At 40.9% G+C, this 252,413-nt stretch overlaps 1 protein-coding gene across 6 annotated transcripts; it reads right to left on the reverse strand.

Annotated features, from left to right (window-relative positions):
- Nucleotides 1-45,718: 45,718 nt before the first annotated feature.
- On the reverse strand, nt 45,719-183,101 carry LOC126484613 (putative methyltransferase DDB_G0268948). 6 transcript variants are annotated; one of them, XM_050108198.1, is made up of 7 exons: nt 183,083-183,101; nt 122,779-122,911; nt 86,924-87,081; nt 70,584-70,794; nt 69,118-69,233; nt 68,903-69,043; nt 45,719-45,964 (listed from the first exon to the last, which is right to left on the reverse strand). In XM_050108198.1, the coding sequence occupies exons 2-7, from the start codon at nt 122,887-122,889 to the stop codon at nt 45,874-45,876; spliced, it is 828 nt and encodes a 275-aa protein (XP_049964155.1). In that variant the 5' UTR covers nt 122,890-122,911; nt 183,083-183,101; the 3' UTR covers nt 45,719-45,873. The 6 variants fall into 6 exon arrangements, with proteins under 6 accessions (XP_049964155.1, XP_049964153.1, XP_049964150.1 ...); XM_050108196.1 differs by lacking the exon at nt 183,083-183,101 and adding an exon at nt 182,344-182,536; XM_050108193.1 differs by lacking the exon at nt 183,083-183,101 and adding an exon at nt 182,228-182,380.
- Nucleotides 183,102-252,413: the final 69,312 nt, after the last annotated feature.

Genomic DNA, 252,413 nt, shown 5'->3' on the forward strand with positions numbered 1-252,413 from the left:
TTTTAATCACCATACTGACATTTGTTACTATAGTCATTGACTAAACTTCATACTCTATCACTAATTAGATCTTCTTTTCCATTTTCACAAACACATTCAGACACAACATCACTAAAATCAGCTGGTAACAGTAATCTATCAGGCACTGCTCTACTGGTTTCTAACTCATTACTCGAACACACACCAGAATTTCCAGAATCATTCAGCATCAAATCATCAACTTTAACTTCTACATACACCAGCCCATCTAATTCTGTAAGTAACATATCATCAACATCATCATCATCTGAAACATTCTCATCAGAAACATTATCATCACACTTAATATTATATTCAACACCAAACTCATTTCTCTCTCACACACTTCTTCAACAACCTCAACATTGTGACTACTCTGTTTTACCACATCCTCCTTTTCCTGTCTATTATCTACTGCAATTTCATCTTGAATTACTCTGTCATTCTCACTTCCATTGCCTAGCACATGAGCATCAGCTTCTACACATACAGCACCAATATCAGCATTTTCACTTATTTCACAGTCACTCAACATTATCACTAAACCATATTCATCAGATCTGTTCTCACCACTATCAACAACTACTACTGCATTACTACTGTTAAGAAAAAATTTCAAAATGTTTTCTTCTAATTTTAATTCAGATTTTCTTTTCTTTCTTTTTTCATCTTTGATTTCAGATAGAAAATTCTCCGAAAATTCCCTATCAAAATTTATTCTGTTCACTTCAGGTTGACTTTTGGATGCATAGTTTTGGTATGTCCTGTTTGTTTTATCCCTTCCCTTTCTGAAACTGTAAGCTCTGTTTCTATTTGTACTGTCATCTTGGCTGTCACTATAGATTTCATTTCTTTCCCATGCTAAGTCCAATTTGTCTACAAATCTTAAAAATTCTTCAATGGTGTTGTCAGGCCCATAGGCCAAACTCCACTGTACCCTGTGTGGAAATCTACGTTTTAAAGCATCTATTTGGATCCTTTCATCAAGTGGTTTATCAAGATAAACTAAAGTTCTTTACAGTTGTTCACAAAAGGTTTCCATGTGTCCACTACCCGGTCCGAAATTTGACCCATTCAGAAATTCTGACTTAATTTGGGCTTGTTTAGTTTCTGACCAGAATTTGTTCATGAAAGCTCGTTCTACCTCATTAAACGACAGTTCGGATTTAATTGCTTGATTCGCCCATGACAAAGCCTCCCCATCTAAAAACTTTTTACAAAAATTTATTTTAATTATCGCTCATTTTATATTCGAAGTTCTCTTTCATCTGGCACATGAAATCAACTGGGTGTATTTTGCTCTTCCCTGAAAATGTTTTTTATGTTTACATTGTTCCACAATGGACTGTAACTACAGCAAGATTTCACAGCAACAGAATCTGCGATTTCTTGAAATTACATTTGAAGTTCAAAATTTCGCCTAAACAAGTACCTACATCTTCTTTTAATTCTGCGAAATTCTCATTTGCAATTTTAGCGAAATTTTGTATATTTTGGTCTGTTTCTATGAATTTCTTTACAAAATCTGTGTTGAGCTTTTTCAAAGCCTCTCTTCAAATTTTTGGTGTTCCTGTGTCAAGGTGACAATTTCCCCTTTTATAGTCGACACATTTATGGAATTTTCGTGTACTTTTTCCCAGCATATTTCTAAACTCTCTTTTCTCTTGCTAATTTGGGTTTCTTGTTTGTCTAATTTTTTTATCGATCGAATCAAGATTTTGATCAAGAGTGATTCTACGCTCGTCAATTGACCGTTTTTGTTCTTCCATAAGCTGAACTAACCTCTCCAAGGCCGATACATTAGGCGCAAACCCACGAGAGGGTGCACACACACTACTGTGGTCACTACCCTCTACGATTTCGTTGTCCCGATTAACTACATTATCAGTAATATCTACGCTGTTTTTCTAGTTTCCATTAACCTCCCCATTATCATTAACTTCCCTATTGTTGTTAACCTCTCTATTATCCTCCATAATCACAATGCAGGCGAAAAACAATTTCCAAGAGTAAAAATTCAAATAAATTTTGTACTTACAGTTGGTTCTCCAAGTTGCGTTTTCACTTAAGTATCACCAAGTCGTTTGTAGTGTTACTCACGTTCTTTTTTGTCCTGTTCTCAAAAAAAATGGAATATTATTTCAACAAGCGAGTTAACTCTGAAACAAAATACAAGATTAGTTTACAGAATCTGGCAATCTGTCGCAGCAGAAGTTCTCGAACAGTAACTGTAAAAAAATAACTATAAAGTTATTTTTTTATTTATTAATCCTGTTTTTTGTTTCCACTGAACATTTATTATAATCTCAAATTAATTAAAAGCATCTTGTCAAGTCTGAAATAAGTTGTAACATACTTACAATAATGAAAAAATTATGCACAACAAGCTTCATGCTTCCTGTCTAAACACACTCAGAGTACAGACTCCCACTGCCAATATGGCTGTAACTATTTATATACCTTCTTAACAATCCCAAACAATCCTCGGCATTGTTTAGAAACATTTTTGATTAATTAACAATTAAAACTCTCAATCTAAAACAAATGATATATTTCAATGATTACCTTGATTCTTATACATTAAACACATGAGTGAATTCTAGTCTCTATATTAATTGTAGTGTGTATAAACACTTAGGTATCAAATGTTAACAATACACTTGTTATATTTACTAATTACAGAAGATTCATATCATATAAAATGTTCCTACCAATTAACGGACTTCTACGCATTAGCGTAATTAAGATTCTGTGATTGTTTTCTACATAACTTTTTCACAAGTACACATTTCCATACACCTGTATGTCAGAAATTACTGTTTATGGTTAAAATTTACGTATTTAAATAGGTTTTGATTAGACTGTTACATTTCAACCGCCAAGGAGAAAACTCCTATGCCAACAACCACTACAAAAATGATAGGAAACTATGTTGATATCCTCATGGATAGCCGACCAGCCCAAGCTCTTGTGGTCTCTGGAGCATCATATTCAGTCGTTTCGGAGAAGTACCATTGGCTAATGGGAAATATGTAAAACCTACAGGAAGATGTACCATTCATGTGGGTATAAGTAGCCATACCCAGCCCTTAGAATTCATAGTCTTACAAGAGTGTAGTCATGACGTCATTCTCGGATTGTGCTTTTTGAAAGATTCTCAAGCAATTATAGATTGTGGTCGCTCGAAGATTATGCTACACCAGATGAGATAATGTGGACAGGAAGATGTGCATCCAAGTGTGTGGAGACTATGTGTGCCGGATGAATTGATCTTTCCTGCAGTCAACGCTAGAAAGGTAACTGACACGTGTCATGCCGTGCATCAACCCATGGAGCATGTATTGGAATGTAAGAGAAGCATACCACTGAGGAATAACTTGGTCATCCCAGCCTCTGTCGTCTCGTTTAAGAACGGATTCGGTAAATTGTGGATAGTTAACTGTCGCTGAGAACAGCAGATCCTTCCAAGACGCATGTGCGTAGCAAATGCTGAGCCATTATGTGAAGAACAGCTGAGAGTCATAGAAACCTACCATGCTGGGTCTGTGGGCGAAATTAGCACTACCACTACGAAACAAGATCTTCTAGTTCGACTATCACCAGATCTCATTAAGGAAAAACAGAAGAAGCTACTTGCCATTCTTCAAGAGTTCTCTGAATGCTTCAATCCACAGGTGAAGAGCAAATTAGACAAATAGACAGAGAAGCACGAGATTAGCACTGGAGATAATCAGCGAATAAACCAGAGAGCGTACCGTGTGTCAGCAACAGAAGGTCGAATAATTCGCGACGAGGTAGAGAAAATGATGAAGAATGACATTATTCAGCCTTCGCAGAGCCTGTGGTCGTCACCAGTGGTCCTCATCAGGAAGAAGGATTGTCTGAAGGCGGTTCAGTGTCTCTAAACGATGAACATGTACTCGGGATACTGGCAAATCGAAGTAGATGAGGCTGATCGTGAGAAAACTGCATTCATCACCCCTGAGGGTCTGTATGAGTTTAAGGTAATGCCGTTTGGTTTGTGTACGCACCAGCAACTTTTGAACGAATGATGGATGATCTTCTAAGACACCTGAAGTGGACGATGTGTGTTTGTTGTTTAGATGACATTACAGTGTTCTCAGAGACATTTTATTAACATATAAAAAGACTGGAGACCGTTCTTAAGTGTCTCCAACAAGGCGGACTGAAACTTAATCCAAGAAAGTGTCTCTTTGGAGCAAAAGAAATCAAAATACTTGGACACCTTCTATCAAACGAAGGTGTGCGGCCAGACCAAGAAAAGGTGGAATCTGTAACGGAATTTCCTATTCCTAAAAGTATTAGAGATGTGAGAAGCTTCCTCAGATTATGTTCTTATTACTGTCGTTTTGTCAAAGACTTTTGTATCAAAGCCAGGCCACTCCAAGAGTTGCTAAAAGCTGATTTTAAACTTATCTGGGGTGGTGCTCAACAAGATTCTTTCAATGTGCTCCGAAAAGCTCTGAAAACGGACCCTGTACTTGGTCTGTATGATGAGAGAGCACCTACAGAACTACACAGAGATGGCAGCAGGTATGGGATCGGTGCTGTTCTGGTGCAAATTTCGGATGGAAAAGAGAAGGTTATAGTCTGTGCTTCTAGGACACTTACAAAAGCCGAGAGAAACTACTCAACTACAGAAAGAGAATGTCTTGCTGTGATCTGGGCCATGTGCATATTTCGACAGTATCTCTATGGAACGCCATTCACAGTTGTTACAGACCATGATTGACTTTGTTGGTTGATAGGACTTAAGGATCCAAAACGACGACTCACTAGGTGGGCACTGCGTCTTCAAGAGTATGACATTACCATAGTGTACAAAAGTGGAAGAAAACACCAAAATGCCGACTGTCTCTCAAGAAACCCTGTGCAAGACTATCAAGGCTTTGATGAAGATAGTGACTGTCTCCCTGCACTCCAGGATCTCTCTGCTGAGCAGAAGAAGGATGCCAAGATATCTCAAATTATGCTTGTCTTAAATCGGTCAGAGGATGTGAAAGGACAATATAAGGTAGTTAATCGATTACTTTGCAAAATGATCTGTTTGGAAAGAGGTGGCTATCAGTGATTCCTAAGCACATGCGCTTGAATGTTCTACAGAAATTCCATGACTCACTCGAGGCCAGACATACGATGGATTCTGCAAGAGATTTTTCTGGCCAGGTTTATTTAGGAGTGTCCATCACTATGTGTTGCACTGTCGAGAGTGCCAGAGGAGAAAGGCAGTTCCTCAGAATCCACCTGGCCGACTCGTACCAATCCCACCAGCCGAAATGCCTTTCCAGCGTGTTGGGATTGACCTTCTCGGGCGATTTCCAACGTCTGCTTGTGGCAATAGATGGATTATTGTTTGCACTGATTATCTGACACACTATGCCATTATAAAAGCTGTGAAATCAGCCAAAGCATCTGAGGTAGCCAAATTCATCGTGGAAGACATTGTGTTAAAACACGGTGCCCCAAGGTCGTTAATTACGGATCGAGGGAAAGTTTTTCAATCGAATCTTGTGACAGAAATAAACCATCGGTGCAACATTACTGCCTACCATCGGCAAACTAACGGTCTTACTGAACGCCTTAATAAGACCTTGGCCGACATGCTATCAGTGTTTGTCAATGTTGAGCAGAGCAACTGGGATGAGGTGCTACCTTTCATGGCGTTTGCCTACAATATTGCCAAACAAGACACCACAGGTTTTTTGCCATTTTTCCCGGTGAATGGGCGTGAGGCGACTACAACGATGGACACTGTGTTTCCGTTACATCCTAATGACGTGGATGACGACTACATCGGCCAGGTGTTAACCAGAGCTGACGAAACTCGGCAGTTAGCTCGACTCCGCACGCCGCAGGATCAAGAAAACGATCGCCGTAGGTATGGCGCGAACCACCGCCCTTTTGTCTATCAGCCTCGTGACCTCGTCTGGATCATCACTCCTGTTCGGAAAGTTGGACTCTCTGAGAAGCTCCGCAGGCGCTACTTTGGACCTTATAAGGTTGTAAGACAGTTGTCTGATGTTACTTATCAAGTTGAAGATTTCGACCCCGACACAAGACAACGAAAGATCAGAGATACGGTCTACGTCTTTCGAATGAAGACCTATAATGATACTGCAACCCAGGGTAAATCCGTAGCTCCAGCAACAGGCAACAAGAGGAAAGGTGACGAAGAGTATAGCGGCAAAAAAAGTTCTAAGAAGATCACCGCCAGGGCGAGAATCAGTCATCAGGAGTCGGCGTATGCAGGACTAATGACTCGTTCTTAGACTAGGAGGACGTAACATCGAGGCAATGTTCTCTTAAGGAGGAAGCAATGTCGCAGAAAAAGCTGAGTAGCACCTTGGTGTAGTGGTTATGATACTGTTGCATGGAGGGTCGTGGGGTCAAAACTCACCTGGACTGTACAATTTTAATTTCTATATTCGGTTCGAGTACATTTCAGAAGCATCCACATATGTCTAGAATCATTGTACAGGAATGTTCTGTAGCTGTATATATACTTTTTGTGTTCTGGCCGGAGGCAGTTCACTCCGCACTCTTTCATGTTCAAGTGCTGAATAAACCTTCGTTAAGTGAAGTTAGTGTTCGTCATTCATCTAATTACACCTTCTTCTACGTGACAATACTGCTCTGTACCTTGACAACTCCAATATCAAGAATGTGATGATACGCGTGCTACATAAATCTACAAATTTGATAGAGTCGAAATACTTTGTTTTGCAACGAGGAATAAATAATTCAAACGAATATATAGTTACTAGGTAACAAAATTGTTTTGCCAACCTCATTACTGCAGTTTCTCAAGTAGAAAATCTAAAATCTCGTTTTGACCTCTGAAATTTGGAGACAAAACGTTATCTCTTTGTATTTCTCGTCCCTATATTGGTTATGTAATTTTTTAACTTCAGTCTCCTTTGCGTTTTTTTTTTCTTCGCTACTTCATCGTAATAAACGAAACACAAGTTCCCGAGAAAAGAAAGTCTTCATAACAGACTGCTTGCGCAATAAGGCAAAGTGTAGAATCCCCAAGCATACATGGTTTATCTCCACAAATTTTTGTGCATGAACTTTTATTCCCTTGCGTCCGCGATTGCACACGTCGAAAGAGGCATCGTGTGGACATACCTTGGAAGGAATAAACGGAGCCTGTTTACTTCATCCATTATGTTTCTTTCTTACGCAGCTAATAATGTGATAAACAATTGTATTTTTCCTTCATTAAAACTGAGTTTTTAACTTAAAATGTCACGTATCGGAAACTACTTCGTCAGCTTATGTTCTTGTTTGTGTACATTGTGAACGTCAGCTCTGTTCTGTTATAGTAGAATCTAAACAATGTTTCACTTTCAGATATCCAACCTTCTTGTATAAGAACACACAATGGAGAAAAGGCCAAGCGGACATGGAACATTAGTAACTTACCATGAAAACAAAATAAAATAGTAAGAAAACAAACATTACAAAGAAACAAAAGCACAAAATCAACTACCATAACAAAAGTAAGTGAGGTAAAAATAGGACAACTTGCGGTGTTAGCAGACGATAATGTCAAAACTTTCTTCCCGAGAAACCTTGACGTGCCGTGACGTGACTTGACATTCCGTTGATGACCTGTTTGAATGCCACCATTTGAAATGCTCTGTGATATGCTTTGATGTGGCATGATGTGACGACCAATGTGAATTGGCATTCTTAAACAAACTGCGTTGTCAAGAGAAAACGTGACAATGCCAGCTTTGGCGGGAATAATCTGTGTGTGACGTAAAGAGTATTCTTGCTTCTTAATGGTTCTACTATACGAGGCGCGTTGCCGAAATATCACAAAACTTATTTCACGTGATGGAATGGCTTCTCGGCGTGACATAGCGGGAAAAGATGTCACATAACTCTTAGAGCGCCACGTCAACTTAAGCAAACTCATCCCGTGTGCCCACAGCATTAATGTTGACAATAATGTGCAGAACGCAATCCTCGCGCCGTCAGATATTTCTATGCAACGGTAAAACCATAGACTTATGGCTGTGGACTGGCTTGTAAAGATACCGAAGTAAATATCATATTCGACAGTTTCCACAATATATGTTTCCATTATTTTCATTTATCATTTCCAATGTAAATGAGGAGAATTAAGATAGCTAAAAACAAGTATTGGATTTGGGTAACAGAAGGCAATATAGCTTCCAGTCGAAAGAAAAAATTCTCTACTCTTCAATCAAACACAATAATATTACGCCAGAATTTAAAAATTATTTGGAAAAAATATAACCAAATGCTCAGCAACGTAAAGAAAGAGACCAAAAGAAGTAATAATGATAGCTACATTTCAAATACAAAAAATATGACAAAAGCTGTACAGAAAGGTATCAGATCAGAAACTGGCACAGGACAGTCACATTAAGAAAATATTTGCAAATACAAGGGTCAGTCAAAAGGCAATGCTTCTTATTTATTTATTTTTGTCAAGGGATGCAAATTCAACTACATAGATTGCGAACCACGATACTGGCAATTTAATCTCCATCCATTTCCACAGTTTTAGTCTGCCTTTTAACAAGGGCGTATATTCCAAAGTGGTAAAATGCATGGTCCTGCTTCCAAAGCCATTGGAGCACAGACGTTTTCATGGCCTCAACTACTCCATAATGCAGGTACAAGTTGTTGCGTGTCAACCTCGTTCTTCAAGTGCCTTAGACACTGTGATGGCTTCTAGTCACTGAAAGCTTCCTGAATTAAAGCTTGCCTTATGTACTCTTTTTGAGATGTAGACTCTATGAATCAGTTCCATCTTCAGGTTCTCATAGGAGTTTGTTGTAGAGGGCATGGTTATATCTTCAACCTCGGCATCATACCAATGGTCTAGTTGTCTCACCACTTCTGCAAATCCATTGAAGTCCCCACATAATGGTAACTGGCTTCCACTTGCGCAAATCACAGCACAGGGACATGTGCTAGAAAGGCAATAAACACATGGAAACCAATGGATTCTGTCACATCCAGTTTATCAGTCATGGTAGAAAGCTTGGTTCACTAACATGAGTTCTTCCTGTGCTGTAGTGCAGGCTAAATCATATTGGATCACCAGTTGTCAGGCTAGCTGTCATTACAACGCATATCGAGGCCTTGTCTGGCTGACATACAAAATATAAACTCTCTTACAGGAATGGACAAATACTTTATTGCTTGGCACAGGAAGGAATTGGGGGTTAATGGCTTTGGAGAAGTGTTATTTACAAGTAAAATCTTCCCTCAAGAAACATGAATAGCTCTGTATTTAGCCCACAACAAACAAAGTAAAAAATATACACTCTGAAAAACAATAGTTACCCAGTGTAAGAACAAGCACATTCCTAAGAAGAATAACTATAATCTCAGTCTCCAAAAACCCATCATTCAACAGCACTGATATCCACTGTTTTATCACCACACACATTTTTCAGCCTTTCATTAATGCGAATGTGTGTTTCTCCTTCTGCATTCAATAATTCCATCACAGAACACTGGCAAATACAAACATCGATGTCAGCTGTTTTGCAAGCAACTGCAGTACTGGAGTCTGGTAACACAGTGGATTGGAGAAGAAACACTGAGGAATAGTGCCAAATTCGATTTTTTCAATTAACAATCTTTATTTAAGGAGAAAAAAAGAGGAGCCATTACTTGTTTATTACTTCATAGAAATTAATGAACTCTCAGATCCAAAAGTAGTAGCTGATAAGTTTAATGTGTACTTTAGTAATAATGCACATCACTTAATCCAGAATCAGTATGCAAGTAGTCCAATGGATCTACCAAATTATTTAAATGGTACTTATGAATCTGTGTTGCTTCAGGAAGTCACAGAGGTAGAGATAAACCAAATAATAAGGTCGCTCAAAAACAAATATTCATGAGGGTTGGATGGTGTGCCTGATTATTTATTACAAAGTTATCTGATTATACAATGACACCACTAATGTACAACGTGAACATGTCCGTATCAACTGTCCTCAGTAGCTTAGAAACAGCTAAACTCACTCCTCCATTCAAAAAAGGGGACACTGAAAATATAAATAACAATCATCCAGTACCACAACTCAGTGCTTCCTCCAAATATTTGAAACAGTTTTCTGTGATAGGTTTTAGAGCTACACTACAAAAAAATCATAAGTATCACTAAATCAGTATGCATTCAGTATATCCTGATCCATATTAATAGCTACATGTGAGTACTTAGAAGCTTTCTATAAATCTCTGGATAACATTGACCACATTAGGTACTGGGGGTTTTTATAGAACTGTCAAAAACATCAGTTCCTGTAATTGACCATCAGTTCCTTATTCAAAGATCAGCCCAAAACAGTGCAGAGGAATACACTGATTGGCGCATAAGAACTTACCTAGAAGACGGGCAGAAAATGGTGACATTGAGGCATCACGACATTAAAGAAAATATCTTTACAAAAACAACACATCTGTCTAATAAATCACCTGTTGAGTACAGATTATTATATGGCACTTTCCTGGGACTTCTACTGTTCCTATAAAAGGGGGTGAAGCAATACAATATGTAAATTGAAAACACATTAACAAAGACTGAAAAAAATCAATAGATTTATAATGGGTGATTAGATGTATCTCACGACTCTCTACCCATGCAATTATTTTTTTAAATTTTCTTTATCTATTTTTTTAAATCCTTGTACATATCATTTCACCCCAGGTAAGTGGGTAATGTGATACAACTTATGAAATGACCACTGTCTCATGTTCTACCAGTTTTGGGGCAAACTGAGGCACACAGTATGTCATTAGTAACAATTTTATTTACAAAAATCTTAGAAAATATTTGTTGGGGGTGAAAGGCGACCACAGCGAATAAAAGTGATCATAGGGAAGAGTCTCTGGCTTTGGAAGCCATGCGATAACCTCATGAGGCTATACAATGTTCGATTCCTTGATTTTTGGCCATACAAAAGTGAGTTTATGGCATCTGCACTGTTTCAGAAAACTTACATCTATTATCCTCTTACAATCACTGCTGGTTTCCAAAACACATGAGACAATACAGCTTGTCTCTTTTTGTTATTTGTTTCTTATATTGAGAGCCATATAATCTACTTCTGGGGCTTGCTCACTAATTCAGTTTCCTTATCACATCCTTCTGAGGCATCCATAAAGTATTCTTCATTGCTGCCATGAGACATTTCCAAATATTGTATATGTTCATAGGTTTCCATGACTGGTATCATTTTGGATAAAATAATTTTGGTTATTGGGCCATGTCACTATAAACAAGTAAAACAACTAAAATGCTGACACTTCGACCAACTTGCGGTGGTACTCTTCATGGCAATAGTTCACAATGATGTGACCGAATACCCAGTTTATTCAAAATTTCCAAAATCTTTTTCTGATTCTGGTTCATCCTCTCTATCATTCTTGACACTTCTTCCTGGTTCAACCTGGAATTTTTCCTTCTGCCTGGTTTTTGCTCTCAGCTTTTCTTTTCCATAATCTATTTCTAGGCACAAACCTTTTACAGAATCATACACTTTTTCTTCAATTTCAACAGGATTTGCATTGATTTCATCTTTGATTCAATATTTCTTCGTGGTCCAACAGGACAACGTCTGTTTTTCCGAATGCAGCCATACTGTTGTACAAGCAGCTTTCACTCAGCTCTTTAACGACTTTTTTCAGCATTGATAGAGAATGGATCTTAGACAGAGAGCCTTGGTTACCCTTATTTCACCACATTTGAAAGAGCGACCTCCACTTCCTTTCCAAAAGTTTAAAATGGATCATATCTAGTGCCTCCAGATGAGCTGTGTGTTTGGGAAGCATTGTAAACATGACTCGCTTATCTCCACAAGAAGTCAAAAAAGCCTCAGAAAAATGGCTTGAGAGATTGTCACCAATAAGAATTCTTGGTTGCGGCTGTTTCTGCAGGTAAAGCAAGTTATTGTAAAATATACCAGTCCTCAAAATGCTTTTGGTAGAACTGGCCATTCTGCATCACCCGTAATGTGTACCCTTAGACCCTCCAAAGTGCCAAGCATCTTACAAATGTTCAGCTTTGTATACAACAAAAATCAGTAACAATTTAACATCACCACTTCACGCAAACAACAATATCATTACAGGTTTTGCAAATTTGTTTATTTTGCTTCCTGGATCATCAGTTAAATTTGTTTCATCATAGTTTATGATGCTGAAGGCTCTACACACACTAAAAGGTTTGTCAAGGTTGCCAAATAATCATTCATTGTTTATGCAGAAATGCCTGCTCTGGACCCTTTGATATTTTCGCTTGTTCTTGAGCTAAGCTGCTCTTTGTGTCTCATCAGACAGGAAAAGACCCAATGCTCACCTGTAAAATTATTTTTGAACTTCCTTTGGTCCTCCCTTGCTTGTCCAAAAATCGTTTAACAACAACATGCAAATCCTTGTATGTTAACGGAAAACTGTATTCTCTGAGAAGCATGATATTATTGCGGATGGGGCAGTGGGTCAGAATAGTTTAAATAACATGTTATGTTTGTCTTATTTGCTAATTTAATTACAGAGTGGTACACTAGGCTTAGAGGTGTTTTGACTGTACATAGTACCTATACTGCTGTTACTGGTACTGATATCGTAATTACCTATGGTGACTGTTTAACAACTAATAAGGCTTATGTCCAAGAGAAACCTGTCGTACTTCAGCCTCTTAAACATAATGACCCTCCCAAGTCTCTATATGTATAACTGCTTAATACATGTAAAAGAAAATATACGCCAATTTACACAGAGAATGAATTTACATTTGCACAGCACTAGAAACAACTGCATGCTTGGTATACCATATTCTACGCTGTCACTAACACACAACAGTCACAAACACCTAAGTCTAAAGTTAGATAATAAACTGCCACAATCAGTCAAAACCCTCACCGTTTTTAAATTTAAGGAGGTATTAGACACATGGTTTAAAAATAGCGCAGTTGAAGAATATCTTGGAGGTAATTTGGAAGGAATGTATAAACAATGAAATAATGCAACTATCATTAACTAAATGTGTAAAACTGTATAATTAATTCTTCAATGTAAACTACATAATGATTATTACTGAAATCTTCTGATTAGTAAGAAGTTTATGGTTGGTTGGTTGATTCGGGAGAGGGGGCCAAACAGGTAGGTCTTCGGTCCCTTCGGATTTGGGGGGATGGGGAAGGAAGTCGGCCATGCCCTTTCAAAGGAACCATCCCAGCATTTGCCTGAAGCAATTTAGGGAAATCACAGAAAACCTAAATCTGCATGGCCGGATGCAGGTTTGAGCCATCTTCCTCCCGAATGCGAGTCCAGTGTGCTAGCATCTGTGCCACATTGCTCTGTAGAAGTTTATTATTATATATTTGTATCTAAAAACAAAGATGAATTGACTTACCAAATGAAAGTGCTGGCAGGTCGACAGACACACAAACAACGTTTGGAAGTGGGTTACGTATTATTGAGTATATATAGGCGGGATAAAATTGTATTATGGTAAAAAGGGGAAGGTGAATACAAAGTGAGACTACTGGTAAAAACAGAAAGAGAAAATAAAGAGAAAATAAGACGACAGGAAAGATTTCGAAATGTAACAGCGACAATAACGAACGTAATTGTTGGGTTCAAATTAATGATATGGTTATAATAGAGGGAAACATTCCACGTAGGAAATATATATCTAAAAACAAAGATGAATTGACTTACCAAATGAAAGTGCTGGCAGGTCGACAGACACACAAACACAACTTTTGTTTGTGTGTCTGTCGACCTGCCAGCACTTTCATTTGGTAAGTCAATTCATCTTTGTTTTTAGATATATATTTCCTACGTGGAATGTTTCCCTCTATTATAACCATATCATTATAATGTATTTGTGTGTATATGTAAAATTATTATGTGTCTAAAATCCAAAAATTACTAACTAATAAAAAGATGCAAGTATATATGTGCATAATGTGTAATGCATAATGTATAATGTAAAAATTAGTAACAACTATACTTTTATGAATATGTAAAATTATTTTGACGAAGCCAATTTCATGGCAAACATTCTGAATGGCTAATAAATAAACATATAAACGTAGAAACAACCTGTTTGTTTAGATACTGTCAATGGCTAGGTATGAATACTATAGTGTATTTTACTTCAGCAAATTAATAAGACCTACTTTTCAAAATAGACAATTCCATGGGACTCAAAGTTGTCTGCACAACAAGAGACTTTTAGTCGACGTTTCTGTGTTTCTGAAATACCTTCATCTTGTGTATGTGATAATTTTATGAAGTAGCATACAAAGTTAATTTTCCAAATTTCATATCATTTTTGGCTTTATCTATGCTATGCTGATGAGCATTGTACAGATTCAAAGGTTTTGTCCAAGTGAGTCTCTTGTGAAATGTGGGCATCTTATTCTAGCTGGAAAGCCAGAAAGAAATGGATTTAGTGGAATTGAGATTGAATGAGATAAGGCGTGTAACTTTGCTCAGTACAAAACCATTCTTCTTAATTATTATTTTTTTAAGAAATCCTTGTCAAATTTGGAATAACGGTAACAAGTTATTGATCATAAATATAGTCCTTACCTTTTAGAAGAAATTCAGCTATTTAGTGAGCATATTTCCAGTGCTTTAAAAACTGCACAACATAACCTTTCAAAGTAAACTACATCTGAGCAGCAGAATTGGTGACAAATAAACTGACTGTCACAGGCTTTAGAACTGACCTAGATGGCAATTAAATATCACTATTGCCAACATTTACTTTGAATTTCCAATACAGAAACATAGTATAACAAATGCTGTATTTGTTCGCCTCAATTTATGGTTCTTCTGTATCATGATGTAAATGACTTTATTTAAGAAAAAACAATATTTGCAGATGAAACCAGCATTTTAATAACAGCTACATACAAAAGTTTATGAAATGAGCAGTAGATACTTCAATGTCTCTGGTTACTAACTGGTTAAAAAATTAGATGATAATAAATAAAGAAATACACCTATCTGTTTAAATGTGCATTCTTCTTCTCTTCTATAAGAATTTGATACAATACCATATCGTGACAATATGTTACCGAAATAAGTTTTTGAAACTTACGTTCTAGGAATATGACTACAAAACAATTTAAAATGGGACTGTCAACTCTTGAAACAAAAGTCTGAAAAGCTTGTTATGCGTTTTGTGTGCTAAGATAAAGTGCGAGCAGGTCAACAGTGATTCAGACATATTACATGTAGTGTACTTTCATTCAATGCTGCAGTATGAGCTAATCTTCTGGGGAAACTCAGCCCTCCAGCAAAAAAATCTTTAGGATGCAGAAAACAGCAGTGAGGGCTATCTGCAACTTTAAGAAACTGGAAAAGTACAGACCACACTTTGTTCAGTTGAAAATAATAAGCCTGTACATATATAAGTGTATCCTGTTTGCTAATGATTATATTCATAACTACAACACAAGAAGTAATATTCTGGTATTAACATCTACATGTATACTGTGCAAACTTGATCTCCATCTATAAAAAAAACTTGTCAACAATCAATCAATCAATCAAATTTTATTGTCGTTCAGCTCATAAAGCAATAGGCAACGTGAAGATAACTTACATTTGTAACATTAATTACTAAATACAATGTAGTTTGGATTACATAAGGCCATCCGCTAGATACAGTATTGAAAGACAGTATTTTCAGTTTCAAAAATTCGTCTACTGTGTAGAAAGGATTATTTACTAGTATTCTGTACAACTTAGCTTTGAAGATATTGACAGGTAACTCTTTTAAATCTATACTTAACTTATTGTACAACTTAAGTCCAAGAACTAAATATGAATTCTGTGACTTGGATAGTCTTTGATATGGTCCATCTAAGCATGATTTGTTCCTGGTGTTATGGCTATGTACATACCTTCTTAATGATATATTTGAAATAATGTTCCTAACATACAATAGAACATTATAGATGTACAAGTTTATTACCGTCAGGCATTGCAATTTAACAAACAAGGGTTTACAGTGTTCTAACTTACCTGAGTCAGTTATTATTCTTACTAATTTTTTTTGTAAAAGTAGAATGCCCTTTACGTGACTGCTATTGCCCCACAATAAGATTCCATATATGATATGATACTTTGAAAGAAAGCAAAATATGCTGATCTTATATAACTATTAGGGACATGTCTTTTTAAGTTTCTTGAGAGTCTGGCAGATAAATGTTTGACGTGTGGTTCCCATGTCAACTTGTTGTCTACTATAACACCTAAAAATTTTATACTTTCTAAGTCATGATTCTCTCTTAAGCTAAAGAAAAGTGCCTGGGTCTTACTTTCATTTAGTAGAAAACTGTTCGCTCTAAACCATAATGAACTCTGCGCAAGGGTATCTTTTTTAGTTTGTTTAAATCTGAGCTTTTATTTAAAAAAGTTGTGTCATTGGCATACATTATTGTGTGAGAGTTTACAAAAGATGGCAGGTCATTAATCATAAGTAAAAACAATAGAGGTCCAAGTACTGAGCCCTGTGGCACGCCAGACCTAACATTAATCAGATCTGACTTCTACCTGTTAATGCATACAACTTGTTGGCGGTTCTCAAGGAAGGATTTAATCATATTTATGCTGCTATTAGCAAAACCATAATAGGATAGCTTATTCAGTAAAGTATCATGGTCCACACAGTCAAATGCTCTGCTCAGATCACAAAATGTAGCCTGAGCAAATCCCCTAGCCTCAAACACATCCAGAACAAATTCGACAAAAGAATCCATAGCATCTGTGGTGGATTGACCTTTCATGAATCCATATTGTTTGTCACTTATTAAGTTTAAGTTATCTAAATACGTGTTAACTTGATTATACATAATTGTTTCAAGAATTTTTGAGAAAACAGGAGTTAACGATATTGGTGTGTAACTAGCAGGGCAGTTCTTATCACCTTTCTTATATACTGGGACAACTCTAGATATTTTTAGTACATCAGGAAACTTGTTTTCAGCTAGACATTTATTTACACAGTAGGTTAAGGGATCAATTATGCAGTCAATAATATCTTTCAAGAAGTTACATGATAAATCATAGTAATCAACGCTATCTGAGGCTTTGAAATTTTTAACTATTTTCAGAACTGTATTGGTACACACCTCTGTGAAGTTGAAAATGCTCTGGCGGGGCCTTTCAAAATAGTTATCGATGAAGTTAAGGGCATTTTCTGGAGGTTTGTCTATTGAGCTACATATTTCTTCAATAGATTGGACGCAGAATTTATTGAATTCATCTGGGGACATGCCAATAGCGTCTTTTCCTTTAGTGTGTGCCACAGAGTTAATTATACTCTAGGCTTTTTTGCATTTATTTCTAGACTTTTGAGTGAGGGCTGTATTATATAGCTTCTTAGCATCATTAATAGCCTGTCTATAATTACATTTAGCTCTGAAATATAATTCTTTATGTAGTTCTGATTTGCTGTTCTTGTACATACCAGAATAGAGCATAATAGTGTTTTTCATTTGCCCTAACTGTGGAATATACCATTCCCTGTTTTTCCTTCTCTTATAACAACTACTATCCTTAATATTTAGAGTACATTTTCTCAAAGGAATATTGTTTTCAAATGTATTTAAAAATATAGAGAAAAACTCAGTAAAAACAATGTTGGAGGAACAATGTTGTAGTCTACTAGACAGGGCATCCAAACTGATACAGGTGAGGGCAAGTCTAAATCTATCTGTCCTCTCTTTGTTCTTAGGTCTCATGGTTACAGTTTTAGCTTTTGGGCTGGAACAGTCTGGAGTTACATGACTAAGACTAATATATACTGCATTATGGTCTGAGAAATGAAAACTAACTACATCTGAAGACATATGAGTTCTATTAATATTTGTAAATATGTTATCAAGACAAGCAGGGCCCCTGGTTGGTTTGGAGTTAGTATAGTACAGGTTATATTGCCTAAGTACATTCTTGAAATCTGCCACAGTTTTTTTGTCCTGCAGAATATCAAAACTTGAGTTGATGTCCCCTCCAATGACAATAGTATATTGTTCCCATTTTGGTGTACAGAGGGACATTAATAGGTCATCAGATTTCTCAAGAAAGATACTGGGGTCTCCACTAGGTGACCTGTAGACTACTACTACTAATATTTTAAGGCACTCAATTACTATATCCGATGTTTCAAAGTGCAGTTCCTCACAGGGAGTGTTGAGATCTAGCTTACTATACTTTTGTGTAGGCGGTGCTTTTACATGTATTGCTACTCCACCATTCAAGTGGTGTTTCCTACTATAGCAATTTACTAAAGTATAATCATCCAGTACTTTGTAACCTAGTTTTTTCCTCTTTGCACCAGTGTTCACTTATACATAAGATATCAAACATGTTTTCATTGGAAAATTCATTAACAATTAGGTTTTTATGCGTCATACCCTGTATATTGAGGAAATCTATTTTAAACTCCCCTTTTTGCTTCACTTCATTTACATGTTTACCTGACTGACTTAACATAACATACTGTTACCATAAAGCAGATGACCAGGTTGTAACCCAATGGTGCAGGAGTATCTAACCTGGTCTAGCACTGTAAGTTTTTTGACATCTTAGTTGAAACACAGCTCAACTTAACTAATACTACCCTGATAACTAAGTCACTTAAAACACGTTTGCCTAATTTGTTAAAATGTTGACCATGCTTGGTGTGACAATCTCTGTGACAGTTACTAGTGTTTATTATAGAGACATTTTTGAAGAGCTTACAAATAGCTTTGTCTTCCTGGTTGGTTTGATCCACTTCCTTATTAACACAGGACCACTGAGGTAAGTCGTGTCAATGAGGCACATTGACAACAATCACTTTGGTGTGGGTCAATGTTTCCAGAGCTTTCTTCAGTGTTGATGTTGCTGTCTCCCTCTCGTTTCTACTGACGTCGTTTGCTCCAGCCATTACAACTACAAAGTCTTTATCTGTCAAGGTGTTGCAGTCTTTCTTGATTGATGCTGATACATCTCGAAAACCTGCCCCTGGTTTTATGATCTATATATTGTGCATTCATTAATCGCAGAAGGTCCTCTTTCTGTTAACATAACTGCTAATCCTCGTGCATAGCTGTCAGAATAAATCTTGATTTTCCTATTCTTCTTAGGTGTTAATACACTATTTGCTGGATTTTGAGGCTCTTTCTGATTCTTCTTAGATGTGACTATGTTATTTGCTGGATTTTGAGGTTCTTGCACTATTTTATTGAGAGATGAATGTTCTGCTTCGGATCTATTGACAATTCCACACCTTTCCCTACTTCCACCTAAACAGTTAGCTTTTTTGTTTTCATATGCAGTTTCAGATCTGTATGACCAGTTTTCAATTGTTGTTTTGCTTGCTGTTTCTGCTGCTTCACAAGATACGTTTTCTTCATTACTGACAACATTATTATACCTACACCCATCACATTTCCATATCATTACAGTTTTCTTGTCTCCTTTTAGTGAGGAGTCTATTTTTCCACAACGAAAATGAAATAATTTCCCACACTCCTTACACACCATTCCATTTTTCACTGTTTTTTGACATTTCCCACATAGTTTATCACAAACCCTTGTCTTTTCACAGGCTAGAATAGCTGATACTTTACTCTGTTGGCACTGCTGTTCTATTTCATTACCTTTACTTTCCAGAACACGTATTTCTTCCAAAAGTACAGTGATAATTTTGTCTTTGCACTTGTAACTGTTTAATTTTTTGCCTAAATTGTCTTTGAAACAGTTGGAGCAGAACCAACTCTTCCGCTTTGGATCGACGTTTGCACACTTTATGTAGAACATTGTTTTACAGTTAAAGCACATTATACCTTTGATAGCATTTCTTCCGCAGTAGCAATAAGTTGTAGCCCACAGGTCTAAATCTCGCTCATAAGACGATGTTGTAGGAATATCGCGCCATTTTTCATGAGACGATGTTGCAGGAACACACACACTTTTCATTTCATCTTTTCTGCCTGTAGCGCTTCTTCTTTCAGCGATTTCTTTAAGTGTATGGGACAGAAAACACAGTTTATCACAAAAGATGGAGAAATTTCCACATGTCGAGCACTTTTGCTCATGATTTATGGATTTATTTACAGAACTTACAAACTCGTGATCTTCACTCGGTGCCATCATATATTACTGGACATTAAACCCTAATCTATCCTGTAAATATATCTACTTGTATACTTGTAGATCTCTGTGAAGTGTATGGCAAACGGTACATCCCATTGTACCAGTTACGGCTTTTTTCCATTGCAGTCGTGTATGGAGAAGAGTGATCGTTTAAATCCCTCTGTGAATGATATAATTAATCTTATCTTGTCCTCACAGTCCCTATGGGACCAATATGTACCGGTAGAGGGTTGCAGTATATTCCTTGAGTCATAACTCAAATACAGTATGGTACTTGAAACTTTATTAGTGGACATTCTTGGGATAGCTTCCATCTGTTTAGTTCTTTCAACATCTCTGTGATAATCTCCCATGGGTCAAACAAACCTATGCAGGGCTGCCCTTCTCTTTATCCTTTCAATATCCCTTGTTAGTCATATTTGGTACAGGTCCCACAGAATTCAGCAATATTCTAGGATGGTTCGCATGCGATTTATAAGCAATATTTTTTGTAGACTAATTCAACTTCTTTAGTATTCTACCAACAAGCTGAAGACTGCTACCTTCTTTACCCATGACTGAGCCTATGTGATTGTTCCATTTCATATCCCCACTAAGTTCACACTTCGGTATTTTTATGAGATTATCAATTCCACTGGCGATCACTGATATTACATTCATAGGATACTGTTTCTTCATTGTTTGAAGTGCACAATTTTACATTTCTGAACATCTGAAGCAAGATGCCGACCTTTGCACCACTTTGAAATCTTATCACTGTCTTACTGAATATTTGCACAGTTTCATTCAGACTGTACTTCACAACAGATAACTCTATCATCTGCTAAAAGTCTGAGTTTACTATTAATATTGTCCACATAATTAATGTAAACATGAACAGCAAGGGAATGAACACACTTCCCTGGGGAACATACACAGTTACTTCTATAACTGTTGATGACTCTCCATCCAAGTTAATGTAGTGTGTCCACCCTACTAAAAAATCCTCGATCCAGTCAAAAATTTTTCTCGATACCCCATATGATCATACTTTTGATAATAAGCATATGTGTGGTACTGAATGAAATGTTTTTGGATATCGAGAAATAGTGTATCTGCCCAACTGCCTTGATCTGTGGCTTTCAGGATGTCATGTAAGAAAAGTGCGAGTTGGGTTTCATACAATCTGTGCTGGATGATATGGAGGAGGTCACTCTGTTTGAGTATCAGTCTAGAACAGTATTACATCAGAAAAGCATATCACAAACAACAGTCAACCTGTTCAACACCTACCCAGAGATTTGAAACAGCAGTGACGTAAAAATATGTTTAAACATGATCTTAAGTCAAATAATACTTTAACTATAAAGAAAATTGAATGTGTAATTATGGACATTTTATTTTTTTATTTATTTTATTTGGTATGCGTATTCCATAGATCCGTACATGCGAGTGATTCGCCTGGATGTGGAACGTGTCAATACAATTGTACAAATACAATTAATGCTACAGAATAGTAATATAATTCAATGATATAGATATTACAAGCTGTCATTAAACTAGTATAGCAATTCTCAATATAACATTATAACTATAACATTAACACTATAACATTAACATAATATTGTATCATCCATCTAATAACTAAGAGACTAAATACATCTATTATTAAGGGAGGGCATTACTTCTGGAAAAGAATTCATCTAACGAGTACAGTGGATGGTCGAGCAGGTATTTTTTTAACATACCTTTGAACAGCATTTCATTTTCTATTGTGCATTTAATATAATTAGGCAATGCATTAAACGTCTTTATAGCAGCATACTTTACTCCCTTCTGTACAAGTGTTAAATTTTTTAGTTCAACATGTAGATCATCTTTACCTCTAGTATTGTAGTTATGGTATAAACAATTTGTTTCATACTGAGCATAGTCTTTATTAACTACATTCATCAGAGAGTATATGTACTGACATGTTGTGGTCAGAATACCTAACTGTATAAAAAGTTTTCTACATGAGGTCCGTGGAGGAACCCCACACATGATTCTGACTGCTCTCTTCTGAGCAGTTAAGATTTTTTTTTGAGGCTGGTGAATTACCCCAGAATATTATTCCGTAACTCATTAATGAGTGAAAGTACCCAAAGTAAGACGATTTTAAAATGTTGATGTCCCCAAAATGAGTAATTATTCTTAGAGCAAAAGTTGCTGATGAAAGCCTTTTTAGAGTAAGGGACACATGCTGTTCCCAGTTGAGCCTACTGTCAATGTGAACCCCCAGGAATTTAGTGGATTGCACCTGTTCTAGTTCCTGGTTGTCATGAGCAATTACTATACTTTCTAGAGTTTTATTTTTTGTGTGGAACTGTATAAAATTAGTTTTTTTAATATTAACTGAAAGAGAATTAATTGAAAACCAAGCTGTAACTTCTCTGAGTATATCATTAACATCAGTCTCCAGATCAGCAGTAGACTGACCATCAACGACAATGTTTGTATCATCAGCAAACATTGTGAATTCACAATTTTTACTAATGGACAGGGGTAAATCATTAACATATATTAAAAACAGCAAGGGTCCAAGGACAGATCCCTGGGGAACTCCATGCTGAATTTTGCCCCATTCAGAATCCACTAGATTAGGAGATCCTTTGTTGCAGCCATGTAGAACCACCTTTTGTTTCCTGTCTTGAAGATATGATTTTAGCCAATTACCTATAGGCCCTTTGATTCCGTAATGATAGGCCTTCTCCAAGAGTATCTTGTGGTTTACACAATCAAAGGCCTTGGAAATATCACAGAAGACACCAACTGGTGACTTCTTACTATTAATAGACTGCAAGACATCATTTGTGAGTGAATATATGGCACGCTCTGTGGAAACCCCTTTTTGAAAACCAAACTGTCTGTGGTTAATAATATTAAGTTTATGAAGATGTGCCACAATCCTGTTATACACTGCCTTTTCAAAAACCTTAGAAAATGTTGTTAAGAGAGAGACAGGACGATAATTTTTTACATCTGTAGCATCGCCAGACTTGAAAAGAGGTCTCACAATGGCATATTTCATTCTCTCTGGAACAACTCCCTCATAAAGAGACATGTTGCAAATGTGAGCAAGTACTACACTTACATCATTACTGCAGGCTTTCAACAGTTTATTAGAGATGTTATCTATACCTGAAGATCCTTTACTTTTCAATGAGTGAATTATTTTTTTTATTTCATTAACAGTTATGGGTGTTACAGTTATATCATTAAAACATTGTGGGAGGTTAAGTTTCAGAATATCTAAAGCTTCTCTTAGGTCACCACTGCAACCTATTTGAGAGGTGACACTTAGAAAGTGGTTGTTAAATGTGTCTGCTATCTGTTTACTATCAGTTATTTCCAAATCGTTAATTTTTAGGACAGCAGATTTTTCATTGTCAGATGGTGCAGTACCTATTTCCCTCTTTATTACATTCCAAATCGTTCTGATTTTATTGTTTGAACAGTTAATTTCAGATTGCATGCACATACTTTTAGATTTTTTAATGACTTTAGTTAAGATTTTGCAGTATGTCCTATAATATTTCATCTGCAGGGGATTATTGGATTGTCTAAATATTATATACAGTTCCCTTTTTCTCTGGCATGATATTTTTATGTCCTTGGTGAGCCATGGTTTTTTGCTTGATTGCCTGTTCTGTAGTCTACAGACCTTTTTTGGAAAGACATTTTCAAGTATACCTGATAATTCATCAGTAAATAAATTATATTTTCTATTAACATCATTTGCAAGATAAACATACCTCCAGTCAGTCTCCCGAATGCATAATTTGAATTTTTGGATATTTTCCTCATTCATGTTTCTAATGGTTTTCCACTGTGCACTAGCTTTGTTCTGATTTGTATTAAAGTTGTCAATTGTGAGTATTTGCCCATCATGATCAGAGAGTCCATTTATGACTTTTTCAACTTTGATGTGATTAGTTTTACTCATATCTACAAAGATATTGTCTATTAGAGTGCTGGAAGTGGCAGTAGTTCTTGTGGGAAAACTGACAGTGGAGACAAGGTTGTAGGTATGCATTAAATTTGCAAACTCTGTCTTAGAAGATGAGCTTCCTAGGAAATCTATATTAAAATCTCCAGTCACTATAATGCCCCTATTTTTTCTTGTGAGATACAATAGCACAGAATCTAATTGTTTCATGAATACTTTAAAATTACCAGATGGAGCCCTGTATACTGCTACGATTACCAGTTTCTTGTTACCTTCTACTATTTCTGTGACACATGCCTCAAAGTCTTTCTCTACACAATATTTCTCTACATCTATTGTATTAAAGGACAGCTGTTTTTCACATAAATAACTGCCCCACCTTTGCACATATGCTTTCTACAAAATGAGGTAGCTAAAACATAGTTTGGTATATTGAGCATTTCAATGCCAAAAGTGATATGGTGTTCTGTCAGACAGAGAATATGAGCACAATTTGCGCCTGTTGGTTCATCAATATTTACAATAAATTGGTCTAACTTACAGAGCAGGCTTTGAATATTTTGGTGAAAAATTTTGAGCTCATTTTTAATTACATGATTAGTTGTGGTGCTACCATTGCTGGGACTGAGTTTTATTTCTTTTGACATACCAGTATTACAGGAACAGTTTTCTGCAGGGAAGAGGGAGCTGTTGTGCTGGTAACACCCACATTTGTTGTTATTAACTACATTACTTACATTCTGATTGGAACCTTCCCCCTTTTGCCCCAGTACCATAAAAAATCCCCATTTGCAGCTGAGGACTTTCTTGATCTCAGGCACATCCTATGTGGAGCAGCTGCAGTCACTACTGTGCTCCTTTTTGCCATAGAGGGTGGATCTCCTGTTGGTGAGGTTTCTACACTGTCGGCTTGTACACTTTATCCTGTGGGGGTTGGTGTTACTGTTTCTGCTATTGATGACTGATCTTCCTCCTTAAATGCTGCTGCTTCACAAGTTGGCGGTGGACTAACGTTTCCCACTTGAGTTGTAACTGCTGGTGCTGTCTTGCTTTTGTACAAAAGACCTGTTTGTGTTGATTCACATACAGGTGCTGCTGCATATGAAGTCTTCCCTTCAGCTGTTCCATTAGGTTTGAAGGAGTATTTTGACGACACTGTATGTATTTCTTTGCAGATTCTGCATTAACTTCACACAGGCACAATTAAATAAATATTCATATCCATCATCAACACATTTCACTCAGACACAGTTTCCGGGTGGGGCACAATTTTTTAAGTCCTCCCCCCCTCCCTCCTTTTTACTTTCAGTTCCACTTTTAACATATCACAGTTACCTAGAATTTAAAAATAATACTAATAATAACAGTGGTAATAATACTTTAATGTAATAATAAGAACATGCTTACATTAAGGCATAGTACACTTTGGTCAGAAAAGTCAACGTTTCTGTAATTTTTTTCCTTGGTATGAAGCCTCTCTCTTTCTCGGATGGTCAAAATGAATACATATTTGCCATCACTTCGTGCCATTGCTACTTCACTAGCAAATGGTTCACTTTTACAAATGTAAAAATGAAACCAGATAAATGAGCCATTTAGGAGATACAGGCAACTGAACTACTGCAACATTGTGGCAGTTGCAGATTATGCACTAAATGAAGAGTGCCATAATAAAATGAATATTCACAATCACCACTTGCAACATCAATATTAGCATGTGTCTTGAGTTGTTTGTGTAAAAATGGCACCTGTGACAGTCATAGCTTACAGCTTATGTATGAAATGTAAACATATTTGCACCATTTTGTCAGGAATATTATCTGTAATGCAAAAGCTTTTACTTTTGAGAAAGTATTTGTGCTATTTTCTGAATTTTAGAAGGCAATGTAGAGAAATGTTTTCTTTCACCAGACATTCTGCTTATCATATCTTTAATGTATTGCCCTGCTTTTTCTTGCTATTTTCAAAGAAAAATATCTTATACAAAGCAAAGTTTCAAATAAGAACTCCTAAATCTTGGCAAATGCTCCGCTAGACATCATCCTGGGAACTCACTAACGAGTACTGTAAAATATGTGTGAACACAAAACGAGAACCAATAAACATCAGACATGAAGGTCAACTGATACAAGACTCAAAAACAGTTTGTAACATTTTCAACAAACGTTATATCCCCTAAGTGGCACCACAATTCCAGACACATAATTCATTTAATGAAACTATAGACTGTGACATGACAGACAAAGACTTTGAATTTCAGGATGTAAAAGAGCAAGATATAAGCAAAGTAATTAAACAACTATGAAACAACAAAGACTTAAGTGGTTGAGATGGTCTCTCCATAAAAAAATGTACAAAAACAGTGGTTAAACAAATTACATATGGTATCCTAGGAGTACACTGGAAAGGAGCTTAGTCAGGCCAATAAATAAAAATGGATCAACAGTGGAAGCATTAGACTGTAAATCAATATCCTTGATCCCCACGTTTAGTAAGATCCTTGAGTCAGTGATGCCGGCTCAGCTTAGTTTCTTTTTCTCTAGAAACAATCTTAACACCAAACAGTTGTCACAAAAGTTTTGTACAAGGTCTACAGCTATTTTGATGAAGGAAAGATTTTGCCCATTATGGGTGTATTTTTTGATCTCATAACAATATATCATTTGAAATTGTGTGTTTCTGATATTGATTGCATGCTCTCTGCAGTAGCAGTGTCTGGTTAACAGGATCGTATGGTGCCTTGCACTTGTCTAGCGGTAGCATCTTTGATTAGTAATCAAGATGTCCTCAATCCAGGTCTGAACACTGCTACTGCTTAAATTTTGAATAAAAATCATCAGCAATGGTCACTGAAGAGTTCTGGGATAAGAAGTCACTCCATTCAGCCTTATCAAAGAGAGCTCTCTTGCCCTTTGCGTGGGAAAACTGCTCATAAAGGCAGAAGGATCAGCAATGATCAATGGCATGAGCATGCAGAATGCAATGGAAACTATTGCATTAAAGACAAATAATGTGTATCCACAGGATATGAAGGCTGTGATTGACAAAGTGCCATGATGATCTCTCCATTAGCAGAAGATTCTGGACTAGTCCCCCAGGGGGTGACCATTAGAAAAAGACTGAATAACCAATGACTGGATAACATTCTGCAAGTCAGGATGTGGAATGTCAGAAGGCAGAGCAAGGTAGGAAAGCTAGAAAATATGAAAAGGGAAATTCTAAAGCTCAATCTAGGTATAGCGGGGGCCAATGAAGTGAAATGGAATGAAGACAAGGATTTATGGTGAGATGGGTATAAGGTAATATTAAAAGCAGCAGCAAATGGTATAATTGGAATAGGATTCATTACAAACAAGAAGGTAAAACAGAGTGTGTTTTACTGTGAATAGTTTAGTTATAGGGTTGTTATCAACAGAATTGATGGCAAACCATCACTGACAATGATAATTCAGGTACACATGTCGACATCACAAGGTGAAGATGAAGAGATAGAGAAAGTATATCAGGATATTGAGCGAGTAATTCAGTACATAAAGGAAGATTAAAATCTAATAGTCATGAGGGATTGGAATACGGTTGTAGGGGAAGGAGTAGAAGAAAGGGTTATGTTGCTAGGAATGAGAGGAGGAAGACTAATTGAGTTCTGCAAAGCATTTCATCTAGTAATTGCAAATACTCTGTTCAATAATCACAAGAGGAGGAGGCATACATGGAAAAGACTGGGAAAATGGGAGGATTTCAGTTAGATTACACCAAGGTCAGAGATTTCAAAACCAGAAATTGGACTGTAAGGCACACCCAGGTGCAAGTATACATTCAGATCACAATTTAATAGTGATGAAGTGTACAATAAAGTTTAAGAGACTAGTCAGAAAGAATCAATGCACAAAGAAGTGGAATACAGAACTACTAAGGAGTGATGAGATACACTTGAAGTTCTCTAAGCCTATAGATACTGTGATAAGGAATAGTTCAGTAGGCAGTTCAGTTGAAGAGGAATGGGCATCTCTAAAAACGGCAATCACACAACTTGGAAAGAAAAACATAGTTACAAAGAAGGCAGTGGCGGATACATATGGGGGGTGCGCGGGGTGCCCCATCTCCCTTAGCGGGGCCGCCCGCATTGCCAACCGCACTGCCCCTGCCAGCCAGCCTGCATGCTTAACATTCATTTCTTTCATCAGTCAACTTGACTGAACTGAGTTATCGAGTAGTTGTACTTTCCTATGTAGCATGCGCGTCCGTGTCATTGTATTTTATACATTTCTGTCTGGCACATAGATAGCTAACAAATACCTACGAGAAAAGTCAGGGCCATTCTAGTGATCTTGATATGTTATTCCATCTGGCATTTTTTGGAGAAAAGGTGCGGATATTCTACTGTTTTCTTGTACAGAGGAAATATTTACCAAGAAAATATTTATCATTCAAAATTCAACATACTTTTGCCCTCACAACTACTGAAACAAGACAGTAGTGATCTGGCACATAAATTGAATCAGTGCTTAACTGAACTACCATTATTTGAAGAAGAATCACTCTTTGTGATTGAAAAGAGACTAATGGGAGAGATTCTTCAATACAAGCAAACAAGCATAAATGACCTTAATGATGATGATCCTGTTATGCAAGCATTGTCTATCTGTCTTAGATCTGACTATACTACTTTGCACACGCTGTGCAAAATATTTGCTTGTCTACCTGCATCTATTGCTACAGTAGAAAGAAGTTTATCAACACTGTGGCATACAAAGACATGGCTGAGGTCAACAATGAAGGAAGATTGACTTAATGGCTTAGCTCTGTTGAACTCTCACCCTGACATTGATTGTCCTATTGACAATGTAATTAACCAATTTGCCATGAAGAATAGGCACAAAGAATTCATCATTTAAGGAATAGAACCATAATTGTAACTTTTTTATATCATAAGATGGCATTGTCTTGCATATGTGTGCAATCAGTTTAAATAAAAGTTTCTTAAACTTTCCATGTTGTGACTAAGCAAGCTGGGATATTTTTACTTCCCCTCTTGTTTTGCCATCAGCCTCCTTAAAATTCATTTTTTCATGTCTCACTAATTATCATTAACAGACAGGAGTATAATCTGCATTTTCATAAAAGAGAAAGGTTGGCCCTCAGTCTAAAAGAATATGACACAAGATCTATTTTTGTGCTTTGTTTTATGTATGTAATTGATTTTCTAACTTATTTTGACTATTCCTAGTGAGTGTACCTTAGGTCTCTAGAAGAGCGCAGCGTTCCAAAGGACTGGAAAAGGGCACAGGTCATCCCCGTTTTCAAGAAGGGACGTCGAACAGATGTGCAGAACTATAGACCTATATCTCTAACGTTGATCAGTTGTAGAATTTTGGAACATGTATTATGTTCAAGTATAATGACTTTTCTGGAGACTAGAAATCTACTCTGTAGGAATCAGCATGGGTTTCAAAAAAGACAGTCGTGTGAAACCCAGCTCGCGCTATTTGTCCACAAGACTCAGAGGGCCATAGACACGGGTTCACAGGTAGATGCCGTGTTTCTTGACTTCCGCAAGGCATTCGATACAGTTCCCCACAGTCATTTAATGAACAAAGTAAGAGCATATGGACTGTCAGACCAATTGTGTGATTGGATTGAAGAGCTCCTAGATAACAGAACGCAGCATGTCATTCTCAATGGAGAGAAGTCTTCCGAAGTAAGAGTGATTTCAGGTGTGCCACAGGGGAGTGTCATAGGACCGTTGCTATTCACAATATACATAAATGACCTTGTGGATGACATCGGAAGTTCACTGAGGCTTTTTGCAGATGATGCTGTGGTGTATCGAGAGGTTGTAACAATGGAAAATTGTACTGAAATGCAGGAGGATCTGCAGTGAATTGACGCATGGTGCAGGGAATGGCAATTGAATCTCAATGTAGACAAGTGAATGTGCTGCGAATACATAGGAAGATAGATCCCTTATCATTTAGCTACAAAATAGCAGGTCAGCAACTGGAAGCAGTTAATTCCATAAATTACCTGGGAGTACGCATTAGGAGTGATTTAAAATGGAATGATCATATAAAGTTGATCGTCGGTAAAGCAGATGCCAGACCGAGATTCATTGGAAGAATCCTAAGGAAATGCAATCCGAAAACAAAGGAAGTAGGTTACAGTACGCTTGTTCGCCCACTGCTTGAATACTGCTCAGCAGTGTGGGATCCGTACCAGATAGGGTTGATGGAAGAGATAGAGAAGATCCAACGGAGAGCAGCGCGCTTCATTACAGGATCATTTAGTAATCGTGAAAGCGTTACGGAGATGATAGATAAACTCCAGTGGAAGACTCTGCAGGAGAGTCGCTCAGTAGATCGGTACGGGCTTTTGTTAAAGTTTTGAGAACATACCTTCTCCGAGGAGTCAAGCAGTATATTGCTCCCTCCTACGTATATCTCGCAAAGAGACCATGAGGATAAAATCAGAGAGATTAGAGCCCATACAGAAGCATACCGACAATCCTTCTTTCCACGAACAATACGAGACTGGAATAGAAGGGAGAACCGATAGAGGTACTCAGGGTACCCTCCGCCACACACCGTCAGGTGGCTTGCAGATTATGGATGTAGATGTAGAAGTAGATGTAGAATCTTTTATAAAGGGTGAAATCAGTACTTGTTTCATAACTTAAATTCTACTGTTGACTTATGAACAAATATAAATTCTATACTAATTATAAACATTTGGAGGAACAACTAATAGCATTATATAAGTATTTATTTGGCTCTATTCAAAACCATGTCAGCAAAGCCAACCATTAATTAATTCTAAAGTAATTACCAGGTTTGTCAAAAGTATTGTTTGCTTAAATATATCTGTTAATTTCATCATTTAAACAAATAATTCAGCCTAACCCTTGTAGTAGAAGAAACTGTTAAAAAGAAAGAGTTTTTCCATGTTTTCAGTTAATTAAATGAGTTAAGTTTAATTGTAATTACTGTAAATTAAACATCAAGCAATTTGTAGTCTCAGTGACTATTATTGTGATGATATATAAGATCCCAATTTTTGGTCCCAAGCCAAGTTTCAGACAAGAAACCTGTGTTCGTTAGAACAACAACAATGCATCAACTTAACTGTGAAATAAGTGTAAAAAAATAGGCTGTGTGTTAAAACAATGACAGTGTCTGTTACGTTTATTTGAAAGAATGTGAACTGTATGGTTAGGTTTTACTGCTCATAGATGTTCAATGGTAAACTATTGTAGCAGTATGCTGACATATGCCTGCAAACTATTAACGAGGCTTATCAAAAATTAAATAATAGTGCACCGGCCATATTAACTGTATATATTTGGGGTTGTGAACAGTGAAAGTAAAGAACTGTGAAATGCAATTGTGCACCTGTTGGCTACATCATTTAAAGTAGTCCGTGTTCAAGTTCCACCCCCCATTTTTCAGCCAGTATCACAATGCAGTACGTTGACACCAAGGACAATGAACGATGAAATAAAGCAGGCAAATGTCACAATGTGACTTGATTATTTTTTATTTCGGTAAAAGTAAAGGTAGCTCAAGATATCTTAAGCACCCCCCCCTAACCGCTTGAGGTTTTTCCGTATCTGTCGCTGAAATAAGGTAAATGCAAGGAAACCACGGGTAACAGCAGAAATACTTCAGCTGATCGATGAAAGTAGTAAGTACAAGAATGTTCAGGGAAGTCCACAATACAGAAATTCAAGTCAATTAGGAATCAAATAAATAGAAAGTGTATGGAAGCTAAGTCAAAATGGCTACATGAAAAATGCAAATAAATTGGAAAAGAAATGATTGTCAGAAGAACTGACACAGCATGTAGAAAAGTCAAAACAACCTTCGGTGAAATTAAAAACAAGGGTTGAAACATTAAGTGTGTGAGGAGTGAGTTCAGGTTGGTTACACCAAACAACACCCATTTAGCAGTAGATCATTTATTCACCTAAACACATGCAAGGCTCACAAAGAACTGAACATGGTGGAACAGCCCAAAGACAATGCTCAGAGTCCAAAGACGATGCTCAGAGTCCAAAGACGAATGCATATCGTTGCTGGTGTCGACCTCATCGGCGCCACGTAGCCTCCCCCCCCCCTCCCCCCCCCCCCCCCCCCCCCCCCACTAAGGCAGGGGTGGTCCACGGGAGCCGAACCACGGTCAGCTCAACAGCGTCGTCGGGGAGCTGGGTGGATACGTGTCATGAAGGAAGGTTCAGCCATTGAACCTGGAAGTCGCTGAAGCGAGCCGGGCGTTGTACTGGGCGTGCTGGCCATGCGGCGACAGGTAGGCCGGAGCAACGGAGCAACAACGACGATGTCTCCGGTGGGCATGGCGAACACATGAAGCATGTCCAGGTTGACGTCGGGTGGGAGGGGTACACATTTCACCAGGTGGCAGGGAATGGTGGAGGTTGTGTCATGAGCACTGGATGAAGAGAAACACACGACGAACAGTGTATAATCACGCAGTATTATTGAGATGTTGTGGATTATGTCCGGGGGGACAGGCACAAATACCTCTAGCGAGGGCACGTTCAAGATGGGGGGGGGGGGGGGGGCATGAGAAACCTCGACAGGGCAAGCCAGGTGATGGTGGAGAGGTCGACGGGACTGGTGAAGGGCCTGGTGGCGAGGGCGTGATCATAGGTAAGCTCAACACAGGGAGCATGTGGTCACTTGATGGAGTGTGTGAGACCAGAGTAGAGGGCGAGGTCGAAGGAGAGCTCAACGATTGGAACTGGAAGTCACTCAACGGAGTGTGTGAGACTGGCGTAGACGGCAAGGTCGGAGGAGAGCTCGACGATTGGAGCTGGAAGTCACTCGATCGAATGTGTAAGTCTGACGTGGAGGGAGTTATCGGGGTGTCGTGAACCACGACAGTGAGTGGTGTGGTCGTGGCCTGAAGGGGGGTAGAAGAAGGCTCGACATGAGCAGGCTAAAGTCTGTTGAGAGAGACTGTAACAGCTGAGTCTTTCATCTGGATGTTATAGGTGTTGGCTGAGCGCCAGAGAACTCAATATGGGCCGGTATATGGAGGTCGGAGGGGAGCATGGACAGTGTCATCTCGGAGCATGACATACTCGTAATTGGCCAGAGATTTCGGGACGTGAACCTTAGGGCGGGAATGGCTGGTGGGCAGAGGGATATGGAGGGAGAGAAGCGGAAGGGCTCGAGTTCGCCAGGGAGAACAACGTTCTGGCCATATACGAACTTGGCTATTGTGCCTTTGAGGTCTTCCTTATGGATTGTACGAATGCTGAGTAGCACAAAGGGGAGGGCCTCCGTCCATAGAGAGTCGTGGCACCGAAGAGCTGCCTTGAGAGTGTGGTGTCAGCGCTCGACTAGCCCGTTACTTTGTGGATGATATGCTGTGGTATGGATGTGCCGGATACCACAAATGTTACAAATCCCATTGAACAGGGCCAACTCAAATTGTATGCCCCGGTTAGTCGTGATGATAGCTTGACATTCGAAACGCGATATCCGTGACTCAACGAAAGCTCAACAATTTCTACCATAATATTGGGGAGGGGGCAGCCTTAACCCAGCGAGTTGTTCAGTCGATAGATGAGAGCACATAATGAAAGCCGTTAGAGGGGGAGAGAGGGCCGACAATGTCAGTATGAATATGCTGGAAATGCCCAGGAGGGATCGAAAAGGAGCCGAGGAGGGGTGAAGTGTGCTTGTGTACTTTGCACTATTGGCACGTGACGCAGGAGCATCCTCATTGCTGGCAGACCTTGTTGACATTTCTACACACAAAGCGCTGCGCTACGAGGCAGGCAGACACACGAACACCCGGGTGTGCTAAATTATGCAATGCGTTGAAGACAGCTCGACGGAGCGTGGTTGGGTTGAGCACCAGATCTCACCAGAAATGCCAGGGAAGGTGATGCGGACGAAGTGTAGTGAAGAAGTAGAGTCTGAAATCAGGTTTTGTGTTTCCTCGTTGGCAGGTTGCAGTTCAGAGAGGTCTAACAGCGAATGGACAGCGTCGACTCATGAAAGGAAATCAGCAACTATATTGTCAGCACCCTTTATGTGTCTGACATTGATGGTGAACTGAGATATGAAGTCCATGTATCTGAAGCAGCGAGGAGGCGGGTCAGCTGGCGGGTTTGTAATGGCTGCAGCAAGGCGTTTGTGGTCTGTTAAAACATAGAAAGGACGTCCCTCAACATCAGTCTTAAAATGCTTGATCGCTTCGTAGACCACGAGCAACTCCCTATAAAATGCAGAATATTTTCGTTGTGCATTGGTGAGCTTGCGCGAGAAGAACTGCAGAGGCGAAGTTTGGCCGTCGATTGTCTGCTAAGGACAGCACCAATGGCAGTATCGCTCGTGTCTGGGGTGATAAAAAGCTGCGCATTGGGATGAGGATGCGCGATGGTGCAGCCCTCGGCAAGAATATTTTTGAGGGCAGTGAAAGAGTCAGTCATAACAGGGGTCAATGGATCCAGAAGTGTTGGTGCCTACCAAGGTATCCATCAGTGGAGCCTGAATCTCTGCAGCCTGAGGTAGATGTCGACGATAATAATTAACCGTCCCCAGAAAGCATAGGTGCTCTTTGAATGACGAAGGTCTGGGTAGGTTTAGTATTGTTTGTACTTTCTCAGGGTGTGGTGAAATGCCGTCGGCAGAGACCCAAAAACAAAGAAAAGTGACAGCGGGTTGATGTAGCTGCAGTTTGTCCTGGTTGGTCTCGATGCCTGCTGCCGCGAGAGTGTTCATAACAGTTTGCACATGTCGAATGTTGTCCTCGACGGAGGAGCTGAACAGAAGAATGTCATCAAAATATGCAAAACAGAATTTTAGGTCGAATAGCACTTCGTTGAAGAAGTGTTGCCAGGTCTGGGTTGCATTTTTCAGACCGCAGGGCATGAATCGAAACTGAAATAACCTGATCGGGGTGGTGATTGCTGTCTTCTTGGTGTATTCAGGTGCCATGGAGACCTCGTGGAAGGCCCGTTTGCAATCAATGACAGAGAACGTGGTCGCACCTGCGAGGGAACTGGTAAAGTCAGCAATGTTGGGTATGGGGTAGGTGTCCATAATTGTTCATGCGTTTAGTCAACGGTAGTCTCCGCACATGCACCAGGACCCGTCTTTCTGGGGTGTTATATGTATGGGCGTAGACCAGCTACTGGCAGAGGGTTCAATGACGCCAGAGCTTAGTAGTTCAGAAATCTGATTTTTAAGGTCGGAGAGGCACTCGGGACAAAGTCAACATGGTTTACTGGAGATCCGGGGACCTGGCGTGAGGCGAAGCTTGTGAACCATGCTGCTGGTGACGACGGAAATGTTGCCGGCAGTGCGGGAGGTGGTTTGTTTACAATGTGTGGTGGGCGGGGCAGGTGAGGCGCAGTCTTGATGTTCGGAGTCACTAGGCAGATCCAACGGGAGCCGAGGCGACAAAGTGTCCCAGGAGTCAACGCAACAAGATGGCTGCCAGCCCAAAGCAGTGGCACCATGGTCGAGTGAGCTCGATAGAGCTCATGAGCCATTAGTGAGTCCATTGTCCAAGGGCACGGCCTGTGGCAGCACGGTCGCGGGCACAACGCTTGGCACGAATGCACTGTTTGTGTTGTCAGTGGCGGTTGCACGGCGGTGCACAGGAGCCGAAGTTGCATGGTTTGAGGTGCTGTGCACGAGGGGTGGAGTAGGAGCCATCAGTTCGGGAACATGTGACGTGCAATTGTGTCCGGCCGAGAGTCAAACGCTGCTGTGTTAGGAGGGTGTGGCCCTGCGGAACTGTCAGTACATGTTATGGCAGTCTTGATAGCACAGTTGCGAGGGGTAGTGGGAGATAAACACACTGAGGCTTGATTTCTGGGACTGCAAGCAGATTTGTCGCAATTACTGACCTTGCTTTGTCCTTGCTGTAGTGTCTGAAATTCCTTTGCTGCATCGGAGAGCTGGAGCTGTGTTTCGTGGAGCCAGAGGGAGAGCTCGAAGGTTTCCTTGCATATGCGAGCGATGTGTTCAAGCTCGACAAGGCACTTGTGCATGGTTTCTTGTAATGTCGTTGACAGAGACGTGCATGTGCGGATGAGATGAGCCCAGACCGATGTGTCACGGGGGGGTTTGCTCAACGGAGCACAAGGGAAGTGAGTCATGCATGGATGATGAAACACGGTGTTTCGCACTAGGTCCGATGAAAGTTTGGTGGGTCGCAACAAGTCAATGCCTAGTATAGGTTCGTCAATTTCGCACACTAAAAAAGTCCACTGGAGTTTGCAGTTTGCGGATAGTGATACGACGTGGGAAGTTGAACCTGAGCATTTTAGTTTAGTTGAATTCATGGCTTGCAGTGAAGTATGATGAGGGTTGATGTTCGACGACGCTAAGGACGTAGGCAGTAGTGAAACATCGGCGCCGGTGTCCACTAGGAAAAGGTATCCCGACAAAATGTCTTTAATGTAAAGTCGTCCACAATTATCTGGTCCTTCCCAGACAGAATGGAGCACTGGAGGGTGTCTGTCATGTTGTGCGCAGGAGGCGGCACCCGGACCTACCTGCGACTGGCGTTTGGGAAGTAGCAGGGTGGTCTGCAGTTCTGTGTCGCCTCACCAAACTGTGTGTGGAAGTAACAGTACGGGTAGTGCGGTTGCATTTCCTGCAGAACGTTTGTTGCCAGTGGCGGTGGCTGAGGTTCTGAGGCCGCAGCAGGTTCAGTTGTAGGAGGAGGCGTGACCGTGGGTGGAGCCGGTGACGTCCCAGTTGCTTGTTTACTGCTTCCCGGAGCGAGCTGAACGGTCGGCACAGTATGGCCCCAGCCGCGTCTGGCCACACGACAATGAGCCTGAACCTGAGACTTGTCAGGTAGGCAGTGGCTGGCGTAATAGAGCAGTGATGCATCGTGTAGCTTGTCAGCAATTGTCATTCTTTGCTCGACAGGTTCGGGAGACCTTTGAGCCAGAGCAAAGCAGATGTGAGGAGCTAGTTTATCTGACCAGATGGCGAGGAGAGCTGTGTCAGAGAGTAGATCGGCGCTGACCAGGGCAAGTAGCCGTCTCCAGAGCTGGGAAGGTTAGTCATTGCCTAGTTGCTTGACGTGGAGCACTTGCCGTATTGCTGCCTCAGTTGAGCGTGCAAGCCGACGTAGAACTGTCTTTTTGGCTAGAGTGTACCGGGTAGATGAGTCCGGGGCGTCGACCAGGTCTGCAATCAAGTCCTCCTGGTCGTGCAGGTGGGTGATGAGGCACAGAAACCTGGTTGACTTGTCGAGTTTGTAATAGTCGAACACTTCGTCCACAATTCTGAACCAGGTTGTAGCTCTGTCGGGATTAAACGGCGGCAGCGTCAGTAAGCGTTGTAGAATGTTCGGAAGAACAGGTTGAGTTGAGTTCGTTGTGGCACTGCCTGAATGGAGCTGTTGTTGCTGTAGTATGCCAGGAGAGTGTGCCCCCAGGGGATGTGCCAACAACGGCTGTTTGGGTGGTAGCGTGAAGGTGACATGTTGTGGTTGAGCGCGATCCGTCATGACGCGGAAGGCCGATGCGGGTGAGACACCATAATGTGTTGATTGCAGTTGTGGAAGCTCAACACATTGCGGGTGTGTTTGGATTGACGCGTAGCGGAAGACTGACGTGGATGAGGCACCAAGATGTGCCGAGAACAGTAGGGGAAGCTCGACTGGAGCTGACGAGGGGGCGACAGGTGAGAAAAAGTTCAAAGTTTGACAACGCGTGTTAGTCTGCGGAAAGCTTGACGTATGACCAGAGCCGGGGCCACCTTTGTTGCAGGGAGGCTGTGGAGGTGTGGGCTGTCCAGAAGCACAGTGTTGGAAAAGATGTCGAACATGGGACGGAGTGTGTGAATGTTCACTGATCATCATCACTCCACTCAAAATGGTGTGCGGATAAGGTGAATGTCGTGGTACAAAACACTGAGGCATAGCAGTGGGACGGAGGTGGGGGTCAGGCACAGATAACAAATAATTGTTCCTGTTGCAGGACGAGGTATCAAAGTAGGAAGGCATGTGCTGATGCTGAACCGAGGCAGGTGTGGGCATGGTCGGATGCTGAGGAGGTTGAACTGTGGACGAAGCAGTTCCAGGCACATGGCAGGTATCCGCATGGTACTGCATGGATTTCGGCGTGGCAAATCGTTGACCTGGCAGTAGTAGGTTGTCCGACGAAGCATTTGCAGAAATCGGCATTGGTCCCGCATTGCATGGAGATCCATAAGAGGTAACTGCACAGTCGATGAGGAAGGGCACATGTGGCAGGAACAAAGGCATTTGATAGCCGGAGTCATGCACACTCCTAACCTCACTTATTGTTGCAGGCTCGAAAACATCTGGCGGAATCGTCGAGTGAGAGGCATCGTGTTGCAGTCCTGGTGGGTGTACATCACCCGCAACATGATGCATGTCGATCACAAAATCCGGTGTTAGGCACTGGGCTGAAGTCATTGTTCGAATGCTGTGTCGATGTAATACATGCAAAAGAACTGACGCGAAGGTCGCGGACACAGTAAAACGGCGAGAACAGAAGACGTTACAATTCGGGGTCACCAGTGAGGAGTGAGTTTGGCTTGGTTACAACAAAGAACACCCATTTAGCAGTAGTTCATTTATTCACAAAGAACTGAATATGGCAGAACAGCCCAAAGACAATGCTCAGAGTGCAAAGACTATGCTCAGATTCCAAAGATGAACGCATATTGATGCTGGTGTCGACCTCATTGGTGCCACAAGTGCAATGAGAATTCCACTGTTAAATGCAAAGGAGAGAGTGGACTGGTGGAAAGAGTACACTGAAGCCCTCTATGGGGGGGAAGACTTGTCTGATTATGTGATAGAAGAAGAAACAGGAATCAGTATAGAGGAGAAAGGGGACCCAGTATTAAAATCAGAATTTAAAAGAGCTTTGGAAGACTTAAGATCAAATAAAGCTGAAGGTATAGAGTACATTCCATTAGAAATTCTAAAATCTTTGGGGGAAATGGCATCAAAACGGCTCTTTATGATGGTGTGTAGAATGTATGAATAACTTTCAGAGAAACATCATCCACACAGCCCCAAAAATTGCAAGAGCCAACAAGTGTGAGAATTATTGCACAATCAACTTAAAAGATCATGCATCCAAGTTGCTGATAAGAATAATGTACAGAAGAATTGAAAAGGAAATTGAGGATGTATTAGATGATGATCGATTTGACTTTAGGCTTGGTTGACTGGCACTGAGGTTGATAATGGAAGCAAGACTAAAGAAGAATCAAGATGCATTCACAGAATTTGTCAATCTGGAAAAAAAAGAGTTCAACAGTGTCAAATGGTGTAAGAGGTTAAAAATTCCGAGAAAAATAGGTGTAAGTTAGGGAAAGATGGGGAATATACAATATGTACAGGTACCATAGGGGAACAATAAGAGTGGAAGGCCAAGAATGAAATGTCTGGATTAAAAAGTTTGTAACAAAGGGACATAGTATTTTGCCCCCACTATTTAATCTATACATTGTAGAAGAAATGACAAAAATAAAGAGTGGAATTGAAATTCAAAGTGAAAGGATATCAATGATAAGATTCACTGATGACATTGCTATCCTCAGTGAAAGCTAAGAAGAATTACAAGATAATGGAATGGAAAACTAATGAAAGATAGCACTGGACTCTTAATTTATCTCCTGTTTCAAATACATGGTGAACAGAAATGTGGCAGTTGTCACCACACATCTGATGATATTTTCCAAAGCTGTCTTCTAAATGACCAATCTTCCCTTTAGCAGGCTGAAAAAAACTCTTCCCCTTCTTATGATGCCACCAATCAACTAAATCACTGATGGTGTCAGTTGTGTGCTTAAAGGCATAATGTGTCTTTTTGATCGAACCACATACTGAAGTTTCCTAAGACAACTTGCTTGACCACTGTGAAATGACCCACATAAAATGAAAATATGGAAAGAATTTTGTGGAATTGACTTCTGGTATCTGCCAGAAAAAAACTGATTATCGGCTGTTAAAAGCAGTATTTAATATTGTTACTGGAGATGAAATATGGTTAAACAAATCTGATCCTGAAATGATGTGATAGTTATATATTTGGGCCTTCCTCAGAAGTGTTCTATCCAGCAAAAGTAAAAAGAGGATGGAGTCTGGGGAAAACCCTGGTATGCCTGTTCTTTGCAGTCAGTGGCCACAATCATTGCTGTGGATGTAGAAAAGACATTTGCAAGTTGAAAAAGTTACAGATGCAAAAGTACTGCAACAGGTTGCTATCACTGCAGAAACTGCTCAGCAAAATGTTGTGGCATTCTCAGAAACTGCTCAGCAAAATGTTGTGGCATTCTCCCATGCCTTCAGCAAACCAATACACAAGGTGCTTACGAGCCAACTCTTCATCAGTAACCTATCCATAATGCTGTGCAACATACAACTAACACTACTGGAAACACAAACACAGGAGAGAACTGAGCAGCACTGAATGTAAGATTAAGGGTAGAGAGTAAAGTGGCCATCACTGTTGTCAACGGTAAGTACGATGAATGTATGGAACAAGTTTGTTTCCAAACAAGAAAAACAGTGTGTCTATTGAGATTTAAATTGTTGTACAGATAATTTCAGTGCAGTACAGTTGCAAAGATAAATGGGGGTTTGAGATTAGATGAAATGCAATTACTCCATAAAGAATTGCCAGACACTACATTTCCCTCATATCAGTATACAAAGAAAATATCCCTGAACAACTCCTGAAATTCTGTCAATGGGGCTCACGTTCATCCTTTATACTTTCTCTCTCTCTAGCTGTATGCCTGTGCTTCACAATGGAAGTTAAAGAAAGGGCTGTGCATTCCACCAGTTTTTACGGGAATCAGTTGCTGGCATAGTAGGCTGGTTTATCATGGATAGACAGTGAGAAAAAGAGTAGGTATTTGTGTAGTCATATACAAAGTACAATTGCAAAAGTTAGACCTTTTCAGATTGCCATTTATTGAACACTACATCTGTTAAGTGCTCTAGATATTCACATACCTGTTTCTGCACCTGATGGTTAAAGTCTTCTGATGGCAAAGAAGGTGATCAGTGCAAGGTACTGAATGCAAATTGAAAAAAATAAAACACACACACACACATTATACAATACATATTTGTCAACAATGTTCTTTACCATTTGGGAGGGGGGGGGGGGAGATTTGCTATTCTTGTTCCATTAATACCTATTGTTTACATTTGTTGCTCTTCAGATTGCCTTTATCTAAGGTACATATAGGCAAGCCGAGTGTCTATTAGTTCTCTGTGTTGCAAAATGTGTAAAGAAATTTTTAATTCACATTTTATTAACATAGGGGTTGAATTTTGATAAATGTTTTCTTGGTGGATGCCTAAAGTAAACAATAAATGTCACTTCCAAATTGCATGTTTCTAGGACCAATGTTTAGTCTGTGTATTGAATTGTGAATAGGATTGAATGTTGTAATATTTTCTTATTAGGTGACTACTTTACGTAATGGATATTCACTCAAAATTTCATGTTTTTAGGACAAATGCATAAGGCTGTGTATCATTATAAAAAACATTTTCTCCTTCTATACATACACATACAAATGGGAGTAGCTGAACTAGTGGAAATCGAATGATGTTAACTGGTACTGATTCCATTCCGATAGCTACGAACTTTAGCTAGATGACAACACTGTGTTTAATTGTTCTAATAATTCAATAAATAAGGTTATTTCAATCTCATCTACTAGCTAAATTTGGAAGCAATCAGATATCACTCAATACTAGTTGCTGATTTTTGTTGAAACATCTATTCACATCAGCTATATGCACACTCTTCTTAGAGTGTGCATATAGTAACACCACATTTTAAGACATCCAGATGTTTCTTTTTTGTCATCTCCATTAATTATGTTTTGCACCTGAACATGGTTGCGTTCCAAGTATAGCTTTTCATTAATCTTTCTCTGGTCTCAAGGTGGGTGTTCATTACTGTAAAGGTGAAACAGAAATGGATACCCATTGTATGGGTAGAGGTTATACTTAATAACTGGAATAAATTAGTAATTGGTTCCTTTTAACAAACTGTTGAGTCATATGATATAGTTACTGAAAGGTGAAAGTAAAATTTGAGTCTCATTTCAGTTCATACAATTCTAGCTGGCGGTGGCCACGATCTACCCTCAATATGTTGACAAAAATACATTGTGGCGCTGATGAAATCGACACCAACATCAATATGCAATCATCTTTGGACTCTAAGCATTATCTTTGGCTGTTCCGCCATGTTCAGTTCAGTTCTTTGTGATCCTTGTACGTGTTAAGGTTAATAAATGAACTATTGCTAAATGGGTGTGATTATTGGTGCAACCAACCCGGTAATCCTCCTCACTGGTGACCCCGACGAGATATGAACACGCAACCTTCACGACATCTACCCACACAGCTCCCCGACGACGCTGTTGAGCTCCCACAGACCACCCCCCCTGCCGACACCATAGTCACCCCCCCCCCCCCCAATTATTGGTGCAACCAACCCAGTAATCCTCCTCAACGTGTCGAAAGTTGGTGGGAGGCACAAAACATTGTCAAAAATTGTACTAAATGCCTTCTCCAACAATTATTTTGAGCTGTTAGCTCAGGAGCCCAAACAACCAAACAAAGTGTAAATGGCAACAGTAACATACTAGGCCTCTTAGCAAAAACAGTGCTGAGCCAATAGAGAGCATCATGATGGATATAGGAATTAGTTACTACAAGGTTGTTGTAGCAAGATTTAATACTTTAACATCTAAATCTACCAAAAGTAGATGGAAATATATGTATTTAAATAACAGATAAAGACACACTCGCCATTTCTTCCACACTAACTATGTAAGTGCAGAACAAATATGGCTTCAGCTCAAAGAAATAGTGATGATGGCATTGAAAGTTTTATACCAAGTAAATAAATAAGAAGTGGAACAGATCCTTCATGGTACACAAGACAGGTCAGGAAACTGTAGCAGAAGCAGCAAAAAAATCTAAAAAGATTCTGGTCATATGTAAATTATACTAGTGGCAAGAAACACTTCACTATGTGATGGCAATTGTAATGTTACTAGAAACAGCACCACAGGGAGAGTGACTAAACAGAGTTTTCTGAAATTCCATGGCCAAAGATAATACTGTAAGTATTCTAGAATTCGAATCCAGAATATATGAGTAATGTGGAAGCAGATGCTCTTGGTGTGGAGAATGAACTTAAGTCACTTAAGAAATCAGAAGACGCTGGAGAAATATGTCCAGTTTCATCAATCATATACCATTGCTTGATAAATGAAACATCAGTACCTAAACGCTGGAACATTGAACACGTCACATCAATCCACAAGAATGGAAATAGAAGTAATCTGCTGAATTCAGGTCAATACCATTGTTGAATTTGTAACAGAGTTTTGCAACATATGCTGTGTTCGAACATTATGAAATATCTGGAAGTAAACAATCTATTGACATGTAACCAGCACAGATTCAGAAAATATTATTCTTGCGATACACAGCTGGCTCTTCATCCACATGCAATAATGAGTGCTACTGACAGGACTCGAAATTCATTCTTTATTTCTAGATTTCCAGGAGGCTTTTGATACCATACCACACAAACAATTTGCAATCAAATTGCATTTCTAGGGGTATCACCTCAATTCTGAAACTGGATTCACGATTTACTTTCAGGAACGTTAGTAGATGACAGGAAGTCATCTAGAGAAACCTAAGTGATATCTGTAGTTCACCAAGGAAGTGTTATAGGTTCTCTGCTGTTCCTAAGCTGTGTAAACTATTTAGGGAACAATCTGAGCAGCTCTCTTAGATTGTTTGCAGATGACGCTGTTGTTTACCATCTAGTAAAGCCATGTTCCTCCAGATGAGTACAAAAAAAAAAAAAAAAAAAAAAAAAAAAAAAAAAAAAAAAAAAAAAAAAAAAAAATGTTAAATTTCAACAATATTATGGAAAAGATAGATTGCTATATGCCGTTAGGATGATATGTTGAGTTGCAGACAGTTACAACAAGAAGACTGTTACATGTTTAGTTTTCAGCCAAAGCCTTCTTCAGAAAAGAAAAGTCATACACATTCACACAAGCAAACTTACCTCAAGTACACATGACTGCCATCTCCAACAGCTTGGACCTGATTACAGTCCAACCTGCTGGAAGGGATAAGATAGACAGATAGATAGATAGATAGATATATCTAAAAACACAGATGATGTGACTTACCGAACGAAAGTGCTGGCAGGTCGATAGACACACAAACAAACACAAACATACACACGAAATTCAAGCTTTCGCAACAAACTGTTGCCTCATCATCTGTGTTTTTAGATATATTTTTCCCACGTGGAATGTTTCCCTCTATTATAGATAGATAGAATAGATAGACAGACAGACAGACAGACAGATGGATACATAGACAGAAAAAAGAAAGAAAGAAAGAGAGAGAGAGGCTGGGGAGCAAGGACAGGAGAGACTGAATTCATAATGTGTGTAATTTGAAACATGCCCACAGTGATATAGACTGATGACTCAAACCATTAATAGCAGATTTGTCTACCTTTGGAACGCAACACAGCAGTGATGCTACATCACATAGATTTGACAAGTCATTGGTAGATTTTTGGAGGTAATTGGCAGCAGATGTTTACACACAGATCATGAAATTCCCATAAATTATGGGCCGGTGGTTTGTGGGGATGGAATTGGCGAGTCATAATGTCACAGACATGTTCCATTAGGTTAAAAGAGGCGAATTTGGTGGTCAGTTTCGCTATAAAGCTCCTCAAAATGCTGTAGCACAATTCTGTTCTTGTGACTTCTTCCTACTAGGAGATGCCATTGCCGTAGGGAAAGGCAAATCGTGAAGGGATGCAAGTGTCTCACAGTAATTGTCATATATCACATGGCTATCACGGTGCCTTCAATAATGCAACAGATCCAATGGAACTCCAGTTTCAGTACACCATCATGTAATTCTGTTCCCTATGGCATGAGTCCATGGTCCAATGAACATGTGAAATTGTGGTCCTCCTGCATGATGGCTTATCAACCAGGTGACATGTGAAATGTGATTAATCCGACTAGTTGACACATCTGTATCGATCCAAGGCCCAGTCTCAATGATACCATGCCACAGATCATTGCCTATCCTTGTTTGCAGAGTTGGCAAGCCTCCAATCTCCACAGTCACATTTTGTGAAGAGGTGTGCACATATGTGGATGTCCAACACCTTGTTACATACTCATAGTTTCACTATCTCACAACAGCAGCCAGAGAACTCATGACCATCTTCACTGTTTACAAGATACTATAATTCCAGGTGCTGGGCCCTAAAAATTTGCCCTTTGCCAGTCACTTATGTTACTGGATTTCTCAGTTTGTGACCCATATTGGCATCAAAAGGATTCTCCATCCATCTTTGCTCTTCTTACATATTTTTCTTATGTGTCACAGCTCGCATCACTACAAGGTTTGGATGCAGTCTCACAGCAGGCAGTGGTCATCATGTTTTGGCTCATTAGTAAATAATTTATTCTGGAAGTTTTAATACTAAGCTCATTTCCATAAAGTAATATCACAATATGGTGAAATTTTATTGAATTCAGTTACACAATGGGTACAAACAACAACCACATCCAATTTTTTCAACACTTATTGTATCATTTTATTTGGCACATAGTAGGATACAAAAGCTACAATTCCTATGAAATTGTTCATTTTCTTCCCATAATAAGAAAATATTTATATTTTATGGTTATTCTTGTTTCAGCAGGAGCAGATGTTGCATTCAGAATATCCATAGCCCTATAAACAAAACACATGAAATATAGTTACAAGTAACTCTGAAAAATTAATAATTCCAATTTTGTTATTATTAAAGTACAAATAAAACAACTTTTCTGGTAATGTTACTGAAGTGACAGATGCAGAGTCATGGAAGATTCTTGCAATGCTTCTAAAACAAGCAATTTTTAGTTTCTTCTGCACACTTTAAAGAGATTATGTAAATTACGATATTTAAAAGCACATGTCAAGCAATTGAAAAAGTCAGGTTTGATTCTATGGGAATAATTGTGCCACAGGATGATAATGTAATCCAGGACAGAAAGAAGGTCAGCATCATATCGGTTGTACTATAAATTGTATTTCATGACAGATCTAGATTTCAGCTAACAGTACATTTATCATCAACCATGTCACAGTTGTAGAAAATGCCAATTGTACAATTACATGCTGTTATGGGTATTGATGTAGACTCAGCAAAGTTATAACCGCACATATTACCATTTAACTGTGGCATGTACAAGCATCAGTCATACTGAGGCTGCTGTTTACAGACCTGTACACCTAATGTCAGTTTAAGCCATGTTGGATGGCCAATGCCCTCCACTTCCCTTACCTCATCATCATCATCATCATCATCATAGACAGTTTCCAGCCTCTGGCCAGGTCTGTATGGAACATAAGCCTCTCCATTGTCTTTTGTCTTGCCACCATCTCTCCATCTTCACCTTGTTCCAGTCTTCTCCTTTCATCTGGATGAATTCCTCTCCTCCTTTCAGACATCTGTCTCTTGGTCTTTCTCTTGGTCTCTTTCCTCCCAGTTTCATCTCGTGTATCCTCCTGGCTATCCTCTTCTCCTCCATTCTCTTAACGTGTCCATACCATCTCAGCCTTGATTTCTCTATCTCCTCCTGTTTCTCTGTTGTTTTTTCCATCTTCCTGTATCAGGCCTCCTAGGTACTTGAAACTCTCCACTCTCCTCAATCATTCCTCACCAACTGTTATTCCAGTTGTTCCTCTCTCCTTCTTTCTTGTTGTAATAATCATCTCACTCTTACTTATACTAAATTTCATAATTTCATCCCATGTTCTTGTACTGTTTGTTCCCATACGTCCAACTGCTCTTGTACTTCCTCCTCCTTACTGCCCCAAATCATCAGATCATCTGCAAACACCATAGCTTTCATATTCCTTTCACCAATTACTTGTGGTACTGTACTCATTATATCATCCATCACTACAATGAAGAGTAATGGTGAAAGTGCACTTCCCGTTTCAAGCCATTCTTCTGTTCAGTCCAAGCTAATCTCTCTCCTCCCACTTTCACACTGCTCACACTCCCACAGTACATTTCCCTTATCCTCTAAATAATCTGTTTTGCTACTCCTCTATCCTCCAGGGCTTTCCACACTTTGCTTCTACATACACTGTCACACGCTTTTTCAATGTCCAGGAAGGACATTAGTAGATCTATTCCATATTCATAGTGCTGTTACTGCAGTTGTCTTACAGCAAAAATTAGATTCATCGAGGACCTTCCTGTTCTGAAGCCATGTTGCTCTTCCCTATTTCCCTTCTTAAAGATCGGGACAATTATTCCCTTCTTCCAGTCTTCTGGGAACATCTTCAGTCTCCACACAATTTTCATTACTCAATACAGCTATAGTATCCCTACCTCTCCTGCTGCTCTCACCATCTCTACACTTAGCTCATCCAGACTTGCTGTGAGTTCCTCCTTATTCTCTACATCTAGTGCACTTTTGTTCACTATTCGAGCATAATCTGTCACACCGTTCTTCCTCTTACTTTTAATCATCCCATATAACACCTCTTTTGAACCTTCACTATCTGCCTCCATCATTCTGGTGCACTGTTCCATCCATTTTCTTCTTTCTTCTGCTACCACTCTTTTTGTTTCTTTCTTTCTTGCCTGGTACTCTTCCCATCTCTACTGTTCTCTTCTGGAACTGTACCCTAAAGGCTCTATTCTTCTTTTGTACTATATCCTTTGTTTTATCATTCCACCAGGGTGTTTCTTTCCATCTCTTTTTGTTGCTTGTCCTCCCACATATTGCTTCCACCGCACTTACTAATGTTCCCTTGAATCTACCCCATTCCTCTTCTACTGTTTTTGGTTCATCCTTTGGGACGCTTTCCTTTACTACTTGTAGGTAATATAGCCTGCTTTCTTCCTCCTTCAACTTATATGCCCTTACACATCTTTCCTGGTTTTCTGTCCCTTTATTATCCTTAGTCCCTCTCAGGTTCATTACCAGCAAACGGTGGTCGCTATCCAAGGCCTCTGATGGTAATACCTTAATGTCAATGATGTTCCTATTCATCTCACTATAATACAGGACGCAGTCAACTATCGACTTCCTCTTTAAGTCTTGACTATACCAGGTAATCTCGTGGCTCTCCCTTTTCCTGAACCAAGAGTTCCCAACCAAGCAAGCCATTCCTTTAATAGAACTCCAATAGTCTTTCACCTCCCTCATTTCAGCAGTACCAATCCCCTGGTCCAAGCACACTTTTGCAGCCTTGTCTTCTCTTAGCCAGTTGTGGATTATGATTTCTGCTTTCAGAAATAGAATGGGCCTCAGAAAGGACAGATTTAATCATTGACTAACTGGATATAAACAAGGATTAAGATTTGGAACATTAAATACACAAACATTGACTGGAAAGGTGGAGGAGATGGTGAACATGATGGAAAGAAGGAAGTTCGACCTATTGGGGTTAGCTGAAATGAGATAGAAAGGGGAAAGAAGGAGAGAACTGAGAAAAGGCTACCAACTGTACTGGAGTGGAAATGAGGAGGGAAGCAGAAATGGAGTCGGAATAGTAGTAAGAGATGGATTAAAAGAGGAAATGAAGAGAATAAGTGAGAGGATGATGAAGACCAAAATATCACTCAAGAGGACAACCACAGAGGTAATACAAGTGTATGCACCACAGGTGGGTTGCACTTCCGAGGAGAAGCAAGAGTTTGAAGAGGAAATGCAGAAGCAGATGGGAAAGAAGAATATGATAGTAATGGGGGATTTAAACACACACTTCCATTACCTATATATGAAAAATTGGGTTAACACTTTGGAGATGAGTGACATAGCTCCTATGTTGCACACATTATACTGAAAGAAGATGAGTAATGTAGGTCAGCTGCTTTTCAGCTTTGTAAATGTATTCCACCTTTTTTCTTATATCTGATCTCTGTATAAAAATATGTTATGATGCTTCTACTACCATGAGAAGACACAAATGGCATCTTGTTGCACTCATATTTGTGGAAAACAAATACAGAAAACACTGTGTGTAACTTTCTTTGTGTTGTTCACATTCCCCTTTATTGCCACATGCCATGCCTCAAGATATCAAACAGTACAAATGGCATCAATTGTTGTCAGCTACCCACTTTTTATTTCTTTTAGATGGCCTTACAACTGAGAAATAGAAAAAAGGCTTGTTAAAGATCAATTGCACAGAAGTTGGAAAAAAAGTCTTACATTTCACTTATGAAACTATTTGCTGTTTGTGGATCGGGAGGACACTAGGAATGTATTCCTTTGGCAACAAAACTCAACTAGAGGAGATGAAATTTCCCTGAATTTTGGATTATAGTAAAAACAAGGCTGGTATGGACCACAGCTACCTACCAGCTAAAGGGCTATTACCATTTTGAGGCGAAGCAAATAAAATGGTGGCAGAAATACTTTTTTCATCAGGGTGGATTGTAAATTTGTATGTTTTATATAATAAGTTAAGGCCTACAAGTAAGCATCTTGTTGAATTTGTCACTGAACTGGCACTGTCTTTGATGAACAAGGGAGCCATGGCTGAATCAACTTGGGACTCAAAATAGCTCACTTGCGTACAAACTCAGTGAAAAACATTACCCTAAATTGATTTTGCCTACAGAAATGTCAAGATGTATTCTGAGGAGAAGTAAGGTTCATCCAGAACAAAGCAAGGCAAAATCTGAGAAAATAGCAAGATACAAGGCACTATGTGAAGAATGTAATGCAGAACTCTTCCCCCCCCCCCCCCCCCCCCAAAAATGCTCCAAAATTTTTCAAATGAAACTACGTGATTTTCAATAAAAAAAAAACTACATAATCAAAAAGTTTTACTTTTAGGACCAACAAATTCTATCTCCATTTAGGAAACGAAAGCCAAAAAACGTTTTGTTGCTGCAAAAACCACCTTTTCATTCCCATGTAATAAATGGGACACAGATGTAAGTCTATGTTTCTTTGCAGCAGGTCATAGAGAAAAGACCCCTCTTTCAAATGAAATACAACTGACTAATATTCTGTGCATTAGAACCTGTTACACAAAATTCCCAAACACTGAAACTGTCTGTCAACTGAGCTACCCACTGGCTGCTCAGTCCTGAAAGTGTTAAAGATTATTTTTTTTTTACATACATAAGAATAATATGAGTTCAAAATAATTATAGTAAAGTGCAATTTTGTCAGGAGACATTAAAATAAGCAATGTGACAAATATTTCTATATATTGAGCTCAATATCTTGAAGCACATTACATGTAATAAAATTTTGTATAGGTATTCCTTAAAATATCACAGGAGTAACAAGTTAGTGTAAAAATTATAATTATCCAGTCTATATTTTATTTCATAAATTAAAAATATATAATATAATAACCAAATCAAATGTATGTAGACAGTGCGTAATGAAGTTTTGAAATCACTGTCACGGCTGCCAAGTGAAAGTGGAATACAAAAAAATATTTATAATATGCTTGTGAGCAAATTTCAGAAAATGTAAGTAGCAAACAGTAATGTATACTACAAATTTTACAACCTGTAAATACTGGAAAGATGACTTAGATTTTAATTATACACTTTCTTCTCATATGGTACGCCTTGTGCCTCTGGTGCCTGATGTTCCAGCACGCCATCACACAGTAATGCCCTGTCGGTTGCCGTCATGCAAGGTGCCTGCAGCCAACACTGTTCAACTTCACTGCACCATCCCCTGTGGTATGGAGAGTGCCACGATCACTGGACAGCCAGCACTATTTTGAATCTGCAAATTAACGTGACCCTGACTATTTCCAGGTATCCCTATGCCAGGCAGCCTATATAGGCTATCGCCTGCAGCTCTCCAGAGGAGTGTGCTGCTGAGTAAACAATGAGTCATCCACACAGCACTTCTGGATGAAGACAATGCCAGTGCACCTCTGATAGTGATCACAACCAATTCCAATCTTGGAGATTAATCGATGCTTATACACTGTGTGCTTTCTCTTGCACCTTCATAGAACTGTTTTCAAAGAGTAATGGTTATTCTTATCAGATCAGAATGATCTCTTTTGTTCTTTGAAGAGATTCAATTTCTGTTGTTCATGCTTTCTTGTTGCTTCCTTGGAGAAATAAATTTTGTAGTTCAAGGCTACCTGGGAACTGTCTTCTTTGTGTGTACATCATCCCACAATGGGACACATCAGTTGGTGATAAGGGTAAACTTTTCATGCCTGCTTTCATCTTTGGAATTTTGCTCCAGTATCTGAGCTCACCTGAGTAGCCTTCTCTCTGCATTAGTGTGCTTTTCTGCATGTTTGCCTGATGTTCTTCCCATCTCATTTCACTTGTTATTCTCTGATGGCTGCTTCTACACCAGAGCATTCGCTTCTGCAGCTTCTCCAATTGTGGGTTCAGCAGTTGCTCCGTTTGACCCAGGAAACAGCTCATTTGATTTAGTGCTTCTTAGTGTCAATGCCTCCACATGCTGCAGCTGGGACAGCATGGCTTCTGCTTCATGTTAGGCACTTTCTGCACTCCTTGGAGCTCCTCCGATGGCACCTCACTGTTCCAATGAGCACCTAGTGCAGGATGGCATGCTTGCTACCACCCCCTCCATCCTTCCAACTTTGAAGTGGCTTTGGATTCTTGGCCCCTCTTCCTAGCCACCCTGGACCACCTATTTCACACTTCTCTTCGTGATGCTTCTGTCCTGGCCACCATGGCCCTGGCCCCTTGCCTCCGGGCCCTTGCCACACGGCCTCTGGCACACTCGTGTCTCAGTGCCACTGCGCTGCTCCCTCAGCTATGCCAGCATCAGCACCTTCTGATGTGGTACCTCTTGAAGCAGGACCTCCTGACATGGTGCCTGTTGACGCGATGCCTGCCGACATGGCACCTACCGATGCGGCGCCTCCAGACGCGTAAGTTTTGCAGCTGCCACCCTCACCACTGCCACCAGTCCTGTCGACATCCCTCTCCATCCGATCTGACCCTATTCATCCAATGCCCTTGGTGGACATACATGCCTTCTGTCTGCCTTGGTCCTTCCACTACAGCAGTGACTTATCTATCTACTGTTTCCACAACTCTGCTGGATGCATCACCTGTTACTGTGCCTTCAGAGGAACCCTTCAGAGTGCCGTCCCTTCTGGTCGCCGTCCTCAGCCACTCTTCCTTGTGGACCTCTCTGACCACCTCGTGGCCTTCCCTGCACCTCCTGTGCTTCACTTGTGGAAGTTTCGCCACAACGCTCGGCTATGCCTCGTGTTGCCACCTTCGTGTGATGTCGATGCCCTGCTCAATGAAGTCTGTGCACGTTTTTGTTTTTTCCAGGCCTCCTCACAGACCACCTTGGTATGCCGAACATCACATACCTTCTGGTCCCATGGCATGTGCCTCCTGTCACCTGCTCCGGTGCTGGTGGTACGTACGTTGCTGGCTTCAGCGCCACCCTCTGTGGGCTCCGCTGGCCCACCTGCACTCTCTGTGCTCTTTGCTGTTGACAGTGCCTATGCTCTGCAGTCCACTGCTTCCAGCCAGCTACACCATCTACAGCAAAGGGAAAAGGACTGCACGTCCTTGGCTGTCGCCTTCACTGCGGCCACCATTTACGCTTCGAGATGGCTTCGCCATCTCTCTCTGAAGGGAAGAGGAGTGCTATGTTCTTGGCTGTCGCCTCCATCATGGCCACTGTCTATACCTTGAGGTGGCTTTGCCATCTCCCTTCAAAGTGAAGAGGAGTACCATGTCCTTGGCTACTGCCAACACCGCGGCCGCTGTCTACGCCTTGCATTGTCTTCACCATCTCTCGCCAAAGGGGAGAGAAATACTGTGTACCTCTGGTGCCTGATGTTCTGCCACACCGCCACACAGCAATGCCCTGTGGGTTGCCATCACACCAGATGTATGTCCAGTGGACAGCTGGCACTATTTCGCAATTGCAAAGCCACGTGACACAGGCTATTTCCAGGTATCTCTATCACTGATGGTCTATATAGGATGTAGGCCACCTGCAGCCTGCAGCTCTCCAGCAAATCATGCCACCAAGTCTACCACTGAGTAAACAATGAGTCACCAATACAGCACTTCCATGAACGAAGACAATGTCAATGCACCAGAGATCATAACCACAACCGATTCTGACCTTGGAGAGCAATCGATGGTGACAAACTGTGTGCTTTCTCTTCCACCTTCTTAGAATTGTTGCCATAGAGTAACAGTTATTCTTATCAGATCAGAACAATCTCTTTTGATCTCTGTAAAGATTCAATTTCTGTTGTCCATGTTTTCTTGTTGCTTCCTTAGAGAAATGAATTCTGTAGTTCAAGGCTACCTGGAAGCTGTAGTCTCTGTGTGTGCACCATCCCACATGGGGACACTTCACAATCACATGGGACACAATCAAAATGTTACTACACAGGGATGAGTCCACTAAGTTGAATTTCTCCCTTCTGGATCACCACCATGCCTTCTATCAGGAAGATGGCTTTCAAAAAGCTCCCAAAAAAGGGTGCTTTTCATTGCCACTTATTCATTCAGTGAGATGATCTAAGGAGAACTTTGAAGGTTAAAAATCTCCACCTCTTCAAGCAAATCTAAAAATATCCCCTTCTCATCTCTATGAAGCTATTTCAGTTGTGAGATCAGATCTTGAACGCACTTTTCGCTGTCAGTCAGGTGAGCAGCAAAAGTTATATTTTATCTGAATGCTCCATCTGTATACACCTGATTGGTAAAAAAATTTTGTTTTTTGTATATTATGTAATACTGACCTGCTGTCTCGAATGCTAAAAATGAATTATTTTCCATAGGCGGATGTGCTAACCACTACACCACCATGGCACTGTGGCTACCACAGCAGCAAGGACTATCCTAATCCACTGCCCTCCCTAATGCTAACTTCAGTTCATGCCTTCGGGCCATTTTCCACTTCTTTTCGTCAGTACTGCTGAGGCTCTCTCATATTAGAATAGCACCCAAGCTTCATACATAATGGGAAAACCTTCCTGTACCTAAGGTGTAGCTGATTTATTCATCTGATGGAACTATATTTTCCTGGAGACATTTGAGTCTCAACTTTATCTTCAATAAATTTCTGGCGATTTAGAAAGAGAAAACAGGCTGAAGGCATGAACTGAAGTTAGTGTTATCGAGGGCACTGGACTAGGGTAGCCCATGCAGCTGTGGCACACACAATGCCATGGTGGTGTGGTGGGTAGCACATCTGTCTAGTAAGCAGGAGACCAGGGTTCAAGTCTCGACCTTGGTACAAATTCCAATTCATTACTTCAGCTTCTGTCTTTATCAAAGATGGAGTTAAATGTTACCAATTACACTGCAAAAGCTAATAATTACACACTGAATTATGTAACTAATATTTACAATAAAATGGAACACAATACAACACCTGCTGCAAATAACACAGTAAAAGACAAGGATATACATTTGTTATGTTGCCTTGCTATGGTACTGTAGTACATGAGCATCATCAGTTTTGAGGACGTGTAAAGTTACAGTATCTTTTAGTACTGTGAATAGTCTTGATCAGTTACTATCACTTAATATACAAAAAACTAATATTTTTCACTAATAAGGTGTATACAGATAGGAGTGTTCAGACTGTAATGCCTGTTATGTGGGCCGAACTGGGAGATGGCTTGAGGTCAGATTCAAGTAGCATGTGGTGCTGGACATAAGGGACATGGCAGATAAATCTAATTTTGCTCCCCACCTGACTGATAGTGGAGAAAGTGTTCCAGATCTGACCTAACAATCGAAATAGCTTCATAGAAGTAAGAAGGGCGCATTTTTAGATTTGCTTGAGGAGGTGGAGATTTTTAACCTTCAAAGTTCTCCTTAGATCATTTCACTGAATGAGCAAGTCACAATGAGAAGTGCCCATTTTTGGGAGCTTTTTGAAAACCATCTTCCAGATAGAAGGCATGGTGGCAAACCAGGAGATATGCATTCAACCTAGTGGACTCATCCCTATGTAATAACATTTTGATTGTGTACCATATAAGTAGAAACTTTATAATTAAAATCTAAGTCATTTTTCAGTATTTATAGATTGTATGCTTTGTAATGTTGTTTTTAACATTATTGTATTCCACTTCTGCTTGGCAGCTGTGACAGTGATTTTAAAATTTCATTATGCAGTGTCTACATACATTTGGTTGGTGATTATATTATATGTTTTTAGGTTATAAAAAAAGTATGGACACTTTAATTTCTACACCAGCTTGTTACTTATGTTTTAGTATTTTAAGGTATACTCATGCAAAGTATTACTACATATTAATGTACTTCATGATAATGAACTCAATATATAGCAATATTTGTGGCAATGCTTATTTTAATGCCTCCTCATAAAACTTTTACTTTACACTACAGTCATTTTGAATTCATGTTATTCTTGAAACTTCCTGGCAGATTAAAACTGTGTCCCGGACCATGACTCAAACTTGGGACCTTTGCCTTTCGTGGGCAAGTGCTCAAACAACTGAGCAGAGTGAAAACTCATTCTGCAAACATCCCCTAGGCTGTGGCTAAGCCATGTCTCCACAATATTCTTTCTTTCAGGAGTGCTAGTCCTGCATGGTTCACAGGAGAGCTTCTGTAAAATTTGGAAGGTAGGAGGTGAGGTACTGGTGGAAGTAAAGCTGTGAGGACGTATAGTGAGTCATGCCTGGGTACCTCAGTTGATTGAGCACTTGCCCACAGAAGGTAAAGGTCCCAAGTTCGAGTCTCGGTCCGGCACACAGTTTTAATCTGCCAGGAAGTCTCATATCAGCGCACACTCCGCTGCAGAGTGAAAATCTCATTCTGGAAACATCCCCTAGGCTGTGGCTAAGCCATGTCCCCGCAATATCCTTTCTTTCAGGAGTGCTAGTCCTCCATGGTTCGCAGAAGAGCTTCTGTAAAGTTTGGAAAGTAGGAGGTGAGGTACTGGTAGAAGTAAGGCTGTGGGGACGGGGCGCGAGTCGTGCCTGGGTAGCTCAGTTGGTTGAGCACTTACACATGAAACGCAAAGGTCCCGAGTTCGAGTCTCGGTCTGGCACACAGTTTTAATCTGCCAGGAAGTTTCATACCAGCACACACTCTGCTGCAGAGTGAAAATCTCATTCATATTATTCTTATATATAAAATCGTAACCCATTTTTTTATATATGAGTAATGGAAATAGGGGGTGTTGGCTGGCCACCAAAGCATAAACTGAGGTTAACTGTGTGGGTCTGTAAACAGCAGCCTTAGTTTGATTGATGCTTGTACATCCAAAGTTATAATGTAAAGTGTGTCATTATAACAATGCTGAGTCTCCATGACTACCTATAATAATTAGTAATTGTGCAGTTGGTATTCTGAACAACTAGGACACGGTTCTTAGTTAGTGTGCTTTTCAAGGTCTGATTCCTGTGTTATTTTGTATTTATAGCACTGATGGCAACTCTGCTGTTAGCCGAAATCTATATCTGCAATAAAATACAGATGATAGTACAACTGACACTGATTTTCTTTCTGTACTGAGTTGCACAGATGCTTCCTAGGGAACAAATATAACTAAAATACAATTACCCACTTACAGTTTACACAGGATCTAGAGCCATAAATTCAATGAATCTGAGAAAATAATATCTCAAGCTCCTAGCAAAGTTAGGAAGATACCAATATATATGTGCGGATGGATATGTGTGTGTGTGCACGAGTGTATACCTGTCCTTTTTTCCCCCTAAGGTAAGTCTTTCCACTCCCGGGATTGGAATGACTCCTTACCCTCTCCCTTAAAACCCACATCCTTTCGTCTTTCCCTCTCCTTCCCTCTTTCCTGATGAAGCAACCGTGGGTTATGAAAGCTTGAATTTTGTGTGTGTGTTTGTGTTTGTTTGTGTGTCTATCAACATACCAACGCTTTCGTTTGGTAAGTTACATCATCTTTGTTTTTAGACATATCTTTTCTTATTCTGCATGTTTCCCCTTCCCCTCTATCTTTATGTCTCCTCCTCCTTCTATCTTTGTCCATCTCATTCTTCCTCCTCTCTGTCTCTCCATCCCCCCCCCCCCCTTTCTATCTCCATGTTATCACTCTCACTCCAACAGGAGGCTGGTGGTTTTTACCAGCACAGTACTTCTTTCCATATTGTAACTGTGAGTAATATGTGTAGCAAATTTGGGCGAATCATTTCAGCACCTTTATACCCATGGTTTTGGCCACATACATACATATCAAATCTATTTTACATATATTTAAACAATTTCACATGTATTTGTACACAACTTTCACCAATATCTCTAGTGTATTTTGCTCTGCAGTTTTACTTTCAAGCAGCTCTGTTTATGATTTCATGTGGCAGCTTTACTGCATGAAGAGCGAGAATGTAGTAAGCAATAACTTTTTTCCTTTCATCGTTTTGTGAGGCTTGTCAATGAGAAAAAGTTTCATACAGGTTTGAAATTTTGTGTAGAGTTTTTTGTAAATCATTGAGTGCTCTCATTCTCAAATACTGAATGAATGAAGTATGGCTATTTGCATGTCATGTGCTATACCGCTTTTATACACTCACATCTCTGATAGAAAGGTAGTTCTTACCCCCCACAGCAACTCTTTTCAGACATTAAGTGACATGTGTACCAAATTTGGTTGAAATCAGTCTAGTGGTTTAGAAGGAGACGGGTAACATATACAGGGTGGTTCATTGATCGTGACCAGGCCAAATATCTCATGAAATAAGTGTCAAACAAAAAAACTACAAAGAACGAAACTTATCTAGCTTGAAGGGGGAAATCAGATGGCGCTATGGTTGGCCCGCTAGATGGCGCTGCCATAGGCCAAACGGATATCAACTGTGTTTTTTTAAATAGGAACCCCCATATTTTATTACATATTCGTGTAGTATGTAAAGAAATATGAATGTTTTAGTTGGACCACTTTTTTCGCTTTATGACAGATGGTGCTGTAATATTCACGAACATACGGCTCACAATTTTAGATGACCAGTTGGTAACAAGCAGGTTTTTGAAGTTAAAATACAGAATGTAGGTACATTTGAACATTTTATTTCGGTTGTTCCAATGTGATACATGTACCTTTCTGAATTTATCATTTCTGAGAATGCATGCTGTTACAGTGTGATTACCTATAAATACCACATTAATGCAATAAATGCTCAAAATGTTGTCTGTCAACTTCAATGCATTTGGCAATACGTGTAATGACATTCCTCTCAACAGCAAGTAGTTTGCCTTCCGTAATGTTCACACATGCATTGACAACTGCCATTGTGTCATGCAGTAGTAACATCAGTAGAACATTATGTAGGAAATCAGCATACATTGCACCATTTAGATTGCCATCGATAAAATGGGGGCCAATTATCCTTCCTCCCATAATGCCGCACCATACATTAACCCGCCAAGGTCACTGATGTTCCACTTGTTGCAGCCATAGTGGATTTTCCGTTGTCCAATAGTGTTATTATGCTGGTTTACGTTACCACTATTGGTGAATGACGCTTCGTCACTAAATAGAACGCGTGCAAAAAAATTTGTAATCGTCCCGTAATTTCTCTTGTGCCCAGTGGCAGAACTGTACATGACATTCAAAGTCATCGCCTTGCAATTTCTGGTGCATAGAAATATAGTACGGGTGCAATCGATGTTGATGTAGCATTCTCAACAATGACATTTCTGAGATTCCCGATTCTCGCACAATTTGTCTGCTACTGAAGTGCGGATTAGCTGTGACAGCAGCCAAAACACCTACTCAAGCATCATCATTTGTTGTAGGTTGTGGTTGACATTTCACATGTGGCTGAACACTTCCTGTTTCTTTAAATAACTTAACTATCCAGCTGCAGGGTACTGAGCAGCATACATAGCACATGCCCGTTGGGCATTTTGATCACAATAGCCATACATCAACACGATATCGACCTTTTCCACAATTGGTAAACAGTCCATTTTAACACAGGTAACGTATCACGAAGCAAATACCGTCCACACTGGCGGAATGTTACATGATACCATGTACTTAGACGTTTGTGACTATTACAGCGCCATCTATCACAAAGTGAAAAAAGTGGCCCAACTAAAACATTCATATTTCTTTACGTACTACAAGAACATGTAATAAAAAATGGGGGTTCCTATTTAAAAACGCAGTTGATAACCGTTTGACCTATGGCAGCGCCATCTAGTGGGCCAAACATAGCACCATCTAGTTTCCCCCTTCAAGCTGGACGAGTTTTGTTCTTTGTAGTTTTTTTGTTTGATGCTTATTCCATGAGATATTTGGCCCAGTCACTATCAATGGACCATGGCGAATACACATGTACATGTATTTTTATAATATATGTGGATATAACTGAAACAGAAAAGTCACATAATCTTTTATAATTTAGGAGTATAGGAGACCACTCACCAAATATCAGAAGCACTGAACCATCAACAGACATAGTGGGCTAAAGTGGGCTGCAGATTGTGTCAGGTGGGGTAGGTAGAGGAGAGGGATAAAGGGTGAGGGGTGGGTAGCTAGTGGCTCATAGAGAGGCAGCAGGTTTTCTAGCTAGGAATGCAGGAGGGAGAAGTGGCCAGTGCATGGGCTAGACATGTGATGCATGGGTCCCAGAGCCAGTGGGGAGCAGTGCTCAATGCAAATGATGTGGAGATGTGAATTGGGAGAGGTTGAAAGGACAGAGGAAGAGGGAAGTGTTGGGTGGAGGGTGTGGGGGGCAGTGGGTTAAGGAGACTGAGGCCGGAAGGGTTACAAGAGTGAAGAATGTATTGCAAGGATAACTCCCATCCTTGTAGTTCAGAAAAGGTGGTTGTTGTGGAGGGAAGGATCCAGATGGCCTAGCTTGTGAAGTAGCCAATGAAATCCAACCTGTTGTGTTTAGGTGCACATTGTGCCACTGGGTGTCAACTTTGTTCTTGGCCATACTTTGGCAGTGGGCATTCATTCTGGTGCACAGCCAGTTGGTTGTCATACTGACGTAAAAAGCTGTATAGTTATTGCAGCATGGCTGTGGTAGGATAACCCTGAGGCAGGACTGGAGTAGGAAGTTCTGGGTGGGTGGATTGGGCAGGTCTTGCATCTGGGTCTTCCACAGGGGTATGATCCTTGTGACAAGGGACTGGGAATGGGGGTGGAATAGGGAGGGATCAGCATGTTGTGTAGGTCAGGTGAGTGATGGAATACCATTTTAGGAGGGGTGAGAATGGTCTTGTGTGGGATGTCCCTCATTTCCAGCCAAGATAATTGATAAACAAAGTGCTGGGGAAGGATATGGTTCAGTTGTTCCAGTCCAGGACGACAATGGGTGATGAGGAAGGCGCTGCTTTGTAGCTGATCCTTGGGGATGGTGTGAGGATTAGGGGTGTGTAGGATATAGCATGGAAACTCTTTCTGTGGACTGGGTTTGGAAGGTAGTGCCTGTCTGTGAAGGCGTTGTGAGACCTTCAGCATGTTGGGCAAGGCAGTTCTCTTAATTGCAGATATACCATCCACAGGTGACCAGGCTATATGGGAGCGATTTTTGTTGTGGGAGGGATAAGAGCTGTCCAAATGCAGGTATTGTTGGTGGTTAGTGAGTTTTAACATGAACAGAGGTGTGGATGGAGCCATCAGGAAGATGGTGGTCAATGTCCAGGCAGGTGACACATTGGGTTGTAGACAACTGGGTGAAGCTGATTGGAAGAAGGTGTTGAGATTGCGGAAGAGTGAGGATGTCTTGGCCCTGAGTCCAGATCATGAAGATTTTATCAATGATTGATAAGTGGGGCTTTGCTCAAGTATTTGTTGACCAGGCATCATTGGTCTTCTGAGCTATTCACTATGACTTAAGGTGATGCAGCATTCCAGTATTATAATCTATGTGAATCTGGAAAGGTCATGGAGCCTTGGTGGTTTCTTTCTTTTTATGGACTACATTCATTTATTATGTTCCATACATCTCACTGAGAAGGAAAACCTTCATGGATGCAGAACAAGTCAATGTATACATTAATGGAAGATAAGCGAAACCTATAAACTTAATCTTTACACGATATTAACAATAAATTACCACTGCTAGTTTTTGCCATATAGCTAACAGTACTGTTATATCTTTCAACCTAGATAGTAAGATAATTCATAGAAAGACTTGCTAGTGAAATATATTTTTAATTTTATTTTGAATTGACAAAGATTACCAGTTTCTCGCTTTATATCAGTTGGGAGCTTGATGAATTATCTACCTCCTGGAGAAAATAACTCTGATCTCAACCCAACACAAGGATGCAGAGTCTGTGTGGAAATTATTTTGTATTGCATTCTGATTATGCTCAGTTATTAATTACAACTGATTTTTATTGTCTACAGCAAAAACCATTAAGGAGTAAATGCATTGGAAAGTGAGTCTAATAATTCCAAGATGCTTAAAAGGATTCTGCAAGATGTACATTTATTTACTTTACATAATATTCTTCCTGCTCACTTCTGCTAATTTGACAGTCTATTTACTTTAGGCACACTTCCCCAGAACATAATTTCATATATCAGCAAGAAGTGAAAATGTGCAAAATTAGTTGGCAATCATCTCTTTAAATCAGCACAATGAGATATGCTTCTAAGGGTGAAACATGCTGAACCCAGCCTCTTAATTGGTTTATTTATGTGTCAGCTCCATTTTAACTTGTTATACTAGATTCCAAGGAATTTTACACAAGGTTTTTCATTTAGTGTATGATTATTACAGTCTAATTCTGGTGCTAACAGGTCATTAATGTTTATTTGAAATCATATAATGGAGTTTGTGTGGTATTACAACCCAAGTGTTCAGTTTCACCAGGTGACTTATGCAAGAGTGCAATTTATTGCAGTGGCACCAGAACATGAGGATTTTTGAACCAGCAAAATATACCCTGCAGTCAGTTGTGATCATGATGGGTTGCCAATGTATGCTTTGTCACAGTGAAAAATGCCAGTACTACTTATTTCTGAAAAGCGACAGTAAGTGAAAATAAATACAGTAGTGAGCATGCTGAAGACAGAAAAATATGCTGACTCAACATTTCAAGATCCTAGATGTCCACAAAAACACATAGGCCTACAGCTGAGGAGAAAAATTGAAATGCTGGGAATGAAATACTCTATGGATGGAATAAATAACATTATTAATTGTAATAGAAGCAGTAGTAGTAGTAGTAGTAGTAGTAGTAGAAGAAGAAGAAGAAGAAGAAGTAGAAAGATGTAATCACTCATAGGAAAGATGTTTATGCCTCATATGAAAAACAGCTGGGGTAAGCTAAAAAATTTATCAATTAATGTTGAAGACATATGCAGAAAAACAAGTAGGTAGGTGCATGACATATCTTTACAAAGCTAGTATTACTAAAGGCATGTGTTCAGATTCATCTGGATCAAAAACACTTTTATATTTGCTTCAGAATGGCCTTTCATTATTTTTTTATTTAGAATGCCATTAATCACACTGAAAAATTGAATATGAATTATCCTGAATCACTGGTCATTACCTTGTGACACCTCAAATTTCTCTCTCATCACTAAGTCCAAAGTTGAATTTGTTTCGCATAAATAAAGTCAATAAAAGAAAAAGTTGTACTTGTCCCTGTCTATTAATATCACTCAAAGAAAGAAAGCCACTTGTTCCTGTCACATCAACTACTGAACATTATTAGACATGTTTGCACTTATTCTTACTTTAATCTGATTTTAACATATTATTGCAAATAACACCTTGTAGGTATTGTCTTGTGAATAAAAATTTCTCACTGCTGACAACAATATGAAATATCTATTGCAAAAGTAAATATGCGATAGTCTATATCCACAGCTTTCAGTGTTGCATGGGACAACATACGTCCACTACATAAAACCGATTTAGTTTTAACTGGAACTAGATATGACTACTTTCAGCTTTAAAAATAATTTTAGTATGTGAGGATGGAAGACTGCAAGATGTGAAATCACCTTTTTTTAACCAAACAGTTTCCTCAAAACAGCTTGAGAAAGAATTAGTTTCTCTGTGGACATCATGAACATATGCTCTATGCAACACGGCAGCTGTACAGCAGCATTGTGAAAAATCCAGTCTGCATTAAGCAGACATCAGCACAGCAGAAAATACTGCACCACCTAACAGTCAAATGCATCAGTGTAGGCTGCTCAATGAGATGCTATGTGTCATGAGAAATAGGTGCGAATTTATTCACTTTGGATGTCATGGTATGTGTTTTGCTGCAATAGGCAAGGTGAATCCTTGCTCTGAATCACTTGCAGGCTTGTTCAGCTTTCATCTGAGCTGTGCCTGCTAAGGTTGAGCTTGTCATCAGCAAACATTATAGTTTCTGAATCACTCTTTAAAAGTAATTGAAAGATCATCCTGTAGGTGAAAAACAGGAGTGAGCTCAGTGCCAATCTTGTGGGACATCACTTGTTATGTTCCCCCATTTTGAGGTTAGTTCCACTGCTATGACATGACACAGTCAGTGAGACCCACTGCTTTCCATTATGGAGATAATGCTGAATCCATGACAGAGGGATGTCATTAATGTCATAACCCTTTAGACTGACAAGTAGAATTTTGTGATCAGCACAATCAGAGGATTTGGCAAGGTCACAAAATATACCAACATCATAATTTTTCTCACACAAGGACTTCACTTTTGAGGTCTTGTATTCCTTTCTCTGTGGTGAATCATTTCAGAAAGCCTAAATGAGAAGCACTTAACAAGTACTATTTATTTAAATGCCCAGTAATCTATCATATGTCACTTTATCAAAAAAGTTGGAAAATATTGGCAGGAGTGAATTGGATCTTTAACTAGAGTTTTATAGATGGGTGTTACTATGTAGTAGTAGTAGTAGTAGTAGAGGGGTGTTGGGGGCGCACGACAGCAAGGTCTTCAGCGCCCGTGCAGTATCATAGTGAGACGGGTGTCAAGAAAAAAAAAAAAACCCTCAGAACATCGACATAAAATGGAAGATAAAACACGGGGAACAACCATTGAAAAAATGTGCTCACCCACACCGAAGCGTGGGATGAAGCAGGGCGTCAGCAGTAAAACATGGACAACACAGGAAGAAAATGGTAGAGGGAGCTAAAACAATGTAGCAGATGGAAGTGGCTGGCTGACCGCAAGGAAAAAAGGGGAGGAGTCAGCCACTCTGCAACACACTAAAACCTCCAGCCTAAAAGTTTAGGCCAGAGTCCAGACACATCACAGAACTTAAAAACCCTAGACACACACGTCTCATCGTCAGCTAAAACACAAGGCAGATTCCCATCAACTTGTGCTTCTGCCCTTGCATCACGGTATAAAAGGCAGTCTGTTAAAATGTGCCGGACAGAGATGTGCACACCACAAGCATCACAAAACGGAAGATCCTCCCGCCGTAATAAATAGCTATGCGTCACAGGACAGTGCCCAATCCGCAGACGTGTGAGGGCCACCTCTTCCCGCCTGAGCAACCGGCAGGAGGAACGCCACGGCCGAGTGGTTGACTTTACCGACCGCAGTTTATTGGCCGACACCGCCAGCCATTCGTCCTCCCACAACTCCATGCACTTCCTGTGGAGTGCAGCGATGACTGACTGCAAGGGGATAGGACACTGGACCACATCATGCTCTCTGCAGGCCTCCTTGGCAGCCCGATCAGCCTGTTCATTGCCCCATATGCCGACATGACTAGGCACCTAGCAGAAGGATACCTCTTTACCCCGCTGTTGGAGCAAGTACAGTTGGTCATGTATCAACTGGACCATCTCCGGTGTTACTATGGTATATTTATGTCTGTCAAGAAATATACCCATGTTATTACAAAAATAACTTAATGGCAAACGAATCAAATCAATGCAAGATCTGAGGATTCAGCTAGAAGTGCAATCAATCGACCAAAATTACTACTTTTTAGTGGCTTAATGAATTTTGTAATCTCCTTATGATTTGTATTTTTGAAACAAAAGTCTGTTGGTGGTGCATGCAAGTGATTGCACAAGTAATGCATGGCAGCTATAAATGTTTGTTTATTAGTGGGTGCAATGTTTGCTGCTACTGTGAGGAACTAATCGTTGAACATATCACCAATCCTGCTTGAGCTATTTTCTGAGAGCTCAGTTTCATTTGGATTACAATTTTTGTTTGTTTCCCATTACAAATCGTTTTCATTTCATTCTTATATATAAAAACAAAGATGAGGTGACTTACCGAACAAAAGCGCTGGCAGGTCGATAGACACACAAACAAACACAAACATACACACAAAATTCAAGCTTTCGCAACAAACTGTTGCCTCATCAGGAAAGAGGGAAGGAGAGGGGAAGACGAAAGGAAGTGGGTTTTAAGGGAGAGGGTAAGGAGTCATTCCAATCCCGGGAGCGGAAAGACTTACCTTAGGGGGAAAAAAGGACAGGTATACACTCGCACACACGCACATATCCATCCACACATACAGACACAAGCAGACATATTTAAAGACAAAGAGTTTGGGCAGTGATGTCAGTCGAGGCAGAAGTGTAGAGGCAAAGAAGTTGTTGAAAGACAGGTGAGGTATGAGTGGCGGCAACTTGAAATTAGCGGAGATTGAGGCCTGGCGGATGACGAGAAGAGAGGATATACTGAAGGGCAAGTTCCCATCTCCGGAGTTCGGATAGGTTGGTGTTGGTGGGAAGTATCCAGATAACCCGGATGGTGTAACACTGTGCCAAGATGTGCTGGCTGTGCACCAAGGCATGTTTAGCCACAGGGTGATCCTCATTACCAACAAACACTGTCTGCCTGTGTCCATTCGCATGAATGGACACAGGCAGACAGTGTTTGTTGGTAATGAGGATCACCCTGTGGCTAAACATGCCTTGGTGCACAGCCAGCACATCTTGGCACAGTGTTACACCGTCCGGGTTATCTGGATACTTCCCACCAACACCAACCTATCCGAACTCCGGAGATGGGAACTTGCCCTTCAGTATATCCTCTCTTCTCGTCATCCGCCAGGCCTCAATCTCCGCTAATTTCAAGTTGCCGCCACTCATACCTCACCTGTCTTTCAACAACTTCTTTGCCTCTACACTTCTGCCTCGACTGACATCTCTGCCCAAACTCTTTGTCTTTAAATATGTCTGCTTGTGTCCGTATGTGTGGATGGATATGTGCGTGTGTGCGAGTGTATACCTGTCCTTTTTTCCCCCTAAGGTAAGTCTTTCCGCTCCCGGGATTGGAATGACTCCTTACCCTCTCTCTTAAAACCCACTTCCTTTCGTCTTCCCCTCTCCTTCCCTCTTTCCTGATGAGGCAACAGTTTGTTGCGAAAGCTTGAATTTTGTGTATATGTTTGTGTTTGTTTGTGTGTCTATCGACCTGCCAGCGCTTTTGTTCGGTAAGTCACCTCATCTTTGTTTTTATATATAATTTTTCCCACGTGGAATGTTTCCTTCCATTATATTGATATCATTTCATTCTTAAAGTGTTTAATTTTTGGAGCATAACACAGTTGAGGATTCTACAATAATGGATGTAGCAGAGTTCCAAACATTGATGGCATTTTGTCATCTTAATTAGGGAGTGGTGTAGAAGAATGTCTGCTTCATAAATTTCTCCCCAGTTGTCTTTCTGTAATTTCTCTCTAAACACAATGATTAAGTCATTGTTTATGATTCTAAAATGCAATAGTTTACTTCTATGATCTGCACATAACTGCTCAGCATATTTTACTGTTGACATTTGAGCATCATGGCCAGACAAACCATTGCCTATTGGTTTTACAGCTACGTCACAGCAGGTTATCCAAATTTTGGACAGCACACTAACATATAAGGATCTTCAAAAACATAGTGCAGCTAGGGTAGCATCATCTCCTGACACTATTTCAGAACTCAAGAGGTGCAAAAAACCCTCTCATGAATTTTGATAATACCACTGAATCTTTCTTACATTTAAAACACAAACAAAGTGAAAACTCCTTCTTTTCCATGATGGATTTCATTTACAAACTTGTAACATGTTTAATGTTAAAGAATGGCATGAATTTTTATTGTTGGTCAACAGTTTTTTCACTGTCATTTTGATAGATGTATAATTTCTGATGCAGCCATTTATGTAGGAAACTGAGTATGATTCCTTAAAGTAAAGGCAGAGACAATTTGCAGAAAACTACTTAATAAGTCTTTAATAAATGTTGTTGTTTTGATGATGTAACTGTTATGACTAGTTATACTACCTCTGTCATCTGTATGCAGATTCTGCTTGTAGTACATTTACAGCACATTTTTATTTTATGCATTTTCCATTACTATAAATTTTACGTCTTGTCATATGTATCAAAGTATTATGATGTCAATCACAAAATTTCAGTATTATTAATATTTCATGGTTTCAGTTCTCTGTTTTCTGTGAGTATTATTATTTTCTACCTCTTTGTTCTATGTCTCTGCAGTTCCACTGTCTACAGCACTTCCAAATAGTACAAAGTTGTGAGTTTGTGACAATTTAAAATGCATATCGATATCTTTGTGTTCATGACCAACTTCCTTACTATAATGTGGGCATAATTGAAAGGGATGTATTTTTCTGAGTCCTCCTCCTTTCCTCATCACCCTCTGAGTCCTTTGTATCACAAATGCCGCAGCTTTATAAGTGTGTTGTAATTTATCCATGTAAATTTCTTTTCTACTCTGAAAAAGAACAAAAACCTTCAATGCATTGCTGCTACAACTGCAGATTCGTATGTCTATGTATCCCATGGTTTTCAAGCTCAGAAGTGAACTATGATTGTTTTCTCTCACAAATGCTTGCATACCAATCAAAATTTTCCATCTAGTCACAATTAAGTTTATACTTTTCTGAGTAACATTAACTGAAGTAGCAATAAACTCCAGCAAATGAAAACTGTGAACTAGACTAGGACTTGTGGCCAGAGCCTTCCCTTTTAGACACGTCACTTTTATCCAGAGAGCCACTCAGGAAAAACCATATTTGTTCAGGAGAGTGTCTTTGGATTAGGCTGGAGTCCATCAGAAATGTTGCGCACAGTGGCTGTGATGTAATTCAGACAGGAAGAAGTCAGCAATCAGTCACAATTCAGTGTGCACCCGATTGCAGATCTAGATTTCAGCTATCAGGTGCTGTTATCAGTGCATATGAAGTGAGCCATATAGACTCCAGAGGCTAGTAAATGCATGTATTATTACATGTTCACTTACAAGCCTGTTGAGTCTACATGATTCACTTCATATGCACTAACGACAGCTATACTGCAGCTGAATTCATCTGCAATCAAGTACACACCGAATTGCGATTGATTGTTGATGTCTTTCCTGTTTGGGTGTCTTCAGAGAAAGGCTAGGAGAAAGGCATTGGCTGATTGATGCTTTGGGTTTGGAGTATGAGACATACCTCAATAGAGCAGTTAGTAAGACCAAAGCCCACATGTGTGCCCTGTTCCAGTACACACAGAGTGCTAATCAGTCAAAAAAGTTAATTCAGTGTTACATTCAGTAACAAAGCTTCAGATATTCTGAATATATATAACAGCTGCAACAGGAAATATGTGTGCATCACTAATCTCCAACTTTTAGTAGTGGTGTTGAAAATGGAATAATAATGCCTATAAACCAAACTGACATTGTAAACCAAGGTGTGGATGCGTGTTTATGCTCACTTACTTACAGACATAGACATTACGACATTTAAATACTTACTCTTTTTCAAATTTCTGAAGGACCATTGTTCCCTGGGTCTTTCCTTCCAGTTTCACATAATTCTGAAATGCTGACCAACTGCTTACATATCCCACAAGATCAGCAACAGTAGCATCAATTTCAGTCATGACAGATTCATCCCTAAGTAAAAAGAGGCCATTAACAAAACAGTTGGATATTATACACAACACATACAGTCTTAGATAAAAATTCACCTTATAACTGGTTGTTTTGTGAATGGAAAATGCATAAAATCACCTCCTTTGTAATTGTCAATGTATACTTTCTTACTCTCTGGAAGTACATATTTCCCCAGAACATCACTGTAAAACTGAAAATTAGAAGAGTTTAATTCGCATTGACCAAAATAAAATTTTATGTAATGCAATAGGGTATTGAGAATTGTTCTCATACATCATCATTCTCGAAATACTCACACTAATTAGTAATTAGTTGAATATTGTCAAGATAAAAATAAAACATAATGCAGTAGGATGTTGTGAGTCATTCTCATATAGTTCATTGTAAGATAGTCACAGCCTCATCAAAATATTCACAGGAAGGAGGAGATTAGCTCAATGGGAGTAATTTCTTGTCGCAGTAAGTCATACCTTGCGAGATGTCATGTGATTAAATGAACTAGCAGGCTACTTCTTCGATAACCCTTAGATGGGGTTGACTGTCCTCAGAAGCTAGAGCAACTCCAAGGCACCACTCAGTTGAATAAGTGTCAAAGTTTTTGACAGGTACATTTTTAACAAGATCAGCTTAAGTGTGTCGGTGGCACAGATGGTATTGTCAAGCTGTGGTGTCTTAGAGGGGGCATTTGCCATTTTATTCATTCATTTGTCAATGTTGCACCCCTCTGTGATCATGCGACAGGATGGTGTGAAACAGGAGGGCCAAAAAAGCATAAGCAACCATTGCTGCTTCAGATCACATTCAAATTTCATCAAATGATTATGAACAGAACCTACTAGTTCCATCCTGAATACCAGACCGGATGTTGCAGTTGCGCTTTACTCCAACAGGTCAGATCATGTTCAATGGAATATAACCCCATGCTGTCCTTAGAGCAGGGTTGGATTGTCCGGGGAGGGGGGGGGGGGGCACTCTCAACAAAGTTAAAAGTTATCAAGAATGTTGTCCCATTGTTCAATGTATTGCAAATTGTCATTTTCAACTGCAAAATGTGTGGGAATCAACATCCCAGGGAAAGGGGTGGTTTTACTGACTTTTATACTACCTCCTAAGGGCTTTTGTGCCAGTTCTGAGAGGTGGTGTGTGTGAAATGTTTTCCTCACCACCCATACAAAAACTATTTGATTTCAATGCTGGGTGTCACAGTACTGACCTATGTAGCAGAGGTGTCACAAGAAGCAGTGAAATGTGGGCAAGAGCCAGTGTGACAACCTTTTCATCATGTGACATATCCACAAGGCATTGGCCAGAATACACCTCACATGAACTTCTGAGCTGTGTTTTAACTGTCATGAGCCTGAGGGTGACATCACAGGCCACTATGCTTTTCACCTTTACAGGGGAAGGTTATTGGCACCTTCGAGCCAAATTTCAACCTTATGTATTCCAATGGGAGGCAAATAGAGGGTTTCAAAAAACTGATACATTTTGCTGTGCAGTGTGCACCGAGGACAGAAACACTAAATAACAGAACTCTCACCTTGTCTACAACACTGCATAAGTCTTCTGATTTTCCTGGGAAATGTGGTCTTGGCAAAAAGTATCCATATATAGCTAGAACTCCTCCAGGTACCAAGAGCCTCTCCACTTCAGCATAAAACCTTTTCATATCAAACCAGTGACATGACTGTCCTGCTGTTACAAGTTGAACACTACCAGATGGACTTGTTATTTTCTCTGCTGAGCCCACCCTTTAAAAAAGGATTGGACTTTAAAATATTACTCTTTCAACTTTTTAAATACTAAGACAAACAATCTTTCAAAATTCTACAATGGTTACAGCAACATAAAACCGAAATGAAATTGAAATGCTGTGTACTATCAAAATAAACTTCAGGAGGAAATAACAATCATAATTATAATTTTATTTGTCTAACTCCAACATTGTGTTGGTATAAAGGACTGCCAACTTCATTTTTTATTTAGTTTCCTGTCACAGTTGCAAATATATTCTTTAATGGTAATTAGTTTGGAATGAGAATGAGTCCATTTATTTTTGAAACACTGCCTAGTCCAAAAAATACATCATTCATGAAAGTATAAATATAAAACATTGAAATATACAGAATTTCTCTAGCATCCCATATGTAAAGGTCACAGAAGTTCATTACAATGACTATGACATACTTGTGTCTTTATCACACAATTGTAAAATAATTCCAGTGAAATATATAAAAGTTTTGTTCTATTCTTACAGTATACATTCAAACTGTCTGTGCTTAGCACAACTGACTTTCATACACGAGGTCAACTTAGCAACTATTGCTGAGTGTACTTGACACACACCATCGGTGTTCAATATGTGTTCATGTATCCTGTTTTCCTGTCTGTCGTGCCAGTGTTTGTGGCTGCTGCCAATACAATAGTGTAGTGGATACAATTTTAATTTTTAACCAAATATGTACTGCTGAAACCACTTATATGAAGAAAGGAATAATTTTAAATGTTTTTAAAAGAACTGAAAATGTTAAAATTTGTAAAGTTTATATGCAGAGGTTATTGTGACATTAAGAGTTATGTAGTTAGTTAGCTAGTTTCATGTTGCAGGGATCATTTGCTGAATTAGTTATAATGATGTCCATGAACCATGGACCTTGCCATTGGTGGGGAGGCTTGCATGCCTCAGCGATACAGATGGCCGTACCGAAGGTGCAACCACAACGGAGGGTTATCTGTTGAGAGGCCATACAAACGTGTGGTTCCTGAAGAGGAGCAGCAGCCGTTTCAGTAGTTGCAGGGGCAACACTCTGGATGATTGACTGATCTGGCCTTGTAACACTAACCAAAACGGCCTTGCTGTGCTGGTACTGCGAATGGCTGAAAGCAAGGGGAAACTACAGCCGTAATTTTTCCTGAGGGCATGCAGCTTTACTGTATGGTTAAATGATGATGGCATCCTCTTGGGTAAAATATTCCGGAGGTAAAATAGTCCCCCATTCGGATCTCCGGGCGGGGACTACTCAAGAGGACGTCGTTACCAGGAGAAAGAAAACTGGCGTTCTACGGATCGGAGCATGGAATGTCAGATCCCCTTATCGGGCAGGTAGGTTAGAAAATTTAAAAAGGGAAATGGATAGGTTAATGTTAGATATAGTGGGAATTAGTGAAGTTCGGTGGCAGGAGGAACAAGACTTTTGGTCACGTGAATACAGGGTTATAAATACAAAATCGAATAGGGGTAATGCAGGAGTAGGTTTAATAATGAATAAAAAATAGGAGTGTGGGTAAGCTACTACAAACAGCATAGTGAACGCATTATTGTGGCCAAGATAGACACGAAACCCATGCCTACTACAGTAGTACAAGTTTATATGCCAACTAGCTCTGCAGATGATGAAGAAATCGATGAAATGTATGATGAGATTAAAGAAATTATTCAGGTAGTAAAGGGAGACGAAAATTTAATAGTCATGGGTGACTAGAATTCAAGAGTAGGAAAAGGGAGAGAAGGAAACATAGTAGGTGAATATGGATAAGGGGTAAGAAATGAAAGAGGAAGCCGCCTGGTAGAATTCTGCACAGAGCATAACTTAATCATAGCTAACACGTGGTTCAGGAATCATAAAAGAAGGTTGTATACATGAAAGAATCCTGGAGATACTAGAAGGTATCAGATAGATTATATAATGGTAAGACAGAGATTTAGGAACCAGGTTTTAAATTGTAAGACATTTCCAGGGGCAGATGTGGACTCTGACCACAATCTATTGGTTATGAACTGTAGATTAAAACTGAAGAAACTGCAAAAAGGTGGGAATTTAAGGAGATGGGACCTGGATAAACTGACTCAACCAGAGGTTGTACAAAGTTCCAGGGAGAGCATAAGGAAACAATTTACAGGAATGGGGGAAAGAAATACAGTAGAGGAAGAATAGGTAGCTCTGAGAGATGAAGTAGTGAAGGCAGCAGAGGATCAAGTAGGTAAAAAGACGAGGGCTAGTAGAAATCGTTGGGTAACAGAAGAAATACTGAATTTAATTGATGAAAGGAGGAAATATAAAAACGAAGTAAATGAAGCAGGCAAAAAGGAATACAAACATCTCAAAAATGAGATTGACAGCAAGTGAAAAATGGCTAAGCAGGGATGGCTAGAGGACAAATGGAAGGATGTAGAGGCTTATCTCACTAGGGGTAAGATAGATACTGCCTTTAGAAAAATTAAAGAGATCTTTGGAGAAAAGAGAGCCACTTGTATGAATATCAGTTTAATACGTCACAGCTGCAAAATACTAACGCGAATTCTTTACAGATGAATGGAAAAGCTGGTAGAAGCCGACCTCAGGGAAGATCAGTTTGGATTCCATAGAAGTGTTGAAACACGTGAGGCTATACTGACCCTACGACTTATCTTAGAAAATAGATTAAGGGAAGGCAGACCTACATTTCTAGAATTTGTAGACTTAGAGAAAGCTTTTGACAATGTTGACTGGAATACTCTCTTTCAAATTCTGAAGGTGGCAGGGGTATAATACAGGGAGCGAAAGACTATTTACAATTTGTACAGAAACCAGATGGCAGTTATAAGAGTCGAGGGCATGAAAGGGAAGCAGCGGTTGGGAAGGGAGTGAGACAGGGTTGTAGCCTCTCCCTGATGTTATTCAATCTGTATATAGAGCAAGCAGTAAAGGAAACAAAAGAAAAATTCGGAGTAGGTATTAAAATCCATGGAGAAGGAATAAAAACTTCGAGGTTCACCGATGACGTTGTAATTCTGTCAGAAACAGCAAAGAACTTGGAAGAGCAGTTGAACGGAATGGACAGTATCTTGAAAGGAGAGTATAAGATGAACATCAACAAAAGCAAAACGAGGATAATGGAATGTAGTTGAATTATGTCGGGTGATGCTGAGGGAATTAGATTAGGAAATGAGACACTTAAAGTAGTAAAGGAGTTTTGCTACTTGGAGAGCAAAATAACTGATGATGGTTGAAGTAGAGAGGATATAAAATGGAGACTGGCAGTGGCAAGGAAAGCATTTCTGAAGAAGAGATATTTGTTAACATTGAGTATAGTTTTAAGTGTCAGGAAGTCGTTTCTGAAAGTATTTGTATGGAGTGTAGCCATGTATGGAAGTGAAATATGGACGATAAATAGTTTGGACAAGAAGAGAATAGAAGCTTTCGAAATGTGGTGCAACAGAAGAATGCTGAAGATTAGATGGGTAGATCACATAACTAATGAGGAGGTATTGAATAGAACTGGGGAGAAGAGGAGTTTGTGGCACAAACTGACAAGAAGAAGGGACCGGTTGGTAATACATGTTTTGAGGCATCAACAGATCACAAATTTAGCATTGGAGGGCAGCATGGAGGGTAAAAATCGTAAAGGGAGACCAAGAGATGAATACACTAAGTAGATTCAGAAGGATGTAGGTTGCAGTAAGTACTGGGAGATGAAGAAGCTTGCACAGGATAGAGTAGCATGGAGAACTGCATCAAACCAGTCTCAGGACTGAAGACCACAACAACAACAACAACGATGTGGTACAAGAGTCATTTAACATTCACATAACAAATTAATTTGTACATGTGGCTACATGATGAATAGTTAGAAGTCTTTTTTTCTTTTTTTTAAAAAAATAATTATTATTAAATATGCAGATGTGAGTTAATAATTCCTACCCAACATGCACTGAAAGGTTGATCTGAAATAAATGGAGACACACCAGTAGAGGGGCATGACAACAGTGAGGGCAGGTTATTAATCACTATAAGAAACGAAAACATGCCCAGCACAGATCCCTCTGGAATATACACTTTAACATGTACTACACTGGATACTTCTTTGAAAAAACAGACAAACTGCTTACAGTTCTGTAAATAAGATTTTAATAGATTAAGGCCATTATCTCTAAAGTCATAAAAGTTTTTTTTCTGGAAATGTAAGACCAAGACATTGCTGAAATCATAAAAAGTGCTGGGTGTGAGAAGGAAGTTTGACTCACCACTCCCTGGACTCCTTCCTTCTACATGATTCCAAAAATATATAAAACCAACCACTCAGGATACCCCACTGGATGGTTACTGCACCACCCTTGTTGTCAAACATCTTCAGCATATTACCTGTAACCTAGCTTTTTATAGAAAATGCCTTAAACATTTCCTCCAGCAATTCTCCACAGTTCCTTTCCCTTTACCACCCAACACCCTGCTCATCACTGTCACTGCCACTTCCCTCTATACCAACATCTCCAATGCCCATGAACTTGTCACCATAGAACAGTACCTTTCTCAGTGGCAGACTGACTAAAAATCCACAACTTCCTTCCTGCCACCATGACCAACTATATCCTCACTCTTTATTACTTTTACTTTGAAGGTATAACCTATAAACAAGGTAGAACTATGGGCACTCTCATGGTACCAACCCGTGCCAGTCAATTCGTGGGCCATCCAAAGGGATCCTTCCTAGCAACCCAGAATCCTAAGCAAAACCCCTCATCTGGTTCCAATTCACTAATGGCATCTTCATGACCCAGACTGAATGTGAGGACATCCTGTCCACATTCCTTGAGAGCTTCAACATATATTTAAACATTTGCTTCACCTGATACTCCTTAGCGCAACAATTTACTTTCCTTCTAATGACCTCCACTCATGGATTGTTCCAGCAGTTTCTCTATTCACATCAAACCTACTAGGCACCAACAATACAACTATTTCAACTGCTGCAGCAATTCCACACACCTAGCCATCCACAGTTGTCACATCCACTGTGATGAGCAGTCCCTCTCCAAATATGCTGAGAGTCTTGCTGACTGAATGATAGTTCTATTTCATGATGCTCTTTTGCAGATGGTGAATTAACATCACTGATGGATTAATACATAGCCACAACTTGGTTATTGGCATTTTACACTAAGTTACCATTTTTTTAAACTTATTTATGCAATAAATGCCAAACTCTGTGTATGTAATTAGTGCTTGTCTGATGAAACCTACTTATGGTGGCTGGTGCTGTTATTAAGGCATATGTATAGCAGTGCAAGACCCATCAAAGACTGCAGAGCCACACTCTGCCTTTGGGCTTGTTGACTAGTACAAACCCCAATAAAGTTCTACCAGTCTGAACAAGATCCTTTGCTTGGTCTTTAGTTTCATTTGTTTTCTGAAAACATACCAGATCACTCAAGAATACCCGAGAACAATGTAAATGTGAACATTCAAAGAAATCTTAAAAATGTTAATATTTCACAATAAAAATACTCTTGAATACTCAAAAATACTCTATTTCACAATCAAAAATACACTTGAACACTAAAAAATACTCTTAAGTGTTCTTAAATCCACTTAGGTATTCAATAAAATCCTAATTTGGAATAAAGTACTCTGTCACTTACTTACTCTTTTCTTTATAGAACATCAAGAATATTCTAGAACATTCTTAAACATTCAGGAGAATTCCAGAACATTCCTGAACCTTCTTGAAGATTCTATAACTTTCTGGAACATTCTTGAACCTTCTGGAAGATTCTGGGACATTCTCAAACATTCTGGAAGATTCTATAATGTACTGGAATATTCTACAAGGTCCTGGCCAGTCTTGGCCACTCCAGCACTCGACTCCTGACTGTTGCATTGCCGTCCCACAAGAAGCCTTTTTGGTGAAATGTGCCCTTTTGACACCCATAACATTCAATCTGACCCCTGCAGTTGCCATCTGAAACCTTCTTCATGAATAGGAGGTGGAGGGCTACCATATCGTATAGTCACCACAGGGCTGCAATAGTGGGTTGTAGAGCTATATCATACCATGCACAGTCAAAACACATTCATATTTGTTACGTATACTGATCTGAGAACACTGATGTCATAGGCCTTTAAATGTTTCACAGAAAGGGTGTAGCTACCATTTGGGGAGTCTCTGGGCTGGGGTAAGGTTATCCCATAGTGCTCCACCACAGGTTAAGTTGAAGTCTCTTGCATGGGGGCTTATGAGTGGTAGCATATTGTGTAGCAATTGTGTAGTGAATGCTGGAAGTCAGGTATGATGTGTTTGAGTGATACAAAGACATTGAAGAGTGTGACAGAAGCAGCTGACATCCAGCCAGCAGAAGTTCCAAATTGCAGAGATAGCCCAGATAACAGAACAGATAAATATTACACTGACAGCATAAATGTATTTGTAACTTGGTTTCCAGAGCTGCCTACAGGCAGAGATTGTGGGGGTGCAATTACTAAGTAAGTGTTTGTGGGTCAGAGGAGCTGAGCAGTCCTTAGTAATGACATATGAGAGTGAAGCAACTCATCCACTATTAAATAAAATGCAGTCAGTCAGGACAATTGAGTCAGGTGATAACTTTCTTGGTACTGTGTTTTGTCTGCTCAAGAATGGCAAATATGTAACAGGATAGATATCATCTTGCTGCTTGTAATGATAATTTTGCTGCAGAGACGTCTGCTGCAGCAAAAATAAGATAAATGAAGTGGTCCCTGCATGACATTGCTTTGTCATGGGCAAATGGGAATGCTGACAAATTTAACACTGCATTACTTTGTTGTGGGTAAACTAGAATGCTGACAAATTTATAGATAGTAAGGCTTATATGAGGTGTTTTAAACTTAAGTTTTAAGATGATGTGAGGGAGACTCACCTGCAAAATTAGCTCTTAAATGGGGCTTTATGTAGGACTTGTCAGGCCACTATAAAAGAATTTTGTGTGGAAAAGAAAATCAGATGCATATGAACATAGTGCCTTAACAGAAATATGAACTCTGAGCAGACATAATAGTAATGGGTGTAGTGAGAACGACATGTGCTGATGTGTGAATAATCAGGCAGTTCCAGTGCACAATAGCTGTGAACACAGCCCATCCAATTCCCCATGGAGGAGAGAGAATTTCAATACATAGTCTACTGGTAGTAACAATAACAGTCTGGGAAACGAGTGTGAAAGAAAATGATGACAATCACAGGCACTGGCAGTTGGAAAACTAATATTTTCTGCATTTTTAGAACTGAAATGGATTAACAAACCAATGAGAAAAAGGATGATGAAAAGGATAAGTGCAGAAATATGCAACCAGCGCAGGCATATGCTATTGACGCAATTTTGACTAACAAGAAATTCTGGGAAGTCTGGACAAATCATTTGCATTGGAGAGTGAAGAAATCAGTACAAAATGGTTGTAATTTTAAAGATGTTTCTCAGACTGATGGGCTATTTAATAATTCAGAATATGTTTCTGACAACTGGATGGAAGCAATTAGCGTGGAAATTTGTTTTCCTAAAGCAGAGAGAGGAATGAAACTAACTGATGTAAAAATCGGGTCTAAGGAGACATTGAAAGAGATGGGATACAGTATTGACGGTAATGTTAATGTGAGTGATATTGTCCACTGTGCTATGAAAAGTGATGGAGCTGAACGCACATCCATTGGAAGGCAGGTTACAGGATTGATGCTTGAGGTGGACAGGATAGAGTCACGTATGTCAGACAGAGACTGTTAATGCATGTAGTTAATGGAAAAGGTGACAGGGACAGTTAATGGTGGGTCACTGTAAGGATCAGAACTTGAAAATAATGTATCTCATGTTAATTCAGATTTTGCAGCCCCTGCATTTGACACCACAGAAGAAGGTATTTGCACTTTTGTTTCTGTGGAGTGAAGAGACCCTCACATCTTTGGACTGTAACATAGATTCTAGCTGGTTGTGTTAATGAAGAACATGAATTCAGTTGGTTGAAGTCATGTGGCTATGAACAAATTGCTTATCCCAGCTTGGTGGGAGCAGAATGAGTTCTGAGTAGCAAGGAAGTTGGAGCAACATAAGTGTGAAGCAGGGACCAAGATTTTCTATAAATTGTTCTGTGATGATGAAGAAATACATAAACTGTTGTAGGCAATGATATTTATGGAATGTACAACCATTCATCAAAATTAAGATAAATGAGGTAAAGATAGGACATTTCTGGACTCTGGCAGTTGTGTGTTATCTTTAACAGAATCCTTTATGTGAAGTATAAAGGAACAAAAACCTGTGATGTTTCATGGTGGGAGGGGGATAAACACAGCAACAGGAGATGTGAGTGAGGGACATTATTAGAATTTAAAGTGATGTTTGTGATTTTAATACAAGTTATCTAATTATCCCATATCAAGTGAATGACATAATTTTAGATACCGATTTCTTGATGCATTATCAAAGAAATAGAAAATATAGAAAAAGGATAGATAAAAAATCTACTCACCAAGCAGTGAAGGGGAACAAACACACAAAACTTTACAAGCTTTTGACGCCAGTGACTCCTTCTTCTGGCAGAAGAGTTGAAGAGGAAGGAAGAGGAGTGAAGGGAAAGGACTGGAGAGGTTTAGGGAAAGGGGTGCAGTTCAGAAAAGTCACCGGGAACCCCAGGTCACCAGAGATTTAGCCAATGGGATAAGAAGGAAAGACTGATTTTGGGGACTGCTGGCAGAAGACTTGAAGGGAAAGGAAGAGGGTGAATGAAAAGGACTGTAGAGGTTTAGGGAAAGAGTTACAGTTCAGAAAAGTCACCCAGAACCCTGGGCAAGGGGAGAATTACTGGACGGGATGGGAAGGAAAGACTGATTGTTGGGGATTGCACCGGATGAGATTTGAAAACCTGAGAGCTTAAATATGGATGGCAGGGTAATATGCATGACAGAGATTACTACTAAAACATTGTGCATGAGTTAATAAGAGTGAAAAGCTAAGTGCATTGTATATAACAGAGATGGGAGGGGGGATGGAAAAAAATAGTCAAAGCAGAAAATGAAAGATGTAGAAAACTAAAATAGAATGAAGAAAGGAGTAGTTACTGTGAAGAAATGCTGAGACAGAAGGAATTAACATAAATTAAGGCCAGGTGGGTGTGAGAACCAAGGACATGTTGTAGTGCTAACTTCGATCCGCAGAGCTCTGAGAAACTGGTGTCTGGGGGAAGAATCCAGATGGCACGTATGGTGAAACGGGCACCAAGGTCACGATTGTCTTGTTGTACAGCATGCTCTGCAACAGGATATTGTGTGTTGCCTGTATACACCCTCTGCCTATGTCCATTCATCCTGACTGATAACTGGATGGCAGTCATGCTGATGTGAAAGGCCGAACAGTGTTTACGTAACAGCTTGTTTTCTTCTCATCCCATCCGGTAAGTCTCCCCTTGACACGGGTTTCTGGGTGACTTTTCTGAACTGTACCCCTTTCCCTAAACCTCTCCAGTCCTTTTCCTTCACTGCTCCTCCTTCCCTTCAACTCTCCTGAAAGAAAAAGGAGCCACTGGCTCCAAAAGCTTGTAAGTATTAAACTCTTTTGTGTGTGTGTATGTGTGTGTGTGTGTGTGTGTGTGTGTGTGTGTGTGTGTGTGTTCCCCTGCCACCACTTGGTGAGTAGATTTTTTATCTGTCCATTTACATTATTTATCAACAATTGATTATTTTCATTGAAATATAGAAAAAGATATTTCCAATTTGACAGTGGTTGAAGCTACAAATGAATACAATCCAAAGAAGTATTAAGAGGTGAGGCACAGGTAGCCCATATAATTACTATGCATGAAGAATGTGAGGAGCCTTGTGTGCATAAAGAGAATCAATAAAACATATCAATCATAATGTGACAAACTAAACAACATGTTGCATAATTATGTAGAGATATTATCACACAGGCCTAGTTGGGTAGTTGATTTCAAATACCCATTCAAAGACTTGTCATACAAATTGATAATAGTGAACTCAATGGGAAGCAAGTACCCCCAACAAGGCAAGTGAACTGTTAGCCATGGATTTATTTGGACTACTTCCCAAAGTTTTGGTATGTCGTTTTAGTGGACAAGTGTTCCCAAAATATATCAAGTTGCTTGCCCTCAGGAAAGCAAACAGTAAAACAATCATTGATGAACTTGAAAACGATTACATTTGCAATGTTGCCAGGCTAGCTAGGATCTTATCTGACAATGGACCATAGTTCATTTCAACCACATGGGAGACATTTATAGCAAAACACGGCATCAAATATGTACAAATATCTGTACATCACCTGGCTAACAATCCAACTCAGCACTACATGTGGAAAATTGTTCAGTTATTTTGGTCTTACACTAGTTCAAAGTATGCCAGTTGCGTGGAACAATTTCCTTATTTTGCAGATGTACTGAACAGTAATAAGAGTAGTGCAACAGGCATTTCCCTGCTTGAGGTGACTGATTGGGTTAAGCTGGCAAACTTGCTATATGAAATCACTGAATACCTCCCAAGACCGGAGAGGACATCAGCAAAGAGACATGACTGCTAGGAAGCAGATGGAAAAGGCAGCTGAGCAAAAGAAGCAATATGACACTTCAAATAAACTTGTAACTTACCACATTGAAGATTCGGTTGTAGTGAAGAGCAAAGAAAAGTCAATCTATATATAGTTTGAAATCAAGAAATAGTTGAAATTGTATTATGTGCCATTTCAAGTTACAGAATGTTTGCAACTAAATATGTAAAAGCCACAGTAACCAATTTTCAGAAAACCAGAGTTTAAAAAAATTGAAACACAAGTACAAACATTAATGTTGCTCATAATGTGAAAGTGTGGAGCAATTGGGTAGGATGGGGGAAGGGTGTGCAGATAGGCAGATGGGGTTAGGGGTGGGATCAGGAGTACAGACAGGGGCTCAGAAAGAACAGAGAGGCTTGGGAGACAGTGAACAGTGGAGAGTGAGACCATCAAGACTGGGAAAGTGGGTGGGTGATGGTGATGGGGGGAGGGGGGCAGGGGGAAGAAGGGTGCAACTAAATATTATGCAAGAGGATGTTGTTGTTGTTGTTGTTGTGGTCTTCAGTCCTGAGACTGGTTTGATGCAGCTCTCCATCCTATTCTATTCTGTGCAAGCTTCTTCATCTACCAGTAACTACTGCAACCTACATCCTTCTGAATCTGCTTAGTGTATTCATCTCTTGGTCTCCCTCTACTATCTTTACCCTACACACTGCCCTCCAAAACTAAATTGGTCATCCCTTGATGCCTCAGAACATGTCCTACCAACCGATCCCTTCTTCTAGTCAAGTTGTGCCACAAACTCCTCTTCTCCCCAATCCTATTCAATACCTCCTCATTAGTTATATGATCTACCCATCTAATCTTCAGCATTCTTCCGTAGCACTACATTTTGAAAGCTTCTATTCTCTTCTTGTCCAAACTATTTATCGTCCATATTTCACTTCCATACATGGCTACACTCCATACAAATGCTTTCAGAAACGACTTTCTGACACTTAAAACTATACTCAATGTTAACAAATTTCTCTTCTTCAGAAACGCTTTCCTTGCTATTGCCAGTCTCCATTTTATATCATCTCTACTTCGACCATCATCAGTTATTTTGCTCCCCAAATAGCAAAACTCCTTTACTACTTTAAGTGTCTCATTTCCTAATCTAATTCCCTCAGCATCACCCGACATAATTCGACGACATTCCATTATCCTCATTTTGCTTTTGTTGATGTTCATCTTATATCCTCCTTTCAAGACACTAACCATTCCATTCAACTGCTCTTCCAAGTCCCTTGGTGTCTCTAACAGAATCACAATGTCATCGGCGAACCTCAAAGTTTTTATTTCTTCTCCATGGATTTTAATACCTACTCCGAATTTTTCTTTTGTTTCCTTCACTGCTTGCTCAATATACAGATTGAATAATATCGGGGAGAGGCTACAACCCTGTTTCACTCCCTTCCCAACTACTGCTTCCCTTTCATGTCCCTCGACTCTTATAACTGCCATCTGGTTTCTGTACAAATTGTAAATAGCCTTTCGCGCCCTGTATTTTACCCCTGCCACCTTCAGAGTTTGAAAGAGAGTATTCCATTCAACATTGTCAAAAAGCTTTCTCTAAGTCTGCAAATGCTAGAAATGTAGGTTTGCCTTTTCTTAATCTAGCTTCTAAGATAAGTTGTAGGGTCAGTATTGCCTCACGTGTTCCAATATTTCTACGGAATCCAAACTGATCTTCCCGGAAGTCAGCTTCTACTAGTTGTTCCATTTGTCTGTAAAGAATTCGCGTTAGTATTTTGCAACTGTCACTTATTAAACTGATAGTTCGGTAATTTTCGCATCTGTCAACACCTGCTTTCTTTGGGATTGGAATTATTATATTCTTCTTGAAGTCTGAGGGAATTTTTCTTGTCTCATACATCTTGCTCACCAGATGGCAGAGTTTTGTGAGGACTGGTTCTCTCAAGGCTGTCAGTAGTTCTAATGGAATGTTGTCTACACCCGAGGCCTTGTTTCGACTTAGGTCTTTCAGTGCTCTGTCAAACTCTTCACGCAGTATCATATCTCCCATTTCATCTTCATCTATATCTTCTTCCATTTCCATAATATTGCCATCAAGAACATCCCTCTTCTATAGACACTCTATATACTCCTTCCACCTTTCTGCTTTCCCTTCTTTGCTTAGAACTGGGTTTCCATTTGAGCTCTTGATATTCATACAAGTGGTTCTCTTTTCTCCAAAGGTCTCTTTAATTTTACTGTAGGCAGTATCTATCTTACCCCTGGTGAGATAAGCCTCTACATCCTTACATTTGTCCTCTAGCCATCCCTGCTTAGCCATTTTGCACTTCCTGTTGATCTCATTTTTGAGATGTTTGTATTCCTATTTGCCTGCTTCATTTACTGCGTTTTTATATTTTCTCCTTTCATCATTTAACTTCAATATTTCTTCTGTTACCCAAGGATTCCTAGTAGCCCTTGTCTTTTTAGCTACTTGATCCTCTGCTACCTTCACTATTTCATCCCTCAAAGCTACCCATTCTTCTTCTACTGTATTTCTTTCCCCCATGCATGTCAGTTGTTCCCTTATGCTCTCCCTGAAACTCTGTACAACCTCTGGTTTAGTCAGTTTATCCACATCCCATCTCCTTAAATTCCCACCTTTTTTCAGTTTCTTCAGTTTTAATCTACAGTTCATAACCAATAGATTGTGGTCTGAGTCCATATCTGCCCCTGGAAATGTCTTACAATTTAAAACCTGGTTCCTAAATCTCTGTCTTACAATTATGTAATCTATCTGAAACTTGTCAGTATCTCCAGGCTTCTTCATGTATACAACTTCCTATTATGATTCTTGAACCAAGTGTTAGCTATGATTAAGTTGTGCTCTGTGCAAAATTCTACCAAATGGCTTCCTCTTTCATTTCTTACCCCCAATCCATATTCACCTACTATGTTTCCTTCTCTCCCTTTTCCTACTCTTGAATTCTAGTCACCCATGACTATTAAATTTTCCTCTCTCTTCACTATGTGAATAATTTCTTTTATTTTATCACACATTTCTTCAATTTCTCCATCATCTGCAGAGCTAGTTGGCATATAAACTTGTACTACTGTAGTAGGCATGGGCTTCGTGTCTATCTTGGCCACAATAATGCGTTCACTATGTTGTGTGTAGTAGCTTACCTGCACTCCTATTTTTTATTCATTATTAAACCTACTCCTGCATTACCCCTATTTGATTTTGTATTTATAACCCTGTATTCACCTGACCCACTATATCTAACTTTAACCTATCAACTCACCTTTTTCAATTTTCTAACCTACCTGCCTGATTAAGTGATCTGACATTCCACGCTCCAATCCATAGAATGCCAGTTTTCTTTCTCCTGATAACGATGTCCTCTTGAGTAGTCTCCACCCAGAGATCAGAGTGAGGGACTATTTTACCTCCGAAATATTTTACCCAAGAGGATGCCATCATCATTTGACCATACAGTAAAGTTGCATGCCCTCGGGAAAAATTATGGCTGTAGTTCCCCCTTGCTTTTAGCCGTTCCAGTACCAGTACAGCAAGGCCGTTTTGGTTAGTGTTACGAGACCAGATCAATCATCCAGAGTATTGGCCCTGCAACTACTGAAAAGGCTGCTGCTCCTCTTCAGGAACCACACATTTGTCTGGCCTCTCAGCAGATACCCCTCCGTTGTGGTTGCACCTACGGTACGGCTATCTGTATCGCTGAGGCACACAAGCCTCCCCACCAACGGCAAGGTCCATGGTTCAGGGGGGGGGGGGGGAGGGGGGGGGATACAAGAGGATAGTATTAAGGAAAAGCATGCCAGCAATCTCATCTGCAATGCAATACAATTAGGGAGATTTTTAAATGTAACACATAAAGAACTGAGGTTTTTGGTTCATTTATGCATGTTTAGGATGTCTAGGAACTTCACATGAAGTTTCATTCAATGTGTGCCCAATTATCTCTATTTTGGCAATCTGTACATCATTTTTATTACCCAGGAATTGCATAGTATAGCTTTTTTGGAAGATGAAGATTTAAGTCATTGGCTGTGAATCCACTGTAAGCCTTGTCAGATACTATCCTGGTTGTGTCTCATATTGTGTTTGGGGTAGTGGAAGACAAGATTTCAAGCTCCTAGTATTTTCTATCAATGCCCTCCCAACACTGGGGATCAAACAAACTGTTAGCAGTAGCATTGTAATAACCATGTTTAATGCTACACTTCATTTTGTTGTGCTTCATTTCAACTGCTTGTGCTACAATGAGGGATGAAGCAGTTCTTTATCATCATGGAAACTACCTACAAATCTACCGTCAAAAACAGAGTTCACTGTCCACAACATGTGAAGACGAAAATGGCTCTGAGCACTATGGGACTTAACATCTGAGGTCATCAGTCCCCTAGAACTACTTAAACCTAACTAACCTACGGACATCACACACACCCACGCCCGAGGCAGGATTCGAACCTGCGAACGTAGTGGTCGCGTAGTTCCAGACTGAAGTGCCTAGAACCACTCGGCCACACCAACTGGCTGTGAAGAAGATCTATATGTAGCACAAAGTGGGGTAGTAGTGGGAGCATTACATCAGGGAGATGGAATCTCTTCTCTCTGTGTTGGTGTTAACATGCATTTAGATTTTTGTGTGTCTCGTTGCAAGGTGCACTAAACATCATAAACCTGATCTGTGATGTGCCAAAAATAAAGATATTGGCATTGATAAAAATGTACCATAAAAACTATTTTCTTGGAATTTATTTGGTACAAATATCATCATTTTTAAATGTACTTTCTGCTTGTTGGATTAACAATTTTCTCCTTTTCAACAATTCTGTAATAAAATATTTAAAATTTCTATGAAATTCAATTTTCTTGGCCAAACATCCTAACACAACCATTATAACAATACAAAATAGCATGAGGAAGATGACAAATATGTTCAAAATTCCTTGATGTAAAGATGATTCCTTTGCAAATAAACAAACAGAACCACTCGGCCACACCAACCGGCTGTGAAGAAGATCTATATGTAGCACAAAGTAGGGTAGTAGTGGGAGCATTACATCAGGGAGATGGAATCTCTTCTCTCTGTGTTGGTGTTAACATGCATTTAGATTTTTGTGTGTCTCATTGCAAGGTGCACTAAACATCATAAACCTGATCTGTGATGTGCCAAAAATAAAGATATTGGCATTGATAAAAATGTACCATAAAAACTATTTTCTTGGAATGTATTTGGTACAAATATCATCATTTTTAAATGTACTTTCTGCTTGTTGGATTAACAATTTTCTCCTTTTCAACAATTCTGTAATAGAATATTTAAAATTTCTATGAAATTCAATTTTCTTAGCCAAACATCCTAACACAACCATTATAACAATACAAAATAGCATGAGGAAGATGACAAATATGTTCAAAATTCCTTGATGTAAAGATGATTCCTTTGCAAATAAACAAACAGGAGTTCTTTCCCCAACTTTACCAAGCTTGTACTGCAGCACTAATGGCCTTTCGCTTTAAAGTTATATTTCAGATTAACAGAAACTTTTGTAATTAACAACAGCCATACCTGTAAACAATGTTTGGGATGGTATTGTTCTTTTGGGCTTCAACAATCTGAGTTTCACTTGGATCAATCCCAATGACTGTTTGGAAATATGGTGCCAGTACTTCAGTACTTTGACCTGAACCACAGCCTACATCTACAGCCAGAGCTAAATCAGTAACCTACAAATAAGAAAATAATAAAATTAACAAGAGTAATAGCAGCAGTCACTAAGATGAGAAATAGTACCCACTGTATAGATGTATCATAGAGTGGTCGACAGGAATTGAAGTTTTCAATCTCTTTTGTGTGCCTGTTGACCACTCGATGCCCTAACTGTATTATGAATGATTATCTTTGCTGTCTTCTTTATTTATATTCCACACAGGATTTTCCATTATCAAATATATCTTCCGTCTAAATAGTCTGGGACTATTAGGTATCATAATTTTCTCCATTGCAGAAGTAAGAATATACAGATAAATAAACAAAAGTATAATGACTGAGACAAGAATATTCTGAGATTAAATATTTTTGCAACTGTTTCCAGTATGTATTATAATGTTGCTGGCAAATCATCACTTTATTTTTTTTAACATTTCATGTGTTTCTGCACTTTAGATGAAATTGTATACAAACTTTAATGAGTAACAAAATGTTTCACTAACTCTGAACACGATTTTCAAAACTGTTGGAATGACGACATTCTACCACACTGACTCCAATTGGATGAGTAAAAATATTCATTTATTATTTATTATTCATTATTATGCAGTTTTAAAATGTTTGTATAACATAATCAATCAAAATGGACCTATCTACATCTACATACATACGCCACAAGCCACCATATGGTGCTTGGCGGAGAATACCCTGTACCACTACTAGTTATTTCCTTTCCTATTATACTCACAAACAGAGCAAAGGAAAAACAACTGTCTCTATGCCTCCATAGAAACCACAATTTCTTGTATGTTACCTTTGCAGTCCTTATGCGAAATGTATGCTGGTAGCAGTAGAATCGTTCTGTAGTCAGCTTCAAATGCAGGTTCTCTAAATTTTTCACTGTGTTCTTGAAAAGAATGTTGCCATACCTCCAGGAATACCAATTTGATTACAGAACGTATATACAGCCACTTCGGTTGCACAAAATTTTGTCAGTTGACCATGGTTTCGATTGCACTAGGGCACTCTTCATCAGAATAAAAAGTTACACGGGATACATATAATCACACCATGGTTTAAAATGTCTGAGCAAAAATAACTTTTTATTCTGATGAAGATTGTTACATAGAACACATGTAATCACAACATCGTTTAAAACGTCTGAGCAAAAGTGATTCTTTATTCTGATGAAGATTGCCCTAGCACAGTTGAAACCATGGTCAATTGACAAAGTGGCTGTATATATATCCTGTAATTAAATAGCATGTGGTTGCTGGATCACAGCTACTCAAATGTTTAAAATTTCAAAACCCATTTGAATTCCTGAAGCATCCCTGTAATACTTGTGTGTAGTTCAAACCTACTGGTAACAAATATAGGAGGCCAACTCTGAACTGCCTTGATGTCTTCCTTCAATCCAACCTGGTGTGGATCTCAAACACTCCAGCAGCACTCAAGAATAGGTCACACCACTACCCTGTATGTGGTCTGCTTTACAAATGAACCACACTTTCCTAAAATTCTCCCAATAAACTGAAGATAACCATTTGCCTTCCCTACGATGATCCTCACACTCTGACTTGACTTCGTATCACTTTGCAACATTACACTCAGATATGTAAATGATGTGGTGTATCAAAACATTACGTGTTTGCTTTTCCTATCCATCAACATTAGCTTACATATTTCTACATTTAGAGCTTTCCTTCTCATCCCATCCAATAAGTCTCTCCTGACTCGGGATTCTGCGTGACTTTTCTGAATTCTACCACTTTTCCTAAATCTCTCCAGACCTTTTCCTTCACTCCTCTTCCTTCCCCTTCAACCCTTCTGCTGGAAGAAGGAGCCACTGACTCCAAAAGCTGGTGTAAGTAAAACCTTTTTTATGTGTGTATTCTCCTGCCATCACTTGGTGAGTAGATTTTTTTATCTATCCAATTACATTATATTCCAACAAATCAGAGTTGATGAGTACTGGCTTTGGTAGAAGCTGAATTCTTCTACAGACACAAGAATAATTATCAATGAGTTGAGGGTTTGCAGACATCTTGGAGCTGAAGTCAGTGATGATGTAATTTATAAATTCAATGAACCGTTGCACGATGTACAAAATGATGTTGAATAAGACAATGTATGATAAAAAGAACATAGAGGGGAACATATTGCATAATGAGATGACATGTTATATGATAATGAGAGGATGGTAAAATCATAAACACATGTGAAATACACAATAATATTTAAGGAGATTACTTATTTATTTATTTACATGATTAGTTCCATAGGATCAAATTGAGGAGCAGATATCCAAAATCATGGAATATGTCAGTACATGAAATTACAACTTAAAAGTAATCACAAATAAAATAAAATCTTTATGAACCCAAAAAAGTCAAGCCATAAGTTAAGTAAACACAATCAACAATGTAACATAAGATCGGCTTAATTTTTTAAAGGAACTCCTCAACAGAACAGAAGGAGTGACTTATAAGGAAACTCTTCAGTTTCGATTTCAAAGCATGTGGATTACTATTAAGATGTTTGAATACTTGTGGTAGCTCATTGAAAATGGATACTGCACACATTTCTGCACAAGAGTTCAGGAAGTGCGATCCAAATGCAGATTGGATTTATGCCGAGTATTAACTGTGTGAAAGCTGCATTTTTTTTTTTTTTTTTTTTTTTTTTTTTTTTTTTTTTTTTTTTTTTTTTTTTAAAAGAATCCAATGTTAAAATAACCAGACTACTGGGCAGAGGTCGATAAGAGGTTCGCGCCCTTACACCACTTATTGCCCGAACTGCCCATTTCTGAGCCAGAAATAGCCTTTTAGAATGGGAATATTAACCCCAAGATATAGTACCATATGACATGTGTGAATGAAAACAAGTGCCAGATCTGTGACATACAAATGTCAGGTTTATTTGAATTCTGTGTTAGAAACTGAAGAAACTGAGTCTTACTGTGATTTAGCATTAGATTATTTTCCACAAGCCATGAACTTATGTCATGAACTGCACTAGACAATTCATACTGGTTTAAAAGACAATCCATACAACAGTCTTACAGAATTCTTGGATACTTCTAACATAGAAATTGAGTTTTAAGTCGGTGATTGCAATACTGCACAACTGATTAATGTAGCATAAATAACTTGTACTTGTAATGTAAAAAATAACTAATATAGTAACTTCTTATGTATCTTGACATTATTATAAAGCCTATTTCATTACATGTGGCACAGGCAAACAGAGAACAAATAAAAAAAATTGCACTATTTGAAACATAGTCAATGTTGCACACAACATCCTTTACTACCAAACTAGTGTCATCAGCAAACAGAAATATTTTAGAATTACCCATAATACTAGAGGGCATATCATTTATATAAATAAGAAACATGAGTGGCCACAACACTGATCCCTAGGGCACACCCCATTTGACTGAACTCCACTCAGACGCCCCATCACAGCCATTCTCAACACTGTGAATAATGACTTTTGCTGTCTGTTGTTAAAGTAAGAGGTGAACCAATTGTGAGCTACTCCCCGTATTCCATAATGGTCCAACTTATGGAGCAATATTTTGTGATTAACACAATCGAAAGCCTTAGTCAAATCAAAAAATATGCCTAGTGTTCGAAACCTTTTGTTTACAGATTCATTAACTTCATGATGTCACTCTATGAGGTATTTTTAATAAATTACCCACAATCTTTCAGTATAGCACACAGGCAACAGTCATACAGCTTTCAACAGCAAATTAAAATAGTTTATAAAAGGTGCTGTCAATTTGCACACATAAAATCTTTTCATTTTTTCAGTAACAAAGTTGATATAAATCTTTACATTGCAAGGTATTCATCTCTGCTGTAATACTATTTTTGCAGCTAGCAGTTATGAACAGTTATTATACATGGTGCTGTTAAGCATTTTGTTCTAGTGGTGTGGTCCTCAGAATGAATGTTCTGGTTTGCATATACAAAACTGTTACAATTATCTATGATTTTCCTAATGAATGTATAAGCATAGTAATGGAAGGATATGGAGTTTCTTAAATAATGGTCTCCCAGAGCTTCTGCAACTGCATTTGCAAGTCTCTTAAATTCTCATTTGGCATATGAATTATGTTCTTTGGCTGAAGAGTTTCCTCAAATGATTACACTACTTTACATAATGATTCTTCTTTGCAAAAATACATATTTTTACTGCCTCTCTAGTTGTGCACACAGAAAGAATTTTCAGGCCATAAGTAATGGTACTCAGAGTTAGTAGGTGCTTTATTTGAACTGTGACTACCAGCACTGTGTGTGTGTGTGTGTGTGTGTGTGTGTGTGTGTGTGTGTGTGTGTGTGTGAATGTACTTATTTTATGGGAAAATAGGACATGTGATTCTAACTCTGCTACAAAAGATAAAAGTTAGAAATTATCCTATGGTAGAGCCTTGTGGTACACCATACTTAAGACACTGTTTTCCCATGGAATAAGATTTTGTACATTATTTCTTTCTTGGGATTAGCAATGAACTATATGAACATCAAAACTCTTCTTGCACCAAAAATACTATAAAATTCTTGATAAAGTGATATTAAAATATCTTTTATTGGGAAAAATTAATAACTCTGGAAATAATGTTAAAACTGTGTGCAATGTAGTAAAAAGCAAGGCAGGTTAAACACCTTCTAAGGCCCCAAATGTTGTTCTAAATACTGATGATGATGAAATTGACAATGAGGAAAAACTACCAAGATATTCTATGAACACTTCTGTAATGTAACTGAACAGATAAGCTTTGGGTCACCTGCATGTGAAGAAATACCAGGTGATTATAATTAAATTCAAAGAACAATGGATTGAGAGTAAAGATGCTCATGAATCCACATGAGACAGTCACATGTAGCGAGTGCAATGGTTCTTTGTGCACAACATGTGGTTTGATAGAACCCCAAATTTGGCAGTTCTGTGTATTCACTGTACCCTGTAGTGTAAAATGTGCATTGTCTCTCCACAGAATATTGCCCAGTCATTTGTCATCAACTTCAATATGTTTAAAATCTTCTCTGTTTTCAACCTGTGTCAATTCCAATAAAATTCTCAAGCTTTCAATGGCTAGCTCTGCCATCGTCATCAGGAGTAAAACTACTGACTGCCGAGACTGGCACCAGAAGCCAAGACAGTGGCTTTCCTGCCATACTGTGGGACAATGAGCAGCAAGTTAGGACATCTACTGCAGAAACATGGATTGAGACCAGTATTCTGGCCTGTCCCCAAGATTCGAGGTATGTTGTGCCCTATTAAAGATGACATAGCTCTTTGTGTGACTGGTGTGTATGGTGCCCTTTACGAGTGCAGCAGCAGCTATATAGGCCAGACAATTCGCACAGTTGCGGAGCATTGTACTGAGCACAAGAGACATATTAAGCAAAGTGAGCTCGACAAGTCAGCCATAGCTGAGCATTGCCTCAAAAAACGGACACAAAATATAGTTTGAGAACACAAGCATCTTGGCTCTTATGTCAACAAACTCGGACTCTATTATAAAAGAGGCAACCAACATTAGAATGAACCGCAACAATTTCAACAGAGACCAGGGCTACACACTAATTAGGGTGTGGGTAAGGGCTTTGGATGCCGAAAGGAAGCAATGGTGGATGCTTAATGCTTGTAGGGAGGTGGGAGTGGCAGTTTCGAACATGGTGCCGGCCCCTCATGCCATCTGACGTCACTTGATCCTGCAGCAGGTCAAAGATGCTACGAGCTGCCCAATTCGACTTCCATGCATGCATCATTTCGGCTCTCTCTGATTTGTGCCAGTGGCCGTAATCATAGGTATACTTGTACAAGCGGGAAATAGTGGCAGTCAGTAGTTTTACTCGTGATGGTGATTGTGGAGCTTGCAATCAAAAGCTCAAGAATTTTATTGGACTTGATGCAGCTTGAGAATCAAGAAGATTTTATCCACTCATGCCACTGTGAAAAACACTGAGGACACAAACTTCAATATGTGTCAAAAGCCAAAGAGAAAATTCAGAACGTTGCTGCGGATCATGAGATTTCAGTTGCTGCACCACTTAGATCTTGCAGAGGTACTAGTGTAAAATAAACCATAACACTTTCCCTACTGCTGACCATGGCATAAACAATTCTCGTGACACTGCACAAGTACTAGCACTACCCCGGGCATGTGCTGTGTGGTCAGTTACAACAACAGCAACCTCTTCCATAACTTCCCCTCGGATAAGACACATATCTTTTCCAGGTGCCACACCAATCTCACCTATGTTTCTGAACTTCACTATCATCTCCTTTGAATCATTTAATGGCATTTAGTCTCTTCTCATAGCATTCAGTAAGCAATAATTTCTCAATGTAGCACTATAATTACTACCATTAACATAAGAAGGTTTCACTATCAGTGCACAGTCTCTCTTCTCGATAGCAACATTGTTCACTCATGTTATGGCTTATTAAATGACAGCAAGTATGTCATATCATCATACAAACAGTGTAAAGCTCCTCATAGCCACAACTGGAAGTCATTTGTTTTCCAACAAAAATCGGTTACGCATTAACGCATCAGCATATCTATCAAGTTTTGACAACAATTACACCCCACAGTGGACCTTCATGAGCAGCTGCACTTTAGGTAAAAATCATCCAGTACATATCCTCAAGAATTAACTCCCTATTACTATTCACAAAATTACTGTTATCTCCACCAACAAATAGGGAAGAGAAAAAACTGGGATTTCACAAAAAAGTAAACATTCTTCTGGAATTGACAACATATCTAGTGAGCTACTGAAAATATGTGTGTGTTTGGAGTTTACAGGTACTGAACAGTGAGGTTATCAGTGCCCTTTCAAATATTAAAGGAAATGACATGGATAAAATGGTTAAAAATGTTATCAACCAGTGAAGAGTAAACCTACAAAATGACACTCATTCCCACCTCACTTGTGTTGACTCACACAATCACTCTATCTCATATGCCTTAAGACAGCAGAGAAAGTGTAAAAGGTACTATACCTGGAATTAAGACATAAGTAAAGCTATAGAAGAGCTAAAACAATGGTAAAGGGAAATGTGACATGTTGATCACTTACAGAAAACATGGGTGAGCCAGTCACCCTGTTAACACATTAAGAACATCTTCCTAAAATTTTAGGAAACAAGTTGGACAATTTATAAAATATTAAAACTCTCACCACATTCATTTGAACATCACTGAAAATAGGGGGCAGAACTGTTGGCAAATTTGCTACTGTCCTCAGGCCTGAAAACAAAATGCAGTCTAATAAAATGTGGTCCACAGTGATTCATAAACCACAAGCATCACACATTGTATGGTCTTCTCGTCGGAGCAAGAACCCATGTGTCATGCAAAGATGAGTAAGAAGGACCACAACCTGTTTGCATTGCTGAAAGGAGTTACGTCATGGCTGTGGTGTGAACTTTACTATGTGCAGCTTATTGTCCATCACTCTAGCCCCATTCCTCTGACTGATGTATGACTATACCTCAACAACAAGGTGATAGTATGCAGGTGAATGGCACACTGAACAAACTACGGATCTCAACATGTCTCCTAGGCTGCTACAGCTGCCCATTTATTCCCTGCAATACCCACATGTCCTGGCACTCAGTAGGAAGACATCTCTTTGCCCAGCCTTTGTACAGGGTGGCGCAGATGGATCGGGTGGTTTTGAAGTGGACTGTACGTCTGGAGGGGGGGAGCCAGGTGTTCGGCGACTTCGTCCTGTGGTGGGGGGGGGGGGGGACGGGAAGTTTCAGTTGCAGGCTGGCAGTCAGTCGCGATGGCTACGTGGTCCGTTGAGCATCGTGTTTTCGCAGTGGAAGAGTTCATACGCAATAACGAGTCAATTGTTGCTGTGACGCGTGCCTTTCGCCGGCGTTTCAACATCCCACCTCGTGGTAGTGTTCCTAAGCGAGATACGATATTGAGTTGGGTGCATAATTTCCGCACTACTGGTTCATGTGCTCCAAAATGGACGCCTAGACCGCCAACAATAACAACGCCTGAGAACGTGGAGCGTGTGAGACGCGATGTCACTGCGAGCCCACGTCGATCAACGAGACGTCGTGCTCAAGTTCTTGGAATGTCACGTCGGAGCCTCCAAAGGATTCTTAACGAAGAACTGAAATTCCACCCCTATAAAATCCTGTTGGTACAGAAGATTCTCCCAACAGACCATCTTCAAAGGCTTCAGTTTAGCCAACAGATGTTGGAGTTATTGGAAGATGTAAACCTGATTATCATGATGTCTGACGAGGCTCACTTTCACATTAACGGATACGTAAACAAGCAAAATTGCCGTTACTGGGCCGACACTAACCCAAGAGATCTACACCAGCGGCCTCTCCATAGTGACAAAGTGACGGTTTGGTGTGGGGTTTCTAAGGTAGGGATAATTGGTCCTTACTTTTTTGAAAATTAAAGGGAGCAGGCGGTTACTGTTAATTCGCAGCGTTATGTGAACATGATTGAAGATTTTCTTCTCCCACAACTTGAAGAGAACAATTACGACATGGGCAATATGTGGTTCCAACAAGACGGGGCAACTGCACATACCGCTAGGATATCAATGCAAGCTGTACGCGCTCTGTTCCCTGGCCGTTTGATTTCCCGTAATGGAGATGTCCATTGGCCCCCTCGCTCGCCGGACCTCACGGTATGTGACTTTTTCTTATGGGGCTATTTAAAAGCAAGGGTCTACATGAACAAACCCCGGACCATTCAGGAGTTGAAGGCAGCAATTCACACCGAAATCACATCAATTCCTGGTGATGTGCTTGAGCGGGCAATGCGGAACGTTAAGGACCGACTCCAAGAATGCGTCGCTCGAGAAGGAGGGCATTTGATGGATGTAATTTTTAAAAACTAACATTACTATTTTTTTGTTAATAAACTTCCATTGTAACTACACGTTTTGCACTTTATTTCAATCCAATACCTTTACAATTGACAGTTTGACAAGTATTTTAAAACCACCCGATCCATCTGCGCCACCCTGTAGTTGGAGGAAGGCATCCTGGATGTTCTGGACTACTTTATCTGCCATGTACAAGCATTGTACAGAACAAAGGGCACTCAGGGAAACTGAATGGACAACAAATTTACCGCTCATAACACATCTCATCTGCTTCAGTGCCTACAAGGACACATGCAATTCTGTGTTGAATACAGTAAAGTTGTGAGGAAATTAGAGCTTGAGGAGATGATCAGGGAAAACAACAAACCAACCAATGGAATTCCTCATTTTAGACCCATCCATAAATACAACTACAAAGTTGTGGTGCTCAGTTAAAATGTCATAAAACAATGTATTAAAAACATATGCAGGGGTGCAACCTCTTCTGCATCGCACCAAATCTAAAATCTCTCTGGGCTTTTGCAGTAACCAGGATGGCAGGCAGTTAAAACCCAGGACTGGGATTGAACTTGCTCCATACTAAGTGATGCTAGTTCACACTTCATGCAGATCATCCCAAATGGTCTAGTTGCCCATCGACAATTGGTAAAGGGGCATTTCATAGCTGGATGAGCTATGGAATGGTATGCTGGTGAATTTGGAGCAGCGAGAAATTTACATGCCTGACGCACCATGAGGAGTTGCTGCTGGATGATAAATGGCGGTTCCTCAGCCTCAGCACGGAGACTGGGTATGGGGGTGGTCCTGTAAGAGCCTATTGCCAGTATAATTCCCTCACATTGGATAGCACCAATAATCATCAGATAACAAAGTTTCTCTGAGTCATACACTATGCACCTGCAGTCTAGCCACAGTCGCATGAAAGCCCTATAAAACTGGAGCAGACATGCCCTGTCTGCTTTGCTGGACCTGTGGCTAAGACACTTTAAGATTGTCAGTGCCTTCTGGGACCTTGCCTTCAGGTCCTTTAGGTGTGGTAATCGTGATAGTTTGGAATAAAAATGATGCCTAGAAATGTCACATAGACTTTAAAAGGAAGAATGGTATTCCACATATGCAAGTCAGGTACATTAAAAATATGACAAGACTGATTAAAGTGAAAACACACACACACATTTTTCTACACAAGATGTAAAACAAATCTTTGCAGCCCACCCCCTCCCCAACCCTCGTTAATGTACATTGCAACTGAAGAGCTGCTGTTGCAACACTGGAGGAGGGACAGAAAACTGCAAAGTTGTCCACATATAAGGAGCACTGTATAGGACTCCTTGCCATAGATATGATACTATTTATGGCTATGGTAAAGACAATAACACTTAAAACACTGCCCTCTGGAACATCGTTCTACTACTCAAAATGACTCGACAGCACGACACCAACTTAGGAAGGCTCTTAGACAGAAAAGACTGTATAAAGATGGGGAAGTGGCCACAGAAGTCCTACTGCTGGAGCTGCTCTAGAATACTGTGTCTTCAAGTAGCATCATATACCTAACTGATATCAAAAAATACACCTATCAGTGATGGTTATGTAGGATAGCCTGCTTGACAGCCACCTCTAGCAAGGTCAGGTTGTCGACCATGGATTGAAATCTCCAGAATCCAAACTAAGAGTGGCTAAGAAGTTAGCTGGTCCCTAACATCCAGATCAGATGACAGTTAACCATTCATTCCAAGGGTAAGGAGACATTTCGATAACTACTGGGACACACTTGGTTCTTATCTGGTTTCAGGAGAGGTATCAAGATGGCCTCTCTATATGAGTTGGAAAAGTGGCCTCTTTCCCACATTAAATTGAAACATTTGAGGAGAATTGGCTTTCATGCTGCTGCCAAATGCCTCAGGTCTTGCAACTCAACAGGCTGTCAGGTTTTCCACTGTTGGGCGGTATTTAAACCATCGTAGAGTCGCATGGCTGACCCTGTCTATGAAGATGACCAGAGGACTTGTGGATGGAGACACCAGGTGCATGCTGAATCACTCATGTGATTTAGTCCATCCACTCCTGGATATTGTTGCAGTGTTCAAACACAGCCAGCTGGCTGAATGGCTTGCAGTTGGCTTTGCCAGTCAACCATCGTTGCTGCATCCTTTCACGGAGTGCTCTCTGAAGGAGGTGAGTCCTCAGTGGGAAATGGTCTCTGGAATAAAGGTCATCAATGAATTCCCACTGAACAGAATCCGCGAGGGCTGGAGAGCAGAAAGAGAGATCGATGGCTGAAAATGGCCCAGCAACAGTACAGAAATGAATGGTATGAGACAGCATGACGCTCTCCAAAACCCAACTCCAAAAGCACTGAAGTCTCCCCATACGAGAAATGGTTGGGGGAATTGTTCTATAAGATTCTCACAGTTGACTGAATCTTGCGGAGGTAAATACAGTGAACAAACAGTAATCTTCTGATACACGAGTTTCAACTGCAATTGCCTGCAGGTTAGTAGCCAAGAGAAGGGAAGAGGAGTGGTGCATGTTATTGACAAACAAAGCAACCTCTTCCTAAGTCCTTTCCTCAGTCTGGTCATCATTGCGATGGAGTGTATAACTCCATATTACAGGGGCACAAGAGACTTTAAAATGCATTTCCTGCAAATACACACAGGCAGCCTTCCTGTGCTAGGTGTTTTAATTGTTTCACATGTATCCTGAATTCATTAATGTTCCATTGCAATAGGGGAGCTATTTGTCATGTGGTTGCACTTTCACCATGTCTTTCCAGTGGGGAAGGAGAGCCCACAACACGCGGAGGCTCAGTCTTGGGATGAGATGAGGCCCAAGGTTGACATCAACAGCCACTAGTTCAGAAGATAAACCATCAGAGACATCATCCAGAAGAACATTGACATCATCAAACTGTTCACTTTCCATCTCAGTCAGTGATTGATACATTGCCTGTGATTTTTTGGCCTGGGGGGCTTCAGAGCCACAACTGTGGCACTGGTAGTGTCATTGCTCAGTTGTGAACCACGCTGAACCTTGGGAGGGGTAAAAAACTCTGCAATGTTGGCAACCACAACCTTTTATAATGTTACAGTCTTCAGAATAGCTGCAGCAGCCCAAGCGCATTGACAAATGCAGGTACTAGTGCTGACACCAGGAACCTCCATTCGCATAGCAGCATCGGTTTTCTGAACAGGCTTTTCAAGAGCTGAAGCAAATGATGTACAAGCACTGGGGACAGCATGGCCTCGTAGATATAGGTTGTGTTTCATAGTTTTAAGCACTTATATTTCCATTCTTCAAGATATATGCTACAGTCCCTACTCCAGATAGGGTGGTCCCCAGAGCTATTCACACACTTCGGAGGAAATGATCAACCTGCGGTGGGGCAGGGATTTGTCGTCGTTTCTCGATTGCACACTCTCTCTCATTCATTGTGCACCTACCTCAGTACGGCTTCCTTACGATATCCCTTCACTCTGCAGTAGTAGATACTCACTAGGCCGTGTAAAGCAGCATTGATGAAACCACTACCTAATACCTAGCACACAGAGGCCGCATAACTCAAGTTGTACATAAGTTGCAAATCAGTTCCTGCGAGTTCATTTAACAAATTTTGGGTGACGGGTAAATGCAGTTTACCTGTAGTAAGTCTTCGGAAATTTTAGTAAACTGGTTTTTATTCTTAAGGAGGCACATAAATTTGAGATCAAGTCCGAATTTACTATTTTTAACTGCTCTACTATTCCCATCTCACACTCTGTACAAAATGTTATCACACGAAAAAAGCAGCCAGAATAACTAACAGTCTGACCCGATTAATGTTTGATCTGACAGTTACTGACCCACTACTATAGTGAGTTGAAACTTCAATTGTATCAGTGGCCTTCAAAGTTAGAAGTGCTCGCCCAAGTATTCCATAAAGTATACGGAATAGGCCATGCAGAATTTCTCTAGGACCGAAATATCACATGCTCATAACACATCAATTAATTAATTAAATTGTCCACACAATGTTCATAACTTAAACTGCCTAAGTCACGACACTTCCTATCAGCAATGAACTCAACAGTTCTTCATTTTACAAGTAACTTTCTCGGCAACATTTAGTATGATGTTACATGTACAAAGGTTAGTGAGCGACTCTCTCGATGCCACCCCACACTATGCCTATCTAACTTTCTGATTGGCTAATGGTTTGGATGACCAATCAGGATCGTCCTTCTAGATCATTCTCACAGCAAAACTTGCCTGAGCCAATCACTAATCAGAAAATCATTTACGTCATTCCAATGCCAGTTTCTGATATAATATTTAATAAAATAGACCGAAAAACAAAATAATCTTTAAATTAATTTAGAAACTTATTCCACTTCTGACTATTATTCTGGCTGCTCTCTTACAAAAGCAAGCACACATCGACGTACATCATCAGCTTCATGGTTACAACACTATATTCCCCACAGTTCATTTTAAGTTTTTACAGAAAATAGTATTAAGTTTTTTTCGTATGTCCCACAGACAGACTCTCTCATTCACTCCCATGTATTCACGCAACAAAATAATAAGCAGATAATGATTTTGAATGATTTAAAGTTTTGAAAAGAAAAATTCCAATTAAGTGATTCTATACACTGAGAATTCTGGTTATGACTTAAGATGATAATAAAAGACAAACTGCTATTGTTTCTAACTGAGTTTTGAAACATAAGTGTTGGCTTTTGGACATTTAAGTAATTTTCTCTATCTCCAGAACTTTATGAGATAAAAGTCTGAAAATTTTACATGATCCTTTACTTAATAAGAAAAGACTGAGCACCAAGTTTGAGCAAAATCGGATGATAATTACTATGGTTTATTTAGATTCATAGGGGGTATGAATTTACGTTCCTATTAGATGTTACTTGAGACCGTTCTCACCGCTGGTAGCATCAGCTGCGCTGTGAGTCATAGTGAAGACACAATCCTGCAGCCACCGGGCTATAATACGGCTGCATGCTTTACTGCAATGAATGTTATTTGGTAATAACTTGCTACATTACAAACTGACTCCTTCATGGGAGGCATTACCACATTTGCTACATGTAGCTTCTCCCTTACATCCTAAGGGGTTGTGCCCAAAGTGTTGACATTTAAAATAGTGCATTGGGTTGAGGATGTAGGGCTGCACACTTAAATGAAGGAAATGTGCCTTGACATGCTCTGCGAGTCTTGTGCTATTGGAGGTAAAGATAAAGGAATTGGATTTTACCAGATTCCCATCCACCCTCTTCAAGATATCTTGCACATTGACTATACCATCTTCAGCCCATTCACCTTTCAGTTCTTCTTTGGTAATGTCCACCAGATCCCTACGCATCACAGCAACTTTGCTGTAGTACAAGGTGATGTGTAGCTCAGTTTCAGTGGCACACTCCCTAGGTTTTTTGCTTTCTGCAGGTTTGTTGCTTGATGGGAAGCAAATGTTTTGATCATCAGCATCCCATTGCGCAATCTTTTGACAGATTTTAACATACCTGCTATGCCTTCTAAACCCTTCTGAATGTAAAATGGTGAAACTTTCTCAAAATTTCCCTCTCTTCTATAAACTATAAAAAACACATTCTGCTTTGCAGCATTTATTGAATTAACTTGAACAAATCCACATTTGGCAGGACTCATACCATGACGCCTCTTGAGTGGTTGGGTGTTGGTACCCGCTAGTAAACTACCCATTCTGCTGGGAGGAGGAGGAGGAGGAGGAGGAGGAGGAGGAGGAAATTTTGAGGGTTTCATCTCAGGTATGGCAACTTCACCAAAGGTTGCCCACTAAAGAGGGGTCTACCTCAAATGCCATGAATCCTACTGCCCCAGTACACCTTGAGATTGAGGCCTTTTATAAAGGTTTTTACCATACTCATGAACTGGGCAGTTGAGTCAAGATCCTCATTCCCTGTGACACGCGAAGTTCCACGATCGGATCACGTGTTGGTCACTGAAGCATGCCAAGAACTTACAGTGATGGAGGACTGGCAGCACTTACCGGTCCTCAGCGCAGGGTCCTGGGGTCGCCAAGCCTGTACCCAGCAAATGAATACTGAGCCCCTGAGGCCGCTACTGAAAACCTGAACTAGTGAAGTCTGTAGAGGATTGTGTCACATCATTAACATAGCACTGTATTAAGAGGTGTTCCCTGAAACAGTTAATTATATCATCACAAAGACACTGCCAAAGAAGGGTGGCTGCTACAAATTTAAACTAGTAAAAACTAATTTCACTTCTAACTGTATTTTCCAAAGCATTCAATAGAATGTTTCATGTCAGTATTGTGAAACACACTGACCATTTTATAATTAATAAAAAAATGGCAATTTGGCTTCCAAAAGATTGTATCAACTGATAAAGCTATCTTTGTCCTTGTGGATGATATTGCAGATTCCCTTAACACAGCAGCAAGTCAGTAGGTATGTTTTGCTACTGGTCAAAAGCAAAATTACTATAGAGAATGCCTTTCATGATGGTATAAGTATCTAATTGGTAAAAATCTTATGAAAAGAAAAGTTGTCACGCACTGCATAGCGGAGATGCTGAGTTGCTAATAGGCGAAACAAAAAGACTGTCACAAATAAGCTTTTGCCCAGAAAGGTCTTCATCAAAAATAGATGACAGACAAACACACACTCGCAGAAATGCAGCTCACGCACACATGAGTGCAGTCTCTGGCAACTGAAGCCACACTGTGAGCAGCAGCACCAGTACATGAAGGGAGGGGCGATTGGGCGGGGGTAAGGAGGAGGTTGGGGCAGGGTGGGGGAGGGATAGTACGGTAAGGGTGGGGGACAGTGAAATGATGCTGCGGAGCAGGCAGGGAAGGGGTGAAGAGAGGGTAGGGCAGGTACGTGCAGTCAGGAGGTTAGACAGCAGGCAGGGGTGAGGTGGGGAGGGGGAGAGGGGTAATGGAAAAAGAGACAAGTAAAAAGACTGGGTGCGATGATGGAATGAGGGCTGTGTAGTGCTGGAATGAGAACAGACAAGGGGCTGGATGGTTGAGGATAGTGACTACTGAAGGTTGAGGCCAGGAAGGTTATGGGAATGTAGGATATATTGCAGGGGAAGTTCTGACCTGTGCAATTCAGAAAAGCTGGTGTGGTGAGAAGGATCCATATGGCACAGGCTGTGAAGCAGTCATAGAAATGAAGGATGTTGTGTTGGGCAGTGTGCTAAGCAACAGGGTGGTCCACTTGTTTGGTGTCCACAGTTTGTCGGTAGCCATTCATGCAGACAGACAGCTTGTTGGTTGTCATGTCCACATAGAATGCAGCACAGTGGTTGCAGGTTAGCTTGTAAATCAAATGACTCATTTCACAGACAGCTCTGCCTTTGATGGGATAGGTGATGTTTGTGACCAGACTGGAGTAGGTGGTGGTGGTGGTGGTGGTGGTGGGAAGACATATGGGACAGGTCTTGCATCTAGGTCTATTACAGGGATATGAGACATGAGATAAGGGGTTGGGAGCACGGGTTGTGTAAGGATGGACAAGTATACAGTGTAGGTTCAGTGGACAGTGGAATACCACTATGGAATGGGTGGGAAGGGTAGTAGGCAGAACATTTCTCATTTGAGGGCACAACGAAAGGTAGTCAAAACTTGGGCAGAGTATGTAATTCAGCTCCTCCAGTTCTGGGTGGTACTGAGTTACGAGGGTATTGGTCCTCTGTGGCCAGGTGGTGAGACTTTGGGAGGTGGCGGGAAACTGGAAAGATAAGTCATGGGAGATTTGTTTTTTTACAAGATTGGGAGGATAATTACAATCTGTGGAGGCTTCTCTGAGACCCTCAGCATATTTCAAGAGAGACTGCTCATCACTGCAGATGTGACAACCACGGGTGGCTAGGTTATATGGAAGGGACTTCCTGGCAGCTGTCGAAGTGGAGTTATTGCTGGTGTTTACTAGGTTTGATATGGACAGAGTTACTGGTGTAACCATCTTTGAGGTGGAGGTCAACATCTAGGAAGTTAGCTTGTTGGGTTGAGTAGGACCAGGAGAAGCAAATGGGGGAAAAGCTGTTGAGGTTTTTGAGGAATGTGGATAGGGTATCCTCAGCCTTGATTCAGATGGCAAAGGTGTCATCAGAGAATCTGACCCAGGAGACAGGTTTATGATTCTGGGTGTTTAGGAAAGATTCCTCAAGAAGACCCATGAACAGGCTGGCATAGGATGGTGCCATGCAGGTGCCCGTAGCCGTACTCCAGATTTGTTTGTAGGTAATGGCTTCAAAGGAGAAGTAATTGTGGGTGAGGATATAGTTGGTCATGGTGACTAGGAAGGAGGTTGCTGGTTTGGAAACCATTGGGCATTGGGAAAGGTAGTGTTCAATAGCAGTAAGACCACAGGCATTAGGGATGTTAGTCTAAAGGGAGGTGGCATCAACAGTGACAAGCAGGGCACCATGTGGTAAAGGTACAGGAACAGTGAAGAGTTGGTTGGTATCTTTTATACAGGACGGTAGGTTCCGGGTAAAACGTTGAAGGTGTTTGTCTATGAGAGCAGAGATTCTCTCAGTGGGGGCACAGTAACTGACCACAATGGGGCATCTTGGGTGGTTGGGTTTATGGACTTTAGGAAGCATGTAGAAGGTAGAAGAGCACGGAGTGGTAGGGATGAGCTGAGAGATGGACTTTGGGGAGAGATACTGGGATGGGGCCAAGGATTTGAGGATTGACATGAGATCCTGCTGGGTTCCTGGAATAGGGTCATTGTGGCAAGGTTTGTAGATGGATGTATCTGACAGCTGGCAGAGTCCTTCTTCCAGGTAATCCTTGCAGTTCAAAACAACAGTGGTAGTCTGGTACCGAGCGCTGCGGGTTTTGAATCTGTGCCGGATGGCATGGGCCTCGATTACCACAAGAGGTCTCTACAGCCATCACACTGTAAGCTGTGGCTGCACACATTCCTGGCTTGGGTTTAATGTGAGGGTGCCACAGTGGAGCACATGGTCCCAGCAGCCAATAGCGATGACCATATCCTGTATATAAGTGCCTGCCTCTCACTCAGCTAGGCAGTCTGAAATTCATGGAGTCTATTGACATCTCGGCAACATACAGCGTGCTTACAGTACTTTGTTTTCGTTACTAGTGGATGTTGTGGATTCGTTTGGTTGTCTCTTGTCACCCCGTTGCTTCTTGCATGTTGTCATTGTAAGGTCTCACTCGGTCATCCATCGTTGATCGTGCCTGTCCTTTCTCATTCATTTGTTGTTCATGGGCCGCTCGCATTTGGTCCCGCCGCGCTTCATTCTCGGCAACCTCGTGACCAGAACAGTCACGGTTACAACAGGTGGAGCCTTTGTCTGCAGGTAAGATTATAAGGTCAGGATCAGTCTTCAGATGGTGGACTGTGATTCTTTCTGTGGATTTAAGGTTATTTTGCGTTTTGAGGGATTTGGGGAATGATGGTGAGGCAAGGTTCGATGTTAAGAAATTCTGGAAAGTTAATGGGAGGGGGCAGGGGATGATTTGGGGGAGTGGGGGTGGATCATGGTTGGATGGAGGAGTAAACTGAATGCGGCAGGGTTCAACATAGGTCGTTTGTTGAGTCTGATTGGGGGGGGGGGGAGGGGGGGGGAGGGTTGTGGCGAAAAAGTGTTTCCACTGTAGGGACTGGGATAAGTGGAGAAGGTGTTTAACAAGTCCTGCATGACTGAATTTGGTAGTGGGGCAAAAGTTGAGGCCTTTGGAAAGGACTGATATTCCTGTGGGGATAAGGCTGCTGGAGGAAAGGTTCATGATGGTGTTTCAAGTCTGTTTAGGTTCTGGATTCTATGTGGTGATGGGAGGGAGTTTTGGAGGTGGGGTAAATGTAGTAAGTCTGCAAGACAAGGTCTGTCAGCTATGAGGGGGCATGGGGGAGGTTTGGAGGTTGTTGTAGAGGTGGTAGGCAGTGATCTCCAAGGCAGGAATAGGAAGTGAGCAGGGTGGAGAGTTTTTTGAGATGGTTTTGTTTAAAGTTGGAGAGCTGTTGCATACAAGACAAGAGTTATTCACCATTGTTTCCCTCATGACTCTGCCTGTTTAGCCCTTATTATTCTTGATTTGTGTTAGCAATCATTTATAAATATTTTGAACAGTAATAGCCCAAAAACAATCCCTTGAGCTTTTCTTGAAATTACTTTTACATCTTACAGTTTCATCCAATTAAGAATGACATTGCATCATGTACATTAGGGAGTCAAGAATCCAGTCACTAAGCTGGTCTAATATCCAGTAAGCTCGTAAGATCTTCACCAGTTGACTGTCCAAAAGCGTATTGAACACTTTTCAGATGTTGAAGGACATTGGAATGAACCGGAACTCTTGAATTCTTTGTTGTTACACTGAGCAATAGACTGCTGTCAAACGTCAAGAAAATTCATTTACATTATCTATAGAGAGTCATTTGTGTATCTTATTATGTCAAATTCCCTGTCCTCTGACAAACAACTTTAGCTGATTTTATATTCTGTGATAACATTAGAGACTTTTAGAAGATCATGATTTTGGCTATTTTCTGACAAAAAAAATGAGCCATTGCCCTGATAATACTTGGTATCACCAAGTTGAAGCTTTCAGTCAGTATTTTAATTGCATCACTTAAGTAGGTCAATAACAGAGGGATGATCAAGTGACAGACTCCAACAAACCCAGTCAATTGTTTGATATTCAGTTTGATGGATTTCAAGACATTAGGAAAAAGATTTTCCAACATGCAGAAAGATTTTGTGTTTTTGATACACTAATCCCAGTACCATATAAGGAGTTTCTGTCTCTAGATCTTGCTTAACACTCATACCAACTGACTTCAGCAGGCAACAGTATCTGAAAATGTGCATGATTTAAGACAGTTAGAATTCTGTTTTCAATTAAATATGTTCTGCAAGAAGTGGTAACACTGGAATCATATGTTTACTGGATGACTTTCTTCTGCCAGTGTAGAACTTTTTTGGATCCAACAAAGTTACTGCAAATCACTATACTATGGAGTACGTTTGTGCATGACAAGACATATTACCCAAGAAGTAGAAGTTTTCCATTAATAAAAAACTCTACATCTTTGATGACGTACAACACACCACAGTTTGTTTAAGATTTTACCTATGAGTGCAGTTCAGTTTGGTTTCAGGATGGATACATAACAACATGACAGAGTCTTTGTCAACACAATATTTACCTTCAGCTTTCACAAAGAAAATTACATACCGATTCTACTGTTGTTTGTAGTTGACCTATTGCCTGAAATCAGTCACATGACTTCTCTATCAAAGTCATTTATTTACTTCATCATATATATATATATATATATGGTATAATGAAATGTAGGATCATTAGTATACATGGCAGCCCTGCAGCCAGGCGACTAGCGCGAGTTTTGGTGTTCTCGTAAAGATAAGTTATTTTAGATTATAAAACATATAGATTAGTACTGATTACGTGGTAAATAAGTGTATTAGTGTGCCGTTTAAGTGTACCATTAAAGGTTTCACTTTTCTTTACGTAATATAGCAGAAAACGCGAAAAGACCGTACAGTCGTATTTTTTGTTTACGTTCTGCTGCAGCAAATCTATAGAATTTCGCTTAGTTGTTCCTTGCTCTCTCCAGCAATTTAACTTAGCTTACCTCTTCATTATTTAACTAGCATTTCCGGAAAGTAGCGTAAAGTTTAACTTGTTGTTTCAGAAACTTTGCACTTTTGTTTTTGTTTACACACAGTTGCGTATAGGCCAAATTTGTGTAACCATATTTTCGTGTTTATCTGTAATTTAACTGACTTATTCTTAATCAACTATTACGTTTATCATGAGTGAAAAGTGCTTGACTTGCCGTAGAATTGTTAGGTCGGGGCTTTGGTGTGATGGGTGCTGTAGTTTTTTCCATGTGGGTGACTGTAGTGGCGTGGGAATAGGGGAAGTAAATGAGACTCATCAGTGGTTTTGTAGGATTTGTAGTAGAGATAGGAAGATACTGGAACAGAAGGGGAAAATTGCTGCCCTTCAGGCTGAATTAGACAAGGCCAGGGGAGATCTTGACAGGTTAAGGAGGGAGAAGGGTAAAGAGAGGTGGGAAGTGGCAACAGGCAACAGGAGGAACAGGCCTAGAACTTTGTCTGACAGCTTTATGGTGAATGTGGAAAATAGATTTGACCTGTTGCTTCAGTTAGAAGCTGGTGAGCCTCAAGCAGTTGCAGGTGTAGACAGGGCACAACAAACTTTCAGCAGCAGATTGAAAAGTAAGAATGTAGGGAAATCAGAAAAGAGAAAGAAAGTGTTGTTGTTAGGTAGTTCCCATGGAAGAGGTGTTGGCCAACTCTTGCAGGATGAACTAGGATCAGAATACCAGGTCACCAATTTTTTTAAACCTAGTGCTGGTCTGGAGCAGGTGACAGAGGATTTAGGATCACTTTGCAAAGATTTCACTAAGGAAGACACCGTGGTTATAGTGGGTGGGGCAGGTAACAGTATTGACAGAAATCCTGGGTACAGTATAGAGTGTGACCTGGCGAAGATTGCATCAGCATCGAAGCATACTAGTGTTGAGTTTGTATCTGTTCTTGGGCGCCATGACCGACCTCATTTGAACTCTTCTGTCAAGAGAGTTAATTTGGAGCTGGAACGGCTGCTCATGTCGGGTGCGGGGTCACACATTGGTGTGGTTCATGTTGATTCTGTCAGTAGGTGGGATTATACTAGGCATGGCCTTCACCTCAACAGGAAGGGGAAGGGTAAATTGGCTGGGGAAATAGCAGGAAAGTTAAAGGGGGGAGGCACTGTCATGAGTGGTAAAATACCAGTGGTTATAGGATTCAGAAAAGACCCTTTTTTAGGGTAGGGAGGACAGAAAGAAAGCAAATTTTAAGAGAGGTTAGAACTGAGACAAACCTTCAGTTTGAAAAAGAAATCAAAAAACATAATTCCAGCTTATTACATCAGCATAAACAGCCATTGGTTAAGAATTTTCAACTGTCAGCAGATATTTTAACTCCACCCAATTTTAACTCAGACAATGTGAAATGTCAGCTATCTTTATTGCATCAAAATATTCGAGGACTGAGAAATAAAATTAATGAATTAACTATATGCATAGATGAATTAGAGTCTTCAAACCCAGCTGACATAATCTGCCTCTCTGAACATCATGTGACCACTGGTATAGAACTTTTAAGTGTTACAGGGTTTAGGTTAGCATCTCACTTTTGTAGATCAGAAATGGAGAAAGGAGGAGTTGCCACATTCATCAGGAACTGTCATAAATTTAAGAACATAGACATTCATAAATTTTGCCTAGAACAGCATATGGAAGCATGTGCAACAGAATTAGATTTTCACAAAAAATCTTTCATAATATTAAGTGTATATCGAGCACCTGCAGGTAACTTTAATCTGTTTGTAAACCACCTTGAAGCTGTACTGGCCCATTTAATAACCAAAAACAAAGAAATAGTGGTTGCTGGTGATTTCAATGTAGATTTCCTTAAAGACTCTCCGAATAAGAACTTATTTGAGTTAGTAACACTATCACTCAACTTAATTCCCACAGTAAAGTTCCCCACTAGGATAGCCACTTGCTCACAAACAGCCATTGATAATATCTTTATAGAAAAGTCCAATGAACAAAATTATATTACAAAACCAATAGCCAATGGCCTCTCAGACCATGACATGCAGTTCCTTCTGTTAAATGTTAATACTGAACAGGATATAAAATCTGTTAAATCTGAGCTCAAGAGGGTAATCAGTAAGCCAAAAATTGATTATTTTAGGACACTCCTCAGAGACATTCACTGGACTGATGTTTACAGTGCTCATGGCATGAATGAAAAATATAACATTTTTGCTAATAAAGTGCTTACCTTATTTGAACACTGCTTTCCCCCAAAACTTACCAAGGTTAGAGCAAAATCTACAAAGAAGCCATGGATTACTCGAGGAATAAGGGTATCTTGTAAAACAAAAAGAAAACTGTATCTGTCAATCCGAAACATTTCCAATGTTGATGCTATAGCACATTATAAGAAATACTGCAAAATATTAAAGACTGTAATATGGATGTCAAAGCAAATATATTACAAGGAAAAGATAGTCATATCAGATAACAAAATAAAGACAATATGGGATATAGTGAAGGAGGAGACCGGTAGGACCAGACATGAAGAGGAACAAATAGCATTAAGAGTAAATGATACATTGGTGACAGATGTGTATAGTGTTGCAGAACTTTTTAACAAACATTTTATAACTGTTACTGAAAAGATGGGGTTGTCAGGTTCGGTAGATGCTGCTATGGATTACCTTAGACCAGACATTTCAAGTAATTTCCATAATATGAATTTGACCCTCACTACCCCAACAGAAATAATGTCCATCATAAAATCTTTAAAATCAAAAACATCTAGTGGGTATGATGAAATATCAACAAAGTTAATTAAAGAATGTGATTCTGAGCTAAGTAACATATTAAGCTATCTGTGTAACCAGTCGTTTATCAGTGGAATATTTCCTGAATGGCTGAAATATGCTGAAGTTAAGCCACTGTTTAAGAAGGGAGATAAAGAAATAGCATCAAATTTCCGTCCAATTTCACTGTTACCAGCATTCTCAAAAATTTTCGAAAAAGTAATGTACTGTCGTCTTTATAACCATCTTATCTCAAATAACATACTGTCAAAGTCACAGTTTGGATTTCTAAAAGGTTCTGATATTGAGAAGGCTATCTTCACTTACAGTGAAAATGTGCTTAATTCATTAGACAAAAAATTGCAGGCAACTGGTATATTTTGTGATCTATCAAAGGCATTTGACTGTGTAAATCACAATATCCTTTTAAGTAAACTAGAATATTATAGTGTAACAGGAAATGCTGCAAAATGGTTCAAATCTTATATCTCTGGCAGGAAACAAAGGGTGTTATTAGGAAAGAGCTTGATACATGTCTATCAGGCATCATCCAACTGGGAACTAGTTACATGTGGGGTCCCACAAGGTTCCATTTTGGGGCCCTTACTTTTTCTTGTGTATATCAATGACCTTTCATCAGTAACATTACCAGATGCCAAGTTTGTTTTGTTTGCCGATGATACAAACATTGCAATAAATAGCAAATCAAGTGTAGTCTTAGAAAGATCAGCCAATAAAATATTTGTGGACATTAATCACTGGTTCCTAGCCAATTCTTTGTCACTAAACTTTGAAAAAACACACTACATGCAGTTCAGAACTTGTAAGGGGTGTCCCAAGAGTATATGTCTAACATATGATGACAAGAAGATAGAAGAAGTGGACAGTGTTAAATTCTTGGGATTACAGCTTGATAATAAATTCAATTGGGAGGAGCACACCACAGAACTGCTGAAGCGTCTTAACAAATCTCTGTTTGCAATGCGAATTTTGTCAGACGTAGGGGATATAAAAATGAAAAAGCTGGCATACTATGCTTACTTTCATTCCATAATGTCATATGGGATTATTTTTTGGGGTAATTCATCAAGCCAAGCTAAAGTTTTCCGGGCACAAAAACGTGCAGTAAGAATTATATGTGGTGTGAACTCAAGAACATCCTGCAGAAGCCTGTTTAGGGAACTAGGGATACTAACTACAGTTTCCCAGTATATTTATTCCTTAATGAAATTTGTCATTAAAAATATATCACTTTTTCAAACCAACAGCTCAATTCATGGAATCAATACTAGAAATAAGAATAATCTTCACAAGAATTTAAAGTCACTTAGTCTTGTACAAAAAGGTGTGCATTATTCAGGAACACACATTTTCAATAACTTGCCAGCAGCCATAAAAAGCTTAACAACCAATGAAATTCAGTTTAAGAGAAGCCTAAAGGATTTATTGGTGGCCAACTCCTTCTACTCCATTGATGAATTTCTTAGTAAAACCAACTGATTTGTATATAAGTACAACATAACTTCTGCACAATTTCAGTGCAGTAATGTGTTCACTGAAAATTTGTGTGTGTGTGTGTGTGTGTGTGTGTGTGTGTGTGTGTGTGTGTGTGTAAGTATAATCTAACTTCTGCACCATTTCAGTGCAGTAATGTGTTCATTGTAAATAAGTATTACAGTAGTTGTATTACATGTTTATTACCTTATAAATAAATAAAAAACGTTTTTTATTTTAAATTCAGTGCATTAGTATTTGTAAAATGACTCTTAGTGTTCATTAAAAATGACGATCATTCCACTTGGGACCTGTGGAATGGTACATTAGTTTATTTGTTTTAGTTGTAAATATTTGTCATGTATTGTTGTTTTTCTGACATGTTCCACATCCAGGAGGACCTCCTCACTATGGATCAATTGGAATGAAAGTAAATCTAATCTAATCTAATCTAATCATCACTGCTTTGAAAGATAAAACACAAATCAGATCATTCACCTTGATAATAAGCAGAATAGACCACGATACAAATTCCTGGAGTACTCTATTTTTCATGTTTGGAAAACTACAGTTTCTTTATTTAAGTCAGTTACAATTGTTTTCTATAAATTATAGACTGCAGCAGTCACCCCTTTTTTATGATTTATTACACAAATCCAGATTTCAGCTAGTGCTTAGCCATTATTAATGCAATATTTTCTAATCTCAGTGCATGTTAGTTCCATGTTATTCAGGCGTCAGTCACAGTTCTTTGAATACCACTATTCAAAGAACTGTGACTGACGCCTGAATAACATGGAACTAACATGCACTGAGATTAGAAAATATTGCATTAATAATGGCTAGGCACTAGCTGAAATCTGGATTTTCTTAATAAAACCTGCAAAAAATAGGTCGACTGATTGCTGCGCTCTATAATTTATAAATCACATAACATTTGCTGAGTGCACCCACTTTCCTAATGGAAGGTAACCTCAATTGTTTTCTAATTGAGAAATAAGAATCTGGAGTTTATTGTAGCCAACCATTGTCAATACAAAAACTTTCAGGCTTGGTTACACTAATTACATCACTGCATAATAACATTCACATCTATTGCCTATGCTGGGAAGTTCATTAGTGGAGCAGGAGGAGATGGCAATCAGTAAACACTTAAGGTCCTTTTAAACTGTACTTTACTAATAGAGTAACCAAACAAGATGTTGAGTCACAGATAAGCACGACAAAAAGACTGGGGTGGGCAAGGATAACAAGGTAGGGGTGGGAGACAGTAAAGTGTTGCTTGTGGGACCATACAGGGACAAGATGGAGAAAGGGTAAGGCAGCTAGGTGTAGTTGGGAGGTTATATGGAGGGCTGGGATTGGGGATGGTGGAAAAGGAGAGAAATAAAAAGACTGTGCTGTGTTTGTGGAATAGAGGGCTGTGTAGTGCTGGATTGGGAACAAGGAAGGGGACTGACGGGTCTAGGACAATGACTAACGAACTAACAAAGGTTGAGGCCAGGAGGGTTATGGCAATGTAGCCCATCACACACTGTAATTACTCTAACAACCTTGTACAGAAATAGATCTCCCATGCCTCATCTCTCCAGTCACCCCCAACTCCCTAAGTCCCACTATCTGGCCACAGAGGAACATTCCCCTCATGTTTCAGTACCACCGAGGACTGGAAGAACTAAATCACATTCTCCGGCAGGGTTTTGACTACCTCTCATTGTGCCCTGTAATGAGGAATGTCCTACCCACTATCCTCCCCCCACCCCCCCCTTCCTACACACAGTGGTATTTTGCTGCTAACCAAACCTACACAATATCCTTGTCCATCTGTACACAGCCCCTGCTCCCAAACCCTTGCCTCATGGCTCATATCCATGTGATAGACCTAGATGCAAGATCTGTTCCATAAATCCTCCCACCACTACCTACTCCAGTCCATTCACAAGCATCACTATCCCATCAGAGGCAGGGATACATGTGAATCCAATCACTTGATCTACAAGTTAAGCTGCAACTACCGTGCTGCATTCTACATGGGAATGACAGCCATCAAGCTGTCTGTCCACATGAATGGCCACTGGCAAACTGGGACCAAGAAACAGCCGGACCCCCCAGTTGCTGAGCATGCTGTGCAACACAATGTTCTTCATTTTAATGGCTGCTTCACAGCCTGCACCATCTGGATCCTTTGTAACAACACCAGCTTTTCTGAACCGCGTAGATGGGAACTCTCCCTGGAGTATATCCTACATTCCTGTAACCCTCCTGGCCTCAACCTTAGTCAGTCATTGTCCTACACCCACCTATCATTTGCTGTTATCAATCTAGCACTACACCAACACATCCACAGCCTTTTTCCTTCTCTTCTTTCAGCTGCCCTGCCACAAACACACACATTCATAACTCAGATACACAAGGCAACTGTCATCTCAGGGCACTAAGGCCAGGCTGCAAGCACGTCTGGTGTAGCCGCATTCTTAGCTGGGGTGGATATTGGGGTACAGAAGAGGAGAAGCAAAGGATGGCAAGAGGAGGGACAGGAGGATAAGAGTGGGGATAGATTAGTATCACTGCCTGTGGAAGCAGCTCCACTGGTGGGATAGAAGGCATGTGCAGAATGGGAGTGGGAAGAGGAAAGATGATAGAGACAGTTGGAAAACAGGAGCTAGTGAAGGTTGAAATCAGAAGGGTTACAGGAACAAATGGTAAGTTGTAGGGAGAGTTTCCACTTGCACAGTTCCAAAAGACTGGTGTTGTTGGGAAGATCCCAAAATGCACAAGCTTTGAAGCAGTTGTTGAAGTAAAGCACCTTGTGCTGGACAGCATGCTCAGGAACTGTGTGGTCCGGCTGTCTCTTGGCCACAGTTGGGCAGCGGACATTCATATGGACAGAGAGCTTGTTAGTTGTGATACTCACATATAAAGTAGCACAGGGGTAGCAGCTTAGTTTGTAGACCACATGGCCACTTTCACAGGTGGCACTGATTTTGATGGCATAGGACATGCCAGTGAGAGGACTGGAGGAGGTGTAGTGGGCGGATGTATGGGACAGGTTTTGCATCTAGGCCTATTTCAGGTATATGAGCCATGAGGCAATGAGTTGGGAGCAGGGATTCAGCGGGCAGCAGAACATGACTGTAGGATGGATGTGGAGTATAGTGGGTAGGATATTCCTCATTTCAGGATGCAACAAGAGGTAGTCAAAAACCCTGGTGGAGAATTTTACTCAGATGCTCCAGTCCTGGATGGTACTGAGACATGAAGGGAGTGCTCCTTTGTGGCTAAACAGTGGGACTTTGGGTGGTGGTAGGTGACTGGAGAGACAAGGCATGGGAGATCTGTTTCTGTGCAAGATTATGAAGGTAATTTCATTTTCTGAAGGCCTCAGTAAGACCCTTAGCATATTTGGAGAGGGGCTGGTCTTCACTAAAGATGCAATGACCATTGCTGGACCGAGCGAGGTGGCGCAGTGGTTAGCACACTGGACTCGCATTCGGGAGGACGACGGTTCAATCCCGTCTCCGGCCATCCTGATTTAGGTTTTCCGTGATTTCCCTAAATCATTTCAGGCAAATGCCGGGATGGTTCCTTTGAAAGGGCAAGGCCGATTTCCTTCCCAATCCTTCCCTAACCCGAGCTTGCGCTCCGTCTCTAATGACCTCATTGTCGACGGGACGTTAAACACTAACCACCACCACCACCACCACCATTGGTGGCTAGGGTATTAGGAAGGGACTTCTAAGTCTGGAATAGGTGGCAGTTATCAAAATGAAGGTATTGCTGGTGGTCAGTAGGACTGATGTGGACTGAGATACTGATACAGCCATCCTCCAAGTGGAAGTCAACATTGAGGATAGTGGCTTGTCGAGTTGAAGACAACACTGTCCTGCTGGAATTGCCAAAGTCCGTTGGAATACACAATGGACATGAATGGCTGCAGGTAATCAGACAGAATGCTTACTTACATGTCACCTGTCAGAGCCGTATCAGGGGACCCATATCACTCCAACTGCACACACCCCACACCATTACAGAGCCTCCACCAGCTTGAACAGTCCCCTGCTGACATGCAGGGTCCATGGATTTATGAGGTTGTCTCCGTACCATTACGCGTCCATCCACTCAATACAATTTGAAGTGAGACTCATCCGATCAGGCAATGTGTTTCCAGCCATCAACAGTCCAATATCAGTGTTGATGGATCCAGGTGAGATGTAAAACTTTGTGTTGTGCAGTCACCAAAGGTACACAAGCAGGCCTTCAGCTCTGAAAGCCCATGTCAAAGTTGTTCCACTGAATGGTACACACACTGATACTTCCTGATGGCCCAGCACTGAAATCTGAAGCAATTAACAGAAGGGTTGCACTTATGTCCCATTAAACAATTCTCTTCTGTCATCATTGGTCTCATTTTTGCAGGATCTTTTTCCAGCCACAGTGAAGTTGGAGATTTAATGTTTTGCCTGATTCCTGATATTCATGGTACACTAGCGAAATGGTCGTATGGGAAAATCCCCACATTGTTGCTACCTCAGAGATGCTGTGTGCCATTGCTCATGTGCCATTCGAACTCATTTAAATCTTGATAACCTGCCATTGTAGCAGCAGTAACTTACCTAACAACTGCACCAGACACTTGTTGTCTTATACAGGTGTTGCCAACTGCAGCACTGTATTCTGCCTGTTTGCACATCTCTGTATTTGAATACACGTATCTATAGCAGTTTATTTGGTGCTTCAGTATAGTTGGTCATGGTGGACAGGAAGGAGGTCGTAGATTTAGAGTTAGTCGGGCATTGGAAAAGGTTGTGTACAGTCGCAGTGAGGCCATGGGTACTGGGGATGTTAGTGCAGAGGGAGGTGGAATCCACGATGATGAGCAGAGCATCAGATACTGTGGAGAGTCAGTAGAGGAAATGATTAGTGTTTTTTATATATTGTAAAAGTCCATTACTATTTCCCGCATTTTAGGTTTTCCTACATTTTACATTCATTTTTGTCCATCCCAACGGAAGTTTTATTCTCTCAACACAATGCTCTCCCACCATTAATGATTCTGTGTTACAGCATTTCCCACACTTTAGGTTTTCTTTGATGTCCTTACAATCTTTAATATTGATTTTCACACAGATTTCTGAAAAAACTCAGAGTCAGCCTCGGAACGAAGAAGAAAACACAGTCTATATGCAAAGTTATTGATCATAGCAAGATTCTCATTGTTGGTGTGTTGGGTCATGGTCACCTATATTATCGGTTTGCAGTGTTTGCAAGAGTGGGAAAGTATGCTGAGTCACTGTCTTAATGATAATCACGATCTGATGATAGTGACTTTAGTAGCAATCTCCCTTCTGCTCACTGCAATGTATTACCACAACTTTAATTTAATTTCAGAGTAATTTATACAAATAAACACCAATTTTGAAGACAGCCATCTCTATAATGGGCTTTCATGGATCATTACTTCTGTGGGAAATATGCTATAAACCAAACTAGGCACACAGTCTCAGGTTGGTATGACCTGATGTCAGATATAAACATTCCTCCTCAAGATGCTCCATAACATGATGACAATTTCCACCCTCTTTCTCATCCAGGATGTCCCTGAACTGAGTTACCTACTTGCTGGCAACAAGCTGTAGATTTTGTGCCCATTGTTTTCTGTTTATGAAGACTGCCAACTTTAGAGTTTTAATCAGTATCATGTTACAAGTTTTATTGACCATAATTTTATAATGATTATCAATAGTATGTTTCACATTAGAACATGACTACATTTTTAATGTAGGGCCACAAAAGACTTTTGCTTCTGCATTTTATTTACTCGGTTGGACATGATCAGAATGAAACGGGAAACTCACCAGTGTATTTGTGTGTCAGCACTCAGCGACTGCCTTTGTGACTGATGCTTTGTATAGTATGGAGAGACAAGTAGAACTAATTTCTGTTAAAAAGAAACAAAGTCAATTAATTACTTCAGTAAGAAGGGTAGAAGGATGGATCTTCAAAATTAGAGACCAATATTCTTAACATCGGTTTGTTGCAGGATTCTCGAACATATTCTCAGCTCGAATATAATGAATTTCCTTGAGACCGAGGAGTTGCTGTCCATGCATCAGCACGGCTTTAGAAAGCATCGCTCCTGCGAAATGCAACTCGCCCTTTTTTCACATGATATCTTGTGAACCATGGATGAAGAGTATCAAACGGATGCAATATTCCTTGAATTCCGAAAAGCGTTTGACTCGGTGCCCCACTGCAGACTCCTAACTAAGGTATGAAAGCATATGGGATTGGTTCCCAAGTATGTGAGTGGCTCGAAGATTTCTTAAGTAATAGAACCCAGTACGTTGTCCTCGATGGTGAGTGTTCATTGGAGGTGAGGGTATCATCTGGAGTGTCCCAGGGAAGTGTGGAAGGTCCGCTGTTGTTTTCTATCTACACAAATGATCTTTTGGATAGGGTGGATAGCAATGTGCGGCTGTTTGCTGATGATGCTGTGGTGTATGGTAAGGTGTCATCATTGAGTGACTGTAGGAGGATACAAAATTACTTGGGCAGGATTTGTGATTGGTGTAAAGAATGGCAGCTAACTCTAAATATAGATAAATGTAAATTAATGCAGATGAATAGGAAAAAGAATCCAGTAATGTTTGAATACTCCATTAGTAGTGTAGCGCTTGACACAGTCACATCGATTAAATATTTGGGCGTAACATTGCAGGGCGATATGAAGTGGGACAAGCATGTAATCGCAGTTGTGGGGAAGGCGGATAGTCGTCTTCGGTTCATTGGTAGAATTTTGGGAAGATGTGGTTCATCTGTAAAGGAGACCACTTATAAAACACTAATACGACCTATTCTTGAGTACTGCTCGAGCATTTGGGATCCCTATCAGGTCAGATTAAAGGAGGACATAGAAGAAATTCAGAGGAGGGCTGCTAGATTTGTTACTGGTAGGTTTGATGATCACGCGAGTGTTACGGAAATGCTTCAGAAACTCGGGTGGGAGTCTCTAGAGGAAAGGAGGTGTTCTTTTCGTGAATTGCTACTGAGGAAATTTAGAGAACCAGCATTTGAGGCTGACTGCAGTACAATTTTACTGCCACCAACTTACATTTTGTGGAAAGACCACAAAGATAAGAGAGATTAGGGCTCGTACAGAGGTATATAGGCAATCATTTTTCCCTCTTTCTGTTTGGGAGTGGAATAGGGAGAGAAGATGCTAGTTGTGGTACGAGGTACCCTCCGCCACGCACTGTATGGTGGATTGTGGAGTATGTATGTAGATGTAGATGTAGATGTAGAAAATTTAATTTGTTTTAAATTTCTATTTTGAACAATACAAAATAAATGACAGTAAGAGTAATTTATTCATTTTTGTTTATTGTGATTCCTATGCTTTCCTGCATTTTACACTTTCTTGCATTTTATACTTTCTTGAGTCAGTCTACTGAAAAGTGTAAAAAGAGGGTTTTACTCCAGGACAGTAGGTTATGGGAAATATGCTGAAGATATTGGTCCATAAGGGCAAAAATTTCCCTCTATGGAGGTACAGTAACCGAGCCTCTCCCTTTTGGGATGTGTTTTCTCTCTCTCTCTCTCTCTTTCTCTGTCTAACTGAGTTAACAAGAACCATTTAATAATACTTCCGAATATTTTAGTTATTGCTTCTTGTGGTGTAGCAGCTCTGTCGGCCTTGATTGTGATGCTTGCATTATCATCAAAGGCCACTATTTCTGCTTTATAAGTGTAAGATAGGAGGTCATTTATATGTAGCAAGAACAGAAGTGCTCCCAAAGCTGAAACCCATGGAATTCCAGTAGTATTTCGTCCCCAGTCAGAGGAAGTTTGATCATGAGAGCTGCATGAACTACCCAACATGACTCATCACTTCCCTTCAGATAAATATGAAGTAAAGCACTTCCTCACTGTGCCTTGAAAGTTATAGATTTTCCAAGTTTCTACAAAAGAATATTTTGATTTGCACAGTCATACACCTTAGACAGATCACAACAGATCCTTGTAGGTGGAATCTTGTCATTCAGATATTTTAATACATGGTCAGTGGAACAGGAAGATGGCATCTTCAATGGTGAGGCCCTTCTGGAAATCAAACTATGGCTCACTCAGAATTTTATATTTGCAGATATACTCAACCGTTCTGAAACGTATTAGGTTTTCCAGAAATTTTGTGTAGGAAGCTAACAGTGAAATGTTTTGATAATTATTAATATCTGTCCAACTATCTTCCTAAAAGAGGAGTTTAGTAATGGCATACTTTTGTCTGGAAATATAATTTATGAAAATGACGAATTTCAAGAGAACAAGCTTTTCATATCTCACTTGAAATGTCAATCCGATGACAAATTTTGCTTTTAGGAAAATTAAGTTTATTTTTCTGTTGTCAAATTGATTGAGGCCTTGTGATATTGACTGTCCTGATTTTCTTTCGAGCTGGCCGTAATGAGCCTCTCACTTACATTTAGAAAGTGACTGTTAAAGAGGCTTGCTGTATCTCAGTATTAGTATTTGAGATAATGTATTTCATATCTTGGTCTGAGAGAGAATTTTATTAGTTTAGTCCATTGTAGACCTGGCTATAAAGGTTTTATCAGTAGCTACTTTGGAGCAGTTTGCTATCTTGGTAGCAAAATCTACAGCATGAATTGATGTTTATTGTTATGATACTACCTGTCCTTATATTGACTGACTAGTACATTATCATATAGTGTACTTCCCTGAATTAACAATGCTAATGTTATTTCAATCTGGGCTAAGGTAATTAGGCTGGTTTTTTTGCAAAAATCCCAGACTCTGATAATCGTCAACACTGCATCTGTTATTCAACTCCAGTATGAAGTTGCCATTAGCCTTTGTAATACCTTTACAGCAAGGCTTTTCATAATATAACTTCTGGAGCACATCATTTTAAGTTTACATAGGGAAGAACAGATTATTTAATCGTGCTGTTGCTTCCTTCTGTTTCTCAATATGCTTTCTTGGTATCTGTGATAGGAAAGCATTCTTTAAAGATACGTACTGAGAAATGCAAAAAATTTTAATGTGCTTCACAAGGAGACTAATCTGGAAGAGCATGTAACTCCAATAAATAATCCAAGCCTTGATCATTATCTGTTATGTGCATATATGTTAGTAGTCTCAATGTCCTGGTTTGCATATAGTATTGTATATAATAAAGTAGTAGTAGGAAAAAAGAGAAAAATTCGAAGTAGTAATTAAGGTCCAGGGAAAGGAAATTAAAACTTTGAAGTTTGTCGATGACACTGTAATTCTATCAGAGACAGCAAATGACTTGGAAGAACAGCTGGACAGAATGGACTATTCATTATGCCATGAAAAGTTGAGAATTCACCGAATGGACAGTGTCTTGAAAGGAGCATATAAGATGAACATCAACAAAAGCAAAATAAGAATAATGGAATGTAGTTGAATTAAATCAGGTGATGCTGAGAGAATCAGATTAGGGAATGAGACACTTAAAGTAGAAGATGAGTTTTGCTACTTGAGCAGAAAAATAATTAATGAGGGCTGAAATAGAGAGGATATAAAATGTAGATTGGCAATGCCAAGAAAAGTGTTTCTGAAGAAGAGAAATTTGTTAACATCAAGTATAGACTTAAGTATCACGAAGTCTTTTCTGAAAGTATTTGTATGGAGTTTAGCCATGTATGGAAGTGAAACATGGACAATAAACAGTATAGACAAAAAAGGAATAGAGGCTTTTGAACTGTGGAGCTACAGAAGAATGCAGAAGATTAGATTGGTAATCACCTAACCAATGAGGAGGTACTGAATAGAATTGGGGAGAAAAGAAATTTATGGCACAACCTGACTAGAAGAAGGGATTAGTTGGTAGGACACATTCTGAGACATCAAGGGATCATCAACTTAGTACTGGAAGGACGCATGGTGGTAAAAAATGTAGAGGGAGATGAAGAAAGCCATACAGTAAGCAGATTCAGGAGGATGTAGGTTGCAGTAGTTACTTGGAGATGAAGAGGCTAGGACAGGATAGAATAGCATTGAGAATTGCATCAAACCAGTCTTCGGACTCAAGACCACAACAACAACAACAATGAAGTAGTCAATGGATCATTTTATAATGATGTAGGAGATGTTCAGTGTTATACTAGGAAAGACATGTCAAGAAATGTAATATACCCCAAATGTTAAATGATAAGAGGATGATGATCACCAAATTTGGGAAAACCATTTTTAACTAAATCAAGGTGATCGGATAGAGCATAGTATTACTCCCAATGCCAGACAGTCCCATAAATATGCCATTGCGATCAGATGGCACAGACATCAAAGTGACTATCATATTTACATGTATTTGAAATTTACATTGTCTAATTTGGTATTTTGTCCGGTAAGTGTATAATTTGTTCCTGTTATGCAGTTTGTTGACATGACTGTGTATTTTCTGTTTTTGAGGTAATCAGTCATCGTTGGGGCAATAATGCCATGAAGCTTACAGAACTTCGTAATGTTATTTCATGATCTACCTTGAAGCCAATGTCAAAGCCACAATATTTCATCTCCAAGAACTTTGTTAATGAGGTTGGGCACAGTTTCTCACTGCCAGACTGATGGCATGCCTACAGTCTCTTTAAATTGCTTTTGCTCCCACAGTAGCTACATGCATTACTCCCTCAATTCCACTGTCTAGTGGTTCAAAATGAAATATGGTCTAAGCAACTAATTACAGTCTTCCACATGAAGCAGTTATTTGTTCCAACAGTGATATTTATGCTGTTCTCTCTCTCTCTCTCTCTCTCTCTCTCTCTCTCTCTCTCTCTCTCTCCCACCTCCTCCACCCCCAAATTATACAAAAACAAACAGAAAAACACACACATATATTGCATTCTGATAAAGATACAAACAAACACAATCATACTTACCTCTTGTTTCAGATAATCAACAATTTTTTCTGCTATTCCCTTTGGTGTGCTTGGTCTGAATTTGTTATAAACAATAGCATGATCAGGGATTTCATAGTACTGATAACTCATGTCTCAAAAATAACTTGCAAATCTGTGGAGAAATAAGAAAATAAATTGATCATATTAACTCTCTACAGTTTTATCTTAAAAATATATAGGTACTGTACATGCATAAATAAAAAATAAATGGTAGAATAGAAAACGGATAAAGAAAAAAATTATTTGATAATATTTGATGATCATTTTACACACAGGCTACTCTCATAATTGACCCATGTCTACAGAAAAAACAATATGCAATTTTGATAACCAATGCAGCCTCACAAATCTTGTATTGTTTTTCTGTTAGCATTGAGGTGATAAGAGACAGAGCAATAGCTCAAAAAACAGAGAATGAGCAGGGAATGTGCCACAATCTTGATGAAGGAACTATCTATCACAGAATCTACCTGAATTGATTTACAGAAGGAATGGATGTGAGGAGGCTGTTGTAGGAGGGAGTGGAGACAGGGGTGGAAAATGTGAAGCAAACACGACTGAACAGAGCCTGATATCTTACCTGCTCTGTAACCTTGCTGTCTCAGAACTAGGTTAATAATTGAACTTGATGCCTATGTACTAAAGACAATGACAGGGCATTAACAAATGTTCACAGCATCAGTAAAACATTCTTCTTCTGACATAGGGCATCTAAAATAAGTTTACAGATTTTAGCATACTCACAATGATTATTATTTCCCTTGCTTTTTTCTCTCCTTTGTTTTCCTGCATTCCCTGCTTCCCTCGACAACTTTACCATCTTTTCTTTGTTTATTTCTTTGTTTTTCTCCCACAAAACCTCCCTAAACATTCACATAATATGATGACCACAGTCACAGTATTATGGTTAGCATACTGGATTACTCATGGGATATTACAGATCTGATGGCTTGTGATCATAAAATGGCCAGGGAAGGGATTCAGTGGACTTACTGTACCACCTAAAAATTGCTTGAGTTGATAGTGGTGCTGGTGGTCTTTGTTGGCTCAACAGGGCAGTTATTAACCCTCTGCTAATAATTCCACGATGAATGTGGTTAAACATTTTAAAGTGCAGAAACTGATGGGATAAAGTCTTGGTCAAAAGCCCACCCATCCTTCTCTGTCGGTCTCACATTCAGAAACATATTTATCCTAAACACTGAAACTACTAACTCAGTCACTTTCTTAAAATATAGTTAAAATGTTAATACACAGATAGAAAACACTAAAGCAACAAATCAGAAATATCTTTCTGCATGATCAGCAGCATAGCAAATGGATGAGCCACACTGAGAACACACTACAATCTCTTATGATAATGAAGGAAGGAAGATTACAAGTGGAGCTCAAGCTTGTATTTAGGGAAACAACACAAAATTTAAATTTTGGTACACAGATTTGGATTTGAATTGCCTTCCTCCTGAACTCAAGTCATTGTGTCACCACACTTGATATTCTTCAGTGTTGGCAACACTGAGACACAATAATGACTCTGTGTGAGTGTGAATTACATTTCTTAGTTATGATCAAGACCTTTCCCTCAAAAATAAGCAACCTTTCCTCCTTCCTGCCTGTCTACTGCTCATCACCTCCTCTATTTGGTGAGTAACAATCCATCCTCATTTGGATATTATACTCCACTCCAGATTTTCCATGACTGCAACTTAGATAAAAGCTCAGAGACAGCACAGAAACTCATCACATTTGTATCACTGTCACCTAAAATAGAAGGAATATTACATGGTAAATCAATTAAAGCCATTGGTACGCCCTCGGAACAGAGAAGGAACTCATGCATCACAGGGCTGTAATGTATTTGGACGCACATTAGAATTGCCTTGTCTGATCTCAATGGTTGAAATGAGAAATTTTACAGCCAGTTATTGGCATAACTGATGACAACTTCTTGTCCTGCTTCCCACTGTTACTCTCAGTGATCTACAATACTGTGCCTCAAAAGGGAGAAGAAAAATGAAGCAGGACAGACCACCATATCTGTTATCCACTTTCCCCTTGCTTTTACATATGTGGTCTTATTTCTCTGAATTCCACACACTCTGGTACACATTAAAATGTAACCTCCTTTCCCTGCCTCTGCAAATGAAAAACATTGTCCAGATAGCCTGCACTTATGTGTATAATGACACTAATACTAATAATCATCACCGTCTTTATTTGCCCATAATAATTTTACAGTCTTACAACATGATTTAGGTTTGTACATTCACATTAAAAAAATCGTACACCCAATATAATGGATAAATACAGAAATATAACAAGTAAGTAATTATGGTTCAGATATATTTCAATAAATATTTAATCGAATTTGACATGCACAAAAATATTTTAAAAGTTGATTGTTTATTCATCCGCAGATCATTTTTATTATGGTACTGAAAATGTTAATTTAATACAGAGAGATAACATCGTTAAAAGTTAACTAAGAAAGAGAACAACAAACTGGAAATATTTATAAGGTAGATACAGAATATCTACTCACTAAGCTTCAACAGATGAAAACAAACAATAGACATAAAGTTGCTAGCATTTGGAAGTGGGTCCTTCTCCTTCTGGCTGACGAAAAGAAAAGGTTGAAGGCACAGAGATTAGCAAGTTGTAAGTATACAGGAAAAGTCAACCAGGAACACAGAACAAGGGTGACTTACTGGACTTGATGAGAGGGGAAAAAGGAAGTGTTGGCACTAAATGAGATTTCAAAACCTGAGCTAAGGTCTTAAACTCTGGCAGAGGGGCAGTAGGAAAGTCAGAGATGAGAGAAAATATCTCATAAATGGGCCAAAGAGAAGAAAACCTAAGTACAGGAAACATGGTAGGGACTGATAAATAAAGAAAACCATAAAGAAAAGACAAGGAAAAGAAACAATGAGAGACCAGAGAACTTCAAGACCATTAAAATTACTGAAAATTGAGGCTACATGGGTGATGAAAATCAAGCTTATGTCATAAAGCAAGTTCTGATGTGCACAGTTCAGAGGAACTGTACTGTGAGGTAGAATCATGTGGCATATACGATGAAAAGGAATTGTCCTGGGTGACACATTCTGTATCCTTAACCTTCATCATCATCTTTTCCATCATGACTTTCTCCTAAGACAAGGTGAAGCCCCTACACCGGAAAGTTAGTAAATTTACATCTTTCTAAAGATTTCCTTCAACTGACAAGTGGCAAATCAATTTCCTCTTTACATATTACAAGTGTTAACTAATTCATACATAGAGGTATAGGCATATATTTACTTACTTGTCTAGCTTAATAGCAACTCATATATTGTGCACAATGGTCTTTCATATACAAAAACACATAGACAATTAAGCTCATACTGGTGAAATAATGTTACACTAGTCATCTATTCACTCCTACAGAAGTTAGAAAAAAAGGAAACAATGTGAAAAATGCATACTTGAAGACAAATGAGGGTGCTAGCCAAGGCTGCAAGTGGCACTGTCGTATTTTACCAATAATGACACATGTGCAATGACCTCTGTACACTGCAAGTGTCAGTCACAGTCAGAATAGTGTTCTGTGTAGCTGTGAGTGCAGTACATCAGAGCTAACTGGATTCGAACTTGGCCAGTTGCTGGTGTTCATATGGCAGATGCTTTCATAGCCAAGGCGTTTGCTGGTCAGGAGGTACCATATTCAAGAATTATACTGCTATACAGGGCAAGAGGGAAAATATCTTACGATAAGTGTCAACACAGACAAAAGTGTGTGTTGAGTGATCACGACTGATGGTGATTGAAGACGATTGTCACAAAAAATTAAAGGCAACAGCTGCAAAATTCACTGAATGTTACAGGCATGAATACTGTCAGCACCAAAACAACATGAAGGGAGCATCACAAGCTGCAGATTGCAGGATGAGCTGGGATTCCAAAACCACACATCAATGATGCAAATGCCCATATCAGGAAATATGGCGCAGAAGCCATAAAATGTAGACTATGGAGAAATGGAGGAAATTCATTTCGATGAGTGAGTCTCATTCCACTCTGTTTCCAACTTGTGGTTGAGTTTATGGCTGGCATATGCTGTCCAAAGTCTACAATTCAGCCTGCTTGCTGCCAAGAGTGGAACATGCTGGGAGTTCAGCTAAGATCTGGGCAGCCATATCATGGTATTCCATGGGCCCCATGGTTACTCTGCAAGGTCAAATTACTGCCAACAATTATGTGACCATTTTGATTGATCAAGTCCAGCCCCGATACAATATTTGTTTTCCAATGGTGATTCTATGTTTCAAAACTACAGTGACCCTGTTTGCAAGCACCATCCAGGACTGTTTTTGTGAACACAAGGCTGAATTGTCACATCACCCCTCACCACCACAGTCACCAGATCTCAGTATTACTGAGCATTTGTGATCTATTTTGGAGAGAAGCGTAGGTTGTCACTATCCACACCCATCATTGTTACTGAAACATGCCACTGTTTTACAGGAATAATGGTATAAGATTCCCTTAAAAAACACCCAAGACCTATATTTATCCATTCTGGGGCGATTGGAAGCTGTTTTGGTCACCAACACTTTTTCTACACCATTTAAGGTATGGTAACGTGTTGTGTTTTTGGTGTCTTGATACTTTTGTCCACCCTCTGTATCTCACCATTATGCACTGTACATACTAAATACAATTGCGTGCATTGCACATGTGCACTTGCACACAAATATTTACCAACTTTATGCTGACATAAAGGCCATGGAGATACTGCTGTGATTCTAGTATATCTGTTGTGGTTCCCCTTTCTCTCCTTTCATATGTGTGAAAAACTTGAGCCTACTTCCTCTCATACTAAGGAGAAGTTGAGCTCACAGAGATAAAAGTAGATATGTATTATCTGTTTAAGATCTTGGACTTAATATTTTCCAATAACATGTATTTTATTGTGAAAGAAACTTTTAGAATGAAGTACTCAAACAATGGAAAGTCCAGGATGGAATAACAACAATATGGAAAGAATAGATTTCTATTCATCACATAGAAGAGGCATCACAGACAGGCACAATGGAAAAGGGAGCTAAAATATAGAAGCTTTTGAACAAAGTACTTCTACACACACACACACATACACACACACACACACACACACACACACACACACACACACACACACAGAGCCACTGTCTCCAGCAAGCACTAGGGCCAAACTGCAACTTCATCTGATGTGAGCAGCAATCTAGTAATAGGGATAAGGAAGAGATCTGGGATAGGTAGGGAGGGTAGGGGTGGGTGAACATACTACTGCTGTCTGTGAAAGAGTGCTGGGACATGATGGGGACAGGGAAGGGCTGTTAGGTTCAGCATCGGAAGGCTTTTCTGAGAGGGGTTGGGGTTGGGAGAGGAGGGTGAAAGCAAGAGGAGAGAAGTAGAGGAGGAGAAAGAACTATGTAGGTGCATTGGTGGGATAGAAGGTGTGGGTAGTACTGGAATGGGAACAGGGAAGGGGATAGGTAGATGTAGGGCAGGGACTAGCAAAAGTTAAGGCAATGGGTGTTATGGTAATGAAGGATAGGTCGTAGAGAGAGCATGCACCTGCACCGTTCAGAAAAGCTGGTGTTGGTGGAATGAATCCAGATGGCACAGGCTGTAAAGCAGTCATTAAAATGAAGCATATTACGATGGGCAGTATGTCCAGTATCTGAATGATCCAGCTGTCTTTTGGCCACAGTTTGGCAGTGGCCACCCACGTGGACAAAATGACTTTGGTGTCTTATTATTCATTTCAGTTACATTTTTATCCCCCCCCCCCTCCCCACTCTGTGTTAACTACAAATGTACATGTCTGCTGTTGTGAAATGGAAATCCATACACCACAGTACTGTAGTATTTCACTTGAGGAGATAAAATACAATGGTACAGCCCTTCTCTACATCCATCTTAATAAAGTGGAAATGGACTGCATAATTTTGTTTTGGCTCCTCTAGTGGCGTGCTATGGTACTGTGGCAAGGGGATGTCAATGAGTATCAGAAATGCAGACATTTATCTGCAAGCAAGCGAAAAATTAACTACATAATTTTATTTTCTCCAGGAAGAAATTAAAACTTTATGACTACTCCACATAGATAACACACAGTAAGGGTGGCAACAGGTATCTACATACATATGACAATGTATCTCCACCACACACATCTGAAAAACTGCAGTCATCTAGCTACAGCATGAAGAGCACATGGAAGCAACTTAATTGCCCAACATGTTACTGGAGAAATTATTTACACCTGCTGTCACTCAGCCATAGTGTGGCACAGAAAAGAGGAAGTATTCAGCCACAAAACTCTATCACATATTTAGTGATGTAAAGAATTTATAGAATTTGATCTGTTATACATATATAAAGTACAGTGTGTGTGTGTGTGTGTGTGTGTGTGTGTGTGTGTGTGTGTGTGTGTGTCCATGGTCTCCTCCAAAACCCTGGGATTAATTTAAACCATATGTGACAAAGAAACGGCAGGCATAATGAGTATCAGCACTTTATGGTTTATAACCTCCTAGCTCTAATAGGATTGGAAATATGGACAAAAACATATTTTTTCCCCAGTCTCTTATGCATAGATAGGCTGCCCAGCATGAAAATCATGTTGTATGGGAACAGCACTGATATACAAATTAATGTGCACTGTGGGGCAGCCTACATGTCAGGGGCAAGAAAAACTTTTAGAGCCTCGACATGTGTGCTGCCCCGCATGAAAGGTGTGTTGTGTTGGTCTAGTATTGGCCTGCTTTATCAACCTGCTTTGCACGGTGACATATACATTGGGGGCAAATTATTTTCAAGGCCCTAGTGTGTAGCCTGCCCTTCATGACGGGCATGTTGTGGAAGTAGTATCGACATGCTTTATCGAACTGTACTGCAGGGGCTATACATGCCAAGGAGCATGGTCAGGGATAGGTTGAGGTGGATAGACAAGGTGTACAGAGTGAGGAAGAAGAGGAAATGGACAGAGAAAGGGGAAGATGAGATGTATGAAGCAGGCTGAAGATGTTGAGGGAAGTTGATGTATGGAACAGAAAGAGGGGGAGGCAGAGATAGAAAGAGAGAGGGGTAGGAGTAAATGGACAAAGAGAGGTGGAGGATGAGGAGGAGGAGAAAGAGATGAAGAAACAGGGAGAGTGGGGAGGGTGAATAGACAGAGGAGGGAGAATGAGGTGAATGGGGAGGAAGAAGTAGACATAGAGTACGGGTGGTGTGTTCAACATATGTGTCAAACACATATGCGGGTGATGCAGCTGGGGGAAAAACTAGTAAATAACATAATTAACTTTAAACACAACCTTGAACATCGTGAAATATAAATCACTATATGTATAGGGAACCATTTAACTGATCAGCCGGTTGTCATATTTTTCGCTGATAAAGTATTCTATAATTGTAAAACTGACTCTTTCCACCTCATAGTGAGACTTCACCATTATGACTCATGGAACATGCAAATAACTAACTGAATAGGAACTCTACACCCATTTTATCACACAGTACATTTTATTATTTGTCCCTAAACCTATCCCTATTGATTAGGACACTTCAGAACCCACCTTCCCCCTCCTCTGGTTTGCTGGATACAGATACTGAAAATACATTATTGATCCTCAGGCCTGTGATTGTTTCTTTGCCCTTCAGATTTTGCCTATATCCCCTGAACTAGACTGGTACTGGGACTTAGATTGCGTTAGGGTTTCTTCATTGTCACATTTACTTCATGAGATTATACCACGAGTTATGTGGAAATAGACATTAAGTGTTGTCTACAAAAAAGATCAAATGTTTTCCTGCTTTCTTCTAGTGTAGTACCAACTTCTTTAGTTTTTGGTTCCAAATTTCTTCAGTCAGAGTTGAATTTGTAGTTTTATGCTCATCACATTTTTCTTTCTCCCATTCATCATTTTTGTGGAACAGTGCTCCTACAAGGAATCCTTATGTATGCTGTTTACCTACAAGTACACACAATGTAAAACATGTCCCCAGAACTTAGATACACTGTGGGACTGTGTCTGTACAGAGTATAAGAAGGTCAGCATTACGTACAGTTAATATGCAACTCTGCTATTGATTTAATTAATGAGTGCAAGAAGTTTTGGCTTCTCTATCCACATGCAGATTGCAGCACTGCACTGGTATCCCACACAATGGGACGGTTGCAAATGGGCTTTCCTGGGTGCGAAATGCCTCACCTTGGAAGTGTGCCCCTCTAGGCTACATTATTAGAGCTCCTTTTCTTTCTGCACTATATAACATACTGAAAATCTTCAAGGATATGGCCATATGGCCCCTTTTCATTTGATTTTGCTTTGCTTCTGCATATTACCTGCCTTGATATCTACATCTACATACATACTCTGCATGGCAGAGGGTACTTAGCACAGTACCATATGTTAAGGATTCTTCCCATTCCAACTAGGTATGGAGTGCGTTAAAAATGATAGCTTAAATGCCCCTCTGCTTGCTCATATTAGTCTAATTTTGTCGTCCCAGACCCTACTAAACTGATACATGGGGAATTGAAGAATGTGTCTAGATTCTTACTTAGGACTGCTTTTTGAAAATTTGTAAGTATGCTTTTGTGGAATAATTTCCAAGCATCTTCAGATGTATACACACTGTGATGATGCTTAGAAGAAATTTAGCATCCTAAGCATAGTAATTGCTGCTAACAGCTAACTAAAAGGAAAAACTATGAAATTTTAGTTAAGTAATATAAATTTAAAAGCTGAAACAATTAACGCAAGTTCATAATGCTACAGAAAACCAATAGTTCGGCCAATAAGAACAAAAGTTTATTTATTCACATTCACGTAAACAACCAACACACAAACCGCGCAATAGGCAGTAAAACACAATCTGAGATGGAGCACCAAATGTGCTGTGTTTATGTAGGGGACGGCTCTGGTAGGTGGTGTGGCATGTGTCACACTGTGCACACTAGTCTTGTGACCCACTGCAGGCAGCTTCTGGTGTCCGGCCCCTGCAGCTGCTGTTGGCAGACTATTTGAAGTGTGGCACGTCACCAGCCTGGGGCTGTGGCACGTATCCAGATGTTGCATACAGGGCTACAGCACCCCTCCCTATATAGGGCAAGTTGCTATGCCAATGTGGGCACCAGGGCCTCTGCAGTGGGTGTCACAGGTGGTATGAGAGAGGCAGCAAAAGGAGATTCTGGGCCTGAATTGGTGAACAGGGGCAGAAGTCGTGCATCCAAAGACAAATGTGATGGCTGTCCTCTGCAAAGTACCATAATGGAGGACTAGCAATAAGGGCACTGACAGCACTTCGACATCTGGCTCCTCAATGTGGTGGAACTGCACCGATGGTCGTGGTGCCGACCACATGAGTGGTGGCATTGATGACACTGTTACCAACGGAACTGACAGTTCTGGCCCAAATAGCAGTGAAAATGCAGGTCGCAGCAAAGCATCACAGGAATGGCTGGCAGTATGTATTGGGGTGCTGGACCCTGGATAAGAAGCAAGAAGTGGACACTTGCACAAGGAGGATGGGTCTGTCCCTGTAACATGGATGGCCTTTGAGGCCAGGACAGACACTAAGGGAAGAGGCAGGCATGATCATGGTGGCTGATCATGATGGTGCACCATCACCTCTCACTGGTGCACACTATACAGAAGTGGCTACCACGGAAGCTGTGGAATGTGACCAAAATCTACTTTGGTCAGTGGCTAAGCCCCCAAGCCTGGATCACAGAAAGAGGAGCAAACTGCAACTAGGGCTGTGCTGACAGACGTTGGAGGGCAGCATGAGCAGTTACATGAGGATATAGGGTTGTCGACCATGGAGCATCTCAGCTGGACTCGGATCCTCACCACCAGTGTAAACCTGTAGCAAATAAAGAACCATGTCAAGGCATTGTCTGTGGAAGAGTCCACAACGTATTTCTTCATCTGAACCTTGAATGTGCAGATGAGCTGTTCCACCTTGCTATTAGACTTGGGGTGGAAAGGAGGAGCAGTTATGTGGCAAATGCCTTGACAGGCGCAGAAATCAAGGAAGGTCTGAGGCACAAACTGTGGATTGTTATCCATCACTACATATTAGGCAGCCCTTCAATAGAAAAAATTTCAGAGGGCACAAACTGTTGTCACAGTTGATGTAGAAGGGCAGTTGATAACGTATGGAAATTTCAAGAAAGCATCAACAACAAACAACCAGTAAAAATTTAGGACGGGTCTCACAGATCAACACAGATGAGTTACATTGATGATGTGGTGCAGGCCAAGGATAGAGTGTCACCCAAGACATCATTCGTTGTGTAGCACACTGAGAGCAGGCCACGACAAGAGGCACAATGTCAATGCGAATGCTGGGCCAAGACATGTGTTGACAGGCCAATGACTTGGCACGAGAGACCGCCGCTGCCCCCAAATGTTGTAGATGTAGGAGATGAAGCACATCACGCCCTATGGCGGTCAGGATCACAACCTTGAGCGACAGTCTGTCCATAGCTAAGACAGCAACACCATCAAATAATGAAAGATGATGATAGAGGGAAAAATAGTTATATTAAGGATCAGAAGCCCTGCCTAGAGGCCTGTCTGGCCAACAATGCTGAACTAAGTGAACAACTTGGTGCCAAAATGGATCGGCAACAACAGCAGCTCTGATTCGTAAGCCCATAATAGGAAGCCCTTCCACTGTATGTTGCACCTCAATATCTAAGTGGAAATCAAGGAACAAATCCTGATCAAATGTAGGATTCAACCCCATCAGAAGTCGCAACAGCATTGGCAAGCTATGTGGAAGACCAAAAATGTATTTTATAGTTTAATGAAACAGAAACAAGGCCCAGTGGGAGGGGATGTGCTGCCTTGTTGGTCAATGAAGCAGATGACTTAAACAATGAAACCAGCGGCTTGTGGTCCATATAGAGGTGGAACTTAGACCCTTACAAGAATACTTGGAACTTTTTGTGGTGCAGATGATGGCAAGTCCTTTCTTTTTCAGCTTGAGAGTAGTGCTGTTGCCTGTAGTTGAGCATTTTTGACAAGTAAGCTACTGAATGTATGGAACCATCCTCATAGTGATGTGCAAGAACAGCTCCAAGTCCATACTGAGAGCTGTCTGAAGCCAGGATCAGGTGGCGGCCAGGATGGAAGGTGGTCAGACAAGGATAACAATGTAATTTAATTTTCGAAAACATTAACATGCACTCGCAGGGCAGCATTCACTGAAAGGAAAATTTCTTGTGGAGCTATTTGTGGAGAGGATGGGCCAACATGGCCACATCCAGAACAGTTTTGTGATAGTTGGCAATTTTCCCAAAAATGCTTAAGTTCTTTCACATTGGAAGGGAGAAGCAGAGTTGTGACAGTGGCAACATAATGACTTAAGGATTTTATACCACCCCGAGAAATGTCAAACCACAAATACACAATGGATGGTTGAAAAAAGTGAGACTTGTCTAAGCGGCAGTTCAACCCTGCAGTATTTAAGACCGTGAACAAGGAGCGTAAGTTGAGTACGTGCTCTTCCCAGGATACACCCATCATGACGATGTCACTGAGATAGTTGTGTATCTCAGAAGAGACATTGTCAATTGTTCCATAAAATGCTGAAACAATGCAGGGGTACTAGTCACACCAAATAGGAGGCATTGATATTGGTAAAATGTGAACGGCGTGTTAATCACAAGGAGCTGTTTAGAGTTCTCATCCAGTGGAACTTGCAAACAGGCTCCAGATAAATCAATTTTGGAGAAAAAAACTCACCCTTGGTGAGTTTGGCCAATTTATTGTCCTGACAGAGCAAAGAGTAGGTATTAGTGATAGACTGAGCATTAATGGAAACTTTAAAGTCACCACAGAGGTGAAGCTGATGATTTGGCTTTTTAACAATCATGAGGGGTGTAGAGAACTCACTTGATGTAATAAGTTGTCAACATGCCCAATCTGGATTTCACTTAAACATGCAAAGCCACTGGAATAGGGCACGTACAGAAAAAGTGCGACCACACTGTAAGTTTCAAGGTAATATGGACCATAAAATTAGTGGCACAACCTAATCCATCCAAAAAAGACACACAAGAACTCAAAACAGAGAGAATCTAATTGCTGGTAAAAGACCATGTTGGAAACAAGCTGCACCACTTCTGCAGCGGAAAACCAAAAGCATTGATAGCATCCAGACCAAACAAATTGTCACCGCCAGCATCATCCACTGCCAGAAGAGTCAAAGAACAAACCACAGAGGTATAGGTAGAACCACAAATTGTACCAACATTGAGATATGCTGCTCAATGTAATTCATCAAACACTGAGATAATGACGGAGATCCCGAGTCCACATAAGTTTGTGAGTTTTGCAATGTCATAACAGCACACCTGCCCATTTGCAGTCTGGGCACTTTGTCCATCATTCACACTTCAATAAACAGTTTGTTATTATTCATAAGCACTGGAAACATACATCTACATGGATACTCTGCAAATTGCACTTAACTGCCTGGCAGAAGGTTCATCGATCCACCTTCACAATAATACTCTATTATTCCAACTTTCAACAAGGCGCAGAATAATTGAACACCTATATCTTTCTGTGTGAGCTCTGATTTCCCTTATTTTATTCTGATGATATTTTCTCCCTGTCTAGGTCAGTATTAACAAAATATTTTTGCATTCAGAGGAGAAAGTTGGTGATTGAAATTTTGTGAGAATATTCCACCACAGCAAAAAATACTTTTGTTTTAATGATCCCCAATCCAAATCCCACATCATGTCAATGACACTCTCTCCACTGTTTCTTGATAATACAAAACATGTTGCTCTTCTTTGAACTTTCTCGATGTACTCCATTAATCCTATCTGGTAAGGATTCCACACCGCGCAGCAGTACTCCAAAGGAGTTGTGTAGTGTAGGTAGTCTCTTTAGTAGATCTGTTGTATCTTCTAAGTGTACTGCCAATAAAATGCAGTCTTTGGTTTATCTTCCTCCAACATTTTCTGTGTGTTCTTTCAAATTTAAGTTGTTTGTAATTGTAATTTCTAGGTATTTAGTTGAATTAATGGCCTTTACATTTGACTGATTAATCGTGTAACTGAAGTTTAACAGATTCCTTTTAGCACTCATGTGGGTGATCTCACACTTTTCATTATTTAGGGTCAATGGCTGATTTTTGCACTACACAGATATCTTTTCTAAATTGTTTAGTAATTTGTTTTGATCTTCTGATGACTTTACTAGACAATAAACAAGAGTATCATCTGCAAATAAATTAAGGTGGCTGCTCAAATTGTCTCCTAAATTGTTTATATAGATGGTGTGTTTCACAAGGACAACATTTTCTAAATCCATGTTGACTTGTCCTTGTTCTCATAAGGAGGCTCAGAATGACCCACAGATGCTGTATGTCCTTTTTTTCCTATGGTTGTTTCAAGCTGCCCCAGTGTTTAGGGCACATGGTCCTGCCATGCTGCATGAAACAGTATGGACAAGATGGGACCGCTGCTGCTGCTGTTGTTGTTTGACACGTTGCTGTTCAGTGTGGCATGGTGGTCCCATTTGTATGGCTGTCAGGGCATCCCCCCATCCCCCCCCCCCCCCCCCAAGAAATAAGTGATGCTTGCCAACCAGAAATAGGAGCCACTGCAGCAGTGTCACTCCAATCCTCTATCTGATCAACAGCAGCACAAGATACCTCAAAAGATTTAGCAATATTCAGCACTTCAGCCAAAGATACATTCCTCGACCCTAGTGAATGTTGATGCACCTCCTTGCCAGAAGCCAGCTGAATGACGGTGTCAGGGGTCATAACATCAGTAGAGGAATCAATATGAGTCATTATGGGCATTGGTAACAAACTGACATTTGCGAATGAGGTTGTGGAGTTCAGCCACCCAAGCCCGATAGGTGTGGAATGGCTGTTAATGACAACAGTATGACTCAGGACATGGTGCAATGACATGCATGTGCTTATGGTAATAACTGAACTACAACTTAGACATTTTGTCAAACCAAAATGATGCACATTCCTGGAGCAGGGATAGCTGGCACAAAAACTGGTAAACTCAAGGGTAAATCCAAGAAAGGAGAAAAGCCTTAAGCATGTTCGTATCAGCAACACCAAAAGTGAGGAAGCGTAGCTGAAGCCCCTTCGCATAAGCCTCCCAGTCTTTGGCCACTTCATCATAAGAGGGGGAAAGGATGGCGGCTATGCTGACAGCTTAGAAGGGTGCATAGCCAATGTAGCTGACAAATTTGTGATAGCCTGCTGCTGCTTGAGGAGAGTTTTGATCACTTACTCCATTGACATGAGAACTGATGAAACAACCAGATACAATGAGCACACAGAAATGAACATCACACTCGTCCCTACTTGTGTTGTAATGGTAGACATAACCAATACTGTGACCATTAAAAACAGAAGTTCATTTATCCACATTCAAGTGAGCAACCAACACAGACAGTACAATAAGCAGTAGAACACAATATGAGAGAGTATTATAAATATGTAATTATTTAGAACAGATGGACACATAATCACTACCTGTGGCACAGACAACAAGACACTCTGTGCCACAGGAGGTGAACACGCACAATCACATGTGTGTGTGTGTGTGTGTGTGTGTGTGTGTGTGTGTGTGTGTGTGTGTGAGAGAGAGGAGGGACGAGGGCAGGGGCACATGCACAAGGGGTGGGGATGGGGTGCTGCACTCACATATATGCTTCTGTGTGTGTGCTGGCATGTGTACTTGTTTGGCACATGCACTCTGCAGTGAGGAAAACTAGGAAAGTTTGAAAGCCAGTAACTTCTGGTCCATAAATGTGACTGTGCCATCAATATTTTATCTGTAGGTGAGAAGTTGTCAGTATTGATTTCTTGCTTGCTTTTTCCATCCTTAATTGACTGACTTTTATTTTGTCCCACTTGACTACACTGTTGTAGAGTGTGCAGTTTGTTATACAGCAAAGGCCAGCTTACTCTTAATTTTTTGTCTCTTTATTACAATTTACAACAAATATTTGGAAAATAAGATAATTACAAACCGTAGTTTTACATTTGGATCTCAAAGTTATCATATATTCTTTCACATACACACAAAACATACAATTTATACTTATGTAGTACAATTTATACTTATGTGTAGCTTTTGATTTATGTCATGTCAGTACTTAAAGACACTGTTTAGCAAGAATAACCAGTACATACAGACCATAAAATATATCACTTTACTTCTACAGACATTTTACTAACCCAACACCTGAGTACAAAGAACTTTTTTCTGCAACTCAACTCTAGGAAATATGAATTAGTAATATGAAAGAGACTTGAGAGAGTACTGATTGATGCAGGTGTTAGGAATGCATTAGGAATGAGTATGGATTTACAAAGACAGATTGTGTAGTTGCTTATGCTGAACAGGTAGCACAGGCCTCAAGCCACACTGTCTATCACTTAAGCAGTAGAAGCCCTCCCCATATAGATGGACACTTTGTATCAAAACTATGTAATAGGTCTAATAGTTGCATTCTGAGTGTCACAAGGCTCAGAGTAAGACCTGCCTCCTTAAGAAGTGTGCCCCTCAAAGCTATATTATTAGGAATCCTTCCCTTCAGTGCCTACAAAAGATCCACAATGATAGGGTTCCTTGTTATCTGACTGTGAGCAACACTGTAGTATCCATCTATTATTTGGCCAAAGATCTTATATTGTTGCTCTATGGTAAGAGAGTAGAAAGCAATTGCTTGGGTAATTACGGTATTTGTAGTTCTAACATGAGATTTTTTTATGTTGGAGAAAGCTCTCTGTCAGTCCAATGAATACTTGTGAAATACCATTCTGAAGGATAAGTAAGCTACCTACATTAATTAAGTGGGAGATAATCAACCACTGCACAGAGAAAATCTAAGTTCATAGTACTAAACTGCTAGAGATTGGTTTTTTGTATGGAGGTTAAGGGACCAAACTGTAATCTCATCAGACCCTCATTCACAAAACAAGCCCTGAAAGGTTATTGTCTTCAACTAGTGGTAAATTTTAACAATAAATTGCTGAGGCATTCATAACAAAGTTCTCAACTTTACCACCCATAGGGAAAGTTGTTGCACTCAAATTATACTGAAAACTGGAGAAAATATGAAGTATAAAGCCCCAAAATATGTAACAAATCATGGAACATATATCAAAAAGACAAGTTAGACACCAAAGAAGGGGAAGTGTTCATTGCAATCAACAAAAATGTTGTGTTTGTCTAGGTCACAGCTGAGTCTGACTGCAAAATTATCTGGATGCAAATAAATGGTCTTGGTGAAGTCAAATTAATCATCAAATGTTTCTACTGGCCACCCAATTTGATCATGACCATTGTAGAATCATGTAAAAACAAGTCTATATGTAGTAGTGCAGAAGTACCCCATTCATGCAGCTTTAGTTGGATGCAACTTTAACCTAACACGTATAGGCTGGGATGTCGATGGATTGATTGCAGCTGGTACAGACAGTCAGTCTTCTGAAGTAGTGTTGAACACACCTTCTGAATATTGTGTTGAGTAGCTAGTTTGACAACCTGCACACAATCAAAATATTTTTGATACTATAGCTGCAAATAGAGCTGACCTTATCTATACTGTCTGTACAGAGACAGGGATTACTGATCATGATATCACCATAGCAACAATGATTACTAAAGTTGATAAATCCACCAAGAAGGATAGGAAAATTTTTGTGCTGGAAAGAGCAGATAAGCAGTTGTTAGTGTCCTCTTACCCAATGAATGGACATCATTCAGTTCGAATGTGATGGACATAGAGGAATTACGGGTAAAGTTTAAATTAACTGTAAATTGCATCTGAAGAAGTATGTGTGGAATCAGTGGATTAAGGACAAAACTCAGTTCGAAGCAAAGAAGGGAAAGCAGAAAGGTGGAAGGAGTATACAAAGGGTCTATACAAGGGCAATGTACTTGAGGAAAATATTATGGAAATGGAAGAGGATGTACATGAAGATGAAATGGGAGATATGATACTGCATGAAGAGTTTGACAGAGCACTGAAAGACCTAAGTCGAAACAAGGCCCCAGGAGTAGACAACATTCCATTAGAACTACTGACAGCCTTGGGAGAGCCAGTCCTGACAAAACTTAAAACTCTACCATCTGCTAAGCAAGATGTATGAGACAGGCGAAATACCCTCAGACTTCAAGAAGAATATAATAATTCCAATCCCAAAGAAAGGAGGTGTTGACAGATGTGAAAATTACCGAACTATCAGTTTAGTAAGCCACGGCTGCAAAATACTAACGTGTATTCTTTACAGACGAATGGAAAAACTGGTAGAAGCCGACCTCGGCAAAGATCAGTTTGGATTCCGTAGAAATGTTGGAACACGTGAGGCAATACTAACCTTACGACTTATCTTAGAAGAAAGATTAAGAAAAGGCAAACCTACGTTTCTAGCATTTGTAGACTTAGAGAAAGCTTTTGACAATCTTAACTGGAATACTCTCTTTCAAATTCTGAAGGTGGCAGGGGTAAAATACAGGCAGCGAAAGGCTATTTACAATTTGTACAGAAAGCAGATTGCAGTTATAAGAGTCGAGGGGCATGAAAGGGAAGCAGTGGTTGGAAAAGGAGTGAGACACGGTTGTAGCCTCTCCCCAATGTTATTCAATCTGTATATTGAGCAAGCAGTAAAGGAAACAAAAGAAAAATTCGGAGTAGGTATTAAAATTCATGGAGAAGAAGTAAAAACTTTGAGGTTCGCCGATGACATTGTAATTCTGTCAGAGACAGCAAAGGACTTGGAAGAGCAGTTGAACGGAATGGACAGTGTCTTGAAAGGAGGATATAAGATGAACATCAACAAAAGCAAAACGAGGATAATGGAATGTACTCAAATTAAATCGGGTGATGCTGATGGAATTAGATTAGGAAATGAATCACTTAATGTAGTAAAGGAGTTTTGCTATTTAGGGAGAAAAATAACTGATAATGGTCGAAGTAGAGAGGATATAAAATGTAGACTGGCAATGGCAAGGAAAGCATTTCTGAAGAAGAGAAATTTGTTAACATTGAGTATAGATTTAAGTGTCAGGAAGTTGTTTCTGAAAGTATTTGTATGGAGTGTAGCCATGTATGGAAGTGAAACATGGATGATAAATAGTTTGGACAAGAAGAGAATAGAAGCTTTCGAAATGTGATGCTACAGAAGAATGCTGAACATAACTAATGAGGAGGTATTGAATAGAATTGGGGAGAAGAGGAATTTGTGGGACAACTTGACTAGAAGAAGGGATCTGTTGGTGGGACATGTTCTGTGGCATCAAGGGATCACCAATTTATTATTGGAGGGCAGTGTGGAGGGTAAAAATCATAGAGGGAGACCAAGAGATGAATTCACTAAGCAGATTCAGAAGGATGGAGGTTGCAGTAAGTACTGGGAGATGAAGAAGCTTGCACAGGATAGGGAAGCATGGAGAGATGCATCAAACCAGTCTCAGGACTGAAGACCACAACAACAACAACAACAACAATGACAAAAGAGCCCCACCTTGGTTTAATAACAGAACTTGGAAAATGCTGAGGAAACTGAGATAGCTGCATTCTGGATCAAAAAAGAACATGGAAAGCTGAAAGGTAAAAGTTAGCAGACATTAACGCACCTACAAAAAGGTTGGTGCACAAAGCATACAACAATTTCCACTGTCACACATTAGCAAAAGATCTTGCTGAGAACCTGAGAAAATTCTCGTCTCACATTAAATCATCAAGTGGGTTGAAGGCTTCTAGTCAGTCAGTTGTTGACCAGTCTGATATGGCAATAGAAGACAGCAAAAGTAAAGCTGAAGTTTTAAATTTCACATTTAACCCTTTGTTGCCTGACGGTACTTAAAAGTACCAGTAAGTTTTGACTCTCATTATTTTCTCGTGGTGCAGTTTCGTGATCTGAGAGCCCGTCGGGACGTAACAGTAACTCTGCTCTACTGTTTCATAGATGTTATTGTGCAATACATAGACCTCTCTGGCGGTCAGAGCTTGAAATTGTTTTTTGCGCGCTGCTGTGAAAACAGAAGATTGTATGTGCTTGTTTCAATGGTGTTACCTGAGTTTGTGTGCAATTTATTGAAACTTCCGTTGAGTTTTCCATTGTACGTTCTTACCTTCTTTGTTTTTGTGTAATAGTTTGAAGCATTACGTTACAAGTGAATGAGATAAAGTGGAAAATATAAGGCGGACTTATTAGTACCGTCAGGTTGTGCGAACACTTTATTGTAGCAACAATGCGTTACCTCTCACTAGTTGTTCTGTTCACTTTTTCTCACACAGAAACAATTAGAACAAACAGGAAAGGTTTTCCAGGGAATTTACCTAAAGAAAAATGTCTAAACCGTGGGGAATCAAATCACAGAGAGTCATCTTTAGACCTAACAGTATTTCAATGGAGGGAAAATAAAGTAGTGTATTTTGCGTCAAACTTCCATGGCACTGAACAGAGCGTAGTGACAAGAAAACAGAAAGATGGAACTAGTATGACTATACCACGACCGGTTATTGTATGTGATTACAATAAACACATGAGTGGTGTGGATCATGCAGACAGATTACGTTCAACTTATGGTCTTGACAGGCGATCAAAGAAATGGTGGCACTGTCTCTTCTGGGGAGCAATAGAAATTGCTTTTGTCAATGCTTACGTCATTTTCAGTGATCTACATGGGGCACTGCCACTGCTGGAATTCAGGGGGGCTGTGGCACTAGGGCTAATGAATGAACAGCAAGTGCCAAATCTCAAAAAGAGAAACTCTGGTAAAGATGAAATAACTCCCCCAAAGAGAAGGAAGGATAACTTTTCTGTTCCGAAGAATGTACATATTGGCAACCGAGAAAACCATTTTGCAGTGTTCAGTTGTAAAAGAGGACGATGCGAAATGTGTGCGAAAAATAAAATTCAGTAGAGACCACATTCACAATGTAGTACATGTAAAGTGTATTTGTGCTCCAATGAGAAAAAGAACTGTTTCCTACAATTTCATGAGGTATCACTAACACGAAATATGTGATATGTATAGCTAAGTTACTATGTATTGTGAAGTTGCTCTAGAATAAATTAATGCGAAATTTAAAAAAAAATTCAGAAATATATCATATCATATTTCTGTTAATTAACTTTCTAATGTAAAAATATTTAATGTTTATGTGGAATAAAGTACTAGTTATAAAAATTGGATCATTTTTCTGCGCATATTGTGATTCTGTCCACGGAGTCTGACAGTACTTCAGAGTACCAGGAGAGAAAAAAGTTGTGAAAAATAAGATAAAATTTTACAAAAAATCCTACCGTCATTTAGGCCACAATAGCATAAATTCTGCAAAGAAAATGTTAAAAAGTAATTTTTTTCTTATGTCAGGAAACAAAGGGTTAAAAAGTCATTCAAGGAGGGTATCATAAAGGCACACCATCATATGACCGACGTACAGACTCCTATGTGGAGGATATAAGCATCCCTGGTATTGAGAAGCAACTGACAGAGTTGAAAACAAGTTGCCAGTTCAGGAGAAAGAGTACTTGTCAGCACTGGTCCCTTATTTTACTTGCATTTATTGCAAATCTCCTGCATAACACAAAGTGCAATGTAGGTAGAAAAAAGTGTAGATGACCCCTGTATATAAGGATAAAAGAATGGATCTGTAAAATTACAGACCAATATCCTTAATACTGTTTTGCTGCAGAATTCTTGAGCATATTGGAAGTTCAAATAGAACAAATTTCCTTGGTACAGAAAACCTTCTGTCCACAAATCAGCAGGGATTTAGAAAGCATCATTCATGTGAAACTCTGTTTGCTGTTTCCTCCCATGATATCCAGCAAACCATGGTTGAAAGACAAAGGGAAAATTCCATATTTTTTAATTTCCAAAAAGCATTTGACACAGTGTCCCACTGCAGACTGATAACAAAGGTCGGAGCATATGGGATAGCTTCTCAGATATGTAAATGGCTTGAAGTCTTCTTAGAGCCCAGTATGTTGTTCTGGATGACAAATGTTCATCGGAGACAAGGGTACTGTTAGTAGTGCCCCAGGGAAGTGTGATATGACTGCTCGTTTTCTAGATAAACAAATGATCTCGTAGACCGGGTGAGCAGCAATCTGCAGTTATTTGCTGATAGCAGGAAAGTATTGTTATTGTTGAGTGACTGTAGTTAGACAAAGGATGATTTATACAGTATTTCTACAGGTGTGATGAAAGACAGCTTGCTCTAGATGTAGAAGAATGTAAACTAATCCAGACGAGTACGAAAAACAAACCTGCAATGTCTAAATACACTATCAGCAGTGTGCTGCTTGGCACAGCCATGCTGATTAAATATCTACATATAACGCTAGAAAGTGATATCAAATGGAATGGGCACCTAAGTTTGGACATGGGGAAGGCAAATGGTAGACTTTGGTTTACTTGGAGAATTCTAGGTACCGTAACTCATTTATAAAGAAGACCACATATAGAACACTAATGCAACCCATTCTTGAGTACTGCTTGAGTGTTCAGGATACCCAAGAGGTTGGATTAAAGGAAGACATCAAACCAATTCAAAGGCATGCTGCTAGATTTTTTACCAGTATGTTCAATCAACACATAAGTATTACGGAAATGCTCTGTGAAATCAAATGGGAATCATTAGAGGTAAGATGAAGTTCTTTTTGTGAAACACTGCTGAGATTATTTAGAGAACTGGAATTGTGGCTGACTGCAGAATAATTTTACAGTCACAGACAAACTTTCCGTATGACTACTCTGAAGACAAGCAAAAAGAAACTAGGGCTTGTATGAAGCATATAGGCATTTGTTTTTCCCTATGTTCTATGTGCATGTGAAACTAGAAATGTAATTGTGACATTCAACTGCTTTATTTCTTCACTGATGGTCCTTGGTGTCAATGTACTGCACTGCAATACTGGCTAAAAAATGGGGGCTGGAAGTTCAACACTGACTACTTTAAATGATGTAGCTGACAAGTGTACATTTGTGTTTCACAGTTCTTTACTTTCACTGTTCACAAGCCCCGAATAATACACAGTTATATGGCCAGTGCACCATTGTTTAATTTTCGATAAGCCTCATTAGTAGTTTGCAGGGAAACATCAACATACTGCTACAATAGTTTACTGTTGAACATCTACAAGCAGTAAAAACCTAACCACACATTTCACAGTCTTTCAGATAAATTGAACAGACACTGTCATTGCTTTAACACATGGCCTATTGGTGTAACACTTATTTAACGGTTAAGTTGATGCACTGTTGTTGTTCTAACCAACACAGGTCTCTTATTTGAAACTCGGCCATGGAATGACTGTCTCAGAACCAAAAATTGGGCCCTAATATACCATCACAATAATAACCACTGAAACTGTTGTGACATTGCCACGAGATTTAAAAGTGCCGCTACGTCAGTACGCGAACACAGCGATAGAGGCGCTCCGCAGGCCGGCCGAGCGCGGGAGCGCCACCTGGCTATGAACGGCGCCGGCCACATGTCACGGCACGGCAGTCTAATGACAGATACGGAGTTAATAGCATGTAACCCGCTATTGTTCCTACTTTTGTGTATCCACGCAATTTATTAGTGATTAAAGGTTATAACAGAAACTACACATTGTTTGATGTTTAATTTACAGTAATTACAATTAAAACTTAACTCATTAAATTAACTGAATACATCAAACAATTCCATCTTTTTAACAGTTTCTTCTATTACAAGAGTTAAGCTGAATCATTTATTTAAATCATGAAATTAACAGATACAGTTACGCAAACAATACTTTTGACAAAACTGGTAATTACTTTGGAATTAATTAAGAGTTGGCTTTGCTAACATGTTTTCGAATAGAGCCAAACAGATCCCTTAAGAATATTATTAGTTGTTTCTCCAAATGTTTATAATTAGTACAGAATTTATATTTGTTATAAGTCAACAATAGAATTTAAGTTACGAAACAACTGTATGTATTATATGTTAACCGGGGACCTAGAAACGATGGAGAGGCTCCATCCCCGCCACAGCTGCAGTGGTCCACAACCCCACGACGACTACCGCAGTCCACTTCACTCCCCCACCGCCCCACACTGAACCCAGGGTTATTGCACAGTTTGGTCCCCCCCCCCCCCCCCCTTCACCACCACCACCACCACCACCATCACCACCCTGAGGCTCACTATGCAATGAGAGGCACTCATTCCATAGCTGCCCCACCAGCGATCTGGTAAGGGTAACATATGTTACCTGTATCCGACAACTGAACAAGAGATAAGAAAAATAATAGAGAAACTAAAAAGTAAAGCATCCACAGACATAAATGGCTTGTCAAGTAAAATTTTGAAGCTAACTACTAGCGAAATTGCTAAACCCCTCTGTCACTTAGTCATCTCATGTCTCGAAAAAGGAATCTTCCCAGATACAATGAAGATTGCCAGAGTACTACCACTATTCAAAAAAAGGTGATCGCATGTGTCCACATAATTACAGACCAGTTAGCCTCCTTCCCATTTTGTCAAAGATCCTAGAAAGAATAATATTTGTTAGGTTAATGGCATTTTTTGATAAAAACTGTATCATAAATGGCAGACAGTTTGGGTTCCAGAAGGAAAAATCTACAGAGTCAGCTGCATTTGACTTATTAATATAATCTCTGCAGGCCTAGATCAAGGCCAAATCCCAGCTGGTGTTTTTTGTGGCTTATCTAAAGCTTTTTATCTTGTCAATCACCACATATTAATAATGAAGTTACACCACTATGGAATTAGAGGAACTGCTCTTGATATCATAAAGTCATTTCTGCAGAACAGAAAACAAGCAGTGGAAGTGTCAAACAATCAAGGGAAACAGCTATCAGAACTACAAGATATAAAACATGGGGTGCCACAGGGTAATATTCTAGGACCCTCCTTTTCCTTATATATGTAAATGATTTACCTTGTAATGTAGACAGTGAACTGACACACTTCACAGATGACACAACAAGCATAACTGTGAGACTGAGCTTACAGGAGGCCATAAGTAAAAGTAATCCAACAGTTGAAATGATCACCCACTGGCTTGAAGTGAATACGTTAATTCTCAATTATGAGAAAACTAACGAAATCCTATTTAGGAACAACAAAAGAAAAACAAGTGAAGTGACAAATTTGCAAGAGCTAGATGTAAGAGTAGTTGAAAGTGCTAAATTTTTAGCGATCACCGTGGACAGTTGTTTAGGATGGAAAGATCATGTTTCCAATATAAGCAATAAACTTATCAGTGCTGTTTTTGCTCTCAGACAAATTAAGCCACTAATAATTGAAGATGATGTGCGCATGGTGTACTTTTCCATACTTCAGTGCTATAATGAGCTATGGTATAGAAATTTGGAGCCACGCAACTGAGGCAATTAAAATATTCAAATTACAAAAGAAAGCAATTAGAATAACAGGAAACAAAAGAACAAGAGATAGTTGCAAGCCTCTTTTCAAACAATATAAGATTCTAACCTTCTACAGCTTGTACATATATAAAATTCTGCTCTGTGCTTGGGATCATAAAGATAAATTCAACAAGATTGAAGATGTACACCAGCAGCACACTAGAAACACCAAGAAATAATAAAGAATTCTGCAGCATAACACAACTCAATATGAGAGCAGCAGTGGTTATATGGCAGTAAAGTTGTACAACTCTTTACCACCACACATGCCAAGTCAAAGGATAAGTTTAAACAGTCAATCAAACAACTGCTATTAGAAACCCACTTATATTCAATTAGAGAATTTCTTTCAAACAAAAATAACTGAAGCAAACAGGCATAGTACACTAAAAAAAACATACACCGGTATAGAGAAAAAGAAAAAGTAAAATGTGTTAACTTCTTAACAGCATTGTCTTATCTAAATATTTTGTTTTCTACAGTATTATTGCAGTCAAATGTTTTATAAATGTAAATAAAACGGGATCTAAAATATGTATATGCTATATGACTGTATTATACCGTATATATAAAATGATGGACCCATAGTATAGAATTATTGCAATTAAATGTTCTTTAATTTAAGTACGTAGATTATGTATGCCTCATAAAATCCATTCAGTTTACAGTTTTTAAAATTTTGTAACCATGATGTAAATTTCCAGAAATGTTGTGGCAAAAATTTATTAGTTATCTTAGCAAAACTATAGTTATTATCAGTAAAAGTAATGTATTTTATTGTAAAACTGACAAAGCAAATATGTACTTGGACTTACTCCATAGATGCACATCATAAGCTGCTAAATAAATTCATCAATTAAGTAATTAATTAATTAATTAAAGGTGGAAATAAAACCCAATCTCTTTAAAAAAAAAAGGCGTAAAACCAGGACGTGAGTAACTGCAGCAAAACACCACAGCTACAATGGAAGGGGAGGTGGGGGGATTGGGATTGGAGGAAGAGATGTTCATTATGCAGGGTGAAGCCACTGGTCAGTTGATTATGCCCAACACAGAGCTGTCATAAAGTTGTAGTCTTACTCTGAGACATATGGAAGGTGGAACACCACACAGCAGAAGTCTCCCTATTTTTACATAGCTTGTTAGTGGGAGGGGTAGCCCACTATTCCCAGTTCCAGATGAATTTGTAGAGTGGATACACTTGTAGAGCAGAGTAAGTCACAAGGTTGCTTCCTGGGCTAGGTAAACGGCCATCTCATTCTCAGGGGACCCACAGAGGAAGACAACTGATTGGCCAATGTGGTTGAGATCATGTATAAGATCATGGATAATGGACACTATACCTAACAGCTTGGAGACTGTTCGTTACATCACATCAAAAATTGGTTGTGGTCTTTTTTCTTGATAAAATGGACAGCTATGGCAATAGCCATCAGTTCCACCAAGAATACCCTATAGGTATCTTGGCAGAGAATGTAATTCCTGACTATTGGTATATGTGAAAGTGCATCCATTACTTCCAGAATATTTAGAGCCATTGGTATAGACGATTTAGGCTCCTTGGTACTCACAGGTACCACAGAGAAAAATGTGTTGGTGGACAATGAGAGAAACAGAAACATTACGGCCATGGGATAGATGTAGCCAAACCAGTAGTCTAAGTATGCACCAATGACGGGTATGTGAGGTGATCCAATGGGTACTGTCAAAATGGGGGGTGGGAGGGGGGGAAGATCTCTATGGTGGTTTACCATTCAAATGACAGTTTGGAGGCCTGCCCCTAGGTTCAGTGTTGGAGGCCTGCCCCTAGGTTCAGTGTCAGGGCTCATAACTCCTGTGGAGGAAAAAGAATATGATAGTTTGGGTGGAGGGAATTGGTGGACAGTGGAGGCACAGCTTAGTCGTACTTTGTAACACTGAAATTCCAAGAGTAGAATCCCAAGCTTTGGCACAAGCCTGTCCACTGAGCTCATTTGGAAAGCACAGATGGCAAGTCTTACTTCACAATAGTGAACTGTATCTAGCAATGCTCACCGGGTCATTGAAACATATGCCTGGCATCCACTATTCCATTGTGATGAAACAAAAACCTTATAGAATGGTGATAGAGTGGAGCAATCTATGTTCTAAGAAGTGAGGGTGGCTTAGAACACCACTGTCAGAGATCATTATGTGCAGCCCATTGTAATAAGGTAACTAAGTTGGGTAAGCAAAGTGTAAAATCACTGGTCAAGAACGAACCATGTACTGATACTAAAATGTAGACTTTCATGGCCAGAAATATCATGTCCATTATAATTATCCAAGCTGTTATGCCGTGGTCAGTTGATGAATTCCGTGTCAATTCCTAACGTTTCATCTCTGACTGTGGGATACATCTTCAAGGGGGCCCGTAGCACGATAGAACGTCCAACACACCAACTGTCTCGCTACTGACTGCGCCAAATTCCGTGTCTGCGCACTCCCGCGCCACGGCGTGACGTCACGTGTTTTGAAAACGTCAGTGCAATTGGCCGGTGTCCGTCACCGCCGATCACCAAGAAGTTAGTGGACAGAGCTAGAAATATTTGTGAACCTGAGTTGCTCGACGCTGAGATGGAACATCTCCACAATGCACTAATGAAGAACGGATATTCGTCCACTGAAATAAAACGTGTGTTGAGGCAGCCACGCAGAAATCATAGCGACATACAGGCTACTGCAAAATCTAAGGTTTTCCTGCCATTTGTTAAAAATGTAACGGAAAGAATAGGGAGGATCTTGACGAAGCAGAATATTACCATAATTTACAAGCCCACCAGGAAGATACAGGAATACCTTAAGCCTGCCAAGGACGCTCGCAAACCATTGGAAAAAGCTGGAGTGTATAGGATCCCATGCAGCTGTGGAGATGTTTACGTGGGTACCACTAAAAGAACTGTTTCTAAACGTTTGGAACAGCACAAGGGCAATTGTAGAAGAGGAGAAATGGAACGATCAGCTGTTGCGGAGCATGCTTTCCAGCCAGGGAAAATATTCGTTTCGAGGAGACGCAAGTACTAGTGGCCACAAGCGGATATTACAAAAGGCTCTACAGGGAGGCAATCGAAATCGCTAAATACCCTAATAATTTCACTCGAAAGGAGGGGGGCGTGAAATTAAACGGTATATGGATGCCGGTGTTAAAGAAGATGTGTACCACCCATCCACTACTGGGTGATGTCAACGGCGACGGACAGCGGCCAATTGCACTGACGTTTTCAAAACACATGACGTCACGCCGCGGGAGCACGTGGACACGGAATTTAGTGGCAGTCAGTAGCGAGCCAGTGGGTGTGTTGAACCTTCTACCGAGCTACGGACCCCCTTGAAGATGTCTCCCGCAGTCAGAGACGAAACATTGGGAATTGACACAGAATTCATCAACCAACCTCGGCATAACAGCCCGGATAATTATAATGGACATGAACCATGTACTGTGCTGTGCTGTGCTGCACTAAACAGGTAGGGAATCTGTCGCCATGGAGGTTCATTATGGAGACCCTACCAGACTATCTGGAACTTCCCTGCAAGGAGTTAAGCTCATTAAAATCCCTAAGGAGGAGGATGAGTGCCTAGCGGTAGGTAAATTTTGCAAATTGTGACTGCAATGGTCATTTGAACCTGCACAGCAACCACCTCTAACAATGTTAAGAGGGAAACTCATTCACTATAATGAGTGTGAATGACTATGCAGGAAATCTCTCGGGGCTGGTACAGTTCCTACAGTTATCATAGTCCAAACCGAGTTTCACTCTTACTAGAAATATGGATTTCTATCAGGGCAATAGGACAATACAGATTTTAGGATAGCACGACAGAAGTCATCATAATTGAAGGAGGTGACAGTAATACCCATTCAGTCAAACTATATAACTGCTATGGAAAAAAAGGGGGGGGGGGGGGGGTCTGAAGAGGAGACGATAAGGAATAGGCCAGAGTATCAAACTATGTTTCAGAGTCTTCACTCGCCAGCACCTGCAGTGGTTACATGGTGAGGAATGCAGGTTCCAGTTAAGGTACAGTAGGAGACTCTGGGGTCATGGACCCGCCAGAATCATCTTCATCTTGGATTTTACATTGGCTTGTCTTTTGACACTGTTGAGATTTCAAAGGTCTGTGAAAATTCCCAGTTTAAGACTGGGGTCAGAAGAAGATGGGATGGCTCTACCACCCCAGCCTGCAGTTCTTTAGGCCACTGACCAGTGCTGGTCTGCAAGCCTGCATGGTTTCAGGAAAGGATTCCCCTGATGGGGACACTCTATCCAGGGACACCCGAGTAGAAGAATGCTTCTCCAGCTGAGGATGGGGTCTCTAGGTTTCTGATGCTGGTAAGATAGGGGAGGATAAAATGGTCAACTGTGCCTCACATCAAGGAGGTTTTGTCGCATTGGAGCAAGGGCTTCATGTTTGAGTTTCTTCATGGAAGGCTGTCCAGTCTGGTGTCACCCACTTCAATTGGGGACTGCTTCCATGGACACCATCCTGCCATGACAAGAACTACATGGTGTAATGAGTGTTGTCAGGAGTCCCAGAGGCAGAATAGGGTTCGACACTTACTCTATATCTACACCTACATTGATACTCTGCAATTCACTGTACAGGGTGTGGCAGAGGGTGTCGTGTATGACTACTAGTCATTTCCTTTCCTGTTCCACTCACAAATAAAGCAAGGGCAAACGACTTTCTATATGCTTCAGTATGAGCCCCAATTTCATGTATCTTCTCTTCATGTTACTTACGAGCAATGTATGCTGGAGGCAGTAGAATCATTCTGCAATCAGTTTCAAGTGCTGCGTCTCTCTATTTCCTCAATAGTATTCATTGAAAAGAACATCACCTTCCCTTCAAAGATCCCCATTTGAATTCCTGAAGCATATCCATAACACTTGCATGTTGTTCGAACCTACCAGTAACAAATCTAGCAACCCACCTCTAAATTGCTTCAATGTCTTCCTTTAATCTGACCTGGTACAGAACACAAATACTCGAGCAGTACTCCTTGCCATGCATGCAATGTCGACAGTGCAGATATCAGTAGCGCAATCCCTGCATTGTCAGGGTGCTACAAACGTGTGGTTCATGGTGGCATGCCTACAACAGACTACCTACTAACATATTAGGTCTATGGTTTGGTAGGTAGTGTCCCCAGAAATGGGTATCAGAAAAGTCACACTTAAGCAGAGAGACTGAGTGTATTTCCCTACACAATTTGGAGAAATTTAGAAAATGACAGGGCTCAGACCTCAACAGGGACCAAAAGACATTAAGAAAGGTAAGAATTAACATAAGAGGCCATGAGAATAACCCAAGACGTGACTGACGTGAAAGCCAGGTTATCATCAAGACAGCTGCCAAAGATAGAGTGAGTGGGGAAATAGAATGGAAGGAGACGGAAACTGCAATATAAAAAAGAAGGGGTAATACAATGGCTCATGGCCCCATGTTCATTGAACATATATCTGCAAGAGACTTAAAAGCCAACTACAGTGGAATTCAGGAACATTCAGGGTAAGATACCAGAATTTCTCTCCCTTATTAACAATAATAATCCATTCACAGAGCTTGGAATGGAAAGCTTTCAGAAGTCAGCAGTCAGTCAATACAATATCTTTTAAGTGCTGTGATAGTGTATATATGGTGCATGTCACAAAGGCAATACTGAGAAGCAGGTTTTATCAATGGGTTATTTCATGCCTTTTCAACCATAAAAAATTTTTATCGCCCTTCATCTCTGATTCAGATGTAATTTGGCTTATTTATTCTCCCCACAGAGATAAGCAACCATACCAAATTTATTTTTTTATCTCTCTGTTTCCATTTTACGGCCCTTCCAAGTTTGGAATTTTTACCATTTTTAACACTGTGATGGCACACAGCACTTTCTAATATTTGAAATATAAATTACAATTTTCTTCCATTTATCATCCAAACTATGTGGAATTTGGTGATTATATACTCTACTGTGTAAAGTTTGTAAAAATAAAATAACTCGTACATTTAAGTAAAACCACAAGGACAGGAAAAAATGTATATTTACATTTTTGTATTTTATTTTGTAAAAAACGTGGTTCATCATTACACCAAACATCACATAAAGAGAAAGGTAAGATCTTTAATTTTTTTTCATACAAAATAATCCTTGAAGGATGAGCTGTCACTTGGGAAAATAAAATTAAGAGATTTTTTGTTCATTTGTTATTTTTCTTGTATAGGAAATAATAGTTTCTAATTTTTTTTTGAGACTATCATAAACTGTTGAAATTTGAAACATCCTGAACAATATACTTTTGACAAAACTCAAATTCTTTATGATTAAACTTATACATGAAATGGGCTTAACCAAAGGTCTTTAACAGATGCTCAAGTTAATTCAGTTTTTAAGAAAACACTCAATACAGTAGACATAACTTATAACGGTAACATTTTTTCTGAATAGAGAATATTTGCTCATCTGAAGACTGGTATAGTCTTCCATTGATGTTTCAGGAACAAAATAAAGTTTTTGAATAATTGAAACAGGCCAAATACCCTCTCATCTGAGCCAATGGAATGACAGCAGATGTCCTCAAGGATACGTAAACTGTACAGTAACTTTGTTTTTTATTCACTTATTACATATCCATTCATCCTGTCTTTTTACAGGATGTAGCTTATCTTGTACATCAATACACAGTTGTAAATACATGGTACTTTACAGTGACATTGATTCAATACCATAAATAATATTAAGCATGTTATACAGTACAGTAAAGCAGGGCAATATAATACATTAAAATAATAGTACAATCTAATATATAGTAAAAAAGGTAACAATATTAGATACATAATAGAAAAAAGGAAATAATTTAAATTTGTCAACAGATATTCACTTACAACATTATATCACCTATCTCGCAAAAGTGTTTTTAGAGCCATACTGAGTACTAAGGCGTGATATCTAAATATTCATCTTGAAACAAGACAACTTCTCAGCCAAGATCACATTTGTGAAATCTTTATTTACAATGACTAGTTTTGGTAACCAGAGTTACCATCGTCTGATCTATGAACAGTGTACATAAATTGTAGAACATATTACATCATGTAAACTAGTAGATATGTTGTTAATATAATAAATATATTGAATTATTATTACATACACCTCTGTACAGATTAATACATGTGGCCATTTTGGACTATAAATATACTCCATTTTCTTATTAGCTGGGCAGCTGACATAAGATGCACTGGCAGTACAAATTTAAAACCATTATATATAACATGTTCAATGTTCAAACCAGTATTTTCAAAATGTTTTTGCCCACTGCATCCATCCCATATTAAAGATTGGGGAGTATACCACTGGCGCAAGAGTGCCACTGAATTGACATACAGTGAAAGTCACTAGAGAACATGTTGATGTCTAGTGGCGCTAGAAGTCGCTTCTATATTCATGTCTTTGTCAATTGGCAATATTAATATCTAAATTTAATTTAAAAAATCTGGTAACTGGTACACAATTACAATTTTTTGTAGCAGATAGAAGCTAAAGCATTTTCTAACAACAGAAGCAGATATGTAACCATATAGAGGTAAAGCAGTGAGTTGAAAAAGACACCATGTCATTAAGAATACAACCTAAGTTGTGTTTCAGAATCCTATCTTTGTACAGTGTCAGATATAAAACAAAATAATCACTCTGTAATATTTATTGACAATAAGCTTGCATGCGGAAAACTAGTTGACAATGAGACTACACATTACAGAGCCCCATATGTAGCTGATGAAGAGGCAACCCTTCATTAAGCAATTTTAACATCTCTGTTTTCTGCACGCACCTGCAGTTGCAAAAATACCATAGGTATACCACATGATACATAGCATGAGGTTTATGTATGATTTTGGACTCTCAACATCCATTAAAAACAGAAAACACTAAAATCTCAAAACCAAAATAGTAATATGTAATAGTAGTAGTAATATGACAGCTGTGACAGAGAAAATTCACACTACAAGATTTAAATAAAACAGGGATATAGTAATAAGTATGAGATGTAATAACATAGTATACTGCCCTTGGATATAAGAAAGGACAAATCTGTGGTGTAGGTACATAGATGTCACAGCAAAATAAACAGCCTATTCATGGCCCAGCTCATGTTAGGTGAAACTACTGACATTCAGCTCTGCGGTACCATGAAATATAAAGTAGTCAATCTGATCCATAACTCATGGTCTACGTGTTATGACATCTTAAAACCAAAAAACAAAGCCACTAAATAGATCACAGAAAAATGATTACTTCATGCATAATCCAGCTTAAGATTCATGAAATAAGGTGACATTCTGCTATGAGGTAACACGAAATGCCATCTAAGTAATGCAATTCATAGCTCATGGTCTACATGTGATGACGCTTGAAAAATGGAAAGCTGCCAAGTAGCCTTCAGCATTTAATTATACATTTTACCAGTATTATCATAAAGCCTCATAAAATGAGCTAAAGCCAAAAATTTGCAACTACAGTGCATCATGAAATATTTTTAAGCCTCTTTTATTAGCCTTCACGCATAACATCGCTAAACAATACATAATTAAATGCTGAAGTCCACATAGCAGTTTTCCATTTTTCAAATGTCATCACACATAGACTATGAGCTATGGACTGCATTGTTTATTTGACATTTCCTATTACTTTATAGCTGAACATCACCCTGTTTCACCAATCTTAAACTGGATTAGGCATGGAGTAATCATTTTTCTGTGGCTTATTAAGTGGGTTTTTTTTTTTTTTTAAATGCCACCACATGTAGACCATGAGCTATTGATTGGGTTGAATACTTGACATTTCACGTTATCTTATAATTGAATGTCATCATGTTTCATTTGTCTTAAGCTAGATCATGAATAGGCTATTTATTTTGATGTGATCTTTATGTACCTACATCACTGATCTGTCCTTGGTTATATCCATACGCAATATACTGTGTAATTACACTTCACACTTATGACTGTATCCATATTTTATCCAAATCTTTTAATGTCTTTAGTTAATTTCCTTTGTTATCACTGTCAGATTACTATTTTGGTTTTGAGATTTTAATTATTTTCCCTTTGTAAAGGTTGTTAAGAGTCCAAAACCATACACAGACCTTGGGCTACATATCATGTGGCAATCTAGCAGGTGGTGTTTATGAACACCTATGATGTTTTTTTCAACTGCAGGATAGTGCTGGGGACAGTGACATTAAAATTGCTTAATGATGGATTGCCTCTTCGTCACCTACATCATAAGCTACATATGGGGCTCTATACTGTGCAATCTCTTCATCACCCAGTTTTCCGCTGGGCAAGCTTATTGTCAATAAATGTTACTGTGTGATCATTCTATTTTATATCAACATCGTATAAGAATAAGATTCTGAAATATGACTTAGATCACAATCACATGTTGTCTTTCTCAACTTACTGTTTTACCTCCTTATGGTTACGTATCTCCTACTGTTTTTAGAAAATATTTTAGCTTCTATCTGCTACAAAAAAACTGTAATTGTATACCAGTTACCACATTTTTATTAACCTGACAAGTTAATATTTGCAACTGATGATGACAGAAATACACAAACGACCTCTAGTGATGCTAAATGTGAATATATTCTGTAGTGACTTTCGTTGTGTGTCAGTTCGGTGGCACTTCTGCATCAGTAACGTACTCCATGATCTGTAATATCGGATGGATGTGCTTGGCAAAACATTTTGTAAATATTGGTTTAAACTTCGAACATATTGTATATACTGGTTTTAACTTTGACACGCCAATGCATCTTACATCAACAGCCAAGCTAATTAATTTGTGGAGTACATTTATATATGCAAAGGGGCCAATGTACTAACCAGTACAGAGGTTAGTGTAATATAAATTTGATCTATGTATAGTAGGTACCTCATAATCCAGAATGCTTGGGGATCAGAAAATGTTGGATCATCAAATATGGTAGATTATCAGGATCATTTTTAAAAACATGTTTTTAAAAAGGGCATAGAAGCAAAACCTATAGGGTTAATCTATGAAACCAAGAATCTGTTATTTGTTAAACTCAACAGGAGAGATTACAGTATGACCAAATTGAATGTATGTATTGCTTTTCTGTAAAAAAAATTGAATTAAAAGATGAAAACTATACTTCTCTATTACATCAGTGTTTGGCCCAAAGTTTTAAAAAAGCTCAATACACATAAATAATTTTTTTGTCTGTCAGTCATGAAATAAAATAAGCACCACTGATTTGAAAGTACCAGGAACGGGCTAATTGATAAAAATTATTATCAAGAATTTGGTGCAGTTTAATTGGAATCACAGTCTTCAGGGATAGCACAGATATCTGACGTCGAAGACTTTGATTATGTCGGACTGGTATTTACCACAGGTGGTTTATCAGAAATTTTCTTTTGAGATTTTTGGAACATTGCAGAAAATGCTTGTGTCTTGGATTGAGTTCCTTTTTGATAAAAGTTGTTTTGTATGATGTGCAGATTCATGACTTCAGAAGTGTTTTATTGTTAACTGTTCTCAGTGAATTTCACATGTGCAAGGCTTCTGAAAGCCTCATCACAAGAGATATGAGTTGTAGGCACTCCATCATCCCTCTCAATTTCTGGTGCCTTCTGTGGGTTGAATATACTTTGTAAAAACACATCATCAGTCAGCTCTTCTTCAATAGCTAAATTTCTGTCAGTGCTGATCTATTTATCAAATTCTACTGCTGAACATGCATTCAGTTCATTTGCAGATGCAGATGTTTCTTGAAACTGTCCAACTACACTGCCAACCATGCCGAGCCAAAAATACGTGTGCCACACTATCAGGTCTGTTGGATTATCGAGTACCTGATTATGATGGTCTTGCTGTATCATATCAATGAAATGTATGCTACTTTTCATAATGCAATATGCTTTGCACTTTAAGTACACTATCACAGATCATATGATGATACCTCTGTTTGTCAAAACCGGTCATTCTAAATAAAGGTTTTATGAATGCCATCATGGCTGAGAAGCTGTCCCTCTTCAAGTTGAATTTTTAGAGCCACTTTGATATTTTTTTTTTTTTTTTTTTCCTTGATGTGGTGGGGAAGTTTATTGTACAGTTTTTTGCCTGTCTGCAGTGGTCCATTTTGTCTGAGAATTATGTTTGCGTGCTCACTGTGATATTCCAATATCTGCCTGGTGTCATGTGCGGACAGCTTGACTTGCACCTACAAAGTTGTTTTTAGCCTCTGAAATTTTTTTTATGTACACAGTTACCTCATGAACATACAGGCATGGCAATGGTAGTACCTGCAGTGCTTTAGAAGGGGATTGCAGCAGTTTCTGGGTGCCCTTACAATCCTCTTTTGGACTCTGAAACTCTTGATGAGTTGCCCCAAAAAATCATTCCTTTTCACAGCAATCATTGTGCTTGGGCACCGCACACATTTTTTAATGTTTCTTTTGATGTGGACCAAGCAAGAATTTTTATGCCATAGCATACTGTGCTTAGCTTCTTGCTGATGTCATTTATGTGCGTAACCCACCTCATGTTTTCCCGAATCCATATTCCTAGAAATTTTGTTGAGTTTACAGTTTCTGATTGTTTATTAACTAGATTTATATTGAGGGTTAATGGATGTTTGCTTTGTATGGTATGAAGGTGTATTGCAACAGTTTTCTCTGCGTTAAAAAGAATACTTGGTCATGAACCACTCTGCAATGTGAGAGGTGCAATTACATATTCCATATTGTGGTACTGCAACAGTTTTGCCTTCTATCAATTCATTTCTGTCATTAGCAAATTTTATATATTTTTGGGAGTTTTCTTTCTTCCTAGTACATGATTTCTGCCAGCTGCTCTATAATTTTCAGGTATGATGCCACGAATTCGTGTGCCAACCCCCCAATTCCTGCCTAGTCCAATTTTTGATGCAGTAAGTTGTGGTCTATCACATCAAAGACTTCTGAGAGGTCCAGTAATATTGCCAGTGCATGTTTATTCTGGTCCATTGCAATCAAAAGTTTATTAACAATAAAAAAGAGCAGCTTCTATTGCCTTGTGCTTCTTGAATCAATGTTGGGTACTTGATAAAAAATATTTTTTCTGTGAATGAAATTAGCATTAAAATATTTTTTTCCCAATTCTTTTCATTTATATTGTCTCCCTTCTTGAGCAGAGGCCTTACCTTCACCATTTATAGTTTTTCTGCAAAAATACCACTACAAAATGAGGAGTTGCAAAGATAAGCTAAGGGCATAGACAGTACTGTTGTACATTTTTTAATGTTTTGTCTATGCCAGAAGAAAATTTTAACTTTAATTCCTTCATAATATTTAGTAATTCCTTTTCATCTGTTGGATATAATACAAATTAGATTGTTTGCTGGTCTCTGTTTTCGAGCTTTTTCCTGCAATTGTTTTTTCTCAGTTTTTTTGCCTTACGGAAATTTTATTTAAGATCTGTTTGTGTCTTTTAAAATAAGCATCAGATTTTGTATGTGTTTTGATTTATTTGGCTATGCAATAGAGAAATCTTTTTTCCCTCAATGAAACTTCTATGTATGGAGTGAGCCAACTACTACATTTTGTATTATTTTTCATGATTTTTCCTTTTCCTGAGTGGGAAGTACAGCTCAAAATAATACTGGGAGGTGTTTAAGAATTTATTGGATTTTTCATTTGTCTTCCTACAGGTATATATCTCTTCCCATGTCTGTTTAGTTGTGTAATAAATAAATAAATGTATTTATGTTTTGTGCTCTGAATTTCCATGCAGTAAATACTAATGATTTATTTGAATATAAAGGGTGATATATTTTTACTGAAATTATTTGTGCAGTGTGATCTCTCAAGCCTGTGATGAGACTTCATGGATTAGATTTTATAGATACACTAGTTTATATTTTGTGTATTGTTATGTTTGTTACACGTGTTGCTATTTCTATTGTAGGGTTCAGGTTAAATGTCAACAGGAGGTTCAGTATGTCAGTTTATTGCTTGGATTTCACAGAAAAAATGATATTAAAGTCAACACAAATAATCTGACATCTGTTCTCTTTGAAAACTGTAGAGGAGATATTCTAAATTTTGTAGCTGTGTTCACATCGCTGTTGGGGATCCTGTAAAAACAAATTATGGCTGTATTTTCAGTTAATAGTTGAAGACCTGATATTTCCAGATAGCTCTTTCTCTGGGAATGTCTTCTGGGAACTGAATGGTCAAATGTGATGTCACTTTTAATATAGATACAGTTGCCACCATAAATTTTTGCTTTCTTGCAAAAGTATGGACGATATACCATTTTCAGTATGTCTTTCTGCAGCGAGTTTTCAGTTAAAGATAGAACTGAAACATCTTCAAGTTCATTTACTAGCAGTATTTGAAATCCATCAATTTTATTTGTCAGTGATTGCACATTTTGGTGAAACACTAGAAGGTCAGCACTTAGTTCTGAAACTTGGGGCCTACTTGATTTCCTGCTCCTTTCTGCAAGATCTGGTTGGGTGTCGTGTTGAGTTGGCTTTCTCCTTCTTCTGGGAGCCATCTTCCACTGAGTTGCCACCAAGAAACAGGAGATTCTTCTGTATAAATGATGATGTCACTTCAAGTATTGTTGTGTTTGGTTCAGTGATTATCCCAAAGTCCCACAGACTGGAATATTTACAAGCTACATATCTTGATGGGATCAAATTTTCTTCTCCCACAAAGGATACCAATTTATTCCTTAAGTTGGATTTCAAGGTGTTCTCCACTTCACTACTGGTCCTCCCAGCTTCCAAGATCCGCAGAAGATCTGACAGCTTAAAGTTTTGGAAACTTCTTGTCAAAGGAAATATTTGAAGTTCTACAAGCTCAGAATGCGTCCAATTTACCAGCTCTTCAGACACAAATTGGAACTTAACATTGGTGATGTTAGCATTACGAAACTGAAATAAATTTGACACAGATAATATTTCCAAGAGCTCTGTAAATCCTCCTTTCATGCTAATCTCTTAACTGTAATTCTTTTTCCTTCTTTATAAAATTAAATTTATTTTGTACTGGTCTGCATATCCATCACTAAAAGAGTGAAGTTTTTTTAACATGTGAATATGTTCCTTTGATAAATTACATTACTGTTTCTTGAATTTTGTGGACCATATAGACGTCATATTTCATGTCATCAGATATAACACAAATACACTAAACTACTGTTCCATCTTCAGTATTTTTTAGATTAATTACAACGGAATGCACAGTGCAAGAGTCAAGTCCAATGGTATCTTTGGGCTTTGTCTTGCATAGTGAAAGAGTAAGTTTCACTTACATCCATTGATACTGTGGCAATGTTTCCATCAAATGAAACTTTTAAGTGTCTTGTAATATTCTGACTGAGACTTGGCAATGAAAGAATGTGGAACTTGCTTTTTTTTTCCTTTCTTTTTCTATTTAGACGAAAGGTGCTAAATACAGTCAGAAATGTCTGCAGTATATTTGTGTTCTGTCAGCTGAAAATAATTGGTTTCATCTTTACCACAGTTTTCATTTTTTTCTAGGTAACATAATAAAGTTTCTCCTGGAGGTCACTCAATGCAGTGCTGTAACATACACGCTAGGATTCGGTTTTCGCATACTAGTAATTCTATGAGGTCTTTATAGCTTTCTTCAAATGTTACTACATTCATTAGTAAAATTATGTTGCGATAAATGGGGCAGACACGTTCTGAATGGATACCATTACCACCTGCTGAAACACACCACTTGGGGCAAAGAGGACAAAATTTAGAAATCCTATTAAGTTTCTGAATATTCACTTTTAAAATTTAAAAAATTCTGTGTAAACTGCCAAAAATTAACAATTTTCTTTCTCGTTGCATTTTTCCTTGTGTTTATCAAATCATTCATACGTCATAAAATGCTGAGCAAGACTGGTGCATTAAACAGGATCACAGGGTTAATCCAAAAAAAAGACTGTTGTGACACCATTCACAAAGAGGCATAGCCAACACTCAAGTTGAAATCTGAAGCTCTTCGATGAAACTCTACCTGTGAAGGGGATAGTGAAATATCTAGAGGTAACCCTAGATGAGCAACTAACATGGACCCGTCACATTAACAGCATCTGCTCGAAGGCGAAAGGTACTCTAGTGAGTACCAGAAGGCGTAAGCCCCAGAGGTACGCACTGGATATACATCATGGTGGTTAGATCTAGGATTTCTTACAGAGACGTAGTGTGGTGGAAGAAGGTAGAACAGCAGGGTGCAGCTGAGGAGCTTGCTAAGGTGCAGAGACTGGCCTGCTTAGCCATAACAGTCAGAATTAGCAGCACACCAACCACTGGGCTGGAAGCCATGCTGGACATACCTCCACTACACCTTTGGGTCAAGATGGAGGCAGCAATTGGGGCATATAGACTTAAAAATGGTAAAAATTGGCTCTCACTGGGATATCCAGAATTACACACTAAGATAGTGAGTGAGGTAAATATAGGAATGGCTGGCAAAAGGCCGGCTGGCTATATAACAACTCTCAACTGCTTCAACAATCCTTACAATACAACAACTGGAAGCAAGGAGTAGTGGGAAAAAACAGTTCGAGATGTACGGAGGAAATTGTTTGGTTCACCAATGGGTCGAAATCAGACCAAGGCATTGGGGCAGGAGTGTACTGGGTTCAGCCAAGACTGGAGGGCATCATCTCTCTAGGAAAACTGGCCTTCAGTATTCCAAGCTGAAATTACTGCAATCAGGGCATGTGTGGAGGAGAACATGTGCAGGTGCTACAAGAACCATAGCATCTACATCTATTCAGACGGCCAGACAGCCCTGAAATCACTGGCAGCTCCTGCAATGAGATCTAAGGTTATTGCAGAATGCCACAGGGCTCTGGTGGAGCTAGGGGGAAGCAATAGTGTAAACCTTGTGTGGGTCCCTGGCTACTCAGGGATCTGTAGCAATGAACAAGATGACATATTGGCCAGGATGAGGCAACAACTCCATTTACATGACCGGAACTTGTCCTGACAATCACCAAGGCAATGATCAAACTAGAACTATGGAACTAGCCTAGAAAACAGCACATAGAATATTGGACCAAGTTCCAAAATGGTAAGGTAATGATGCCTAAGCCATGTTTAAAAAGAAGCTCTGTAGTCCTGGGAATGAACAGGAAAGAGATAAAACTCATGACTGGACTGATGACCAGCCATGGGAATTTCAAAAAACACCTACACACAATGGGTGTACAGGAAGAAGCCCCTAAACGTAGGATCTGTGATGAGGGTGAATAAACTGCATCACATCTAATCTTCAAATGCATGTCATTGGAAAGCAAAACATATAGAATCTTCAGGAGAACTAGACCTGAAGAAACTGTGTCTAACGAAAAACTGGTAAAGGGACTCCTTGCCTATTTAAGGGCATTGGTTGACTTTACTGTGACTAAATCAATTACTTCAGGTTGCAGTTTCTTCTCTCTTTTCAGGCTTGGTTTCACTAACAGATGCTTTTCTTTAAAAAGATTCTGTGCTTGCTGTGTTGAGTATTCAGAAATTTTGAATGTATTTCAAATTTTTTGCCAAGACCAGTTCAGTGTTGTGAGGATACCAACTGCATTTATTACTTCTCTGGAGATTGGTGAAAATTGTTCCCTATGTTATAAAGCACCAAGCTTTCTCTTCTATTGTCCTTCTTGTACTTCAAGCAATTTTATTTTTCCTCTAAGTATTAAAGTTTAACTTTTGGATACTCCTTTTTGCAGTCCTCAATAATGGCATGTAATATCATAGCTGAGCACACTAGTTATGCGAAAACAGTATTTAAAAGTCTCCATCACTACTCCTTGTGAGTGTCATTTCTGTGTCGTCACTCTCCTCAAAGTATTCATCAATACCGTAATCATCATCATTGGTATTAAACAATGTTTTATGACAAGATGCATAAAATGTTTCTCCTCATTATAGTTTTAATCAGTTTGAGAGAAAAGCACCCTGGCTCTGTTGTATGTTGTAGAGAGAATAACTCCTAGTATTTTCTTAACAGGTTTATATTTTTTTTGTATGGGTCACAACATTTTTTGTAGAATTTCATTTTTTTTTTTTTTTTTTTTTTTACAACTAAATTTCATCTTTATCTGTCCATAATTTTAATTGATTGATGTCGTGTTCACATAGTTACTTAATTTTCTGTAATTCTTTTTTTAGCACAAGTTTTTATGAGACAAATGGTCTGTGTCAATATTCACATGATGCACTTATCTTCCATGATGGACAATGCAAATACAAATTCATAGATCAGAGAATCATCTCGCAGATATAAATATATCTCTTAATTGTTTTGATGCAAAAAGAATTGTTTATACATTAGTGCTCTGATGACAAAAGAAGTAATTTTTTCATCATTCATTTTAGATATACTGAGATAGAAGCTCTAGAGTACTTATATTTAACAGCAGACAAACATGAAATGAACAACAAAACACATATACAACCATATCTGTATGTAAAACCTGAAACTAAAATGTAGCATATGGAGGGTTAGAGCCCTGCATTTTTTTTTTTTTTTTTTTTTTTTTTTTTTTTTTTTTTTTTTTTTTTTTTTTTTTTGGTTTTAGGGGGAACTATGGTCATTAGCGCCCAAAAGAGCCCTGCATATTCAGCCATCACACTCATGGCTGTAATTTGAAGGCCAGGTGCCAAGTGTGGGCCCAGCTTTACCTCAGGAGGTTGTTTATCAACAAAACATTCCCTAGGCTGTTTATCATCAAGCCTCCTGCAGCCACAATAGAATCTGTGGGCACAAACCATGCCAATGAATGGTGCACAGGTTGTTGTAATCAGTGCCGCAGCCACAGCCACCTATTTGCTTCCACGCTGTCACATGTCCATATGACGCCGCGACTGTGTTCCTATGCCGATGGGTACTTAGGTTGTTGCTCAGCTCCTTGACAGTGAGTTATGCTCTGGGCTCCAGACTGACTGCTGCCACCCACACTTTTGTGCTTTGGACCACAGTGCCTGCCACTGCTGCTACCATCAGATAGCGCCATCTCGTGCATTTACCAGGATCATTAGCTGCTGGACATCCATCAGTCACTCCCATGCCTGGACCTCCGTCATAACAGCCCACGAACTCACAACCTTGTGGTACAATGCCATTGATCATCCATGATACCTCCCTGCTCACAACCACATCCAATTAATGTGGACCTCACCACAGTAGGCACCTGCTGTACGTTGTCAAGGTGGACTTTTCAGTTGTACTCTTGTGTGGACTGTCATCCAATAAAGCTGTACTGAGGTTAGTTCAAAATTAATAAACAAAGAGTTATTACTGCAACATGTGAATTCAGTCTTCACCAGTCACACAACTCAATCAAGGATACTTAAAGACACACAACTTTTCCATACAAAAACTTCAGTACCAAATACCAAACAAGCACAGTTAAGCATTGTCGCATAGGCAGCTCTGCAGAAGCTAGGTAAATCCTGTGCCACACCTCTCTGAATAGGAACAACCGTTACCAATTGCTCTGACATTTAGGATGCCTTTAGCCAATGGAATGTAATTTCAGTGTTCTCTTCCAAACAATCTGCCACCCTGATGTTTTCCTGGATACTTTTTACTTTAATTACTTCCTTGTACAGTCACCTCTCTTGAATTTTTTTGATGCAACCTGTTATGCTGTGCCACCAAGCCATGTGACTCCTCCTCTGTCTAGAAAGGGCTGATCATCCCTAATGATGATGATGATGTTGATGGGATGTTAAACCCTAATCTTCTTTCCTCCCATCCTTGCAGAGAGCTGAGGGCTGGATGAGAGCTTCAAAGTATTCAAGCTGCTGAATGACATAAATGTCTTTCATCAACTCTTTTGTTGCTCCAATTTAACAACTATAATCCTGGGTGAACAGCTCTCTTATTAATCAGTACATCAGAACAACATCTCTGAACAGACTCTTACAATAGAATAGAATGGCATTTCTTTGAAGCTACTATCAACTATTTTCCAGTTGCTGTCACTGTTGGCAGCACCTCTTGTTCTCTGTCTTCCAAAACATCACCAAGCCGCAATGCCAAAGAATAACTGATCCCTTCACAAAAGGTGGAGACACTCAATCGCAGTTGCACCTCAGTGACATTCAGTGCTTGCATGTCTCACTCCACATTTGTACACCCATTAAACCTGCATGTGCACAGTGGAAAGTTCTCTATATACTAACTACATAAAAATGTTTCTACAGTAACATGTTCCATCACCTTGAGGGAAAGAAGTGTAACCTGTTATTCTGAATGAACAACATGCCACACTACACCAGTTGTGACTGATACTTGTTTTTCAAACAAAATATGTTTAACCAGAAATAATACAACATTGGAAAGAATGAGAAAGTACAAAAAATATATTTTTACTGGCATTTTAACAACATATTTTATGAAACAACTGAATGAGGAATGAGCTAAAATTTCCTATACAGCAGGAAAAACATAACAAAGGAAGAAAATCCCTACTAATTTTATTTTCCCAGGCAATAGTCCATGTCTCTTTCCATTTATGTGGCACTGGTATTGTCAGTATTTAATGTAATGGTGACTTTAAAAAAATAAAATAAAATAAAAAGATGGAAGTATGCATCTTTTTTCTCATAATGGTTTTACTTAGAGGTAAGAGTTACTTATTTTTAAAATCTTTATACTACGAAGTGTATAACCACCAAATTTCATACACACAGTTTAGATGATAAGTACAAATAAATAAATAAATAAGAAAGAAAAAGAAAATGCTAATTTATTTTTCAAAATGTTAGCAAGTGTCATTTTGTGCCTTCATAATGTTAACAACAGGAAAACTTCCAGGCTTGGTAGTGCCTTAAAATGAAAACAGAAACAGACAGACAGAAAGCTAAAATTTGGTATGGACAGAATAAATATGCCAAGTTTCATTCAAATCTGAAATGGTGAATGAGATGGGCTGAATGATTTTACACAGAATGACTCCACTAACAAACAAAAAAATCAAATAACTACTGTTGAAATTTTAGACAGAATAGAAGGCTTTATTTTAAAAATGCATAGAAAGGATAATACAAATTTATATCTCTTTGACGTATGATGAAGACTGTGAAATAGTCATACGTTACATGCCCAGTTTTGCTACCTTCAAGTTTTTATTGTTAATTTATTCAAAGGCCTCATGCCAATACCAAAGTTATTTGGCCTTAGTTAATATCAAGAGGGCAATAACAAAAAACAGTTCTTGTTTCTACTGTTGTCTTTTTTTATAGCACGAGCTGACTGCTATTTAATTAATTTTAAATTGTTTATAATGCCACAAACAAGACAGCATCTTCCATGATTGTTACATCACCCTTCCCTTACAAAGAGTCCTGATCTGACTTTCCTCTCCCCCCCCCCCCCCCCCCCAAAATCCCCTCCCTTCACCCCACTCCAACAGTCACTTCCAAGCAGAAATAATACTACTATTAAAACTGAAGGGGAAGAGCAGGCAAAGAATTCACTCCAATCAGAGAGATAGCAGTCACGATCACACTCAAACTTGTGGTTAAGCCTTAGGGCAGTGCATCTCTTCTGTCCAGGGTTGGTTCAAGAACATTTTTCCACACAAGCAACATATAATTTGGCACTCTCGATAAATTATGTCACACAAAGCAATGTATCATTTGGTGTCCCCCCAGCCCCTTGTGTTCGTCCCTCATCATTAGTTGCCATTCCTTTAAAAATAAATGTAAGTCTAACGACCTTGGAAACTGTTTGTTTTCAGTGTTAATTTGATGTACGAATATACAGGTTTTGCTCTAGGGGCACCTCTAATGCCCCTTTCAGTTTGGTGCCCCAAGCAGCTGTTACATGTTTGCCATTTTAATTGACTATATTGGATTCTTATCAGTGGCAGCATTCAAAGTACCTATTAAGCTACTTTCCAAGAATACATATAAATTTCAGAAAAAGCCATACTGTAAGGCTCAGACAAGTGCTTATATTTGAATTAAAATAACTGTATGACGTGACTGACTTTTCAGCAAATCTAAGCCTATCATAGTTCTCTCTCGAGCACCACACATGCTGTACTGCTGCTTAGTGAAAAAAGAAAAAGAAAAAAGAAATTGGTCCACATTAATAGCTCAACACTGCAATTGTTACACTGAATATTTCTTACTAACAGAAGTGGAATTCTTTCTTTCTGCTATTTCTGCACAGACTAAGCAAAATTCGAATGATCTTCAATTTGAAATATTTGACCTCTTGAGTAATACACAGATAATATTATTACATATGACAGCCTGCTAGGAAATAAAGCATTGACTATCACTCACATGAGAAAAGTGGGAAATGCAATACATTGTGCAGAGTTCTGAATGTCATTGCCCCTTTCAAATATATGCAGTGCCTGCCAGACAAAATCCAATGTACAGTTATTTACCTTTGCTTTAAGCAAGAAAGAAACGAATCCACTGAATGATTAGATGCAGTAAATGGTCTTTTCTTCCCTTTGCAGAAAAACAATGAAATAGCTAGCTGTTTAAGTATCTGGTAAAGAGTTCTATAGCAAAATTCATATTACAACACATTCCTGTGCATCATATGAGACTTATTTTAAGGTTATACTTTATGTGAGGTCTTAATGGAGTTCATGAGAGCAAGTTGGTAGTGACATAGTTGCAATAGCGAGTAAAAATAGTGAAACAACTTACCATTATAAACAAATAAAAGAAAAACTTGATTCTGTGATTGTCACAAACTATAGGTTAGAAATGTTGTTGCCACTAAGTGAAGAAGCCTTGACTGGTCAGATGGTTGGGGAGGAGATGGGGGACCAAACAGTGAGGTCATCGGTCTCACGATCTAAGGTGACAGAAACTAATGGAGGAACAACACAGACATCACAGTTTAGTCAATGGGAAAGGAAAACTGGCAAACAAAGAGGCAAAAGGAACACTGAAGTGGCAGGAAGAGTAAAGAACAGGAAGGGGAAGGAAGGGGGGCAGGAGTGGGGAAGGGCAAGAGCCAAGACGCCACAAAGGTGCTACACATGAGGGGGTATCAGCACCGCTGCCAACCCATTCTGGTCCCCATACCATACCATGATCATGATCAGGGTAAGAAGATATAAGAAAAGTGGAAACAAAATGGCACAAAAGACCAGGCAAAACATGGGGAAAATGGGGGAAAACAAGGCCACTGTGTGGGCAAGGCCAAAGAGCTCCAAAAACAATGCCAACACTAACTGAGGGGATCCCATTCTGGAAGGCAATTCAAGTAGTTAAATCTGGCAGGACGAATGATTTTCATGAAGAAAATCACCGACAGATGTAACCGTGCAAGGATCACTGCTAACCCCTGGTACAAGAAAGGTGGAAGGGCATATTTAAGGTGAAGGGCCAAAAGGCAAGGGCAGTCCAGCAAAACGTGGACCCCTGTGAGGGAGGCACCACAACTACAAGGGGAATGGAGGGGTATGGGGGGGAACCAGGGGTGCGGCTCATTATAGAGTAAAAAACCATGGATCAATCTGGTATGGCCGGTACAAAGACAACAGAGAATGGTGGATTCCTGCTGGGAGAGGTGGAGAGAAGAACAAAATGTGGTGGGAGGCCCTTGATCTCTCAAAGTTTATTAGACAGGGAGGTGGCCCTCTAAGAGTCAGCTCACAACTGAGCAAAAAGGAATTTGATGTCAAGCTGTAACTCTGCCCCAGAAGGATCATGGAGCACTGGGGGTACGTGGCTGCCCCCCCACCCCACCACCTCCACCCCGCCCATCAATCAATAAGCAAGCTGCAGGATGCACATATGGACAGGAACCGAAAGGAAATCAACCAAACACGCAGCACAGTCAAGACCGGCAAGAAGGGCATGGATGGGAGGGACCAAGGGGTGGCGGGAAAAACAGCAGGTGATAGCCTGAAAGCCACTCATTGAGTCTGTACATAACAAAACTATGGCGAGGGAGGTCTATTTAATAAAGCAGAGTGCCCGATAGATAGGCATCAGTTCCATGGTGAACACACTGCTCATGGCAGGCAAGAGATAGGGTTCCATGCCAACAGAAGATTAGCGCAGACTTAAAGCCATCACTGTAAAAACAATAGCATCCCAAAACTCTGTAAGAGCAGCAGAACAAACAGTCACACCACAAAATGCTAGAAGAGATCCATCTGAATTTGTGGCTGAGAAACTAACCAATTGGGAGGGGGGGGGGGGGTTGGGAGAGAATATGTTGAACAGGACAGAGGAGGAAGATGGAAATTGTGGCAGAGAGAAGCAAGGCAAAGCCCAAACAGTAAACCTGTCGGAGGGGAGGGGGAGGAGGGGGGGGGGGGGTAAGTGGGCCAGTGACATTCAAAAGGTGCAGAAAAATAAAATTGGAGGGGTGAGCAGGGAAAGAGTGGATAGCAATAGCATACAAAACCAGGAGCTGGGACTGCCAAACCGAAAAGGGAAGGGAAGGGAAGGGAAGGGAGGGAGGGAGGGAGGGAGGGAGGGAGGGGGGGGGGATCCCAGTGTCAACCAGAAGGGCTAGTGTGAATCGCCTTAGTGGCCAAACAGATACCATGATGGTGGACTGAGTCCATGAGGAGCAATGTGAAAAGGGCAGCTGAGGCATTAACTTGACAACCATAGTCCAGACAGGCCAGTACTAAGACCCTATGAAGGCGAAGAAGAGTGTAATGATCCACATTCCAAGAGGTGTGAGCAAGGAAGTGAAGAACACTGAGTTTGCGAAACCAGCCAAACTTCAGAGTGCAGATATGAACTAAGTAAGCTTGTTGTCAGAAAGAAAACCCAAGAAATGGACTGGGGGGTCATGGTGAGGCTTTGGGCATCAAGACAGAGCTCTGGATAAGGATGGACTGCAGTACGATGACAGAAATGCACCAACCACGATTTAAGGTACGTGAGAATTGAAAACCGTATGATAGCATCATGCAGAAGTGCACCGGATAACATCCTGGAGCCGTTGCTATGCAGAGGCCACTAAGTGGGAACTAGTTCAGACACAGATGTCATCCACATACAGAGCCAGGGTGATCAACAGTCTGATGGAAGCTATGAGTTCATTAATAGCTATGAGAAAGAGAAGGCCACTTCATATGAAGTCTTGAGGAAAACTATTCTCCTGGGTTTGCAGAAAGCTGATAATGTTGCCAACCCAAACTCTGAATGATCAATGTGATAGGATTTGACAAATAAAAATCAGGAAACAGCCCCGAAGGTCCCACTCACGGAGTGTAAGAAAGATGTTATGGTGCCGAGCCATGACAGAGGCCTTATGAAGATCGAAGAAAACTGTAACAAGATGGCAGTGCTAAATCAGGCCTGTCAAACTGCACTTTCCAATTGAAGCAGATAGTCAATCGGAGACCATCTCTCCCATTAGCCACACTGCTAAGGAGACAAAAGGTCCTGAGATACAAGGAACCAACTGAGCCGACGAGGTACCATCCATTCAAATAACTTGAAGATGACAATGGTCAGACTGATCAGTCAAGAGCTATAAAGGGATGATGAATCACCACCAAGTTTAAGGACAGGGCCCGCAATATTTCCCTCCATTGAGAGAGGAAAACACCTTGCAGCCAAATAAGGTTAAACACCCAGAGCAGATATCGTCGTGGAGACTTGAGATGCTGAGGCAATTGGTTATGCATGGAATAGGGGCCAGGGGCTGAATCAAGGGAAGACGAAAGGGCCAGAAGAAGTTCCCATTCAGTAAAAGGTTCAGTGCAGGATTCCACCTGACAAGGGGTAAAAAGTAAGTGGGAAGCTCCAACCCACTGTTTCCAAAGAAAGAAGGCGGGAGGATAGGAAGGACACCGATGCAGTAGTGAAATGAGTCACAAGATGTTCTGCAAGAACAGATGGATCCATTCAAAGGCCACCTGAAAGGGGCAAGGCCCAGGATGGATGACTACTATTAGCAAACTTAGAGGGTATGGTGTGTAGTCCACATCCATGACAAAGGGACAGAAGAACTTAACGAGGAGACAAAGTGTTCCCAACACACCTGCTTGATCTGTTGATTAAATAACAGGCTTTGGTATGAAGATGTTTAAAAGTAATAAGACTAGTGGATGATGGGAGCTGCTTAAGGCTTTGCAAGGCCAGATGGTGATTATGGATGGCGATGGTGACGGCAATGGCCGTGCTCCACCACAGGACCGACCAGCTGCAAAACAGCCTATTGAGGGGGAGGAACAGCAACACTGGCAGCGTGAATAATTGTATCAGAGATGTCACGAACACTTCATCAATACAACCTGACAAAGAGGGGGGTAAACACAACCTGTGAGGTATCCAGATGCAATCAACTTGATGGAAAGCACAGCAGAATAACCTAGCCATCAGGAGGCAGGAAGGAAGGAAATGAGAGGATCAACGGAAAGTCATCGCTATCAGAGAGATCACTGTGCTGCGATCAGTGTAATGAAGTGAGATAGAGAGGGGAAGTGAGTAAAAGATGTAAGACAGAGTGAGTGCCACAGGCAGCACTGAAATGTTATGGGAACCATCATTAAGAAGGCATACATCATGGTCTGCAAAAGCTGGTCTATGAGGAGACTTCAGTTAGCACTGCCCCACAAGAGGTGATGGGCATTAAAATCCCCAAGGAGGAGGACGGGAAGGCGTAGTTGCTGAAGGAGGGAAGTTAGGGCAGTGGGTATAGGTGGCCTGTCAGGAGGAGGAGGAGGAGGAGGAGGACAGAGATTGCAAGTGGACCCAGATGGCAACTCTGCCAATTTGGAATGAAGGGGGATCCACGTACTAATAAAGTCTGCATAGACCAACATGCAGACGGCACCAGAAGCCCTCAAATGGACAACCTGGTTCCAACAGAAAGCGCAGAATTCATGAAGGGTTGGTGAGTGAGCATCAGTAAAATGAGGCTTCTGGAGAATGACACAAGTTGCAGAATACAAGGGAATAAGGAATTGCAACTCCACTGAATAAGCACAGCACAGGGATCCAAACAGGAAGTGAATGGGCTGAAACCAGCCATGTCGCCAGGTCATCATCTGTCACGAACAAGAATGGGGTGACAGTCATAAACCTGAGATCTGACACAGGTTGTGAAGGCGGAGTCAGCACCTCCTGTGGTGCCAGTGTGGCCTTGTCCAGGGACTTGTGTTTCTTCTTGTGCTCTTTAACAGGTTGAGAAGGGCAGGGCCCAGAAAGAGTGCAGGCTTCATCAAGATCTGTAACTGACAGATTGGGCAACTTTGAGCCACATGGTCTGTGGGACGTGTGGCCAACTATTTGCAGAATGCTTCTGGTCCAGGAGACACTGGGGTGGGGGTGCGGGGGGGGGGGGGGGGGGGGCACGTTGGCAGCACACCTCCAGTCCGGGATACACAGGGGGAGGGATCCCGGAAAGGGGCCCAATCACCAACAGGTGCGACACCCAGAGTGGTGAGTGTGAGAGCTACAGGGGAGAGAGAGAAGAGAGGGGGGCAGGAAAGGGGTAGGGAGAAGGGAGAAAGGACTCACCAGAGGCAAAGTTAGGTGTCATAGATGCAGGATGAAGACAGTCATACTTCTGAAAAGCCTCAGTATAGGATAAAATATCAAGGGACTTATATTCCTGTACCTTCTTTTCCTTCTTATAAAAAGGGCAATACAGCAGGTGTGGAGAGTGATGGTCTTGATAATTAACACAAATGGGGAGCAGAACACATGGCTCCCCTCACGGAGCGTGTGTCTCAATTCACCACACAAAGACGTGCCCAAAGTGCAAACACTGATAATAGCTCATGGATGGTGGACAGTATAGATTCCTGTCACACTGATAACACACAACGTTGATCTTCTCTGAGAGAATACCCCCCTCAAACGCCAGAATACAGGCATCATTATTGATGCAATTATCCTTTTGCGGCCTACTGGAACATGCTGAACAAAATGAAAGCCTTGTCATTCAAGAATGGCCTGGAGTTCCTCATTAGTTTGAAGGATGAGGTCCCTATGAAAAGTGATTGCCAGAACCAAATTCAAAGACTGCTGAGGAGTAATGGACACTGGGTTGTTGCCAAAATGGTCAGACGCACAAAGAGCAGCTGACTGGACAGCAGAAGTAGATCAACACTGAACCCAACCATATTTTACTCAAAGCCCCACTTTGCCAAACTTGTCTTCAGTAGTGTCCACAAAAAGTAATACCTTGGTGGTGGTGAAAGTGTCCCCATGAGTTCTGGTGCACACCAGGTGGCGGTGAAAGGTCCTCACACCAAACCTGTGAGTCTGACCCTCCTCTCATGATGCAACCAGGGAAGGCTGCAAGGTTATAAGAAGCAGCATGAAAACACCCATTGCCAACTAAAAAGATGCACATAGTGGAATGGCCGTTTGAAGCTTAGAGTGTTCATACTCAAAGTGTCCACCCTGATAACACCCTCTTCAATCAGGGACACTCGCCGCAGACACCAACCAGCCACAGCAAGCGCTATCTGGCATGACAGCCCATGCTGGGAGTTCTGACGCTCCCGAATGACAAACTACAATTGCTAGGTATACATGGGGAGGTATCAGCTCAGGTATCAAAAGTGTGGTTTCTTTGGTGTCAGAGGGCTCAACCAAGAGGGTACATAACAAACCCACCACACGGACTGGCTACCATGCTGGCTGTGTAGTGGTACAGGACAATAGCATCGAGGAAAAGATGGAAGAGATGGTAAGGCTACATGCTGAAGACGCTAAGTAAGGTGTTTTCCAGTTGGCTCTCACTAAGGAGAGAAAATTCAGAGGGGAGTTTAAGCCCAAAAGGAGACTAAAAATGCCAAAAATGGGAGGTGAAAAAGAAAATCAAGAAGGACAAAGACCAAAAGGAATGCCACAAACAAAGAGGATAGCTGGGAAGGTGTAAACAAGGACACCAAGTGAGGAGGAGGGGGCATAGGGGAAGGAGTGAGGGGTCGACAGAAGCGTCCGATCCCACGCGTTGGCTTTGACCCGTGACGTAAGGGTGTTGTGGCGTGTGACGTCATGACGGCGCGGAGTTTGGTTTGAGCGTGTGGCGTGTTTCTAGATGTCGTTGTGTTGTGGTTTGTTGTGCCCTCTGGTGGTATGTTCAGGTTAACTATTTTGTGGTTTTGTGTGAAGGTTAATGTAGTGTTGTTCGCTGTACGCTGTGTGGTAATTTTAGTAAAATTAATCTGTTGTTGTTTTTGTTCAGGAATGGATATGACGGATAAAATTAACAGTGCGCGTCTGAGGGATATGATGGGGAACACTCCTTTGGAACTGATCAAGTTTTTGCAGCTTCGGTTTAATTGCCGAGGTTGTGAAATGCTCTATTTGTGGCGAAGAAATGAAGTTGGCTAAAGTTCCGGCATCTCGGACCAGGGACGGTTATATGTGGTGCTGTCGAAAACACGACATTTGGCATTCCATACAGCGCGGTTCCTGGTTCGAGAAGTCTAGGTTGGGCACGCGCAAGATTGTACTAGTGACTTATTATTTTTGTTATAGATCCCCACACAGTTTTTGTGCACATGAGACTGGTGTGAGTGAGAGGAGTGTGCTTGATTAGTTTTCTTTTTGCCCTGAAGTGTGTTCCAAGTTCATTAAGTACAAGGGTAAGTACAGGTGTGTGTGTGTGAGTGCCTGTGTGTGATTGTGGTGGCCTAGTTTTGTTATAGATCCCCACACAGTTTTTGCACGCATGAGACTGGTGTGAGTGAGAGGAGTTTGCTTGATTAGTTTTCTTTTTGCCCTGAAGTGTGTTCCGAGTTCATTAAGTACAGGGGTAAGTATAGATGTGTGTGAGTGCCTGTGTGTGATGGTGGTGGCCAACCTAGTTTGTAGCGCCAAAACTTTTTTGTGTTAATTTTTTATTTTTTTGTTTTTGGTGTATGTGTTGTGTGTTGGGGTCGAGGGAAATGTTTTATTGAAATGTGTGGCTGTGAATGTTAGTATTGGTATCGGGAGATGTTTTTGAGCTACTTAGGTCAAGGGATGTGTTTGATCCTAATTTATGGGATCGGGAGCTGCTGTTGAGCTATATAGGTTAAGGGAAGTGTTCGATCCCAATTTTTGTGATCAAGAGCTGCTGTTGAGCTATATAGGTCAAGGGAAGTGTCCAATTCCAGATAATATTGTGTTTAGTGGTATTTGGGGAGTTTTGTGATGTCAGTTTTTTTCGTTGTTTTGCGAGGTTTTGTATGGGGATGGGTGTCTAAATTTGTTTATATTTAGTTTGTCCCCAACCAAAAACCCCAATTTCCCGCACTTGTCCCGTTAGTGTCATTAGGCTTTTTGTGGAACGTGTGTGTATTTTTGTCTTCATAATGTGTACGTAACGACTTTATATGCGCCGTACTGTAACCGTGGTTTATGGTCGTTTCCGCCATATTTGTGACGTCATGGGTCAAAGCAGACGGGCGCGATTGGACGCTTCCGTATTTCCGGAGTGAGAACAAATAGGGAGGGGAACATGGAAGGGAATGCAGCCCTGGAAGGAACAAAGTGAAACAATAGCTCAGGATCTTTGTGTGCCATACACAAGCTCACACAAGAGCCATGAGCCCTCTCAGGGGTCTTCGAGAAACGCCCTCTGAATGATCTTCAAGAAACATGGAAAAACAATGTTTAAAGGTTGTTGAAAATAAAATAATGAGCCACATATTATGAGTGAAACTGAACACGTAAACCTCACTCCTCTATGACTGAGGGACATCATAGAAGCAGCAATCAAAACAGTAGCTAGTAAACAATCTGCGAAATCATCAGGTTGTAATTTTTCAAGAAAAAATGCTGATGAAGATCCAGACGTTTCTGCAGCGGCAACCATTTCAAGCGTAAACAGCAAGTGCGTCAGTAACACAGAATCTATCAATGACAACAAACTGCATACAGATGTTAAAAAGTTGCTGGACATAAACTCTATAGAAGGCAAAAATACAGGCTGGCAGGAAGTGAACAACAAGTAGAGAGGCAGAAGAAACAAATTGGCCAAAACCATTGCAGGCACAGCAAAAGGAAATAAACCGTCATACATGACTGTGCTACAAAATAGGAAAGCTGGTGAACAGAATGGCATACTCTGAAGCCTACTCTTGTAAATGTCAGTACTAAAAATAGAAGTAATGTCATAATAGGTACTACCGGCAAAGAAAATGGAATGCTGTATGGGGAAAAGAGAGTCTAGTTCTAGCCAAAACTGATTCTGTAACTAACTTCTGACAAAACACTTTACCAAGTCACAACAGTTTTATAGTTGATAAACTGGAATCAAAGGAATTAAATAACAGCTTCAATCTTTGTGTTCATTTCGACTTACAAGATAAAATAATGGACAACAATGTATGACCCAAGAGCATTATGATGTTTTTTATTCCAGATGATGCCCAGTGCTCCAGTAAGATAAACTCCCACGGCAAAGAATATTCCAGTAGAACAGGAAATGTCACCACTGAAAAAATCCAAGCTTAGTTACAGCCAGTGCACATGTGCAGTGCCTGACAACAAAACTCGATACATCATCACTTTTTGTTGAGGAAGTGAGACCATGGTGTAGACAAACTTCTATCCATGGTAGTGTGTCTGCGTATGCAAATAGTAAGCCCATTGCTTAGAAAATTGACATAAATAACTTCTGTGTGAACTTCGATCTAGATTTGGCAACTTTGAGGCGGCCAGACACTAACTTAATTGTTGTTTCTACGCACTGTTCCCAAATGGCAATTTTGAACAAATCCGAAAGCTTTTCATGTCATTTACTGGTTCTAGGAGCAAAAATTGTCTTATACAGAGACTTCAACATCCAAACGGGGGAAGGCAGTGACAAAGAGAGCACTTTGATGAACTTATTAAGCAGCTATGGACTATCTGTGGTAAAATATCAACTGACAAGAGGAGGTGTCTGTCTTGGTACAATTGTCACAAACCTAAATAGTTGAGACTACAAAGTTAGTGTAATTGATCCTATGCTTGCAGATCAAACTGCTGTAATCATGAAGCTATGGACAAACTCAATACATACACAACAAATTTCCAGTTGGCATTCAAATTACATAATCGGAATTAGGGTTACTACATAGAAAAATGATTATTATTCCATAATTAAAGCGTCTTTTACAGATTAGCATCAAATGTCTGAAGTATTGGCACCAAATGATGCATTCAATTTTCCAGACTCTTAAAGCAAAATTTTATGAAAGTTTCCACTATAACCCACGAGGTATCCAATTGCCAAATCAAAATATACAGAGAAATCTGTCACACTAAAGAGCGGGTATACCTCCAGATTATCTGAAATACAACTATTAAAGGATAAAGTCACAGCCACTGAAGATATTAGCATTAACAAAACGACTATACTGCAATTATTTACAGACCAAAGAAGAGAAGTAGAGAAAGCAAAAAAAGAAAGCAATTTCAGATTTATTGAAAAAGCTCATTATCCTTGCAAGGTAATATGGTATCTGGTTAATGAACACAGGCAAAAGCCCAACTCTTGCTCTAATTCTTGCAGTCCAGATTTAATGAATATGTTTTAAACACAGCAGAAAGCACAGTACAAAAAAACTCCTTACTTTGGCACAGATACGGCATTTGCTGTGAAATTTGGAAATAAATGCAGCATGGTAATGTGGAAGAAAGAGTATCCAAAAGGCATAAAAAAAGTAAAAACTACAAACACTCAGGGATCCCAGGTATTTATGGCACATCCCACACTATATTACAAACTACAGTCTGTATAATAATGAAAGCGATCAATTTTTGACAAAATAATGTAACTGAATAGGTAAAAAAATCTACTCACCAAGTGGTGGCAGAACACACACATAAAAGGAGGTTATAATTACACAAGCTTTCAGAACCAGTGGCTCCTTCTTCAGGCAGGAGGGTTAAAGGGGAAGGAAGAGGGAGTGAAGGAAAAGGACTGGACAGGTCTAGGAAAAGGGGTGTATTTCAAGAAAGTCTGCTAGAAGCGCTGGTCAGGGGAGACTTACCATTCAGATTGAGAAGGAAAGAATAATTGTTGGGGACTGCACCGGATGATATTTGAAAACCTGAGATCTTAAAGGTGGAAGACAGGGTATTATGCAAGACAGAGATTACTGCTTAACAAGGTGTACGAATTATTTAGATGAAAAGCTAAGTGTATTGTATGTAACAGAGATTGGAGGGGGCAACAAAAAATAGACAGATAAAAAAATGAAAGATATAGAAAACTAAAACAGAGTGAAGAAAGAGGTAGTTGCTGTGAAGAAACGCTGAGGTGGAAGACATTAACGTAAATTAAGGCCAGGTGGGTGGTGAGAACCAAGGCTCCTAACCCTGTGACCGTCCTTGCGGCAAGACTTGCCCTATGCACCCTCCTACCACCACCTATACCAGCCCTTTAACCGACGAAAAGCATACTATCAGAGAGAGAGCCACCGGTGAAATGACACATCATATACTAGCTGTTATGTAAACACTGTTCGGCCTTTTACATCGACACGACTACCACCAAATTATCAGTTCAGACAAATGGGCATATGCAGAGGGCGTATACTGGCAACACACAGTATTCTGTTAAAAAGCATGCTTTATAACATGACAATTGTGACCTTGGTGCCTGTTTCAGCACAAGGGCCATCTAGATTCTTCCCCAGACACCAATTTCTTGGAACTCCGCAGGTGGGAATTATTGCTACATGTTCTTGGTTCTCACCGCCCACCTGGCCTAACTTGTGTTAATGTCTTCTACCTCAGCATTTTCTTCACAGTAACTACTTCTTTCTTCATTCTGTTTTCATTTTCTTACCTGGCTATTTTTTGCCACCCCCTCCCACCTCTGTTACATACAATACAGTTAGCTTTTCACTCTTATTAACTCGTGCACCATGTTTAAGCAGTAATAACTGTCTTTAATACAATCCTTTCTTCGACCTTTAAGCTCAAATCTTGTCCGGTGTGGTCCCCTACAATACGTCTTTCCTTCTCGTCCCATCTGGTAAGTCTCCCCTTACCTGCAGTTCCAAGTGACCTTCCCCAAATCCGCCCCTTCTCCTAGACCTCTCCAGTCATTTTTGTTCACCCCTCTTCCTTCCCCTCCAAACCTTCTGCCTCAAGAAGGAGCCACTGGCTCCGAAAGCTTGCCTAACTATAACCTCCTTTTATGTAAGAGTTCTGCCACTGCTTGATGTGTACATTTGTTATCTATCCAATTACATTAAACTGTAATGTTTGAAATTGCTCGCCCTATGACAATAGCAACAAGGAAGTGCCTCCATTCTGGAGAATTTCCAGACTTCCTGAAGTACCACTACCAGTTTACGAAAAAAGGTAACCCACATGAAGTGTCAAACTATAGGACTGTATCTACAATACCAGAGCTAGCTGAGGTGATGGAGTCCATAATGAAAGATCAGCTGTTAAGTTGTTTTGAAGGAAATAACCTGTTTTGTGATAAGCAGCAAAGATTTTGAAGGGAAAGTTAACTACAACAGCAGTACTTAACTAAGTTACAAATACAAGTCAGGGTTTTGAAGACAAGGAGTCGGTAGCACTGATACTTTGTGTCCCTAGCAAGGCATATGATTGTATCCCACTTAAGGCCCCGTTCAGCAAGCTAAAATCATATGGTACTGAGGGAGCTGTTCTACAAACTCTCGAATCCTACCTAAATAACAGATGGCAGATTGTATTGCTGCCAGGAGCAGGCTAAAGTGAAATGAAGTTAAAACACAGTGTGCCACACAGATCCATAATTGGTCTCTGTTGCTCTTAATTTTCGTTAATGCCATAGTCTCCAATGGGTATACCTTGCTGTTTGCAAATGGTAACTATGTTCTCAATGTAGTTAGGGATGTTCAACAAGCAGATGTCCTATTCGGTGAGGTCAAGGCCTAGTTGATCATAAACAAGATGAACATTACTGAAGACAAAACACAGAGAATGATACACAGCCTCAGTGATACTGGAGCACTGGGTGACACAGCAGCTGTTAAGCTTCTGTGGATTTTTCGTTGATGCCAAGTTAATCTGGCAACAACACACTGACCATGTACATTCCAAACTCTCACAGGTTTTATATCTCTTGAGGAAACTAAAAAGCAAAATATCACAACAGTATCTACTAACAGAATACTACACAATGTTCCACAGCCACATCAGCTATGGACTTACTGTGGAGCCATTCTGCAGGCTGCAAGAATGGGCTTTTATTGCAAAAGAAAGTGATGAGGATAATTACCTCAAGCAAAAAACTGACCAATGTAAACCAGGTTTGCAATCTAATTGCTATGTCCTTCAAGTCGAGAAACTCTCCCCTTCCGAAACAGTAGGTTGGCCATTGTTTCCTTTTTTTTTAATAAATTCGGGCAAAACACCACATACTGTAGACACCTGCTGGAAAAATATGTCCAGCTACATACCGCGTATGGAGAAATACAAAACAATTTCAACTGCAGTTTTTTCAGTTTAACACTACTGCCTGGCAAACGTCTCCTTACTAACGTACAATTTATATAATTTCAATTGCAATTCTAAGTGACAAAAACGTCTTCCCCATCTGCATCTTCTAGTCCGTTATAAACTGATATTCATGCGTGGCATGAAATGTTATGCAACACACCCAATGAAATAGTAGCAAAAAAGCATTCTCGGCTAGATTTATGCCCTCAACTAGTTCGGAAATTCCTCATCTAGCAAGAATCGCTACTTTCCCGATACCCGCGTAGCATTCATAACTTTCTGGGAAATCGAGAAGAGGAAGACAACTGCGCAGGAGCATATAAAAACATACAATATGCGATTATTCAAAGACGTACGGCACAAGATAGGTCATTAGAAAATTACAGAAACTAGAAGGAAATGCTGTAACATGTAACGTGGCGGTAATATCAAAGTCCAATTAATTTAGGTTTTCGGTGCAAAGACACTTACATTACATTAAGAAACAATACTTCCATGAAGTATGAAGACCATAACATTTGAAACGGACGAACCTTTTTGGTTCGATGCTAAGGTTTGGTTTTCAATGTAACGGGCGTGACAACACTTTACAACGTGATTCGTCAAGGTCCGCGTTGCTTTTCTGATTTCATTGGAGTTGAAGCCGTACCTTGATAAAGATTCTTGATTCTTAAGTGACGTAAATTCTTTACGTAACCCAGTCTATCGTCGCTTTGAACAGATGCCGCCAAATGAATTTACTCAGTTTACTACAGTGTATGTGTACTTTTTATAGAGTTACAGAGAGATTAAAAGTTTTACGGTACTTAAACGCGTGGCCCTTACGCCAGACAGATTATTCGAAGCATATCTGAAACGTGTCATTACTTTCGCAACACGGTTTCAGTGTACAGGTACGTCCTTTGTTACGTGACGGACGCGTACGTAATCAATTTAAAAGGAACCAGCACACGTTTAATATTTATTGACAATTCTAGTTTATCAAAACTTCAATATATTGAAGCGACCTCACACTATCAATAACACTGACAAAACTGTCAGCTGACAACGCTAGTTTACAAGGTTAAGACGTTGTACACCCAACTCAACACAGCGACAAGTCATGTGTCAATTTTTCTGACTTTAGGGTGTATGGGGAGTCCAACCCCTTAGCCTGCCTGTTTACATAAAAATAAAGACCGCATAAGCTATATGCTCTTTGCTGGAATGACACATGACAATGACTTTCTTCGTTCGTAGGTCTTAAGAAATACAGAAAGTCGTTAAATGCTGCACAAAGTCGAGAGAGAACGGATAAGCCTCTTGTTGACTTGTTACTAAGGGATATGCAAAATCACTGAACTAAACTTATGGTATACACTATATAGTAACATATAAATTGTTATAACCGAAGAGTAACGGCACGGAGTTTATAGACAAAACACAGCTCTCTGGCCTGTCGTCGCGGAAATAATTTGGCGCGAAATCGAACACTCGTGGCACGACACATGCGCCAAACACACGCCCACTACACTATACAGTACTGCTAGCCGCGGCCGCTACAAACTAAAGTCAGAACCACAGACCTGAAAGATTTCGTAAATTATTTTCCGATGAGCTCTGCAACGTACGTCAAGTTATTAGCGTTGATAAAACAGAGAAGCAAAACACGTTAATCAGAGAGGCAGTAGCAGTCGACAAGAGACTAGGAATAACTTAACAAATTTCTGACGACAGGCAGGTTATTCTAATGCTCGAAGCTTAGTTCTGTAATATCAGCTAGCACAATGAGTACAGTTCTGTGGAAACCTGTGGGGCAATTATATATGCCTGGCAAGGACCTGTTCAGACAATTAACGAAAAACAGTTTTTTTTACACTTTGAGATAATTTGGCGAAACTGAGGTGTATTACGCAGACCTCTGTGGAAACCTCTGGGGCAATTATATATGCCTGGCAAGGACCTGTTCAGACAATTAACGAAAAACAGTTTTTTCACACTTTGAGATAATCTGGCGAAACTGAAGTGTATTACGCAGACCTCTTATTTAGCCACTGCAGATATATGACGTATTTTTTCGAAATGGCATAGTTTTTCCAAATGTATTACACCAATCTATACTATACTTTCAAATGAAGGAAGTAAGCAGTGTCACAGGGAATCCTCCGGTAACCATCCTAAAGTGGTATACCCAATGATTTCCCTTGCATAGGCCTATTGACATTCTTTCGTGTTAAAAGACATCTTAAAAATTGAATCCGATGTACGATATACACAGCAGCGTATTAAAAAAATAAATGGTGTGCACTAACGCCGCGTTTCTGCTTTCTAAAGCTCTGTCAGCATGTGAATGGAGAATAATGTCAAACCGTAATACTTGGCCTTACCTATCCAGTATGTGTTGACAACACTGAGAGTATTTTGAAGTCCATCAGTACTGCACGTCAATTTTTCTATTATTGACGGTACTTCTATACACGCCCTCAGATGATCAATATATTGACAGTCGAACAATATTACTGAACGTGTGAGGGCTCCTTTAGAGAGTTCATAACAAGCCTGATATACAACACAGTATTATTTCGTTTAATACCCAATGCTGATTTTCATGACCACACAATTGTAATTTCATGTAAATGTGGTCATTCCGTCATGAGTATCTGCCGCACTTGTATTGGCAATAGTTACAAACAAATGACATATCTCATAAACCGTATGACCGATTCACACTATTCGTTAACGAATTATTACGTGACATCACCGTCATGTCAGGGTGTATTCACATTGACTGTCACATCAGGTCAGTTCACTTAGGCCTGCTACTGTACAGTTAAGTGAAGTTATGAGACACCAGTAGAGTTACAAAGAGTCAGAGTAGAATATCGGAATTGAGAAACCAACAACGATAAAGTTTATTAATAACCACAACAAACTTCATTGAGTGATTGATTTTTATTTGATTCTACTTGATTACATTATGTACAGTGTGTGTACTTATAATATAGGACAGGTCAACTTAAACCCAACATCTTAAAATATTTAACCCTGGACTGGCCATGCGGCATCTCACAGACGCCAGGCACACTTTATTTAATCAGTATTGTTCACCAGATACACTGGCGGACTTGTAGTGCCATCTGGAGATGGGTCAACTCGAGCTGCCAAACGGATTAACTCAGGTTAAGGCGATTTCAAGTCAATCTTAGTTAGACTGTTAGTGGTACACGGTGTGGGCGGCCTCTGTGGGTGGTGGTTTCGCACGAGGTTGGAGTTTATAGAACGTGACGTAGCAGTAGATTATGATTTGCTTTGTTTGATCGAAATTCACGAAGCATTTGATAACTGTCTTTTGCTAGTGGGACTATAAAGAACATTTGCACCATGGCAACTTTGTATATATATATAACAGTTTGACACAATAATTTACATTTGATGCCGTTACATACGTTAGTGTTACTAGTTTTTTTTTTTAAAGACCACTTACGTTAATAAACCTCAACATGTGTTCCCTTGATAGCTCGGAGAATGGAGAGGCGGTATTCCAGGTCCAGCCAGGTGTTTTGTAACATGTGTTCTGTCACAGTACCCACAGCAGCTTGTATCCTAGCCTTCAGTTCGTCGACGTCAGCAACTGGTGTGACGAAGACTCTGTCCTTGGTATAGCACCAGAAATATATGTATAGTAATCTATTGGGAAAACGCAAAGCTCTGGTTAGTTAATTGAATTGAATCATAATCTGCGTAGAGGCAAAAGAGAGCACAGTGCTGAATGTTATATCAGTTTTTTTCATTCCAACTCGATTTAACTCACTTTACACAAACTTTCAGCTTGGTTTACTATTCAAATGTGTATGAATTCCTATGGGACCAAACTGCCGAGGTCATCGGTCCCTTGACTTACACACTACTTCAACTAACTTACGCTAAAGACAACACACACACACACGTTCATGCCTGAGGGAGGACTCGAACCTCCGGCGGGAGTGGCCGCCCGACTCGTGAATGGCGCCTCTAACCGCGCGGCCACTCCGCGCGGCCTTGGTTAACTCCATTTAGCGTAAGCCCGAGTAGGCCCATCGCTATTGTCATCTACCTTCCAGTTAAATAAATGCAAACATACAGGGGATAGGCAAAATAATGTGAACAGTGGTAGTAACGGGATGGTTGTGTTTAACGGTCAACAATGCAGGTAAGACACATGTCGCGTTGGACTGTGCATGTTCATTACGGACTATTATTAGGCATCAGTGCATGTAGTTTACGAGTAGTGCATACTTGGCATCAGTGGAGATTTTTTACGAGTAATGCACACTTCGTAATTGCATTCAGAGGCGAGCTAGACGTGCAATGGAAGAACTACCAGTGTTCCAAAGATGGCAGATTGTGGGGGCCCGACTAGCTAGAGCATCAGTAACCAAGATAGCCAAGTTATTGAATGTTTCAAGAGCAACTGTTTCAAAACTCACGACAGCCTACACAAAACATAGAAAGACATTATAATGTAGATGTGATAGCGGGCGCAAATCAAAACTAAATGACAGAGATCGTCGTACGCTATCACCAATTGTGAAAACAACACAAATTACGGCAGTTAAATGACTGCGGAGCTCAATAATCATCTTAGAGACCCCCATATCTATCGAAATTGTCCGCCGAGAACTCCATAAAGCGAATATGCATTGACGAGTGCTATACTGAAACCATTAGTGGCGGCAACCAATGCAAAGAAGCGTAAAACACGGTGTCAAGAGCATAAATGCTGGATGGCTGGATTGCTGATGAGTGGAAACACATCATATGGTCAACCTTTTCGTTATTTCCAACATTGGGCCGGGTTTACATATGGAGAACGCCAAAAGAAGCTTACAATCCTGATTGCTTGACTCCAATGGTTAAGCATGGAAGTGGAAATGTAATGCTGTGGGAAGCCATATCATGCTACTCTGCTGGTCCTATCATTACTCTCAATGGCCGTGTCACAGCTGACGGTTATATTGGCATTTTAGACAGTCATGTGCACCCCATGATTCAAATGTTGTTCCCCAACAATGATGCCATATTTCAGGATGATAATGCTCCCATTCACACAACCAGGACACGCTGGAGCATGCTACTGAACTGCAGCGTCTTCCCTGGCCAGTACAGTCCCCAGACTTGAACGTTATTGAACCCCATATGGGTGGTATTGGAGCGCAGACTCCGGAGCCGATTTCCGCCTCTCTCGTCACTACAGGATGTAGAAGAGGTTCTGATCGAAGATTGGCACAACATTCAACTGGGGATTATACAATCACCGTATTCCAGTTTTCCAAGAAGAATCATCGCTGTATTACAGGCAAATGGGGGTCCAATGCCTTATTAATAAACCATTCCCAAGTTAGGTACAGATGTTCACATTATTTTGCCTATCGTCTATATTTTGCTCATTAACACTGCATCCATTACAGTGCAGTGTTGGAAGGAAGAGGTTGTCAGCGAAACCGCATCGCTAGACTAATTTTATTTATAAGTAGATCTTATTAAAGGGATAACATTGCAACAATCAATAGGCTACGTATTTTGGATGGTTTAGATACACACAAAGTGTTTTCAGAACATATATAAATTTGTTATTCAACTTCACTATCTGTCATGTCAAATGTTTAGGCCTACATTATTAAAATGATTCCTTAATTCCAACTTTTTCCCACTACATGAAATCGTTATTCCCATCGCACATTTTCAGCTTCTCTTTGATAATTGTTGCTTCCCAAACGAGCCACTGACTGCAGACTAATTGTATACTCGCACTTTGCTCCTGGAATATCTCCAGCTGTATTGAAATCTTCTTGGTCAATGTACTGTGTTTGGAAATAGTCTGGCGATGTCATTCTTAACCAGTTGTGTAGACTTCAAGCAGTCCACATCACTTTATCAGTTGAAGAAAATTTAAGCTCAGTTGGTCTAAGAAATATTCTAAACCGCAATACAAGTATGGCAAAAGCATTCTCCACTGCACATCAAGCTCTCGATAGTCAGTAATTAAATATTTTTCTGCTTTTGATAACACAGTTCTGCTGTAACATTTCATTAAATTTTTTCGCATGGGAAAGGCATCATCACCAACACTCACTGATTTTTCTTGTATGTCAATTAGATTATTCTGCACGGCTGTATTGAGAGTAGAGTCACAGAAAATGGCACTGTCACTAGCACATCCATTTCCACCCACATCAAAATTTCAGAAACAGTAATCTGCATTTAACCAAGCTAAATAAAATAACACAAGATGTTCCCTCATAGCTGAGAAATGTAGAACCAATAGACTGGGAGACACTTTATTTGGACATGCTTCCCATCAATTGCTCCACAGCATCCTGGGAATTTCCACCAATGCTGGAGACTATTAGATATTTGAATCCATTCATCTCTTTTTCTTGGCATCTGAAATAATAATAATAATTTGTTTCAGTAAATACACCAACAGACAGAGGAATCCCTGGAATACAATGAATGTGAATGTAGTAATAATGATTCACAATTGGAGTCGTCTCTTAAAGCAGCAACTACCGCAATTAAGAGATCGCTAGAAAAAATGAATCCTCAGCAATGCCAGCACGAAAAATAAAAAAAATTAGCATCACTGAGTGCCAAATCATTAGAGAAGTTCAGACTAAGTCCAAAATGAAGACGCATTTAACCATTTTGGAAAATATGTAGCAGTGGAATTGAGGCAACTTTGGCAGTGTTCCACAGAGTTGAGAGGAAAAGAATACAGTGAGAATCTTTCAATGTTCATTCTGTCCTCTCCCTCAAATGATGCTACAGAAGCACATTCGCCATATGTCAACTATTTTCATTTGACACCTTCACCCCAAAGTGAAAACAGAATTATTGAAGCCATTGCTGTTTCATTTATAGACAAAAAAATAGATAAGAGTACTTTACTCAAGTACGCACAGACAGTGTTATCACAAACTCTGATTTCATTTCTTTCTTTCCATTCTCCTTACTTGCTGTAAAATGTAATTTGCAAAAAAACTGTATTTTGGTATTGTTCCTGACAAACGTTTTGAAAATATTTAACAAATGAATGAATAAACTTATGTGTATAGCCTATCTGATTTTACACTGAAGAGCCAAAGAAACTGGAACACCTGCCTAATATCGTGTAGGGACCCCACGAGCACACAGAACCGCCGCAACATGACGTGGCATGAACTAATGTCTGTAGTAGTGCTGGAGGGAATTGACACCACGAATCCTGCAGGGCTCTCCAGAAATCTGTAAGTGTGTGAGGGTGTGGAGATCTCTTCTGACAGCACGTTGCAAGGCATCCCAGATATCTTCAATAATGTTCATATCTGGGGAGTTTCGTGACTAGCGGGAGTGTTATACCCAGAAGAGTGTTCCTGGAGCCACTCTGTAGCAATTCTGGATGCACCAGGTGTCGCACTGTCATGCTGGAATTGCCCAAGTCTGTCGGAATGCACTAGGACATGAATGGATGCAGGTATCTAGACAGGATGCATACGTACATGTCACCTGTCACAGTCGTATCTAGACATATCAGGGATCCCATATTAATCCAATTGCACACACTCCACATCATTTCAGAGACTCCAACAGCTTAAACAGTCCCCTGTTGACATGGAGAGTACATGTATTCACGTGGTCGTCTCCATACCTGAGTGTGTATTGGGTGTATTGAACCACGGACCTAGAAACGACAGAGAGGCTTCGTCCCACTATAGCCATCAGTGGTTCACAACCCCACAACAGGCCACAGCAGTCCACCCTCCCCACTGCCACCTCACACCGAACCCAGGGCTATTGTGCAGTTTGGCCCCCAGTGGACCCCCCAAGAAACGTCTCATACCAGGCGAGTGTAACCCCAAATGTTTGTGTGGTAGAGTAATTATGGTGTACGTGTATGTGGAGACAGTGCTTGCGCAGCAATCAGCGACGTAGTATAATTGAGACAGAATAAGGGGAACCAGCCTGCATCCGTTAAGGCAGATGGAAAACCGCCTTAAAACCCATCCACAGGTTGGTCAACACACCGAACCTTGACACTAGTCCACTGGGTGGATTCGTGCTGGGGACCAGCACGCCTTCCTGCTCGGGAAGCAGTGCGTTAGACCATGCGGCCAACCAGGTGGGCCTGCATGGATTTATGAGGTTGTCTCCATACAGGCATCATGTTTCCAGTCATCAACAGTCCACCGTTGGCGTTGACGGACCCAGGCGAGGTGTAAAGTTTTGTGTCGTGCAGTCATCAGGGGTACACGAGTGGGCCTTTAGCTCTGAAAGCTCATATTAATGACGTTTCGTTGAATGTTCGCATCCTGACACTTGTTGATGGCCCAACACTGAAATCTGCAGCAATTTGCAGGATTGCATTTCTGTCACATTGAAAGATTCTCTTCAGTCGTCGTTGGTCCTGTTCTTGCAGGATCTTTTTCTGGCCGCAGCAATGTCGGAGATTTGATGTTTTATCTGATTCCTGATATTCATGGTACACTCATGAAATGGTCGTGTGGGAAAATCCTCTGTTCATCGCTATCACGGAGATGCTGTGTCCCATCGCTCGTGCACCGACTATAACACCACGTCCAAACTCACTTAAATCTCGAAAACCCACCATTGTAGCAGCAGTAACCGATATAACAACTGGGCAGATACTTATTGTCTTACATAGGCGTTGCCGACTGCAGCGCTGTATTCTGCCTGTTTGCATATCTCTGTATTTGAATATGCACGTCTATATCAATTTCTTTGGCGCTTCAGTATAAAACCTCTGCAATCACATTCAGAACTTGTGAAATGAACTTGGAGATAGAACACTGACGTATAGGAAATATATATTCAGGTGTTTTGAAGCTATCACCCATTGCCAAATAACGCAGTGTTACCTCTATTTTTGTCCTTGGCAAGATCGCCATCCCTGTGAGGTGTTCTGTTTTCTTAATTTATTCTCTACCATCTCCAATAACGTATCAAAGTTTTCTAATGTCATCCTCATTATATTTCTGTAAGCAGAAGGAGCTTTGCATGATGATTCCCTCCAAAAATTTGCATAAGTACCATATTTATCCCTCCTCTCAATCCACCTTCTTATCCATTTGTTTCATTTCTTTTTGCCTTTTCCATTTTGTTTTTGTTTGATTATCTGTTCTGTTAAGATTGTTGCCAGTAAGACAACGCCAGCATTTATGACATTTTTCGACATTTTCACCCAGCTGATGACTATTTTATATGCTCCTGTATATGGCATGGGGGAACCAACACTAGGCAGCGACGAGAGAAACCAGCGACCAGCGAAAAAGTAAAGCACACTTCAACTTTTGACGCTCTCGGTTCAGAGTAACGACTTTGTTCACTGTCTGTTATTACACATGTAGAATTTAGCAGCTTCTTCCAAATACGCCAGAGAATAGCGAATAAATACGCTCCATCTAATATAGTCTTAAGGGTAAATATTTTATTTTTTATTTAATCTAGTAGTTTTTAAAATTTGTTAGTAATAGCTGTCGCTATCAGGTATTTACTTCTCTTAAGATCCAATACGAGATCACAGAAGACCTACAATCTGGAAAATGTATGTGGCACTGAAATTGTACTATGGCTATTGTTCGAGGAAGATGATCTCTCAGATGATCACTTTGGTATTTACAGTGATGTAGAAGAAGACAGTGTGGAAACAAGAAAAGAAAATACCGACACCGAGCTAGATGCAAACTCCAGTGATAGTTATAGTGATAATCATGTTGACGAATATTTCCTAGGAAGGAAATTAGTTATTTACTGGGAGTGAAAGGAGCTGCAAAGAATTCAAGAACACAAATGGACTGTTGGGAATGCTTATTCGACAAAGATCTGCTCTCTAGCAGTGTTTTGTACACTAACGAAAAGGTGACTGAAGTACAGGGACATTATTCCAGAGAAAAAAATGCTAAGGGACATTATTCCAGAGAAAGTGATGCTAATCTGACAACACAACTGAAATAAAAGCTCTGTTAGGAATATTACATTTATGTGCAACAAGAAAAAAATCCATACAAACACACAAGACATATGGGCCTCCAATGAAATGGAAACTCTATTATGTTGTCTAACAATGAGTGAAAGATGATTTAGGTACTTCTTATACTGTTTGAAGTTCCGCAACAGAGATATTCGAGAGGAAAAAAAGAAGGCTAATAATTTAGTCCCACGTGTGAAATATTTTCTACGTTCGTGGCAAATTGTAAAAATGCTTAGTCATTTGGGGAGCACTGCACTACTGATGAAAAACAAGAAGCTTTCAGGGGCAAATGTTTCTTCAGACAGTACACCCCAGCAAATCAAATAGGTATGAGCTAAAAATATTTGTTTTGATAGATCGTGGGATGTATCACACCGGCAACCAGGAAATATGTGCTGGTAAACAGCCAATAGGGTCATTTGCAATTAGCAACAAACTGATAGATGTTATGAAATGCCTCACTTCTGTGATCTCAGGATCTGAGCATAATATAACCATTAACAATTGGTTCAGTTCCTTAGAGTTAACTGCTTACATGTTTCAGAAAAATCTTACTGTGGTTGGAATTATGAGCCCAATAATAAAACTGAAATCTCTCCAGAGTTTACGCAGACAAAGGACCACTGTTTGGATTTCAGAAAAACTCAACTCTAATGTCTAGTCGCCAAAAAAAAATCTGATACATTCCACAATGCATCATGGTAATGCAATTCACACATTTGGTGATAACAACAATCCAGAAATGATAACCTTTTATGTCAGCTGTGTATTACATGCAACATATCAAGAAATACCAGCTGATGACCTATGGCGACTTTTTTATAGCATGATGAACATTGCAGCTACAAAGGCATAAATATATGATGCAAAAAATACTGATGCTTACACCAGGTGTAGTGTGTATCTGAAACTTCTAGCACGTAATCTAGTTGATGTTTACTTGCATCTACTTCCTCTATGTTCATCATTGCCATGAGGTTTCAGACGAGATATTCAGTCTTTTTCCAGACGATGACGCAACCCAACACACAGAAGAGGACCAACACTCAAAACAACAGAGATGCTGTGAATGTGGTCCTTCAAAAAACCAATACACCAAGTATACATGTTGCGGCTGTAAGAAATATCTCTGTTTATAATATGCACAGCATGTATGCACTGACTGCTAATTGTACAGCTCATTGAATGTGATACTTCTGTTATAAACTGTATAATGCATCAAATAGGAATGCTTCCATATAATGAGAGTAATATGATTTTCTAAAAAAATTGATAGTGGTTTTTCACATCTCTGATAAATGAGATTAAAAATTGCGCAATGTAATAACCAACGGTTTTCTGTGGCGCATTTATACATAAAAATCAGAAAACTGAAATATACTCTATTGGTCAGAATGTATATACTGTATCTCTCATTTTATTTCATTACTAGTTTTAGACTTATAAATTTTGACAGATTAAACTAAATGTACATTGTTAACATAAGAATGCTTTTGGCATCAGTGAATACAATATAAGCCAATATACTATGAGTTATTTACATACATCATACTACAATATTTTCAATTAATTGCAATATGCACATACAAATATTACTAGCATTCTTCATTCTTTACATATCTGCTCCTCTAAACCATAAATTTTTTTCCCTTAAGTAAAGCCCCTAGAAGCTTCTTGAATGTCCTTTCACTCATACTGTACTGTAGATTCTTGGAAAGTTGCTTCATCAATTGTACATCTGAGTATCAAGGACCTTTTTCAGCAGCTCATTGTCTGTGAGGTGTACTTCTCAGCTGACCTTTACTTCTTGTGTCATATGAATGAGCCAGTATTTTAGATTACAGAAAGCATTTCTGCATGAGTCTGTTTGTTTTTTATTCACAATGGTCCTAATGATCTTTTTTTTGCAATACAAGAATTCTTCTTATGTTATTATTGTTGGAGTTTTTCCCAAAACAGTAATTCCAAACGGTAAATATGGTTCAAATAGTGCATGGTGCACTGAACATAGTAGTTGTTTATTAGCATAATGGACAATCTGTTAAATAATAAATATTATGGCGGTTAATTTGCAAGAGACATTGTTTATATGTTGTCTCCATTGGAGCTTATTTTCAACTTTAATTCCCAAAAATTTTGTTTCATATATGACTATATCTATGTCATCTCTGTTTTCTCTATTCTTGAACACCATGATCATTGTGTTTTTAGATTTATAATTAAGTCATTCTCTATGAGCCACTGTACTGTGTTATTTTTAGACATAACTACATTTCTCTCCAGTGTTTCCAGATTTTCTTCTACATTCATTAATGACATGTCTACTGCAACCAACATTTTAGATCCTCCTCACTGACTTTAAAATGCTTACAAATTAGTTGAACAGGAGTGAGCCAAGTATAGATCCATCAGGTACACCATACTGAATATCCATGACTTCAGATCTACATCCAGATTCTGTTGTCACAAACATCTTTCTGTTACTGACATATGATTTTATCCACTGCAGTGCATGTCCACATATGCCATAGTTTTCAAACTTTTTTTAAAAAAATTAGTGTTTTTTGGTTGATTGTGTGAAAATTCTTAGGCAAATCTGGAACATAGCAGATACAGAGTTTCTTGTTTAATGCATTTATAACAGATTCTGTTAGGCCTGATATAGCTATTTCTGTAGATTTTCCTTTTCGGAAAACATGTTGTGCTGGAATAAGAATGCTACGTTTCTCGAGGAATGTTGTCATTCTACTACACATGAGCATCTCTAGTATCTTTGAGAGTCTAGAAATTAAAGGTACTGGTCTACAGTTATTCAGGTCATCTCTGTCACCTTTATTATACACTCCTGGAAATTGAAATAAGAACACCGTGAATTCATTGTCCCAGGAAGGGGAAACTTTATTGACACATTCCTGGGGTCAGGTACATCACATGATCACACTGACAGAACCACAGGCACATAGACACAGGCAACAGAGCATGCACAATGTCGGCACTAGTACAGTGTATATCCACCTTTCGCAGCAATGCAGGCTGCTATTCTCCCATGGAGACGATCGTAGAGATGCTGGATGTAGTCCTGTGGAATGGCTTGCCATGCCATTTCCACCTGGCGCCTCAGTTGGACCAGCGTTCGTGCTGGACGTGCAGACCGCGTGAGACGTCGCTTCATCCAGTCCCAAACATGCTCAATGGGGGACAGATCCGTAGATCTTGCTGGCCAGGGTAGTTGACTTACACCTTCTAGAGCACGTTGGGTGGCACGGGATACATGCGGACGTGCATTGTCCTGTTGGAACAGCAAGTTCCCTTGCTGGTCTAAGAATGGTAGAACGATGGGTTCGATGACGGTTTGGATGTACCGTGCACTATTCAGTGTCCCCTCGACGATCACCAGTGGTGTACGGCCAGTGTAGGAGATCGCTCCCCACACCATGATGCCGGGTGTTGGCCCTGTGTGCCTCGGTCGTATGCAGTCCTGATTGTGGCGCTCACCTGCACGGCGCCAAACACGCATACGACCATCATTGGCACCAAGGCAGAAGCGACTCTCATCGCTGAAGACGACACGTCTCCATTCGTCCCTCCATTCACGCCTGTCGTGACAACACTGGAGGCGGGCTGCACGATGTTGGGGCGTGAGCGGAAGACGGCCTAACGGTGTGCGGGACCGTAGCCCAGCTTCATGGAGACGGTTGCGGATGGTCCTCGCCGATACCCCAGGAGCAACAGTGTCCCTAATTTGCTGGGAAGTGGCGGTGCGGTCCCCTACGGCACTGCGTAGGATCCTACGGTCTTGGCGTGCATCCGTGCGTCGCTGCGGTCCGGTCCCAGGTCGACGGGCATGTGCACCTTCCGCCGACCACTGGCGACAACATCGATGTACTGTGGAGACCTCACGCCCCACGTGTTGAGCAATTCGGCGGTACGTCCACCCGGCCTCCCGCATGCCCACTATACGCCCTCGCTCAAAGTCCGTCAACTGCACATACGGTTCACGTCCACGCTGTCGCGGCATGCTACAAGTGTTAAAGACTGCGATGGAGCTCCGTATGCCACGGCAAACTGGCTGACACTGACGGCGGCGGTGCACAAATGCTGCGCAGCTAGCGCCATTCGACGGCCAACACCGCGGTTCCTGGTGTGTCCGCTGTGCCGTGCATGTGATCATTGCTTGTACAGCCCTCTCGCAGTGTCCGGAGCAAGTATGGTGGGTCTGACACACCGGTGTCAATGTGTTCTTTTTTCCATTTCCAGGAGTGTATGTGGCTAGATGAGTTGATTTTAACTAATGTTTTTGGAAAGCACATTTCAAAATTCGTCATGAAAAGAGAGGAGAAAACATTGTATCAGCATCTGTATCAGTTTGTGACAATACTTCTGCCCAAGATTGGTTAATTAGTGTGATACCAAAGTGCTTGCAGTTTTCGGGAGAGAAAATTCTCTTATAATTATGATGTACTGTTTTTGCATGTATTGGAACTGTGAGCACTTTAATAATAAGTGCATTATGAACAGACAGTCCCAGGTCAATATTCAAAACTTTTGTATCTGGGCTTTCTATATTTGAAAATATATTATCTATAAGACTTTCTGAAATGTTTGTTACCCTTGTAGGACTGTTTGTATTAGAATATAGGCTGAAATTATGTAGAATATTGGGGAATTTAATGCAGTGAATGTTAAAGTCCAAGTTTCAATATGGTAGCCAGATTCTAAGTCCAGAGTGCAGCATTGAGCAGCAGGTACACCAGTCCAAGACACAAAACAGTGCACTACAGCACAGCACTTCTGAGTTGTGGAGTACAACGTAGCATGATGAGAACTGGCTTGTGGATGTTGGTGGCGACGATAAATAAGCCTCCATAGTTAATGGAGAAAGTAGCTGGGGTGGCTGTATATTCTCAGCGGCCAGTTGCTGTGTGTTCTGAGTGGCCAGTCACTGTGGTTTGAAAAGTGAACATGCAAAGGCGGTCTGTGATGCTAGCAGCGAGTCATGCATGGAGAAGTGGCGCCAACAATGAGTTTCTCGTCCACGATCAATGGACTGCGCCACTGCTCAGCACAGAGATTTAATAGTGGTGCATTCCACATCCCTTCTCACTTGCTGTCTTGGGACACAGGAGCATATGAACGAAAACGCCTCAGCAGGGGCGAAAGTTGTACAGTGTTGACCTCGGCAGTGAAGCAGGTGGATCAGGAGGAGCCACCAGCATTTCTACATCATCATCCAGAATTACTCACGGTTGATGACTAGGCGATATATCAGTGTCTGGGGAGGGCAGGCTTTGCAACTGGTTGATATCTAGTATAAGTATCTCTTGCTGTGGTGTGGTGTTGGCAGGGTGGCTTGGGTAGGATGGGAACTAGGTGACCGGTAATGAGAGTGTAGAGAGGAGGGAGAGAAAGACTGTTAGGAAACTAATAGGGGTGATGTTGATTTGTATGTCTCAGAAATTCCCAGTCTGGAGGCTGCACCCTGAAGAGTTTCTGGCCTTGGTGCTGGATGATGGTTTCCAAAATCCAGGCTGGTTGCTGGCAGAATCCTTTTGCTCACAATGGGGTCCTAGGGCGGAACTTGGAAAGTGGGCAGCGGTGAAGCTGGCCATGGCATCGGCATGAGCAGGCTGAAGAGGATCCAGGCTTGCTGTCTGCTGAACTTTTGTCTCTGATGGATGTGAACCTGTAACTGCTCAAAAAAAGCTAGTGATGCATTAGTGGAGTGATCCTGGAGATATTGCTTCAACTGAGTTTTGAAAGTGCAGACATCCTCTCGGCTTCTCCATTAGATTGTGGATGGAAGGGAGGCATTATAACGTGGCGAATGCCTTGCTGGGCACAGAGAGCACGAAACTCCTTGCTATGGAATTGTGGACCGTCGGCAGTTACGAGCACTTCCGGCAGACATTCAGCCGCAAATTTTTTTTCTAAATTTCTGATGGTGTTGATGGTTGACATGGCATTGCATCGGATAGTGTACAGAAATCTGGAGTAAGCATAAACCACTATCAAGGATATGGCTTTAAACACTGGTCCAGCAAATCAGTGTGTTTCAATTCCTAAGGGCAAACACATGGTGGGCAAGAAGCAAATAAATATCGTGGGCTGCCTGCTAGCTTTAACAGAATGGACATGTTCTGGGGAGTCGTTCAATCTCGTGGTTCATGCCTGACTGATAAGTGAACCTACAAGCCAGAAGTTTAACTGGGGATACTCACCAGCGACCTTGTTGCAATATTTGCAGGACATGCTTATGTAAACAATAATGAATGACTAATCGTGGGTATCGCTCGCCGGAAGCGAGTAGAATTACTAGGTCAATCAAAATCAGCTGACGGCGAGCATTAAAGAACTCACAGAATGCCACAGAAGCCTTGGCAGGTTTCCTTTGGGCCATCCATGAAGTATGTGACTGTGGACTTGCTAGAGTGCCTCATCATTACCTGCTGTGCCTGCTACCTGAGAGCTAGTCACTGGAAAAGTATCCATGGCGGGTTGCGCTTCTTCGTCGATATAAAAGCACAGAATTTCTTCTTTGTCAAACTCTGCATTGGATCCCCATGGAAGGGGGGAGAGGTCATCAGCGTTGGCATGCTCAGTCACATTGCAGAAGTGAATCTCGGACTGGTAGCGCACCAAAAATAAACCCCAGCACTGGAAGCAGTGAGCAGTCCAGTCTGGAATCTTTGCTGCTGGATTGAATAAAATCAGCGGTTTATGACCTATGATAAGGTGAAACTTTGTGGCATACACTAAAAGGAGGAATCTCTTTAAAGCGAAGATGATACCCAGTGCTTCTTTTCTGTTTGGGAATACCTCGTTGAGTGTCAGTCGTGTTTTCGATGCATAGGCCACATGGAACGCAGAGCCATGTGCCTCTGCGTGTGTCAGGATCTCTCTGACACATGTATCAAATGCGTCTATTGGAAAAACTATCTGCTCTGTTGGATCAAAAGGGATGAGGCAAGGGGCCGTCAACAAGCAGGACATCAATCTGTGGAAGCGTGCTCGAAAGCTGGTGTCCGCTGGAATGGCACCCCTTTTTTGCATAACTGGGACAAGGGGTGGCTCTGTTGCCGCTGCAGGTAAGAGCTTTCAGTAATACAATACATTCATCAGAAAGGAATGAAGTTGCTTAAGCGTTGTTAGTCTGTTGAGTTTGATTGTGGCTGGTTTATCCAGTGGACTAATGCCAGAGCTGGAAATGATGTGACTGAGGTAGTCATCTCAGGTTGAAAAAAACATCATTTTTCTTTTCTGCATTTTACGCCAGCCCCCCTCGCACAAAGGTGTTCATCCTTGATTCTCCCCGTTACAATGATGTCGTCTAAATAGTTAATGCAGCCATCCACTCAGAGTATTAATTGTTACAAAAACCGTTAAAAATGGCAGGGACAATTGCTATACCAAACATCAGGCATTGCAAACGATATAACCCGAAAGACGTGTTAAGTGTCACACTTTTGAGATTTTATAACAAGGTAACTCGGAGGTATGCATCTGCTAGGTCTGTTTTGGAGAAGAAGTTTCCACCTGTTAATTTGGACAGTAATACCTCCAGCTTCAGAATGGGGTAGTCTCAATCTCTGATTGGGCATTGACTGTTATTTTAAAATCACTGCACAGGCAGATCTCCCCCAATGGCTTCCGCATTTTGACTAATGGGGTAGCACATTGACTAGAAGCAATAGGTTCTAGAATTCCAATTACGGTTAGGCAATCCAACCCTTCCTTACTTGGTGTCAGACCTAACAGAACAGCATGGGCTCATAAGTACCGAGGCCATGCATTATGTTTCAGTGTGATGTACTCCTTAGAATCCTTTGTAGTTCTGAGTTCTGGGGTGAACAGCTCCTCAGAATCATGGCAAACATCTTCAGATACCAAATTCACAGAATCGTCTATCGAAAACCCAAATTTCTGAAATGAGTCAGGTCTGAACAAGTTCTCAGCAGAATCATTGTTAACAACCAAGAAGGTAATGTGGTAGGTGCCATTATGATACATCGTTGGCAGTGCGACTTGACCACAAGCTGGAATGGTTTGTTTATTGTATACCTTTAGACAGCTCTTTGTGTCTTACAAGGGAGGAGCACAAACTTTCAAATAGGTAGCTTAATTCAGGATCCAGCAATGTAATTGAATCCTGGCTGCACTGTTGCTATGTCCAAATCATCACTCGTATGGCCATTGGCTGCTGACTCGGATGTGTTTACATTAACGACTGCTATGACGACCCACAACTCTACTTTCTTGCCTGCTGCGTGAGGTCACTTCGAAGCTTTGCACTAAGTCCAAAATTTTTTCTAATGGTGGATCCTCGAGTTGAAGTGACTCATGCTGGAAATCCCTGTTTTGAGTACCCTGGATGATCATGTCATTGATAATTTCTTCTCAAAATAAGTCCTTACTTTTAGGAATAACAATGTGACATTTTTGCCCTAAGCCTTGCAACTGTACAGCCCATTCTTTATGAGTCTGGTTTGGCTGTTTCTAGCATTAGTAAAAGACTACCCATGATGAAATAATATGGTTATGCCACTGGTAATACTTGGTCAGCAACGAGTGAATATTTCAAAAGGTTAGCTCCAAAGGCTTAAATAATGGGGCCAGTTTACACAGTAGCTGGTAAATCTCAGGTTTTGATCAAGACAAATAGCAAAGATTTCATGAGGCAGGCATCAGTTACCCTGAATGCATGGAAATGGTCCATTAATCTTGATTCATAGCCTTCCCAAACCTCCAATGCCTCATCAAAGGAAGGAAAAGCCGATACTTGCTGCATTGCTTGTGTCTGCAGGAAGTCTTGAAGAAGTGGTTGGAGGTTGTTCAGTACCAGCTTCTGATTCTCGTCCTGTCGATGAATAAGATGCGTGAGTATAGATTCCAGTGTATATGGTTGCTGTCTCGTCGCCATTTTTATTGTGTTGTAACCAGGAATAACACAATAAATAAAGCAGTTTATTAAGACTACCCTGGTACTAATAATTGTGTCACCCAGTGCCAAGTGGTAGGTGAACACTTTGTGAAAATAATATAAATCGAAGGTGGTTGTGCCTATGTCCAGCAAGTGCAAGTTGAATGTGGAATTCCAGCAGATGTCACAAGTCTGTTGATATACGAAGACCAGTCAAAGTTAAAGTCCAAGTTCCAATATGGCACCCAGATCCTATGTCCAGAATGCTGCCAAGTCAACATCGAGTGGCAGGTACACCAGTCCAAGAGACAAAACAGTCCATTGCAGCATAGTATTTCCGAGTTGTGAAGTACAACGTGGCTCAATGAGAACTGGCTTCTAGACGTCCGTGGTGGCGTTAAATAAGGCTCCATAGTTAATGGATAGGGAGGCTGGAGTCGCTGTAAATTCTGAGGGGCCAATCTCTGTGTGAACTTGAGACCACTTGCTGTAGTTGAAGTGCGCGTGCGCGAAGGCAGCCTGCGATGCTAGCAGCGCGCCGCGCTGGGAGAAGTTCGGCCAACAATGAGTTTCTCGGCTGCGCTGAAAGGAGCGCGCCGCTGATGGGTGTGCAGATTTAATAGTGGTACATACCAAAATTTCCAATTTGCCATGAAAATAAAGAAAAATAATAAAAATAAAGGCCAATTCACACTTCCTGTCACATCAAGTCAAAACATTCAGTGCCTTATAAATAGCGGCATTCACATAGGCCGTCAACGGACCCCCCATGTCACGTCATGCCAAGGTTTCTCGCGAAGAAAGTTCTGACGATGTCGATGTCTGCTACCGTCGATAGTTAACCTATTTTCGCACGCACTCCTTCAGTTATAGGAGTATGGTTTGTGCTTTTGTATCTTCTAAACCTTTATTTTTTTTTTACTATTCTGCTTTGCTTTCGCAGCGAAATGTTAATCTTCCATGAAGATTTGGACACTTTTTCCATTATTTATTAGATCCTTGATACGAGTGTATCATTATGTTGTAGAAGTATCTCACTGATGGAGTAATAAATACACATAAATCGTCAATCTAAATCATATATAAACAGATATATGAAAAGCGAGGTCAAAGTCTTCAAATAATAACATAGCTCGTAGTAGTAGTAATGGCCACATCATCAAATTGTAAGGCTTACATTCTATTTCATATAACAAGCATTCAATCAACAAGTGATATACCAGTGCTACAAAGTCAGTTCTTATAATAATGTTTAAAATTACATGCATTTGACAAAGTATTACACTGTGACAAAGAAGTCTTATAAAGAATAGAAAGACCTCTCCAAAAGATAAAGATTTAGCTGTTTTTTCATTTTACTCATATTCCCAATGACTGATTTGACATAATATGGGAGTTAACTGTATGTGCTTATGCTTGAATAGCCTACTCGTTTCTGTAACATGCTGATATTTTTTATACCTTTGTGTAGATCACGTTTACTTCTTGTATCATGATCACAATATGCAATGTTTGTTTTGTGAATTATATGATTATTGTTCACAAAGCACAAAAGTGAAACAAATGAACTTGCATGGTTGCTGAGGATCCCCAACTCTATGAATAAATTTGTGCAAGGGCATCTATGTTGCACTCTAGCCATAATACGTTATTTGATTGTTTTCTTGAAATTGTCTTGAATGATTAATTATGTCATTTTATTCTCCTAGCAAGCTTTTCATCCTCTTGAATATCAGTATTCTTCTAAAAACACGGAAATGAAATTCAGATTATTTGAAAGCGCGCTAAAAGGCTCATTTCGAGTCATGTGATACCTGTGACATCGCTGTATAGCTCGATGCTCTTACTGTCATAATGCTAATTCACAGTGATGTTTTATTTTGGAATTTACATTTTGGAAAGTGAGTTGCAAATGGTGTGTAGAACCATACTGTACAAATAAATATATAAAAACTATTGAAACGTTGTTTTTTTAGTGTTCCAGTGAATGAGAATGAGAATAAAATGTGGATCCACTGCACTGGCAAATTGCAACCATGTCGACACACAAGTTTATGAACCTAATTACAAATTTGTTGCACTGTGAAGATACACTCTCCCACTGTTACAAAGAAGGAAAGTGTCATTCAGTGAAATTAAACTCCTAGTGAAAATTGTCGTTTCTAGGTTTGCCAGCTTCTTTTTGTAAAAATAAGGGAGACTTCAACCTGACAATATTATTAGATCTACCACAGTATATTTAGATCTTAAAACAGGTTTATTGCCTGGTCCAACCAAAAAACTTCTTTATAACAATTATAAGCTGAAGATCTACAGAAGTTTTACTTAAAACTATATTTGTTTACGCTTTTGGCAGCAGTCTGAAGCTTGCAATCATTCTTTACAGACTGGACAAATTCATCACATTTGTAACAAAAATTAATGCTTCAGCTTTCATTAAATTTAGATTGCAATGGTTCCTATTATCAGACTACCTGCGGTTCATCAAAGAAAAAATTCTTTCAGTGTGAGCATTAGATGCCAGTATAGTGAGAACCAAACCAAGAATCTTATTTGTCTCCTTGGCTTTAAGCCCTTTGCCCTCTGCCTCAATCATCACGAATACCCACTTTTCAACTGTGCTACCATTGGTGGCAATTTTTGTATTTACTATATTTTTTCGAGGAACAAAATTCATTGTACAGGTTAACCCCATTTATGTCTACCTGAATATGAGTAAGCCTGTTCTAAAAATCATTAAAATTGACCAAATTCCTTAGGGGCAGTGGGAGGAAGGACTGAATTGTAGCATTGTGATTATGTTTACATTTTTTACAATGTAAGTATGAAAGGTATCATAAAATTCGACAAGATTATTTTGAATTCTCTTCTGATTGACAGGATCTAATCTATTTAAAATCTTGCTTCCAAAAAACGAGTCATCTTTTCTTTGCACAATTTTCTTTGACAGAGCTTCAATTGCACTACAGTACTCCATTATAGGTAAACCTGAAATCTCCTAATTTTTAAGATTTCCAAAATATTTCCAATGTAAGAAAAAAACTGGAGACGCGCTTCGAGAATTTACATTTTGCTTGAATCCTCATTGTTGTTGTTGTTGTGGTCTTCAGTCCTGAGACTGGTTTGATGCAGCTCTCCATGCTACTCTATCCTGTGCAAGCTTTTTCATCTCCCAGTACCTACTGCAACCTACATCCTTCTGAATTTGCTTAGTGTATTCATCTCTTGGTCTCCCTCTACGATTTTTACCCTCCACGCTGCCCTCCAATACTAAATTGGTGATCCCTTGATGCCTCAGAACATGTCCTACCAACCGATCCCTTCTTCTGGTCAAGTTGTGCCACAAACTTCTCTTCTCCCCAATCCTATTCAATACTTCCTCATTAGTTATGTGATCTACCCATCTAATCTTCAGCATTCTTCTGTAGCACCACATTTCGAAAGCTTCTATTCTCTTCTTGTCCAAACTATTTATCGTCCATGTTTCACTTCCATACATGGCTACACTCCATACAAATACTTTCAGAAATGACTTCCTGACACTTAAATCAATACTGGATGTTAACAAATTTCTCTTCTTCAGAAACGCTTTCCTTGCCATTGCCAGCCTACATTTTATATCCTCTCTACTTCGACCATCATCAGTTATTTTGCTCCCCAAATAACAAAACTCCTTTACTACTTTAAGTGCCTCATTTCCTAATCTAATTCCCTCAGCATCACCCGACTTAATTAGACTACATTCCATTATCCTTGTTTTGCTTTTGTTGATGTTCATCTTATATCCTCCTTTCAAGACACTGTCCATTCCATTCAACTGCTCTTCCAAGTCCTTTGCTGTCTCTGACAGAATTACAATGTCATCGGCGAACCTCAAAGTTTTTATTTCTTCTCCATGAATTTTAATACCTACTCCGAATTTTTCTTTTGTTTCCTTTACTGCTTGCTCAATATACAGATTGAACAACATCGGGGAGAGGCTACAACCCTGTCTTACTCCCTTCCCAACCACTGCTTCCCTTTCATGTCCCTCGACTCTTATAACTGCCATCTGGTTTCTGTACAAATTGTAAATAGCCTTTCGCTCCCTGTATTTTACCCCTGCCACCTTTAGAATTTTAAAGAGAGTATTCAAGTCAACATTGTCAAAAGCTTTCTCTAAGTCTACAAATGCTAGAAACGTAGGTTTGCCTTTCCTTAATCTTTCTTCTAAGATAAGTCGTAAGGTCAGTATTGCCTCACGTGTTCCAGTGTTTCTACGGAATCCAAACTGATCTTCCCCGAGGTTGGCTTCTACTAGTTTTTCCATTCGTCTGTAAAGAATTCGTGTTAGTATTTTGCAGCTGTGACTTATTAAGCTGATAGTTCGGTAATTTTCACATCTGTCAACACCTGCTTTCTTTGGGATTGGAATTATTATATTCTTCTTGAAGTCTGGGGGTATTTCGCCTGTTTCATACATCTTGCTCACCAGATGGTAGAGTTTTGTCAGGACTGGCTCTCCCACGGCCGTCAGTAGTTCCAATGGAATATTGTCTACTCCGGGGGCCTTGTTTTGACTCAGGTCTTTCAGTGCTCTGTCAAACTCTTCACGCAGTATCATATCTCCCATTTCATCTTCATCTACATCCTTTTCCATTTCCATAATATTGTCCTCAAGTACATCGCCCTTGTATAGACCCTCTATATACTCCTTCCACCTTTCTGCTTTCCCTTCTTTGCTTAGAACTGGGTTTCCATCTGAGCTCTTGATATTCATACAAGTCGTTCTCTTATCTCCAAAGGTCTCTTTAATTTTCCTATAGGCGGTATCTATCTTACCCCTAGTGAGATAGGCCTCTACATCCTTACATTTGTCCTCTAGCCATCCCTGCTTAGCCATTTTGCACTTCCTGTCGATCTCATTTTTGAGACGTTTGTATTCCTTTTTGCCTGTTTCACTTACTGCATTTTTATATTTTCTCCTTTCATCAAGTAAATCCTCATTACTAAAATACAATTTCAAAGCCTTAGGTGTTTCATTTGTGCTTTGAAAATAAATTATTGGCTCCCAGTTATTTATTAGCCAATCAGCAGCTGGTGTGAGTGACAGCTACCTAGTAGCTACATGCCTAAAATGTCTCAACAGGCAGTACCAACAAAACTTAAAAAAAGTCTTCATTATTCCCTGCATTTTGCTGACACTGAAAAGTGCCCATAAATCTTAACAAATGTCATTTCTCTGCACATATCGAAGATATCAGAAGCATATTTAGTGCCATTATGGATTCTGTAATTCGTTATTTTTCTGACTCTTCATCACAGATTTATTGTTGCCATAATTATCGGAACTATATGACGAAACGTTATCAACATTTAATGTATGAGATTCCATACTGTTTACTATCAAAGCATCAATATCACAAGCACTTTCATCTGCTTGTTTCACAAAATATAGTTTATGTCTGATGCCAACACAAGCTTCAAACTATCTGATTACTACAGGAAACATTTTCCTGGTCTTGAACTTCGACGCAACTGAAGCCACAGAAAAAAGGTGCTACACTTCTGTGGATCATTAAGCATACCTAGGAAATCAATTACACTTCTAGGCGCTAGTACTAAAAAAAAAAAAAAATAGTCTGCTTTTGTCCTACCATAACATATTTTTTGGCCTGCATCCAAATCCATAAATACGTTCTTTGCAAGTTTATTTGCACAGTCCATGCTAATATAACTTAAGTTTTATTTCACTCTATGATACACATACGATAACTCGCTCACTGCAGCTTTGTCAGATTCACCACCAGCGGCACTACCGCTTGGGCACTGAAAATAGCTGGATATCTTAGATGTGTTACGTCCCCTAACTCTGCTTGTGTCCTTGCGGTGTTGGCGTGCTGCTGGCTGACTGTATTACCACTATGTGCGGAATTCACGCTTGCAAAGGGTGCAATGCCCTTTAAAATTGTTTCCTTTTGCAGGATTAAATCGTAAATGAGCTTCTTCTTATTTCTTCTGATACGTACAGAAGTACTTTCCTCTCTTTTTGTGCGGAATTTTGGATTCATCCATGTCGTGTAACTCGGATTAGGTGGAACGACAAAGAAACAAGATAATCGCAACGTGACTCGCGACACCGTGTCTGTTGTAATTTCTTAGACTTTCCCGGCGATTTGATGACATCTCGCGGAAATCGGGTTTTCTGCCGGGTATCAGAATCTTCCAGACACGATATTTCGACGTCATTACTTGACGTCTTCATCAGGTGTTCCCTGAGACTGGCTGCTTGCTGGACCAGGTCGCATATTTATGCCTGCCCGGTGCCTGATGTTCTGTTTGCCGTCCCATAGTCGGTCCGCGCCCGCGAGTCGTGCTATCCTGCCGCTCTAGGTGTTCCCTATTCCGTCCGCGCCCACTCCGGCTGCCTCCACCTGCGGTCGTGGCCTCCTGGTATTGCCTTTTCGGTCCGTGCCCGCAGTGTGTGGATGTCTGAGGCTCGTTGTTGGTGTTGGAAACATATTTTCTTCGGTATCGCTTCAGCAGTTCAAATGCCGGGTTCCATGCAGTGCTTAGCTGGTATCCTGCTTCCCGGTTAATCAGGTTTTGTGCCATCTTTATCTCTATAGATTCAGTGATGACACTATCCCAGAACCTAGGGGTCTGGACCATGACCTTGGTGTTCTCATAATCCATGGAATGTTCCAACTCCAGGCAGTGTTCTGCTATTGCTGATTTTGTAGTCTGCCTTAGCCTGGTATGTCGCTGGAGTTACTTACATCTGATTTCCACCGCTGTAGTCGTTTGGCCAATGTAGGACATACCGCATTCACAAGGAATATTGTAAATGCCAGGCTTCCTTAAGCCCAGGTCATCTTTGACTGTTCCAAGTAAAGCCCTGATTTTGCTAGGTGGGCAGAAGACACTCTTGATGTTATGTTTCATCAGTATTCTGCTGATCTTGGCAGAAACAGGCCTGGCATACGGTAAAAATGCCAGCTTCTTGATTTCTTCTTCTTGCTCGTTCTCCGGTGTATCCTGACGTCTGGCGGGATGTAGAGCTCTGCGGATGTCCCTGGATGAGAATCCATTGTTAGCAAACACTTTTTGAAGATGTTCAAGTTCCCCTGCCAGGCTGTCAGAGTCAGACAGTGTCTTGGCTCGATGTACGAGTGTTCTAAGCACCCCGGTCTTCTGTGTGGGTGGTGGCAACTGTCTGCCTGTAGGTATACGTCTGTGTGTGTTGGCTTTCGGTACACACTGTGAGGTGTGAGAAACGGAAGCTGACCGTTCTTTTCTAGCTCCATGGTGAATTTAACATTCGGATGCCTTGAGTTCAGGTGGTCCAGGAAGTCTTCCAGTTTTTCGCAACCGTGGGGCCAAATGACAAATGTGTCATCGACGTATCTCAGGAAGCATGTTGGCTGGTAAGTGGCAGTTGTAAGAGCCTCATCCTCGATCTTCTCCATAAACAGGTTGGCCACTACTGGTGACAAGGGGCTACCCATCGCCACCCCTTCAGTCTCTTCATAGAATTGACCTCCACATAGGAAACAAGTCGATGTTACAATATGCTTAAACAGATCCAGCACAGCTCCATCAAACTTCTCACTGATTAAGTCAAGTGTGTCCTTAAGGGGCACTCTGGTGAACAGGGACAAGACGTCAAAACTGACTATTAAATCTGCATCTGAGAAACGTAGGTGTTTAAGGCGTTCCACAAAGTCCCGTGAGTTGCGTATGTGGTGTGCACACTTCCCCACATATGGTGCCAACATTTTCTTGAGATATGTTGCAGCTGGGTAGGTGGCTGCCCCAATATTGCTCACAATGGGTCATAGTGGTACACCCTCTTTGTGGATTTTAGGTAGTCCATAGAGTCTGAGTGGTACTGGTGCCTTGGATTTCAGTTGTTCGATAACTTTCTCAGGCTGGCCAGTTTCCTTCAGCAGCGACTTGGTTTTTCTGTCCACCCTGTCAGTTGGGTCCTGCTGTAGTGGTTTGTAAGCAGGGTCCTCCAGAAGTCGCCAGATCTTCAGGTCATAGTCACCTTTCTGCAGTATGACTGTGGAGTTCCCTTTGTCTGCTGGTAATACCACTATGTCATCATCTTCTCGTAATCTCCTGAGGGCCATCGTCTCGCCTCTTGAGATGTTAGACTTAGGCGGCCTGGCTCTGGTAAGGGCTCTGCTCGTCTCTCTCCGAATCTCTTCAGCCGTACTTGAGGGTAGTGTGTTGACGACTTGTTCCACAGAGCTGATGAAATTGGCTACCGGTAGATCTCTAGGAGTGACAGCGAAATTTAGGCCCTGCCAAGAACCTTCAGGGTAGCTTCATCCAGTGTTCTGACACTCAAATTTACAACCTTGCGAGTGTCATGATTTTGTTGCACTCTGCTGTTCAGGCGTTCAAATTTTGCCAATTGTCGGGCTGTAGCATTGTTCCAACACCGACAACGAGCCTCAGACATCCGCACACTGCGGGCACGAACCAAGAAGGAAACTCCAGGAAGCCTCAGCCGCAATCGGAGGCGGCCAGAGCGGGCGCGAACGGAATAGGGAACGTCCATGCTGCAGAATATATTGGGCCATCAAGGATTGCCCAGTCTCCGAGTCGAGTTGTGGCAGCCGTAGCGCGCGGGTCAGTGTAGCATGCGACAGCGGCCTTTGTGGGAGAGTTGACTGTGGAGGCCGCACTGCGTGTGGGGTGGAAAATTGTCATGTGCTGTTTTAACAGCAAGGAAGCAAATTGTCGAAACCCCAGCACGCGGTATGGTGTAGATGAGTAGCATAGGACGCGATGCCACGAGAGGCGGCAGCTCGGTGGCAGGAGAAGAAGTTTCACCCGCTCCCGTCCAGTACATCAAGTGCAGGGAGGTCGAGTGGGTGGAAATCTTTAATGATATGGGGCAGAGATGTGTCAAGGAGGTCGTCATCGAGTCAGCTGACTCCGACACCACTATAAAGCTCCAGGCAGCAAACTGGAGCGACTACAGGGCCCTGAAGGACCTTGTGGCCGCGTATTTAGTGGACGCCCCGATAAGAAGTGCGATGGATCGCAAGATTCATCGCAAACAAGTCACCAAGGCGCTCCTGAGGGGACTGCCTTGGCTTCTTATGGAGCAATCTGTGAAAGAAGGGCTGCGCCGCCAAGGTTTTGTTGATGCAACCATCAGGTTGCACAATAAGACCAATAAGAAGAAACTGCCGCTGTTCATCGTCGCCACAGCGGTAGACAACGGCGGGGTTATATTCGGCGTCCGAAAGCTTTTAGGCTTTCGCTTGGAGCCGGAAACTCTTCTCCCCCCCCCCCCCCCCACCTGGACACAAAGCCCCAATGCTTCAAGTGCCAGGAGTAAGGGCACCCTCCGAGAGTCCCTCCGCTGCATCCCATTCAAGGAGACGCAGGCGATACAAACATGTGACCAGCGCAGGAACGACGGGCTTGATACCAAAGCGGGCCACTCAGATCGTGACCAGGCCACTCAAGCGGTCTGGCCAAAGAGAATGACAGTCAGCTGAGACACGCAGGCTGTGGCAACAACCAGCCAGCATAGCGCCGGTACCACATAAGGACGCGGCAGTCCAGACCAAGGAATTCGTGAACTTCCTGGACTCCCTGGTAGATAGCGAAATCCTGGACAGCGCGATCCTGGACGTGGCCGAGCGCGACGAGCACCAGCTGAATTATATGCAAAGCCGGGAGCTCGTAAGGCAGAAGACAGAAGCCCACGCAGAAAAGTTCAAGAAGGAACGAGAAAGAAGGCAGGAGGCGGACCACAACAGAAGGCGCAAAGCCGCTCTTGCCCGCCGTCACCGCCAGCGCCAAAGCTGGCAGGACGGCAAATAAAGAGAAGACAAGCAGTTCTGGCTGCGTTTTGCAGGTTTTCCTTGGCCGCTAAAGTAAATGCCGGAACTGTCCCCAACAAACTCCTGCAAATAAATAAATTCCCAATTGGGAGAACCCCCCCCCTTTTTTGCACCCCTTGCAAACAAAATAAACAGTGTCCCAACAGAACAAACTTCACCCAATGGCTGAAAAGAGCTATATGCACGCTCTAAAACAGCCCGCCCTTCTCCATCCGAGAAGGGAATGAAAAGTGCTAAAAAAATTTAAAAAAATAAAAAAATAAAAAAATAAAAAAATTGCCCAATCTGAGAATAGAAGTTCAAGCCCTGCAGCTACACATTCAATAATAAAAATTGACATTAAAACAATAGCTTTTTGGTTGTCATATTTTTTCTGCTTTTAAATGATTTAAAATACATTAGTTGTGTGGTAAATTTTTTGTTTTTATTTTTATTTATTTTTTATTTTATTTATTTATTGATTTTATTAAATTTTTTAAATTAATTTTTTTTTATTAATTTTTTTCCATTCGCTCACACATTCACACAATTTATACATTGTACTCACACATACATATACAGTTAACATTCTCACACTCATTCATTCACCTTTTGATAAAATAATAATAATAAATAAATAAATGATAAATACAATAAAATAAGATTAAAATATAATTAAAATAAAATAAATTTGAGTTAAAATAAAATAAAATTTAAATTAAAAGTAAAATTATTAAATTGTTAAAAAATTAAAATTATTAAAATTGTATAAAAATAAATACACATGATATGTAATCTCGTTTTCCGCGTAGGTCATCGAGCCATCTAGTGGAAGCCAGGTAGTGCACCCTGTGTCCAAGTTGTCGTACAAGTTCATTATCTGACTTTGCGTGTTTTCATAGAAGGTTTTTGCACTGCTTCTAAATCGGTCTTTCAAATAGGGTACCCCTGTGAGTTGGTGAAGTTCATTCGTTGGGAACTGGTATGGAAGATGGAGTGCTCTTTTCAGAGCATGATTCTGAATTCTTTGTAGCCGTTGTATGTGGGTTGGAGCAGCATTGCCCCACACGACAGCAGCGTAGTCTAAAATTAGTCACACCAGTGTGAGGTACAATATTACCCCCAGTCTTGATGGTAGTTTTGACGCTGGATTTAATAATGGGTAGAGCTGTACCATTCTTCTCCTGGCTTTCTCTCGAATGTCTTCTATATGAGGTTGCCATGTCAATCGCCTATCAAGGGTCACACCCAAGTATTTTGCTGTTTTTGACCACGTAGCTGGGGTGCCCCTTATCTCAATGGGCTGGATGTTAGGTGGAAGTGGTCTTCTACAGATTGCTATATCCTGCGTCTTTGTGGCGTTGAAAGACAGTCGCCATTTCATTGCCCATTCACTCAGCTTATTATATGCTTGTTGCAGTCTTGCCTGGAGGTGTGCAGCATTCATACTTCGGGAGTAAATGGCTGTATCATCGGCGTATAAAGATAAGTGTGTTCTGGCCGTCGATAGTAAGTCGGATGTATACAAGATGTATAACGGTGGTCCCAGAACACTGCCCTGAGGTACTCCTGCTTTGATTGGTCTGGTGGACGATATACCATCTTGAGTGCGGACATGAAAAGTCCGGTTTTCTAGATAACTCTTCAGGAGTGTTGCTTGTGACACAGGGATCCCTATATCTAGGAGTTTATACAGGAGTCCCTCGTGCCACACGCAATCAAAGGCACGAGAAACATCCAGAAATACAGCCCCGAAGGATTCTTTCCTTTCCATGGCGCTGAATGCTTCCTCAACTAGGCATAGTAGCTGCTGGGTGGTGGAAAGGCCTTGGAAAAAGCCGAACTGGACGTCTGGTATCAGATCCTCTGCTTCCACATGCTGTTGAAGTCTCTTTATGTATAAACGTTCAAAAAGTTTCCATATGGCAGGTAAAAGACTGATTGGTCTGTAACCAGCAGGTGATCGAGGGTCCTTTCCTGCCTTCGGTATGGCGACGACCTCTGCATCTTTCCATGTGAGGGGGAAGTCGCCAGTTGCCAGGATCTCATTGAACGCGGCCGCTATTATTGGTACTGCAGTAGGTGGTAATTGCTTCAACAGCTCATTAGTTAGAAGGTCTGGTCCTCCAGCCTTCTTTCCATTTAATTCTTCGAGCTGTTTTGTAACTTCTGCTGTCGTGATCGGTTGAATATGGTCATCTTCGGCTCGACTGGCGAGGAATCTTGGAAGTCTCTCGTTGACTAGGCCAATGTGGTCAGCATCGGCAGGGTCATTCATCGGTGTGAAGTTTTTTGTGAGTACAACTGCCAAAGCATTTGCTTTGGCATCTGGTTCGCTGATTATATGGTTGCCCACATGTAGTGGGGGTAACTTCTGTCCGCTTCTTAGTAGAGACTTCGTCATCTTCCAGGCCGATTGGTCTTGTAATTGTAGCAGTACAACCTTATCTGCCCAGACTTGATTCCTGTGTTTTTCTACTTCTGCCTTAATTTCTCGTTGTGGTCGATTTACTAGGCGCTTTGTGGCTGGATTGCGCGTTGCCTGCCATTCTCTGAATGCTCGGTTTTTTTCCCTGATGGCTGCTATGATAGGTGGAGGCAGTTGCTGAGTTTTTGGTGGTATAGGCCGTCTCGGAGGTGTAGCTTCTGTAGCAGCGTCTAGTGCTTTAGATGTTAGGTATAATAGAGTGGCTTCTGCTCCTGCTGTCCCTGGGTCTGGTGTATCCAGGAGGTCTCTTTCAAGCAGTTGACGATACATTTACCAGCTGATTCCTCGAATATCAAGATAGTGTCTAAGCGGTTTATTGATGCCGACGAGGTCGACATCAAAAATGACAGGTTCGTGGTCAGATGTAAGGGCCCTTCTGGTAGTGGCAGTAACACCATTGGGAAATCCCTTAATGATGGCTATATCCAGCACGTCACTCTGGCCTCTATTCGGAAAGCAAGTGGGGTCATATGGTCCCACGATGATGGCGTGGTTTCTTTCAGCAACTCGCAGGAGACGACGTCCGCTGATGTTAGTGATGTGGCTATTCCAGTTGGTATTTTTGGCATTAAGGTCACCAGCAAGAAAAAGATTCCCTTGTTGTGACATTAGCATCTCAAAGTCTGCTTCTTCTAGATGGCGACGGGGGGGGGAGGGGGGGCCTGTACACTGCAATGAATTGTATGCGGCCTCTTGATGTCTGGACTAAAACTGATGTGGCTTCTACTGTGGCTAATGCTGGAAGTGGCAGTTGGTGATGCATCAAGGAGTTTCTTACATATACTGCTGTTCCTCCACCAGCAGTCGGCCGGTCCGTCCGGAAACAGCTGTAGTTGGCGACTCGTACTTGGATGTCGGGTTTCAAGTGTGTCTTGGTGACCAGGCACACGTCGATTCTTTCATCTTGGAGGAACTGACGGAACTCTCCTACTTGATTGCGAATTCCATTGGCGTTCCATGTGCACACAGTTACCCCAAATCTAGCTACCATATTGGGTGGTGGAAGTTGGCTTTGGAATGGCCTGTAGGGCAACTTGAACTGCAGCAGAAATCTGTTGCGGAATAGTAGCCATTTTAGCCTGAAGGACATCAGTGATAGCTTTCGTCATAACTTGCATGAGTCAGGTCAGATTAAACTCTTGGCGGGAAGTGTTGTGTTGTGCCTGAGTTGTTGGCGGTCCGGCACTGATTATGTGCTGCTGAGGTGCAGCAATGGTCAGAGGAGGTGGAGCTGGGCGATGGGGAGTAAACTGAGTACGCCTATGGTGGTGTAGGTTGATTTTCTGTATGCCTGCAGTGGAGGCATTGGCCTTAGAGGATGAAGCATTATTGGTGCTGGTTGTTGCTACATTTGTATTTCTCCTGGCAGCTGCAATAGCAGCATAAGTGAGACCCTGGTGAGTGGTTGCCTTTTGTCTAGTCCTATAGGCTTTAATGACTTCACAGCCAAGGTAGCTAGCAGGATGAGCTTTGTTGCAATGGACACATGTGGGAGGAGTGTCTTTGTCCTTAGCGCAATCTTTGGAAGTGTGTTCTTGGCCGCACTTCACACACTTCAAGGGCATTGCACAGTGTCTGGCTACATGGCCAGTGCCTTGGCATCGATAGCAGATGGTGGGGCCACGTTTGCCCCAAGGTTCCTCAATTGTGACGTCTGTGTTGGCTATCATCTTCATTGTCAGTAATTTTCGGTTACCTGGTGTGTTGGTGAGCACTACCATAAAGAGGGGGGTGTCTTTATGAGTTCTAGGCGATTTCACTCTGGAGATTGACCTGGGGACAATTCTGATGGCTTCCAGTTCTTCCCTCAAATCATCACACGAGAAACTGAAGGGAAACCCTCGAATGACCTTTTTGATGGGCTTGTCAGGCGAATAGGTAGAAAATCCCCATTGCCGTTTTGGGATTTCTTCTGTGACTTTCATAAAATCCGTAGCACTTGCGGTTTGAAGCGTATAGAGGTCTTTACCAGCTGTTCTGAATTGAAAAGGGTTGCAAAGAAGGCCCTTGCTAGTTTGCAATAGTATCTTATACGCCTCCTTGAATTCAATGATGATGGGAGGAGGTTTCTGTGCTTTTGTAGAAGTCTGGGCCGTTGTGGCCAAGGTGTCACTTTGGTCGGTTGGTTCGGCGCCACGAAAGAGTTGTTTGTTGATACAGGAGCACCACTCGTAATCATTCGGGCAGGAGCCGTCCGAGTGGCTGGAATGAATCCCTCCTCATCGGCGATGGGGCGGGACTTCTTGTGTCGGTTTTCGCTAGCTGACGAGTTCGGGGTTGTCTCGTCCGTCTTTTTCCTCTTGGCAGGTCCAGGAAGTTCTTCTTTTGGCGTAGAACACATAATAGTCGTTGGCATCAAGTCGGTAAGAAGCTTCAAGCTTTCATTTGGATCTTGCTCGGCTTGGTTGGACGTTGCATTGCCAGTGTGATGCAAGTCAGTGTCTCTCTTGGCGTCGAGTTCTTGCTTCTTCTTCGAAGCCTCAGACGAGCGAGGCGCCTTACGCGTGTCAGACATAGTGCCAATAAAGGTGAAGAGATTTGCACATAGAGGAAGGAAAGCTAGCCTTGGCCTCTGTGAGCGCGGGCTTGTCCCATGCGAAGGGGGATCTGACTCGCAAAATCCCTTACTAACGGTCCCTAGGTGTGCAGTGTTTTATTCCTGAAGAAAGCACTGCACAACCAACAGGTACAGGAACACGACAAGTTGCTTCCGCGTTCGTGAACGGTAGCGTGCCGCGTGCGTGGCGTCCCTGAACGTCCAGAGCGGCAGGGGAGCGCCACTCGCGGGCGCGAACCGAGAAGGGAACACAAGGAGGCCACCACCGCAGTTGGAGGCGGCCAGAGCGGGCGTAGACGGAATAGGGAACGTCCAGAGCGGCGGGGGAGCGCCACTCGCGGACGCGGACCGAGAAGGGAACACCAGGAGGCCACCACCGCAGTTGGAGGCGACCAGAGTGGGCGCGACTCGCTGAGTAGCAGTCGAGGGTTGAGCATCGCTCCTCTCACTCGCTTACTGTCAGGCATAGGCCCCTGCTTGCACAGGAGTAAAAACAGAAGTGATCTCCAGCTCTGTTTTTATTAAAACATTGACGGGCACTTGCGCCGAGGTCATAGCACAGACGGCACTTGGAAAAAAATTTTGCATGGCGTCGCCTGGCAAAGTTGTCGTGTCTTCTCGCCGTTGTGATATGTCGAGCTTGGGTGGTGCCTTGGGGTCGCGGCGGTCTCTGGTCTCTCTCCGCCGACGACACGAGGCGCGTTTTCTTGTTGCCGCGGGCCGCGCGGCCGGCCGTATCGAGCACTCCAGCTGCCGCAGAGTTAGTCTCTGCCCCCCCCCCCCCCCTCCACAAGAACAGGGAAAAAGCAGGCCAGGACCTGGAAGCGGGCCGAGGAACCACAGAAAGGTTTTCCGCCGCCCCCGTCCAGAATTCCGCGTCTGCCATCGTTATAGTAGGGTCAGCAATGCAGCCGGAAAACCCAACGATGACAACAAAAGTTGCAACTGACAATAACCTGGCAGTAAGCCCCCATTCCGCAACCGACATGGCAAAAATACACAATACACAAACAAACGAATACATTGTCAGTATTTGCGATCCCGCCCCTCCCTCCCCCCTCCTCAGCCCTCTCCTGCTTGCCAACGGCTGTAATCGCCTTGCTGAACACATCCTTGACCTAAATGGCAAGCAGAAGTCCAGTCAACCGACTAAAATCCTTCCGAAACCCGCAACTGTTACCCAACCCCTTACCCGATCCCAGTTCCTCAAATCCCCCCCACTCAAGTCCATCTCATCCAAACAGCAGCGTGTTAGGAAGGACAGGAAGGGGAAACACACCAAGGGGAAGAAGCACTCCACCACCCCCACCCCAACCACTTCCACCCCCTCTGAGGAGCCTGCGCCCCCGACAGCACCTGCCGTCGTCCTGGGAGGGGACCAGGAAACACCGGCACTGGAAGGGAACCGTGTAACCGGGCAGGATTCGGATGGTTTCGTGCTGGCGAGGAAAACCTTTCGCCAGCTGAGGCTTCCGCCGGCCCGGGGAGTGGAACCCACGCCGAACAGGTTTCAGGTGGTGGCCGATGAGCCAGAGACACCACAAGACACAATAACACAAACACAAAATCAGGTCACCAACCACCTCCCTCTGATCGTCGCGGAGTTTACTCAGAATTACGAGGAACTCTTCGAAATGTTAAAAACAGCAATCGGGGGAGGCAATTTCCAGGCAAAACCTGCTGATGGTGACAAAATAAAAATAACAGTATGCACACTCGAGCACTACACCATACTCAAAACGCTTCTCAACAATAAAAACATACCTCACTACACTTTCCCCACAACAAAAACACGTAATAAAAACATTGTCATCAGAGACCTACCGAGACGAGTGGCCCCCCAGGCGATCAAAACAGACCTGACTGCCCAGGGGTACGTCGTCAAGGCGGTCCAACAGATGGGCAACATAGGGAGCAAATGGCCCCTGTATCAGGTCACACTGCCAGACGTCCCACAAAACAAAAGGGATATTAAGATGATCATGGCGGTCCCTGTGACCACTGAACCACTGCGCTGCAAAAACAAGACGGTGCAGTGCTTCAGATATCAGGGCCTCAACCACATTGCGGCACACTGCTCCATGGCAGTGAGGTGCAGAAAATGCGCCGAGGCCCATTACACAAGAACTTGCAACATAAAACACACGGACCCGCAAATAAGGTGCGCGCTGTGTGGCAAAAACCACACAGCGGGTTACCAAGGTTGTGAGGTCCATAAACGACACACACAGCAGGCTAAGGGCACAAAGGCCGCCCCCCACACACGAAAAGAAAACACCATGAACCCATCCAGACACACAAGAAACCAAAACATGACAACACAGACAGTCAAGGCCTGGGTAAAACCAAGGCCGGACACACCAAGGGCAACATATGCGGAAGTGGTTTCTCCCCCGAGGAACCGTGAAAGCATTGCCCAACCACCACAACACCAGACACTATCACAAGAACAACACCGGGAAATACACAGCAACAACGACCAGGTCCACCATGACAGAGAAGGCCCTAGGGAACCCCACACACACTCCCCCACCCCCATGGATCAGTTGTTAGGCGTAATGGTGCAGACCATGAACCTCATCATGGAAATGATGAAGGAATTCAGGAAAGCCCAGAAGCAGAACACACAGATCCTCGCTGCCCTTCAGGCAACAGTCCAGCAGTCGCTCCCCTCTGCGACTTCATCAGTAGTATCAAAACCCCATCATGAATAGATGACCAGACATCCAAGGCCTGACAATGTGCATCTTTAACGCAGATGGCATTGTTAATCAAAAGGTCGAGTCCAGAGAACTCATGAAGGAGTTCTCCATCGACATATGTATGATGGGGGAAACCCACCTAGAACTGGGAATAAAAGCGACAGTCCCCAGCTATGTTAGCTATCGCATAGACACCCAACCCAAGGTGGAGGAGTAGCCATATACATAAAGAGAGGGATCCCCCACCACCAGGTATTCTTACCAGCTACCAATAAAATCGAAGCAGTGGCGGTGGAAGTAACCACTGCAACTGGACCCCTAACAATTGTTGCAGTCTACCGACTCCCACATGACCAGATAGATGAGGGAGACATAGCTGCTCTAGGGCAAATTGAAGGCAAATGCGTGATAGGGGGAGACTTCAATGCCAAACACCCTGACAGGAATTCTAGAGTAACCTCCAGAGAAGGCGCCAAACTGCAACAACTAGCGCGCACCCACCACTTCGAAACATGGTGTCCAGTCGAGCCCACACATTTTCCGAAAAACGGAAGCAGGCCCAATGTGTTAGACATAGCTCTCACTAGGAGGATCGCAGGATTTGTGGCCGCAAGGACAATCAACAGAATGTCCTCCGACCACAACCCAGTGATTCTAGAAGTCGATGTGGGAGAATGGGTAGCACTCCCACGGTACCAGACGTCTTACAAACGCACAGACTGGGAGCGATATCAAGAAACTGTCGCCTCTGATATCGCTCGCGCTCCGCCACCTACTGCCGAAACAGTAGAACAAGCGCTACAAGACTTGACAGGCACCATCTTGCAGGCAGCGAAAGAGGCCACCCCTCCACAAAGGAATGGCCCTCCACCGCAAATACAGCTCCCGGAACACTTGCTAGCTCAGATCCGACATAAGAACAGAGTGGCAAAAGAGTGGAAGATCACCAGAAATCAGGCCACCAGGAGGCTGCTCATTCGTCTACAGAGAGAACTGAAGGTAGCGCTCAATGAGCACAGAAACCAGCAATGGCAAAACCGCCTCACAGCTCTCAAAGTAGACGATCATACACTATGGCAAGCAACCAAACAGTTCACAAAAAGACGCGCTAGGATGCCGCCACTGCACGGCGAGTGGGGACTGGTTTACAGCCATGCTGGGAAGACCAACGCCCTCGCCGTCTCATTCGAGAAGCAGTTTCAAACGGCAGAACCCCAGGATGAAGAGCATGAAGAGGTAGTCAGTCGTCAACTGGCTGTCTTCCTCAATGCTGAGGAGGACCCAGAGGACGAACCCATACTTTTTGCCCCCGAGGACATGGCAAGGGCAATCAGGTAAAAAGGCGCCAGGGCACGATAGTGTCACAAACCAGTTAGTCAAAAAACTCCCACCCATAGCAATCACACACCTCGCGAACGTCCTCAACGAGATTACTCGTTCCCGTGAGTTCCCAGCTTGCTGGAAACATGTGCAAGTGGTCGCGATACACAAACCAGGGAAAGACCCTCTATTCCCGCAGCACTACAGGCCGATTAGCCTCTTGCCAACTCTCAGCAAGATCTATGAGCGCCTCCTGCTAAGACCCATACAAGAACATATTACCAGAGAGCAAATTCTGCCGGATTTCCAATTTGGGTTCCGGCAGAACCACTCTGCCCCACAACAGGTCATGAGAATGGTTGAAGCAGCCACAGAGGGCTTCAACCACAGAGGCTACTGCGGGATAGTGCTACTAGACGTAGCCAAAGCCTTTGATTTCGTATGGCATAGAGGGCTACTCTACAAGTTGTACACACAAGGGTTTCCCAGGAGCATAGTTCAGCTGATCAAGAGCTATCTCACGAATAGGACTTTCTCCGTCAAAGTAGAAACTGCCACCTCCACCAGAAGGCGTATTCGTGCTGGGGTGCCACAGGGATCGGTCCTGGGGCCCGTATTGCACAGTTTGTACACTGCGGACACTCCAATGGCCCCCCTGGTGCACACTGCGCAGTACGCGGACGACACAGCCTTCTACATGAGAAATGCGAACAAGGACCTGGTCATTCGTAGGCTACAAAGGGTTTCAGATGACACAGAAACCTGGGCCCATCGCTGGCGCATCACCATCAACTCTGAGAAGATGCAGGCAATGCTGATTACCCGCAGGCTCGGAAGGCGCGAACCTCCTCAACGTCCCCCCTCCACCTTCACCTAAATGGAACCCAACTCCCTTGGCGCAGAACCGCCAAGTACCTTGGCGTAACCTTGGACTCTCGTCTTACATGGAAACCCCACATAGACGAGGTCCACAGGAAGGTCTGCGTCAGAATGTCCATCCTATACCCTATCCTGAACACAACCAGCTCCCTTCCCTGCCAGTACCAGGCCCTGATACTGCCAGTAATGGAGTATGCGTGCCCTGTCTGGGGATACGCGGCAAAGCAGCACCTGGACAAACTCCAGAGGCTGCAGAACCGCGCCCTCAGAAGGGCACTGCATCTACCTCTTGGATTCCCCACATACGACCTGCACGCTGCAGCCGAAATCCCACTCCTGAGAGAGAGCGTTTCCAGGATCTGGCAAGGGCCTTCTATGAGGGTTCTTCCAGATCCAGAAACGCACTCATCCACTCCCTAGGTCGGTATGACATGTCCTGCGATAAGCGCAAGCGCCCTATGACGATCTTCGACGATTAAGTCGAAGAGAAAATCCCAATACCCAATCCCTAGTCCTGTTCCTTCCTATATAACACCAATCATCTCGCCTACCTCAGGCAAGTAGCAGACACATTCACAACAATCATCACAAATCACAGACACCAAAAAACTATAGAAAAATCACACACACATACACAGGGGAGTAAAAGCCGAAAGGCTACAAACTCCCCCTCACATATTCCCAAAGAGGGGAAAGTAAGAGATGAAAGCAGCAGGAGTGGGCGCGGAAGGAGTAGGGAACACATAGAGTGGCAGGATAGAGCGACTCGCGGGCGCGGACCGACTATGGAACGGCAAACAGAACACCAGGCACCGGGCTGGCATAAATATGTGACCCGGTCCAGCAAGCAGAGCGTCCTGAGCTAGCGATGCGAGCGCATCGCTGCCGTTGCGCGCTACGCTTACTCGGCCGTCGAGAGCTTGTGAAGAGGTTTCTGTGCTGTGGGCGCCGCGGAGAGCAATTTGTCGTGCGTTGTTTTTACAACGCGTGCAGATTGTCGTGTTCTGTGATTCGCAGCATGGGAAAGAAGGGTGCGCAGAGGAAGCCTGCCGCTATGAAGGGTCCTTCGGTTGTGCAACTCACTGAGGCTGCCGACCATGCAAGGAACTCCCGAGAAGGCGAGTCGCGGCCTGTCCCCCCTTTGTATGTCAAGTGCAAAGGTGGGTGAACAGCGCTGTTCGACACCATTACGAATTGCCCTCGGAACGAGGTGGTTTACGAGTCTGTCGATACAGACTCGCTGATCTGCGTTCGAGCTGCAAACGTGGGCGACCACAGGGCGATCAAGGTCGTAGTGGCCGACCACATCGTCGACGCGCCGCCGGCGCGTGAGAAGGCACCTTCCGTAGGAAGGATGAAGATGACCAAGGCACTCCTCAGGGGGTTACCTTGGTGCTGTGATGAGGCAGCGGTCCGGGAAGGGCTGCTGCGAGCCGGGTTTGGTGAAGCAACGGCAAGGTTGCACAACCGGACCAACAGGAAGAGGACGCCGCTCTATGCCGTGACCGTGCAAACGGTCGATGGCGGGAGCGACATCTTCGACTTGCGGAAGTTGCTGGGCTTCCCGGTTACGACAGAGGCTCTCCCGACCGCCATGGACCCCCAGCCCCAGTGCTTCAGGTGCCAGGGCGAGGGCCATGTTGCAAAGTATTGCCGCAACGCGGCGTGGTGCGTCAAGTGCTCAGGCGAGCACGACAGCCGCGCCTGCGACCGCGGCAGCAACGTTCTGCCGACTTGTGTTCAGTGTGGCGGCCCGCACGTCGCCAGCTGGCGCGGTTGCGCGGCTTTCTCAAGCTGCAATCGTGCCGAGGGCGGCGAGGCGGCCGCACCGACGCAGCGGAAGAAGAGAAGACGACGTCGGAAACGGCGTAGGGCGCAGAACAGCCCGGCGCAGCTGAGGGACGGCGCAGTAGCAGCCCAACCCGCCAGGGGCAGGGACGACCGCTCGGAAAGGGGCAATCAGGACGCAGCTCGCGCTCCCGAGAAGAAATGTGACTTCGAACTCGGCACCGCCGTGAAGAAGGCCACTGCAGCCCTCAAAGCCGTCATGGCGGCAGAGAGGGCTGCCTTCGCAGCCGCCGTGGCTGCAGAGAAGGAAGAAGCCTTGAGGCAACTGCGAGCAGTCTTCGCCCAAGGCCTCAGCGCCTGTCCCAGCGGTTGCCCCAGCAGCACTGCAGGTGAAAGGTGCAAAGAAGAAAACCGCCGCCCCAGCGGAACCGGTGGCAACGCCGACTGCTGCGGGAGCGGCCCCCGCAAGGGATCGAGAAGCCAAAAGGGCAGCCTTCATCGCACAAGCGTGAGCGGACGGCCTGACTTCCTCCGACGCTGAATTGGCGCAGCTCTCTGAACAAGTGGAGCTCCTAGAAGCTACAATACAGAAGGGCTGCGCTGTGCAGTAGAGGAGGACGCTGAACGGTAGCCGATCGCCGCCGTTCTGCACCAGCCTGATGAAGCTGCACCAAGTCACTGACGACAAGGCGCAGCAGAGGGCCTAACAGCAATGCATGCGTTGCCACGCCGAATTCCTTTGTTACAGGGAGGAAGCCACTGTGGCCAGCCCAGGAGACTACAAGCGAGCCCAGCCGCAGCACCCGGACTGATCCAGTTAACGAACACGCAGCACATAGGTAACGATGCACAATACCTCACTCTAACCTTACCTCACCTTGCATGCTCTGTCGCAGCTAGCAAGCCGCTACTGCCCTTACTACCCATCCTACTGTTGCAGAGGTTTTTTTCCCTTGGCGCTGACCTTGGCACTTTTTTTCCTCTGCCCTTACAACCGCTACCCTTCAATTGTTTTCGACCACTTCTATCTCCTGATGGACCATGTTAATGAGTAATCTTACCCAGACGCATGGATAACATCAAAGCCCGCATCCTGTGATGCCTGATTCAAAATCTAACATGTTTACGGAGGTGACAGTAGAACTTTTGGTTTGGTCACCACGTTGGTGTGGGCGTGGAGGGGCCCCATCCTTAATAAAGCAAGCAGCCAGTCTCAGGGAACACCTGATGAAGACGTCAAGTAATGACGTCGAAATATCGTAATCAAAATATCCACGGGTGTACTGCCGGTCTACAGTGTCCAACGGGCACAATATTTCGGCCATCATACATGTCGCCATGTCGCCGTATCGTGTTTGGAAGACGCTGATATCCGGCAGAAAACCCGATTTCCAGGAGATGTCATCAAATCGCCGGGAAAGTCTAAGAAATTACATCACAAGAATCTACGTGGAGGAAATGTGCTGCAATATGAAGAAACTGGACAAGCTGCGACAATGCAAAGAGAGGATGGTGGGCTCACTCAACTTCCTCCTCTGGTCCAGAGATGGAGATGTGGTGCCTGTATTTGCCAAAATCAAACATCATATTACGTCTAGGGCGGCCAACAGGATCAAGCACCGAGCCAGCATCGCTCTGGTGAGAGAAAGAGTCCGTGACATCCGCCATAAACTTGATGTCACGTCCAGGGAGCTGTTACATCTACATCTGTACATGGCTGCCAAACTAGCGCAAGAGGATTGGGACAGAATTGATGGAGTGTATTGGTCACTAGCAGCATGCATTAAGAACAATGCTACAGCCCGACAATTGGCAAAATTTGAACGCCTGAACAGCAGAGTGCAACAAAATCATGACACTCGCAAGGTTGTAAATTTGAGTGTCAGAATACTGGATGAAGCTACCCTGAAGGTTCTTGGCAGGGGCCTAAATTTCGCTGTCACTCCTAGAGATCTACCGGTAGCCAATTTCATCAGCTCTGTGGAACAAGTCGTCAACACACTACCCTCAAGTACGGCTGAAGAGATTCGGAGAGAGACGTGCAGAGCCCTTACCAGAGCCAGGCCGCCTAAGTCTAACATCTCAAGAGACGAGAGGATGGCCCTCAGGAGACTACGAGAAGATGACGACATAGTGGTATTACCAGCAGACAAAGGGAACTCCACAGTCATACTGCAGAAAGGTGACTATGACCTGAAGATCTGGCGACTTCTGGAGGACCCTGCTTACAAACCACTACAGCAGGATCCAACTGACAGCGTAGACAGAAAAACCAAGTCTCTGCTCAAGGAAACTGCCTGGCCTGAGAAAGTTATCGAACAACTGAAATCCAAGGCACCAGTACCACTCAGACTCTATGGACTACCTAAAATCTACAAAGAGGGTGTACCACTATGACCCATTGTGAGCAATATTGGGGCAGCCACCTACCCAGCTGCAACATATCTCAAGAAAATGTTGGCATCATATGTGGGGAAGTGTGCACACCACATACGCAACTCATGGGACTTTGTGAAACGTCTCAAAAACCTACGTTTCTCAGATGCAGATTTAATGGTCAGTTTTGACGTGGTGTCCCTGTTCACCAGAGTGCCCCTTAAGGACACATTTGACTTAATCAGTGAGAAGTTTGATGGAGCTGTGCTGGATCTGTTTAAGCATATTCTGACATCGACTTGTTTCCTATGTGGAGGTCAATTCTATGAAGAGACTGAAGGGGTGGCGATGGGTAACCCCTTGTCACCAGTAGTGGCCAAGCTGTCTATGGAGAAGTTCGAGGACGAGGCTCTTACAACTGCCACTTACCAGCCAACATACTTCCTGAGATACATCGATGACACATTTGTCATTTGGCCCCACGGTCGCAAAAAACTGGAAGACTTCCTGGACCACCTGAACTCAAGGCATCCGAATATTAAATTCACCATGGAGCTAGAAAAGGACGGTCAGCTTCTGTTTCTCACACCTCACAGTGTGTACCGAAAGCTAATACACACAGACTTATACCTACAGGCAGACAGTTGCCACCACCCACACACAAGACCGGGGTGCTTAGAACACTCGTACACCGAGCCAAGACACTGTCTGACTCTGACAGCCTGGCAGGGGATCTTGAACATCTTCAAAAAGTGTTTGCTAACAATGGATTCTCATCCAGGGACATCCGCAGAGCTCTACATCCCGCCAGACGTCAGGATACGCCGGAGAACGAGCAAGAAGAAGAAATCAAGAAGCTGGCATTTTTACCGTATGCCAGGCCTGTTTCTGCCAAGATCAGCAGAATACTAATGAAACATAACATCAAGAGTGTCTTCTGCCCACCTAGCAAAATCAGGGCTTTACTTGGAACAGTCAAAGATGACCTGGGCTTAAGGAAGCCTGGCATTTACAATATTCCTTGTGAATGCGGTATGTCCTACATTGGCCAAACGACTACAGCGGTGGAAATCAGATGTAAGGAACACCAGCGACATACCAGGCTAAGGCAGGCCACAAAATCAGCAATAGCAGAACACTGCCTAGAGTTGGAACATTCCATGGATTATGAGAACACCAAGGTCATGGTCCAGACCCCCAGGTTCTGGGACAGTGTCAACACTGAATCTATAGAGATAATGATGGCACAAAACCGATTAACCGGGAAGCAGGATACCAGCTACGCACTGCATGGAACCCGGCATTTGAACTGCTGAAGCAATACCCGAGAAAATATGTTTCCAACACCAACAACGAGCCTCAGACATCCGCACACTGCATGAACCAAGAAGGGAACACCAGGAAGCCTCATCCGCAGTCGGAGGCGGCCAGAGCGGGCGCGGACGGAATAGGGAACGTCCAGTGTGGCAGGGGGCGCCACTCATGGGCGCGGACCTAGAAGGCAACACCAGGAGGTCACGACCGCAGTTGGAGGTATCCCGAGTGGGCGCGGACGGAATAGGGAACACCTAGAGCGGCAGGATAGCGCGATTTGCGGGCGCGGACCGACTAGGGAACTGCAAACAGAACACCAGGCACCGGGCAGGTATAAATATGCGATCCGGTCCAGCTAACTGGGACGCCGTCACGGAAGGGTCGTGTAGCAGCGCAGCAGCGGGGAAGAGCAGGCAGCCTCTTCCCTCCCCCCCTTCCCGCCACCAACGACGGAGAGGCCCGACGCCGGCAGTCAGTAAACAGCGACCACCGTGGGGTTCTCCCACACCAAAAAAAAAAAAAGCTGAAGGGTGCTCCACAGTCGATTGCAAAGCGCAGGAAATGGCAAATTATTGTGACTCTTAAAAAGCAAAACTGTCGCGAGAGTCCCTGCGCTGCAATCAGGAGGCACCTCCTACAACACCCTACCACATCATCACACCGCGTGGATAGCCAGAGATCACCGAACAAGAGGACCACCACAAGGGCGCAGGGAGCGCAGTTCGTAACATTCACCCCTAACGCTGCCGCAGAGCCTTTCTCTGCCCCCCCTGGTCTGTTAGGGCAAGCACTCCTTCAGGGCCCAGTCACTGGCTGGATACCCACGAGGAGAGGTGTAAACTACCCTCACTAGGCAGAAAACCCGCCCGCACACAACGCCGCATCCGACCAACATGGCGAAGTTTAGGAGACTCGACCCAGCGACCCAGGAGTCGCCTGACTCACCTGACTCCCCCAGACACCCCCGCCATCAACCATCACCCCCACGTCGAGGTCGGCCACCACCCTCACAATGAGGTCACGGCAGACGAGGACAACGAGGGCTGTACAGTGCAGCACTCCAGAAGAAGAAGAAAGCGTAAATCTGACAGCGACACCCTCTCTCCTCACCATCTCAGAGATCCGAGACGGATTACAACGGAAAGGGGACCTAGGGAGGTCATCGAGCCGAAAAGGCTCGCTGGAACGACAAAAGCACCCACCACTACGACATACTTTCTCAAAAATTTACCCGATAAGACTACCAACAAAACTCTGTCCCTGCAGATCAGGGAACACATTAGGGACTACAGCGGCTCCCTTAACGTCTTCAGGGACGGAAGGACCGCTAAGCTCACTGCAGACAAACATTACGATGTTAACTATCTGCAGAGAACCCTTCGGCAATTTCTCCCAACCAATGTCATAGTGGAGAAAAAAGTGAGCAGGCCGACAGGCCCCTTGCCGAAGCCCAAACCCCGATCGTTTAGTGCAGTCATAAAGGATGTGTACTTCGATTTTGACAAAGACGATGTGATTTCTGAGCTGAAACTTGAGGGCCTAGAAATCAGCGCAGCATGGTTCATCAAGTTGCGCAGAACAGGGAGATTTGGCCCGATGTTCAGGTTCATCTCCCACAACCAAAAGCACATAGACTTTATGCTCGAAAACGGCGTGCACGTTTTCCTAGCACACCACAAGGTCGAGCCCTCAAACCCACCAAAACCCCAACCTATACAGTGCCAGAGGTGCCAACAATTTAATCATCACACCAAAGACTGCACATCGACCCCAAAAAGCAGTCGCTGCGGCGGCAACCACCATCTTGCCGAATGCGCCAGCGACGACCGCTCCACCCCTTCCTGCGCAAACTGAGGAGCACCACACTCCGCAAGATCCTTCAAATGCAAGGAAAGGCCCCCAGCAGCCATAAATGAAAGACTTCAGGGCCCTCTTCAGCTGGCTGACACCTCCTCCTCACAAGGAGAAGTCCTGAATATCGAGGACTTTCTTAAAGTCATGACTTTCTCCCTAACCAACCTCTTACAAGGCCGCAAAGAGGATGTAATATACACAATTCGACAAGTGGCCCAGCGCTTCTTCGACAAAGACGTAATCTATAACCAAACAGGACAACAAGTGACAACCACCATTACCCGCCGCTCTTAGGCGCAGACACTCAGGACTTAAAGACCTCACCGACCCCCTCCCTCCCCTAGACTCACCATGGACAACCGCCCCAACAGGCACACCGCCAACCTGATGTTCGTTAATGCAGGCGGCATCAGGAACAAAAAACCCCTACTAAATGACATTCTGACAAGGCAGGACATCGACATCGCGGGCATTGCCGAGACATGGACCAAAGAATCACACATCAACGCTAACAGTGGCTACGACACCTACTTGAAACATCGAACAGACGGCAGGGGAGGAGTTGCAATACTCGCAAAAAAATTCCTCGCGACACAGGAAACCCCGCTCCCTATCCAATTCAATCACCTAGAAGCAGTTATGGTCACCATTCCTCGACCAAGACGCCGCCGATTGCTGATAGTCTGTCTATACGTCACCCCAGGCACGGAAATTCCGAGGGCCTTCCTCAGATACGTGGCCACCTTCAGAGACTACATCTTAATGGGCGACCTTAACGCCAGACACGAACTCCTTGGCGACACAGGCAACAACAGAAACGGCGAAGCGCTCCTGGACTTCCTAACCACGGAAAACGCTACTAGAATCCCGATGACGACTTACACCATCGTAGGACACGGTGGCAACTCCCTTCCCGACCACATCCTACATAGTCCTAGTTTGACAGACACCATTACCGCAGCAACAATAGGAGACAGCATTACGAGCGACCACCTCCCTATTCTCTTCAGCACAACCGCAATTAATCCTCCTCCACCCCCAAAAACCTCCAGAATCATACGACTGTACTCGAAAGCAGACTGGAAGAAATACCAAGAGACGATAAATAACGACCTACAGGCACCACTGACGATTACTAACGACACCGAGTTAGACCTAATTAACGACAGAATCGTGGACTCAATAAAAACAGCCATTGAGACAGCCATCCCCACCAAGACCATCGAGCGCTGGAAACCTCATCTCCCCCCTGACGTACTACTTCTCATCAGACGCAAAAGACAGTTACACACTGAAATAGTAAGGACAAACAATCCAGAGCTCAAACCACAATGGAATAGACTGAATGCGAAAATAAAGCGACTCGTCTCGGTACATCGACAAAACCAGTGGGACAATACATGTAAACAACTTGACCACAGACAAGGACGCAAGTTCTGGACGAAATTCAAAACACTCACAGGACAAAACACGGACAGAAAATACAAACTGACAATCGACAACACTCCCACCACCAACGACAAAGAAATTGCGGATGCATTCAAGGAAGTACTGGTCAATGCCCACAGTTTCCCCCAAGACAACCTCTTCGACGAGCAATTCAGACATACAGTCATGGACGAACTTTCCCGCCTCCTCCACATGCCCACCGTGCCCTCCGAAAACGACCACGACTTACTTAAAGAAATAACGGAAAACGAAGTAGCAGACGCCATCATGTCGGGCAAAAACTCCGCCCCAGGCGAAAATGGTATCCAAAGAACTCACCTCAGGAAATGCCCCCTCACGACGCTAACCCCCCTACTGACTGTACTGTTTAACTACTGCATGACGCACGAAACTACCCCCACAGCGTGGAAAAAGACGAAAACCATAATGATTCACAAGCAAGGCAAACCGAAAACAGACCCAAAATCCTATCGACCCATATCCCTAATAGACGTGCTCAGGAAACCTTCGAAAGGATAATAACCGACAGACTGACCAACTATACAGACAAATTACAAATAATCTCCCACCTCCTATCAGGTTTCAGAAAAAGACACTCGACAAACGACCCCCTACTAAGACTTACCACAGACATAACAAGACACCAGAATCTGGGACAATGCACGCTCGCGGTCTTCCTAGACATCGAGCGCGCATTTGACAAGATCTGCCATGACGGCCTACTCTACAAATTACTGAAACTAGGACTGCCCCCCCAGACAGTAAGACTCATCCAATCGCTACTACTAGACAGACAATCCCAGGTACTTGTAAATGACGAAACATCATCACCCTCCTCCCCACAAGCAGGAGTAAAAATGGTTCAAATGGTTCTGAGCACTATGCGACTTAACTTCTGAGGTCATCAGTCGCCTAGAACTTAGAAGTAATTAAACCTAACTAACCTAAGGACATCACACACATCCATGCCCGAGGCAGGATTCGAACCTGCGACCGTAGCGGAAGCAGGAGTAGCGCAGGGCAGAATAATCTCCCCCCTGCTATACTCACTATACACCACGGACGTACCCACTACCACCAGACCCAACGAACAAGTCCAACTCTATGCAGATGACACGGCGTATTGGAATTCAGGACCATCTACAAGCACAATCAACCGTGAAACGACGACCTACCTGACGAAATTACAACAGTGGATGCAGAAATGGCGCATAAAGCCTAACCCTAACAAAACCCAGTTAATCCTGTTCAGACACTGCGACATACCCAAAAAGACGAAACAAAACCCTGACAACATCACGCTAACGCTTTGGGGAACCAGACTGAACATGACCGACAAAACCAATTACCTGGGAGTGACTCTAGACAAGTACCTAAACCTGGACCACCATGTCAAAGACGCACTCAACAAAGCCAGACAACGACAGTCCTTAATTAGACGAGTCCAGGGAAAATTCTATGGCTGCAATGACAAAACAGCCATCAACACTTATAAAACATTCGTCCGGCCCCTCTTCGAGTATGCAGCTGCCCACCTAGCCTATATGTCGCGAACAAAAACAGAAAGACTATATCAGAACGAAAGACGCATTCCACACAGTATTCAGAAACTGCCACCCACCACCCCCAGATAAGAAGCATACGAAGAAGCGAAGGTCACTCCCCTTCAGACGAGACTAGCGGTCCTCCGCGCACAGTACGGCCGACGCATACTCACAACTCGCCCCGACCTCACACAGCTATTCACAAACCTACCTAGACACAAAAACAAACCGAAATTCAAATACACTTTTCCACCACGAACAATTATACACAACATACTAGCAACACACCCAGACACCATTCATGATCATGAACACTCTGTACAAATAACGCTAATAGCAAATGAATCACCAACACCACCACACCTACTGGCACTAGACCCGGATCCCGATCCAATGTGAACTCCCACACACCAGAACAACCCAAACATTGGACCGCCATAGGCCAGGAAGCAGAGCAAACTGGTCACCCATTTAGTCAAAATCATAATAACTAAAACATTTCTGCTTCACATTGTCAACCATCGAAGTACTTATCGCCTGAGTAATAGTGAACCAAATGTATCATGAATTTTCCAAAAATATCAAAAATTTAGCTATATTCCAAACTTCTCTTTGTTAACTTAAGTCTAGCTCTTAAATCATATTGTCAATCACCTCACATAATTGTAGTATGCCTGAGGACTGAGGACACCTAGAATTGTAATTACACAAAATGTATAGTAGATGTAAGTAATAGTTATAAGGACAGTGTCAATGAAGAGAAAATATCAAGCAAAAATTGTTAAACTAAGGCCAAATAGAGCGAGAAGCTCTCCAATGGCCCACCCACTACCCTTCAGGAGGGGGAATAATTAAAAAACAGCAGCCAGTCTCAGGGAACACCTGATGAAGACGTCAAGTAATGACGTCGAAATATCGTGTTTGGAAGACGCTGATATCCGGCAGAAAACCCGATTTCCACGAGATGTCACTGTGTATGTTCCCTGCATACCATATAGCAACTGTATCGATAATACTATCCGGTATCGATTAATCGATGTTTTAACGATGTCAAGCAACGAGATTCGAAAAATATGCGGCAGGTTTAAATCTTAATCGGTGTCATTTTCTCAAATACGCGAGATTGTATCTCCCGTATAAAATACAAACGGAGACGGGAGTATGCTTAAAAATGCAGAAAAATAGGGAGTGTTTCACCCAACTACACCTCAACTGTTCGGTACCAAAGTTGTTACAGCGGTAGACAGTCGAATTTTACATGTTGATGTCCATAGATCGCTGGTTCGAATCTAACCCGAAAGAACATTTTCACTGATATGTAAAAAACTCGACAGTCCTCTCATATGATAACCAAATCACAACTTCATTAACACCGATCAAAAATAGAATATTCTGTGTTTTCCTTGCTGTTTAAGTGCACTTGCATTTGTAACCGCTGTTCATACACTTTGTTCAGAGAACTATTTGCTTGTTAATGTCAGCAAACACTTTTTACTATATGAGGAACAATGTTTTTATCTTCATACTGTCAGCTAGGATCCTTAAACTTTATCAGTTTCGTCACCTCACATAAAGTACCGTAATGGGGTAATATGGAATGGTGGGGTTACTTGGAACACTTGTGTTATGCTTTGCTTCTACGTGGTTGGCAACAATGATATGAAGTGAATTTCATTTGTTTCATGTTCAGGCAGAAAAAGAAAGCTTTGTGTGTTTTCTGGCGCAAATTTATAGTAAACTACTACGGTAAGTACCTTTTAAGCAATTTTAATCACAGAGACATTTCTTAACCCAGAAAAATAGCTCTGTAAACTTCTGCCATGCAACGAAATACATGAGAGTGAAATTAATGACACGTCATCAGTTTCTAACCTCACTTATTGTTAACATGGCTATATCAACACACTTTCATTATTTGTCAAACTTTGTGACATATTTACTGTTTTATATTTTAATGACAGATGTGGGGTAACTTGGAATGGGTGTTGCAAGTAACCTCATGCATTTCAAGTTAATCCATGTTGTAATCTAAACACAGTTTTACATTGTAATTACATAGACAGACAAATGGAATATGATAGTTTTATTTATTTCGTTTGTTTTGTTTTAGTCCAAGATGCCAAGAGTGTATAAAAGGATCCCTGGTGCTCACAAATATAGAAATTGTTCTGAAAAAACCTTATAGGAGGCTTTGCAAGAAATACAGAGTGGTGTTATTTCATTGAGTAAGGTAGCCAATAAGTATGGAATCACTGCATCAACTCTTTGCAGAAAATTACATGGCAAAAATATGAAAAATGTTGGTAGGCCAACAGTATTGACACCTGAGGATGAAAAATGTCTTGCAGAGGGAATTATGCCGGCAAGTGAATGGGGGTTTCCATTTACTCAGTTCGATGTTCGTCTCATTGTGAAAGGGTTTTTAGATTAAAGAGGTGTTGTAGAGAATCGTTTTACAACCAATATGAGTGGAATCGATTGGGTAAGAGGATTCCTTGATAGACATCAATCAGTTCTGTCAGAGCGTTTGTGCCAGACTATAACTCGAGCAAGAGCAGCTCTCACTGCAAAAGTGATTGAAGGATATTTTGAGGAATTGAAAAAAATCTTTCAGTGGGGTGATTCAAGGAGTAATAAACTCATGACGAAACTAACATGACCAATGACCCCCAAAGGAAAAAAGTTATTAGGCCCTACTCACAGGGGATATAAGCATCCAGACCGAGTAATTGATTACTCAAAGTCTAGTGTGTCTAATGTTTTGTGGTTCAACCTCTGCAGTTGTTCTACCTGTCTATGTTTGCTACAAAGCACAACACCTGTATGACTCGTGGACTGAAGGGGGCCCTACTGACTGTCGGTACAACAGATTTTTTGAGTACTGGTTTCACTGTGTTGCTTTGCCATACTTCAGAAAGTTCGATAAAGATTCTCCTAAAGTACTCATTGGTGATAATCTCAGCAGTCATACTTCAATGAAAGTTATCAATGAGTGTAAAGAGAACAATATTCGTTTCGTCCTACTGCCACCAAACAGCACCCATTTGTGTCAACTGCTTGATGCAGCATATTTTAGGCCTCTTAAGAGGTCTTGGCGGTAGGTTCTTGATGAATATAAGACTAAACACAGGGGACCCATTCCAAAAGATTGTTTCCCTCGTCTACTGAAGAAATGTTTGAATGATTTAGAAAAAGATGGTTCGTCTAAGCAAAACTTGATAGCAGTGTTTGAGACTACTGGGATCATACCTTTAAATAAAGATAAGGTTCTGAAGAACCTACCAAATGAAAATGAAGGGACTGCACATGAGGAATCTTGGTCTGACAGTTTAAAAGTGTTTTTGGAAGAATTTAAGAGATCTGAGACCTCACAGACCAGTGCAAAGCGTTCAGTTAATCAGTGCTCAAACCCACAGCCCAGGAAGAAAAAGCGCCTTGCTGTAATACCAGGGAGAAATGTTTCAGTGGGTGACATTCAGCAACTACCGGTACAGCAAAATGAAAAAAAAATGCCAGCCCTCAGATTCCAGTACTGGAGAAAAGGGGAAGAAGAGACTGAATAACCCTCCTGGGGACCAACAAATACAATCTGTACAACATCAGGTCAAGAGTACTAATAAAATGAGAGAACAGAATAAATCACAGGTGATTTGTACTGGCAGTAACACAAGTAGTGAGACTATTGATTATTCTGTACGTGACTAACAGTGACATAGACATTATCTGTAGTTCCCCTGAACAAGAAGAAGAAGAATACTGCCAGGAAGATGATGAAAGTCAGTTTCATCAGTACACAACTGCCAGAACTGGAAATATTGACCATAGTCACTTAAAGCCAAAGAGATTTTGAAACACTTTGTCGCTCAAATACGGAGCATTAATGGTGTCACATGTAGTGCGAAATTTATGAGAAAATCAACAAAAGCATCAAAAATAAACATATTCCCTCAACTTAGAGGACATGGGCTCTATAAACATAAAAAATGTTGTCCGTGTTGTTACCCCTTTATTTGTAAGAAGAGGATGCTACTGTTTTCAATTGGAAATATAAGCTTATATTTAAATTTACAAGTAATTCTTTAACTATTTTGCACTAGATTTCACCCTCATGTAACACACATTTTGAATGTACATCAGTAGGCAATGCTTCAAAATGTTTACAACTGGTACCAGTGGTCAATTTTGGATTTTTTATAAATAAAAAATATCTAAAGTCTTCTTTTATCTTTATTTCAACGTTGCAAGTATCCCACAATAAGTCAAACTTGGAAAATTGCAAGTTTCTATTATAAAAGCATAGGTGTTCCAAGTAACACCATGCCATGGGGTAACTTGGAACACCAACATTTCGGTAAATAACTGGTATAAAGAAATTTACAAAACTGTTTTTCTTCACATATTCATTTGCTCTGTAATGTCACCTGTACTTTGGAATTATTTAAATTAATATTTTGGCAAAACTGAACAAACCAGGTGCAGATGAAGATCAAAAGTGTTCCAAGTTACCCCATTTCACGGAAGTAGTAGGTCTGCTTCAGACGCCAACGTTAGTTTACACTCACAAACATCACTGTCAATACGTTTGTGACGCCTGCATGTTGTACACGCTTTATATCTCTCTGTATAACCTCGTATGTTGGGCGTGTGGTAATATCTTCACTACTAGCAATGCTTTCCAAAAAAGAGAATTGTTTGTTCATAAAGTAAATGCGCTTATCCACCGTTGTTCATTTCTCAGACTAAGACTAATGTGAAGCTATAAATAACACATTCCACAATCGAAACAATGGGTACAATGTTCTCTTGCTAACGCTATCTTCGTATTTCGCGTAAAACCTTTAAAAATGTGTGACCCTGCTAGGATTCCAACATGTGACCTCTTACTCTGCAGTCGGATACGTTACCTGTTGTGCGGCCAAACGCCTGCTAGAAATAGGCACTGCCGAGTGCCTTCTACAGAGGAAATCAGCATTAAGTTTTGCCAAGTATAATTTTTTGCACACTGGGTCCGAGCCCATGATTCACAGTCGACAATCTAGCTACAACACAAGGATCCATTGGTAAAAGTTCTACAATTCCTTAGTTCTGAGCCAGTTTAATTATGCTTCGGAATGACCATCGCTGCACATATCGCCACTCGAAATGTGTGGAGCATAAATGCATCAGCTTTCGCAAGACTTACAGCATTCACAAAAATTCGTTTGTATAGTTACCGTATTTACTCGAATCTAAGCAGCACTTTTTTCCGGTTTTTGTAATCCAAAAAACCGCCTGCAGCTTAGAATCGAGTGCAAAGTAAACGGAAGTTCTGAAAAACGTTGGTAGGTGCCCCCACAACTAACTTCTGCAGTCGAATATATGTAGCGCTACACAGGCATGCTTTGCAGGCACAAAGATAAATACTGGCGCCAAAACCTCTGCGTCAGTAAATAAATTTAAAAAAAAAGGTGGAAGACGAGCTTTTTTTCTCCGCCCCGAGTTTCGACCACTACATTTTCATACATTATCCAACGAAGGAAATACAAATTTCGTATTGTTCATCTTCGAATGTAGCAGCATTTCAATGTAATACGAAAATCCGACTGGCAAGGCTGTTTGGGATGTTTGTCAATATGGGAAAAACTACGTTCTGAATTTTTTCCTGCCTGTGAGAAGGGATGGTTGCTAATAGGAACTTTTATGAATTGTGAATCACATGCAGTATTCTCTTCACTATAAGAATAATACGAATATAAACATTTTGTCATGTATTCTTTCGTGTTTGCTGCTATCTCATTTAAATCCTGTCTGCCTAATGAACTACGAAACTAGAGGGAGACAACAGCAAACGCGGAAGAATATACATATCATGTCATGTTTATATTCGTATTATTCTTATGCGTAATAGTGATACAGAGAGAAATGAAGCACGGCAATTGACTAGATTTTTAAATCTAATATGACTAATTTCGGTGCAGAATGTAATGTACGAAAAGAGGCGTCTGCAAAGATTTTCAAACGGAGAAAAATTTTCGCTAAATAGTCGTTCAGAACATCTATCATACGAAGTCTATTATTTGGTTCTTGTTGATCATTATCAAAGACAGCAGTGTAAGTAACAACAAATAGCAGTCTCTTGGCATTGTTTCGCTAATGAGATGATTCCTCTCTCTCTTTTTTTTTAATTGTAAGCGGCGGTACCGTGCACAAAAGCAAGCCATGCGGCGAGCGGCGACAGGCCGTAAACACTCATTACCAGAAAGCGACAAACAATGCATGGCACAATACAGTAATGCATTTTCAGCTTAGAATGATGTAAACACCTATAACAAAGAGAACGACTTATCAGATCAAAGACAAATAAGCAATCAATTAAAACCAGACGAAGCACGTGAAAATGGAAGGGTACCAGTGTTGCCAATTTAGCGACTTTGTCGTTAGAAATGGCGACTTTTGCCTTCGTCTTAGCGACAAAAAAAAACTTTTTAGCGACAAAAATTATTTAGCGACTTATCTGGCGAGTTCTGGAGTACTGACGACTTTTGAAGTACAAATCAAAATTATTTTGGGCCAGTATTTTCATTAACAAAAATAACATTTTAACTATAGAATGGGTGCTACACTGACTTTGTTCTACATTTACTAAGTTAAATTAAGTTCTTAGCAGATCTTGTAGCATTGTTCAGCATTTAGTAAACCTGAATGTGTGAATTGCCTACAGAGTAAGAAAACCTTGACTGTAGAACAATTCATTATTCATTACCCACTAGCCTGTTATCGTCGATAGCGTATCGATCTATAATTCTTCAACTTTTGAACTCCCTTTATTTTTGGATTTGACAAAAAACATACGTAATATTGTTGTTGTTGTGGTCTTCAGTCCTGAGACTGGTTTGATGCAGCTCTCCATGCTACTCTATCCTGTGAAAGCTTCTTCATCTCCCAGTACTTACTGCAACCTACGTCCTTCTGAATCTGCTTAGTGTATTCATCTCTTGGTCTCCCTCTACGATTTTTACCCTCCACACTACCCTCCAATGCTAAATTGGTGATCCCTTGATGCCTCAGAACATGTCCTACCAAATGGTCCCTTCTTCTTGTCAAGTTGTGCCACAAACTCCTCCCCAATTCTATTCAATACCTCCTCATTAGTTATGTTATCTACCCATCTAATCTTCAGCATTCTTCTGTAGCACCACATTTCGAAAGCTTCTATTCTCTTCTTGTCTAAACTATTTATCGTCCTTGTTTCACTTCCATACATGGCTACACTCCATACAAATACTTTCAGAAACGACTTCCCGACACTTAAATCTATACTCGATGTTAACAAATTTCTTTTCTTCAGAAACGCTTTTCTTGCCATTGCCAGTCTACATTATATCCTCTCTACTTCGACCATCATCAGTTATTTTGCTCCCCAAGTAGCAAAACTCCTTTACTACTTTAAGTGTCTCATTTCCTCATCTAATTCCCTCAGCATCACCCGACTTAATTCGACATTCCATTATCCTCGTTTTGCTTTTGTTGATGTTCATCTTATATCCTACTTTCAAGACACTGTCCATTCCATTCAACTGCTCTTCCAAGTCCTTTTTCTGTCTCTGACAGAATTACAATGTCATCGGCGAACCTCAAAGTTTTTACTTCCTGTCCGTGTATTTTAATACCTACTCCGAATTTTCTTTTGTTTCCTTTACTGCTTGCTCAATATACAGATTGAATAACATCGGGGAGAGGCTACAACCCTGTCTCACTCCCTTCCCAACCGCTGCTTCCCTTTCATATCCCTCGACTCTTATAACTGCCATCTGGTTTCTGTACAAATTGTAAATAGCCTTTCCCTCCCTGTATTTTACCCCTGCCACCTTTATAATTTGAAAGAGAGTATTCCAGTCAACATTGTCAAAAGCTTTCTCTAAGTCTACAAATTTTAGAAACGTAGGTTTGCCTTTACTTAATCTTTCTTCTAAGATAAGTTGTAAGTTCAGTATTGCCTCACGTGTTCCAATATTTCTACGGAATCCAAACTGATCTTCCCCAAGGTTGTCTTCTACTAGTTTTTCCATTCGTCTGTAAAGAATTCGCGTTAATATTTTGCAGCTGTGGCTTATTAAACTAATTGTTCGGTAATTTTCACATCTGTCAACACCTGCTTTCTTTGGGATTGGAATTATTATATTCTTCTTGAAGTCTGAGGGTATTTCGCCTGTCTCATACATCTTGCTCACCAGATGGTAGAGTTTCGTCAGGACTGGCTCTCCCAAGGCCGTCAGTAGTTCTAATGGAATGTTGTCTACTCCCGGGGCCTTGTTTTGACTCAGGTCTTTCAGTGCTCTGTCAAACTCTTCACGCAGTATTGTATCTCCCATTTCGTCTTCATCTACATTCTCTTCCATTTCCAGGATATTGTCGTCAAGTACGTCGCCCTTGTATAGACCCTCTATATACTCCTTCCACCTTTCTGCTTTCCCTTCTTTGCTTAGAACTGGGTTTCCATCTGAGTTGATATTCATGCAAGTGGTTACCTTTTCTCCAAAGGTCTCTTTAATTTTCCTATACGCAGTATCTATCTTACCCCTAGTGAGATAAGCCTCTACATCCTTACATTTGTCCTCTAGCCATCCCTGCTTAGCCATTTTGCACTTCTTGTCGATCTCATTTTTGAGACGTTGTATTACTTTTTGCCTGCTTCATTTACTGCATTTTTATATTTTCTCCTTCCATCAATTAAATTCAGCATCGCTTCTGTTACCCAAGGATTTCTACTAGCCCTTGTCTTTTTACCTACTTGATCCTCTGCTACCTTTACTACTTCATCCCTCAGAGCTACCCATTCTTCTTCTACTGTATTTCTTTCCCCCATTTATGACAATTATTCCCTTATGGTGTCCCTGAAACTCTGTACAACCTCTCGTTTTATCAGTTTGTCCAGATCCCATCTCACTACACTCCCACCTTTTTGCAGTTTCTTCAGTTTTAATCTACAGTTCATAACCAATAGATTGTGGTCAGATTCCACATCTGCCCCTGGAAATGTCTTACAATTTAAAACCTGGTTCCTAAATCTCTGTCTTATCATTATATAATCTATCTGATACCTTCTAGTATTTCCAGGATTCTTCCATGTGTACAACCTTCTTTTATGATTCTTGAACCAACTGTTAGCTATGATTAAGTTATGCTCTGTGCAAAATTCTATCAGACGGCTTCCTCTTTCATTTCTTTCCCCCAATCCATATTCACCTATTATGTTTCCTTCTCTCCCTTTTCCTACTCTCGAATTCCAGTCACCCATGACTATCAAATTTTCGTCTCCCTTCACTACCTGAATAATTTCTTTTATCTCATCATACATTTCATCAATTTCTTCATCATCTGCAGAGCTAGTTGGCATATAAACTTGTACTATTGTAGTAGGTGTGGGCTTCGTGTCTATCGTGGCCACAATAATGCGTTCACTATGCTGTTTTTAGTATCTTACCCGCACTCCTATTTTTTTTATTCATTATTAAACCGACTCCTGCATTACCCCTATTTGATTTTGTATTTATAACCCTGTATTCACCTGACCAAAAGTCTTGTTCCTCCTGCTACCGAAATTCACTAATTCCTACTATATCTAACTTTAACCTATCCATTTCCCTTTTTAAGTTTTCTGACCTACCTGCCCGATTAAGGGATCTGACACTCCACGCTCCGATCCGTAGAACGCCAGTTTTCTTCCTCCTGATAACGACGTCCTCTTGAGTAGTCCCCGCCCGGAGATCCGAGTGGGGGACTATTTTACCTCCGGAATATTTTACCCTAGAGGACGCGATCATCATTTAACCATACAGTAAAGCTGCATGCCCTTGGGAAAAATTACGGCTGTAGTTTCCCCTTGCTTTCAGCCATTCGCAGTACCAGCACAGCAAGGCCGTTTTGGTTAGAGTTGCAAGGCCAGATCAGTCAATCATCCAGACTGTTGCCCCTTCAACTACTGAAAAGGCTGCTGCCCCTCTTCAAGAACCACACGTTTGTCTGGCCTCTCAACAGATACCCCTCCATTGTGGTTGCACCTACGGTACGGACATCTGTATCGCTAAGGCACGCTAGCCTCCCCACCAACGGCAAGGGCCATGGTTCATGGGGGGGACGTAATATTAAGTATAAAAAAAATACATTTCTGTCCAGCAACCTCTAATTTTTCGAAATGTTAACTCGCAGTCAAATTATTACCACATGCACAGTGGTAACGCAAGAACAATTCGGTGGTGGTATCTCAGACATTATTACGTTTTAAACAATGAACAATAGAACTGATATCGAGTTACTGAGTGAGTAGATTGTTTCATGACCTCTAGTTCGCCTAAGTTTTAATGTGTTTTCAGTGATTATAAATTGCTGAAACCTTTATTGTGGTGGCTTACATAATGGATTTACCGCAGAAGAAGAAGCAGTACACTCAAAAATATCAGAATGCGTGGGTAGCAGAACCTGAATTAAATGAGTGGCTGAAACCAGTCGTTGGAGACTTATCCAAGGCAAGATATCAAGTATGTGCAACAGAGTTTTATGCTAAATTGTGTGATATTAGAAAGTATTCGAAACTATTAAGCATAAACAAAAAATTGATTTAAAAAAAAAAAAAAACACAAACCACCTTACCTGTGAAAATTGTTCCAAAAACTACAGTTAGAACAGCAAGCAGAGCAGAAGGCGCCCTTTCTTTATTTATTGCTGAACCTTGTTCTATTTTAGCTGTAGATCATTTAGGAATACTGTGCAAGAAGGTGTTTTCCGGTAATGAGGGCGCTAAAAACATGCAATTATTTCGTACAAAGTGCACTAACATTATAACTGAAGTTCTGGCTCCATATTTTACACAATCATTGGTTGAAGATATAGGTAACCAAAAATACAGTGTACTAATAGATGAATCCACAGATGTATCAATATCTAAAATGCTAGGTATCGTTATACGGTACTATAGTGTAAACAACCAAACCATTAGATCAGCATTTCTCAAACTCGCTGTAGTAGAAACTGCAAATGCAATAAATCTGGCTGCTGTTCTTGTGAATTCTTTGAAAGATCTCAAACTTCCAATCGCTAATATGATAGGAATTATCACAGATAATGCTTCTGCAATGGATGGAATAAACAATGGGCTTTTCGAACAACTCAAGAGAGAATATGGTTTGAAACATTTGGCATAGATCCGTTGCATTTGTCACTCTCTTCAGCTTGCAGTTTCGCATGCCTCAGTGAATACCATACCTAGAAACATAGAGTTTCTTGTACGGGAAACCTACAATTGGTTCTCCATTTCACCCAAAAGACAAGAGCAATATAAAAAGGTTTATGAGACAGTAAATTGTGGAAAACAGCCACTAACAATTTTGAAGGCCTGTGCAACACGGTGGCTTTCAATTGAACCAGCAATACGAAGAATTCTGGAGCAGTGGGAAGAACTAAAGCTACATTTTTCGCTTGCCATGTTTCAAGACAACTGTTACACTGCCGATATTTTGTACAAGATGTATTGCGACGACTCAAATCATCTTTACATGTTTTACCTTAAACATGCTTTAAAAGACGTACAAACAGCAATAAAAGCTTTTGAAGGAGAAGACAATGACCCCACTAAATTACTAGATACACTTGTCTTTCTCATGCAGTCACTCGGACAAAACACAGTTTTTCCAACTGTTGATTTGTTGACAACACTAGTTTCAAGCGAATGTATATACGCAAATCCGAACCTTGGCTTTATGTTTGAACAGAAATTGTCTGAGTCAAGTTTGTCTGAAGAAAATAAATTTTATTTGAAGAAGAGATGCATTCAGTTTAGTCTGAAAGTCATAAAAGAAATTCAACAAAGACTGCCAAGTAACGTTACGATCCTGAAAAAAATGTCAATGCTGAATGTTGAAGAAACACTAAAAGTGAATAAAAATAATGCTGTAGCGGATGTAGCTAAAGAATTGGGTTTTAGTGGCGATTTCATAGACGGTATGCTGCAAGAATGGCATAATATCAACTTCATTAGATGGAATAACACTACTAACACTGTTCGATTTTGGAATGAGGTTTTGCAGTATAAAAATGCCGCAGGGGAGAATCCATTTTCTTTGATTTCACAGCTAGCAATGACTGTTCTATGCCTACCGCATTCAAATGCAGAAGTGGAAAGAATATTCAGTTCTATGAACATTATAAAAACTAAACAACGTAACAGATTATCGTTAAAGACAATTAATGCTTTGATCATATTGAGAGACCAGCTGAAGAAACAAAATAAAGATTGTGCATCTTTTGACATACCGTCAGACGCATTGGAGCTTACTGGAACGAACAAAAGTTCCTTTTTTGCGACAAAACCAGTCGAACTGCAACAGCATCTTTTGAGCGACGTTCAACCCTATACATCGAATACAGTTCTGTCAGAGCATGAAACAGAAGAGTTATTCGATCTTCTGAGTGACGATGATGAATAGCTCACATACCGGTATGTATATATTTTGTAATCTAATTTGAGTTCTTGCTTTCTTTTGTTACAAATATAGTTCTATATCTCTAGTATATTTGACTACTGTGATTGAAACGGCAATTCATGTGTTGCGTCAATTGTGATAACATGTTTAAAAGTTAGCGTATTTTATATGTATGTTGTTGCAAGTGATGCGTCATTTAATTAAGACAATATAGCAATTACGTATGAGACAATTTTTATTAATATTTTATTTTTCCCCCCTGGCTTATTGCACCATATACAGCACGAAATTTTCAGTACACCCCTAGTAAAATCAGTTTTAGCTACTTTTGATATTGAAACTAGCGACTCGCGTTTTTTAGAATTGGCGACACTGAAGGATACCCGTAAAAATAAGTACGGAGCGCCTGACTAGTGATGGGCTAAACTGCGATTTTCCGATATCAGTGATTTCTGTGAATGCTACTTTTCAGTATCTGTTATTCTTAACTGTGATTTGTCGCAGTTAAGAGTCGCAGTTAAGGAACCTAAGTCGCGTATCCCTCCGCCACTGCTATTTCTGCTACTTCCGCGATTTCTGCGACTTCTGCGATTTCTGTGACTTCTGCGATTTCTGTGACTCCTGCGATTTCTGCGACGTACCACCGTATGAAAGAGTTACATCTGTCCACACAGAAAATTGCATCTCAACAAACCTGTCATTGGTAAGTATTTTTTACGTTTATTCTTCCGTTGGCTTTAATTTTGTATTAAAGAAACAACTGTGAAAATATTAATAGTGTAATTAATATGTAAGTAGCCGCACAGTACCGTAATAGTTCGTGTTTAGAAAATGAATTCTAACATATTGTTATGTTCATAGGTACCTGAACTACATTTCAGTCACTCAGTAAAGTGATAATTCAAAATATCATTGTCAACAGATCTGAAGAAATTGCCAGTCCTTAGACCGTTTTCGTCAGACGAGAGGTTAGTTTCTAAGCGTTTTGATGGACTTAATTACTTCAGTGAGATCGTTCTTGTGAATGTGATATAGCAAATATTAGCAAATGTGATATAGCAAATATTAGAAATCTACTCTGTCAATTATATTGCTAGTAATTAGTGACAGCAAAAATTGTTTAATAATCCTTGTGTTTTTGCAGACGCAGTTCTGACTGATTACTGGTTGCTGTACATATCTATCCACATCAAGGCTGTTGAGAGAGACTCGTGAAGATTCAAGACAGCTCTTAGAAGATTTGCAGTTTAAAAGTGAAATAATTATGAAATAAGTGTGTGACTGATTAAAGTGTTTTATTGAAGTTGTGCGATTTTAAAGGAATAATAAATGTTAAATACATTGAGTGAATAATAAAAATCTCATTTTCCACATGTTAAGCTGTCCTATACCCGTAATTTTCCGCCACTTATTTATTGGTAAACACTTGTTGGATACCGACGTGCCGCCCCCCCCCCCCCTCTTTCTCCACAATCTTGGTGTGACACTGACCTGTAACATATCCCGAAGTCTACAATATGCATTTTGAGGCTGTTGATATGAAAGTGGGAAGTACAGATCTTCCAGTTAAATCAGGAATAGCTGAAGTGCATTACTTGAAAGTAACACGGGAAAAGCTTACTTATGTAGGTGGTAGTAGTGTCGGCAAAAAGTTCTTGTGTGTGAAGTTGCCATGTAGAACACCAGGTGTAAAACTTTTCTCCCGAGTCTTGAACTGTGTCGGAACAAAAGTGAGACATTCATATGACTGTTTTCATTTCTCTACACTTATACAGATGTCTGAGTTCTGCTGTGTTAACACTGCAAAGTCCTGTAGGCATGTGGAGTATTAACCAAAACTGTCATATTGGAAGCAGAATAAACACATTTGTTACGTTACTTGATATTTTCAGGAGAAAAAGGCAATGTTGCTTCTTATTAATATAATACATTCAGAGTCACAGCAGTATTTGACCAACCATAACTGATGCTGAATGTGCATGTCGTCATATAATATGAAGGGCTTATTTCAATAGTGGTACAAGTCCATTACCTACACTTTTCTGCCTATAATGCTTCTGAAATTAGTGATCCAAACAAACATAAATAAAGGTTCATCTCTAGCAAGAAGCCATATGCTTGAATATTTCTGGTATCTCAACTGCAGATTTTTCAGCACTCATTTAACTTTACGACTCTATATCTCAAAATTAACAAAAATGGACTTTTACCACTATTGAAATAAGCCCTTCATATGCGCACACAGCACATCGATCTCGTGAGGCACAAGGCTCTCATAACGAAGTACGTACGTCGGTCAACAGATGACACTAGGAAAAGTATGTTAACTGCGCTTTTTAGTTGCTACTTGCGACTCTTAGTTGCGATTTGTCACAGAAATCGCAGTTTGACTCGGTAGCGAATAGCGTAGTATGAACTTTGCTCAACAGATGGCAGTGCTAACTGCGCTTTTTAGTTGCTACTTGCGACTCTTAGTTGCGACTTGTCACGGAAATCGCAGTTAGACTCCATAGCGTACCGCAGAGATGGACGTAGTACGAACTTCGGCCAACAGATGCCACTGTTAACCGCGCTTTTTAGATGCTACTTGCGACTCTTAGTTGCGACTTGTCACTGAAATCGCAAAAAGCAGTGCTAAATTCGACCAATAGATGGCTCACGTCTTTCAATGTGAAATACTACTTGCGACTGCTAACTGTGACTGAAATCGCAGTTAGATTCTGTAAAGTTGCTACTGTGATATTTGTGACTTCTCAGTCACTGTGATTTCTAACAGATACGCGATTTCCTGCCCACCACTACGCCTGACGTATAGCAATGGCTACCTGGTAAAGCTGAACTGCTAAGCTTACGACTCGAACCAAACTACTGTAGCTGTATCGTCATTCATTCGACCTAAATTATGTCTCATATTATAACAGACCAATTTTGTTTCGGTTTAGAGGTGCGGCCTAAAACTTTTCTCTCACCTTGAATTTCGAGTCTCAAATTTCAGGTGCGGCTTGGATTCGAATGCGGTTTAGATTCGAGTAAATACGGTACTAAAAAGTTGTTTAACTGCCTTTACTATCACTTAATTGCTAAACTGTTTGCCAAAAAAGTACTTTAAAACCTCACAACTTAGGCTAATGCTCCTATAACACACTTGACAGCTTCCTCTTACTCCTAGCCTGTGACATCGCCAGAGTACCTGCCAATAACAGTGCGTTTTTGTTCATGTGACCAGATCTTGATATATAATGATTTATAAGCTTTAATTACATAAAATAACACACATTGTGTGAACATTGACCGTAAATCCTTCTAAAATATTATAATAAATCAGAATAACAACAATCTGAACCATATTTTTAATATAGGAAAATAGCCTATTCTGATGATCCCTTTCTGCTTACTAAAGACTATATGCTTGTCACTGGTTTCCCCAGAATGTGATGTCACTTGTCATCAGTGAATAGAAATTCCAAGTTATGGAGCTTTGATGGTTTCCAAGAGACACACAGATGGATCAGAGTGAATGGCAATCTTTTACATATTTTGGTGATGAGAACTGATCAGCTTAGGTCGTTGTTAATATGTAATCCAATGAATTTGGATGACTCATCTGTCAACATTTGTCACCAAGTTTTATTTCAATGTTTTCTTTACTGTTTGAAACTGAACGAAATAAGTCTTGTTAACATGCAGAGCAGATTGCTTGAAGTGAACCAATCTAGAGCTCCTTTGAATATAATAGTCACAATACTCTAGACAGCATTTGGGTACTTTGTCAATCATAATGGATGTGTCATCAGCAAATAAAGAGAAGAGTGCTCTTTGTGTCCACCCCGGCAGATCATTAATGAAGATTAGGAAAAGAAAGGGACCAAGCACCGAGTCATGCAGTACCCCACATTTCATTGTACCCCAGTAAGAGAAGGTGGAGGCCATTGCAGAATTATTCAGTACTACCTTCTGCTTTCTGTCATCTAGATATGACTCTAGCCATATCCCTTGTTAAGCATTTAAGACATAGTGCTCAGCCTTCCTAAGTAGGGTTATGTGATCCACACAGTAGATTGCTTTGGATAGATCACAAAAGGTCCCAGTAGATGATATTTTGTTGTTTATAGATTGAAGGAATCAATTGACAGATAAGAAAATGGACTAATCAATTGAAATACCCTTTTTTATTCCACACTAATTTTTATTAAGGATGTTATATTTTCTAAGATGATTCATAGTTCTCTAACACTAATTTCTCTAAGATTTTAGAGATGTTTGTAAGCAATGAAACTGGCCAGTAGTTGAAAACATCTGCATTACCACCTTCATTGGACAAAGGTTTAATGATTGCTTTTAAAGACAGAACCTTGATCTAGAGACTACTTAAATGTGTGACAGACTAAGAATAAATTTGCAACAGAGATCCTTTTGATAGACGTATAGCCCACCCCAGTGGCATCTTTGTTTTTCATTTGACTTGTTACCTTTTCAGTCTCATCTCTTGTGATGTATGTTGCATGCATTTCACTATTGTTCCACTGGTTTCTATACAAGGTCCATAGCTTAAACCATAGCACCTTTGCAACCAATATGACCTGCTACCATTTAAAGATATTAGGTGCTCTCTCTCTTTTGTCTACCATGCTTCCATTATGACACACTTCGACAGTCTATCTTCTGAAATTTTCTGTCTCATTTTTAGCACCTTCGAGATTGTTTTTATTTTATTATCTGAAGAGCCCATTTCAGATTTAATAAGCATTCTCCTGGATTTTTTAAGCTCATTCTTTAGGATGCTACAGTATAATTTGTAGTGCTTCCTATCCTGCGGTTAGATAGAATTTCTGAGTGAAATTTAAAGCATTCTCTTTGTTTTGCCAGATATTTTGATTCCCCAAGTAAGACATCATCTCCTGAAATCACTCAGGTTGGTACTTTAAAATGGATAACAATTCGAGAATAGGTTAAACTTATCACTGACATTTTTGAGTCTGTATTTCATAAGAGAATATCAAAAAGTACCATCCTGATTGTGTCCCATTCTAACAGCTCAAATGCCTGCTGACAGTTTCCAGATTCTCACTGTTGATTAGTCTAAAAGATCTTCAGCTATTGAGCTGTGATCTTACTCATCCACCTGTAAATTCCATGTATTCATCGTCAAAACTAGGCAATACCATCTGAGTGTCACAAATGCAAATATATGTGCTAGTCAGGAACAAACCAAACTATTCTGTTTACTGTAACTAAAACCAACACAAGAAAATGACAAATCGTAGAAGAAAAAGAGCAAACACAAAACATAAAAACTTCTATGGACCTAAGAATTAAAAGAACATAAAAAATATAATAGAAACCCAATGCTCTCACAGTTGGCGCAAAAACTATTTTTAACAGTGAAAAGTTAATAAACACGTGCATCACAACATATACAGACCACACTGTATAAACAGTGCTGACAGCCGTGGTTGCTACAACAGCCCACTCGGCTGAAGCAGTGCACCATCCAGGTAATGACCAGGAAATGGATGCATCGACCAGACCTCATTGTGTGTTTGTCTCCTAATGATGACATGGAGGCTGGTGTGGTGTAAGAGAGCTGCTTTTGTTGGAGTGGGTGTTGGGCGAGCCAGCATGCATGGAGTCTCAGCACAGGGCAGCCCACTGAAGACACTCCGATTTGATTATGTTGATACAGACTGTAGCATGCTTTCTATTAACTGGAATCTGTAGTGTACAATTCTTCCTATTGACGACTTGGTGTAATCTGGTGTATGGTGATTGAAAGTCTATCTAATGTTGTCAGTATGCAACATGACATTTTCACATGTACTCAGATCACTATGGATGAAAATAAAAGCTCTTCCTTGTCTGGACATTTGCTGAGGTCGTATTCTTGACATGTGACCTCTCAGGTGTCCGATAAAGGTTGATGTGTATGGATGAAGCAGAGTAGTCACATCTACAAACCAACCAGGTAGTCACAATGCTTCTCTATACACCAGTTAAGTGGAGGTGGTGTCCAGATTGGTTTTGGCTGGGTGGCTGCTCTTTATTTTATGATGGCATGTGCAGTAGAATGTCATGAGCTCGGCGAATAGATCCAACCTCAACTGTTTTCTGGAGTCCATTGTGGTGTGAAGCAGGCAATCAAATCGTGGTACCCAGCTAAGCATGAAGTAGTATTCCCAAGTTTCTTTCAAGATGTTGTCCACAGGTGCTGCTTCTGGCCATTGTGTGAAATGATGCAGATAACTGACAGTTTTAAGGAGGCAAAGGTCTCATGACGTTTATGTGAAACAAGGGTTAGTATCCGGACTATCACCAACTGGTGAATGTACATAATGGCTGACTTTGCTGTTCTGGCACTGGATGCAGCATCCTGTCCACCCATGGTAGTCTCTCTTAATTCGGCCTCACAAAAAATCCAGTGCCAGATGTATTGTTAGGCACATGCCAGTGTGGCACAGGTTTGCAAGGACTCAAAAATACTTTTTCTAAAGGTGGACTGTAGATACATACATGGTTTTGCATTGGACATGTCACAGTATAGTGTTGTCAGTCCCTGAACATTATTAATTGTAGGTACAACGAAGATGTTGCTTCCCACAACAGAATTTGAGAGTCTCAGTCCATTAGTTATGCTTTGCTGAGCTTGTCGTAGTATGTGGTAGAAACACTGCCAGCACAGGAGAGGCAGTATGCGACTATGTGCTCAATCTCAGATATATGTCAAGTACTGCTGCTGAACTGCGTGATGTATATCAATTGGTTAGGTTGTCTGGGTGAGCAATTGAAGTTGTTTTGGTGGAAAGCATACATTAACGGCTTGTGGTCCATCTCGAGCTTCTAGCATTGGATTGATTGGTTGGTTGGTTGGGGGGGAGGGGGGGGGGGGGCAAACAGCAAGGTCATCAGTCCCATCAGATTGGGGAAGGAAGTTGGTCATGCCCTTTCAAAGAAATCGTCCCAGCATGTGCCTGAAGCAATTTAGGCCGTGTCCCGTGTGGGCGACAGCTTCAGGTGACAAAACAGAACCATAGGTGTAGTTATGGAAGTGTCCTACGTGAGCAACACCTGTGTCGCTGCCTGTCTCCCGCTGCAGCTGGCGATGTTTGAATTCAAACTTGTTTGAATTTTGTCGCTGCAGCACGCGCGACACACAGCGACAGCCACGTGTCTTCTCGGCAAAGCAGTGGAGCGGACGCGACGGCAGCTATGAATTACTCCACATGTGATTTTCAGAAAACTATTTGGTTAAAAAATTTGATTCTTCTGCAACCTATAGCTTGATATTCTTAAATGATAAAGGTCAGAATTTATTTTCTTTATTCGTCATAGTTACGGTGCTGCACAAAATTGAGTACATGGCTGCATGAAATTTTTAATAATTTGCAGAGGTAAAATCACATTGTGTATGTAGACTGTCCGTATAGTTCAGTTAAGGCCATACATTATTGCATATGAACCGTAACCAATATATCTAAATTGTATTTAAAGTTGAGACCAGGATGATATCTCTTTTCATTCTTGAGATATTGGTTTTTATATCCGCAGACGGGTTGCTCGCCGCGCGTCCGAACCTTTCCTGCACTTCGGGAACCAACGTATCTCATAAAAGGTTCAAGATATCGAAACAACGAATTTTGGAAATGACAGCACGCAGAAAGGACTATTTTATCATGTGATTAACACTCGATCCATTTTTGTAAACGCATGAGCAGAGCAAAAACAAGACTCCCTATAACTTACACCATGCGGTTTTGTCCAAATTTTCATAGTCAAACAAAGGGAGAGAAACAGGTAAATGGGGTACCAAAGTGACCAGTGTGAGGTCTAGCTTGGCATGAAACTATTTAACTGCTTGAAAGTAATCAGGATAATGAATGAAAACTTAATTAATAAGCTGAGGAAAAATTGAAATATTTCACGAAAAGCTGCTGTAAATAAAGTGTCAAAAATGTCATCTGTTCAAGACCTAGCTATTTTGCACATAAAAAGATACATTGGTGCGGTATTTAAATGTCAAAAAGGCTTCCTCGAATCAAGTACGTTAAGAATGCAAATGAGGAGTCAGTAAGATCATGCTTTCTGAATAAAACTTGAAATCCAAAAATGGAAGAAAACAGTCAAACAATATGTTCTACGTGTTTTTGAATGATGCTTGAAATTATGAACAGAAAATGAGGTACACCAAGCGTTTCCCTAAAATTTTTTATTTCAGACTTTTAGACAAATCATTACACAAAACATTTGACTTTCTTTTCAAAAATTTGGTAGGCTTTACTTTTACAGACTATTTAAAGTAATTGAAACGCTTGGCCTTAACACTGACTGCTGATGAATTACGTTCGCAACATCAAATATCTGAAAAATTTCATGGTTCATCGTAATTTATTAGGAATGAAATGTGTGTGATATACTGGGATAGATGTGAAGGTCAAGTTCTTTGGCAAGACCTTAAAAATATACTTAGCGATGCAGTGTAAACAGTATACATAAAACTTAGTATACAGAATCGTAACTGAGTCAGTAAAAATATAAGAATGGCTGGGAATTGTATGCAGGACCTTTTCCTCAAACGTGATTACTAACTGTATATGTTACCCCTACACCACAGCTAGCTATCATTCAGTGGTCTAAATCTCTGTGCTTATCTTTGAGTTTAGTGTAGTTAGTCATGTACTAGTCATTCCTCCACATTCATTGCCTGTTAAAAGTTCTTGATCATGTAAAAAAACATTCATATTTAATTTATTGATGAGATTGTCAAAGGCTCCTCTGCTCATTCACGTGTATTCGAAGAATTTGTCTGGTGATCTTCATAGTTGACGATACTTGTGAAATTCTCCATGGAGATTCCTCCCTTTGCAAATTTCATGCACAGTATTCCTTTTCGCTTTATTTTCTTAAGTAAAACTAATTCTGTATTCTTATTCTCCACCTAAAGTATTCTATAGCTTAAGGACACCATTTTATAGAAACAGCTGGATGGCTCTAAGCAGCCATCTTGTGGCGCGACATGGTCGCTCGCATGCAGGACACCCTAAGTTTTCGCCCGATGTTGCTGCTTGTCGCTGGAGTGCCACGTATCCAGAAGCTGCTCACTGTCGCTCGCTTCTGTCACTCACATAGGACACGGCCTTAGGGAAATTGCGGGAAACTTAAACCAGGATTGCCAGATGTGGGTTGAACCATCATCCTCCTGAATGTGAGTCCAATGTACTAACCCCTGTGCCACCTCAACTCACTAGCATAGGGCGGAAGCACTTAACC

The sequence above is a fragment of the Schistocerca serialis genome, chromosome 6 (assembly GCF_023864345.2).
Source record: "Schistocerca serialis cubense isolate TAMUIC-IGC-003099 chromosome 6, iqSchSeri2.2, whole genome shotgun sequence".
In the NCBI taxonomy this organism is placed as follows: domain Eukaryota; kingdom Metazoa; phylum Arthropoda; class Insecta; order Orthoptera; family Acrididae; genus Schistocerca; species Schistocerca serialis.

Excerpts from the sequence above, each read along its gene's own strand:
- LOC126484613 (XM_050108198.1), bottom strand. The coding sequence starts at position 122,889 with ATGAGTTATCAGTACTATGAAATCCCTGATCATGCTATTGTTTATAAC. Across the intron at positions 70,795-86,923 it reads ATCCCAAACATTGTTTACAG|GGTGGGCTCAGCAGAGAAAA; the intron begins GTATGGCTGTTG and ends CCTTTTTTAAAG. Across the intron at positions 45,965-68,902 it reads CTTCAGAAATTTGAAAAAGA|GGCTATGGATATTCTGAATG; the intron begins GTAAGTATTTAA and ends TTTTGTTTATAG.